The sequence below is a fragment of the Artemia franciscana genome, chromosome 20 (assembly GCF_032884065.1).
Source record: "Artemia franciscana chromosome 20, ASM3288406v1, whole genome shotgun sequence".
Taxonomy (NCBI): domain Eukaryota; kingdom Metazoa; phylum Arthropoda; class Branchiopoda; order Anostraca; family Artemiidae; genus Artemia; species Artemia franciscana.
The window spans coordinates 10,477,827-10,706,398 of record NC_088882.1 but is presented as its reverse complement, the minus strand read 5'-3'; the positions used below and the strand labels follow the sequence as shown (position 1 = coordinate 10,706,398).

At 35.5% G+C, this 228,572-nt stretch overlaps 5 protein-coding genes and 1 long non-coding RNA gene across 11 annotated transcripts; 3 read left to right on the top strand and 3 right to left on the bottom strand.

The window, feature by feature from the left end:
* Positions 1-20,523: 20,523 nt before the first annotated feature.
* Positions 20,524-123,718, top strand: LOC136039746 (required for meiotic nuclear division protein 1 homolog). Its single transcript, XM_065723591.1, has 6 exons — positions 20,524-20,758; positions 35,248-35,396; positions 38,396-38,548; positions 50,834-51,015; positions 114,351-114,714; positions 123,491-123,718. The coding sequence occupies exons 1-6, from the start codon at positions 20,593-20,595 to the stop codon at positions 123,638-123,640; spliced, it is 1,164 nt and encodes a 387-aa protein (XP_065579663.1). The 5' UTR covers positions 20,524-20,592; the 3' UTR covers positions 123,641-123,718.
* On the bottom strand, positions 70,468-104,497 carry LOC136039744 (cysteine sulfinic acid decarboxylase-like). 2 transcript variants are annotated; one of them, XM_065723587.1, is made up of 6 exons: positions 104,346-104,497; positions 90,708-91,112; positions 80,254-80,780; positions 77,437-77,687; positions 73,050-73,179; positions 70,468-70,721 (listed from the first exon to the last, which is right to left on the bottom strand). In XM_065723587.1, the coding sequence occupies exons 2-6, from the start codon at positions 91,088-91,090 to the stop codon at positions 70,534-70,536; spliced, it is 1,479 nt and encodes a 492-aa protein (XP_065579659.1). In that variant the 5' UTR covers positions 91,091-91,112; positions 104,346-104,497; the 3' UTR covers positions 70,468-70,533. The 2 variants fall into 2 exon arrangements, with proteins under 2 accessions (XP_065579659.1, XP_065579658.1); XM_065723586.1 differs by having other exon boundaries at positions 104,251-104,394.
* LOC136039748 (uncharacterized) lies at positions 82,180-83,591 on the bottom strand. The gene is made up of 2 exons (XR_010620547.1): positions 83,409-83,591; positions 82,180-82,770 (listed from the first exon to the last, which is right to left on the bottom strand). It is a non-coding gene; the product is annotated as an uncharacterized LOC136039748 (long non-coding RNA).
* A 1,146-nt stretch (positions 123,719-124,864) lies between the features above and the next one.
* On the bottom strand, positions 124,865-152,492 carry LOC136039747 (ATP synthase subunit C lysine N-methyltransferase-like). Of its 5 annotated transcripts, none has more exons than XM_065723596.1 (7): positions 152,407-152,492; positions 144,841-144,964; positions 141,341-141,438; positions 137,472-137,552; positions 132,250-132,432; positions 131,180-131,320; positions 124,865-125,039 (listed from the first exon to the last, which is right to left on the bottom strand). In XM_065723596.1, the coding sequence occupies exons 2-6, from the start codon at positions 144,959-144,961 to the stop codon at positions 131,180-131,182; spliced, it is 624 nt and encodes a 207-aa protein (XP_065579668.1). In that variant the 5' UTR covers positions 144,962-144,964; positions 152,407-152,492; the 3' UTR covers positions 124,865-125,039. The 5 variants fall into 5 exon arrangements, with proteins under 5 accessions (XP_065579668.1, XP_065579667.1, XP_065579665.1 ...); XM_065723595.1 differs by lacking the exon at positions 152,407-152,492 and adding an exon at positions 152,258-152,287; XM_065723593.1 differs by lacking the exon at positions 152,407-152,492 and adding an exon at positions 151,249-151,319.
* A 4,466-nt stretch (positions 152,493-156,958) lies between these two features.
* On the top strand, positions 156,959-157,696 carry LOC136039985 (uncharacterized). Its single transcript, XM_065724049.1, has one exon. The coding sequence runs from the start codon at positions 156,959-156,961 to the stop codon at positions 157,694-157,696; it is 738 nt and encodes a 245-aa protein (XP_065580121.1).
* Positions 157,697-158,941: 1,245 nt separating this feature from the next.
* On the top strand, positions 158,942-218,959 carry LOC136039743 (solute carrier family 13 member 2-like). Its single transcript, XM_065723584.1, has 11 exons — positions 158,942-159,083; positions 160,728-160,993; positions 163,894-164,008; positions 165,935-166,020; positions 167,584-167,712; positions 171,727-171,849; positions 173,587-173,775; positions 179,850-180,013; positions 206,443-206,636; positions 214,444-214,581; positions 218,503-218,959. The coding sequence occupies exons 1-11, from the start codon at positions 158,991-158,993 to the stop codon at positions 218,635-218,637; spliced, it is 1,632 nt and encodes a 543-aa protein (XP_065579656.1). The 5' UTR covers positions 158,942-158,990; the 3' UTR covers positions 218,638-218,959.
* The last annotated feature ends 9,613 nt before the right edge of the window (positions 218,960-228,572 follow it).

Below are 228,572 nucleotides of genomic sequence, written 5' to 3'. Positions count from 1 at the left end.
GGGTAGCGATCCTGGTCCACAAGTCTCATTAGTGGAACAACTAGATTTAAGTATTTTGGATCAGTGTGCTTGCATACTGTCAATGCTTATGCACATTTTGTGGCGGGTGATAGAAACTTTACTAGGAATGCCAAATAAACACCAGGACGAGCGTAAAATTCTTATTTTTCTCAATAAAGAATAGTTTTCATTGGCTGTCAGTGACGCTTTGACTAAAAGCAAGTAATATCAATTTTTCTTTCAATGACTCTATCCGCGCAACTTTACGTGGTTTGCCAGTGGGAAAAGCCTCTGATTAGTTGAAAGTGATGTCTTGCGATTACTTTCATCAATTGGAGACCATTTCAGCATCCTTCTGGCACAAATTTGACACCTCTGGCACAGTGCGTAAGGGCAATGGTCCCAATATAGAAATAGTTGTGCATTCCGTTTTTGGAATGATCGTGGTGCTTGTGGGCCAGATTCGCCGCCCTGAAATTATAATGAAATATTTCAGATGGATAAGACATTTCTGACTCTAGGTAAAAAAAAAAAAAAAAAAAAAAAAAAAAAAAAAAAAAAAAAAGTAAAAACACTCTAACTGATCCAACACTGAGGATTGTGCATGCCGTGTTGCTATGTTTGTGAATAGTGGGAGGGAGAGGAGCTTTAATTTATTTAATTGAATTATATTAAATTATATTTAGAGGTAAATAGGACTTTAATGTGTTTCTATGCATCAGAGATGTCATTTTTGGAGGACCGGATAGATAAAGGGGCTCATCCATTATTCCAAAAGATTAAAATATGTGCCAAAAAAGGGAGTTTCCCGAAAATTGGGTTAAATTAAGAAGAAAGTTTCACTGTTTCCCCCACCCCTCATATAGAAATTTAAGTGACGTCTCTGGTGAATGTGTGTTTGTATTTTAGATTTATTTTACTGCCGTGTATTCTTTGCAATTTTTGTTTTTTCTGTTTAAGCAACAGCTTTGTCATGATCTTTTCAGTTACAAGTATGAATATAACCTTTATTTTTGAATCATACCTCAATTATATATTATAAATCTATTTATCTGTATATAAGATATTTTATGTAGAGTATTTATTCTTTAATAAATAAAAGTATTTATGATATTACTTATACATTAATGTGTTGTGTAGTAATACAAACCAAGATTGAGGCAGTTTTATACTGTTGTCATTATAGTAAAACACATGTCACAATAGACTAAGCTTTAGAATAAATCTTCATATTATGAAACGCTTCCAATGTCAATGACATTCAATGACGTTCAATGTCAAAGAAGAGCAAAAACTAAAAAATAAGATTTGACATTTTTAAGTTTTACTAGTCGCTGGTTGTTTGTTCAAGAGAGGTTTGCTTTTGCTATTTTACTTACTATGTTTTCTTTACGCTTTTTTTTTAGATAGGTAGTTACATGTTCATTTACAAGAAGAATTAAACCATATAAACAAACAGCGCAAATGTCTAATGGCAAAATAAACTATAATAAACTAATAAATGAATTACAAAATAATAAACTACTAAATAAATGTCTAATAAACTAAAAAATACGATTTGAAATTTTTAAGTTTTACTAGACGCTGGTTGTCTGTGCAAGAGAGGTTTTTGCAGATGTCAAAGATACTTAAACTAATTTTATTTATGTCTCAGATTATTACTTTACGACATACATCTTTCGGGCCAATAATAAAGGAAAGTGCGTTGAATTACTGACAGAGCATCTACTGTCCAAAAGAAGAGAAAGAAATGTAATTGTAGTTATATTATGAGTCTTAGAAATTTGTCTCCCATATAAGACAATTGAAAATCAGCGTAAGGAAGTTTTTGTGAGTATGTGGCTTTTTCATGGCATACATGCAGGATTTTTAACGAATAGAGAGCCATTCGAATGTATCAATCAGTGTTGCCAGATGTCTAATAACACCGAGGGGAACGCAAATTATTTGAAAAGTAATTATTGGTCAGGATGATGAATTGAAACTGTAGTTATACTCTTAGTCTTGGAAATTTGTTTCAGTGTAAAATAATTGCAATTCTGTTTCATTTTTACAAATATTTAGCTTTTTGATGTCAAGTGTACAGAATCTTTAACCAATAGTGAGCCATTCAAAATTATCTATCAGTATTACCAGATGTTCAGTATTTGACGGCACAGCCACGAAAATAAAATTTTCCAAGAATTTCTAAGGTTGCGACTTTTTCAGGGATGTCCTTCGGGCCAATAATAGGGAGGAGGCTTATATGGATTGAAAAGTAATTATTAATACGGAGCACATAATTATAAGAAGTTATAATACAAGTTTCGTAACTTTTACCCATGTAACACGACTGAAAACCAGTTGAAAAAAATATCTAAGTATGTAGTTTTCTCATAGTACATGCAGAATAAGGATCTTAAACTGATAGCACACCATCTGTAGGCATCTATCACCATCTGCACCACCATCTGCACACCATCTGCTATCAGATCTCTGATAAAAAATATCTAAATATGTAGTTTTCTCATAGTACATGCAGAATCCGGATCCTAAACCGATAGCACACCATCTGTAGGCATCTATCAATGCTATCTATCTACTATTCAACAACACTGCCAAAAATGAAATATTCCATAAATGTATGAGTCTACCATTCTTGTGGGGTAATTCTTCGGGCTAATAATGAGGAGGGGGTATAAATTAATTGAAAAGTAATTAATGGTTAGGGGCACAGGTTACAATCAACTTCTTTCTGAACCTCATAATTTCCTTCGGGTAATTATTATTCAATTCTAATATGCATATTTAGAAGTACTGTTCTAAATATGCAATTTTTTGATGGTACACCCAGGACCAGTATCTTCAACCGATAGTAAACCATCTGTAGGTATTTTAAGTAATGTCTTAAAAAAAACATCCATAAAAACAAACCAAAAAAATTTTAAAAAAAAAACACGAAAAGCAGACAAGTTATAACGGCAAAAGAGATAATATCTGTCCAATTGTTATAATATCCAGATAAGGGGGGGGGAGGCAAGAGTCCCAATTCACAAGGTGTATTGATTTATCATGTCTTTTTTCTTCTATCTTCTCTTGTTCTCAAGGTATTTTTTTCCGTCTTTTTCTAAAATGTGTTATATCTTCACTTGTCATTCAAAGAAATCCTTAGGAAACGGAGAGAGAGAGAGGAGGGAGGGAGAGAGAAGTTTATTATTAAATACAAGACAATGCAAAATACAATTCAAAATTGAATCACAATACACTTATTCCCCCTCGAAAGGCTCCATGGACAGGGATACAAGGGGGATAAAAAAAATACAAGCAATAACTACAGTATAAGCAATATATATATAAGGGGAATACAATATAAGTAACAACTACAAAAAAAAAAAACAAATAACATAGAGAGCATGCCTTAAGCCTGGGAGTCAAGCGTAGAGAAGACAACCATACACCATGAACAAAACACAGGAGACATCAACTCCATAGAAAAAAAATTATTCTATTTTATTCTTTATTAAATAATCCTTAAGACACCTTTCAAAAGTCCCAAACGAGTGGCATCTCTGTACTGAAGAAGGTAGTGAATTCCAGACCTGTTGACAAGCAATGAGGGGAATTGAAATCTGATCGAATAGTAGGGGTAGGCGGAATGTAGATATCACTTGAAGAACGAAGGCTATATGGAGCTAAATCAGAAATAAACATAGGAGTTTTATAATGTAAATAGACTGTAGACTTAAGAGCGGTGTTGGTGGGGAACGGTTGGTGTCCATGACCAGACGCCGTGCTTTATTATACATGACATAATGTGACCGCAGCGTAGACGCAAAAGTAGACATCCATACAATGGGGCAATAAGAAACATATGACTGGACAAGGCAGGAAAAAAGAAGTTTGACAATAGATCCAGGAAATGTGTGTCTAAGTTTTCGAATGATACCCAAACTCCGTGAGACCTTAACCTTAACCTTAATCATGGCTATATGGTTTCTGAATGAAAGATTCTCATCAAGTAGGATGCCAAGAAACCGGACCACCTGATTCTCTGGTCTACACAAGGAGCCTTGTGACACCTGAAGTTGTGTAAGCTGAGGGAAAACTATACCAATTCGAGAAAAAATAAGAAAATGTGATTTACCAACATTCAAGATCAAGTAATTGGCATTAAACCATGACATAACTCTCTCGAATAATGCCACAAGGTTAGACTTGATATCACATTCCGTCTTCCCAAGGGTCCCAAGAGTGCAAAAGCAACAAGAAAATCTTCATTAGAAGAAGTATTGGAACACGACTGAGCATCAGGCTGACACAGCTTGCAACATGCCAGAGGCCTGGGGTTTTTTACAGCCGAAATCAGATCATTAACATAAATCAAAAATAAAATGGGACCAAGAACAGATCCCTGCGGGACGCCATAATATACTTCAGAAGGGCTCCGAAAAGCGGATCAATTGAAATAAGCCTACCAGAAAGATATGAATCAAACCAAGAATAAGCGTTTGATCTTATACCTTGATATGTGATAGTTTCCAAAGAAGAATCCGATGAGTCAAGGAATCAAAAGCTTTACGAACATCCAAAACTAAAGCTGCCGGAATATGACCAGAATTTATTGCCGAATGATTGAAAATCAATAAAGCTGCGCAAGCATGCTCCGTAGAGTGACTTTCTCGGAATCCAAACTGGAAATCATGCAAAATATCCTTTGCATCCAGAAAACTAAGAAGCCTGGATAGCTTAGCCTTCTAAAAAATATTGCTGAAAAATAAACAGATAGGAGAGAAATTGGCCTATAATTAGCAGGATCACTCCGAGAACCACCTTTATAGAGTACTATAACCTTAGCTCGCTTGAGGGATTCAGGAAAAATACCCTTCTCGAAAGACAGATTGATGAGCTCACTCAGTGGTGACAGAATAGCAGGCAGAATGGCACGGATGACCCTTGTAGGAATTTTGTCTGGTCCTGAAGAGGATTATCCTTTAAGAGCATTCACGATACGAGCTATCTCAAATTCAGAAACAGAATTCAAGACCATCGACTTCAAACATGAGGGTCCAAGAAAGGGTCTGAAATCGCAACGAGAAGTTGCAGAGCTTGCAGAGGAAGCAGTTACCTTTCCTATATTAGCAAAATAAATGGTAAGCTCTAGCTGAACATCTACATCTCCTTGGACGGTTTTACCATCGATTTTCAGCATTGATGGAACTGAAGGCAGAGGGGTAGTAGGTCTAAGAACTGAATTAATTAAATACCATGTTATCCTTACATCCTTCCCACATTCAGAAAATTTCCTATGATAATACTGAGACTTTGCCTTCCGACACAGAGAATTAAATATATTCCTATAGGCCTTGAATCGTTCGTGATGAGCTAAAGATGGTGAAGCCTTGTAAAGCTTCCACAAATAATTTTGTCTTTTCCAGCTTTTATGAAGACCTGGAGTCATCCATGGATTCAATGGTGCTATCCTTTTCGAAGTATGGGACGCTGGACCCCGATTGCAAATTTCCAGGATTCCTTCTTTTAACTAAATCATAAAAGGAATCAAAAGAGTGGTTAAAATCTGAATCAGAAACCAAACTACCCCATGGTACATCAGCCAGACGAGAATTAAGTAGACTTAGCTCAGTATCACCATAACGGAAAAATGCGAGATTAGATGGTGATGCTATACGCTGCTTTTGATCAGCACTCTTATATCGGGAAATAGCGGGAAAATGACCAGAAATATCACTAACCACCACCAAATTATCTAAGACATCTAGTGACGAAAAAATATTATCGATGAGAGACGCTTGTGTTTCTGTAACTCGGGTTGGTATACAAACTGAAGGTAGAGTTCCCGAACAGAGCATCATTGACAAAAAATCAATAGTTGAAGCAGAATTTTGATCCAGCAGGTTGAGGTTAGAATCACCCATAAGGATTAGTTCATAGGGATGTTTTTGGACTGAGTCCAAAACTTCTTCCAGAATTTTCGAAAACGAAGGAATAGATCCACTGGGGGACCTATAAACCAAACCCACAACTAAATACTTACCCATTGATTTAATCTCAATAAATAGGGATTCAAAGATTCCTGCTCAAATCATTTCGGACATTATATGCAAGACGATCAGCAATATAAAGCATAAGGCCACCTCTCGCCATCTGTTTCCTATTCAGCCTCTCCATCCTATATCCTGGAATATCTAGAAGGATATCCTTTTTTGAATCCAGGAAAGTTTCTCATAGTTCTATAACATCAGGAGTTCCATCACTAACGATCCGTTTCAGCTCATCAAAAGACGAGCAGAGTCCCTGAATGTTAAAATGAAACACAGAGAAAATATCATCTCGTTTAGAGGAGGCAGAACCATTTAATTGCGAAACATACTTACTTTTAAAAGCCGAATTAGAATCAATATTCATCTGATTTCTACTTCCAATTGAATTGCTAATAATATTTTCAATACCTAAAGGATTACTTTGTAAATCAAGTAAACGATCCCCCAAAGAGTTGATACCAGCCTGGCCACTACTCATGGTGGATGGCAGTTCCGCCCCACGACCAAGCCCACCAGACCACAGGTATAAGGAAAAAATATAAGGAAAGAAGAGTAAAAAATAATATAATCAAGATATGGATAAATAATGATAATAAAATCAAGGTAAGAATAAATAAGAAAAAACAGGGAAAGAGAATAAAAAAGAAACAAGGAAAACTAAGAAAGAAACAAACAATCAGCACTGGTAATATAAACCATTCATTCATAAACATAATAATAATATCACACAAACCATTATCATACATTGACTTCACGCGAAGGATTACTCCTCCCCCATGCCTCTCCCATTGAAAAATAAAAGCACTAAAACTCACAGTACATGGGTTTGTTCTAATACTACACTGTTGGTGCAAAAAAACAAAACAAATAGCAATACAATAAAAAAGACACAATATTTGTTGTAGCAGAAGATACCATTATATGAGTCACTATTACTATTTTTATTGCATCGGGCCAAACTAACTCAACAAATAATTCAAGCAATAGCCTACTTTTTTCTTATCAAAACACAAAAAGTGTCCGGGCTTCCAGAAACTCCCAAACAAAAAAAGAGAAAAATATTCAGTAATGTAATCCAGTCCATAGAATTGCCCCGGCCATTTCCTTGCCTTCGCAGTCGTTGCGTTTGAATCAGGCTACTAATATCTGGTGGGATATCATCAAACAAAAACATCTCCACTGGCCCTTCCTTAAGGCGACGTGCATAGAGATGGTGGTATGGATCTCGCAATCCAAGTTTCAAAACCTGTTTTTTCACGAATACTGGTTCGGATAGCTAAAAGTTTTTAACTTCTCAAACAGACGGCGGAAAATCATCGGATAAAAAAACATTCTGATTGTCCATGATAGATTTTCACGAAAATTTCGAACCTGTTTTAGAACTGCCACTTTCAGCTCCCTGGGCTCCATGATAACCTTTATCAGCTTTTTTCAGGCTTAACATCAGCTATCGTGTATTTGGGTACCTCATGGATTCCAAGGCATGACGAAATTATACTATCGAAAATTGCCTTAGCGTTTACAGTATCAATCGCTGTCACGTTCCATGCTAGAATATTTTTATCAGTTTCTTTACTTTCCAGCTTCATCATTGTATGCCTTAGGCTAGATAATTGCGACTTCAGTAAAGAATTTTCATCAATCAGCACAGAAATGTGGTTCTTCAAATCATTGGTTTCTACCTCAAGGCTGATCACTTTAGGCTTAATGCCTTCCACCTCCAATTTCGATTTCAATACAGATTCTTCGATCTTAGAAATCCTTTGATCTAATCCCTTAAAATTAACATTCAGCTCATTTAAAGTAGTTGAATTTTCTTTAACAGTCTGTAAAACTAGACTCAAACTATCAGCTAGTGATTTCAATGAGATTCCTTCCATAGGACTGGATGTGAGAAAAAACTCGTCAGATTTTTCTTTCTTCCTCTTTCCTCCCATTATGCAAAATAGTAATTGAACTCCAAGAAAAAATAGACTGTAGAAATATACTACCACATAAAACTCCTTTAATTACTTATTTTGCGTAATATTGACATCTGAATCTATCCAAAAAAATTTCGACAGCAAATTAACCTCGCTGAACACTAAATGAATGGTCCGACGCAAAGTAGGAGTATTTACCTCGAATGCATTCTTGTTTTATCAAAACTTTGTGAGAGTAAATCCGGTTTAAGGCCGTGATTAAGTGAACTTGAAAATATCGAGCTTCAAAACTGAAGTTAGGTTAGTCTTCTGTCTTTTAATTCTCTAGAGACCGTCGATTGTCAAAACTTCAAATAGTACCAATTATCAAGTCTTGTGAGAGGTTTTGATAGACAGCTTCCTTTGGAGAGATAGTAATATATGCAAAGGCTGGGTCTTGCAAAGCTTGGTTACCGACCAAGGGAGAAGAGAAAATGAGCAAAAGAGCACTATCATTCTCAAGTACAAAATGCCCATGTATATGAAACTGTGACGGCATGCACAGAGTGCATTTGAAAATTTATTGTTTTTCCACTTTTTTTCCTAGGGATAGGCTAATTAAAATACCTCAGTTGATTAATTCGAAACTAAACGCCAAACTTAGTTGAAATCTTTATTCGAGGATTCTCAGAAAACCAAAATTTTCTTTCGAATTAAATTGAAAAAAAAATAACTGAAAGTAAGGAGTGACATTAAAACTTAAAACGAACAGAAATAACTTCGTATATGAAAGGGACTGCTTCCTCGTGAACGCCCAGCTCTTTACGCTAAAGCTTTTTACTGTTTTAAAAATAGAGTTAAGAGAAAGAGTCGGACTTTAGCGTGAAGAGCGGGGTGTTGATGAGGAAGCAGCCCCTTTCATTTTTGAAGTAATTTCTGTTCGTTTTATGTTTTAATGTCACTCCTTACTTTAAGTTAAAAAACATTTGTTTTTATTTAATTTAATTTCTGAACGTTTTTGAATCAATGCATGTTTTGATTTATGCTCTCCGCAGATGAATAATTAAAACGAAATTTGCCTATTTATTTTCTTTTGGCTAAATGGTTTTCTCATAGTTTTGATCGAATGATTTTGAGGAAAAAAAAGAAGCGGGGATGGAGGTCTAGTTGCCCTCCGATTTTTTGGTTACTTAAAAAGGCAACTAGAATTTTTAATTTTTTATGAATGTTTTTATGAGTAAAATTATTAGTAAAAATAAATTTTATTAGTTAAAGATTTACGCAACTTACAAATTAGCTTACGTAAAGAAACTTCTGTATTCTCATATTTCTATCACATATATGAGGGGGTTCACCCCCTCGTCAGTACCTCACTCTTCACGCTAAAGCTTAAATTTTGTTCCAATTTCTTAAGAATGACCCCTGAGTAACAAAAGCCGTAGAATAAATAGTTGAAATTTCTAAAAATACTTTAGCGTAAAGAGCGAGGTATTAGGAGGAGGTGAACCCCTCATATGCGTAATAATTTCTGTTCCTTTTAACAAAAATTATTATGGAATATTTACAGGAATTAATATTCACAGGAAAATAATAACAGGAATATTCTGTTCCTTTCAGTTGAAAAACTTTGTCATATTTATCTTTTCATTGTTTTTTTTTTAAATAATGCTAGAAAATCCTGCGCTCCCTTCATGGAAATTTTCTTCCCCCATGAAAAATTCCTCCATGAAAAGTTCCCCCAACATATTCCCCTCTTCTCAACCCCTGCCCCCAACCAAATGAAAACGCCCCAGAAAACGTCTGTACACTTCCCAATAACCATTACTATATGTAAGCACTGGTCAGTGTTAGTAACTTGTAGCCCCTCCCATGGGGACTGTGGGGGAGTATGTCATCCCAAAAGGCATAGTTGTAAGGATTTTCGACTACGCTGAATAAAATGGCTGTCTCAGAATTTTGATCCGGTGACTTTGTCGAAAATAATTAACGTGCGACGGGGGCCTAGGTGCCCTCCGATTTTTTTGGTCGCTTAAAAAGGGCACTAGAACTTTTCATTTCCGTAAGAATGAACCCTCTCGCAACATTCTAGGACCACTGGGTCGATACGATCACCCCTGAAAAAAAAACAACAACAAAAAAAACAAATAAACACGCATCCGTGATCTGCTTTCTAACAAAAAATACAAAATTCTTCATTTTCAAACAGTTCGTGGTAACGAACTGTAGCAAGGAGTGACCAGGCTCAATAGTAACCGAAACTCTAAAATGTTCGCTGAATGAATGCTATATGTGTAACTATATGTGATACACGGAGCAATTTCTGTTCGTTTTAAGTTTTAATGTCGCTCCTTACTTTCATTTAAAAAACTTTTTTTTTGTTTAATTCCAGGACGTTTTTGAATTAATGCATTTTTTGATCTTGGCTCTCCGCGCATAAATAATTAAAACGAAATTTGCATATTAATTTTTTTTGGCTAAATGGCTTTTTCATAGTTTTAATCGGAAGATTTGGAGAAAAAAGGAGCGAGAGAGGAGGCCTAGTTGCCCTGCAATTTTCTGATTACTTAAAAAGGCAATTATAACTTTTAATTTTTTATGAACGTTTTCATAAGTAAAAAATATAAGTAACTTACGAATAAACTTACGTAGCGAACTTCTATATTCGTATGTTTTTACTACGTATATGAGGGGGCTCACCCCTCGTCGATATCTCGCTCTTTACACTAAAGCTTAAATTTTGTCCCAATTCCTTAAGAATGACCCCTGAATCACAAAGGTCGAAGAATAAATAGTTGAAATTACTAAAAATACTTTAGCGTAAAGAGCGAGGTATTACGAGGAGGTAGACCCCTCAAATGCGTAATAATTTCTATTCGTTTTAAGTTTTAATGCTGCTCCTCACTTTCAGTAAAAAACTTTTCATATTTATTTTTGCATTTTTTTAAATAATGCTAGAAAATCCTGCACCCCCTCCATTGAAAGTCTCTTCCCCCTTGAGAGGTTCCTCCATGGAAAGATCCTCCCACGTAACCCCACTCAATTCTCCCCCCCCCCAAACCAAAAAATCCCCCTGAAAACGTCTGCACATCCCAGTAACCATTACTATATGTAAACACAGGTCAAAGTTTGTAAATTGCAGCCCCTCCGACGGGGACTGCAGGGGAGTAAGTCGTCCCCGAAGACATAGTTATTAGGTTTTTCGACTATGATGAATAAAATGGCTATCTCAGAATTTTGATCCGGTGACTTTGGGGAAAAATGAGCGTGGGGGGGCCTAGGTGCCCTCCAATTTTTTTGGTCACTCAAAAAGGGAACTAGAACTTTTAATTTCCGTTAGAATGAGCCCTTTTGCGACATTCTAGGACCACTGAGTCGATGCGATCACCCCTGGGAAAAAAAAACAACAAAAAAACAAATAAACACGCATCCGTGATTTGTCTTCTGGCAAAAAATGCGAAATTCCAAATTTTTGTAGATAGGGGCTTGAAAATTCTACAATGAGGTTCTCTGATACGCTGAATCTGATGGTGTGATTTTCGTTAAGGTCGTATGACTTTTAGGGGGTATTTCTCCCTATTTTTTAAAATGAGGCAAATTTTCTCAGGCTCGTAACTTTTGACGGGTAAGACTAATCTTGATGAAAAATACGCTAAAGTTTGACTCTTTCAATTCTACTTTTTAAAAAGTAAAAAACTTTAGCGTAAAGAGTGGGGCGTTGATGAGGAAGCAGCCCCTTTCATATACGAAGTAATTTCTGTTCGTTTTTAGTTTTAATGTCGCTCCTTACTTTCAGTTAAAAAAAACTTGTTTTTTTATTTAATTTCTGAACGTTTTTGAATCAATGCATGTTTTGATTTTGGCCCTCCACAGATGAGTAATTAAAACGAAATTTGCATATTTATTTTTTTGGCTAAATGGCTGTCGCAGAGTTTTGATCGAATGATTTTGAGAAAATAGAGCGGGGGAGGAGGCCTAGTTGCCCTCCGATTTCTTGGTTACTTAAAAAGGCAAGTAGAACTTTAAATTTTTTACGAATGTTTTTATTAGTAAAAGATATACGTAACTTACAAATTAGCTTACATAACGAACTTTTGTGTTCTCATATTTTTATTACGTATACGAGGGGGTTCACCCCCTCGTCACTACCTCGCTCTTTACACTAAAGCTTAAATTTTGACCCAATTCCTTAAGAATAACACCTGAATCACAAGAGCCGTAGAATAAATAGTTGAAATTACTAAAAATACTTTACCGTAAAGAGCGGGGTATTAGGAGGAGGTGAGCCCATCATATGCGTAATAATTTCTGTTCGTTTTGAGTTTTAATACTTCTCCTTACTTTCAGCTGAAAAATTATTTTTCAACTGAAATTTTCATATTTATTTTTTCATTGTTTTTTTTTTTTAATAATGCTAGAATATCCTGCGCTCCCTTCATGAAAATTTTCTTCCCCCCACGACAAATTCCTCCAAGGAAAGTACCCCCAACATATCTCCCTCTTCTCAACCCCCCCAACCTAAAAATCCCCCTGAAAACGTCTGTACACTTCCAAATAACCATTACTATATGTAAGCACTGGTCAAAGTTTGTAGCTTGTAGCCCCTCCAACGGGGACTGTGGGGGAGTAAGTCGTCCCCAAAGACATATTTATGAGGTTTTTCGACTACGGTGAATAAAATGGCTATCTCAGAATTTTGATCCAGGGACTTTGGGAAAATAATTGGCGTGGGAGGGGGCCTAGGTGCCCTCCAATTTTTTTGGTCACTTAAAAAGGGCACTATAACTTTTCATGTCCGTTAGAACGAGCCCTCTCGCAAGATTCTAGGACCACTGGGTCGATACGATCACCCCTGGAAAAAAAAAACAAAAAAAAGAAACAAACAAATCAACACGCATCCGTGATCTGTATTCTGGCAAAAAATGCGAAATTCCATATTTTTATAGATAGGAGCTTGAAACTTCTATAATAAGGTTCTCTATTACGCTGAATCTGATGGTGTGATTTTCGTTAAGATTGTATGACCTTTAGGTGGTGTTTCCCGCTATTTTCAAAAATGAGGCAAATTTCCTCAGGCTTGTAACTTTTGATGAGTAAAACGAATCTTGATGAAACTTATTGAGCATTAAAATGCGATCCTTTTGATGAAACTATTGGTATAAAAATTCTATTTTTCGAGTTTTTTTAACTATTGCGCCGGGTAGCTCCTTACCAGTCAGTTTTGATAACCAGTCAGTTTTTTTTTTATTAGAAAAAGCTTTTCCTTGAATCAAGATTTAAATATTAGTTGATTTGATCAAAAAGGACTAAAGGAGCAGAAAATACATTTAAATATTGCTCCACCAAGAGGGTCTTCTGAGAGCATTGGAGCTGGGAGCCTTTGAAGATTTCAACTCCCCAAAATGTTAAGTTTTACAATTTGTCCTACAATTTATTGCAGTCTCCATGAGTTTAATCTGTTTGTTTTTTTAGATTTTTCTGAAGTAGTACTGCCTCTAAATATTACTGACCCCATCGAATTAAGTTCGACCGCACCTATCTGGCACAGACGGTAAATATTCTCCCAGACTCATAATAAACATTAGAATATCTATGATTTTAACAAAAAGAAAGACAGAAAAGCTTTTGAAAAAAGCCCAATCCCTACACTGGGACCTTAAACTGGGACCGTCGGTCCTTTGAACACTTCAAGTCAATTCAATTCAAGAGTCATTATAGTTTTTCCTATAATAATTTTTTTTTTGAAGTGATTTCCCCCTCACTGCTAAAAATTTCACCCACATATCGAATAATATCCTGCATAGTGAGCATGCTTTGATTCTCGTGACCTTACCGGGGCTAGATTTATGGGGTGCAAAACTAATAGCATGTCTCATGAACAAAAAATTAGAGAAATTAATAACTTGAATAAGTTAAATATTAAGTAAAAGAAGCATACAAATAAGTTTTAAGAAAAATTTATATCCAAAAGCACATACCCTGGGGGCGTTAGTGCTTTTAAGCCTTTCTAAAATCTCAAGGTTCTTACAGTTTGTCGAAGAATATTTTATATTTTTCATAAGAGTCACTTATTTTTTAAATTTTCTTAAGTGGTGCACCCCCTCCTCAAAAGATCACCCAATGTCATCCCTTGAAATAAACTCACATACAAGTGCCTTGTCCTTCATAGGCTAGCGGGGTCAGCTACATAAAGGGCATATCTGTCTCCTAAACTAAAAGTCACGTCTCATAGCCTTTTGTAACAAAAGGCTATTTCATCCTAATTTCAGTTTCCATGGAAATGGGCTAAAATATTTTTCGTTCATCAATATCTGCGTTCTCAGGCACTAAAATAAACATAGCGGGAAAATACCTTGAATTAATGCGGGTATCTGTATGACAGATTTGTGTTTTGTTTATTCTTTGCTTAAGCTATTATGACTAAAAACATATAGGCCGTAGAGATTTATTTTGGTCTTATGCAAAATGTAGGACTCATTGAATTTTTGCAGAACTTTAAGGTAAATTTTAACAGCAGGATATTTTCAAACTTGAACCCAGATCAAATAAAAACAATCTTATTTCAATTTAGGCTTCTTTTATGTGGGTGTTCAAATATGTACGAAAGGCTTGAAATTAAAGGCAGAAAGAATACAAATTTCAATCAAGATCCGTTGCAAAAACGGCTATTGAAAACCTACAATAAAGAAAAAGTTAAAAAGAGTCAAGCCAACGCTATATCCGGGAAAAAAGGGGTTGTGGGGTTGGACCCCCCCTTAAATGTTTTCCCTGCTTGTAAATAAGTAGTACAAATGCATTTAAACCAACTTCAGATGCCTTTAACAGACAAATTTTTACCATCCCCCCATAAAAAGTCCTGGATACTCCTTTGGCTGAGACTGTTCTTTTTCTAAATATTATCAATATTAGCATAAGAATCTATTCTATTGAATCCAGTAGTAATTATTAAAATAGGAAAATCCTGATTGCTTATGCAAAAATTGTTGCAAATGAAGAAAAATATAATTTCTATTTTCTATGTCCTTATATTCAAGTCTTTTCTTTATCCTTGATAACAGTATTGAAATAGGATCAGAAATATTAATTGTATTTTGGAATTTCTTTTCATTCAATTTTGGACAAAAACTATTTTCATGTGAATATTGTAGACGCTTCTGATATAATTTCAGAGTTAGAGACTCGGCCTAGAAAAATTTCAGACGTTGGCTACTTAGTACTGATAGGGTTCCAGTTTCAATGGGATCCCTATCCCTGGATTCCATAGGAGCCTTATCCTTCTATCCCACGGGAGCCCTGCTTTCCACAACAGCCCTATCCATAGATTTCCCGACTGCTCTGCTTTTAAACACACCCTTATCCCATCCTTCCCATGAGAGGCCTATCCCGTCATTCCATGACAGCCAGCAGGTGAATATTACGTAATTAGAGTTAAGGGTGACACAATCAGACGTGACTCCATGGATTTATTGCGAGTGACGCAGTCTCGCATGACATGCTAGAATTCAGGGACTCGTGGGTAAACCCCGCTTGTGACTGAGCAAGGCACACACGTGGGTTTTACGTAATGACAGCAAACATGTGGTTGTTAGTTAATAGCGGCACACACGTGAGATTACAAGTATTAGCAATGCACACATGGGGTGTTACGTAATGACGGCGCACACGTGCGATGTGACGCAATCTTACCCGTGAGTGTTGCGTAAGGACAGGGAGCACACATGGGTGTAACGTAGTGACAGCGCAGACATGGAATGTTACGTATGACGGGACACACATCGGTGTTACATAATACCTTAAGAAGTTTTTTTCTGGATTTCTTTTTCTTTCAAGGTGTTTTTTTTTCTTTCAAGGCGTTTTTTTCTTCAAGATTCCCTTTTCTTTCATGGCGTTTATTTTTTTTTGAGATTCCATTTTTCTTTTAAGGCGTTTTTTTTTCTCAGGGAACGTTTATATTTTTGCACCCATTCGGATTCGAAAGGGTCATTTCCATCCAATGGAACTGCAATTTAGACAGCTAGACCAGCAATCTATTTCTAACATTATCATTCAGGAAAAAGATTTTACGAAATAACCTATACCGCACGCGGGGAATTTTCATCTCCCACTTCCTAGAATGATTAAGCTATTGATTACGTGTTTCCTATGACAACAATAATTCAGACGCCGAGGGGAAAATCGATTACCAGAGTTTGGTTATATTTGAACTGCACCTGCCTGCTAAGTAATACTTTAGAAGGGTATTATAAGCCAAGGCAAAGCAATTCTACGCTTCTTAGTGATAAGATCCTTAGTGATAAGTGATAAGATTCAGAGGGTCCTTTATCGAGAATTTATAAAGATATTTTCTTAGAGAATGATATAAATTTCTTCAAAACTCAGTAAAATACTTCTTCTTAGAGAATGTTTAGAGGTGTTTTCTTAGAACATGATCTAAGTTTGCTCAACATATAGGAAAATGGGGGGGGGCACAAGACATGTAACTTCATTCTATATTTTGTTCATTTTTTCTTGGCATTATTTTCTACCAGTTCCCAGTCTGTGATACGCAATGGCTGACCCACCCCCTAACAAGCAATTCTAACATGGGGGCCTGCAACCAATCCCAGAGGGGGCGGCAAATTTCAGCGCCAGCGCATATCTAGAAAGATTCGATTCTCTTTTTCAAGCAACCGGAAAAGGTGATAGAAAGGTTGCTTATTTTCTCCAGAATAAAATATATCGACACAGTAAAAAGTGCTTGATCGACTTTCGACTAGTCATGACGATGTAGGGGTTCTGAAGAACCAAGAGATGTACTATGATGACCGAAAGATGGTAATGTGATTTAACAGGCTATGGGATGAGGATCAGACAATTGATAGTCAAACATGACCTTTCCTCTACTTGATTGCAAATCCCTTGATACAGCAACATGAATCATGTTGGAAGTTTGAAAGGACCTATAACTTACGGAGCACGTGTTTAATCCAAACAATTAAGCAAACGCTCAAAGTACCATTAACTAGTGTTCTAAGTGGCGATGCTTGAAAATTTGACTACGTTCATCTAAAGACCCACCAAGAATTAGAAACAAACTTTTTGACACTTACGGCACACTCCTCCCTCAACCCACAAAAAGAACCACCGATGCTTCTCCATAATAGCTGAAGCTCTATTATATACAACTGTACACAATTTTTCAAGCCCATCTGGTGCACATTATCAAGCCTTAGGATTTTCAACCTTTTTAAAATAAAAATAACTTTATAAACTCAAAATGACCATTGTTTTTAACTTGAACCACAGAAACTTGACATTTCATTGCTAGATATCAATTTTCCATGACAATTCCCAACCTCTGACGCTCAATGACTGACATACTACATCCTCTAGCAAGCATTACCACATATTTGGCATTTTTTTGAGCATATTTTGGCAAAAATATTCGTTTACAGAAGAATCAATCGTATAAACTTAAAAAATATCTCCAGTAGTGTTTCTTCTGATAACTCCTAGCATTTGAGGCCAGCATAGCCCAATGTACCACTCCCGATGACATCCTTCTAGGGCCCATTATCCAACGAATTTCCCTGTAAAATAAACATTTTCCCCTCTAAAATAGATTTATAAACTAAAACATTACCATTATTTTTAGTTGAACTTGTTGCGTGCTGATGTTCTTGAAGCCCGTTGAATGTTGTTTTTTTTTCTTCGTGAAACTTACGCACTGATTTTTCTCCTAGTGAAGTTTTCTTGGTTCTAGGAACTTATTGCGTGATGACTTTTGTTCGTGAAACTTGTTGTATACTCACTTTTCTCTTCGTGAAACTTGTACATTGATTTTTTTCCTCGATGACGGTAATTTTTTTCATGGAGCTTGTTGCGTGCTGATTTTGTTCGTAGAACTCGCCGCGCGTTAATTTTTCTTTGTGAGACTTGTTGCATATTGATTTTTTTTCGTGAAACTTATACATTGATTTTTTTCCCTCGAAAAACTGATTTTGTTTATAGATCTTTTTGCGTTCTGATTTGTTCGTGGGAGTTGTTGCGTGTCGTTTTTTGTTCGTGAAGATAGTTGCACGTTGATTTTTTGCTTCGTTAAACTGGTATATTGATTTTTTTCCTCATGAAACTGATTTTGTTTATGGAGCTCTTTGTGAAACCGATTTTGCTCTTGGAACTTGTTGCGTGCTGATTAATGTTAACTTAGATATTTGCTTTAGCCAAAAACTGTTCCACAATAAAGTGGCGTTTTCTAATTCAGTTACTAGCATGTTACAATTTAAATCATAATGGGTCCATATTCTAATCGGGCATTTTTTTCAATCACGGTTTTGTGCCTTATATATGGTTAGTTCTATGAAATTCATTATTTTTGTAAATGTGATGCTTTTGTTTTTTTAGATTTGTCAAGTATTATTATCCAAAAGGGAATGGAGATCATCCAGTTTCATGGTTTGCAACTGTATTCCTGTATGGTTTGCAGATCATTAGGTCCATACCCAAACGACTTGGCACTTAGGGGCTGGAGAAGTGTAGGCACATCGTTTTGGAACCACTCAACGTTGTATATTCAAAGAAGGATTACTTGTTATTATATTAATTTATTCATATTATTTACTTATCCTTACTATCTGATAGATGGTAAGTCTAGTTCTCCTAAGGAGAAATACAGCTTGATAAGCTAAGGTGCTCCAAGCTAAGGTTGGGATCTCCTAGCTAGGATTCACGCTCCTGTCTCTAATGGGGCTAGAGGAGAGCCCTAAGTTACACCTCATCGTGGTCGAGTGGTGTAAAGTTCTGCTGGCTGCCTAGCCCGACCGGCAGAACGGCTAACGCAACAAGGTGCCAGAAGTTTGGGGAGCTACTGGTCAAGAAAATTCCTATGAAACACTAATGGATATAGAAGATTCAGATATAACGATCAATACTACTGCGTTCACGGTAGCCGAAGCGGATCAGTTTCGGATGATGCCTGATTCGAGAAGTAGGCTAATCATCCCCACCAAGAAGCCTAAAGTTGGTTCTTGGAATGTAAGAAGTTGCACGGCCGAGTCAACTCAGATGCTCCTTGTTAAGGAAAAGAAAAAGTATGGTCTCAATATATGTTGGTTTCCTGAAACTAGATTGAACGACATACTGGTGAAATCAGTGGACCTCGATGATTCAACACAATTGAATTCGACGATGACACAACTTGGGAACGACTGCTGGGAGTGGTCTCCACGGAGTTGGATTCCTCCTGGGCCCAATTGCTGCATCATCTGTCATCTCTTGGCAATCAGTGTCCGCAAGAACCTCGACCCTGAAACTGACAGGCCGGATTAGTGACGTGACTATATTGTCCGTCTACGCGCCTATCAGAGATAACACTGATGATGCCAAAGATGTGTTCTGCTTTCAGCTGCAGAGAATACTCGAATATGTCACAGGATACGACATACTATTTGTCACTGGTGACTTTAACGCAACTGTTGGGTAAGCCAGGAGCAAACACCGAAGGAGTGATCGGAAGCCACACCATCGGAGATAGATGCTCAAATGGCAAGAGGCTGCTACAGCTTGCCTCAAAGGGCTAGGGGGAGTGAATCATCTCCAGTGGCATAGTTACCATACCTTCCAACTATGCTGAGCCTAAGCGGCTACCTCAAATTTTTATTGGATGACTTTGTGCCATATGTGCAAACTGCATTAGTGCCATTATGACAATATTTTTTTAGGTAGCATAGAATACTGCATTCGCATGCCTAATGGCAAAGAGGTGAAATTGAGGAGAGGGATCATGAGCCTAGCTAGGAAACAACATTGAGAGGAAGGACTAGCAAGTTTTAACACCAAGAAATTGGGGTAATAGTGCCGGTAGCCCACATTATTTTTGTTTAGGCCTGGGCGTGATTTGGAAACAATCACGAATTAAATATAAAAAAAACAAGTCAACTGAAACCATAGAGCAACATTGTATGTAGGGGGCTTCACCCTTCTGAACCCTTTGCTCTTTACGCTAAGGTTTGACTTTTTGCCCCAATTTTTCAAGAACGATCGCTGAAGCACAAAGGCCGTTGAAGTGGAATAAAAAGCCTTTTTAAGGCGCAAATACACTTTAGCGTAACGAGCGTGGGTTTGAGGTGGGACAAATAGTTTTTACGATAATCACTGCAGATCTAGATCCAAACTTTAAAATTATGATTTTAAGTGTAAAAAAAGCTCGTGGTAATGAACTGTAAGTAAGGAGTGATTCGGCTTAATATGAACCAAAACTCTAATAAATAAATTTTGCTAACAACACCAAAAATAAAGCGAAAGGCCTTTTTGTGGCGATTAGACAGAAAAACAAGGTTCTTCAACTTAAAAAGGAGCAATATTAAAGCCTAAGAAGAGGCAGCAATTATTCCGTATATGAAAAGAGATATCCCTCCTCAATTTCATGCTCATTATGCTTAAGATTTTATTAGGGCTTTAAGGAAGCTTTTATTTTCGATTCAACAGCCCTAGTGTTTCCTTAGTCTTTCTTAAAGAATTGGGGTAAAGTCAAACTTCAGTGTAAATATCAAGGGATTAAGAAGGGGCACAAAACGCATGTTCAAATTTAAAATTGTTTACCATAAATTGAAGAAAAGATTTTGTTTTCTAGGGAAATGATTCATCAACAGCACTCTTAGCATAGAAAATAAAATTGTATGAGAAATTTCATCATGAATGGCAAGAACAAGATATTCGGCTTAAACCGTGCAATTTTTCAGACTATTAATGTCAGGCAAAGAAAAGAAGCCCTGACCTGGAATAAACATTTTGGCCAACCAACTGTGATGCAGAAATTGAGACTGCCTTATTTAGGAAATTGCTGTGAGCAGTAAATTATGTTATATAGTTTTCATCCAAAATCAATAGAGTAAATTTTGGCTCCAGTCGAGGCTAAATACTTAAGGGTACAACATGGAAACTAGGCCTAGGCTAGGCTACTTCAAAACATTCAAAAATATTTACTTAGGCAGTAAATTTATTGCCCACTTTTTCACTTAATGTAGCTTGAAGGAAGTGAATACACCAATTAATGCTCTTTTCTATTCTCTTTATAAATTGTTTCTTGAGTGAATTCTTTCTTCAGCATTTAAAGGGGCTTAAAACAGCCAAGAGTAACCAAAATTCAAAAATGTATTGCTAAAAAAAACTGTCTTGTAAGATAAAATTTCTGTTTGCAGTTGATTCAGGATTGGTAGCCTAATCAATATTACTTAGATTAATCTCTAAATATATGATGGTTCATATTAGGCTATTAACTTACCTATAAAGTGAACATATAACTTGATGCATTTTTTATGCTCTTTACAAATATGATAATCACCACTGTTGCAAGTTCAAATTTAAGCACTTTTTGAGCTCTTAAAAATGACAAGTATTCAATCAAAGTATGACTTATTGGTTGTTCACTTAAGTGGTGTGTTCACTTTATTGATAAGTCAATAATATGAACTGTCATATATTTACTGATTAATTTTAATAATAAAATGTTATTTTAAAAATAAATTGGCAGGACTTTTTAAAAATTGCTTAAAACCCCTTGAAAATGGCATGATAGCAAAACAAATATTCACCATTGTTGAAAACCCTAAACAGGAGACTACAGTTCCCATCTTGAGCAACAGGACAAATCATGTTTTTCCATGTCTTTTTCTTATATAGGCTAGTTCTTTTTTCTACCAGGGCACTGAAACACCATAGAGTTTTTAAGGGATCATTTAAAAGCTCCTTTTTATGTCTACTTAGTTTCTGACTAATTTTTGACCCTACATTGCAGTCTAAAAACTATAATAAGTTACCTTTTAGTGACCCATTAAGGGCTTAAAATGGAATCTGCTCCTAAAAGCTATTTTTATGTTTTGGAAAAAGTATAAAAGAGACAACAAGTAACAGCAAATTCAAATTTCTAAAAATAGGTACCCTATAATATTCCAAATTAGACAGTGGAATATAAAGCTGCATCTCCATTCTGTGGATAGATAGGGTAGAAAACTGGGTTGTGCAAGCTACTACTGCCACTCCATTTTTCTGTTTTTGGGTACAGTACAAAAAGGTGCCAATAAATAGGCTGGCATGGCAAAAATTAGGAAGTGAAGAATGTTTGTTCTGTTTTCTGGGAGCTTTACCAAACAGTTCATGGCAACTGCAATATCTTCTGTTTAGTTTAATGGTTTAATGGAAACCCAATAAAAACATATATAAGCAAGCAAATAATTATAAGCATGGGCATGCATGTTAATAAGCAGAGCTTCAAGCACAGCAAGTCAATATTCTGCATCCTCCTTCTTTTGTTTATTACATCAAAGGTTGAGCCTGGTGGGTGGCTTTGTAATTTGCCCAGAACACATGGTGCCATGTAGGGGCTGTCTTGGTCATTGGGTTAGGTGTGAAGGGGATTGGGAAGGAGACTGCAGTGGCAGCATCTGCTGGTGGGGTAGCAAATCTTTTGGTGGGTGTAGCTGTAGCACAAAGTGGTGTCGGGAAATTTGTGGGACTTGATGGGATGCTATGTGGATGTTCAATTCCTATTTGGGCTTGAGGAGATACATTGGGTTGATCTCCAGGTTCTGGGGACATTGCTTCAAAATGCAGCTTGGTGGACATACTTTGGTTTCTCTCTCTGATCTGTTGCCTGTTCTGTCTGTGGACCTTTCCACTCTCTGTTTGAAGAATGTAGGATCGTGGTGCATATTCATATTTTTCCAGTATCAGTGCTTTCTGCCACCTAGCATTGTGGTCAAGCTTCACCCACATAGTGTGATCCTTGAGCAGCGGTTTTAGGTCCTTTGAGTGTCTGTTATATGACTCTGTTTGTAGTTTCTGTTGTCTTTCTCTGGCTTGTTGGAAAGATGAGGGTGGGATGACCTTGGAATTTAAGTGTCTGGGGAGAACAGGTAAGACAGATCTGAGTTGTTGGCTCATCAGCAACTGTGCTGGTGAGGCTAGCCCATTGACTGGTGTGTTACGGTACTCCAGCATGGCTAAGTATGGATCAGACTGGTGTTCTATGGCTTTGGACATAATCCTTTTTGCTGTCTGTACTGTTTTTTTGCTAAATCCATTTGACTGTGGATAGTTTGGGCTTGATGTTTTGTGGTCAATGCTCATCTTTGGTTGTGGTCAATAGCTTATCAACTTCTATGAACCTGCTGTAATAGTCAGCAGTGACTAAATACTGAACTCCCATGAATTTGAAGATATCCATTCCAACATGTTCATATGGATGCGTGGGGATTTGAGATGTCATCATACTCTCTTTGATTTGGTTTTGTGCCATAGTACAACAAGTACTGCAGCTGCCAATCATGTTCTCAATATCTTTTGTAATGTTTGGCCAGAACACTACCATCCTGGCTTGTTCTTTGGTTTTGACCATTCCTAGATGGGAAGCATGTAGTTGGTTTAAAATGTCATTCTGCAATGTTTCTGGGATTATGATTCTGTTGCCCTTCAGAATCACACCCTCCATGTATGTTAGTTCATCTCTGTGATTCCAAAACTTGAGTATTGCAGTGTTGCATTCATGGCAATGATCGGGCCATCCCTCAGCAATGGTCTTGACCAGCACTTGTTTCTGCTTCTTGTTGGCTTATGTAATTCACACCTTTGCTTTTACATACTTTGGCGAAGTGATTCAGTTTGTTGCATTTTGAACATGTTTTGCCCCTGGCTGGGCAGTTATGATTCTTGGTATAAGGTCCACCACAGAAATAGCATTCCTTGTTGTTGTACTGTTTTTTTCAGTGCATCTATCTCTTGTTTCATCATGGGCACTGAAGTCTTATTAGCAGCTGTCATTTGCGCTTGGGTTTCCTGTACAGATTCAATGGCACAGCAAATCTCTATTGCTCTGGCAAGGGTTAATGTCCCTCCTTCACTTAGTAATTTCTCTCTAATCCTGTCACTCTTAACTCCAAAGACAAGACGATCTCTTATCAGGTAATCTCTGCTGGTACAAAAGTCACAGTCATTAGCAATTAACTTGAGGTCAGTCACATATTGTTGGATGTTTTCATTACCTTGGACTTGCTTGTGGAAAGTAAATCTTGTCACTATGGGGTTTGATATGGGTACAACATGGGCTCCGAATTTATTAAGGTACGTTTGAACCCTGTTTGTCTTGGCATCTGTTAGAGTCCATGTGCTGAAAATGTCTCTTCCTTTATCACCAACCCATATCAATAGATATGAACACTGGACAGCCCGGGATTTGCCTTCCAGTGGTCCAGAGAACGTTAATTCACAGTGTTGTCTGAACCTTTTCCAGGCCGATTTTAGGTTCACTGATGACCACTCTAAGGACGGATGTGGTGTGTTGTCCATGTTTACTGTTTTACTTCTGACACCATGCAATATCTTTGGTTTAGTTTAATGGTTTAATGGAAACCCAAGCAAGCACCTACAACAAAAAAACATATATAAGCAAGCAAATAATTATAAGCACGGGCATGCACGTTAATAAGCAGAGCTCCAAGCACAGCAAGTCAATATTCTGCAGCAACAAACTGTAAGTAAAGAGCAACCCAGTTCAAAAGTAACCAAAACTCTAAAAAACAGAATTTGGATACTAATAAATACATCAAAAGAATCAGACTTTTATGATGATTTCAAATATATAAGTTTCATCAAGTTCATTCGTACTCATCAAAAGTTGCAAGCCTGAGAAAATTTGCCCTGTTTTCAAAAAAAGGGGAAACACCATTGGATTCAGCATATCAGAGAGCTCCTCTGCTGAGGTTTCAAGCTCCTATCTGCAAAAATGTGGAATATTTTGCTAGAAGAAAGGTCACACATACATGTTTATTTTTCCCAGGGGTGATTGTATCAACCCAGTGGTCCTAAAATATAACAAGAGGGCTTGTTCAAATAAAAATTAAAAGTTCTAGTGCTCTTTTTAAGTGACCAAAAAATGGTGGGCAACTAGGTCCCCTCACATGCTCATGTTTCACAAAGACAGTGGATAAAAAATTTGAGATGACCATTTTGTTCAGCATAGTTAAAAAAATCTAATAACTATGTCTTTGAGGATTACCTAATGCCCCATAGTCCCCAGGGTAAGGGCTGTAAGTTAACCTAACCAAAAATTACTTTAGTCTTTTTTGTAATTCTCCACTGTCTTATTTAAATAGAGAGAAGAAACAATTTGAATTGGAGAGAAGAAACACAAACTTTATAACCAGAAAAGTGGGAGACCCGTAGCAGTCTACATTAGCAATGTAGACTGCTACCTGTCTCCCTGACACTTCCATCCCAGTTTTCCAGAAATGTCAAATGTATATTCACCCTAACCAAAAATTACTTTAGTCTTTTTTGTAATTCTCCACTGTCTTATTTGAATAGGAGAGAAGAAACACAATCAATGGTTTTAGAAATTTTAGATTTAGAGCAAAAACCAGTTTTTTAAGAAGTAGAGACAAAAATCATGCTGCAGAGTTATTTCCCAGCACTGAAAAAGAACTCAAATTTTTAAGACAACACTAATTTTCTGTTTGACCAAGAATCAGGGCTTAAGGACTTTCTCATATCCACATGCTTCAAGCTATTAAAGACCATACAGGAATTCTAGCATCAAGTTGCAGGCCAAAAAATGCATTACAACTTCTAATGAGATTTGTATTTTCATTATTATGTTGCAAAACTATTATTGGATTGATTTATTACAAACAAAATTGCAGCTATTATGATGAGTAGCAGTCCAAGAGATTACATAGAGTGCATGGAAACTAGGTGGCTACAGGGTACAGCTAGGGTTGTGAGTTTGCAGGGGTATATAAAATTTGTGTTAAAAAATTATCCAGTGTGCCAATAAATGTGGCAACATAAAGCTAAATTTCCAAGTAAATAGCTAAATTTCCAAGTAAATAGGCAGAAGTTCCAAGGTGTTGACACTGAGCACCAGTGTCTTGGGTTTTTTTTGGGGGAGGGGGGCTCCCCCTCCCCCATCTTAGATGCACCACTGGGTTGCTACAATTAAATACTCAAATGACCTTTAAATTAATAATTCTAGAATTAAGAAAAAAATGATGGAATGATCAAACACGTCCCAAAGGTAATTGATGTCCAAAAAATTAATTGTTCAAAATTATGCTTATCATGTTTCCTCTTCTTATTTCTTTTGGTTCAAGATGTTAAATTCAGAAGTTGAAATGCTTTTAGTTTAGGGTAGGGTTATCCTGCGCTGGCTTAAAAATCTGGAATTCCACTAGAAAAGTTATATTTCTTACTTTGGATTTTGTCTTCATCATGAAAAGTGTGTTCCATTGTAATACTGATGAAAATATGTGTGATTTTTGAAATTTTATATTAAGTAGTCAAAAACAACATTAGAGAAGAAAAGAAGAAATCAATTGATGAAAAATTTATATTATTGATTTCATTTATTTTCTGAGTGAAAGGAATTAAAGCTCTTGCTATTCCTTTTGTTTGAGAAGTATTATTTTGCCTTTTCATATAAATCTATTGCATGGTTAGAGTTTTCTGGAATTTCCCTTTCCTGAACCCAATGTTTCCTAACACTTCTAGCCCCCTCAGGGAAGGGGGCCAAGCATCTAATTGGTTATCAGAAGCTGATATTCCTATTGTTGTATCTCCAATATCCAATGATGATAGCCTGAATGAAACCATGATTACTGTCTCTGAGCCACCAATCTCTGAAACTGAAAACCTGCTAAATGAGGATTTTCAGACAGTAGGCAGAAAACCGAAACGAAAAAAACCTTCTATGAGTCCTCCTGAAATAATGGGACTCTCAAACCCAAATCCAGCTGTGGAGATAAAGGACAAATCCATTATCCTTTTTGCTCCAACAGTAAAAGATCAATCCTTCTCTATCAAAAATATTACTAACATTAGAATGAATCTTTTCAAAACTTTTAGATGCAGCTTCACTGTGAATGTGAACAGAGATGGTTCACTAATGGTTATGTTTCTAGACAGAAATGAAGCCTACAAAGCCCTTAGCCTAAATAAAATTGGCAATATCCCTGTTACACCTGAATGGTGGAAACCAACCCTGAAAAATTCTCAGAAAATAGTACTGTACAACATACCATTGGAACTGTCAAATGACGACTGGAAAGATGTCCTTATGAACAATAAGGGGGAAATGCTGGAGGTTCTGGATGTTCATCGTATGGGCTAACTAGATTCTAAGGGAACAAGAAGTAGTAAGAGTTTCCTCTTTATCTTACCTGCTAGTTCCCAATTTGACTCTGTATTCCTTTTTGGTCAGCAAAAAGCTCATAAAATATACCAAGAAAAACCTCTTCAATGCTCAAAATGTTTTAAGCTTGGTCACTCATCTAAGTATTGTTCTTCTTCTGTGCCAGGGTGCCCTAATTGCCTTGGTAATCACTCCTTGTCTACAGAAAGTAGATGCACTGAAGTGCCTAAATGTACAAACTGTGATGGTAGACATCAATCAACAGATCACAATTCATGTCCTAAATATGTTCAACGAGCTAAAGTTTTAAAGATTGCTCTTCAAGAAAATGTTCCTTTCCCAATAGCTGCAATGGAGCTGGCCAAGCGGTCAAAAGTACCATCAGGTCCAAGAGTTAATGAGGCGAAAGAAGGGAATTTAGCCCTTCCTCAAAAACCCTGGCTACAGGTCCACAAGAACCACCCAAATCAGGCACTCATACCTCCTACTGAGACTTCTTACCCTCCATTGGCTAAGGAGCATCCCAAGGTGGCTGAAGCTAGTCCATCCCTCAACAATCCTAAAACTAAGCCTAAATCTTGGTCTGAAAGAGTGGCAGCTTTTCCTAATATTTCTACTCAAGCCATAACTATGCAAGATAGAGTTGGACCTCATATTACTAATTTAATTAAATATGTTGCATCAGTGGACCTAATATTACAATCAAATATGGCTGAAGATAAAAAAGCCAGTATAACAAAAGAAATTGCAGAATACTACTTTTCCAATTCTATTTTCAATGAAATAGGAAGAGAATTATCATCCATTCTCTCAAAATATCATGCAGGTCACCTATTCAACCCTTCCTATGTTAACTAAGCTACAGATCCTACAATGGAATTGCGTCTCTTTAAATTCAAATAAACTTGCTGATCTTATCCAATGTGCAAATGATAAGAGAATGGAATTATTTGTCTACAAGAGACTAATCTTCATCAGTACAAGAAAATCAAAATGCCTGGGTACAAGTGCTACAGGAAGGATAGATCAACTAATAGAAAGGGAGGGGGTGTGGCAATTTTTGTTCATGATTCAATCCAACACTCCCCTCAACCCTTAACTATCTACAGGGATGAAATAGATGTTGTAGGCATATTAATTACCTTAGCTAATGGTAACCATCTTGCCATAAAATCCTTTTATAATCCATGTGGGAGTAAGGACATCCAAAGTATCTTGGAAACAGAATTATCAGGTAATAATACCTTTATTTTTGGTGATTTTAATGCCCACAGTCCTCTCTGGGAACAATCAGCAGGTAGAAACAAAGCAGGAAGAGGAATAGAGTACATATTGTCCAATTTTCCTGACACCTTGATTTTCACTCCATTTGACTTTCAGACCAGGTATAATATTTCTTCTAACTCTTTCTCAACTATAGATTTGCTTCTAGGTCCTTCTTCATATTATGATTTAGTTCAGATGGTAAAGGTGTCGTCTCTCCAATCTGATCATTGTGCAATTCTTACATCATTTCAAGATTTATGCTACACTCCCAAACCCTACGTCCCTACATTTATCAACTCCAAAGGTAATTGGTCCCTTTTTCGTGAGATATTAAATGAAGTAGATTTTTCCTTTGTTTCTCCTAATTATGATATTAATGCCATTGAGTCTAATTTGAGATCAATCCTGCTGGAGTCAGCTAAATCGGCAATTCCAATGACTAGGGTACGTTTTTACAATGGCTCCAAAAGACCCAAGAATTGGTGGAATGATGAGTGTAGGGTTGCAGTTCTGGCAAAAAGAAAGGCTCGTAAAATGTTTTAAAAGCACCCATCTCAGTCAACAGCAATCTTTTATAAGCAGTCATGTGCTAAGGTGAAACTAATTTGTAGGAGAGCTAAACAGAGTACATGGCTGAATTTCAGCTCAAGCATCAGTTTTAGAACCCCAATTTCAAAGGTCCATAATTTCATTAGCCAACTAAATAGTGGAAAGCAGCCTAATGATGACCGTAGATATGATATCATTCAGGATGGATATCCAATGGTATCAGATAAAAAGAAGGCAGATCTGTTTACCAATGTTTTTAAAAACGATTGCTCAGATTTTCATCCCACCCGACCTCCTTTTTGTAATCTCCCTCTTACCTGTTCTTATAAGGGTACTCTGATGAAACCTTTTTCCCAAGATGAATTTTGTGTAGCACTTAATTCTCTTAACATCAAGTCTTCCCCAGGTTATGACGGTATTTATATGAAGTGGATTCTTGAGTCCCCAAAGTGGTTTCATACACCCCTCTTAAGTCTTTATAATCTTATTTGGTCAAGTCAAAAGTTCCTAGATGCCTGGAAGATTGCTCAGGTATTCCCAGCTTTAAAACCTTCTTATTCATCTAATGATCTCAAGTCTTACCGTCCTATATCAGTATTACCTTCCTTTAGTAAAGTTCTGGAAAGGCTTGTCTTATCAAGAATTGAGTGGTTTTCTGAAGTCAACAATCTCTTTCCTAGTGAACAAACAGGTTTCAGAAAAGGACATAGCTCTTTAGATAACATTACCCGGCTAGAAATTGATGTTTGTAACTCTCTCAAAAAAAGACATGTCACAATGGCTGTTCTGTTTGACTGGTCGAATGCCTATGGAAATGTTGTCCACAATAAATTATTGGAAATCCTAATAAATCTTGAAAAGTTACTGCTTACAATTAATTTGCATCAGGCTTAACAAGTATATTTTAAAAGAGTGATTCTTTAATTTCTTAGACTAAACTACCTGTCTCTTTATAAATAAAATGAAATCTAAATAAATAGAAAGGAATAAAACTTATAAGACTCAAAAAACTTAAGACAAGTAAAAATGTTTTCTTATATTTGTAATTTATAATCTTTGTCTAACTTATATGTATAATTTTCGTTTTATTTATAATCCTTTCCTACGTTTATTTCTTTTGACTGATAGGTCAAAACCTTACAAAAGCACAGGCTACATATTTTGAACAAGGACCAAAAGGGAAAACGTTTTTTTTTTGATAAAAAAAAAGTTAAAAGAAACCAGTTCTTTATACAGAAAAAATGTCTTGTTCAATTTATCTAGACCATTACAAACAAACCCCCTCCTAAATTTAAAGAGCTCAAAGTTAAATTCATATCCTGTTGGGTGAAAAGAGATGCTACAATACCCAGAAAGCAATAAAAACTAATAGAGACGTCCTATTGCTCATGTGTGTTTTACCAATGGTAAACATAATATTTCTTGGAGATGGTGCTTGGGCACTGAATTGCCACTTAGCACCTATGTCTTAGTTTTTTTTTTTATGCTAGCATTTCTAGTTTTTTGCCTCAAAAGTGCAAATAAACATGACCTGATTATTTTGACTTTGTCTAGTGCAATTGTCATGGCAGTTGTTATTTAAAAAATCATCATTTTATGAAGTTCACCCTTTTTTACAAGTAGTGGTGTCATCTATTTCTGTTGCACTATCAGAGTTTGTCACTATGACAGTTAAGACTCTATTGTAATCTTAAAAGAAAACTTCACATCAGTAGTTAACACCAGATGAGAAACAAATCAGTGCTAGTATCTTGCAGGCCATTAGTCTAGGGGGCTTGTGGTGAAACAGATTCCAATATACCATCTGAATCGCAGATGCTTGGTGAGGCTGAAGGCGCAGAACTTAGTATTTTAACATTTATTCATGCTATTTTTACTGTTGTATTTTATTTTAAGATTGTGAAAAACATCTGTTTAGTGTTGTAATTATTTTTCATGGTGCAAAAGCTGTTTTGAAACAAAGTGTTATGAATTGTATTTACTGAATCTAAAACTTTAACTGCAAACTTTTGGAATACTCTTCTGGTTAGCCATGATCCACACAAACCAAATATTTCTGATTTATAAAGTAAACCAGTCTTGTCTATGCTTCTTATTCCATCAAGTTACTTGGATAAAAAAAATCCTATTAAGTCTTTGATCATATTCTAACTGTTCTATATTTTGTGAAAGTGGACCAATCCTAATGCCAGTATTCTTTTGAATCGATACAAATTACGTTGAAATGGCATATTTTTAGAACCATGAAGTTCCATTTGTGAATTTACTCTTTACTTATTTAAAAGAGGTGTTTTGCTGATTAGTCTCAGCAACTAGCAAAGCTGATGTTCAAATCATTCTAATGGTTTTACTGCACTCAGAAGTAGTTCAGAATGCTGTAGTTGTTGATGATTTTTTTTTATTCTTTTATGTAAAACCTAATAGTTAATTTGCTTATTTAGCTTTTTCAGAAAAGTCAGAAAATTGTTCCATCCTTACAGGGACATCAATCACTAAAATATCAGGGGGGCAAGGATTTTTCTTGACAATTTTGTTATGAAGATCCAAAAAACACTTCTAAATCTAGGGAAAACAATATATATATATATATATATATATATATATATATATATATATATATATATATATATATATATATATATATATATATATAGCAGGTATTTTTTGAAATTAACACAAGACCCTGCAACGATTAGACAAAACCTTTCACTGTTATATAAATTATTCTTTGACACCAGTAACCCCCTCTCCCCTCAAAAAAACTTCCTGGAAGACTTCATTTAAGAAATACATTGTAAAATAGTAGCTGGAACATGTTGAAGTCCTAATACTTGCCCATAATAATACAAAGTTTGCGGACCAAAACCCTTTCATCCAGAAGAAACGTTCTAGCTTTCTGCTGGCAGTACAGTAGTTTCTTCATGGCAGTACCCCTTTTCCATAAATCTACAATCTAGAAGGATTTGGTTGTAATTTGGCTCACAAGAAGTATACAAAGGAGCTTCCTTTGTTTATTATTTTGTTTATTGTGGCAGTTGACATAAGGATCAATACATCATTTACAGATGCAAGAATACAAACTCATAAATAGTTTCATGGGAAAGTTCGTTTTGAGGAAAAAGGAAATCTGGTGTTCGAGAACATATCAAGTGGCACAAAGATTTTTCAGACAATGTGTAGAGTCAAGAACTATATTTTTCTTTGTAGGAAAGTCTAAAAATCTTCGTAATATCCTAGAAGGTTTGGGAATAGTGAAACCACTGCTGCTGACCAGTACTAATGGGATCTGTTGATACACGCAAGCATCCCTGTGCTGCATATCATACATTGGAAAGCTGATTGATAGTCTGGCATAATTTGCGCCCCTGCTCGTGGATATTTGTGGAAGAGCTGCATTCAGGGGGCCAAAGAGCAACATGCAGCTCTGGAGCATACAAGGGTAATACAGCAGGAAATTCCTAAAACCTTCATTTGAATGTTAGCAATTTAAAACATAGGAGCATGCAGCTCTGGAGCATAGAAGGGCAATACAGCAGGAAGTTCCTGAAACCTTCATTTGAATGTTAGCAATTCAAAACATAGGTCCATGATTGGGAAAAGGATGCTCCAGAGCTGCATGTTGCTCTTTGACCCCCTGAATGCAGCTCTTCCACAAATATCCACGAGCAGGGGCGCAAATTATGCCAGACTAGAAAGTATATTCTTAAGCAGATAAAGCAAGCAAAGAATCTGCCTGGGGAGACTGTCATGTCCAGAGAGGAACAAAGAGGCATAGAAGGGCAATACATTAGGAAGTTCCTGAAACCTTCATTTGAATGTTAGCAATTCAAAATATAGGAGCATGCAGCTCTGGAGCATAGAAAGGCAATACAGCAGGAAGTTCCTGAAACCTTCATTTCTGGAAACCTACGAAGTCCTTAAGTTTGGCTACCTTTGCTTTTTTTTCTGTGGTTCAAAAATTGGAGAGATAGTAGGCTCTAGTACATTTCCTCCCATCTTAGACATACCTGCTGCTGAGTGGTTATTTTAGGATTTATGTGCTATGTCTGTTAATATTGCTGCAACTAAGTGTCTCTTGAACAATATTCTAAACATGCTTCAAATTCAATCAAAAATAAAAAAAAATAACAAAAACAAAGAACAACTCAACTAACCGGAATTTAGCCTTTTAAGTAAGCTGCAGTCTGTGTTTATCATGCTTTGTATCTAATTGATAAACTAACTTCACATGTTTTCAGAACAATTTTATTCTATATCCTGATTTACATGGGTATTGTTAGCGACAATAAAACTGATGAATTGCAAAAAAAAAAAAACAATTCCGCATATTTAAACCAATGTTGGGTCTATCCCCCACGGATGTTGCTCTTGGTAATTGTCCTGGACTCTTATTAATAGTATTCATCCCAAGCAATATCCATTTTTCACAAAACTCTGTTCTTTGTGTTTATCATAAGGTCAGGTGAATATGAATGGCCTAAATTATCCTGCTTTTTAATCAATATCCCTAATACAATAGTGGCCATCCCCTCCTTTCTCTTGAGGTAACTGTACATTGGCTCCAATAAAAATATAAGACAATCACTATATATATAAACAGATCACTGCTTCTATTAAGTGGAGCATATGCTCCCCATGACGAAAATAAGCTAAACGGAATCCTTAGAGTTCATTTAAATCCCAGGAAGTTTTCCTTCAAAAAGTCTAGAGGAGCCCATACTCTAAACTAAAATCAACGGTTTTTATTGTTTTATTTAAGAAAAAGAATAGGTTCCAAAAAAAAAACTTTTGTTAATCTAGCTGGGACAAAAAAGCAAGACATCCCTGAATGAACATGGAAGGTGCCATGAGAAAATATTTGAGGATAATGGGAACTTAGTGAAAGGGATCATCCTCCATAAACCTAGTGAGGGGGAATATCCTCTATAAAAAAGCTCTGAATAGAGTGGACCAGAGCAGGAGTATGTACAATCATTTTTTTTTTTTTTCAAAAATTAAATCATTTGTAAAAGAGTGTATTAGGTGTTTTAAACATATTGGATGGATACACAAACCCCACTTCCCTAAAGTAGTCCTTACGAAATAGACCATAAGTGGCTATTGGATTAGGCTGGGATGAGGCTACACAGATTACCCAGTGTCTTTTAGGTCACTTTAATGGTGATGAATGTGGAAGCTTTAAGCTAGGTGATCAGAGCAGTAACGTTTACTCTGGGTTGTCCTCAGAGAGCTTAATCCTGTTATGAACTTATAAAGAGTTATGTGCCTAATTCGAAATTGTTGAGTACAATGAAGATTAAGTACTGGTAATGCTGCTACTCACAGCTCACTGCAGTACCAAGTTGGGTGAGGGTAAAACAGCTTAAGCAGCAAAGCAGCATTAAATTCATCGTAAAATAATGCATTAGGTGTCTTAAACATATTGGATAGATACACAAACCCCACTTCTCTAAAGTAGTCCTTACTAAATAGACCATATGGGTCTAATGGATTAGGCTGGCATGAGACTGCACAAATCACCCAGTCTTTTTAGGTCACTTTAATGGTGATGGTCACATTAATGGTAAAACAGTTAAGCACGCTCCTCCTCCACTTCAACCTTTTCTAATCTTCAGTCTTCACCTTCTCCCACGTAGTTCCAGTTTCTTTTAGATTCTTTCTTTTTGATCTCTTAACACCCCATTTGGAGGTGTCCTGCTTTTCGTTTGGCCCGAGAAAGATGACCAAAAAGCACCACTTTGTGCTATCTGACACTCTTCATCTGTGAAACATCGCCCAGTCATTATAACCTTCCGTTATAGCTTTAAGAACGGTGGCTTAATTTAGGGAAGTTAGAGGGGGAGGAGCAAAAATGTATTTAAAAAATCTAAGAGGTGGAAGTTTTGTTGCTTTTTCCATTATTATTTTTTTTTAATGAAAGTACCAAAAAAAGCTGCTTTTTAATGAAACTACAAAAAGGAGGATTGTCCAAATCTGGGGAGGGGAAAGGTATAAAAAACTTAGCGGGAGGGACGTTTTGGAATTTATTATGATTAACATAAATGTATTATGTTTTTGATCCAAAAGACTCGCGTTTTGGAAGAAAACTGAAAAATTATTACACAAAAACTACAAGTGGTAGAAGAATTCTATTTGTATATTCCTAGGCAGTGTAGAAAAAAAAAATAAAGAGAAATCACAGTAAAAGCAGAGGAGAACTTTCTTGTAAAAAAAAAAAAAAAAAAAAAAAAAAAAAAAAAAAAAAAAAAAAAAAAAAAAAAAAAAAGTTTGCCAGTTTTCCTCCTTTATAGATTGACTGGGTAAAGTTTTATATTTGAAATCAATTTTTTTATTTCAGATTGTAAGAATTATTTTTCAACTAGTGCAACATCATTTCAAAATACATCAAATCCATTTCTACAACAAATAGTTGAATCATCAAAGAAAAGAACAATTAGAAAGCGAATAAAACCAACAGAAACGCAAGAGGACACAGGTCAGGAAAATGTGAGTATTATCTTTTTACAATAGATAAGGGGGAGGAAAAATAGAAAGCAATAAAGCATCAGTTTTATCTTTCATTTACACAAAATTGAACACAGGTGAGGTATCAGATGTCTCAGAGGACAGAGATTATGAAAGTTTGGGTATTATCTTTTTATAATGTGCAAGGTGACGAAAAAATAGAAAGCAAATAAAGCATCAGATATCCAAGGTTACGAAAGCGTTAAAATGCAAGTTCGTGTAAGTAACATACAGTAACATGCAAGTTCGAGATAAAATGCAACGCAAATAAAGTAATAGATGCCCCAGAGGACATAGGCGATGCAAGTGTGGGTACCATCTTTTTATAATATGCAAGGTGGAAAAAAAATAGAAAGCAAATTAAGTATCAGATGCATGCGTAGGTTATGAAAGCGTTAAAATACATGTAACGTGCAAGTTTGAGACAGAATACAACAAAAGTGAAGCCTAAGATGCCCCAGAGGACATAGGCTATGAAAGTGAGGGTATTATCTTTTTATAATGTGCAAGGTGGAGAAAAAAAGGAAAGCAAACAAAGCATCAGATACCAAAGAGGGCCTGGCTTATGAAAGCGTTAAAATACATGCAACGTGCAAGCTTGAGGCAAAATGCAATGAAAGTGAAGCGTTAGATGCCCAAGGGACATAGGCTATGAGTTTCTGGGTATTATCTTTTTGTAATTTGCAAGGTAGAGAAAAAATAGAAAGCAAATAAAGAATCAGATACCCAAGAGGATGTGGGCTATGAAAGCGTTAAAGTAAGAGCAACGTGCAAGTTGTAGATACAATACAATGCACGTGAAGCTTTAGATGCCTTAGGGACATAGGCTATGAATGTCTTGGTATTATCTCTTTATAATGTGCAAGGTGGAGGAAAAATAGAAAGTAAATAATGCCCTAGAGGAATTTGACTTTGAATTCATGGGTATTATCTTTTTATAATTTGCCTGGTGGAGAAAAAATAGAAAGCAAATAAAGCATCAGATACTTAATAGGGTGTAGGTTACGAAAGCCTTAGAATATGTGGAAATTGCAAGCTCGATACAAAATACAACACAAGTGAAACATTAGATGCTCCAGAGGACATAGGCTATGAATGTGTAGGTATTATTATTAATTTATTACCCGTCAAAAACGGAAAAGAAGGAGTATAAAAAAGAAAAAAAAATTAAATACACTTCAACTACAAACATTATCTTATTTATAATATGCAAGGTGCAAAAAAATATAGTAAATAAAGTGTCAGATACCCAAGAGGATATGTAATGTGAATGGTGAATATTATATTTTTAAAATGATCTAAAAAGAAAAAAACATCCGAAAAGGGACCTTTTGTTCTAAGAAAAGACATGCTATTTTCAAATCTATTAGTTTGCTAGATTTACATGAATACTTGTCCTAGAAGAAAAGATGTTTTGGATTATATATGTATGATTTTTACAAATTCTCATTTTTAAAGAACTATTGAGGTAGTTTTTCCGTGAAACTCTGTATTTTTGGCGTTTTATTAAACCTCAAATATTTGAGTGACTTGGTCTCAAATATATTTGAAAATATATATATTTGTATATATATATTTTCTTTATATATTTAATATATATATTTTCAAATATAACATATATATTTGAATATATATATTTGAAATATTTGAAAGAAAAATAAAGAAAAATATATTTTTTCTATTAAGTGTTTTTTTTGCTGCTGCAAATTAAGTCAGGTCAATTCTGCAGCTGCATCATTTCATGTATATAGCTTGCTATTTAATTGTCTATGTTCAAGTTTGATAATGGTAAACTTCGATATTAAATTCGAAGACTTGAGAGAGAGAGAGAGAGTGAGACTTGCGCCTAAGCCGCAAATCAAAGTTTTGCCCTTTTTAACCAGGCTTCTAAAAAAAGAATTGGATGATAGTATTCCGATTCTTTTTTAGTTGTTAAACTAGATCTGGTACTCCCAAAAATATATATCACTAGTAAGTTTTTATTTGGTGGGAGTTTGAGAGTTCAAAGCTTCTAAAAGTTTCAGTAGTTTAGAATTGTTTACTTTTTTTATCTGTACTGTAGAGTGCTCTCTTTATGTCTCATCGCAACGCATTTCATACAAGTGGACGAATTGAGTTGAAACCTTGTGGATATGACGTTCTTTGGCGGAAGAAGATATAAAAAACATGATTGGATGGGGGGGGGGTGTTGCAGGTAGATTGGGAGTGAGCTCAGAGATTCGTTTTCAATTGTTTGCATTGTCGGTGGTTTGGAACATCATATTATTTCACCTAACCACCTCAAGCTTTGATGACCAAGAAAGAGGTGTGGTATAGAGGGGGGAACTCAAAGATTTGGTTTCAGTTAGTTATGTTATAAACCATATTACAAAGCACTCTTTCGGCCTGAAGCTTGGTTGGGTTGAAGCTTTGCGTATATAACCATTTTGGTAGGCAAAAGTCAAGAAGGGCGTATAGGGAAGGGGGGATAGGTAGTGACAAATGGTCCGATTGGGCTTATATTTAATAAATTTGACTCTATCTGGTAGGAGACGGTGAAGAAGAGAATATGAGGCAAGGTGTTGGGAGTCATTTATATTTAAATTAGTTTAACGGGCTTGTAGCACATTTAACCTTTTATGGCTGGAGAAGGCCAAGAATGGGGTGGGTGATGAGGTTTCGCTTATGGGGAGCTTAGTGATTATCTGAATACGAAGAACAATATTACAATCCCTCTTTATTTGCTGCACACAGGGTAGAGATTTTTTTTTATCTCGTGTGATCCTTGATGGCAGATGGACAATCAGGGGGAGGAAGTAGAGGGTGTAGTACTATATTGCTCTTTATTTTAAAGCGATTTTAGTATGTTTTATATAATTTTAATCGTTCATTTAAATATTCGAATGTGTTTTCAAATTAGTAAATCTATAAAAAAAGTAACAATTTTGAAATATGTTTGCTGTATTTAAAAAGTAATTGTTATTTTCTTTTTGATATTTCAGAAAAATAAATACAACGTATTAGCATACGCAACTGCTGTAGAATATGACCTGGAAAAGCTAGTCAATGGCTTTAAAAAGCAAGGCCTGTATTGTCCTACATCTATGAAAGAAGAAAATTTAGAAGATGTCCTTCATGTTTCTGCCAGGTATCAGGTATGAAGTTAAATGTATTTGAGATTTGGATTTTAGGTTTTTTACTATAAAAGGATTTACAGGGCATGTGACTAGTTTAGCGTGAAGTAGCATTTTGTCACATCTTTAGCCAAATGTGCTTATTATAAATCTCGTATTTGACCTACCCATAACTATCTACCGATATTGGTAACTACAATAATAATCTGGTCTTAGGGAACCTCAATTTGCGTTGTATTTATGCAGTCAGTATTGCCAGATGAGATGCATTTCCGCCATTTGGTTGCTTTTTCAAGTGGTTGTCTATTTTAGTCATCAAATCATCCCATTTAAACAAAACTACGGCTTGATGTATTTTAGCTCGAGACAAGAGATGTCCTTAATTTTGTGATTAAACCAAAAAGAGGTATTTCATTGAAGAAAATGAAAAGAAACACAAATCAAACACATACTACAAAATAAACTAACAAACAGCTGAATTCACAAAATCATTTACAAGATTTTGTAAAACAAGCTGAAAAAAATCGTTTATGATTGTAAATTAAATAAAAAAAACGAGTTTTTTTAGCTGAAAGTAAGGAGCGACATTAAAACTTAAAACGCACAGAAATTACTTCGTATATGAAAGAGGCTGCTTCCTCATCAACGCCCCGCTCTTTACGCTAAAGTTTGACTCTCTCTCAATTCTTCTTTTTAAAACAGTAAAAAACTTTAGCGTAAAGAGCGGGGCGTTGATGAGGAAGCAGCCTCTTTCATATACGAAGTAATTTCTGTGCGTTTTAAGTTTTAATGTCGCTCCTTACTTTCAGCTAAAAAAACTCGTTTTTTTTATTTAATTTCTGAACGTTTTTGAATCAATGCATGTTTTGATTTTGGCTCTTCGCAGAGGAATAATCAAAACGAAATTCTGCATATTTTTTTTTGGGGGGGGGGCTAAATGACTTTCTCATAATTTTGATCGATTGATTTTGAGAAAAAAAGAGCGGGGGCGAAGCCTAGTTGCCCTCCGATTTTTTGGTTAATTAAAAAGGCAACTAGAACTTTTAATTTTTTATGAATCTTTATATTGGTAAAAGATTTACGTAACTTATAAATTAGCTTACGTAAAGAACTTTTTTATTCTCATGTTTTTATTACATATATGAGGGGATTCGCCCCATCGTCAGTACCTCGCTCTTTACACTAAAGCTTAAATTTTGTCCCAATTCATTAAGAATGACCCCTGAATCACAAAAGCCGTAGAATAAATAGTTGAAATTACTAAAAATACTTTAGCGTAAAGAGCTAGGTATCATAAGGAGGTGAGCCCCTTATATGGGTAATAATTTCTGTTTGTTCTAAGTTTTATTGCTGTTCCTTACTTCCAGGTAAAAAGCTTTTTCACATTCATTTTTTAATTTTTTTTTTAAATAATGCTAGTAAATCCTGCTCTCCCTTCATGGAAGTTTTCTTCTCCCATGACAAATTCTCGATGGAAAGTTCCCCCAGCATATCCCCCTCTTCTCAACCCCTCCCCCCAACCCAAAAAATCCTCCTGAAAACGCCTGTATACTTCCCAATAACCATTACTATATGTAAGCACAGGTCAAAGTTTGTAACTTGTTGCCCCTCCCACGGGGACTGTGGGGGAGTAAATCGTCCCCAAAGACATAGTTATAAAGTTTTTCGACTACGCTGAATAAAATGGCTATCTCAGAATTTTGATTCGTTGACTTTGGGAAAATAATTAGCGTGGGAGGGGGCCTAGGTGCCCTCCAATTTTTTTGGTCACTTAAAAAGGGCACTAGAACTTTTCATTTCCGTTAGAATGAGCCCTCTTGCAACATTCTAGGACAACTGAGTCGATACGATCACCCCCTGGAAAAAAAAAACAAAAAAACAAATAAACACGCATCCGTGATCTGCCTTCTGGCAAAAAATGCAAAATTCCACATTTTTGTTTATAGGAGCTTGAAACTTCTACAGTAAAGTTCTTTGATATACTAAATCTGATGGTGGGATTTTCGTTAAGATTCTATGACTTTTAGGGGGTGTTTCCTCCTATTTTCTAAAATAACGCAAATTTTCTTAGGCTTTTAACTTTTGATGGGTAAGACTAAACTTGATGAAACTTATATATTTAAAACCAGCATTAAAATGCGATTCTTTTGATATAGCTATTGGTATCAAAATTCCATTTTTTAGAGTTTTGGTTACTATTGAGCCGGGTCGCTCCTTACTACAGTTCGTTACCACGAACTGTTTGATGACAAAACAAGATTATGCCTGTTACTTCTCTCAATCTGAAGGATTCAGCTGGTAATTCTAAAAAAAAAAAATTCAAAAATTTATGAAAATCTGAAAATTTGGTCGCCAAAGAGTTCTTTTAATTCTACAAAATAGTCCCCCTCCCTGCCCCTGCAAGGATCCTCTAAGTCTCTATTTGTTTCTGAAACGAATTTTAAAGTTTCCAAAGAGTTTTTGAAATATTTTTAAGCCATTCCCTAAGACTCATTTGGTTTCTTTTTCTGATGGTTTGCTGAGGTCTCCAAATCTGTGCATTAAAAAAGAAGAAAAAAAAAATCGCCTTTGCAGTATTATCACCCAAAAATTAGTGCTTTCGGTACGTTTTTTTTCTTTTTTTTTCAGTCCAAAATTTGATTATATATCTTGAGTGGTCACTCTCTCAAGAATCATATTCACCTGGTGGCGCGCACCAAGCATGGCAAAACTGTGCCAAGCGTTTCCTTTAAGCTCAAAGGATGCACCTACAAGCTTCCGAAGAAGTTTTCTTTGCTCCAATCACAGTATAAATATCTAGACAGTACGATCCAAGTTAATACGATCTAGTTAAGGTATATCCTAACGAAGTTGATACAATTGCAGTTGAAATCCTACACCATGAGGGAAAACTTCTTAAAGTAGTCTCGCTTTATAATCCAAATGGAAGAAACAACATATTTGAAGTGATCAAAGAAGTAACTTAGGATCATAAAACCATAGTTTTGGGAGATTTTAATGCTCATAGCTATCTATGGGAAGATACTAAACAGTCAAACCCGGAAGGGAAAAGCATAGAGAAAGCAAGTCTGGAACCAAATTTAATGGTTATTACCCCATATGGTTTAAAAATACACTACAACCCAAAAGAGAAAACTTTGGGAAAATAGACCTTCAAATAGCCCCACCTGAGTTTTTGACAAATACAAACATTAAGCTGCTCCCAGAGTTACAAACAGACCACTTGGCCATTCTCACTTCCACTAGAGACGTTTCATATACTCCAACCCCAGCTATATACGAATTCCAAAATCGCAGAGCAGACCGGACAATCTTCAAGCTATTTCAGGAGGAAGGAGACTATTTGGAAGCCGAGTGGCCACCTATTCCCTATGATAGGACCCAAGCCTTGGCTAATAATATCCTAGACGCAGCAGAGAAAGCAATACCTAGAAAGTCGTCCCAACCACCTTTGAGATCTTATTTTAGGAAACCAAAACAAAGGTGGAATAGTTCCACAGAAGCTGCAATAAAGGAAAAGAAAAAAACAAGAAACCGTTTCAGTAGAACTGGTACTCTGGAAAATTTAATAGAGATGAAAAAAAACTGGGGCAAAAGCTCACAGTCATAGAAATGATGAAAAGACAAGCAAGATCTAACTTTTTTTGAAAAATTAGACGCAAATACCCCCATAGCCCAATTGCATAATTTTATTAATAGAATGATTGGCAAAGAGGATCAGCCTGAGAAAAATCTCAACATTTGAAATAGATGGCTCTTCAATTCAAGAACCCGAGCATAAGGCAGAAGTCCTTGCTAACATGTAGCAAAAGCACAAAGTCCAGACAAATTGGCCGTCCACTAGTGTACAAATTATATGGCAAAACACATCACAAAGAGGAAGTGATCAGCCCTTTCTCAATGAATGAATTAAAGATGGCCCTTGATGCAGTAAATATAAAATCGGCAGCGGGAGAAGATGAAATAGGATATTCTTTGGTAAAAGAAGCAGAAGAAAAGTTTCACCAAAAATTGCTTTTGCTGTATAATGAACTATGACAGAAAGGAGATTTCCCAAAGGTTGGGAAATCCCCTTCATTAAGCCAATTAGGAAAAAGGGTAAGCCTCAAGAAAAATCCTCTTCTTACAGACCTATATATCTGCTTCCAGTTCTTGGGAAAATAATGGAAAAGATGAACCAAAAGAGGCTGCAATGGTTTGTAGGAAAGAATAACCCCTTCTCGCAGTCACAATCGGGCTTTAGAAAGAGATTGTCAACATTTGACGGAATCATATGTCTTGAAGAAGCCATCCGAACAGCCTTGGAAGAAGGCAAAATTATACGAGTCCTATTGGTGTACTTCGAAGGTGCATTCGAAAAATGTAACCAAAGGGAAGTTATGTGCAATCCCTCTTTCCATAGAATTCCCTGAACCATTTATCCATTTTTTTTTGGAATTACCTAACCGACTGATCTCTCAGGATTCGGGTAAATCAGTCTCTCATCAGTCAAAACGTTTGAGGTAAGACTACCCCAGGGATCTCCTCTCAGCCCTCTGCTTCATCTGCTGATGATATCTGAATTTGAACTTTCCAGTTCAACAATATCCAAAAGGGAGTATGCGGATGATGTCACTAATTGGGACCAAAAGTTCGCCAACTAGCTGGGTTTTCTTTGATAGATGACCGGAGCCAAATGCTATCAATAAGGTATTTTACAAGGATTCGGGCACATGGCTTAGACCACCTACTGTATCCCTTGCATTCGGGAAAATGAGTACTCAATCTTCAGGGAGAATTGGGGCAGGGGATACTTTTGTTTCCAAATTCTCAACCTGGCAAAATGACCATTTATCTTTCCCTTTTCTGCCTTTTCCTCCAGCATGGAGGGTAACTCCTTTTAATCTATGCCTCCGGCTAATCTTGGAAAAGAAGCAACATATCCCTCCAGTAATAACTCATACAGAATTCCAAAAAATTATAGTGACAAAGTTCCATGAGTTCCTGGAAGTTCATACAGAAGGTTCCGTACAAGTAGGTAAAGCAGCTGCTGCTGCAGTCATCCCTCAGCTAAACGTCCAAATTTCGAAACTGCACCCTGACGGCTCCTCCGTCCTCACGGCTGAAATAGCTGCAATATACGAGGCTCTGAAGGTGGTCCACGCAAACCTTCCACCCAGGAAAAAGGCAGCTGTATTCTCAGACTCCCAATCATCTCTACAAATTATCAAGAAAATCTGTTTTGAAGTTACTGACAGAGATGTCCATCGGTTGCGAGAATTGATAATAGCCCTTACCAAAGAGGGGGTAGAACCAGCTCTCCAACACGTCCTCAGTCACCAGGGAATACGTTTTAACGAGAAGGTTGACAAACTGGCAAGCTAAGCAACCCATAGATCTTCTGGAATCGGACAAAACTCTGTATCTATCACCCTTAGGAATGAATTGAGACGTAGAAATTGCAAATTACTTCACTGAGACGGTTGATGGTTATACTTAAAGACCGCAGGGATAATTTGGCGTTTCTGAGGGATAAGAACCAAGCAATGATTCTCAGGAGGGAAGAACACTTGTGGAAACAACCAAGCCTTTTCTGTCGCCAATAAGCATCAACAATCGAGACTATGCAGCATCTCCTGTTGTAATGCCTTAAATCAGCAACAATCTCCTCCGAGCTTAAAAGAACCAACAAGAAGTTGGGATTTCTGGAAGATATTAAGCTGTAGCTATAAGCAGACCTCCCAGTCCAGGAAGACAGATGGATCTTCTAGAGGATCATTGACTTCTTCCGAAATTTCGATGTTTTATAAAAATGTACTAAAAATGGTTCGACAAGCATTCAAATTATTGACAAGTATTTACTCTTAAATTGTGGAGAAAGTGTAGCGGGACCCTACGCTTCTCTTGTTTGGCCCTTGTGAAAAAAACACCTTTGTTTTCTTTCCCCCTTGGAACAACATAAATTCAATGCCATGGAGGGGAATCAATCAACTTTGATGCCAGAAGGACACCGAATGAATGGGGCTTTCTAACGAAGAAGAAGAAAACACCTGCTAGTTTCACTGTTTACTTTATTTTGTAAATAGGAAATTATTTAAGAACCTGGTTACTATTATAATTGAGACCCAATCACTAATGCCAGTTTATTGAAATAAGTCCTGTTTAGGTTGGGAAGGTATTAACAATAGAATTCTTATCACTCATTTTATGACTAAAAAATGCAGGGCATCAGCCATAGTTGTATATGCCCTTGTGAGCCCGACTAACGGAAATATTAGTTATTTGGTATAAATATGTTGTTTTTATTTGAAAATTTTAACGCCGAGTTTGGTAGAAAAGGGGATAGATGGCCTAGGTAAATTTGGTGTAGGAAAAGAAAACAGTACTGGCTACAGACTGCTTTGGTTTCGTAGGTATAATGATCTAGTTAAAACCAATACATTATTTGGTCATAAAATAGCCCATAAGTTAACACGGTATCCACATGATGGTAAGACAGCTAACCTTATTATCTTGCTGTAAACCGAAGACTGTCAGGATCAACACAAGATACTAGGGGTGCTCTTATTGATGTTAAAAAATAGTGTCTAGGGTTAATTTAAAGCTGAAATTTTGGAAGGGTAACTACCTTCCGGGAAGCTATGACGTTGGTAGACTCCAGGATTAGAATTTGCGAGAGACATCCCAGGAACAAATGAATACTAAACTGGAGAGTTTAAAATTTGACAGAGTAGAAGATGGAGAGAATAATTTTAGGAAAACAATTTGCTAAGTTGCTGGTGGTGTCTTAGGGAAGACAGTTAGGAACTCAGCAAGGAATATTAGTGAAAATGCTTTATGTTTAATAGAGAGGTGAAGGGATTGCATAAGAATCATCTGAGTGATAGATCATATGAAAATAAGAGAAATGTAAAGAAAGTGGAGAAAGCATAAAAGCATGAACTAAGGAGTTGTGAAGTGGAGGCTCTGCGTAAAATTGTCGAGTATCTGGAAGATACAGCTAGACAGTATATTAATAAAATATTGTACTGGGATATTTGTAAATTGAGAGGGAGTAGTCAATCTGGACTTTTCCCAGTTAAAGGTAGGAACTCGACCATAATTAGTGATAAGGATCAGTAATTATAAAAAAAAAAGTTTGTGAGACTTTGGACGTGAAGGAAGATTTCTTTTATGAGGAAGAATTAGTGACAGTACTAAAAGGATTGAAAAATATTAAGGCCTCAAATGCTGATAGTGTGGTAAAGGAGTTACTGACGATTATGACTGTGAATTTTGAAAAAGGGGAAGTACTGAGCGATTTTTAGAAAACCTTAATTAAACCCCTGTATAAGTAAGGTGATAAGAATTAGTGTGGTAATTATAGTCATTTGCCTGATTTCTATAGGTAACAAATTAACTAGTATGATGATACTTTTTAGACTTAGTAATGTTGTAAACAAAGTTTTAAGAGAAGGACAGTGCGGTTTTAGGAATGGTAGAGGATTTGTTGACCAAGTTTTCACTCTTAGATTAATTATTGATAAGTGCATTGAGTCATTAAACACCTTTAGTCTTAAGTTTAATAAATTGTCAGCAAGCGTTCGATTCAGCTGATAGAAGAGCTCTAGCGATCTTATCCTTGTATGGTATACCCGACAAATACATCAAAGGGATTAGTGCTGTGTGCGAGAATAAAAATGCTGCGGTTAAGGTAGGAAATGAGGTTATTAGTAGGTTTCGTATTAAATCAGGAGTTAAGCAGGGTTGTGTTCCATTGCCATTTTTTATGGATAATTTTGATCGACTTTGTGTTAAGGAGCACAAGGAAGGCAATGGGAGAACACGGAACCAAATGGGGAAGATACATTTTCCTGGACTTAGATTATGCTGATGATTTAAGCATCTTAGATGAAAGTGTGAGCAAAATGAATGAACTTTTAGAGGTTTTCCGAGTTCGGGGTACTAGAATAGGTTTGGATGTTAATGTTAAGAAGACTATGTCGCTAAGGTTAGGAATAAGTAAAGATTAAAAGGTGATGTTGGATAACGAACATCACTTACCTTGGTAGTATTTTTAGCAGAGACTGTGGGTGCCTTGATATGTTAAAAATGGAATAGCCATGGCTCAGGGTGTTTTACTACATTTGAAAAAAGTTTGAAAGAATGGGAAGATAAGTGCGAACCAAGATTAAAATATTGGGAGCTACCGTGATTATAGTGACCAAACATGGTTGTGAAGCATGGGCGCTCCGAAAAACGGAGGAAGATTTGCTAGATGTTTTCCAGAGAAATTGATTTGCGGATTGTTTTGGGTACCCAACTGACTGACCGTATTTCAGACACGAAGGATGTCGTAAAGAAAGATTTAAGTAAAGTGAGAACTTCCCGGGAGAGTGTAAAGAGGGAGGCTAGAATAGGTTAGGATCAATTTTGAGCGTGCGTTGGCCTCAGGCGGCTTGGTGCTGCAGTGAGTTGTTAGTAGTAGTGGTATCACTGTCAACGCAATAGTATTGTCCATAGCAAATAATCGGTTAATGTTTACTTTGGTAATACTCAGTTTAAACACAAGCTATTGTGAAAAAGAGCTACCTATTTATTTGTAAATCCTTGATATAAACCACAAGCAACTAAATGTTGGCTGGTAAGACTTCGAGGTATCGAATGCACTCTATCGTCAATAAAACAAATGCTGGTAAAATTCTAGACCAGGGGGCTTTTGTGTATCTTGGGAAGAAGCTGAGCTAGGTGAGTGAACCTCCCAGGAATGAACCTAGGTCCTCAATAATCATCTAGAAAAGTATTTTGAAGTCCTTGCCGCTAGAACCAACCTCTGAAGTACCTAGTCTCAACTCCTTCCCCCTCCAAAGGGCACTTACCTTTGATAACCTTGGACCATCTGTGTGCTACAGAAACAAAACTTTGAGAAAAAAGTGTGACAAGTGATTTGAGCCTCAAAGCTTTGTTTACTCTGATTTATAAGGTTTTAAAGATTTATAAGTCTGTTTCTTAAATTTAGCAAAAAATCCTTAAAGTGGCTTAAAATCCTACTGAAAAATAGGAATTGCATCTTCAAAAGCTAGAGCCAATGAAAAAAGACTGAAAATCCAAAATTAGGGTAAAACATTTTTTGTCAAAATTAAGATGGGTATAGACCAGTCAGTTGTGAAATCTTCTAAGTCCTAGAAAAAAGAAAAAGGTAGAAATGCTTGCTTCACAATGCCCTCTCAAGGTATATTTTAGGCCTTGGATTCATTCCTGAAACTTTCATTCACCTACCTTGCCTATTTACTAAGATTGCTAGAATTCCCTCAAGCAGAAGACTGCTAAATTTTAGGTAGAGAGGTAGAGATGCTAGATGATAGAAAAGGTAGAGATGCTTGCTTCACAATGCCCTCTCAAGGTATATTTTAGGCCTTGGATTCATTCCTGAAACTTTCATTCACCTACCTCGCCTATTTACTAAGATTGCTGGAATTCCCTCAAGTAGAAGTGTACTGCTAAACTTTAGGTAGAGAGGTAGAGATGCTAGATGATAGAAAAGGTAGAGATGCTTGCTTCACCCTGCCCTCTCAAGGTATATTTTAAGCCTTGGATTCATTCCTGAAACTTTTATTCACCTACCTCGCCTATTTACTAAGATTGCTAGAATTCCCTCAAGTAGAAGTGTACTGCTAAACTTTAGGTAGAGAGGTAGAGATGCTAGATGATAGAAAATGTAGAGATGCTTGCTTCACAATGCCCTCTCAAGGTATATTTTAGGCCTTGGATTCATTCCTGAAACTTTCATTCACCTACCTCGCCTATTTACTAAGATTGCTAGAATTCACTCAAGTAGAAGTGTACTGCTAAATTTTAGGTAGAGAGGTAGAGATGCTAGATGATAGAAAAGGTAGAGATGCTTGCTTCACAATGCCCTCTCAATGTATATTTTAGGCCTTGGATTTATTCCTGAAACTTTCATTCACCTACCTCGCCTATTTACTAAGATTGCTAGAATTCCCTCAAGTAGAAGTGTACTGCTAAATTTTAGGTAGAGAGGTAGAGATGCTAGATGATAGAAAAGGTAGAGATGCTTGCTTCACAATGCCCTCTCAAGGTATATTTTAGGCCTTGGATTCATTCCTGAAACTTTCATTCACCTACCTCGCCTATTTACTAAGATTGCTAGAATTCCCTCAAGTAGAAGTGTACTGCTAAATTTTAGGTAGAGAGGTAGAGATGCTAGATGATAGAAAATGTAGAGATGCTTGCTTCACAATGCCCTTTCAAGGTATATTTTAGGCCTTGGATTCATTCCTGAAACTTTCATTCACCTACCTCGCCTATTTACTAAGATTGCTGGAATTCCCTCAAGTAGAAGTGTACTGCTAAACTTTAGGTAGAGAGGTAGAGATGCTAGATGATAGAAAAGGTAGAGATGCTTGGTTCACAATGCCCTTTCAAGGTATATTTTAGGCCTTGGATTTATTCCTGAAACTTTCATTCACCTACCTCGCCTATTTACTAAGATTGCTGGAATTCCCTCAAGTAGAAGTGTACTGCTAAACTTTAGGTAGAGAGGTAGAGATGCTAGATGATAGAAAAGGTAGAGATGCTTGCTTCACAATGCCCTCTCAAGGTATATTTTAGGCCTTGGATTCATTCCTGAAACTTTCATTCACCTACCTCGCCTATTTACTAAGATTGCTAGAATTCCCTCAAGTAGAAGTGTACTGCTAAATTTTAGGTAGAGAGGTAGAGATGCTAGATGATAGAAAAGGTAGAGATGCTTGCTTCACAATGCCCTCTCAAGGTATATTTTAGGCCTTGGATTCATTCCTGAAACTTTCATTCACCTACCTCGCCTATTTACTAAGATTGCTAGAATTCACTCAAGTAGAAGTGTACTGCTAAATTTTAGGTAGAGAGGTAGAGATGCTAGATGATAGAAAATGTAGAGATGCTTGCTTCACAATGCCCTTTCAAGGTATATTTTAGGCCTTGGATTCATTCCTGAAACTTTCATTCACCTACCTCGCCTATTTACTAAGATTGCTAGAATTCCCTCAAGTAGAAGTGTACTGCTAAATTTTAGGTAGAGAGGTAGAGATGCTAGATGATAGAAAAGGTAGAGATGCTTGCTTCACAATGCCCTCTCAAGGTATATTTTAGGCCTTGGATTTATTCCTGAAACTTTCATTCACCTACCTCGCCTATTTACTAAGATTGCTGGAATTCCCTCAAGTAGAAGTGTACTGCTAAACTTTAGGTAGAGAGGTAGAGATGCTAGATGATAGAAAATGTAGAGATGCTTGCTTCACAATGCCCTTTCAAGGTATATTTTAGGCCTTGGATTTATTCCTGAAACTTTCATTCACCTACCTCGCCTATTTACTAAGATTGCTAGAATTCCCTCAAGTAGAAGTGTACTGCTAAATTTTAGGTAGAGAGGTAGAGATGATAGAAAAGGTAGATATGCTTGCTTCACAATGCCCTCTGAAGGTATATTTTAGGCCTTGGATTCATTCCTGAAACTTTCATTCACCTACCTCGCCTATTTACTAAGATTGCTAGAATTCACTCAAGTAGAAGTGCACTGCTAAATTTTAGGTAGAGAGGTAGATATGCTAGATGATAGAAAAGGTTGAGATGCTTGCTTCACAATACCCTCTCAAGGTATATTTTAGGCCTTGGATTCATTCCTGAAACTTACTGGCAAACTCTGCACAAATTATGTTAAAAAGTGGTTTATGTTCAAAACGGTCCAGGTAACGACATGGTGATCCCAAAAAAACGCAGGTTGGTCCCAGCGTTTTAACTTTGTATGTAAGTTTTTTTTTTTTTAGGCGAATAAAAAGAAAGTAATTTAAGTCTATTAATAGCCATGAATATAAATAATGGATGGGGAAAAATGACAGAACAAATTTTAAAAGAAATTTTACCAATTTGCTAATAGAAAACATTAAATTTTTATAAATCTTAGGGATTTTATAATTTTTAGGCTAATAGAAAAAAGCAGACAATTTGTAAAAAATTTCATTTAACGCATGCTTGTATTTCTTAGACTTTTTTTGGTTGTACCAGACTTTTGAGGGTAGACCTTTTGGGCGGTATTTGTAGATTGTAGTAGACGTAGCTTGAAAAAATTTATATTAACTAATCTTTGGGCTAAATTCCATATTTAGAAGATTTAAAACCGTCAGCGAAATACGTAACTGGACTGAAATCTTTTTTTTTGAAAAAGATTTCAAAATGGACTGAACTGGACTCTGGACTGAAATCGCTATTTTTTTTTAATAATATCATATACGAGATGTTCACGAGAGAAGCCCGCTAATATATTGTATATAGCCTGTATACTTTTAGGTTGGTCGTGACCCCAGAGAAATATATCTGTTTAGGGAAGGTGCAGTTGTATTTTGGAACTTTCGTGAGCTGGAACGCGAAAATGTGCTTACATTCCTGAAGTCGTTCGAAGAGGGCAGTTATGACTCAGAACTGGTTTTGGAGGAAAGCGAGGCTCTTACAGTTATCGAAATAAACGGAGGGTGAGTCATTTTATTTTAGATTTCGTATGTAATCCCCACCACTCAAGTATTTTAACTGAAATACCTCGTATTGTGGTAATTCAAAAGGTGTTAGAAAATAAAATTTATATTGGCAGAATACTCTATCTGACGAAGCGAGATCTACCAATTAATTAATTAATTGATTTTTAACCCACTAACATTATAATAAAGTGGAGTAACAGAAAAAAATAAAAACATAGAAACAAGAAACACGTACAAAAATGTTAAATATAAAAAAACAACAACAATGAAAATCGAAGTAATCGCACAAGAGGCAAAACTTGACAAAGTCGTAAAATTTGTGAGAAATCTGGAGAAAAGTTGGAATAAGTCATTTCTCTTCTTAGGCAAAACATATATTGAAATTGACCAAAAATCTGAGCTTTCAGTCATGAAAAGTGTGTGAGATTGTCTTAAATCCTGCGGATTGTTTTTAAATACACTATACACATTACACGTTAAATTTTCACACACACTGTATGATATTCTGTCTTTACTTCTTGTCATTCATTACGAGGATGACTTTTTTCTTTCTTTCTTTTTTTTGTTTGTCGCTTCTGACTGATGCTCTTCTTTAAATAATTTGAAACATAAAGTCGCGAAGAAAGGAAGAAAATAAGCACAAAAAACAGCGAGTAAAAAAGTTCGGTCAAGACCTCCGGTTGACCGTCTTCTGTGCAGAATAAAACTGATAAAATATAAAAAACCAAGCCTTAAAACAAAACACAAAACTAAAATTGGCTGACTCTTTCTTTGTAACGGTGAAAGGGTAACTGAATAAAAACATAAATCTGAGTGGCATTTCACAATTTAAACGCTTTTTCGAAGAATTTTTGTTGTCACTCTTACCGATGACAGAGTTTCCATGGATCTAAGAGGCTCAACACCAGAAAAATTGTGAGCAATCGAATGAAAAGCTTGAAAAGTAAACCTGAATTGCTCCCGATAGCAATCGAACTAATTGTGCCTGCGCACGCAACTACAAGCTATCGGTGCTAGTGCTACCTAGAAGCAAAAAATTGAAGAACAGAAAAGAAGACCTTAAGAAACAACTAACAAACGAGGAAAGGCGCAAAAAGGTGGAAGAAGAGTAATATTTAATGAAGGAAAAGTTAAATTACGAGAGCTCAAAGAGAATCATACTTATAGAAAGAGTGTCGATTTTGATAAACGCAAAGTTGTGGAGAAGCTATTTGTTGTGTTGTGGAGTTGTACAGAAAGTTATGGAGAATAAAGACTATTGAAATAGGCCTAGCCAAAGCTATGCCAGAGGCTGCCACAAAGCACCTTAAAGAGAAGCAAGCAAAGGGCAAAGAAAGGGAAGCTTTGCAAAGGAGCCTTACCAAGAGAAGTCTCTAACTCAATTACATGCTTTGAAGAAATCAAGAACGAAGTAGTAGTTTTGCAAACATTAAAAATTGTTTTTCACAGTATTGCTCGAAGTTTTTTTTTTGTGTATGTTTGTTTTCCTTAAACAAAAAAGTAAAACTATAAACGGTGGTCAGACATCTTGCTGCTGATGGAATTGGATGAAGCCAGCGAGCTTTTTGTATTTTTCGCTAACCATCACTCTCTGAAGCCTAGCTAGAAGCTATTGTCTTCTAACGTGTTGAGCTTAGTTTTTGTTTCAGCATAAAGCACCTTATCAGGTCAGTTTTAGTCAACCCGGTCAGTTTATGACAGTGAAAGTCAGAAAAGTCAGATTTTCCTAATTTCTTTGGCAGCAGCCCCTGCACTGCTATGTGAGCTTTGCATGAAGTGACCCAGCAGCTTCACATAGGATTTTTCAAAATATCTTATTTTTATTATGGTTTTCTTTTGTTCGTTTGATTTTGGTCATCTATAAGGGGCTAGACAAAAATCAGACGTTTCCTGAATGGGATGGCAAGAAATTGAAATTTTTATAGGAGGGAGTAAAAAGTGAAATTTTGAAAAGATTTGGGTGGAAGAGGGCGTGTATGGCTGTTTTGGCATCACGGAGATGCTGCAATGAGTTGTAGTAGCAAACTGCTACTAGCAGTTTTTGATTTTGCCAGTTGTTTATGGTCAGCTTTTTATTTTGGAACCCGAATATAATTGGGATCATGATTGAGATGTAATTGGGACCAAATAAAGAATTGGGGAAGGGTATCTCTGGCTTTCACAGCTTGTACAAAACTCGTGCTCAAACTTTTCAGTTAAAACTTAACTCTTCAGCTCAAAACTCAAGCTCAAGCTCAAATTTTTATTGGCCTCTAAAATTGGAGAGTATTGAGAAAATCGACACACCACCCATCTACAGTATATCACAAAATAGAAACATAACTATTTAGCATTATACACAAACCCACATTATCCGTGTCATAATTATTACAATCTCAATACTGTAATACACTTGTTAAAATTTTACATGTGATTTCTACTTTAAAATTTCCGTTGAAGCAACAGATTTCTGATTTAATTTTGGCTCAGCAATTTTCCCCTTAAGTTTATGCTGTTTTCCAACGCCTTTTGAGGTATCAGTGCTGAGGTATTTATTTTTTCTTTATAACTCATTTTTCTCCACACGCCGACTTTTACTTTATTTTGTACTGTTGTTTGTACTTTTCTGTTATTGCTTTATTGTTAGCTCCTTTTTTAACTCGTATTTTAACTCATTTTACTCAATGCACCGCCTTTCTTTTACTGTTTTTTGTTTGTTTGTTACATAAATTTTGTTAAATTTTTTTACCACTTCCAAAAGTTAAATTACCTCAAAATTTATCTGTATATTCGCTTCCTGTGACAGTGGAATAATAAAACATCACCCCCCTCCATGTTTTGTATTCTTTTTTTTATAAATAAAACAAGACAAACAGGTGATTGGGTCCAGGAAAAAACTATTAAACAAACATTGTTTTTCAAGACTTATTAGCACAGCGCTAAAAATACTTGGCAGTGCTCGTTGTAACTCAGGTTCGAGTCTTAGATGAGACATTTTTTAAAAATATAAGCTTACTGGAAAGATACCTTGCAACATGGATGCAATAAAGGAAATGGAAAGAATTTGGAATCGCCAACCTATAAGCTAAAGATTATTGGTAATAGTTTTGGTTTATTCTCCCCTTTTTCAGACTCTTATTTATCTATGTTTGTTTGCCTGTGTTTGTGCTTGTTTGTATGTTTTTGTTTGTCTCTGCTGGGTCTAGATGTGCCCACTTTCATGCTGGTTAGACCTGGAACTCAAACTGGAATTTGAAACCAAATCTGTTCAAATTGGGAACCGAGAAGGTATAGTAATTAGGAATATCAAGTTTAGAAGTGTTTTCATAAGGATAAATGCAATTTCCTGATAATAAAATCAGAAGACAAAAAGTCGAATAAACTGAATATAAAAAAGAGTCAGAAAATGATTGTTTTCTTTAGAATCTATGACTATAAGTGAAAACCAGGGGCGCAAAACGGATTGGTCTGTTTTGTTTTCCGAAACAGACTTGAATTTTTTTCACCTGAAAAATGTATTTTTTCCGATTGCAACTATGGGTTTTTCGTTGCTCCAGTAGTTTTACCCAAAAATCGTTGAAGTCACAATTTTTTTTTATGGCACTTGGTATTAACCAAGTGATATATAGAAATCGCAAATTCTGTCGGTCTGTCTGTCGGTCTGTTGGTCTGTCTGTCGGTCCCGGTTTTGCTACTTTAGGCACTTCCAGGTAAGCTGGGACGATGAAATTTGACAGGCGTATCAGGGACCGGACCAGATTAAATTAGAAATAGTCGTTTTCCCGATTTGACCATCTGGGGGGGGGGGAGTGGGCCTCCCGTTAATTCGGAAAAAATAGAAGTATTTTTAACTTACGAACGGGTGATCAGATCTTAATGAAATTTGATGTTGGGAAGGATATCATGTCTTAGAGGTGTTACTTTAAATCCCGACCGGATCTGGTGATATTGGGGGGGGAGTTGGGAGGGGAAACCTAAAATCTTGGAAAACACTTAGAGCGGAGGGATCGGGATGAAACTTGGTGGGAAAAACAAGCACAAGTCCTAGATACATGATTGACATAAGCGGAACGGATCTGCTCTCTTTGGGGAGTTGTAGGGGGGTAATTCTGAAAAAAGAGGTATTTTTAACTTACGAACGGGTGATCGGATCTCAATGAAATTTGATATTTAGAACGATATCGTGTCTCAGAGCTCTTATTTTAAATCCCGACCAGATCTGGTGATATTGGGGGGGGGGGAGTTGGGAGGGGAAACCTAAAATCTTGGAAAACACTTAGAGTGGAGGGATCGGGATGAAACCTGGTGGGAGAAACAAGCACAAGTCCTAGATACATGATTGACATAACCGGAACGGATCTGCTCTCTTTGGGGTAGTTGGAGGGGGGTAATTCTGAAAAAAAGAGGTATTATTAACTTACGAACGGGTGATCGGATCTCAATGAAATTTGATATTTAGAAGGATATCGTGTCTCAGAGCTCTTATTTTAAATCCCGACCAGATCTGGTGAAATTGGGGGGAGTTGGGAGGGGGAAACCTATAACTTGGAAAACACTTAGAGTGGAGGGATCGGGAAGAAACTTGGTGGGAAAAATAAGCACAAGTCCTAGGTACATGATTGACATAACCGGAACGAATCCGCTCTCTTTGGGGTAGTTTGGGGGGGGGGTTAATTCTGAAAAAATTAGAAAAAATGAGGTATTTTTAACTTACGAACGGGTAATCGGATCTCAATGAACTTTGATATTTAGAAGGATATCGTGTCTCAGAGCTCTTATTTTAAATCCCGACCAGATCTGGTGAAATTGGGGGGAGTCGGGAGGGTGAAACCTATAACTTGGAAAACACTTAGAGTGGAGGGATCGGGAAGAAACTTGGTGGTAAAAATAAGCACAAGTCCTAGATACATGATTGACATAACCGGAACGAATCCGCTCTCTTTGGGGTAGTTGGGGGGGGGGGGGGTTAATTCTGAAAAATTGGAAAAAATGTGGTACTTTTAACTTACGAACGGGTGATCGGATCTCAATGATATTTGAAATTTAGAAGGATATCGTGTCTCAAACCTCTTGTTTTAAGCCCCTACCGGATCTGGTGACATTGGGGAGGTTTGGGGTGGGGGAACCTAAAATGATGGAAAAAGCTTAGATTGGAGGGATCGGGATGATAGTTTAATGGGGAAAATAAGCAGAAATCTTAGATACGTGATTTACATAATTGGAACGGATCCGCTCTTCTTTTTTTTTTTGGGGGGGGGGGGGTTATTCTGAAAAATTAGAAAAAATGACGTATTTTTAACTTCCGAAGGAGTGATCGGATCCTCATGAAACTTCATATTTAGAAGGACCTCGTAACTCAGATTTCTTATTTTAAATCTGAACCGGATCCAGTGTAATTAGGGGGGGGGCAGTTTGGGGGAACCGGAAATCCTAGAAAATACTTGAAGCGGTGAGATCAGGATGAAACTGGGTGGGGAAAATAAAAACCTGTCTAAGATACGTGACTAACATAACCGGACCGGACCTTCTCTCTTTGGGGTAGTTGGGGGGAGGGGGTTAATTCTGAAAAATTAGAAAAATGAGGTATTTTTAACTTACGAACGGGTAATCGGATCTCAATGAAATTTGATATTTAGAAGGATATCGTGTCTCAATGCTCTTATTTTAAGTCTCGACCGGATCTGGTGATACTGGGGGGAGTTTGGGGTGGGGGAACCTAAAATGATTGAAAACGCTTAGATTGAAGATCGGGATGAAACTTGGTGGGAAAAATAAGTAGAATTCTTAGATACGTGATTTACTTAATTGGAACTGATCCGCTCTATTAGGGGGGGGGCGGGGGTAATTCTGTAAAATTAGAAAAAACGACGTATTTTCAACTTACCAAGGAGTGATTCAGTTCTTAATCAAGTTTCATATTTAGAAGGACCTCGTAACTCAGATCTCTTATTTTAAATCTAAACCGGATCCAGCGCAATTGGGGGGGGGGCAGCTGGAGGGTACCGGAAATCTTTGAAAATACTTAAAGCGGTGAGATCAGGATGAAACTTGATGGGAAGAATAAAACCTGTCTAAGATACATGACGGACATAACCGCTCTCTTTGGTTGAGTTGGGGGGGATTTGGAAAATTGATGTATTTGTAACTTACGAAAGGGTGACCAGATCTTAATGAAATTTGATTTTTAGAAGGATCTTGTGCTTTAAAGCTCTAATTTCAAATTCCGACCTGATCCTGTGACATTGGGAGGATTGGAGGGGGAAACCGGAATTCTTGGAAAACGTGAAAATTGGGGCATTTTTATCTTACGAAATAGATGATCGAATCTTAATGAAATTTGATATTTAGAAGGAATTCATGTTTCAGAGCTCTTATTTCAAATCCCGACCAGATCTTTTGACATTGGGGGGAGTTGGAGGGGTAAATCTTGGAAAACACTTTGAGTGGAGGAATCAGGATGAAGCTTGGTGGATAGAATAAGCAAATGTCCTTGATACGTGATTGACGGAACCGTACTGGATTTGCTCTCTTTGGGGGAGTTTGGGGGGAAGGGTTCAGTGATTTGGCGAATTTGGTGTTTCTGGACGTGCTAGGACGATGAAAATTGGTAGGCGTGTCAGGGAGCTGCACAAACTGACTTGATAAAGTCGTTTTCCCAGATTCGACCATCTGGGGGGCTAAAGGAAGAGGAAAAATTAGAAAAAATTAGGTATTTTTAACATACGAGTGGGTGATCGGATCTTAATGAATTTTGATATTTAGAAGAACATTGTGACTCAGAGCTCTTATTTTAAATCCTGATCGGCATTAAGCCTCTTATTTTCCTTTTAAATCAATCTATTTGATTCATAGAATTTTGTTTAGCTCTTCATGCCTCGTCACAAGTGTCATATGAGCTCATAGCTCTTGTTTTTTTTTTAGCCAAGCTAAGTTATTGCCAAATTTCTATTTAAAACATCATGGTTTACTCTATTTAGCAAGGGAAAAATAAGTTTTGGCCTTGAACAAGTTGCTAAAGAAATGCCATTTTCATTGTCCTAAAAAAAAAAAAAAAAAAAAAAAAAAAAAAAAAAAAAAATTGCTGAGCAGCATATCAAAAATCGGCATCTCTTAAGAGGTTGCAAAATTGTTTTTATGTACGTTTTTCGCATTTTTGTTTGTAAAAACACGAAAAAAATGGGAGTTCTCTAAAGTGATAGATTCGTAAAAGTTTCCAGGTTAGTTTTTGTAATGAAGCCATTTCTGAAGCTTGTTTTACCCCCAACCCCCCAAGAATGTTAAAAAAATTCAGAGGACCATTTTATCTCGAGCAACTCAGAGGGAGTTGCAGGGAGATATGTCTTAATCGGCACCAACACTTCATTGTCATGCAGTTTCCATCTCCAGTCTGAAAGGTCAGTCAAGTTTCCTAGCCAGATCTAAACCTGACAGCAGACGCGCTACGAGTGTTACTTTGCTGCTGCTTGATTCAGTGGTAGTTCATGTGGATATACGAAAGTTGTGGTAGTCCTAAATTTTTTGTGATAGGATTTACTTAAGTTAATGTCAAGGTTTGGAGTATCAGAGCATAAGTATAGCACCAACAAAGCCTGGGCCTTATCTTGAAACGCGGTGCTATCAGAAAATGCTGCGCCTTTATCTTTAAAAGATTTGTCAGAAAGTAGCATTTGAAGGGCTTTGCCTTTTCGTATGTCGTAAAGATGAGAGGTTGTATCACACTCTAGAACGGTATGACAGAATGACATTAACTGACAAACATTTTATCGAAGGTTTTGCTCTATCTTGTTGGTACCCCACACCAAACTTACGCCACAAACTGAGCTTCATGTGGGAAGTAAAGACGCTGGAACATGCATCGGTACGATTAATTAGAATACTCAGGAAGTCAGTGGTGTCGTCAGCACCGATGGTTTGCATTGTATGAAACCGTGTATCTGTACGATTGATTCGAAGAATCAGGATATCAGTGTTATCGGCAGCATCGATGCCATTGTAACATCGATCGTACAATAGAGTTGTACGATACTAGTTACAGCCGAAGGTCATGAAGGTGACGGACTATCAAGCAAAGAAGTTTGAAAAATTGCTTTTGGAAATTCTGGCTTGTTTACCTTTCTCATTAGCCCCTTGCTTTCGGAAAGAGAAGATGGAAAAGTAAAAATTTTGAATTTAGTCTTCTCGAAGGTCAGATCGCTGAGCTACTATCATAAATCTGGAAAAGTAGCGCCGGGTCAATATATGCAGCTACAGAGGACATGCTTTTTTGGCACTTGCTAGAGCTATTTAATGTTCTTTTCTTGAAGATTTGCTTCTTCAGTTTTTCTCGTCATCTTGACCAGAATCTCCTTTCCAGTTGCCTCAACTTTGTGTTCACATTCCGGGAGGAATTTATGCCATGGGGAAATTCTCCAAAATACTTGATGAGCTTATTGGTGTCATCGAAGTCTCTTCCTTGCTTGCTCGAACTCATGTCGTGATGTTGCTACCTTCTAGAGTCGCCAATTTTTGTAAGGTTTTGCATCATGGGGTTGATCTCAAGGCATAGTGGCTATGAAAGAACCTATATGGTCTATAGGGTCTCTGTTGCTCTGTCATGCCATCTCCAGCAGTGAGACAGCCAAAGTTTTGACGCTCTACATGTAATCCTGCTTAATGACCTAGGCCGCTGGAAGACCAGCCCAGTGTCGTTCTTATGTCTTAATGATAGCCTTAATAGTAGTCTTAATGGTATCCCTGCTCAGATGTCTCGAAAACTTTTGGGCCGCTAGTTGGAAGTTTAGCAATCTGTTGCTGATGTATCTAAACGGACTTAGCATTGAGATTATCCCTAGATACTCCAAAAAGGGAAGTATCTTTACTACAACGTCTAAATGCAAATTCCAAAGACTGAGTTTCTCAGCACGGATGGATCTGAGCAGTCGAGGTACTCTAACCAAAGCTTCAGAGTTCTTTGGAGCTGTAAGTCCTGGCGTTTTCGATTCGCAACGCTTTCTATTAGCTATAGGAGTTAGAAATTCTGACCTTCTTAGACGTTATCCTTCTAGACGTCAGTGAATATGGTTGATGTCTCTGTATACGCCAATGACCCAGTTTCTTCTTTTAAGTAATTTGTGTAAACTGCTGAGGGAATGATGATATTAGCAGGAACAGCTGTAGAAATTGCTATATTACAGAGAGTATGTGTCACAGCACCATGTTGCGTATATCAGTTCTAACACCTCTTTAAGCTCAGAGCCTTGTGCAGTCTCATCATCATCAGACTCATCAAAACTCATCATCAGATGAAAACTCCTAGTTTGAGAAAAACGTTACCCATCTGAAACTGAACAGTCTACCTACTTTTAAGAAAAAAAATGGTGAAAGCTAGTGGCTGAAAAAAGATGGTAAAAGGTGAACAAGACGAGAGACAACAAAAGAAAAAAAAATGCCGGAACACATTTTTTTTTTCAGTAGCAATTTTTGGCTTTGAAAGGCAGAAATAAAACGAAAATCGTACTCAGCTTCAAAAAGCAACCAGGGTCAATGGGTATTTTGTTTATATTTTCTTTTACTTGGAATTTAACAGAAAAATAAAAACACAGTTTTTTTCAAATAGTTAAATTTAAGAAATCAATTTTATGCAAAAACAATCAGTTCCATGAACCGTATAAAAAGATACTCGTTCTCGAACTTGAAAATAATCCATAAACTGCGGTTTGTTGCTATCTTCTGTTTCTTGAACTTTAGGGAGATTAAAAGAAATTGCTTACAAAAAGTTGAAAAAAATATTTCGCAATGATTATTTTGCCAATTATTAAACTATTAAATTATTATTTGAATTATTATTAATGATTCGAGTTATTGAGATTATATATTACTTTGCAACGATTGTAGATTTGGATATGTTGTAAAACTATCTATTCTGATCAAAGTGATATCAAAATAAGTTCTTTATGAATTTGGTCATGGCTCCGTCAGTTTGTCCGGCTTTCCCTTTTTCTTTTTTTTTTTTCAATAAGTAAAAGGTTCAAAATATTTTGTTTTGTTTCGTGTAAGTCAGGTATGGTTTTGAAACGTGGGTGCTTCGGAAGACGGAGAAGATTTCGTTATTTTCCAGAGGAATTGTCTAGAGCTAGTTTTAAGTAGCTCTTTGACTGACCGTATTTCAAACAATAAGCTGCAAGAAAATGTATTTTGTCCTACTTTTTGGGTTGTAATGAGAGAAAGGTTGAGATGTTTAGGACGCCAGTGACAATTTTGAAAATGGCCTTTTTGAATTTTCATGGAAAAGATTGATCCCATCCTTCACAAATTTCAATAAGAATCGGTCTTATTGCTTCTTTAATATAAACAAGAGGTGCTTGTTAATTACACGTAACACACCCAAGAAGTAAAGTTATGTTAACCCTAATGAAATATGCCAAAATATGATGAAAATTTAATACTTTAGTTTATATAATAATAAAATTTGGGCTATATATTTGCACATTAGGAGGGTGAGGGGGTAAAGTAACCTAACGTAACTTAACCTAACGTTACCCTCACCCCCTTAATGTGCAAATAAATAGCCCAAGTTATACAAGTCCAATGCATTCCGTCACTCATTATTAGTCTTTGTGGCTATGAAACGGGTTTTCATAGATCGTACATTATCCTTATTATCCTTAACATACTTTTATCCCCAGATATACCCTCAGGGGCTGCTTGGGTTCATACCCTTAAAATCTAAAGGTATAGTTTTGGAACCTTTCAACTATACTAAACCAAATGGGTACCTCAAAGTTTTGATCGAATAATTTATGGCGAAAAAAGAGACGTGAGAGGGGGACTAGTAGCCGTCCGATCCTTTCGGTCAAATAAAATAGACATCAGTAATTTTAATTTCCATTCGAATGAGCCCTCTACCGATGTTCTAGGACCTTTGGTTCCATAAGATCACCCCTGGGAAAGAAAACAAATTAACACGCATCCTCGATTTTTCTTCTGATGAATAATACAAAATATAACACTTTTCCAGATAGGGGGCTTGAAACCTCGACAGTAGGGTTCTCTGATACGCCGAATCTAAAGGTTTGATTTTAAATAAAATTCTTTGACTTTTATTGGATGTTTCCTCTTTCTTTCGAGAATCAGGCGAATTTTCGCAGTTTTTTTAACCTTTTATGGGTAACACGAAGTTTAATGAATCTTATATATTTGAATTAACACAATCAGCCAATGATATATATGATTGATATCAAAATTTCGCTTCTAGAGTTTCGGTTGTTATTGAGCCGTGTCGCTCCATTCTTATAGGTTGCTACCCCCAAATCTTTTGATATATTAGCACATGAATCCAAAAACGTGAAGAACAGGACATTAACAGCGCTTATTAGGTGTTTCAATTACAAATAAGAGAATTTGAAGAATTATTAAAGTTTCGATCAGATATTAGAAGTAAAGATCAAAACCATTAGACAATTTCCAGAGAAGACACCCCCCCCTTTATTCCCAAACGACTTCAATAATCAAACTGCAATCGATTTAATCCATCTAGTTACATTACAAATCCTATTATAAAAAGCACTAAGTCGTATTTTCTTTTCCAATGATTTCTTTTTTCATTTAGAAAAATATATTTAACATATGCCAAACTTTTTATTTTTCAATGACTCCATTTCTGTTCTATTTGCAGATGTAGAAGGCGTATTAATTTCCACCATTCACATTTTTTAACAGAAGAAAATCTAATTTAGAACTGATAAATTATAGAAAAAAAAACATAAATATGAAGACAAAAATTCGACCTGAGCAAATGTGTGAAATAGGAAGTATAGAACATTTTTACAATTTTGCGATTAACTGGGTTCGCCTATTGTATTGATTAAATAAAAAAAACTAATTTTTTAGCTGAAAGTAAGGAGCGACATTAAAACTTAAAACGAACAGAAATTACTCCGTATATGAAATGAGTTGTCCCCTCCGAAATCCCTGGCTCTTAACGCTAAAGCTTTTAATTGTTTTAAAAAGTAGAATTGTGGCAAAGAGTCAAACTTTAGCGTAAAGAGCGAGGGATTGCGGAGGGGACAACTCATTTCATATACGGAGTAATTTCTGTTCGTTTTAAGTTTAAATGTCGCTCCTTACTTTCAGCTAAAAAAATTAGTTTTTTTTATTTAATTTCTGAACGTTTTTGAATTAATGCATGTTTGGTTTTGTCTCTCCGCACATAAATTATTAAAATGAAATTTGTATATTAATTCTTTTGGCTAAATGGCTTTCTCTTAGTTTTGATTAAGCATCGGCACTGTTTCTGTTTTTGAGAAAAACAGAAACAGAAAAAAACAGTTAGAAAAAAAACAGAACAGAAACAGAAACAGGTCAAACAAAAACAGGTGACCTGTTTCTGTAATCTATTCTGTTTTTTGAAAAAACAGAAAACAGCTGTTTTTAAAAAAAAACAGCTGTTTTAACAGCTGTTTTTCCTGTTTTTTCCTTACTTCTTCTATTTCTAATAGGAAAGAAAACATCTTCTTGTTAAATCCTTGTAGTCACATACAAAAGATGAGCAACTTCGTGTAATTCAACACACTAGCGTATTTTTAGGGGGGGGGGGGAAATTTGTCATAAAATGTGTCCAATCGGGTGATACCAACGCTATATTCCTTTCAAGCTTAAATGTCATTTATAATTGACAATTTACCCTAGTTGCTCTTAGACCGTTGCTTTAGCGGTAAACCATTGCTCAAAGCATATACCAACACTATATTCACCGCTTAAAGCACGGATGCTTTCAAGCCGAGGCTACTTAGACCGCTGCTTGCTAATATATACCAGACAGACACAGAGTCATCCATCTAGCTTATGTCCACCGCTTAAGTTAGAGGCTATTTAAACCGTCGCTATAGCGGTAACCCATTGCTCTAAGCAAATACCAACGCTCTATAACGCTCTATGGTTAGACCATTGCTCAAGTGGTAACTAACCCTCCGCTACACACATACCAAGGTGTCTAGGTTCACCGCTTAAAGTACGGATGCCTTCAAGCCGTGGCTTGTTGGACCGCTGTTCTAGCGGTAACCCATTGCTCTAAGTAAATACTAACGCTATATTCCTCTTTTATATGGGGTTTCATTGAGCCCATGTTTGCCGCTTAAAGCACGAATCCTTAAAGCCGTCAATGGTTAGACCGTTGCTCAAGCGGTAATAGCCATCCGCTACACATATACCAACAGTAGAGACATTGTCATATGGGGTTCCCATCTAGCCCATGTCCACTGTATAGCGTTCAAGCTTCTCTCTCTTTCTCTATCTCTCTCTTTCGCTCAGATTTACCCCGCCGTGAATTAGCATGAGAGGTTGCCTCTAGTTGAGCATTGTGGAGTGACATGCATGAGAGGAAAATTTTCAAGTAGTCAACCCGTAGTCAACGGGTTGACTCTGTTTCGGCATTGTCAAGGGACATGCATGCACGGAGAGGTGTAGCACAAATGGGAGACAGTCACAACGGCAATCAAAGGGGTAAAATTAACCTTGACTGGGTTGCCCACTTAATTGGACAATCGGTCTTAGCTTTTTTCTACAATTGGCCATGACTTTGACTTTTCCCACAACTATTCCCTTTTTGTTTAAATTCAAAAATCAACGGTATCATGGTATCATGCCCGCTAGATGTGCGTTTCGGTACGGTAGGTACGGGTAGGTATCATGCGTTTCGGTATCATGCCCGCTAGATAGCGCGGCATTTGAAAAAAAAAACAGAAAAAAAACAGAAAACAGATAAAAAAAAAACAGAAACGGAAAAAAAACAGATGAAAAAAAAAAACAGAACAGAAACAGAAACAGGTAAAACAAAAACAGGTAGCCTGTTTCTGTTTTCTGTTCTGTTTTTTGTAAAAACAGAAACAGAAACAGGCAGAAACAGGCAAGAAAAAACAGAAACAGAAACAGAAAACAGAAACAGTGCCGATGCATAGTTTTGATCAGACGATTTTGAGAAATAAGGGGTGGAGAAGGAGGCTTAGTTGCCCTCCAATTTTTCGGTTACTTAAAAAAGCAACTAGAACTTTTAATTTTTAACGAACGTTTTTATTAGTAAAAAATATACGTAACTTAAGAATTAACTTACGTAACAAACTTTCATAACCTTATATTTTTATTATGCATACGAGGGGGTTTGTACCCTTGTTAATACCTCGCTCGTTACACTAAATCGTAAGTTTTGTCCCAATTCTTTAAGAATGACCCCTGAATCAGAAAGGCCGTAGAATAAATAGTTGAAATTACTAAAAATACTTTAGCATAAAGAGCAAGGTATTTATCTCCTCCTAAATACCTCGATCTTTATGCTAAAATATTTTTAGAACCCCTCATATGCGTAATAATCTCTGTTCGTTTTAAGTTTCAATGCTACTTCTCCCTTTCATTTGAAAAAAACGTTTTCATGTTTATTTTTCATTGTTTTCTTATAGTAATGCTAGAGAATCCTGCGCCCTTGTCATTGAATTTTTCTTCCCCCATGACAGATTCCTCCAAGGAAAGATCCTCCAACATATCCCCCTCTCCTCAGCCCCACCCCCAAACAAAATAAAATCCCCCTGAAAACGTCTGTACACTTCCCAATAACCATTACTATATGTAAACACTGGTCAAAGTTTGTAACTTGCAGCCCCTCCCCCAGTGATTGTGGGGGAGTAATTCATCCCCAAAGACATAGTTATTATGGTTTTCGTCTATGCTGAACAAAATGGCTATCTCAAAATTTGACTCGTTGACTTTGGGAAAAAAATGAGCGTGAGAGGGGGCCTAGATGCCCTCCAATTTTTTTGGTCACTTAAAAAGGGCACTAGAACTTTTCATTTCCGTTAGAATGAGCCCTCTTGCGACATTCTAGGACCACTTGGTCGATACGATGACCCCTGGAAAAAAAAAAAAAAAAAAAAAAAAAAAAAAAAACACGCACCCGTGATTTGTCTTCTGGCAAAAAATACAAAATTCCACATTTTTGTAGATAGGAGCTTGAAACTTCTACAATAGGGTTCTCTGATACGCTGAATCTGATGGTGTCATTTTCGTTAAGATCCTACGATTTTTAGGGGGTGTTTCCCCCTATTTTCCTAAATAAGGCAAATTTTCTCAGGCTCGTAACTTTTGATGGGTAGAACTAAACTTGATGAAACTTATATATTTAAAATCAGTATTAAAATGCGATTCTTTTGATGTAGCTATTGATATCAAAATTCAATTTTTTAGAGTTTTGGTTACTATTGAGCCGGGTCGCTCCTTACTACAGTTCGTTACCACGAACTGTTTGATTATAACGCTCTGGAGTCTATATCTGATATTGGGTATATGGTGGGAAATTGGAATTTTTGAATGCGGTATATTAGCATAAATGCTAATCTGGAACATTTTAGGAACTTCAGTGAATCACTATTTTGTGTATTTTTTTTTTATTAATTAGCTTCTTCTATGATTCATTCGATTGAACCATGAATCTGCGCGCTACATCGTAAAAAATCACTAGATTTAAGAAAAATCACTAGTTTTAGAAAGAATCACTAGATAAAAGAAAATCACTAGGCAACATAAAAAATCACTAGAAATAGTAATATTGTTCCAATGAGCAGTAAATCAAAACTTCCAAAATTCCGTTTGCTATTTACTATTTCGAAACTTGGGGTTGGTTTTGACCTCATCATGAACAACATCGACGTTTATGTGTATGGTGACACATTTATTTTCTCTCTATAATCTAGACAAGTCGAATCCTGCCAAATTTTTTAACTATTATTTCACTGCGATTTCTCCTCTATCAAATCCTGACATATTGTTTTGATAAAATATTGATATATTGCCGATATTAAAGGATTAAAAATATTAACAGCTTCTTCGTGTCCGATAAGATATATTGGTATACATCTATTAAAAGAATAAGAAGGGAAAATTACTTCTATCTGATATTTAATGAAAATTTATATATTAGGGGAGAGGCTCAAATAATCATAGGATGACCAATATCTTTGTTTATTAATATTGCTCTTAATACTCCTGATTTGTGACGGTAAACTAATAAACAATGTAGTTAATTACCGTGCGTAATATCAGATGTATTTAGGGCAAAAAAATCATTAACCCAAAGAGTAATTTTCTGGGATTTTCTGGGAAGTTTTAAAACATATAAGGTAAAAATCAAAATTATTAGAAGTTATTTGTTAGTCAAAAATATTTTTAATAACTAATAGAGAGTCAAAAACTACAACAAAATATTCCATTTACTTTTTTAGGCTGGTTTAGGCTTTTTTAAGCATTTTTATATAGTTAGAGGTATTTACTATAGTTTGCTTCGCTTGTCGCTCCCTATTAAATTCAAAACGGCTCATAGGAATTTTGATTAAGTTTTCAAGGCGGATAACTTAGAAAATGGTTGTCAGCCTCAAAAAGTAAAAATAATATTGTCGCTTTATTTACACAGTTTCTAAAAACAATGGTTGGACAAATAAAATACCTCTGGTTATTAAAATGTGTGTAAATAGCTACATTTGTGAACTGAAGATACTTGTCGGCCCCAAAAAGTGACTGGAATAATTTGTTGAAGTTTTGATTCTTCACATATTTTTGTAAATATGTAAAAACATTTATTTTATATATAATATTTATAATTGCAGTTTTTAGATTTTAAAAAACGTTCGTCTTTTGTATTTTGAAATATTTCATAGTAGCCTGAAATTTTAATTCACATTCCAAGCTGTTTAATTTTCCTAGCTGTTTAATTTCTCCCCTGGAAAAAGCGAAGAAACTAGGAAAGAGCGAGGCTTTGAATAGACTAGGAAGGAGAAGGAGTGTGCGTGGCTTTGTTGGCCTCAGGTGGCTAAGGGTTGCAGTGAGTTCTTAGTAGTACTATTAGTTGCTTTATTGATCGCCAAAAGATAGTTTGGTACTAGAAAAGATGGCTAGAGGGAAAAGCAAGCTAAACTCTGTCTTCATTTGTGTTATTCAGACGAAGGTGGCCATGTGGTGTGAGAATGGGTAACCAATCGGATACATTAAATAAAATTGTTTCTAAGCTTTGCATTCAGTGGTCGTCACCATTACTGATGGCAAGGGGCAAAGTTTGCCTGAAAAGGCAAATGAAGACACTTCTCAAATAAATTTCAAGTCATGCCTTCATTTGCCTTTGTTCGAGCGGTGGAGTTCGTTTGAAGTCTAGTGGAGTGGCCTATCAAGGCGCCCTCAAATAGAATTGGGTTGTTCGTACACATTTCAAAACTGCACTGATTGGTCATCATTTCGGACGTCACATGATCAACTTGGCCATAAAAAGGAATATGGAGTTGAAGTAGCCTTTTTTTTCATAACATTGAGAGCTAATTACCAGTCCAAAGAATTGGGTATTTTCCGCTTCTCTAAGACCAATAACAATGCAGCTTTCTCTGATGATCTTTTTCTCTGGTGCTTAGGCAGCTTAAAACCTTGCTTGAAGTTAGTCCCTTTTTTTCATAGCATTGAGAGCTAATAACCAGTCCAATGAATTGGGTATTTTGTGCTTTTCCAAGACCAATAACAATGCAGCTTTCTTTGATGATCTTTTTCTCTGCTTCTTAGCCAGCTTAAAATTTTGTTTAGGCTATCTGCTGCGCTAGCTAAAATTCCATGAGAAGTGATCTTTTCTGAAGTTAATCTGACCAAGTATAATATTTTTGTATTTTTGGATGCTCCAAAGTCCTGATTAAAACGAAAAACAAGTAATTTGGACGAGGAGTAATGCTTTTTTGGGATATTTTGACAACTGGCATTGATTGGAGGGGAGTAATGGGGCTGGTGTTGTCCTCCTTGATCCCCCTAGATTTTGAAAACACATTTTTTCGAGATATTTTCATTGAATATACCTTTTTTATATTTTTATTGAAAAATTCCGAAAAAATAATTAATTTGTCCTCTCTAGATATTGAAAATTCAGTCTCCCCCCCCCACACCTAAATTTTCGTGTATTGATGCCACTTATTTTGACCAATTCCCTTGTAAAGTAAATTTAAGAGTATTTTTGATGCTGAAGCAAAGCATGCTACCAAAGAAATTCTGGAAATATTTAAATATATTTTAAAAGAGTCAATTGGTACCATCCTAACTTATCCCCGAAGAGAAATTTATGACCGAGATTGTAAATGTCTCCCTTGTAGACAGCTATTGTACTTTTATTTCTAAATTTCTTTTGATTTCGTTCTTAGTGCATATTATGTTAGATTTTTTTATTGGATCTAACATATTATGGTTGGATTGGATAAAGAACCCTTGTTGTCCTCTATTAATTTACGTCAAGTTGAATGTTAAGTTAAAATAGATCAAATGATCACAAATAACATGTCACCCCCCATTTATATAGCATACAACTATATACTTGGGGAAAATATTATTTTAAAAAGGTATATTACCATAAATTTCAAGGAGTCAGTTTCCCTTAATAGAAAAGCAAAGATTAAATTTTTTTTCACTAAAGATTAATTGTGCAAAATAAACTGGCGATCCGTCTGGAAACATTTTTTTGTAGTCACTTCATATAAGCGTACCATAAGGTTGAGTTTCAGAATTTCTTTTTGTATAGTATAAGATTTCTTTATGCATTAAAAAAATTAAAATGCTTAATGGTGACAATAATATTGACAATTATGAACACAGTAGTTTATGAGAATTACGTCGCGGATTGGGAGTAAGGAGAGAATTTTTAGACAAATTGGGTGTGAGGAGGTGTGTGCGTAACTCTGTTGGCTGTAGCCGGTGTAATGAGTCATGTATTTATGAGTCACTAGTATGAGTGCGGTGTATGAGTCACTAGTATTTATCGATTTACGGCTAGTGTATATTTTTTCTACCAAGGAATTGTATGCCAGTGCACATCAAAGTCTTAACGTAACGTGTGCAGCATAGTGAAGTCGTCGTATATGGGCTAGACTGCACCCTCTGGAATGACTTCATAGTCATTGAAAGTACTGACTAGACTGTACGTTTTAATATACCTAAATATACATCCTATTGGTCCTATGATATTTTATTAAACAATATCCAATCTATGACAAGAGTCTGATACATCCAAAATAGTTTTAAATTGTAAAAGAATTGTTTAATTGCGACTTTATATTACCAGTTAAGAACATATTTTACAAGGTATACGTTTTGGATGATACGTTCAGACACATAGAGTTGACTATGTGAAATTTTATTTGATGTCTACAGTTTGCTCAGGTCTTGGGGTAGACTTTTGTCAAGCCTACCATTTCGAAGGTCGTAGTCGGAACTGAATTTTTGAATTTCCTTATGAGATGCATGGCAAGGGGTAGCAATTGCTGTGGTTTTGAACGAGTATAAATCAAAGACGAGATATTTAGTAGTCATGTGGACATGATCAATCCCTACAAAAGAAATGATTACCATATGTGGTGCATCTTACTAAAGTTTTTACCAGGTAGCTCGTGGATTTCGGTCGGCCAAGATGTATAGCGATTTCGTGAAACAAGATATCTTAAAGTCGTAATTTAATTTTCATATACAGGAATTATATTTGTAACGGTCTGAAACGTGGATTCATAAATCATTGCCAAGTCGTTCGATTTCGTCTGCAATATGCTTCATATCATCGTTGGTTAAAGGAGGCTGACAACTGATGACCAGTCTAAAAAAGTTGGGCAGTTTCTTGGTACCTAAAGGTTGGTATCCAATGAGCATTGTCCCCTCTTTGACCATCCTTTCTTTTATTTTAGGGGCAACTTGACCTGAAAAAGTTATTTACGTTTCTCAGAATCCATTGATTAGACCAAATACAAAAAAAAATAATCTATGAGATTAAGAAATGCGTTTTTCAGTTATTATGGTTGAAAAAATTTTCAGGAATAAACCTATAGCACAAAATAGTCCTGGGAATAGGTATCATATTCTGCAGCCACAGACTTACCAAAAGGTCCACTTGGCCAGGGTCTAGGGGCTCACAATGCTAGTGGGTGCAATACATTTTTTTTCTTAACAAAGACTGGACTGATGTGTTTTATTGTCAAACTGACCCGTGCTCTCTGCTGTCGCACTGCCTATTCACAGAACAGTGCTTTTAAAACAACACAGGAATTCCGCGGCCACTTATAAACTTTCAGATGTCTCCAATGAATGGTAGCTGAGAGTTCAACATCACCTCTCTGTTTTATGACTTCTGGCTCATCAGTTACGTTCTCTTCACTGCTTCCACTATTTCCAAATTTTCGGGTATTTCCCCGAAAATCTCACAAAAATAGAGCGACAAAAGCGCTGGGGCCTAGAAGGGTCAAAGCTTTAAGTTCAGTCTTGATCCCCCTGTCTGAACTTCTAAGAACAAAAAAACGATTCTTGGCTCATAATCTACTTCCTATGAGATGTAGGCATTGACTGGGAGCCTCTAAGATCTGTAATAGACCTACTTGCACAGAATCTTTCAAGTCTTACAAGTAGTCCTAATCTGAATTGTAAAATCTGATCCCATAAGATTTAATCGTAGTTTAGTTACTAAAATTTGTCATTTGTCTTACGCAAAATGTTTTTTTTTTTACCAAAGAGCACATATTATTAAAGAACTTTGGATTTCGTTCTCAAATTTGACGATTGTTTGACTCGCATATTCAAAGCACAAAAAAAAATGATTAAATACAGATTGCTAATACACGATTAAATACCTAATGTGACAACACAATTAAACACAATGGCGAAAATCGAGCCCTCGTGAGAAAATCTAGGTAGTGATGATGATCTTTTTTAAAAATTGGGCTTGAATTTCCAAATTTTTTTTTTTTTACATCGCTTGCGTCAGTCATTATCGTCGAAGCTGAATGCTCGCTACAGCATCAGTCCTGTTGTCGTTTTTGTCATTCAATGACATGAATAAAGCAGACCAGCAAAACTGTTAAGTAACATCATTTCAAGAAATTATTCGTATGTGTTTTGCAAAAGATAATGCAGTTTTCGTAGTGTTTCTGCATCTTTTTACCCCTTCAAAAATCTTAGCCTAGATTCACAAAAGTGTGAAGTTAACCCTTTACTGCAATTCAATTGCCAATTTTGTTGTTTTAGTATTTTTATCAAAAAATTTGTTGAGATGGAAAGATTCAACTTATATTGGTCAACTGAGCAATTTTTCGAGCAACTTTTTACTAGCAACACTAACAGTAATGAAGGCGTGATTAATATTGAAAATTATTTGACTGATAAGCTGATTAAGCCTGTCTAACAAAAATACAAAGAAAAGGGGACACAAAAATTCAGTCTTGGTTCTTAAAGCATGGGAGTAAATTATCGTCTAGGTCTACTTCAACCATACTCCTCCAACTTCGAATATTTTGCCTGTAAATTTTGGACGATTTGAAAATCTTGTGTGAGCAAAACTAATTATTGACGGTGACGGTAAAAACGGTTGCGGTAACAAAACGGTAAAATTGATCGCTTATGCGACTGTTAAAAATGTCTATCGCAGTAATTTTCTTTTGTGTGAGCCAAGGACAAGGCCGTATCCAGGGGGTGGGTTAGGGGGTTTACCCCCCCCCCCCCGAAATGTTTTTTCGGCTCCTAAAAGATAACAAAAATGAACATAAACCAAATTTTTTATGTATTTTAAAAGCTTTTTGTCAACCCCCCCCCCCCCCGAAAAAATCCTTCTGTAAACCCCCATCCCCCACCATCTCGAAAAGATCCCGGATATGTCCCTGGCCAAGGGTAAGGATAAATTACATTTTAAGGAACCCTGCCCTATCTATCTCAGATCTCTTTAGTATACTTTATCATTAATCATCCTTTCTTAAGGAATCCCCTTTGGACTTTTTCTGGAACCCTAAGGGAATGGGATATGCGGACGAGAAACGCTTAATCAACTCCGTAAACGTACTGATCGTGGTGTTGAGGACTCAGCAAGTCTGTTTAAGAGGGCGCTTCTCCCTTTTTAAATCTGTTTAAGAGGATCACGTTTATGAGTCATACGGAAAAATAGAATAAAACAAGAAGTAAGTAGACAATAATGAGACAGAAGTTAATTAAAAATGATTCCTCAGTTTCCTCTAATTTGTACATAAGTAACAGACGTTTCTTACCCAATTCTTTCCACCATTCTTCTGTTTCTTCTTGTCCTCTCAAAGATGGTGGAACATACCAAAAGCACACATTTGTACATTGTACTCTGGGAATAACTAATCGAAACCCTGGTCGCTCTTTGATTAGGCTCTAGAAAAAGACTGAAGATAAACTTTAGAATTAGCTGTTTTCTGAACTTCGTGTTTCACAGTAAGTCTATGTAATGGAAAATTACTTGTTCTAATGCAGGCAGTTCTATATTAGAGGGCTCTTTATTTTGAGGGTTCTTGTCTGGAATACTAGAAATAAAAACAAATTAAAACGTAAAATCTAGACCCTATAGTAAACCGTTACATATTTTCATAAATAGTTCATGGGGAAACATGTCTTAATTAATTTATCTTTTTAAATTCAAAAACAATCCATATCTGAAAACAAAATATCTAATATTATTTCGCCAAAATTATCAGCCAAATAAAATTAAAACTCCGGTCTTCTATTTAGAATAGGAAATTAGGGTGGAAAAAGTACCACTACCGTATATTTCTTTTACGACACATTAAAGTTTGAAACATATATAACCGTAATTCTTAAATAATCTTGAGTATCCAGTGGAAATCCCATAATCTCACAGAAGAGCTTCTTCTGTGACAAATATTGTTGATCCTTTATTATGATTACTATTTGAATTTGACAAAACCCAAATTTTGTATGATCTGAAATTTGCCTATTAAAAAATATTTGCATTTGAACGTAGTCCAGATTTAGAAGGGAGGGGTATCCAGGACATAGTAAAGTAAGTTGCAGACTATCAGAGTACCACTTTATAAAACCCTGAAAGAACCAGACAAGTGTTTGGGGGCGGTGGGGTGAGATTGTAATTACGTTTTGCGTTTGATCCTCTGTTTCCGTAGTATACCGACCGCCTTCTTCTCCAGTCAAATCTTTCCTCTCTAAACTCCATGATTTTTTGCATCAACCCCATTTTCAAAATAAAGATGTAATCCTTTCCGGAGATTTCAATATTGACCTTCTAGAAGCTTCAAATGAATCCTCTGTTGAGTTATTGTCTTCTTGCTTTTCTGCGTGTCTGCTGCCTACTTGCCTGATACCTACAAGAATTTCACCTAGTTCTGCTTCTCTCATTGATAATATTTTTACATCTTTACCTATTCAAGCAAATTTTGCTGTTTTAAGTGATATATCGGATCATTTCCTGCTGGTTTCAGATTTAGCTCTTACTTATAAAATACCACAGGTAAGTAAGGAACGTCAAGGACGGTTAATAAATAAAATAACATTAAAGCACCTGAATGAAAGCCTTCGACTATTGGATTGGCCGGAGGTAATATCCACGGAGGATTCAGATATGGCAACTGATAATTTTCTAAGAAATTTCAATTGCTGCCTTGATTCTAGTTGCCCATTTGTTACGATTAAAATTTGCAGAGAAAAATTTCCTATAAGGCCATGGATAACGTCTGGAATTTTGATATCAGTTAAGAAAAAAAATCAGTTATTTAAAAAGCAGTTAAAGAATCCAATTGATTATAATATTAAAAATTTTAGAATTTTCAAAAATAAATTAACCACAATGATACGTTTGTCAAAACAATTGTATTATAAAAAGTCCTTCGAAGAAGCTCAAAATTCTCCTCGCAAAACGTGGTCTTTAATTAATTATTTTATAAAAAAAGAAAGTAAGTCGAATTTTCCGGAAGTTATTAGTTTAGAAGATGGTTCGACTACTAATAAATCGGAGAAAGTGGCTGATATTTTGAATACTTATTTTGCTAAAATAGGAGAGAAAATTGTTTTATCAGTAATGAACCAGTTTGATTCACGTAGTAATAAACATTTTTCTTCATACCTTCCATCTCCTCAAAGTAATTCAATTTTTCTCGGGCCTATTTCTCATTCTGAAATAACAAAAATAGTATGTGATCTAAATCCAGGTAATTCAGCGGGAATTGACGGGTCTAGATCTAAAATTGTTAAAGAAATACTGTCTGAAATAATATTACCATTACAGCATATAATTAATCTTTCATTTAAAACTGGAGTTTTCCCATCTGCTTTTAAAGAAGCGCGGATAGTTCCGCTTCACAAAGGTGACTCTCCTGAAAATCCATCAAATTACCGCCCTATTTCTATTCTGTCAGCATTTTCTAAAATACTTGAGAAGGCAATTTATAAGAGGTTTTATGACTTTCTTAAATCGTCTAATTTCTTCACAAATTCCCAGTTTGGTTTCCGGTCTGGACACAACACTGAACATGCTGTCGTTGCTCTCATCCAATATATTCATGAATGCTTGGATAGAGGTGAAATTCCAGCAACAATATATTTAGATTTTAAAAAAGCATTCGATACAATATCCCATTGTATTCTTTTTAGTAAATTGGATAATTGTGGTGTGCGTGGACCGGCGTTGGATCTAGTTAAATCTTATCTTGATAAGAGAAAGCAACGATTAGATGGGGGCAATTTCCTCTCTTCACCTGTACCTAAGTCTTCGAAGGTTGGGGTACCTCAGGGCTCTGTCCTAGGTCCTCTCCTTTTTTTAATTTATATAAATGATTTTCACCGCGCTTTTACATCCCCGTGTCTCAACACATATTTTGCTGATGATACGGCAGTTTCAATTTCTGAAAAGAATGACGAGGAGCTGGAGGCAAAACTGAATACTGCATTTTCTAATGTTCTTGATTGGTGTTCTTCAAATTTTATTGCTTTGAATGTATCAAAAACTAATTTCATAATTTACGGCCGAAAGTCAAATATCTGCCCTCGTATTACCCGAGTTACTTCTTCAAAGTATCTATTATCAATATCTCGTGTGAAAATGATAAAGTACCTTGGACTTGTGATTGACGAAAGCTTATCTTTTAAAACACACATTCAAAATCTACGATTAAAGATTTCAAGGTATGTTGGTTTAATGCGAAGGTTGAAGCTTTGTTTGCCCTACTCTGCTTTACGAAGTATTTATTTTGCTCTGATTCAGACTAATATTAATTATTGTTCTCTAGTATATTTATCTACATTTAAAAGCCATATTAAACCAATACAGATTTTACAAAATAAAGCCCTAAGAATCCTTAAACTGTTTATTCTATCACCTATTGAACTTCCAAATTTGTCTTCTACTGCATCTTTATATACTTATCTAGATATACTTCCAGTCTCTCAACAATTTGCTTTTGGGGCAATTCTTTTCAAAATCAATTATGACATTAAGAAATTACCGCCATATTACCTCCATCAAAGTTTGTTCTCCCAATCACAAGATTTACATAATTATAACACTCGACAAAAAAAGGATATCTACATTGACAAGTATAATACTGAGAGATCTAAATTCGCTCCGTTTGTGTCAATAGCTCGGTGCTGGGATGCTCACAAGACTCTTATTGATAATTTTTCCTCTATCCATTTAATAAAAAGGAAACTTAAATTTCATTTAGTTCAGGATTATTTTTAATTAAGTATCTTTTTAGTAAGGCAAAGTTTTTGTATGATTCGTTGCTCTGGGTGATTATGGGCCTCTCAGCTATCTTCCAGTATTAATTTATATTTAATAATATGGACATTTTTAATTTTTTCAATGGTATTGAATGATCCTGGGCTAGCTGCTACTTTCATATTATTGTTGTGTTATTGTATCTTTGCCGTCATGTTTATCTTTGTATTGTAGTGTGTTATTATTTTATCTTTGTCTAGGCCTAGTTTTTCGAGCTTGTCTCCCCATGGGCCTATGTCATTTATATATATATGTATGTGCGATTTATAAATAAATGAACTTGAACTTGAACTTTCTATTTCCTTTCCTCTGTTTTTTTTTATTTCATTCTTTGAAGAAACAAAAGAAAAGTAGATGAAACAAGCGGAATTTTACGAAAGGATACTTTTGTTCCAATATAATTGAAAATTCGGCAAATTTTATGATCCACCGATTATTGAGACCGCCAAGAAACAGAAACACTCTAGAATCAAAATTCCATCCTTAATCCAATAATAAAGTTTGTTTCTGTCACAAATTTACTATACCCCACACCACCCCTATCAAATATATACCCTGAATTGTTCATATGCACTGAATTGTCCGTAACTCGCTCTTTATTTAAATTGATCTAGCCGTTTTCAATACATTGGAAAATTCATTCCATATATACAATTTAGACGTATTTGACCATTGGGGGAGGGATAAAGTAAATTTCCAACGAAAATGAATGCTGTATTTAGATTCAGAATGAATTCTGATTATAAAGATGTGTCCATTTACAACCTATCTCAATAATCAGTGAATCCAAAAATTTACCGAAAATTTACCTGAAAATAAAATAAAAGAACCAGAACCTGTCCATTTATAAGCTATCCCAATAATCAGTGAATACAAAAATTTACCTGAAAATAAAGTGCTTGGTGACATGCATTATCAACAAGATGTTCAAGTCCATTTGTTCCTCTTGCCTTCCACATAAGCCATAATTTAAGAACATCTACTTTTCTTCCGCATTGCATGGACTTGTCCCCTGTATCGTATTGTGTATCGTAGAATTTATCCTGCTGAAAAAGATATGTGGCACTGGCACTGTTGCACTCCTTCAGCAGATTTTGGTACTTCGTTAGAAATAGTGTACATTGCAAAGAAGCTCCTGAAATAAAAAAAAAATCTTTAAAAGATCTGATGTGGAGGCTTGAGCTCAGACCTGAGTCATGAACCAGTACCAAGGGAACAGCTTTACAAATATATTTCATAAAGCTGCGTTTCTGTGTTCTAATCAATTTTATTGCAAATTCCTGCATCAAGACGGTTAATTGACTGCGCCATGATCCAATAACAAGGAAACAATTATAAAAATAGTGTGATCACAGCTGCGTTTTTGCGTTCTTCATCACATTCAGGCAGTTTTATTGCAAATTTATGCATCATGACGGTTCATTGACTGCGCCATGGCCTAGTAACAAGGAAACAATTATAAAAATATTGTGATCACAGCTGCGTTTTCGCGTTCTTCATCAGATTCAGTCAGTTTTATTGCATATTTATGCGTCGTGATGGTTCATCGACTGCGGCTTGACCCAGTAACAAAGAAACAATTATACAAATATTGTGATTATAGCTGCGTTTTTGCGTTCTTCATCACATTCAGGCAGTTTTATTGCAAATTTATGCATCATGACAGTTCATTGACTGCGCCATGATCCAGTAACAAGGAAATAATTATTAAAATATTGTGATCACAGCTGCGATTTTGCGTTCTTCATCAGATTCAGGCAGTTTTATTGCAAATTTATGCATCATGACGGTTCATTGACTGCGCCATGGCCTAGTAACAAGGAAACAATTTTTATTGCACATTTATGCGTCGTGACGGTTCATCGACTGCGGCTTGACCCAGTAACAAAGAAACAATTATAATTACAGCTGCGTTTTTGCGTTTTTCATTGCAAATTTATGCGTCATGACAGTTCATTGACTGCGCCATGATCCAGTAAAAAGGAAATAATTGTTAAAATATTGTGACGACAGCTGCGTTTTTGCGTTCTTCATCAGATTCAGTCAGTTGTATTGCAAATTTATGTGTAGTGACGGTTCATCGTCTGCGTCATGACCCAGTAATAGGGAAACAATTGTACAGATATTGGGATTAGAGCTGCGTTTTTGCGTTCTTTGTCAGATTCAGTCTGTTTTATTGTCGGTTCGTCATTACGGTTCATAGAGTATCTTGACTTATTTTAGCTGAATTGTCAAAAATTGTTCCTCTTCCTGAGTTTAATGGTTTTTTATCAAACAGTTCGTGGTAACGAACTGTAGTAAGGAGCGACCCGGCTCAATAGTAACCAAAACTCTAAAAAATGGAATTTTGATACCAATAGCTACATCAAAAGAATCGCATTTTAATGCTGATTTTAAATATATAAGTTTCATCAAGTTTATTCTTACCCATCAAAAGTTGCGAGCCTGAGAAAATTTAGTTATTTTAGAAAATAGGGAGAACCACCCCCTAAAAGTCATAGAATCTTAATGAAAATCACACCATCAGATTCAGCTATCAGAGAACCCTATTGTAGAAGTTTCAAACTCCTATCTACAAAAATGTGGAATTTTGTATTTTTTGCCAGAAGGCAGATCACGGATGCGTGTTTATTTTTTGTTTTTTGTTTTTTTCCCAGGGTGATCGTTTCGACCCAGTGGTCCTAGAATCTTGCGAGAGGGCTCATTCTAACGGAAATGAGAAGTTCTACTGCGCTTTTTAAGTGACCAAAAAAATTGGAGGGCGCCTATGCCCCCTCCCACGCTAATTATTTTCCCAGAGTCAACGGATCAAAATTCTGAGATAGCCATTTTATTCAGCATAGTCGAAAAACCTAATAACTATGTCTTTGGGAACGACTTACTCCCCCACAGGCCCGTGGGAGGGGCTAAAAGTTACAACCTTTGACCAGTGCTTACATATAGTAATGGTTATTGGGAAGTGCACAGACGCTCTTAGGGGGGGGGGGGTTGGTTGGAGGGAGGGATTGAGAAGAGGGGGATATGTTGGGGGAACTTTCCATCGAGAAATTTGTCATTAAAGAAAATTTCCATGAAGGTAGCGCAGGATTTTCTAGCATTATTAAAAAAAAACAATGAAAAAATATATGAAACAGTTTTTTCAACTGGAAGTAAGGAGCAGCATTAAAACTTAAAACGAACAGAAATTATTACGCATATGAGGGGCTCACCTCCTCCTAATACCTCGCTCTTTACGCTAAAGTATTTTTAGTAATTTCAACTATTTATTCTACGGCTTTGGTGATTCAAGGGGTGATTCTTAATGATTTGGGACAAAATTTAAGCTTTAGTGTAAAGAGCGAGGTACTGACGAGGGGGTGAACCCCTCATATATGTAATAAAAACATGAGAATACAAAAGTTCGTTACGTAAGCTAATTTGTAAGTTACGTACATCTTTTACTAATAACAAAACATCTTTTACCAAATTTAAATGTAATAATTTCAACTTAAATGATTTTTGATAGTCTATGAGATTCTTCTTGAGTCTGGCATAAATATGGATAATGTTGTACTCCCTTTTTTTGTGTCGTCTTAATTTTCTGTCTATTTCTAAATTCAGATTTGGTTTGACATTTAAACTTACTTTTTCGTCGCTTCTTATCATTATACAAATATGTTCCGATTCTTACAAATTTTTCAATGATAAAATTAAACTTCTACCTAACATTTTGTGTGGGTTCCAGACAATTGAATCTGCCAGTTCGACGCCCTTCAATGACTCCTTTCGGTGCTTTTTTGATAGAAGCAAGCTCCCACCCCAAGCTGCATCAATATGCATCCAAACATCATGCTTCTTACAAATTTCTCCAACTGCCACAAATGAATCACTTGCTCCTAACACTGTTGTGCCACATGTGGCATTGACAAAAAAGGGTATTTTTCCTTCTGATTTAGCTTTCACCATGGCAAAATCTAATTCTGCCGGTATCATTTCTCCAAATTCATTTGTTTTGACTGTTATTACGTTATCCATGCCAAGACCAATCCAGTTTGCGGATTTCTTGATGGAATAGTGTGCTTCATCTGAGGTGAATGCCACTAAATGCCCACATTGTGCCAGGCCTTTTCTTTTTGCCTCAGGATATTTATGATGCCGAGCCAATGTCATGGCGTACATGTTACCAATACTGCCACCTGGCGCAAAAATTCCATCGCCGCTTTCCCATCCAATGATGCTCCTCACTTCTCTGAAAGTAAAAAGATAATGACTTAAAATTTATATTAGAGCCTAAAGAGGATGGACTATTTACAATCGTAGAAACTGATACTATCGTCTAAAAAAAATCACCAGCACCATCAAGTGTTTGACGTTTTGGTATTGTTTTCATGCTCTGTAATTGTTTCTTTTTAGAAATTGAGATCAGACGCTTATTAATACATTAATTTTGCCAATTACACTAATTTTGCCTTATTATCACGCTGATAAAAACCAAGAAACGCCAAACGCTAGATGGCATTGGCTTTTTTTTCACTGGACTCAGTTCTCTTTGTTAGAGCTTTTAGGATGAATAAGAGGAGAGTCCTATAGCCGTTGCACTGTAGTAGGCTAACTGTTTTACAAATGAATGGTTTGAGGATATGTTTTAGACTAAAGGACGGCTCAGATGGCATTCGTTAAGTTCGTAAAATTACTTCGTTAATCTTCCGTAAACCTTTACGTAAGCAAGCATTAAAGTTAAACTTTAGTTAACTTTTTTTGTAAAGTTCATAAAGTTGACCGATAGGGAAAGAGTTCAAGAGCAAAACTTTTAAACAGATTTGGAAATGTGGAATCAAGAAACTGAAGATATGCTGATTTCTTTAGTCCGAGGAAAGCCTGTCATATACCAGTCTTCTCAAGGAAAACACAAAGACAGGATCTGCATTAAAATCATATTCAAAGAGATCAGCAGTGTTATGTACCATCAGTTTACAAAACTGAAAGACCAGGGAATCTTGATATTCTTGATCTTGAAAACAGAATATGTAACAACCCCTTATGCCTCATTAAACTATACTCACACCCCATGCTCGTTATTTCTTCAGGACTTTTTCTCCAAAATATGAAATGATTCAGAAATTTGAATAGTTTGCTGCTCAAAACGCACGTAAAGTACAAGACTCATATGAGCGGTGAAAACTTTACGGAAACACACTTTGCGAATGACTTTACGAACTTTGTCTGAGCTAATCGACCATTCCCTGTCCCGGTGTCCCGGTCGTCATTTACATCCCCCTGTTTCCTCCGGTGTCCCCGTTGTAGTTGTGTCCCTGTGTCCCGGTCGTCATTTATATTCCCTGTGTCCCGGTCGTCATTTGTATCCCGGTGTCCCGGTCTGTATATACATTCGTTTTTTAGTTTTGTTTTTCTCCTTTATTTTTTTCCTTTTTTTTTCTTTTTTAGCTTATTTAGATTTTAGATTTTTTAGTTTTTTTATTAGTTTTTAGTTTTTTTTTCTTTTTAGTTTTTTTGTCCCGGTCGTCATTTATATCCCCCTGTTTCCCCCGGTGTCCCCGTTGTAGTTGTGTCCCTGTGTCCCGGTCGTCATTTATATTCCCTGTGTCCCGGTCGTCATTTGTATCCCGGTGTACCGGTCTGTATATACATTCGTTTTTTAGTTTTGTTTTTCTCCTTTATTTTTTTCCTTTTTTTTTCTTTTTTAGTTTATTTAGATTTTTAGATTTTTTAGTTTTTTTATTAGTTTTTAGTTTTTTTTTCTTTTTAGTTTTTTTGTAGTTTTTACCTTCTTTTTAGTTTTGTTAATTTTTTTTTTACTTATGTCCTGGTCGTCATTTATACTCCCTATGTCCCGGTGCTTTGTTGATTGCTAATCGAACATTCCTTTTGTCCTGGTCGCTTTCTCTTTGAGTGTCGTCATTTATTTTTTTCTTTTTTAGTTCTTTTAGTTTTTACCTTTTTTAGTTTTTTTTAGTTTTTTAGATGAAAATTTTTTTTAGTTTTTTCCTTTTTTTCTTTTTAGTTTTTATTGGTTTTTACCTTTATGTTAGCTTATTTTTCAGTTTTTTCCTTTTTTTTTTATTTTTTTTTTATTTTTTATTTTTTTTAGTTTTTTACCTTTTTTTAGTTTTTTTAGTTTTTTAGCTTTTTTACTTTTTTTATTAGTTTTTAGTTTTTTTGTAGTTTTTGCCTTTTTTTAGTTTTTTCAGTTTTTTTTTTAGTTTTTTATTGGTTTTTACCTTTATTTTAGCTTATTTTTCAGTTTTTTCCTTTTTTAGTTTTTTTTAGTTTTTAGTTTTTTTAGTTTTTTACCTTTTTTTAGTTTTTTTAGTTTTTTTAGTTTTTTAGCTTTTTTATTTTTTTTATTAGTTTTTAGTTTTTTTTGTAGTTTTTGCCTTTTTTTTAGTTTTTTTAGTTTTTTAGCTTTTTTATTAGTTTTTAGTTTTTTTTGTAGTTTTTGCCTTTTTTTAGTTTGACAACTTATTTTTATATATATAGATAGTTTTTTTTTTTACTTATGTCCTGGTCGTCATTTATACTCCCTGTGTCCCGGTGCTTTGTTGATTGCTAATCGAACATTCCTTTTGTCCTGGTCGCTTTCTCTTTTGAGTGTCGTCATTTATTAGTTTTTTCCTTTTTTTCTTTTTAGTTTTTTATTGGTTTTTACCTTTATTTTAGCTTATTTTTCAGTTTTTTCCTTTTTTTTAGTTTTTTTTTATTTTTTATTTTTTTTAGTTTTTTACCTTTTTTTAGTTTTTTTAGTTTTTTTAGTTTTTTAGCTTTTTTACTTTTTTTATTAGTTTTTAGTTTTTTTTTGTAGTTTTTGCCTTTTTTTAGTTTTTTCAGTTTTTTTTTTTAGTTTTTTATTGGTTTTTACCTTTATAGTTTTTTTAGTTTTTTAGCTTTTTTATTTTTTTTATTAGTTTTTAGTTTTTTTTGTAGTTTTTGCCTTTTTTTAGTTTTTTCAGTTTTGACGTCACCTGATCCAGTTTTTTCAGGTGACGTCACCTGACCCATCCACACATCCACAGACAGACAACTTATTTTTATATATATAGATATATGTTCACAGGTGGGACACAGGGACACAACTACAATGGCGCGTAACTAATATGGCGCGTAACGACTTACGCGCGCGGGGGGGCTTGTGGGGGGTGCGAGGCGCCCCAACCAACTAGGTTTTATAATAATCCTTTGACATTACAAAATTTTCATTGAAATAATTATTGTTGATTCTATCAGAAATGTACTAGCAGTTGTTTCTATTAAACTTTGATTTTGATAAATTCAAAAACAAATATTTTCATAAGAATATTAGCTCTAATTTAGTTACTAATTTTGTTTATATAGCGAAATACTACATGCTGCGTTTATATACATTTATGGTATGAATTTTTTTCCCGTTATTATCACATAATTTTTGTTTAAGCACCCTTGAGTGATGATACTGATGAAAAAATAAGGTAAAACCAACCGTTTGAGTTATTTGGACCCTGAAATTCAAATGTCATTTTCAAAATAAAGAATAATGACTCAGACCAAAATTAGCTTTTCATTTATTTTTCTTAAAATAAGACGTTTTCTATTATCGTTTTCACTTATAAAATTAACTCATTGTCAAAACCAAGACCTTCAACAGTTTAAAAAATATAATTCTGGTATGCTATTTTAAACTCACTAATAATCAAACAGTTCGTGGTAATCAAACAGTTCGTGGTAACGAACTGTAGTAAGGAGCGACCCGGCTCAATAGTAACCAAAACTCTAAAAAATGGAATTTTGATATCAGTAGCTACATCAAAAGAATTGCATTTTAATGCTGATTTCAAATATATAAGTTTCATCAAGTTTAGTCTTACCCATCAAAAGTTACGAGCCTGAGAAAATTTGCCTTATTTTAGAAAATAGGGGGAAACACCCCCTAAAAGTCATAGAATCTTAACGACATAGAAAATTACACCATCAGATTCAGCGTATCAGAGAACCCTACTGTAGAAGTTTCAAGCTCCTATCTACAAAAATGTGGGATTTTGTATTTTTTGCCAGAAGACAGATCACGGATGCGTGTTTATTTGTTGGTTTGTTTTTTTGTTGTTTTTTTTTCCCCAGGGGTGATCGTATCGACCCAGTTGTCCTAGAATGTTGCGAGAGGGCTCATTATAACGGAAATGAAAAGTTCTAGTGACCTTTTTAAGTGACCAAAAAATTGGAGGGCATCTAGGCCCCTCCCACGCTAATTATTTTCCCAAAGTCAACTGATCAAAATACTGAGATAGCCATTTTATTCAGAGTAGTCGAAATTCCTTATAACTATGACTTTGGAGACGACTTACTCCCCCAGAGTCCCCGTGGGAGGGGCTACAAGTTACAAACTTTGACCAGTGCTTACATATAGTAATGGTTATTGGGAAGTGTACAGGCGTACAATTTTGATTGGGGGAGGGGTTGAGAAGAGGGGGATATTCTGAAGGAGCTTTCCATCGAGGAATTTGTCATGGGGGAAGAAAATTTCCATGAAGGGAGCGCAGGATTTACTAGCATTACTTAAAAAAAAACAATGAAAAAATAAATATGAAAAAGTTTTTTCAGCTGGAAGTAGGGAGCAGCATTAAAACTTAAAACGAACAGAAATTATTACCCATATGAGGGGATCACCTCCTCCTAATAAATCGCTCTTTATGCTAAAGTATTTTTAGTAATGTCAACTATTTATTCTACGGCTTTTGTGATTCAGGGGTCATTCTTAATGAATTGGGACAAAATTATATCTTTTACTAATAAAAAGATTCGTAAAAAATTAAAAGTTCTAGTTGCCTTTTTAATTAACCAAAAAATTGGAGGGCAACTAGGGTTCCTCCCCCGCTCTTTTTTATCAAAATCGTTCGATCAAAATTATGAGAAAGCCATTTAGCCAAAAAAAAAAAAAAAAAATATGCAAATTTCGTTTTAATTATTCCTCTGCGGAGACCCAAAATCAAAACATGCATTGATTCAAAAACGTTCAGAAATTAAATAAAAAAAACAAGTTTTTTCAACTGAAAGTAAGGAGCGACATTAAAATTTAAAACTAACAGAAATTACTTCGTACATGAAAGGGGCTGCTTCCTCATCAACGCCCCGCTCTTTACGCTAAAGTTTTTTACTGTTTTAAAAAGAAGAGTTGAGAGAAAGAGTCAAACTTTAATGAAAAGAACGGGGCGTTGATGAGGAAGCAGCCCCTTTCATATGCGAAGTAGTTTCTGTTCGTTTTAAATTTTAATGTCGCTCCTTACTTTCAGTTGAAAAAACTTGTTTTTTTTTATTTAATGTCTACTTAAAGATGCCTATTTCAAAAACGTCTGGTATGGCAAAACCAGTGGCGTTATTTCGTCAAAATCCTGGGGGGGGGGGCAGAGTTGGAGCCAATTTTTCCAAATCAAGGGAAAATGACGGTAAAAACTAAAAATGAGCCATTTGGTGACATGAAAGTAATACATGGTACTATGAAAGTACTATAAAAATACTTTATAGTACTATAAAGGTAAATATACACTAAAAAAAAACAAAAAAACAATCCGTTTCTGTTTATGCTTAAACTATGCAGGCGTATCTTAGTTTTGACAAGATTTTTGAAGAAAATAAATTTCAGCAGGGCGGGGGGGGGGGCGAACTCGGGTCTGGGGGGGGGGGCAAGCCGAGGTCTGGGAGTGGTAATTGCCCCCCCCCTGCCCCATAGCACATTACGCCCCTGAGCAAACCCCTAAATAGAAACGTTCTGTCAAGAAAGGTGCTTGCTTTCTTTATAAACAAAGAAACCTTTGTTTAAATATGTAATTCATACTACTTGTACTGCTGATAACAACTCTGCAGCATTAAGCCGCCTGAGACTAACACAGCTACGCACACTCCTGCTCCATCCAAATCTAATCTAGGACTCACTCCTTGCACCCTCCCTAGAAGTTCCACTGTCCCTTAAATCCTTCCTTACGCGTTCTATTTAGGGACGACCAGCTTTCCATTGGGCCCTAGATGGTTGGCGGAAAAGGACGACCTTTGGTCTGTCATTCTTCATCCGTAGAACGTATCTTAGCCATCTCAGCCCTTCTCTCCTTATAGCCCTAGATAGCAGGATATAGTCAAATTTTTCTAACAGCTTGCTGTTTGAAATACTGTCAGTCAGAAGGGTACCCAAAATAATTCGTAGACAACTCCTCTGGAAAATATCTAGTAAATCCTCTAACCTCTTAGGAGCACCCACGTTTCAAAACCCTGCTTTACCGCTGTTATCATTGTAGCTTCCTCTATTCTAATCTTGGTTCGCAGGCTTATTTTGCTATTCTCCCGAACTTCTTCAACTGTGAAAAATTACCCAGGACCTTGGCTATTCTACTTAGTTATCTAAGGTTATTCTAATACTACCTAGGTAAGTGAAGATATCCACTTGATGGATCGTTTTGGTACCCAACACTACCTCTTCACCATCACTTATTCCCAGTCTTAGCGACTTTGTCTTCGTAATATTAATTTCCAAACCTATTCTTGTACACTCAACTCTCAAAACCTCCTAGAAATTATTCGTTTTGGTAACGTTTTTCGAATTTTTTGTTCGGCTCGTAAAAACATAACGACAATACATATAAATAAATTTTGATATGTTTTACAGTTTTTGTATCCCTCCCCCGAGCCCCGAACAAAAACTTTGGCTATTATCATACCTTCCTACCTAAAAAAAAAATAGTTATTAAAAGTTGTTGAACTCAATAGCTCGACAATGCTATTTTACTGTTGAGTTATTGCTTTTGATAAATATAAAAGCATATATTTTAGAGAAAAATTGGCTCTTTAGCATTTCATAAGACTTGATGTTTAAAGACATGAATGCAAGGGTGTATCCAGGATTTTTTTTTGCGGGGAGGGGGTACTTTAAAAACGCATCAGACAATTTTTATATGCATTTTCAATACGTATTTACGGGGTCAGGCAAAAAAATTTTTGGGGCGGGTAAACCCGGTGCAACCCCCCACCCTCCGATGTGCCCTTACGTAAACGTATATAAAAAATTAATTAGGATCAAAGAAAATAGATTGAATAAATCATGTAGAAGTTGATTTAAGTAGATTGAATTTAAGAATATAGGCAGAATTTCAGTCTAATGCAATTGTCTTGTAACGCCTTTTGAATTAGCCTACTGCGTCCGATTTGTCATATATATTACTTTGACATATATTTTAAATTGTCTCTTGTCCTGTTAAATTGCGTCATGTTTGTGTTTTTTCAAGATTTTTTGACTGGTGATTTGGTTTATTATTAGTATGGAAAAGGGACCGTTTCAGCTGTCAGATTTTATCAAGAAGCAACCTAAATTTAGACCAGTTTACGTACATAAATCTCTTTTTTTTTATTTCTAACGAACAGGACGTTCATTTCCAGTGAATATGTTTCTAACTGTGAAATCTTTTGCGGGGAGTTTCTATGGAAAGGATTGACCTGGATGTAAACAGTAAATGCTCAATTCGAAACAAATTAACGCCAAGGTCCGACACAACCACACCTACAAATAGGGAGTAAGGGGAAGGAGGATATCCACCTGGTATTGTCCCCCTTCTTCATAGAAAATGTAAGGGCAGAGGTATTTTTTTAATATAGGAGGGGCAATTACGTTATTTTTTTTTTCATTTTTATTGACGAAAATACAAAAAAAACACATTTCAATGAAAATTGCCCAAGAAAGTATTTTCAAAATTAGGGAGGGGGTGGGCAAACGGAGTATTGGCTCTATATTAATTTAACTTCTCTATGACCAATTTTTATTCATTACTCTCCTCTTCCTCTACCAACGGTTGGAACTGTTTGCGTCTATGGAAATATTTCTTTGTTTCAGAAGGCTCCTCCGTGCATAAATTTAACAATATTTTTGTGCTGCTAAATCCTGTAACAAGAATATTTTATAAATTTTACATATATTTCTAACTAAGGATTTTACTCGCCAACCTTGTTGCTTAGAAAGGGAGATGTTGAGACGGAAATGTGCATATGCGTTTTTTTCGTAATTTAAATAAGGCTACTTTTAACTTATTCATTTAATTGTGAAATTTTCATACCGTTCTGTATAGAGGTCTAGACTTTTGAGAGGGGATCAGTTGGTTGAAAAAATAATATTTTATAAGAGCAGGAGTAATGAAGTACCAATTTTTGAAAAGATAGAAAGTTTGAAATTATAGGAAGGTAAATCTGCGAACCAAGATTATAATGTTGGAAGTTATTGTGATGACAGTGGTCAAGTATAGTTCTGAAGCGTGGGCACTCCGAGAAACAGAGGAGGATTTACTAGATGTTTTTCAGAGAAATTGTCTGCGGATTCTTTTGGGCACCCGACTGACTAGCCGGACCTCAAGGAGTGCGCTGTACGAAGTGCGCTTCCTCTATTCTAATCTTGGTTCGCAAGCTTATCTTGCTATTCTCCCAAACTTCTTCAGCTGTGAAAAATCGCCCAGGACTCTGGTTATTCTACTTAGTTATCTAAGGTTATTCTAATACTACCTAGGTAAGGGAAGATATCCACTTGATGGATCTTTTTGGTACCCAACACTACCTCTCCACCAGACCGCACACTACCGCAGACCATTTCCAGAGAAACGGTCTGCGGATTGTTTTCGGCACCCGACTGACTGGCCGGACCTCAAGTATTGCGCTGTATGAAGAAAGCGATTCAATCCCGCTTTCTGCGGCTATAATAAGAGAAAGGATGAGATGCCTGGGACATGTTCTGCGGATGAAGAATGACAGATTCCCGAAGAGTGTCCTTGTCGGCCAACCGGCTATGGCCAAACGAAGAGCTGGGTGTTTTGAATGGGATGGGACAATGTTGTAAGGAAAGATTTAAGGGAAATAGGAACTTCTCGGGAGGACGTAAAGAGGGAGGCTTCGAATAGATTGGAATGGAGTGTGCATAGCTGTGTTGGTCTCAGGCGGCTTGGTGCTGCAGTGAGCTGTTGTTAGTAGTATTAGTAGTAGTAGTGGTAACATAAAGTACAAAAAGTGATTGTTCTTATTCCTGTTTGTATGCCTGTCAAATTACATACTAATATTATCTAGTGTGTAATTTTGATCATGGTGCATGTTCCATAATCTCACCTAATTTTTCAAGCATCCTAAATATGGGATAATTTACTCTTTTCTTTTTTCTTGAAGAAGCTAATGTCTACATCCAGTGAGTGTGTTTCAAAACGGGGGACTTTCATTGCATTGTAAGCTAAATTGTTAATATTTAATAGAAGATAACTTTTGATTCTGGTTGTCAAGAAAACAACCTGTTGAAACTCGACACAAGTTTCATCTATAAGTCATACTCGTCCTTTGTAGTAGAAGAAAAGAAAGAAAAAAGTGTCATGTCAGTCATGGCCGTATCCTGTGGGGGGGGGGTAGGAGGTTTAACCCCTTCTAAAAGTTTGTCCAACTCGTAAAAACATAACAAAAACGCATATAAACAAATTTTTTATGTGTTTTTAGTTTTTTGTAACCCTCCTCCCCCTCCCATCGAACAAAAATCCCGGATACGGCCTTGACGTCAATTCTACCCATGTAAAAAAGTGATTTTCCTTGTTACTCAAGGGGGGATTGTAAAAATCCTGTATGGGATTTTCGACAATGGTGCTTCCAGTGGTGTACCTTTCGTTTCGATGCCACTTTCGAGGGGTTTCGGACTTTTTTTTTAAATTCATATAAATGAAGGCGCTGCTTAATGCTTACAAAAGACTTGTTTCGGTACTTGTGTTTTATTCAGAACACACTCAATAAGTGAAGTTAGGTTAGGTTAAGTATCTTCTATTACTATGCCTTCTTTCTCGTAATGTTCCTTCTCGCTAGAGTATAAAGTTATGTTGTATCCATTGACGCTCTATTTTGTTATGGGCAACAACCCCTTATCCTGGAAAAATATAATTGCCTCTTTTTCAGTCTTTGGCAAATCCCAAATCTTCATTTCAAAATCCATGTTCAGATACTATCTTCTATCACTATGCATAGCAAACTAAATTGAGTTTGTCTTTGTTGCTATGAAACCGGTTTTTCTCATAAAATGTAACAGCATCGTAGTTTGTTTCACGAAAGAACCTAACTTCACTCATTGAGTGTGTTCTGAATAATACACAAGCACCATTGTCTCTTACTGAAATATTATTGGAGATAATCTATATACCTTAATAAAAGTTGTTCAAGGACAATAAAGAACGGTGCTGCTTCAAACGTGTGTTGATTTGTGTTTAACGCTTCTGTGAGCCATGATCCTGCTAAACTGTATGGATCTGCCGCGTGATACAATTGGTTTACAAACATGGGATTGGACGTTCTCACGGAGTATTTAATTGCATCTTTGCATAATTTCAATAATTGCTCTTGATTCATACCACTTTCATTGAGTTTAAAATCCACCCTATCAATCAGTTCCTGGGGGTGAAGAAAATTGATAACTTTCTCCTTTCTTGTTGGGGGTGAACTTAATATTTCCTTTTCAATCAATTTTGCTGTTTCCATTACGAATTTGTTCTCTTGTTGCAATGCTTCTCGGCTCAGGCTTGCCATGGCTTTATTGGTGAAATTTCTCCTGGGAGAAAAAAATTATCCATTGTTACTTGTACGCAGAAAAAGTAATTAATAGTTCTACAATTTTTTTTATAAATAAATTAAACAAGTCTACTCGCCTGTAAAGATAAGGAGCAGGATGGTTCAGCAAACATAGAGATTTGCTCGATAGGTAATTTTTATTTTTTATTTGCATTTTATTTTTTCTGGCAAAATTTTTCCACTGATTAATATCCACGTAATTTAATGTATAACACAGGATTATAATTTCAAGCTTAAATGTAACAATGTAAAAACGTAACAGATCCAATAGCCTATACAACATCATGCAAGTTGGATAGGCATCAAAGAGTGGATACAGGGAAGAGACCATATGATTGTCACATTTGTCAGAAGAGTTTTTCTGAATGAAGCTCTTTGAAAACGCACCAGAGTCCATACAGGATATAAACACATTTATATTCCGATATCAGCACATTTAAAGAAACAAATAATGTTTAATTTAATAAACATTATAAATCTTAATAAATTATAATTATAAGTTAATAAATTACAAAAAAATATAAATGTTATTACACTATAAATGTAATAATAAACCTCAGCTTAGTGTTGTCTTCTATAATTTTCTTTCCCTTAATACTTTGCACGTGATCCCTCGCCCTGTTTTGGTTTTTGAAGACCCCTTCCACAAAAAAGTACGGCCCTTTCGAAACAAATTTCTGCATACGTGCCTGGTAACATATTTAGTCAAACAGTTCGTGGTAACGAACTGTAGTAAGGAGCGACCCGGCTCAATAGTAAACGAAACTCTAAAAAACGGAATTTAGATGCTAAAAGATACATCAAAAGAATCAGATTTTCATGCTGATTCTAAATATATAAGTTTCATCAAATTTAGTCTTTGTCATCAAAAGTTACGAGCCTGAGAAAATTTGCCTTATTTTGGAAAATAGGGGGAAACACCCCCTAAAAGTCATAGAATCTTAACGAAAATCACACCATCGCATTCGGCGTATCAGAGAACCCTATAGCAAAAATTTCAAGCTTCTATCTACAAAAATGTGGAATTTCGTATTTTTTGCCAGAAGACAAATCACGGGTGCGTGTTCACTTACTTTTGTTTAATTTCCAATCACTTTCTTTGAAATCGTCAAGAAGAGAAAACAAATCATGATTATTTACAACCATCCATATTTTAAGTGGCATATTTGCAATTTCTTGCACTTCTTCGGCCAAACAGCGTTATAGCTGCCACAAATAAGAATATAATCCACTTTTAGTCTTTGATACACTTTTTGTGGCAAAAGTATCTTCCGAGTTATTTTTTTTTCCTTCAAACGCTCTCCATTTCTCGATCCGTTATAAATGAGGTGAAAAAATTGCAGTTACAAGTTACAATATTCTTAGGCAATAACATGCAGGATCCTTTTGATCCTAGTAATTTAACTCTGAATTCCATTAAAAAAAGGACAATGTTTAAAAAATCTAACTGAATCTACGTTTAGCATAGGATCATAGAACTGGAATCTGCCGCCTGCCCATAGTAAATGACTATATATTTTATTTCGAACTTGATTTTCACGAATAATTGATTGAGCCTTCGACATATATAGAATAAAAGTCAAAATAGAAACTAGTTTTTTCTTCCTCTTCTTGTCTCGACCCATATTTAGTTTTAAATTCTTTAGCGTGTATTATTTCCATAAATACATCCGGTACACCGGTCCTGTGTTGAATGCTTCAAAGCAATGGATTATTTCTTATGGCATATTTTATGCTTTCACGAACCTCATTTGTACCAGACTCAATCTCGGCAAAAGCAAAACAGAATTCTAAGAATGCAAACCATGACTATGAACACGGGAAAATTCCAGATCACATGGATGACTGCAATACAAGGTTTTCTCATTTTTAACCGCGAAAGATAGGTTATTTACATAAATTAGAAGGAGTACTTGCCATAGAATCGACCCTTGAGGATATTATACACAAGTTTTGAGGCTTGACGAAAAAGTGAATCAACAGAGTTTATTTGCTGTAGACCATTTCTGAAGGCATGTTTGAATTTTCCAAGACGCATCTGTACGAATCTCAGGCTCCTACGGTTAGTCAGTCTTATTAACTACGGATTATTTATTAGGCATATTTATACTTTCTCGTTTTATTTAAACACACACACACACACACACACACACACACACACATATATATATATATATATATATATATATATATATATATATATATATATATATATGCTCACTGTAGTCTGTCAAATAGGTGAACTGTCAACAATAAACAAGAGGTCTGTCTCGGTTTCTCTGCGTCGCGGCTGATCGGAGATGTTTTCTTGCCAACCAATCAGACTGTTTGTGCTTTTTAATATTCTATCGTATTCAGTGTTGTTAACCTCCCACAATCTTCTTTGTAATGACTATCTCCTAACATTTATGCTTTCATCAAAATCAGTTTCTCTAGATAAATTCGAGGGGTCTCTTTTTCAAAATGCCTTTAAATTTGATTTCAAAATAACATTTTACCATCAAGTGTAATCGAAATAGTAGTTAACATTCCTAACTCAGCTATAAATGGAGGTTTTTCTCGCTAAGTAGTTTTTTTTTATAAAAACATATTTTTAAATCTTTGCTTACTATTGGCCATGGTTCGCTTTATACTAGGTTGCAGCTGTCGCTGCGATCACGAGAAAAGAAAGTAAAGATGTATCATAAGGTATTTATGTACTTTCTTTTCACGGTGTATACTCTCAAACCAACTGGATAAATTAAATTGCTAGATCTCATACACGGAAAGTTTTTCGCAAAAAAAAAACTCAAGGTAAGAAATAAAAATTGGTTAGACATATATATTATGTCTGTCGGAGTGCTATAATAAAATTGGGGTATTAAATAAAAGTTTGGGGTCTTATGATATTTTGGCCCAATTTGGGCGAAAATGGATTGTGCAGCACAAAATGGCGGAAAGTGGTTTATTGAGGCACTACTTTCTATTTTATATAATAAAAATGAAGTAACCGATGGAGTCTGTAGCATTTATTACCCGTTTTTACGTTGTTTTTTTTTAGAGAAGAAGAGAAACAGGAAACAACGCCCCGCTCTTTACGCTAAAGTTTTAAATATTTTTAAAAAGTAGAGTTGTCAGAAAGAGTCAAATTTTAGCGTAAAGAGCGGGGCGTTGAGGAGGGGACAGCCCCTTTCATATATGGAATAATTTATGTTCGTTTTAATTTTTGATGTCGCTTCTTATTTTCAGTTAAAAAAAAACTTGTTTTTTATTTAATTTCTGAACTTTTTTGAAGTAATGCAGGTTTTGATTTTGTTTCACCGTACATGAATAATTAAAAATAAATTTGCAAATTAATTTTACTTTTTTTTGGCTAAATAGCTTTCTCAAAGTTTTGATCGGACGATTCTGAGAAAAAAGGGGCGGGGGCCTATTTGCCATCTAGTTTTTTTTTACTTTTAATTTAATTTACGAACATTTTTATTAGTAATAAATATACGTAACTTACAAATTAACTTACGTAACGAACTTCTATATTCGTATATTTTTATTACGTATATGAGGGGGTTTGCCCCCTCATCAATACCTCGCTCTTTACACTTAAGTTCGAATTATGTTCCAATTCTTTAAGAACGACCCCTTAATCACAAAGACCGTTTAATTAGAATAAATAGCTCTTTTGAAATTACTAACAATACTTTAGCCAAAGAGCGTGGTATTGAGGAGGAGACGAACCCCTTCATATACGTAATAATTTCTATTTGCTTTAAGTTTTAATATTGCTCCTTATTTCCAAGGTGGCCAAAGGGCCACCCCCCCTATTTCCTCCTTGCCTTTGGAATATGTACGATTGATACACCCAGAGCCTTCCCTGATCTAACAATTCGGTGGAAGGCTGGCACTTTCGGATCCATGGTTCCATTAACTGCCATCATCCAAACTTGTGGAAGTTCTTGGAGATTCACAAACGGGAACAGGGCTTCATGAGTGCGATTATCTATGTACAGATAAATATCTATTTTCAGATTTTAGTCAGCATCCGTGAAGTTTTTGCTTAAAATCCTAGAGATTCGACAGATTTGAAATTAGCACCAATCTTGAAGCAATTTAATATCTGAAGCTTACTGTCTATAACAAAATGCACTGAAAATGGTTACTGCAGGGTTACAGTTAAATTTACAGATACAAAATGAGCATTTATCCCATTCCAAGAACTTGGAAAAGAACTTGATTAATAAAATAAATTATTTGAAAACAAACCTGTGGTCGTTGTTTCCGATTTTGATGGCAAGCGCGTGAAAAGCCAACACTGTTTCTAACACTACAGTAGCACTATGATGAACCATTAAGAGCGTACATTTTTATTACGTATACGAGGAGGTTTGCTCCCTCGTCAATACCTCACTCTTTACACTAAAGTTCGAATTTTTTTCCAATTCTTTAAGAATGATTCCTGAATCACCAAGGCCGTTTAATTAGAATAAGTAGCTCTTTTGAAATTACTAAAAATACTTTAGCGTAAAGAGTGATGTATTGACGAGGGGACGAACACCCTCATTACTGAGGATTTTGAAAAATCCTATCACGTAAACCCCTTCCCCCGACCCCCTACCACCAGGAAAAATCCCCCCTGAAAAACGTCAGTATACTTCCCCCAACTCAATTTGGACTCACTTGATAGTCGTAGACATGGCTTAACATATAGATTTGGACTAAATTGTTTAAATTCCCCAGCTCATTGTCGTCTACTACCCAACTTTGCGAGCCCCCCAACTGGAGGACCAGTTACTAGACTTCGACAAATAAAAAACAATTGTCCACAGTTACTGACTTGCTCAGCATATAGTACTGAGAGATATCGCAAATCATTTGTTCCATACTTTACCCGTCATTTTAATAATATTGACGCGACTGATATTTAATGTTTGATTAATATATTGTTTGATTAAATTTTCCTGTGAGTGTTTTTGAAGGTATAAATTATTTTTGTCATGACATGCTAATGCTAGCTCCGGCTATTGTAGTGAATAAATATATTCTATTCTATAACCAATACTATATGTAAACAATGGACAAAGTTCATAGCTTGAAGCCCTTCCCCGGAGACTGTGGGGGATTAAGTCGTCCTCAAAGACATAGTTATTAGATTTTCCGACTATGCTGAACAAAATGGCTACTTCAAAATTTTGATCCGGTGACTAAGAATCAGTGAGCGTGGGAGGGGGTCTAGTTGCCCTCCAATTTTTTGGTTACTTAAAAAGAGCACTAGAACTTTTAATTTCCGTCAAAATGAGCCCTCTCGCGACATAGGACCACTGGGTCGACACGATCACCCCTGAAAAAACAATAACAACAACAAAAACGAATAAACACGCATCCGTGATCTTTTCTTCTGGCAAAAAATACAAGATTCAACATTTTTGCAGATAAGAGCTTGAAACCTCTACAGTATGGTTCTCTGGTTCATTCAGATTCAATGAGTTTTAAGGGGTGTTTCACCCTTTTTTCGAAAATAAGGCACATTTTCTCAGGCTCGTAACTTCTGATAGGTAAAACTAAACTTGATGAAACTTTTATACTTCAATCAGTATAAAAATTCGATTCTTTTGATGTATATATTGGTATCAAATGTAATTTTCAACAAGCTCTTCTGGTCTTTTGGAGGTGTTTTTTCCTTTTTTTTTCAAAAATCATCCATATTTATCAGGCTTTTAGTTTTTGGTAGTTAGCTTTAAACTTGATATATATAAACTAGCTTTAAAATTTGGTATATTTAGAAATACCACAAAAAGCAGAATCTTTTGAAGCAGTCTCTGTACATTGTTGTCAAAGCTCCTTTTTTGGAATCTCGATTACTTTTAGCCAGGTCCTTACTTACCGTAGATAACTTTGAAGACCACACTGCCTTTCCATGACGAAAGTATAACAGTTCAAAATAGGAATGAAACCTTTTAATCGACAGTGAACAGATATAGAATTTTTAACTGGATATTTCGAACACATAGTGTTTATTATCAGCAGTAAAACTCTTTTTAACGTAACATTGATAGTGAACACTGTATATGTGTTCGAAATATCCAGTTAAAAATTGTATACATGTTCACTCTCGATTAAAAGGTTTCATCCCTATTTCGAACTGTTATACTTGTGTCCTTACTCACAGTTGGTTGCCATGAACTTTCCGATAGAATTTTTTTTTTTTTTAGTAGGTCGATACAGTCACCCTCTGGAGAAAACAATAGCTAAGAGCTCATATGGCACTTGTGACGAGGTCGGAAGAGCCAAGAGCTCATATGGTATGAGCTATAGCAAAATTCTAAGAATCAATAAATTGCTTTAAAAGGAAAATCAGAGGCTTAATGCCGGTTGGGATTTAAAATAAGAGCTCTGAGTCACGAGGTCCTTCTAAATTTCAAAATTCATTAAGATTCGATCACACACTCGTAAGTTAAATACCTCAATTTTTCTAATTTTTCCTCTCCCTTCAGACCCCCAGGTGGTCGAATCGGGGAAAACCACTTTATCAAGTCAGTTTTTGCAGCTCCCTGACACGCCGGCTAATTTTCATCGTTCTAGCACGTCCAGAAGCACCAAGCTCGCCAAGCACTGAACCCCACCCCTAACTCCCCTACAGAGAGCGGATCAAGTCCGGTTACGTCAATCATGTATCTACGACATTTATAAGCGTTTTCCAAGATCTCCGGTTTCTCCCTCCAACTCCCATCAATGTCAACAGATCTGGTCGGGATTTGAAATAAGAGCTCTGAGACACGAGTTCCTTCTAGATATCAAATGTCATTAAGATCCTGTCACCCGTTCTTAATTTAAAAATACCTCATTTTTTCTAAATTTTCCAAATTAACAACCCCCAGCTCCCCCAGAGAAAACAGATCCGTTCCAATTATATCAATCACGTATCTATAACTTGTGCTTATTCTTCCCATCAAGTTTCATCCCGATCTGTCCACTCTAAGCGTGGTCAAATATTTCCGGTTACCAAAATTTCCGGTTCCTTCCTTCAACTCCCCTCAATGTCGACGGATCTGGTCGGGATTTAAAATGAGAGTTCTAAAGCATAAGATCCTTCTAAATATTAAATTTCATCAAGATCTGATCACCCGGTCGTAAGTTACAAATACCTATTTTTTTCTAATTTTTCGGAATTATCCCCCCCCCCCAACTCCACCAAAGAGAGTGGATCCGGTCTGGTTATGTCAGCTACGTATCTTGGACTTGTGCTTATTCTTCCCACCAAGTTTTATCCTGATCTCTCCACTTTAAGCGTCTTCCAAGATTTCCGCCCCCCCCCCAATGACACTGGATCCGGTCGGGATTTAAAATAAGAGAGAAATAATAAAGAGAGTCTAAAATAAGAGAGTTAAGAGGTCCTTCTAAATATGAAATTTCATTCAGATCCGATCTCTCCTTCGTAAGTTAAAAATACCTGATTTTTCAGAATTAATACCACCACCACCCCCCAACTCCCCCAAAGAGAGCGGATCCGTTCCGGTTATGTCAATCACGTATCTAGGACTTGTGCTCATTTTTCCCACCAAGTTTCATCCTGATCCTTCCACTCTAAGCGTTTTCCAAGATTTTAGGCCCCCCACCTACTCCCCCCAATGTCACCGGATCCAGTCAGGATTTAAAATAAGAGCTCTGAGACATGATATCCATTCAAACATCAAATTTCATTAAGATCCGATCACTTTCCTATTTAACCGTCCCTCCACGCCCCCCCCCAGACGGTTGAATCGGGGAAACGACAGTTTTTAATTTAATCTTGTCTGGTTCCTGATACGCCTGCCAAATTTCATCGTCCTAGCTTACCTGGAAGTGCCTGAAGTAGCAAAACCGGGACAGACAGACAGACAGACCGACCGACCGATAGAATCTGCGATCGCTATATGTCACGTGGTAGATACCTTGTGTCATAAAAAAAGAGGAAAATATATATAAATGCACATTCGTGATCTTTCTTCTTGAGAAGATGTAAAATTTCATATTATCTAGTTAGGAGCTTATAACCTGTACAATAGGATTCTCTGACATGCTGAATTCAATGGTGTGATTTTCATCAAGATTGCTTGCCTTATTTGGGCGTTTTCCCCTGTTTTCCAAAATTGTGCAAATTCTTTCCGACTCGTTGTTGATGCGTAACTTCAGATGAAATTTATATGTTTTGAATCAGCATAAAAGTTTATTTGTTTGATGTATTAGTTGTTGTCATTTGTGCTTTTTTTTCAGTCTCTGTTGATAATAATCTGAGTTGCTCCTTACTTTACAGTTACTTACCATGGACTGTGATAGATAAAAACTGTTTATGAATTTAGGCGAAAATTCTATATCTGAACTAGTCAGAAATGGCTAATCAGATTAATAGCCTTAGCTAAGTTTCGACGCCAGCTAAATCCCATTGGGATTAAGCCAGTAACAAATGTATGTCATCTAGAATGGCTTCCAATGGTCGTAAATCGAAATGGCTGAGCCAACTTTCCTTAGAATGGCTTCCAATGGTCGAAAATCGAAATGGCTGAGCCAACAAAATAGTGAAGAATTTTCATGCATCTGGAAACTGCATACTTTTTGTGAATACATTGCTGGAAGTGAAGAAGCTGTTTCCTGGAAATCGACGATAGCTCTGGGTATTTGTGAAGCTCTTATTGAAGAGCTTAGTGCCAAGCAGGATAAATCGAAGTATGTCTACAGGTTCTTTTTCCTTAGATTTACTTCCGATGGTCGAAAATCGAAATGGCTGAGCCAAATTTCCTTAGAATTGCTTCCAATGGTCGAAAATCGAAATGGCTGAGCCAACAAAATAGTGAAGAATTTTCATTGATCTGGAAACTGTATACTATTGTGAATACATTGCTGGAAGTGAAGAAGCTGTTTTCTGGAAATCGACGATAGCTCTGGGCATTTGTGAAGTTCTTATTGAGGAGCTTAGAGCCAAACAGGATAAATCGAAGTATGTCTACAGGTTCTTTTTCTTTAGGTCCAATGGTCGAAAATCGAAATGGTTGAGCCAACAAAATAGTGAAGAATTTTCATTGATCTGGAAACTGTATACTATTTGTGAATACATTGCTGGAAGTGAAGAAGCTGTTTTCTGGAAATCGACGATAGCTCTGGGCATTTGTGAAGCTCTTATTGAGGAGCTTAGAGCCAAACAGGATAAATCGAAGTATGTCTACAGGTTCTTTTTCCTTAGATTTGCTTAAGATATTAAATTTTCGTAATTGTTCTTAGACCGCTAATCAGAGCAGAATGATGATAAAAACTGCATAAGTAGCAAGATCAGAGTCCAAAGATTTACCTTCAAATTGTTTTCTGTCGAAAGATTAAGATCTTAGCACAATGATGACCAGAATGAACGGCCTTAACGTCATCGCAACATCTTCTTAATTGTCTCAACGCCGATAACATCGTCATAATCATCCAAATCCTCATTATGATCATATGTGTCACCTTTTTATGGCACTTGGTATTAACCAAGTGACATATAGCAATCGCAAATTCTGTCGGTCTGTCTGTCGGTCCCGGTTTTGCTACTTTAGGCACTTCCAGGTAAGCTAGGACGATGAAATTAGGCAAGCGTATCCCGATTTGACCATCTTGGGGGGGGGGGAGTGGGGGGGCCGGTTAATTCGGAAAAAATAGAAAAAATGAAGTATTTTTTACTTATGAGCGGGTGATGGGATCTTAATGAAATTTGATGTTTGGAATGATATTGTGTCTCAGAGCTCTCATTTTAAATCCCGACCAGATCCGTCGACATTGAGGGGATTTGAAGGAAGGAACCGGAAATTTTGGAAACCGGAAATATTTGAAAACACTTAGAGTGGAGGGATCGGGATGAAACTTGATGGGAAAAATAAGCACAAGTCCCAGATACATGATTGACATAATCGGAACGGATCCGCTCTCTTTGGGGTAGTTGGGGGGGGGGGGTATTTCTGAAAAATTAGAAAAAAATGAGGTATTTTTAACTTACGAACGGGTGATCGGATCTCAATAAAATTTGATATTTAGAAGGATATCGTGTCTCAGAGCTCTTATTTGAAATCCCGACTCGATCTGGTGACATTGGGGGGGGGGGAGTTGGGAGGGGGAAACCTAAAACTTGAAAAACACTTAGAGTGGAGGGATCGGGATGAAACTTGGTGGAAAAAATAATCACGAGTCCTAGATACATGATTGACATAACCGGAACGGATCCGCTCTCTTTGGGGTAGTTGGGGGAGGGGTTAATTCTGAAAAATTAGAAACAATGAGGTATTTTTAACTTACGAATGGGTGATCGGATCTCAATGAAATTTGATATTTAGAAGGATATCGTGTCTCAAAGCTCTTATTATAAATCCTGACCGGATCTGGTGACATTGGGGGAAGTTTGGGTTGGGGAAACCTAAAATCATGGAAGACGCTTAGATTGGAGGGATTGGGATGAAACTTGGTGGGAAAAGTAAGCAGAAATATTACATACGAGATTTACATAATTGGAACGGATCCGCTCTATTGGCGGGGGGGGGTTAATTCTGAAAAATAAGAAAAAATTACTTATTTTTAACTTTCGAAGGAGTGATCGGATCTTCATGAAACTTCATATTTAGAAGAACCTCGTAACTCAGATCTCTTATTTTAAATCTCAACCAGATTAAGCGTAATTGGGGGAGGGGCGCAGTTGGGGGGACCGGGAATCTTAGAAAATACTTAAAGCGGTGAGATCAGGATGAAACTGGATGGGAAGAATAGAAACCTGTCTAAGATACGTGACTGACATAACCGGACCGGATCTGCTCTCTTTGGTGGAATTGGGGGGGGGGTTAATTTTGAAAATTGAGGTATTTGTAACTTACGAAAGGGTGACCAGATCTTAATGAAATTTGATATTTAGAAGGATCTTGAGCTTCAAAGCTCTAATTTTAAATTCCGACCAGATCCTGTGACATTGGGGGGAGTTGGAGGGGGAAACCGGAATTCTTGGAAAACGTGAAAATTGGGGTATTTTTATCTTACGAATAGATGATCGGATCTTAATGAAATTTGATTTTTGAAGGAATTCATGTCTCAGAGCTCTTATTTGAAATCCCGACCAGATCTTTTGACATTGGGGGGAGTTGGAGGGGGAAATCTTAGAAAAACACTTGGAGTGGAGGAATTGGGATGAAGCTTAGTGGATAGAATAAACAATGTCCTTGATACGTGATTGACAGAATCGTACTGGATTCGCTCTCTTTGGAGGAGTTGGGGGGAGGGGTTCAGTGATTTGGTGATTTTGGTGCTTCTGGACGTGCTAGGACGATGAAAATTGGTAGGCGTGTCAGGGAGCTGCACAATTTGACTTGATAAAGTCGTTTTCCCAGATTCGACCATCTGGGGGGGCTAAAGGGAGAGGAAAAATTAGAAAAAATTAGATATTTGTAACTTACGAGTGGGTGATCGGATCTTAATGAATTTTGATATTTAGAAGGACATCGTGACTCAGAGCTCTTATTTTAAATCCTGACCGGCATTAAGCCTGTTATTTTCCTTTTTAAATCAATCTATTGATTCATAGAATTTTGTTAGAGCTCATAGCATATGATCTCTTGGCTCTTAGCTCTTCATGCCTCATCACAAGTGCCATATGCCCTCTTAGCTCTTGTTATTATGTTGAAATCGCCGAAGGTACCTCAAAATTTATGAAGTTCTGTCTGTCAATACCCAATTCGTCCCTCCCCCAGTTTGTCATTACGAGTTGGTTTCCCTGAGTTGAATTGTGCGCGTACCCTTAAAAACGCTTCTTTAGATGCTTATCCTCAGTAAGTTTACATGTTATTTATTTTGAGGAGAGGGAGGATCCGAAAAGTTGACGATATACAAAATATATAGGCATATTACAAGAAGTATCTTAAAATATTGAGATCTCGCAAGGATGGGACACTACCGAGGTTAAGTTTCAATTTTACAGATTCTCCATAATAATAGACTAATAGGACTATGAACTGGTTTGCATAGAGCATGTTCCAGGTTTAACAAAAAGTTAGTAATATTTATTAAAATTAGATGCTTCGTTCCAGGTTAGAGCGAATTAACAGCTGGAAAAGTAACTTTGCTTGTTCTTTAGCTTGTATCTTTAGTGTATAAACTCCTGCACAACTGTCATATCAAATTAGGAAAATGGGGGTAAATGACCGATCTAATGAGAATTAATGAATAAAAGTAATGAGTTAAAGCATCAAAACTCAAATTTTTCATACTTTACTCATTAAAATTCATATTTTAATCCGGATTAAGGTATTTCTTTAAAACAAACCGTTACTGATTGGCAGTTAATTCATATTCAATTTGAAGTAAGCAGGAATTAAATTGTATACTAATAATGTATGTTAGAATGCACACTTGTTTTTGTATTATTTCATGTGATCAATCATTCGCTTTTTACATTCTTCAATTCAACTGGAGCAACATGCGTATCACAATCAAATATTCCCAGCCCTGCGTTTTGCGCCAAAAGCAAAAAAACAATTTTTAAGCGAACTGTTAAAAAAAATCATCACAAAAATTATGTAAAAAATACAATAAAAGACAATTAGGCCATTTTTGTGTGTGCATCATCCGTGATCCAAATTCTATAGTGTTTATTATATAACTGATAAGTACCGACAATTAAGAAATTCAGTGACAAATGTTTTTAAAAAAATGGGCAACATTGAGTTGTATATCCGGTTTGCTTTCAGTTTAACCGACGCATTCCGAGCATCTCCACATGAAGGGTAAAGCTGGGATGAGGGGAGTTCCAAGGGATGGTGGTACCCTTGACAAAATTACCTTCCCCCCCATCTCTCCAAAAAATTTCAACTAGCAACTGACTAACACAATCGTCTTTTTAAAAATCTTAATATGGTGCCTGGAGAAACTTGCCCCTACCCTCCCTCTTCCAACAACCCTGGCTGGAATGCAGTTAAATCGTTTCCGAAAATCCCAAAAATTGAGATTTATTAAGAATTCGTTTAACTCTCCACTGTTACGTAAAATTCGTAAACAGTTGTAATAAAGTCGATTGCACGAAGATCTCTCCCCTGCAAACCTATCTGCTCATCCTCATCATTTCATTATGAATTAGCGAAACAAATATATAGACAAATTTCTCTTACCTATAGATGGTTCCAAATCCAGAAAAAAACATTCTAAATTAAACTAGGCTATCAAGAAAAATATCTTTTTCTCTGTCATAAATAACATTGTTTACCTGTACAATTACTCCTATCCGCTATGGTTATCTGATGGTGACTACGGGACAAAGGTGAATCAGAAATGTATTTTATGTGTTGTCCATGAGAACATGAGATGGCAGTTGTTTGTCTTTTGACGTGATTAAAGACAGCATTGCCAAAGGAGAAAGCACTTTCTTCTTGGTCTTTTTCATGATAAAATTTAGTCCATGGTCTCGTCTAGTGCAACGCGGAGTAAAACAAGAATTGAACTCTTGGCAATAAAAAATTAGGGGTGAATATATCACAGTTCATATAATTGACTTACCAATAAAGTGAACATACCACCCGATGTATTTTTTTATGCTCTTTACGAATATAATAATCGCTTCTATAGCAAGTTCAAATTTAAGCACTTTTTGACCTAACCTAACTATAAATAATTTTGGCACTGAGAAAACAGAATTATTTTGTCGAAAACGACCGAGAAAACGGCAGTGAGAAAACGTAGTATTATTTTGTCGGAAGACCGATAACTCATGCTTTAATTGAAAATTGGTCATTTTTAAGAGCTCAAAAAGGGCTTAAATTTGAATTTGCGATTGAAGCGATTATTATATTCGTAAAGAACATAAAAAAAGGCATCAAGTAGTATGTTCACTTTGTTGGTAAGTCAATTATATGAACTGTGAAATATTTACCAAATAACGTACCTTGGACTATAAAACCAGTAATCAGACAGTTCGTGGTTGCCAAATTAGGAGTGATGCGGGTCAATAGTAACCGAAACTCTTAAGAAATTGAGTCTTGATGACAATAGATACATCAAAAGAATTGAATGTTGATGCTTATTCAAAAAACATAAAATTAATCAAGTTTATTGTTACCCATTGTTACGAGTCTGAGAAAATTTGTCCAGTTTTTTTTTGAAGCGGAACACACCCCCAAAATATAAAGTGATCTTAATTACAATCACACCGTGAGATTCAGTATATCAGAGAACCCTACAGTAGAGGTTTCAAGCTCCTATGTACGAAAACATGGATTTTTGCACTTTTTGCCAGAAGAAAGATCACGGATTTGTTTTTATTCCAGTATGGTCGTGTCTAACTAGTGATCCTAAACGATCGAGAGATGGCTCATTTGATTGGAAATATAAGTTCTAGTTTTTTTTTCTTTTTTGCTTTCCCCAGGGGTGGTCGTTTGGAACCTATGGTACTAGAAGATCGAGAGAGGGCTCATTTGATTGGAAATATAAGTTCTAGTGCCCTTCTTAAGTGACAAAAATATTGGAGGGCAGCTAGCGTCCATCCAAAAGGGCAGCTAGTCCCTTTTTCCCTAAAATCACACAATCAAAATTTTGAGATAGCCATTGTGTTCAGCATAGTTGGAGGATCTTATAACTATGTCTTTGAGGATGAATTGACCCCCCCCCCATAGTCCTTGGGGAAGGGCTGCAAGGTATGACCTTTGCCCATTGCTTACATGTTGTATTAGATATTGGCTAGTATACAGACATTTTTCGGGGGGATTTTTCTGGGGGGTAGTACGGTATTTAGGAGGAATTTTTCGCTGGGAAAGGGAATTTTCGGTTGGGGAAGGAAATTTTTCGGGGGGAAGGGAATTTTCCATGGTGGGGGAGCCGTTTTTTCTACTGAAGTTTTTTCTACTGAAAGTAAGGAGCAACATTAAAATTTAAAACGAGCCAAAATTATTACGTATATAAGGGGGGATTGTCCCCTCCTCAGTAGCTCACTCTTTACACTAAATTCTTTTTTAGAACTTTTAAAAAAGATTATTATTCTAATTAAACTGCCTTTGTGTTTCAGGGGTCATTCTTAAATAATTGGAACAAAAAATAAAAATTGAGTGTAAAGAGGGAATTTGAATTAAAATCAAGTTGGTGGATTGTGATGAAAAAGTTAAGAGATGGCTTAAAGTTAAGATATGTGAATGTAATATAAAAATATTTGAAATACTGTGAGTGAGAGGCAATAAGCCTTTTTCAGAATTGTATAAAAATGATGTCATTTCTCTTCTTAATGGATAGTCCATCATCCATCGATCCTATGGCAGAACTAAGGTAGTCATGGAATAAGGTTAAATTCAAATAGTTTATTAGTTTCTATGAGCCATTTGAAGGCAATTGGAGACTCAAAATAAAAGATTTTCAAAGATTTATGACTGACCTTGTCCACAGGACTTTGAAGACAATTGGATCACTGATATTATTCTTATTATATTAGCTTTGCCTACTGGGAAAGCCGACTGGCAATTTCAATGGGGATGACTGAAATTTTTGGGTTAACTCATAACGGACAATGTCCATTGGACTTGTAGGGAAAACGGGGACTGAATTTGCCTAGACTCAGAGGTAAACAAGTGACCTAAGCCTTATAGGCTCGCCCGCCTAGAGTGTCAGGCAGGCTACCGTGTTTTAGGATTGACAAATGACCGGTAAGTCCCCTCGACTCGAAGGCGAACGGGGAAACCTATAGTTTTCCAAGTGTTTCGGTAAACGGAGGGAGTAAATTTGACTCTTATTGAACAAATACTTGTATCTTAACTTTTGGAGAGGCACGCCTATCTGGAGTCAGGCAGGTTAACCAAGTTTTAGGACTAACACATGACCGTTGAGTCGCCTGGAATCGCAGGCAAACATGTGATTTTAGTCTAATAAGGCCTGCCCATCTAGAGTATCAGGCGAGGGACTCTATTTGTAAGCGCAAATAGTTATGCAAATGCAAAATTAATTAAAATTTGGTTGATTTATAGGAAGTTAATTAGTATGATGAGACTTTTTAGGCTCAGAGATGCTGTAGATAAAGTTTTAAGAGAAGCACAATGTGGTTTTAGGAAGGGAGAGGATGTGCCGATCAAATTTTTATTCTTAAATTAATAATCAAGAAGCACCTGACTCATCGGACCCCTTTAATCCTTTAATCCTTACCTTTATATATTGTGTGCACGCGTCTGATTCAACCAATTGAAGTGCTTTAGCCAAGGTTCTATACTTGTATATTTAATATACCGAACAAATATATTAAATTGATTAGTGCTATGTATGTGAACAATGTTGCTGCGGTTAGGGCAAGAAATGATGTTAGTAGATGTTAGTAGCTGGTTTTGTATTGAATCAGGAGTGCAGAAGGGTTGCGTTCTATCCTCATTTATATGGATAATTTTTACGAACTTTGTCCCAAGGAACACGGCAAAGGCTATGGGAGAGCGTGGAATCAAATGGGAAAGCGAAATCCTCCTAGGCCTAGAGTATGCAGATAATTTAAGTGTCTTAGATAAAAATAGCAAAACCGATAATTATTGGGGGCTTTGGAAGTTCAAGGTGCAAAAATTAGGTCTGAAAATTTTATGTTAAGAAGACTAAGTCCCTTAGACTCGGAATAAAGGAAGGTGAAGAATTTGGGTAAAGAGAGGATCGATCAAGGGGATATCTTCACTAATCTCGGTTGTATTATTAGTAAAGATGGTGGATGCAGTGAAGACGTAAAAAGTAGTAGAAGTAAAAGTAGAGTAGTAAAAAGTAGAAGTAAAAAAAGAGAAGACGTAAAAAGTAGTAGAAGTAAAAGTAGAAGTAAAAAAAGTGAAGACGTAAAAAGTAGTAGAAGTAAAAGTAGAGTAGTAAAAAGTAGAAGTAAAAAAAGTGAAGACGTAAAAAGTAGTAGAAGTAAAAGTAGAGTAGTAAAAAGTAGAAGTAAAAAAAGTGAAGACGTAAAAAGTAGTAGAAGTAAAAGTAGAGTAGTAAAAAGTAGAAGTAAAAAAAGTGAAGACGTAAAAAGTAGTAGAAGTAAAAGTAGAGTAGTAAAAAGTAGAAGTAAAAAAAGTGAAGACGTAGAAAGTAGAGCAGCTAAGGGCCCAGCTGTTTTTTTTTTTTTTTTATGTTGAAAAAGAAACTGGAAGAATAGAAGATAAGTCTGGGAACTAAGATTAGAAAATTGGAAGCTACAATGATGACTGTGTTTAAGAAGGGTTCTGAAGCGTCTGCGCTTTCGAAGACGAAGGAGGATTTGTTGGATGTTTTCCAGAGGAATTGTCCACGGATACGCTTGGGTACCCGTTTGTTTGATCGGATTTTAAACAGTTAGCAGGGCAAAAAATGTGGTTTCATCTCACTTTCTAGGGCAATAATGAGAGAAAGGTTGAGATGACTAGGTTATGTTTTGCGGATAAAGGATGACAGAATGACTAAGATCGTCAATTCAAGCGATTGCATAAAAATGTCCTGAAATAATTTCTTTAGAAAATGTACTACAATATTCCTCTACCTTTCGAAAGGCCCAAGTGTCGCAGCGATACTGTCATTATTGTTGCTTTTTAGGGTGGCAAAAAGGTTGATATGTAAAACTCCATTTCAGACTTTTGTCTGTAAAAAAAAAAAAAAAAAAAAAAAAAAAAAAAAAAAAAAAAAAAAAAAAAAAAAAAAAAAAACTCAAAACTCTAGGTAGTTAACCTTTATCTATCGTGTAAAAGAAACTTATGGGTAAAAATTTTGACCTTTTTTTTACTTACTGTCTTTTTTGGCTCTAACTTTTATTATTGTTGTTTTCTAATGAACCTTTACTTAAACCAGTTATCTAGTTTGGAAAATTTTTCCAAATGACCATCGCATTCTTTTACGTGGAATTTTGTCCTTTCAGCGACCCATTTATTTGTCTTGTTTCCCTTCATAAAATCCACGAGCATCTGAGTTGGCAAAGAAAAATGAAATTATCTCTTGCAGTCACTAATATTGTGACAGAACTTGGCAATCATGACGAGAATGCTCTTTCTGATGACAATAGAATCTCTTTTAATTTCTCTGTTAATAGATGAAGTAGAATAAAATATTTTAGAACAAACACATTGGAAATGTTTCGAATCCTAGAATGTGAAATCGTGTTCCTATCCCTACTGCCCCCCTCCCTCCGTCCTGCTACCAGAAAAGCTCTGTGTCTCCATCTTCACCCTTCAATATGATAAAGCAGGGCTGACAAGAGTCCCCATGATCACGGGCAAAAATTTACTCTCTGTCTAGCAGAATAAACTGTCTTAATAGAATAAGGTACGAATATGTCTATTTTCTTATATTTCTACGTCCCATCCCTTTGTTAATATGAAAGACAATGTCAGCAACTCAGCCCAATCTCTAGCATCACATAATCTGCCGTGTACGCGAGCGTTGTTCTTTATTGGGTCGACTGACACCCTCTCTCCTTTTTAACTTGACCATCTCATTGTGAATGGGCGTCGTCTCGTTGTTGTTTGGTTCAGTCCACCCACAAAGAACGAACGTATACTTTAGGGGGGGTTTTCTGCCGTCCAAACCAAAAGCTGTTAGCTAGCAATTTTCCCAACAAGTGTTTCCGCCCTTCCAACTAGAAACTGCTAGCTAACATTGTTAGAGAATATCTTTAACAAATCGAATGCTTGTTGGAGAAAATTGTTGGAGAATTTATTTATCTTAGCTAACAATTCTGTTTCCGCCTTCCAAACAAATGTCCGTTAGCTAACATTGTTAGCAAACAGTTGGACGGCGGAAAAATCCCTTTTATCATAGGGAGGGGATAAGAAACTGGTCTTGGCGCAGGGGCCACTTTGGGCTTCATTTTACACGGTAGATTCTGTTATATGATGCTCAAGGATGGGATTGAGTTGCTGACACTGCCTTTCATGTTAGAAAAGGGAAAGGACGTAGATACAAGAAAATAGACATATTCGTGCCTTATTCTAGGGAGATAGTTTATTCTGTAAGGAAGAAGGTAAATTTTTATCCATTATCAGTAGGATTATTGTCAGCCATGCTTTTACATATTGAAAGCTGAAGATAGAGATCCAGAGCTTTTTTGGCAGCAGGGGAAGGGGGATGTCAATATACTAATAATGTCATGTCCAAGTCGTCCATTTTCAACCAGTGCCCGACACACCGCTCCAGTGAATGCCCTTGTTCTGCCTAGGATAATAGGGCATTTTAAAGAAGTGAAAATAATCATTTTTTATGCAACTCTGAAAAACTTATGCCATCTTTGCCTCTGAGTGGCTCTGAGTCTGGCTGAGTGGTTGGCGCGCTGGCGTGGGAATTCTGTGTCCAAGGGGCATGGGTTTAATCCGAGTTGCGACCAGTTATTTAGTTTGGGACGGGGGTCAGTGGTATGACTCTGTAAGCTCAGGCAGACTCGACCCAGCTAAATGGGTACCTGGAGAAATCTGGGGAAGGTAAGCAAGAAGGTTGTGCGAAAGCACATTATGGTTGGCCCCCAACCCCCCCATTGCACTTTCTGGCTGAAGGGTCATGAAACGGAGATCAGCACCGCCGGTTTGGACCTTAAGGGTCTAGTACCGTCTTACTTACTTACTTATCTTTGCTTTATCTTTTTGCTTATCTTTACTATATCTTTGCCTCTCACAGAAACTATCCGTTTTCGCTTTGCTCTAATTAGGCTTTCAAGTCTTTCATCGCTTTGACCAAGTCTTTCATTTGGACCGCTAGATAACGGCGCCGCTTTTTCTAAAACCACAACTTAAGCATAAGGTTGTTTGCTGTTGCTTATCTTATGGTGCCAGTGAAAAATGCTTGTATATTATTGTGGCTAACCATCCACAGAGCCATTAACATCGAATTACCATGATATACATCAGATCTCCATACAATTAATGGTGCGTTTAATCCGGCTGTAAAAATACAACTTTTGCTATTATATAATCATAATGTCTTAACGAAATTTTTAATTTTGTACCGTAATTCCAAAAAAAAATATTGGATGTTTTTCACTGTCTTTTAAAAGTAAATAAGAAGTTAGAAAGAAAGAAAAAGTATTTTTACTTTTACTTATTGAACTCAGTCTATAATTTTTGCTGTTGTCAAGTCCTTCTGTAATGCAAAGAAAAGAATGGATAAAAATATATTAATTTTAATGATTAGCTGGCTAGGCTCGACCTGTCATGGCTTGTTTAAAATGAAAGATTATAGGTAAGGAGTTGTTCCAAAGAATATGAAGACTTTGAAACAAAAATTGATTGTCTGATGCCAGTAAAGTAACTGCTTGTCCTATCCATATTCCCATCACGGATATTCTCACCAAAAATTCTACAACGTATTTGGCAAATTTATTCAACATAAGATTTCATAAGATAAAAACTTATTTCGTAGAACATAAGATTAAGATTTTTGAGCAAGTAATTGTATTTATTTAGTCGTTAACGATTATTAATATATGAGTCCTACATTACATAACGTAAATATGATTTAGACACAGGTACTATACATTTGTATTTATTTGTGGTTACCCGGGAAAATTCCATGTTTTTAAATTTGCAATATCTATAGAGTTATGGCATTTTTCCTATTTATTCTTCTAGTTTTGTATTTTTTTTTATGTAATTTAGGATTTTAAAAAAATTAAATATTTTTGGGTTTCCAGTAATAATAATATATCGTATTATGGTATAACCCATTTTAGTGAATATATGTGTATTAAGATATGTTTGTTTTTTGAAAATTTCATGTTCTTAAATTTACAAGATGTATAGATTTATGATGCTTATTTTTTAATTGAATTTCCAGTTTAAAGATTTTAATAATTTTAATTTGGCATGTAGTAACAAAAAAAATTCAGTAACAATATCTGAAGGCAAGGGCGCCATTAGGAATTTGTGCAGGGGGCTGGGCTGGCCTCCCAAGGTTTTCCATCTGGTGAACGTTACGAATACTTGCTATTTCTAGCCGTTATTGTGTCGTATACTGTCAAAATGTATAGCTTTTGTATACATTTGGATCTCTAGAGCCGGGAGAGGGGGGGGGGGGTGTGATATCCTTGCTGATCTCTGATGGCTGATTGCTTTTAGGAAAATGTCATTGCTATTACTTTGTAAAAGCTTTTCTTATTTCTTTATCCAAATAAAGGATGGTTTCTTGATTCATTTACCATCCTTCGAATCGTTCCGAAGTGAAATCCATCGTATCTGAGAGACAATACAACAGAGAAAAGACAAAAGAAAATAAACAACTGGTTTTAATATTGATTTAAGAAATATCTGGCTGAAAAATGTCAAGCGTTTTTGTTTTGTTTTTTTATGTGCTTTAGCAAAAAAAAAAATAAAAAAATCTGGAAATATGGGAAAATTTAGTGGACTGTGCATAATGAACATATTTTACTCATCTTATTTTTGCGGAATATCTTTTTAATGTGAGACTCAAGAAACGGGCAACAATTTTAAGGTTTGGATTAAATTGACTGGCTTCTGAATAGCTCATATATAATTAATTACACTAATTCTGGCAAAAATATCGATTTTTTTTCAGTACATGTGATGCTTTAGAAGAAAAAAAAAGTATTTTTCTTAGTTCGTTAACATCCGTTCATAATTTAAGCTGTTGTGGGGTCCTCCTCTGAGACAGCAAGTCGACGTGAGGAAAATAAATTCGTCTCATACATCCCCTAATAATTAGCTGGCAAGCATTGACCTGTCACGGTTTATTTAGAATGAAAAGTGAGAGATCTATAACTGATTTGCCAAAGCCTTTGTGAAAAAACTAAATGTCGTTGCTATGAAATTGTACAAGCCACCCACAGATAGGCACTGATCCAAGGATTTTTTTTGGAGGGGGGAATTGAATCTATATGAGAAATATATGGTATTGTAGGAAAGTCATAATTATCGTAAGATTTCGGATGAGACATACTTAAGTCAACCCCCTCCTTTTTACGTATATAACATGCATATTGGAGCCGATTAGACTAATTTATATGAGTGAATTGTAAGTGACCAATTTGCGTGATTACAAAAATCAAAACCACTTAGCAAAGGCGACACCTCAAATCCGGCTCGAAAAGCCATCAGCCTTAGTTTTTTGCTAGTCAGGAGCCAAAAGTTTCTTTTCTTTTCCAGCGGGTTAAGGCCTATTCATAATGGGTTTTTAGCAATTCCAAGATTTATATTGCGCTAGTTTGAGCCAATCAGAATCTTTCATAAAAATTTTCAGCTAATCAGTAAATTCTATGAAAAATCTGATTGGGTCAAGCTAGTGCTATCTTAATATGTTATTGGTAAAATCTCATTGTGAATGAACCTTAAAGGGGTGGGCGTTTGAAAAAAAAATTGCTAGCACAGATTCATTATTTTGAAATGTTGCATCATTTTATACTTTTATGCTTATTTTTGCGGGGATTTTTGGTTCTTTTGTGGCAATATTAAAAATTTTTGGTCTCCTGTGAGCTAATAATGAAATTTGGGAAATCACTATTAACAAACGAGAAGCACCGGTCCATACTCCCACCATCTGCATCAATCAGCAGACATACTAGGCACTACAACAGACTAGAACCAGTCAAGTGGCATACGAACAGATTCGCAAACTCCTTTGTACCATATTTGTTAAGAGCATTTAACAAGTGAATTGGAAGTTGCACCATATTTCATAAGTGTATCTAATTAGTAACTATTTTGTGATTGTAAAAGTAGCGTAATTTAGCGTTCATTTTTCAGTGCTACGATAGCTATTTCAATAAACGAATACGAGCGCCCTTGCTGAAACGTAGCAGATAGCAGTAGCAGTGTAAAATAATGAAAACAGACAAAACACGGAGATTTTTTTTATAGTATTTAGCTTCTAGGTATATTTTTTGGTTCCGATCCTTTATATTAATAGATTGCTTAGATATATACTACTACTACTAATAACTCACTGCAGCACCAAGCCGCTAGAGGCCAACACAGCTACGCACGCTCCTCCTCCAACCTAATCTATTCAAGGCCTCCCTCTTTACACCCTCTCAGGAAGTTCCCATTTCCTTTAAATCTTTATTTATGACATCCTCCCAACCCAGACAAGGACGACCTGCTTTCCGTGTAGCCCCAGACGGTTGGCCAAAAAGGACAAGATGTATAGATATTATATTTCTGCCAGCAGTTAGTCTCAGGATTTATTGTAGATATTGCTTGGTAATCAAAAGAAAAGGTTGTTGTGAGAAATTTGTTTATGTTACGAGTTTTAAATATTATCTTGACTATGAGACCAAATTTTGATTTCTTTATTTATTTTTTTTTAGGACAAAAACCCGTATGACTAATTCCGGTGTGATATATTTAAACACCGAAGATCCAGCGGACTTTGAAAAATATGCATTCTCCAATGCTATAGCACAATCTGTAAAATTAGCAATTTGGGAATCATCATTGTCGTCATTTATTGGCAAAATTGAAGATATAACTGAAGATTTAAAATCGAGTGGGAAAATCAGTTTGTCACGCCAAGATGTTCTTCGAAAACAGGGAGAACTTTTTGCACTTCGTCATTCCATCAATTTGTCGTCAGATTTGTTGGATACACCAGATTTTTACTGGGATAGAGAAAATCTTGAACCTCTCTATAGAAGTACATATAACTATTTGAATATTAGCAAGCGAACCAAGGTATGACCCTTTGTTTACTGAGGACTATTCCTGGATTAGCGTCTTCAACCATGATAAATTAGTAAAAGTTAAAATAACCCTAACTTGTTGGAAAAAAAACAGCCAAAAAACAAAAAAAAACTACCTCACCTAGTGTTCGTATGGTCAGAAATTCAATTATAAATACTTGGATAAAATATTAGTTCTACTTATTTTTGCTATTTAAAATAACTACGTTCATTTTTTTTAAATAAGTGTTTGCATGGATTATTTTCTCTTGTTCAATCTTTGACCCAGATCTCTGATCTGTATGTACATAATCAATTTTATTATGTAACCGAGGCCCTACGCAGGGATATTGTTATACCCTGCTTATTGAAATTTTTTTTATATTTTTTGACACCATACATATTGTAATAGGCTCTACCAGCTTGTAAACTAGGGATTTTCAAACTACGCAATAGCTTAAGTGTCGTGTTATTATTTAGCTTTAAGTCATGAGGTGGCAAATCAGTAATTTTGATTGAATTAAGTAATTTCAATTGAATTAGGATACATTTTATACGTTTTATAACAGTTTTATAAAACTGTCTTGTTTCAAAATATTACGCCCATTTTTCTATATTTTCATTTGTATAATCCTAGTAGAGAGAAACCACAGCTCGTAGAAAGCAAAACATAAACACTTTTTACTTTTATCTCTCCATGGGAGCTTCCTAAAGATCATAGGTCTCTCGAATAAAATTCACATTATATAAAAAACCTGAAATAAAAACGTAAAATAAGAAAGCTACGTCATATCGTGTTCATAACATCAGAAAGTTAATGATAAACGCCTAAATAAAATATTAGTTGTACTTATTTACATCGTTCTTTATGGAACTTTGTATTAACCAAGTGACATATAGCGATCGCAAATTCTGTCGGTCTGTCTGTCCCGGTTTTGCTACTTTAGGCACTTCCAGGTAAGCTTGGACGATGAAATTTCGCAGGCGTATCAGAAACCAGACCAGATTAAACTAGAATTTATCGTTTCCCCCATTCGACCATCTGGGGGGGGGGGTTAAATCGGAAAAATTAGAAAAAATGAGGTATTTTTAACTTACTAACGGATGATCGGATCTTAATGAAATTTAATGTTGGGAAGGATATCGCGTCTCAGAGCTCTTGTTTTAAATCCCGACCGGATCTGGTGACATTGGACGGAGTTGGGGGGGGGACCTAAAATCTTGGAAAACGCTTAGAGCCGAGGGATCGGTATGAAACTTGGTGAGAAAAATAATCACAAGTCCTAGATACGTGATTTGCATAACCGGAACGGATCCGCTCTCTTTGGAGGAGTTGGGGGGGAGGGTTATTCTGAAAAATTAGAAAAAAATGAGGTATTTTTAACTTACGAACGGGTGATCGGATCTCAATGAAATTTGATATTTCGAAGGAAATCGTGTCTCAGAGCTCTTATTTTAAATCCCGACCGGATCCGATGACATTGGGGGGAATCTAAAATTTTGGAAAACGCTTAGAGTGAAGGGATCGGGATGAAACGTGGTGGGAAAAATAAGCACAAGTCCTACATACGTGATTCACATAACCGGAACGGATCCGCTTTTTTGGGGGGAGCTGGGGGGAAGGGTTAATTCTAAAACATTAAAAAAATGAGGTACTTTTAACTTACGAAGAAATGATAGGATCTATATGAAATGTCATATTTAGAAGAGCCTCGTAACTCAGATCTCTTATGTTAAATCCTGACCGGGTCTAATGTCATTGGGGGGGGGAATCTTGGAAAACGCTTAAAGCGGAGAGATTGGGATGAGACTTGGTGAAAAGAATAAGCAGAAGTCTAAGATGAGTGACTGACATAACCGGGCCGTATCCGCTCTCTTTGCTGGAGTTTGGTAATTCGGAAACATTAAAAAAATGAGGTATTTGTAACTTACCAACGGGTGATCAGATCTTTATGAAATTTGATATTTAGAAGGATCTTGTGCTTTAGAACTCTCATTTTAAATCCCGACCATATCCAGTGACATTTGAGGGGAGCTGGAGGAGGAAACTGGAAATCTTGGAAAACGCTTAGAGTGGAGAGATGGGGATGAAACTTGATGGGAAGAATAAGCACAAGTTATACATACGTGATTGACATAATTGGAACGGATCTGTTCTCTTTGGGATAGTTGTGGGTTGTTAATTTGGAAAAATTAGAAAAATTGAGGTATCTTTAACTTAAGAACGGGTGACCGGATCTTAATGAAATTTGATATTTAGAAGGAACTTCTGTCTCAGAGTTCTTATTTCAAATCCCGACCAGATCTGCTGAGATTTGGGGGAGTTGGAGGTTGAAACCGGAAATCTTGGAAAACGCTTATAAATGCCGTAGATTCGTGATTGACGTAACCGGACTGGATCCGCTCTCTTTGGGGGAGTTAAGGGCTGGGGTTCAGTGCTTTGGTGAGTTTGGTGCTTCTGGACGTGCTAGAAAGATGAAAATTGGTAGGTGTGTCAGGGAGCTGCACAAATTGACTTGATAAAGTCGTTTTCCCTGATTCAACCATCTGGGGGGGGGGGGGCTGAAGGGAGAGAAAACATTAGAAAAATTGAAGTATTTTTAACTTACAAGTGGGTGATCAGATCTTAATGAATTTTGACATTTAGAAGGACCTCGTGACTCAGAGCTCTTATTTTTAATCTCGACCGGCATTAAGCCCCTGATTTTCCTTTAAAGGATCTATTGATTCTTTTAATTTTGCTAGAGCTCATGCCATATGAGCCCTGGCTCTTCCGACCTCGTCACAAGTGCCATATGAGCTCTCAGCTCTCGTTTACTTCCATCTCTCCATAGAAACCACCTAAAAATCTTGGAAACGTCTTCGAGACCCTGGAAGACGATTTTAACTTCTCTGTAGAAGCACGTGGAACTATTTGAACTTTAGCAAGCGAACCAAGGCATGGCCGTATTTTTGTAGAATACCATTCCTAAATCTATGTGAAATGGCCATTCTTTTGCAATATAAAATTAATTTTAAAATCCTTGTTTTAAGTTTTGGTTTTTCTGGGCTGCGATTTTTCTTTACTAGGTTTCAGTTATTGCCACAAACATGATAAATTAGTGAAAGTTGAAAGGAACCTAAGTCTGTCTGTGGGGAAAACACAAATATGTTGCATAAAATATGAGTAAAAAATATTATGCCATTTAGTTTTTGTAACATCAGAAAGTTGATAATAAACGCCTAAATAAAATATTAGCTCTACTTGTTTACATCACTTTTTTACTGTTGTCTCTCCATAGTAGCCTTTCGAAGAAACGTCTTGAAGACGATTTTAACTTCTCTGTAGAAGCACGTGGAACTTTTTGAACGTAAGCAAGCGAACCAAGGCATGATCCCTTTTTGTAGAATACCATTACTAAATCTATTTGAAATCCTTCTAAATCTATTCTTTTACAATGTACAATTTATTTTAAAATCCTTGTTTTAAGTTTTGATTTTTCTGGGCTGTGATTTTTCTTTACTAGGTTGCAGTTATTGCTACAAACATGATAAATTAGTGAAAGTTGAAAGGAAAATTGAAAGTCTGTCTGTGAGGAAAGCACAAATATGTTGCATAAAACATAAATAAAAAACATTATGCAATTTAGTGTTCATAACATCAGAAAGTTAATAATAAACACCCGCATAAAATATTAGCTCTGCTTATTTACATCGCTTTTTTACTTTTATCTCTCCATGGTAGCCTCTTGAAGAAACGTCTTGTATACGTTTTTAACTTCTCTGTAGAATCACGGGGAACTATTCGAGTATTAGCAAGCGAAACAAGGCATTCTCGATGTAGACAGGGAAAATACAAACATAATAAATGGATAAAAAGTATCATATCATTTAGTGTAGATAACATCAGAAAGTTAAAACCGTAATGTCAATTCCTCTTTTTTTATTACTTTTTTTCCCTTCCAAAGAAGCTTCCTAAAAATACTTGAGCCTCTCGAAGGAATTCTCAGTGTCTCTATAGAAACACGTTAAACTATTTAATTATTACCAAGTGGGCCAAGGAATGTCCCTTTTTTGCAGAATTAATCAGTAAAAGTTGACTTATGATGAGTACTGAAGAATACAGGAAACTGAAATTGGGACTCAACTTTGCCAGTGAGAAAAATAGCCGTTTTTTTTCAAATCGGCATTATTTTGCATTATGAATCAACTGTTGATGAAAAAAAAGAAATACAAAAACTAGTACACACCAGTGGAATCCTCAAACAGTTGTATATATCCTAGGCTTATATCAGGCCTCATTGAGGTTAGGGGGAGGGGCTGGGAAGCAATTGTCACGGTAGGAAGCATTACATTTGGATGAGTGCTGTGGATCGGGGAATTTTATGGTATTGCTCTTTTAGCACAACGTAAAGTTAGAGTGCCAATCTATGCAACCTTCTAAGATACAGCACATTTGTATATAGAAATCGATTCTGCGAGGAAAGTTATGTAACAAGCTATCCTCAATTCAAAATAGAGACAATATGCTGAAAATGATACTTGACAGCCAACTTGAAAAACTCTTCTTAGTTTTTAATTCTTAGCTTCGGTTGAGGGGGGAGTTCCTCAGAAAATTCCCCCCGTCCCCTCAGATTTTGAAAAATACTGTTTTTGAATTTACATTCTAAAATGGATTTTTTTTTCTAGGGTATTTCCATTTTAAAAATGAAAAAATACCCCTACCCCAACTTTTCCTGAACACTATTTTCACACCCCCTCCCCTTCTCTTCCTAATTTATATGACTTGGCGCCACTGGTTATCATTTTTATGGCAATCCATGGATATGATTACTCGTCCTTAATGATTTCCATTCCCAGAGCCTTTAACTCTCTTCTGTAACAAATAAAGCATAAATAGTATAAACGGAAAATTTTTTTAGGGGGATTGCTTGTCCTTTTAGAACCCAATCGATTTTAAGTTTTATTTTGGGAATAAGTATTTTAGTTAGGTTTTTCCCTCAGTCAACTTGTATTTTAACAAACAGCGGCTTTGGCTATTCCTCAAGTTTATGACCGTGAAGTAAAACTTGACTTTCTAGATTAGGAATGAAATCCACAAACAATTGAAGCACATGCTGTCATGTCTTCACAACATGTGCTACAATAAAATGCAGAGTGAGAAAAATTTCAAATATTTTGGCCAGTGTTGTTGGCATCATGGAACTTCAAATGACAGCTCTGTTTATTTAAGCAATACATTTTTTTAGTGTCAGTTTGATAGATTATGTCATTGCAACATTATTTTTATTATTTTATAAATTATGGTCTACACTCTCAAACGCCGTTTTTCTTCAGTTCGAGGATAAAGTACATGCTTCTTCGATTTTTTTTTTTTTTTTTTTTTACAGGAATAGCTGATGTCACAAATAAAAAAAATCCATTTAAAGTAAGGAGCAATATTAACACTTAAAACAAACAGAAATTTTCCCGTGTGTGAGGGGGTCGCCCCTTCCTCTTTACGCTAGAGTTTTACTTGTTGTCCCAGTTCTTTAAGAACAACTCATGAAACACAAGGGTCGTTGAATTAGATTGAGCAGTGTTTTTGAGAATTGAGAAGCCCCCTTGTTATACTGAATAGTTTTCTTTTCGTTTTAATATTCCTCCTTACTTTTAATTGAAAAAACTTGATTATTCAGGGGGAAAATTTCAGACTGTTTTTGAAATTACGACAGGAGCCCTCCCCCCCCCCCCTATGTAAAATTTTCCCAGGAAAATTAACCCCGAAAGTTTCCTACTGAAAGTTAACCCAAAACTTTCCTCCCTACTGAGAAATAACCTCGTGAAAAATTCCCCCCCCCAAAAAAAAAAAAAATCCGTATCTTTCCCAATAACAAATTCTAAATATGAACAATGGGCAAATTGTGCAACTTTACAGCCCTTTCGGTAGGGACTATGAGAGGTGATCTCATCACCAAAGGCATAGTTATTGAGCCTTTCAACTATTCTGGATCAAATGGCTGCCTCAGGATTTTGATCTGGTGTCTTGGGCGGAATAGGGACGTGGGAGGAGGCTAGTTGCCCTCTAGTCTTTTTGGTCACGTAAAAACAGCCCTAGAACTTTCGATTTCCGTTCGAATAAGCCTTTCTTGATCATCTAGGACCATTGGTTTGATACGATCACCCCTGAGAAAACAAATAAACACGCACTCGTGATATTTCTTGTGACAAAAAATTCCACGTTTTTGTAGATAGAAGCTTGAAACCTCCACAGTAGAGTTCTCTGGTGTGCTGAATCTGACGGTGTGATTTTACTGATATCCCTTGACTTTTTGGAGTATTTCCATTTTTCTAAAATCTGGCAAATTTTCTTCGGTTCGTAGCTTATAATTGATAGCATTAAATTTGACGAATTTTGTACATTTGGAATCAGCAAGTTATATATTTGGAATCAGCTTATGAAGTATCTATTGCTACCAAAATCCTATTTCTTTATTGTTTCGGTTAGTATTGGGTTGAGTCGCTCCTTGCCGACAGTTCTTTAGTACGAGCTGTTTAATAAACTCCCCTAAATAGCTGAGAAAATTGATCAAGAGAATCCATTTGTGATTTTGATAATGCTCTTATTTTAATTTGCTCACGGACCTAGAAGGATATTATTGAGTATTTCTGGAATGAGGTGAAAAAACACGAAATTGTTGGATTTCCTCGCTCGAATTTCTCAGATTCTTCCGAGGGCAGAAAATACTGCCTAAGAATCATTGGCCTCCTCAGATCGTTTTATGATTTCTTCCTAATCCCCTGCATTTTAATATAATTTGAATTCTTTCAAATTACAGTATTTGAGGTCGGCAAATATGTTCAAATTATGCCATCACCTGGTTAAGGACATACCCCCCCCCCTCAAATACTAAATTCTTATGCACTTCATAGATTTTTTTATTTCTGGGCCACCCGAAGCAAGTTCCTACGTACGTGCCTACTCTAAGTTTTTTCGACTGAAAAAAAAGCAACATTAAAACTGAAAACGAACATAAAATATTACGTATATGAGATGGGTTGTCTCTCCTCAATGGCTCGCTCTTACGCTGAAGTTTCTTTTTTAACTTTTAAAAGAGGTTATTATTCTAATTAAACAGCATTTATGATTCAGGAGTCATTCTTAAACAATTGGAACAAAAATCAAACTTAGGTTATTATAAGATTATTATTAGTTTAAAAAAAAGTTAAATTTCTATGCAAATTTCGTTTTAATTATTCATTTTCGGTAAGCCAAATTCAGAACCTGCATTAATTCAAAAATATTCGGGTATTAAATTAAAAAAAAAACAAGCTTTTTTCACTGAAAGTAAAGGGCGACATTAAAACTTAAAACGAACAGAAATTATTCCATATATGAAAGGGACTGTCCCCTCCTCAACGCCCCGCTCTTTACGCTACAGTTTTAATTGTTTTATAAAGTAGATTTGTGAGAAAGAGTCAAACTCTAGCGTAAAGAGCCCGGCGTAAAGAGGGACAGCTCCTTTCATATAAGGAATAATTTCTGTTCATTTTAAATTTTGATGTCGCTTCTTACTTTTAGTTCGAAAAAACTTGTTTTTTTATTTAATTGTTTTAGGAACGAGCTTGAGTGTTAACACAAGTCAAAGATCACAATGAATATTTTATTTGATAATGAATCATTCTGAAGCATCACTGTGTTTGAGAATAAAGAATGTGTTATTCCTGAAACTAGTGTTATTCCTGAATCATTCTGATTCAGTGATTCAGTCATAGTGTTATTCCTGAATCATTCTGAAGCATCACTGTGTTTGAGAATAATGAATGTGTTAATCCCTGAAGCTAGTTCTAAACGAAAAAATTGTGGGGTGTCCAAAACAAAGTAAAATAGTTCAAAATACGAATCACGTTCAAAGCCTTGTGCGTTTGAGTACACAAAAAAGTGTGTTGGGATGAATAAAATTAACCTCTATGAAAGAAAAAAAAAACTGATGTGTTCTGTGTCCAGTATTCTTTTTTGTGTTTGAATTTGAATGTGTTTTTGAATAGCAGTACAATTGGGTCGTTACAAAGAAAGACCTTAAAGTACCAAGTATATAAAATTATATACTAATTATATAAATATTTGATTATAATACATAAGATAATTTATATTATAATATATAAATTATATATATAATTAATAAATTATAGAAGATATATATATATATATATATATATATATATATATATATATATATATATATATATATATATATATATATATATATATATATATATATATATATATATATATATATATATATATATTTATATATATATATATTTATAAGATAAATTATAATATATAAGATAATTAATAATAAAAAAATTTATTATATAATAATAAATTATGATTATATAAGTATTTAATTATGTAAATATATAAAATTAAAACATTTAAAATTTACTTGGAAATACTTATTCAAATCAAAATGTAAAGAAAACATCAGCGTTTTATTTACTTTTTAGGTTATAAAATCAGATAGGTTACATTTGAAATTGCTCCGAAGGAAGCGTGTTTATTTTTTCCTTTAAGCTTTTGATAAGCTGAAAATGTTTTTGGTAGTTTAAAAAAGGGGCCTAATAATCTTATTGTTACTTTTTGTGATATATTTCACAATACGAAGTGACCTATATTGAGAACTATAACAACCTTCCTTTCAGTTTCGTAAGATATTAAATAAACTCCCTTTTTATTTATTAAATAAATAAACACCCAGATTTCTCCAAAAGAGTGTAAAATATTTTTATTAATTTATGAGATCATTAAGATATTTATTTCTTTTTAGGTGATGAATGAAAAATTAAGTCACTGCTTTGACCTGATTGAACTGATCTCAGATAAGCTTACAGACAAACACCATATCAGATTAGAATGGATGATTATAGTTTTAATTATGATTGAAGTGCTTTTTGAAATTCTTCATTTTATCCATTAGTTGTTTATCTGATCGGGGAAAACTTTTGCATAATTGTTATAACCTGTTGTTGTAATAAAAGGGAATCTTTTCAGATATTTTACAGAAATATTTCTTAATTGATTTAACAAAGAAATAAATCTAGAGAAGACAAACGGACCATTATGAGGAAAAAGAAGAGAATCAATCGAAAGAATATTTCCTCTGTACAAAACAAGGCGTCTTCAACATTAAAAAAGGAAATTTTTTAAAAATAAAATCTAAAATATATATATATATATATATATATATATATATATATATATATATATATATATATATATATATATATATATATATATATATATATATATTATATATATATATATATATATATATATATATATATATATATATATATGTATCATGGGCAGCACAATAGCGTTGGCGAAGTAAAGAGCGATGTGGGCATAATGAATTTTTTATTTAGACCAGGGAACTTCATATCGAAGCAGTTGTCGAAGAAACTTCGAAAAGGGCCCATTCGATTGGAAATTGAAAGGGCTAGTACCCTTTTTAATACCTAGAGATATCAATGCAACTTTAAGTTTTAATACTAGCAGATATTAAATTTAAATATAAAGAAAATACGCCCTTTCTCACGTTATGGTGCTTTGAGACTCGATTGGGCTTTTTTCTGACCACCAGGTTTTTGACAGTTGACAAAATTAACAAGTCTTAAATTGAGTGGTGTCTATCACCAAAAACCCGAGGAGATAGGAAAGACGGAGTCGAATTCCGTAAATGTGGAATAAATTAAATTCCCTAAGTTAAATTCCATAAAATAAGTTAAATTCAATTCATATTCAATTAATTCATATTCAAATTCAATTAATTCATATTCAAATTCAATTAATGAATTAAGTTCTATAAAATACATTTCCTATCTTCAATATCTGTAAACATTTAACACCGCTATGATTCGATTTCATCAACTACAGACACAAATAAGGGTGCTTAATCGTTCTAACCTCTATGATGCTTGACGTTTCTGTTAATTATTAAATAGAAAATAAGAAAATAATTAGAAATATAAGAAAATAATTAGGGAAATTAATATTCAATAGCTGACAGAATTTATAGTAAGAATCTGGAAACTAATTAGTTTTTTTACTGCCAAGCCAATGGTATTTGTGGGCTGAGCCTTGACTGAGTTTTATTCATTTTTGTGCCGCCTTAGCTTAAAGCTGCTAAAGAAAATAAACATATCCTATTTAATTTTAATTTTTTTTCGTTTTTTATTTACAAAAAAATCTGGTATGTGACTAAGGTTCGCATTGTAAATATCTATATCTAAGACGTTTTCACTTCCAAGAATATTTTGCCATAATGATTTCCACTGCAAGTACATAATGATTTCTCATCAGTACACGGATTTCACCTATAACAAACAAATAAATTAGTTGAGAGAATAAACATAAATTTATTGCAAGAAAGCCTCGGGGCCCTGGCAAAACACAAAATACTGCTCTTAACTTCCAAAGTAACATTTCAACAACGCGCATAAAATAAAACAGAAAAAAAAGAACATACAAAAAGAGAATAGTTTTTTGCAATTACCTCAGACATGTTTAAATGTCAAATATAACCTTTATGCGTAATAGCAACGAACTAGTTGAACATGTCAACGGGAAAGATGTAATATTCCTTATAAATTAGGCTCATACAGCTGTCTCACGATGATGAAACGATGCTTCATTTTTGGAAATTACAGCATTAACATTTATGCTGTTGGCGACACAAAAATTAAAGCTAATTTAATTTAAGCTAAGGCAACACAAAAATAAATAAAACTCAGTCGAGGCTCAGCCTACAAATACCATTGCCTTTGCAGAAAGACATAACATAACGTTAACATTACAGCAGGGCCATATCCATAAGTTTCTTCCGGTGCGGGGGGAGGGGGGTGTTTTACAAAAACTATAAAACGCATACAAAATTTGCTTATATTTTTGTTACGTTTTTACGAGTCGGACAACCCTTGGATACGGCTAATTACCCCCCTCCCCCTCCAGATACGGCCTTGAATTTAAGTTTTGGATGGCGTTGAAATGACATTGTAGTACCAGGGACATTCTCTGAAGGAAGACCGAAATGCTTCACTGGACAAAAAAACTCCAGCATTGGCCGAATAAAAGAACAATAAAGTTGGAGAAGATCCTTAAGGGACAAAACAATTTTATTAAAAGTTTTAGAAGAGATACCAAAGGGGAGGCTTATTTGTAGATGTTTTGAACATTGGCCTCCCCCAACCGAGTCAGCAGTAATTGTCATCCCTAGTATTTTAATGCATGTGGCAGAGATTTTGGGAGGAATAAGGTCTGTGAAAGAAGGGGATGAGTTAAAAGAATTAACTGTCATAACTGACGATTTATCTTCGACAAAGAAGACGAAGAAGTCAACTTTCATCTTCGACAAAGAAGCTTCCTGTGTGACAATGTCAAGTAATGTCATAATTGAGCTTTTAATATTTCCTCGACAAACCTCGAGTGCAGAGAGGTTGTTCACATACTTCCATCGATCTGTGTAATCAGTCATGAGACTATTATCAGGAATAATATGGAACCCATCAAGGTTTCCTGAGGAACCCCGAAAAAGATAGAAAGTGGGTCGGAATAAACATTTTTATATTAAAGCACTTGAGAACGATTTGTAAAAAGAAGGTAACAATTTTAACTAGAAAGCAACTCGCTTGAAACTCCATCAGCAGTTTATTTACAAGGATATTGTGGTCAATTAGGTTGAACACTTTCTCGATATCAATTGATAAAATATTCAACCAAGTATTAGGGTTTTCAACGTTTTTAAGTACGGTGTCAAGAAGACTAACAAGGTAGTGTGAAGTAGATGTTCCCTTCAAGTTTTCAAACTGCTTTATGTCAATAAATTCAAGAGTCTGAACTCTCGTGCATTTTTGAAAAAACTGGGGGTCAAAGTGATTGGTCTTACTCCAGTAAAATTGTTCAGGCCTCCCTTCTTTAGGATTGGAGTTATATAGCCCAGCTTCCAGCACGACAGGTAACATCCGGAATCACTATATCACTTAAAATACTAAAAGGGGTTTTGATAGTTTATCAGAGTATGTTCTTATTAGATCAATCGTGAAAGCAATGGGACATATACTAGTTTTGTTCAATTTATGTGGGTTTTTTTCTATTATTTCCTTCGCTGAAGTCTTTGGAATTTTATCATTAAGGAGAAGCAGCATGACGTGTTTCTTTCTTTATTTGTTAACCGAGGGTTAAGGTATCATCTTTCTTTCCAAGGCGAAAAAGTTTTAGTTTACTTTTTAGAAGTTTACTTTCTAGGCCAATAATCAAAGTAAGGTTAAGATGACTGGATTAGGTCCTAGACCACTTTTTGCACATGAAGGATGACAGAATGCCAAAGATTGTCATTTTTGGCCATCAACCTGGGGGCAGACAGAAAGCAGGCCATCCCTAAATAGCGTGAGAAGTTGATACAAGGAAGGGTTTTTCACTGAAAGAGTTGGATAGTGAAGTTTAAAATGCACTGAGGTGGAGGAGAGGCGTACACAGCTGTTGGCCTTGGGCGGCTTGATGCTGTCATGAGTTGAACCCATAAAAAAATGCCAAGCAAGTATCTCTACTATTTGCTTTGCATTATGTTTTAAAATTTTGGCTATACCATTGCTTGAGCCCAAACGATGAAAGCAATGGTCATTAATAGGTCAATTTCCACTCAAAATCCGCATCATGTTTTTGTTGTTTTTTTTTAAGATGGATGCATATTACTCAAACGTGAAGATGCTATATACTACGCGAATCTGTTTCCTATGAGATGGCTTATACGGGCACCAATTCCTGAAAATGTATGGGGCAGATAAGGTTACCGATTTTTTTTATTTATGAAGATACAGAAAAATGTAATATTCAAAATATAGGAGAACGGGCATTTTTTATTATTATTTTGTTTATGAAAAAAGGCTACTTTTCAAAATATAAGGGAGGGTCGAATCCCCCCCCCTCCCAATGAGCGCCCCCGGTGGTACATATGGTTTTAATGGAACTGCGAGATCTACCTAAAATTTATTAAGCGGCAGAGATATCAGGGCTATAAGATAGATGTGTAAGTCTCTTCGGATAGCCATTCAGCTAATAAATGAATCTTATCCTATGCTTTTAGGCAAAATAAAAATAATTCTACTGAAAATTAAGTAAATTCAATGGAAAAAAAATAAATGAATCGAAAGGAAGCAATCAGTTGATACAAGCTACAATGATGTTCGTTATAACCTTTCTGACTTATATTCTAAGCACAACACATTACTGAACAATAATTTATTGAACAATAATGAACCAATGCACTATTGTCATATTTAGTTTTGACAACTTTTTACGTTTACTCTTCTATGCCTGAAAAGGGGTAGCTGATACAAATATTTGGTTGTTTCCGCAGTCATTATAGTAAAGTTCTTTCACTATACCATTGAATTCAAATTCACTAATCTTTACTAGCAACATAAAGATACCCTGGGCCTGATAGAATCCACCCATCATTATTGAAAAATCTTCCAACTAGATGGAGACAAGAACTATTAAAAATAATTAACATTTTATGGAAAAGGAGAAGATCTCCAGATTGTTGGAAAAAAGGCATAGCTTTAATGATACCAAAACCTGGTAAAAATAATTTAGTGGAAAACACCGATTTATAACACTGCTGCCAGTTTTAGGAAAGATCTATGAAAGACTGGTCAAAAAAAGGTTGGTTTACACAGTGGAAAAAACACAAATTCTTCGGATATTCAAAATGGATTCCGGCAAGGGAGAAGCACAACTGACAGTCTTCTAAGCATTTTGAGAGATTCACTCTATGCATTAAATAACAGGAAAGTCATGATACTTATATTTCTAGATGTTAAAGGTGCATTTGACAAAATTGTTCACCGACAAATATTAAATGGACTTGTAAAAACCAACATCCAAGGTACACTGATGAGTTTTTCAGTAGAATAGATGGTTGGCAGAAAAGTTGCTGTACTTGTTGGAGAGTCCAAATCACAAAACAAGGTTCAAATTAAAAGAGGAGTTCCACAGGGAAACGTCCTTGGTTCTTATTATTATAACATATGCGAACATGACATTCCTATTAAAGATGATGCATGCAATGGCTGCATTTTTGCTGATGACAATAAAACTTGGACTGTCCAGGATACTATAGAGGAAGCTGAAAAAGAAGCCCAACAAATACTTCTCCAAATAGAAACATGGACAAGTACTTTAGATATAATATTTGAACCATTCAAAGCAAAAGCCATGGTAATAACACAAAGGAAAAATATCAGACAACCTGTTTTGAAATTTTATGGAGAAAATATAGAAATAGTAAAAGAATATAAAGCCCTGGGGATAATACTGGACAGTAAGATGAGATTTACCAAACATATAGAAAATCTGAAAATATCAAGCCTTAAAAAGATAAATCTTATGAAAATGATGGCAGGGGGGAGGTATGGAGCTAACCCAGCAGTAATGAGAGAATTTTATATCAAGTATATACGACCGAAAATTGAATATGGGGTTCGTATTTGACAAAACGAACTACCAGTGTCATCTATTGTTACCCTGCCAAATCATAACCAAACAAAAATATACCTAAACTAAACGATTTCCGCTGATGTGGAAGAATGACAAGAGAGGATTACTCAAGCTTGTATCTGACAAAAAGAACTGCTAGTGTCATCTATTGTTACCTGGTCAAATCATAACCAAACAAAAATGTACCTAAACTGAACGATTTCCGCTGATGCGGAAAACTGACAAGAGAGGATTACTCAAGCTTGTATCTGACAAAAAGAACAGTTAGTGTCATCTTTTGTTACCCATTAAAATCGTAAGCCTAATTATAAACGTGGTAAAAAAGTATTTGTTTTTAGTTTTTATTTTTGCTTATCAGTAGGCTGAAGGAAAAATAAGTATTTTTGCAGAAAGATACTGCAGAAATATTTGGGTAATTAATTTTTAATTGGCCTATGTTCTATATACTGCAAGAAATAGTTAAAAGACAAAAGAATGCCGAGTTTTTGAATATTTCCGGTTGGATAGCAAATATACTTAGGCCTCTAGTTAAAATCTAGATTTTCACCGATTTAAATTAAGTAGCCTTTCTAGTTCTCCTCTATAAGACTGTACTATATGTGGTATTAATGATTTTTAGTTTCTGTTGAACTCATGTTGAAGTGCTAAAGATCTATTTGCCAGTTGTCTGTAGGCTACTGTTTGAGAAGTCGAACAATTCGTGGTAATGAGAAGTAGTAAAGAACGACCCGGCTCAATAGTAACCGAAACTCTAAAAAAAAAGAAAACCAATTTTGTATCAAAAGAATTGTATTTTCATGCTGATTTTAACTATATTAGATTCATCAAGTTTGGTCTTACCCATCAAAAATTACGTGGGATTAAGGATTAATTGTAAATGTTATTTTTAAGTTAGATATGGGATATAAAGCATTTTACTTGCCATGGTATTAATGTTACCTTGTTCTGTTTAGGATTAATAAGTTTTTTTGTTGTTGTCATGCCCCACTAGCCATTCTGTGCAAAATAAACCTATCTATAATAAACCTAATAAACCTAGTGTATGTATCCATATCACAAGTCCTTCACGCTGTCACATCACTAGGCTAGCGTCCGTCTGAAGGGATGAACCGATAGTTTTGATGGATTAATCCCAATAGGAAGACATTTCTAAATGATGCCGAACGCCGAAAAAAGATGATCATCAAGTATTAAGCCCTAAATACTCATAAATGTAGCGAATCCCTGTGTCAATTTGACAAAGAGTAACAGAAGAGGGGAAATATTTTGTGACGAGAGGGAAGATGTGTTTGTAAAAGTCATAAGGATACGCCAAAGCTCTGTTTTAAAGCAAGCAGATGGCCTTTGTCGGTGGTGAAATCTGCCCTACTAGGCTTGATCAAGACCAGAAAGTAGCTTACGACCAGGGTAGACTGGGGCAATAGTGGAAATATGATAGTGTTTGCAACGGAAGGAAGAATTACATTATTATCAGAAGTAGTTTTTTTATTTTTTTTTTATTGGATCTACGAAATGGGCTCCCTAACAAGCTTTTGCTAGAGGAAGAAAATGCTACTTCTATTACATCTTGATGAAAAGGGTTCTCCTGTTTTCCACCTCAGGATGGAATCTGAGGAAGTAGCCTCAGAATTGTCACCGCCAACCTCCAATATTGCCTCAATCCGCCCTTATCAACCTTGTTTTGTTTCTTGTACGGTAAGCAGAGCCATACTCCTGTACAAAAAAAATTATTTGAAAACAAATTCTAAAAAAGAATAAAGTAAAAACAAATAAGATATGGATATATTAATCTAAAAAGCTATCATAGCCGTCTCAAAACTGTGTTTTAACAATAACCTCTTTTGTATACTAATTGGCTCAATAGTAAAAACAAAAACAAAATAAATTAAAAGCAATAGTTTATTAGGCTTTCAGCGCAAAGACAGCGCCAAAATAAAGCTAGAACAACTCAATTTCCTACCTAAACTTCATACAACCACACAGCATCAATTCCACTACCAATAGTATGGATTGGGGTGAGGTTAGGAAGTGGAAAGCGACATGCAATTATTTTTGTTCCCCTCACGAGCTCTCTAGTAAACTTCTCTTCTAGTGGAGCCATCTATAAAAAGATGAAGATTACAATTGATCTAAAGGCCATCTAAAAATGATTAAGCAGTACTGACCGGATGAAAAAAAGAAGTAAATTGAATAAAAGAAGAATAAATAAAATATGAAATAAGAAAAAGAACAAAAAACAACAGAAGAAGAAATGGGTCACAGACCAGAAAAAACACAAAAAAATTTTAATAGACAAAATATTAATAAAACTGGGAGGGACTAAAACCAAAAAGCTTATAATGCCAAGAAAAAAAATGTCTCTATCTTGGAAGATAAGAGGTTCAAATTAATAGAAATAAAATCTGTGCCTGTTAAAAAATAAAACAGGACGAACGATCAAAATCAAAACCCCGTCTATACCAGAAAAAAAATGTCCCAAGACTCGTTTAATTTGAGTAACAATAAAACAGAAAGAATAAACAGAAATAGAAAGCAAAGAATTGAAGCAGTAGAAGTCTTGTTTGATATATCAACGCCGCCACGCCTATAGTTCATATCTGAAATTTTCAAAATTGCAAAATAATTCCCGTTTGTTAAACTGTTAATCTCAAAAGAAGGATGAGCAGAACCAGATGTGCTCACTCCCACTTGACCCCCCTCCCCAGTCTGTGAGAGAAAGGAAAGGGGGTCAACCTAACCCATTGTCTGGGTAATGGATCTTAGGTTGACTCGGGGCGAGAATGTCAAGACTGGGGGAATGTCTTGACACGGGCACTGAACGGGGAATATGTTATTCCCTTTTCTGTCCTTTTTATGGGTTTGTCAAGCTCAGGCAGTAATTTGTTTACACTGTCTACACTGCCCTGCTGATCCTCCATTATTTAACTTTTCTTTGGACAGTCACAAACAATATCTTTCTTGTAAACATCACAGTAATAATAAACCAAAATTATAAACGAAACAAAATTTTAAAAAAAATCAAAAACTTGCCATTTGTTCGACCCCAAAAATGACTATATTTCCATAAGGACTGCAGTCAAATTTCCACAAATCTCTCTTGAAAAATCGGGCTTTCAAGCCATTCTTCAATGCAGAATAACGTGAATAATAAACTAAGACAGTGTTCAATTCGATTCCATCTGAGTTGAAACCTTCTCTGGCAGCAGCTATAACCTATAATTAAATTCAAAATGATTAAGCTTGACACAATGAACAGGGGCGTAATTTGCTATGCGGCAGGGGGGGGGGGGGGGCAACTTCCCCTCCCAGAACTGCCCCCCAACTGAAATTTAATTTCTTCAAGAATTTTGTCAAAAATAAGACTAGCATACATAATCCAAGCATCCACAGAAACAGGTCAGTTTTCTTTTGTATATCTTTACCTTTTTGGTACTGGATGGCTAATTTTTCAATTTTTTTTGTCACTTTTACTTGATTTGGGAAAATTGATTCCAACTTGCAACCTTTTTACCAACTTTTACAAGCTTGCAACCAACTTTAGGCGTCTATCCAATGCAAAGACCAACAACTACCTTTTAATAGGATTTTCTATATTTTATTGTTATTTTATTTGGTATTTTCATGGAAAAATCTAGAAAACAAAAACAAATTCCCCTCTTAGATTTAAAAAAAATATATTTAGCTCCTTCTCCATTGTTTTCATGAATTGGTGCTACCAAGGGCGATCTAGAGAAATCAGATAACCCCTCATGGACATGTTTGTGCCCCTCCTCTCCTACGTGTTTTTTCATAGAGTGGTACCGGGAAATAGGAATGCCTCTTGGAATTGGAGGCAAGGAACTGCATTTAACAATACCTGGCCCTCTGCTACAATTGCATCGTCGGGGAAGAAGCAGAGACTAGGTTGAAATGAAAATATTACACTTCTACATTCAACGTAGATTGAGGTTAAAACGTCTCTCCTTCCTCTCTCTAAGAACGACTGTTTATGACTGCAGATAGGAGTCATCATAGACAAAACTCATCTATCTTTTGACTCAAGATCGGCCAAAGCCTGCAGGTTCTCTCCAACGTGAGGATTCTGTGTTCTACGAGACCACCGTACTGTTAGTTTCATCGCTCCCTTACTTTTCTTACCTTAAATTTACGTAACCCTACGTTCTGCACTCAAATACTTTCTAATATTTTTAACTTGACCCCTGTGAACAAGTTCAGGCATGCCTCCTCCCCCACCTCTTTTTTGGAAAAACGATAGCAGGTCATTGCAATGGTCCTGGGAATTGGAAGCGAAGAACTCATTTACCAATATCTGGACCTCTACTGCGATTCCATTTTCGGATATGCATACTATAGGATACATTTTTTTAATGATTTGACAGCAATTTTCTTTTTATTTTTCACTTTCGATAAAAAAAATTAAAAACTATGCTGCAATAAAAAAATTGTTTTTATGAATTCAAAGTAAATTACGCATAAAACCGCTTCTCCTTCCTCCCTTGATGCCACTGTAAATGGCAACAGACAAAAACAATCGTAGATAAAACTAATATGACCTATGAGCGGCCACAAGCCTGCAGGTCTACTCCAACGCAAGGATTCCCTGTTAAGCGAGGTGATCGTGCTGGTTTCACACCACTATCACCTGGTTTCATCGCTCCCTTACCTTACCTTACATTTACCTCACCCTACTCTTTTAGATTCCCAGTTATTTTTTACTTCTGTTACTGCAGGCAAATCCATTTATTTAGTTCAGAATTCAGCTCAAGCTTAATTAGTAATTTAAAGTAAAAAAAAATAACATAGGAGTTATATACTCAAATAAGCAATAAAGATTAAATATTGATTTCATCCTTGCAAAAATTGAGCGTGATTAATAACCATCGTACGAAAAGAACGTGATTCTATCGTAGATCATCTTAAACCACGAGTTTCAAGGGCGCTAATCATGTAATCCAAAAGCTTCTACTTTATTTATAGGCGTTTGGATTTTCAAAAATAAATCAGGCAGAACAGTTGTTCGCTCATTATAAGACATAGTTTATAAGACAGTTCGTGGTAACGAACTGTAGTAAGGAACGACCCGGCTCAATAGTAACCGAAACTGTAAAAAACGGAATTTCGATACCAACAGTTACATCAAAAGAATTATATTTTAATGCTGATTTTAAATGTATAAGTTCCATCAAATTTAGTCTTACCCATCAAAAGTTGCAAGCCTGAGAAAATCTGCCTTATTTTAGAAAATAGGAGGAAACATCCCCTAAAAGTCATAGAATCTTAACGAAAATCACAACATCAGATTCAGCGTATCAGAGAAACCTTTTACAGAGGTTTCAAGCTAAAACGTGGAATTTTGCATTTTTTTTTTGCTAGAAAACAAATCATTTTTTTATTGTCTTAAAAAGTAGAGTTAAAACAAAGAGTCAAACTTTAGCGTAAAGAGCGGGGCGCTCCTGAAGGGAGAACCCCTTTCATATACGTAATAATTTCTGTTCACTTTAAGTTTAAAACAAAAGTTAAACAAGTTGAAAATTATTTTTTTATTTATTTAATCGTTACAATAGACAATTGTATCTATGAAGAGAATTGTTTTTCGCTGATAATAAGACAAAGAGCTTAGCTGCAGTAGTTCTAAATGTTGATCGATTTTTTTTTTACTTATTCCCCACTGCAAAAACAGGCCTTTCGTTTGATGATTCAATAATAAAAGTCATACAACCAACAAAGCCGTAGAGTCGATTATGCCTTAATACTGATTCCCATTCCTACATATATGAGAGTTTGACTCCGATTCTCACTATTGATGTCTTTGGAAATCTCCTATCATCTGCTTGAGATTTGAAGGTGTAACAATAACCAAACCTACTCTATTTTTTGGTCACACAGTAACCCTCAGTTTTTGATAATACTATAAAAAAATTAAGATTGTTAATTATTTACATTGTTTTATTATTTGTATATTTAATTATTAAACTATATCACTATTAAATCCCTAATCACTTAATAATTTCTTATTATTTATTTATTGTATATCTATTATAAACGTAGTTGTTATATTCATATTTATTTTTATATATTTAAATTACTTATTATTATTTACTAACTAAATATTTAAATTATTAAATTATTAGCATAATTAATTATATATTCTATTTTAAAATATTCCCAATCATTAATTTAATTTTAAAACTTAATTTTCATAATTGGTATGTAACTTTTTGGTTTATATCCGTTAATATTTCATCCCTCAAAGCAGCATTTAATTAACAGGGAGTTTACTATCTCCCCATGCTCCAAGGCGTACCAAATCCTAATCCTGACTCCAAATCCGATGTAACTAGCGACAACTAACTCCAATGAAACTACCAAACTCAAATTCTTAACAACATCGTCTCTTCTAACAGCAAGGTCACCCCGACTATAACACTAATCCCTGAAGTCCACAGACCAGGTAATTAGAAATGGCGGAGATTAACAGGGGAATTAATAGAAATTAATGCGCATTTAAGTGAATAATATAATAATCCTATTAATCTAGATATTATATTTTCTATATTCACTTTCTCCACAATGAGACTTTTGAGACATTTCGCCTATTTTCTTTACGCATTAATGGTCTCTGAGCAGAACTGAGTTACAGGATAAGTTTTTAATCTCTTAAACATGTCACTTTCTCAAACCTGACCATAGATAGCGTGCTGAAAATAAGATTTACTGAATTATCAGAAGTCAAACTTATCTCTTTCATTTTTAACATTGGATATAACTAAGGAACATATCAATTACCTGGCTCAATCCTAGGGCGGCAAGTGGGGGGAGGATTCGGCCCCCTCATCCAATATTTCGCAAACTTTTTTGGTGTTTTCATCAATAATACAGTTTCCGGTATTTTCATTGAAAAATGAAAAAAACAAACAATGCAAAGACAACAAAAACAACCAAAATTTTGAAAAATAAATTTCACCCTTCCATCCTATTGAGCCACTAATTTGACCCCTTCGAAAATTAAAAATTATTTAAAATTTGCACTTCGGCAACTTAGACGCAAAAGAATTGGGAATGCGTTTCATTATTTTCCGTTATATTTGCCAGAAATGCCACCAGTATACTACCCAAAAATTTATTTTTGGGTAATAATTTTCGGAAGAAACATCAACAGGTATGCTATACTATGTTCCAAAATTCAGAACCAGTTAAGCAGGCAAGTGGTCAGAATTTTCTTTTGGAGACAATTAGCTCATTTTGAAAGATGAAATATTGGCATGGATATCTAAACTATAATATATATATATATATATATATATATATATATATATATATATATATATATATATATATATATATATATATATATATATACATATATATATATATATATATATATATACATATATATATATATATATATATATATATATTTGTCTTTATGGTACTATTTTTCTCTTTTTCAGTTTTCACTGTCATTTTACTCCATTCAGGAAAATCAGTTCCAACTTTACCCGCCCTCCCCCCACCCAGGATTTTGATGAAATTATGCCACTGCCAAGGTTCGGTGTTCTTGCTGGAAACCGACTGTAGCCATTTTTCCCTCTTGTTTTAGTACTTAAAAAATTTAATTAGGTAGATAGATCCCCCCCAAAACCAAATTTATGTCAAAGGCAGGATTGCCAACAAATTTTGGGACCAAATTATCAAAACAAGCAAAATAGCGGCACTTTTTGCGTCCCTCCAGAAAACCAGCTGCTAGGGTTCACTTAAACTCAAATTCAAGACTTCTTATTTTAGCTGTATGATTATGCATTGCGCTATCCAGTCAATTGTTTATCCCAGTCTTAATTTAGACAGGTTTACCATTTTTCGGAATGCTAAGAAAATGAGCACGCAATAGAATCAGGGAAAAATACCAAACTAATATGGAAATAACGAGCATGAAAAGCGCCAGAACGGTTTTTCACACTAAGTGAAAGAATCAATATTAACGAGGGTTCAATTTAAAAAAAAAAATACTGCCCCTTTTACAAAAAAAAGAAGAGTTTTTTAGTACTAAAGTCTCCTGTTGTCACACAGGGTTAGAGAGTGTCAAAGAGACAATAATAGTGTCCTTTTGACAACCCTGATCACAGTTTGTTTTGTATAATTTTAGAATTTCACATGTGCTTATTTTTTACTAAGCTTTCAATCAGAGAAAAGAAAATTTATGCGCCTACCTGAAATACAATAAAATCAGGTAGCTGTCAAAACTATCAACTTACTATCCTTCCGTCACCACTCCCGATGTCTAAAAGCCTTTTCGATCTGTCACAAAACTTCAGTCCTTTCAACACATTCGTGACCTGAAAAGAGAGGACCAGTAATCACTTTTTCCCTTTTACCTTTTTTCTTTAAGTAAAGAAATCTGAATTATCAGTCAGTAAAATGATTTCGATCTTACTCTTTCAAGGATTTGAAAAAAAAGATTCCAAAGCCCTTTACCCTTACCCAAGCTATCCCAATAACCAAGCTATAACCAATCTTACCCAAGCTGGCACAATCTGCCCTTTACCCTTACCCAAGCTATCCCAATAACCAACCTATGACCAATCTTACCCTAGCTAGCACAATCTGCCCTTTACTCTTACCCAAGCTATCCTAATAACCAAGCTATAACCAATCTTACCTAAGCTAGCACACATCTGCCCTTTTTCTAAAAAATTTCAATTTATGTGCGTGAATTCAAGTTTATCACCACAACCTAAGACATATTCCATATAAAAAGCTCATTCAAAGACCTATCTAGAATTTTCATACCACGTTCAACCATACTCCGACCCTCTAAATCTCTATTGCCTTGCTGATCCTCCCTTTGAGAACAGCTTGGCAAACAGTTTTTGGCAACTATATCAGAAGTGTAAAAATTTTACATGCGACCGTCAGGCGTAATTAATAAATTAGCGTGTACAAAAATGAAAAATAAAAATGAAAAAAATAAATAAAAATGAAGAAATAAAAAAAATGAAAAATAAAAGGAGACTCCTGAAAAAAAAAAACATTAAGATTTTACAACTGTTGCAACAACTCTGCACAATAACATTCGTGCAATACACATAATAGCTCTTCTAATAGCATGTTAAGGCTAATTAATTTAATTTTTTAGACTAATTAATTTGAATGGGTCTGAGGATCTACCACCAGTAATAACAAACCATAATATGCAGCAAAATTGTGTACAAAGTCGTCAATTCATAGTAATTTATAAACATCCTTAAAAAGCAAAAAGCATTTGCAATTGGTGAGATCTAAATAATGATTACATCTTCAAAAACCCTAAAGCAGAGGTTTCAGCCCTCGATTCCACAAAAATACACAATTAGCAATAAAAATAACGATACCTTGGTGATGTCTGCGTAATCAAATTCAACATGTTCGAAAACCCGAAAACAAAATTCAGTACCAAATTATGCAAAAAAATTGAAATTCCCTATTGATTAAAGTCGTATCCAGGGGGAATGGTATGAACCCCCTCTCCCCCCGCAAAAAATGTCCAACTCAAAAAACGTAACGCAATGGATACATAAAAATTTTCGACGCAGTTTTTTTATTTTTATTGTTTTTTTGCAATATCCTAGATACGCCCTTGATAACAGGTATTCTTCTTGTTTCATAATAATTTAAAGAAGTTGTTTGAAAATGAATCAGGACCAACGTCCACGATTATACTAAATTATTCCGAGTTAAAATTTATCAGTGAGATTTGTTTTCTTCGTTGTGACATTTCGCAGTTGGTTTTTAAAATTAAGAAATCTATTCGTCACTTCAGTGCCATAGGATAATAAAAGAAATACACGAGACTTAATTTTGTGTCATTAAGGGACGAGGAACCTTTATAATTAATCGCAATTTATAAACGCTAATCAATATTTTATCCTTTAATGTGCGAAAAATCCTTAAGCCATAGCATCCTTATTCGTCTTTTATTAATTCTCAAAAAGCTTATTTTTTAAATGTAGATACATTTTATCTATCAAAGGTCGAGATTTGAAAATAAAAATAGTCTGTCAAATCCAACGAATTTTCAAATTCCTATTTTAGCCAAAGCTCAAATAAGGAAAATAGCAATAGATATTGCACAAAGCCACAGAAATAACACAGAAATTGCACGAAGCAAAATATTTTACATCTACCAAACAAAAAGCTATAAGTATAGAACGAAATTAAGAATAAGCTTCATAATATGATAGGAATTTTGCTGTATTTTAAATTTCTGATCATTTATGCTAACTCCTCACTTGTCTTTTCAGAAGAAACTGGTCAAGTGCCATGAGAATTTATGACCAAGCAACTTGTGCCTTCACAGGACGCCAGAGCCATCCTCTTGAATTTATCCCCGATTGGCTACTCACTTCAATTTTATACGACTGATTTAGTAAAAAAAAATGGCATACAAAGAGTGTTTTATTTTGCAAAATTGGACCAATAGCGTCACCTACTGCATAAAAAAGAACTGATGCTAGATGTCATTGATGGTACTATTATTGCTAATGGCTCTTTTAAGAAAATCGTTAATAAACTTATGGATATTCGTTTACACTATTTCAATCGAGGCCAAGTGCCATGAGAATTTATGACCAAGCAATTTGTGCCTTCAGAGGACGCCAGAGCCATCCTCTTGAATTTATCCCCGATTGGCTACTCGCTTCGATGTTATAAACCCCGAATTTATCCCCGATTGGCTACTCACTTCGATGTTATACGACTGATGAGATTTTTGATAAAATAATGGATATTCGTTTACACTATTTCAAATAACCCTACAAAATTATTCGATTCTGATTCTGAAGCCACTCAGATGCCAAATGCCTATTTTATTTTTCACCGAGAAGCTGATGCGCAAGGCAACTGCCTTGATGACACTTTAAGATATGACAAAGATAAACTAAATTGTTATAGACCAGAGCCAAAAAACAATTTAAAACCTTAGTAAGTATTTTCGAAATAAAGGGTTGAACATGATCTTTTTTTTATTACTTTTTTGTCAAAAATAACATGTGCGTTTGATGCCAGGGCAAAGTTTAGACTTAGTTCAGATTTCATTAATTTGTATCTTGGCTAATGAGACAAGAGTTTAACACCCGGGCGGTATTAAAACTAAAAGACACCACTAATTTCGATTTTGGCTAAACTTTATTTTAATGTAGATTTATTTTTCTGAACAAGTCTTTTTCATTAGAAATAAATATTGGGAAAACCGTACCATTTTAAACTTCCGAATGTTTAACATACCTGACATGAACAATATTCCATTTATACCCCAAAAAGAAAACATACTTAATAGAGAAATTCCTTTATAAAAAAAGGGACGAAAATAAATTATCCCTAAATAGTCAGAAAAATATCCTAAACACACTGAAATACTCACAAATCTGGGCTTTATGGCAGCTTTTTTTTTAAACTTCTAGTATGTCGGCCTACAAATGGAGACAGGTCTTACCTATAGTGTGGGTGAGAGTAGGTCATAAAAAGACTTCCCAAAGGCTTGGGAAGTCTGTAAAGAAAGGGGGAGACAAAATCTCCAAAACTCGAGCCTCATACGGGTAAATGCAATTATATTTTCTAACGCAGAAATGTGCAGTGCAAATTATAACTATAGTTACAACATTTTTAATCAGTTTATAATCAATGCAGACTTTAAAACAGGAATTTTTAAGAGACCCTTTCCCACTGAATAGAAAATAAAAAGGAAACTGCAAAACGTCAAACAAATTTGCAATTAGGACAAAACCTCAATTATTGTTACAGAAGAGTCAAGAAGAATAACAAAAGTCGATAGGAGGAGGAAGAGAAATTAAGTTTGAAGTCCAAAGACCCTGCTGAGAAGAGGGGTTTAAACCAAGACAAGATCTGTTTCAGGTTAAAACTTTTTCAAACAATGTACAAGAACCAAAACTCATTCCTGGAGTATCTTCTGGACCAACAGCAGTTAGGGGATATCCCCATTGAAGGGATATCCTCTTCTACAAATGAAGACATTGAAAAGTGAGAATACCATGGTCATCAGTCTCCACTTGTAAATCTATACTTATAGAATAATTTGATTCTAAGGAAATAGCATAAAAAGTTGAAAAAAGAAAAGAAAAAAAATTACTTGTTCATTACTTGCAGGAACATATGGAAGACAATATTTCCTAAATCCAGGAAGAACAAATGGTATGCACACAAAGCTAATCCCCAAAGCTGCTCCTCCTAAAATAACCGTCAAAAATAAATATTTCAAAAAAACTTCTAATGACAAAATTGTCTATGTATATATAAGGTAAGGCAGCCTTTTTGTTTTCAGACAGATTCATTTTTCGAATATAAAGCTAATCCCCAATGCTGCTCCTCCCAAAGTAATTGTCAAAAATAAATATTTACAAAAAAAACTTTTTTATAATACTCAAAATCTTCTATAAGGTAAGGCAGCCTTTTTGTTTTCAGACGGATTCATTTTTCGAATAATAAGCTAATCCCCAATGCCGCTTCTCCCAAAATGATCGTCAAAAATAAATATTTCCAAAAAACTTTTTTATAATAATCAAAATTGTCTATGTGTATATAATGTAAGGCAGCCTTTTTGTTTTCAGACGGATTCATTTTTCGAATAATAAGATAATCCCCAATGCTGCTCCTCTTAAAATGATCGTCAAAAGTATTATTTCAAAAAAACATTTTTATAATAATCAAAATTGTCAATGTATATATGAGGTAAGACAGCCGTTCTGTTTAAATCGTCAAAACTAATTATTTCAAAAAAAAAATTTAATAGTGATTGAAATTGTCAATGTATAGATGAGGTAAACAGATTTTTTGTTTTCAGACGGACTTAGATCGTCAAAAATAATTATTTCAAAAAAACTTTTTATAATGATCAAAATTGTCAATGTTTCAAAATCGTCAAATAATCGTCAAAAACATTTGTTTTCGTAATGATGGAAATTGTCAATGTATAAATGAGGTAAGGTACTCTACTTGTTTTTTCAGACGGACATATTTTTTGAATAATAAGCTAATCTTCATGGCTGCTCCCCTGGAAAAATTGTCAAATATAGTGCTTAAAATAAAACAAAGTATTCCGAGTTATCTATATATATTCCAAAGAATCAGGTATCACATCGCTCTATGGACGGGTATATTTGAGTTCTTTCTTATAAAGAAAAATATGACTCTGAGCATAAAAAGCATAAGGAAAAAGGATGTATAAGGAAAATAAGGCGTATAAGGAAAATAAGGAAAAAGGATAAAAAATAACATTCAAATCTCAATTTTTTCAACTAATCAAAAGAACTTTAATGAACTAAAAGTACTCATGAGCTTATGTTCACCTAATTCATCAAAAGAATTTTTAGGGTCACAGAAAGTATCTCAAACATTGATAGTTAGTTATAAGTATGTATGCTTGAAAAAGAAAAGCAAAAGCAAAAGCATTTGATTTTATAGATTTTTTTTACCGAAATTGTATTTGTCAATCTCCATCTATAATTTCAATAAATTTCTCGTATTTTATAAAACCTTTCTATCATTTATGATAGTGGACTTTTTTATCATTTGGAATAAATTACAAATTTTTAGCAAAAGATTTGCTTTAAAATAATAAAAACAACATGGTGTTAAAGGTATAGAACTTTAACATGGGGTTCATCATTGGATGATAACAAGCCACTGGTTGCTAAACTGACTAAGGTAAAATATATAGGGATAAGATTAGGCTGATAGGATGATGAGATTAGCATAACCTATGGGACACAGTTGTTGAGCAAAACAAGCTTTAATGTCTACCATAATGGATGCAAACCTTTGAAAGATGCAACAATCATAGCCGACAGGGGTCAATTCACAGAAATATAGAAGTGAGGGCAAAATGTGTATTTTTTAATCAAGGGGAGGGGGGGGGTAATTGTATTGTGTCTTTCAATTTCTCCAATGAAAGCATGAGAATAAAACATTTTCAAAGAAATATTCAATACAAATCAGAACCTAACGACGGGGGGGGGAGTTTAAAGATCCTCCAGTTCATAAGATAAAAAAAAGATAAAAAATATGCAATAAAACAGGATTATCAGCAGAAAAGTCTTGAAGTAGCCTGCAGACCTAAAAGACTCGAGCATGATCAGTTTTCAGTGAAGCAGCTAGTTCTACAGAATTCTATGAAAATGGGGAAGTGCCACAAGTTTTTTTATTTGAACCAGTATTGCAGATATGTGGAGTGTAAGCTATGAAGTAATGACTTTCGTTCGACTCAATTTTAACAGAGCTCCACAGAAAGATACAAAGTAAGTTTTGTCACATCAAGCCTAAAAGCAAACTTACAGGCCATATTTGCACTAGCATATGAACTATATGGCCTTTTGCACCTATAGTTAAAAGAAAGCCTCTACTGTTCATGTATTTCCCATGACATCTGACATTTTCTTTAGATTTTTCATGGGGAAAAATATCTCTCATTTTCTCATGTCTTAAGAAGAATTGACGCTTTTTCCTTATCTTTTTGTATTTGACTTAAACAAAGTATAATAATTACAAGTTTCCACATCCAGAAATCCACAACAGTTGTTAACAGAAAACTCAAAAATCTTTTCATATGTAGCATCTCTTGTTGCTACGAGTATTTAATTACAAAAACTTGTCTTTTTCAAACAAAAGAGAGGAAAAACATGTAAACTTAAAACAATCAGAAATTTATTCTTTGCATGAGAGGACTGACCACCCCTAAACTCCGCTTATTACGCTAAATTGTCGGTTTTCTGTCCCAATTCTTTACTAACAACGGCTACAGGACAAGATCCATTGGATTAGAATAAGAAGTATTTTCAAAGCACCATAAAACTTTAGCATAAGGAGCGGGAGTAGAGAAGTGGGTAGTTCTTCTCAAATAAAAAAAAATTCTTGTTTGTTTCAAGCTTTTAAATTTTGCTCCTTAATTTCAATTGAAAAAAAAACTTTCTTTCTTGTATTTAAACTCTTATCATTTTTTTAAAAATCATTCTCCAGACACATCCTAGATATGATAAGGGCCACAGCTCTCACAAACCTCAACTGCTTGCTATTAAATTGTATTATGCATAATGAATTGTAAAATCATTGGTAGTGTAGAAATTCTCCTGAGCATTAAAAAAAATTCTCTGGCACTTAAATCCAGATTTTTATTGAGATAATATTGTTACAAAACAACTCTTCCTGCTAGTACCTCATCAAAACTTGAAAGCTTTCTAGATGCTTTCTAATGCTTTCTAGAGGCTGTTCTCATAAAAAATAAATCTCATAAAAAATGAAATACCAGTGAGAAATCGAGATTCTTATTGAGACAATATTGTTACATAACAACTCTTCCTGCTAGTACCTCATCAAAACTTGAAAGCTTTCTAGGTGCTTTCTAATGCTTTCTAGAGGCTGTTCTCATAAAAAATAAACCTCATAAAAAATGAAATACCAGTGAGAAATCCAGATTCTTATTGAGATAATATTGTTACAAAACAACTCTTCCTGCTAGTACCTCATCAAAACTTGAAAGCATAATGCTTTCTAGAGGCTGTTCTGGTTTTTTTTTACAATTGTACATCATACTTGAGCTCCCTCTCCCTCATACACTAAATAGGTACCCAAACATACCAAAACAGGCCGCCAGAATTAAGCCTCTACTATTAATTTTTTGTATTGAATTGATATCTTCCTCTTTCAAACCAAGCTGATTTCGAAGATCATTGCAGCTAGTGCATTCTGTCTGAGCCATTGTCTAAAAAATGAAATAACATCAATATGATGCAAAACCAACTTACATTAATCTGATTATACATGCATGCAAACCAAGAGGGGTTCCTTCTAAGGTTGATCTAGGGGGCCTATAGCCAGAAAGATTTTGGCCAAAAAATTTACTTTAAAAAATTAAAAACTCTCACTGTGGTGAATATATCATACAAAAGGCCACTAAAAGTCCTAAAGAACCGCCTTGTCCAAAACCTCCATATAGGAAACTTACGGTCCCTTAGCTTGAACAACAAGGGAAATATACTGCCATGAAAATCAAGAAAAGTGGCTACAACCACAATATTCTGGAATTGTGGCATCTTTTTTTCTTCTTCTTTTCCTCAGATAGCAGGGCACTGGAACATCATAGAGCCACTTAATGGCTCATTTTAAAGGAAAGTGATAGGGTTGAAAACCTTTTGTAATTAAAAAAGGTTATTTTAAAAATAAAATCAATTTTTTATGAAAAACAGCATTTTTCTATAACACTGTAGTAGCTTATATTATTAACATCAGGAAATTGTCATATTTACATGCTTTTGTAATTAACGAAAAAAATATATAAATAAAATCAATATTTTTACAAAGATTACATAAGTAATCAAATTAATAGTAGATTTTTTCTTACTTAAAATTGATTACATTAAAAAACAAGCTCGTTCCATAGCAACCAAAAAAAAACTAACCCAGAAACCCCTAGCTATAGTAATCAGGGTTGCAGCAGTAGCTAGTAACCTAGTAAGAGATGATAAAAAATACTAAATAATTAAGAATAAACTATTGCCTAAAAAGTAATATAGTAACCAAAGGGAACACCATTAAAGTATTTTCTAAAAAGTTACTTCACTTGGTTATGATGTCATATTTGACTTACTTAGCTATGTAATACTCTTAGGTTTCTATTACTATACAGACTAAGAAAAAGCCTCAGGTTTTTTTCTGTTTGTAATTATATTTTGAGGGTTGCAGAGGTAGCTAGCATTATAGTAAAGAATAACATCTAGCTCATATTAACTGAAATAATCTATTGACAAGATAACTTGATACAAACTCTTTTGAAAGTTGCTTCTCTAAGGTATGTTATACAATAAATCAGTCTAGTAAATCATAAATTGGGATTATATAAGTTTCATTGGTTATGGCTGTAGTAGTAGTAAAGAATGGCCTCTAGCCCATAGTAAATGAAATATTACAATATCCAGGTTGCAGCAGTAGCTAGCAGCCTAGTAAGAGACTATCATGTCTCATACTAGGAAATACAATAGCCTATAACTCCTAACAAAGATTCATTCTTGGAAAATGTCTATCATAAGCCAAGGTGGGCTGAATTAGTACTTTCAAGTCAATAAAAACGCAAAAAAGACCAATATAAATGGGCTAGTCAGAAAAAAAATTTATGTTAAAGAGGTATGTGAATATGGTATAAAGATGTCAAAACAGTTAAGATTCTTAGGAATCGAAAGGAATAAAAGGAAAGAAAAAGAGGCATCACCATGATGGAAGTTACTCACAGAAGTTGATTGTAACACCACAATTCTAATTAATATACCACTGCAACCATGATAAACACTTTATACTTACTCACAGGAAAAATTCGTTTTTTGTGTCATGCAATTTTGAAAAATATATTTGTATTATAGAGTTTTAAAGGTATTTGTTTGATAAAAAAAAATATTTTCCTTAGTTATAAAGACAGAAGCACTTGAATAAGGCCTTGGCCCTACTCAACCATCCAATCACCTAGAACAAACAGTGGCCAAACAAAATGAAGCAAAAATGATGGTTCATACTCATGCAAAATTTTCATTAGTAAAATGTAAGCCATCATAAACTTAAAAGTAAACACCTCTAATCCAATGAAATATCATCAAGCGATCCCCTTCCAATAGGCCTTGTCAGAGGAATACTCACTGGCTTATATGGGTTTTTGTGCATTAAATTCCTGACCCAGGCACAGCAGCATGCCCACCATGCCACCATACCAGTGAAATACATGCAAATTAGCAGAATCATAAAACAAAATACATAGAAATTGAGATTAGCCATATCACTGTTAGAATCCAACTCACAAAAAGAGTCAAAAACAAGTTTAGACCAATCCTATGCTCCAGAAAATCTACGTGGCTTGTAAAATAAACTACTTTATTTGTCCCTTGAACCAATTATAATATTAAAGCCCTCCATGCTGGCAAGGATACCATGTATATAAATCAATCCCACTGCAAGAAGAAACGAGAACAAAAGATTTCCAAAAGATACACTTGTCAAAAGATATGTGTGTTTCATCATCATTGATATGATATTTAGTTTCAGTCAAAAATTCCATTTTGTTTTAATATTTCACTAACTATTGTCCAGGCTCTTACCAAATAACTTCATTACTTTTTTTCCATCAGCAAAAACCTTGACATGTCCTTCCATATAAATGATGCTTTGACTATCACTATCAAGTCTTCTTGACACTAAATTTTTACCCTCTTTATCTTTTGACAAGTTACAATGAAGAACCAGCTCTAGCCCATAGGAACTGAAATATTAAAATAAAATACGTTTTTCAACAAAATCTGAACAATCATATCCATGATGATACAACGCAAGCGTTATTTGAAAAGTTATTTCTTCTGGAAAATTTGGTGCTATTTACCACCTGATTTCTTGTGGTTTGTCTTTTACTATTCCAACATTGTTACATGTGGCTTGAACTTGAAAAAGGAGCTCCTAGCCATCAGGCTGTGATAACTGTTTATAAAAGATGTATTATTAAACAAGTGATTAATATAAAGTGACAGACAAACTGGAGAAAAAACCAAGACCTATATTGCTTCTTTCTGCAGACAGTTTTTTTCCACAAAATAGAAATTTTCTCAATTCAAGTATTGATTATGTAAAGTTACGTTTTTTTCTAAATTTCAGAATTATTGCAGAATTTTCAAAGGCAAAGTGGTTTTTCAAATATTCTCAATATTAGCATTTTTTTTCTGACCTGGCTGACCACCCTCTAAAGAGCTAACAACTTTTTCAGCTAGGAATCTATTGTGGTTGCAGTGGAAGTTCTGAGCTCATAAAAGACAAACATGACCCATAGTAACCATAAAAAATTGCCTAAAAACCCTAAAATGGTAATGAAACATAACCCAAAGAACATCATTAGCATTGCCTTGGCTGAAAACCCTCCCAAGAAACTTAAAGTTCTTTATCTTCAGGAACACAAAAAGGAACATCTATTTGCTTGAAAAACAAGGAAAGTGGCTGAAACCTTGTAAAATCTAAATGAGAAGCATCTTTTGTTTTTTCCTCTGCAAGTAGTGGGGTGCTGAAACATCATAGAAAGCTTTTTAAGGGTAAAGACACAATCAACTGAGTCCATTGATTTTGAGTTAAAGTCAAGTAGTTCCAGACATCATTAACCATCTTAAGGCTAACTCAATCATCAGTAGCAGCCAGCATGGTTTTCATTCTAAGAGATCAGTGGATACAAACCTTCTTGAGTCTTACAGTCTTGTAACTGACCTACTAGAAACAGGAGTACCAGTGGATATAATCCTGCTAGATCTAGCCAAAGCTTTTGGCAAAATTTGTCACCACTACCTCATTCACAAGCTATGCACCCTGTCTCTTAGTCCAAAAGTGATCAGTTGGATTGAAAATTTTCTGAGGGACAGAACACAGCAAGTGAAAGTGACCACTGGACCAAAAAGTCACAGACTCTCTGACAAAGTCAAAGTCACCAGTGGGGTCCCCCAGGGCAGTGTCCTGGGCCCTACCCTGTTCAATACATACATAAATGAGCTAGTCCTTATCACCAGCAACAAAACCACTCTCTATTCAGATGATTCAAAACTCATAGGTCCTACCAATACCCCTTCTGCCCACCAATCCCTCCAAACTGATCTCAACCACATGTGGACCTGGGTCAAAAGATGGTTGCTGAAAAATGCAAGGTCAAACACCTTGGACACAACAACCCCCAGCAACAATACCTAATGACCCAAAACCCTGGGAGTCACCACATACTGGTGCATGTTCAGGAGGAGAGAGACCTTGGAGTTATTGTAGACTCCCAGTTGAACACAGCATTACCAGCAGAAGTAGACATGTAATTACCAAGCTCTACAAGGGACTGGTAGGACCATGTTTGGAGGTGGGGACCATCCTGGCCACCCCTTGATTCAAAAAGGACAAGGTAGTGCTTGAGCAAATCCAACAAAAGGCCACTAAGCTGATTGGTGGTATGGAAAACAAGTCCTACAGTGAATGGCTGAGGGAACTCAACCTCCCCTCTTTAGTCTACAGGCGGAAACGTGAGGATATGATCCAGGCACACAAACTCCTTGCTACCAGTCAAAAAAATTAGCTCCTACAGATTGACCCCTCCCACATAACACGAGGACACCCAAAACAAATCCACAAAATTCATGCAAGGACTAGAACAAGGTGCAGCTTCTTCTTGAACAAGATTGTGAACCTCTAGAACAACCTCAAGGAGAACACTGTTTCTGCTGAATCAACAGATGTATTCCACCATCTGGATGCTGAGTGGAGTGACAAATCATGGAGATTTAACTGGGATGCACCAGAATCTTCCAGCAGAATCTAATCAACCACGTATGCAACTGTCATCACAAGGAGTGATTCAACAGGAACAAAACTCCTTATTTCACTCCAAGCTGTGATTTGAGGTTTTAAGCTAATCATGCTATGGCTAAATACAGAAAAAGCTGAGACAGATAGTCTGAATGAGTGAGAGGCAAATCTGGCATAAGTCCATTTTAGGATTGTACAAAAATGATGTAATTTCATTTGTTGATAGAAAAGTCTATCTATCATCCATCTATGCGTCATTCCTAGGGCAGAGCTAAGGTAGATAGTCATAGTACTAAGGGATGAAAGTGATTTCGGATAGACACATGAGAGATAATGTCCACTGGACTTGTATGCAAAATCTGGGACTGTATTTGATTGGACTCACAGGCAAACAAGTCAAACCTAGGCCTAATAGGCTTGGCTACTTGTAGTCTAAAGGTGGAATACAGTGTTCTAGGATTGCGTGTTGAGTTAAAATCAAATAGTTGCAGGCATCAAGACTAATTGTAGAAAAGCCAAGACAGTTAGTCCAAGTGAGTGAGAGCCTAATCTGGCATAAGCCCTTTTTAGAATTGTATAGAAATGATGACTTCATTTGTTGATAGATAACTCTACCTATCATCCATCTATCCATCCACAATTCTTGCTTTATAATATGCAGATAACTCATAGCTAACACATTTCACATGAGACTTTTTTCTACTTTACCTCCCCCCCCATAATGTACAAATTTGCCTAAACTAATACTTGGAGAGAAGAAAACATGTTAATAAAACAATTCAAAACATTTTAAAGGAAATTGTTACCCTATATACTTTTGCAATGTTTTCTCTGGGAACTCATTACAAATCTTGCATAAGGGTCAAAACAGCTGGCTAGTGAGAAAAAATTGCCATCTGCAGCTGAGTCAGTAATGTTAATTATGATTTTCATTAATACAGATAATGAACTCTACTGTGAAAACAAATTTGCAAGACCCAGAAACTCCTCAAAAGTGATTTAAGGTTAGCTGTGAATCATCTTGAGCAGTTTCAGGCATCTTTCTACAAATTTCAGGAAATTTGTTCTGATAATAACATTTTACTAGCCTAAAATATAATTTCCCCCAGAAGCAATTATTAAATTATAAAAGAACATACAAATGGCATCAAGTGATGTATTCACTTCTGTCCTAGCTAAATTACATTGAAAACTACAAATAGTATATTTAGAAAGAGCTATCCAGTGGTGTGTTCACCTTCTAACTAGCAAGGCAATGGATAAAAACTCTAAATCAACCTTGGTGTCAAATGGTACATCTAATGGTGTTTTCATCATACAGGCTAGTCCTAGCTAGAAATTTAATATTATAACATTAAAAATAGCATCTTGGGGTAGCCTAGCCAATAATTCCCCTAGGATTCAGGGTTGTAGTTAAATTTTCCCCTGTCAAGTTGAATATCCATTATCATCCATTAGGCAAACTTTTCAAGATAAAACATACTTTAGATATAAGTCTAGATAAATAATAGGACATAAGGAAACATGTTAAGAAATTGATTCTTGCTTTATAATATGCAAAATAATCATAGTTAACATATTTTGCATGAGGTTTCTTTCTACTTTAAACTCACTCCTGCCAAATGTGCAGATTTACCAAGAGAACTACCCAGAGAGAAGGAAATATGCTAAGAAAAAAAAAATTCTTACCTTCATTTCATAGTACATTCAGAATAATCATAGTTAACAGATTTTGTATTCAACCTTGATATACTTTACCCCTAACCCCCTTGGCATAAGTATAAGCCTAAGACATCAGCTCTATATAAAGAAACATGTTAAGAAACAATAACAATTCTTTACTTCATAGTATGCAGAATACTCATAGCTAACACACTTTGCATAGGGAGAACCTTAGTCTTTGCTTCTTTAACTGTTTTGAACTTTTTCTACTATATTTCTAGATTTTTGTGTTTATTCTTGTCTCAAAAACGTGCTCAAACAAATGCCCAACCACCATACTGAGCAACCTTCTCATTATTTTTCTCTATTAACATTTGATCTGAGAAATAAGTGGATATGCAATGATGGTGCTAAATTTCCATTTGAAAATGGAGTAAATGCTTATTAAATCCATGCTTATTTTGTAAAAATTTGTTAAAGAAAATTACAACAACAAAAGAAGTGAAGATAAAGGTTCTCCTCATTCAAAATGTGTCAACTATATTTATTCTGTAAAGCTATATATCACCTAGTGAAGTAAGAATTATTTGCTTAACATATTTCCTTATGTTGAGCCAATGTCCTAGGCCTACACCCTCTCTCTCCTCTAGAGTAGAAATATATAGGCTATCCTAAATTATATATTTTGAATGCATTCAGCCACTGTTTCTTGTTTTGAAACCACTTCTTGTCTTGACACAGTAGATTCAACTTGCAAATACACATGTTGAAACAACTGAGATGCAGACAGGATATAGATAATTTAGGCTTTATATTTGCACATCAAGGGAGGCAGGGGTTGAAAATAGCAGGGCTGCATGCATAATATGTTAACTATCATTATTCTGCATATTAGGAAGTAATGTTTTCTTAAGAAAGGGGTTGGGGACAAAGTAAAAAAAAAAAGCCTTATGCAAAATGTGTTAATTATGATTATTCTGCATATCATAAATTAATAATTGTTTCCTTATACCCAGTTACTTATCAAGGATTATACCCATGCTTCTGTCATTTCTTGTTTCTACACTTAGCTCTATCCTTTTTTGTATTGTATCAGATTAACAACGTTTCTTGACTACTAAGGTCCCTGCGTCGGCCCTGCAGTACATTCCTGCATTATGGTTCGATCTCTGGGTCCCGTATTACCAAGCCAAGGTCAAACCCACTGCGCCACCAGAGGCCGCTCTATCCTTTTTTACTCTCGCTCCAAGAATTTGAAATTTATCGGCTAGAACTGCTCCCTATAATATCTTAAAATCCATGGTGCCTCTCCATAATTACCTATAAAGTCGTATTGTACCGTTCGTAATCGTTACTCAGAATTTTCTCCCCCCCCCCCAGAAAAAAGATCGGCTATTAAAAATATTGTATGAAGAAACTGACTGGTCAATTATAAATTTTAAATGGAATCTTTAAATGAAAGGAAATATTTATGAGTCTTTCTTAGTTCAAAACCATTACTTATTCGAACGCTCAATTCCTCCCCAGTTATTTGTTCAGAGAAAAAAACCTGCTAGTGTTAGTTTCGTTTTTCTTTTTATAATTTTGCGCTCAAAATAAATTAATGATACTTCCCAACAAATTTTAAATTGGTTGAGATTTTCATTTAAATCCTTCATAGCTCTTCTTTTATTAATTGGAACACAATTCCTATAAAAAAAAATTGTTACTAGTAATACGTTAAGCAAGTTAAAAGCATGATTAAAGCCCAAAAATTGCCAAGGATGGTTGGTTCTGCCTAAGAACATATCAGGGTGAACGCCATGGCGCTGTTTGCAATACAGACCACAAGGCTCCAGAGTTTAATTACTTATTATTTATTCTTTCCCCAGAAGCACTTCATATGGAAGTGATGGTTGTGTCAACTTTGCATTAGGCTAATTTGATTGAAAATCGGAATTTCTGATTCCCTTTTTAAGAGTCAAAAGTGATTAGGGGTGAACTGCCCCTTTTACCCATACCCTTTTTTCCCAAATGCATCCAACCAAAAATTCGATATAGCCGTTTTGTTAAAAATTGACCAAGAACAGATAAACATTACTTCAAGGTCGACACAACAAAGAGGAGGCTCATTTGAATGGAAATTGAAAGTTCTAGTTCACCTTTTAAGAGTCAAAAGAGATCAGAAGATAATCAGTCCCCCAAATATGCCCTTTTATCCGAAAACCCATCCAATAAAATTTTTGAGATAACCATTATATTAAAGATAGTCCAAACATCAGATAACAAAACTCTGCAGTCGACAAAACCCCCAGAGTCCGGGGTCAAGTGCTTTACGTTATATCCCGGGGGCGTATACGGTTGATATGTAAGGAGTGTTGTATAAACTTCAGAGGTGGCTCATTTGGTTAAAAATTGAAGGTTTCAGTTACCATTTTATGAGTCAAAAGTGATCAGGGGGTATATACTCTCCCCACACATATCCTTTTTTCGCAGAATGTAGCCGGTCAAAACTTTGAGATAGGCAGTTTGTTTAAAATAGTTCAACAATCAGATAATAAGAACTTTGGGGTCAACATACATCCCCGAGCCTGGGTGAGGGGATTTAACTTATGCTCTGTGGTTATTTAAGCTTTTTATGGGAGAGCTGGTCACAAAACTTTGGAGGGACTCAAATGATTAGAATGTGAAATTTATGACTCCTTTTTTAAGATTCAAAAGTAAACAGGTTGCAACTAGCCCTTTCTTTCCTAAATGTGTCCAATCAAGCTTTTTATATAGCCAAATTGTTCGAAATGGTAAAGATATAATATAAAAAAACTCCAGGGACAACAAAGCCCCTGGAACCCGGCAGCAGGTGTTGCAAATTATGTCCTTGGGTCATAAGAGGTTGTTACGGAAGGGATTGTGGTCCAAGCTTCTAAGAGTTCTCATCTGATTGCAAATCAAAATTTCTTGTGCCCTTGTTAAGAGACAATTGTGGTAGAAGGGCAACTATCCCCCCTCCCCCAAGGCCCTAATTTTCCCCAATGCACCAACCAAAACTTTGAGATAGCCGTTTTGTTCAAAATAGTTTAGAAATTAAATAACAAAACTCCAGGGCCCGAGCAACCCCAAAGAGGCCAGGGGAACGTGTTGTAAGCTATTGCCTGGGCGTAAATAAGGTTTTATGTAAGGGCTGGTCGCGTAAACTTCGGAAGTGGCTCAATTGATAGGACATCGAAAATTTTAGAATAAATTTCTAAGAGTTATCAAAAATGATGGGATGGCGTCTGCCCCCTTCCTCTTCCCCCACACCCCCTTTTTCTCCGAATATATATGATCAAAACTTAAAGATAGCCATTTGCTTTGAGATAATGTAACCATCAGATAACAAAATTTCGGGGTAAAAATAGCCCTCCAGAGCCCAGGGGAAGGCTTGTAACTTATGCCCCGGCGCCAGATAAGGTTTTTGTCGAATAGTTAGTTGTATAAACTTAGGAGGGGAATCAAATGATTAGATATTGGAAGTTCTAGTTATCTTTTTGCGAGTCAAAAATGAAACGATGGAAACTAGTTTCTCTCCATTAGTCCTAAGGCCATAAGGCTCTAATATTTTATTTTTCCCCCAGGGGCACTTCACATGGAAGGGATGGTCACATAAACTTCAAAGGGGGCTCATTCGAATGGAAATCGGAAATCATAGTTTCCTTTTTATGAGCCAGAGGTGATTGTAGGACACCTAGCCCCCCCTCCATGCTCTCTTTTCTTTAAATGCATCCAATAAAAATTTAAAAGCACTTTAAAGACTAAATAACAAAAACTCTTGGTTTAACACCCCCCCCCCCAGGGCAGGCATTGTAAGTTATGCCCTTGGGATATATGTAGTTAATATAGAAGGGTTGCTCCTACAAACTTCAGAGGGGACATATATATTTGGAAATTGACAAGTTTGAGCTCACTACATAAGAGTCAAAAGAGATCAAAGGGCAATTATGCCTCCCCCACGCTTTTTTGTCCTGAAGCCCATCAGATAAAAATTTGTTCGTGGTCATTATGTTAAAATAGTTTAAACACCAGATTTAAAAAGAAAAAAGCTGGGGTCAACTCAACCTCCAAGAGCCCAGGAACAAGTGTCATAAGTTATGCCCTGGGGCTTATATCGTTCTTATTTAAGGAGTGATTAAATGTAAACTTCTAGGGTATCTCATTTGATCCGAAATTGAAAGTTATTGTTACCTTTTTAAGAATCAAAGATGATCAGAGGGCACACCCCCCACACACACACACACCTTCTGTTTCTTAAATAAATCCAATCAAATCAAGATAGCCATTTTTTAAATAGTCCAATGATCAGATAACAAAAAATTCACGATCAACATACGACCCCCCCCCTGTCAGGGGGAGAGGTTGTAACGTGTGCCCCAGGGACATATAAGGTTATATGGAACACGTGGTCACATAAACTTCGGAGGGGATTCAAATCACTAAAAATTCAAAGTTATAGTTCCATTTTTAAGAATAAAAAGTGATCCAATGACAACTAGCCCCTCCATCACCAACCCTTATTCTCCCAAACACGTCCAATCAAACTTTTATGTTGTGTGATTTGAGGGCAACTAGCCCCCTCCCCGAATACCCTTTTCCCCAAAATGTACCCAATCAAAATTTTGAGATTCAAAGTTTTGAGACTCAATAGCCATTTGGTTCAAAATGTTTTGAAGATCAAATAACAAAAACGCCGGGGTCTACACAACCCCTCAGAGCCCTGAGGCAAGTGTTGTAAGTCATGCCCCCGGTCATATAAGGTTTTTATGTAAGTTGTGGTTGCATAAACTTCAGAGGTGTTCCATTTGATTGAAAGTTGAAAGTTCTAAATAACTTTTTAACATTCAAAAGTGATTGGAGGCCAACTAGTCCCCCCCCCTCACACACACTCTCTTTTCCTCAAATGTGTTAAAAAGAAGTTTTGGGATATCCATTTTTTGATAGTCCAATAATCAGGTAAAAAAAATGGGATCAATATACCCCCCCCCAGAGCCCAGAGGAAGGGTTGTATATTATGCCTTGGGGCATATAAAGTTTTTATGGAAGGGGTAAACTTTGGAGGGGACTCGAATAACTAGACATTGAACCTTCTAGTTCCCTTTTTGAGAGCCAAAAGTGATCCAATGGTAGCTAGCCCCCCTCCCCACCATCGCTCTTTTATCCAAATGTATCCAATGAGCTATTCATTTTGTCATAAATAAACCAAAGATCTTATAATAGAAACTTGGGGTTTTACAAAACCCTCTTGAACATGTGAGTGGAATTGTTCCAAAAGGTGGGGAAAAAATTTCTTTTCTGTTACAAAGATGAATATAGACACAGATTGATGTACAATTTAAAGTTTTATTGAACTATATTTCTTAACTGCATGCTTCCTTAATTAAACATACTTAGAGCTTATTGAGCAAAAATATTGCCAGTAGCTTCATAAATGTGTGCTCCAAAATTGAAACCTTGATGCCAACAAATCTGCTGGATCAGACAACATCCATCCGAGGCTACTGAAAGAAGTTGCAAGCATCATCACTGCACCCCTAACAACATCTTCCAATCTTCGCTTAACTCCGGCACTATTCCATCTGATTGGAAAGAGGCACATGTGGCCCCCATTTTCAAGAAAGGGGACAAATCCAGAGCAGAAAATTACAAACCAATCAGCCTAACGTCTGTTGTTGCTAAGCTTCTTGAGAGAATCGTTAATGATGCGATCCATGACCATCTTACAACCCACATGATACTTTCTAATAGCCAACATGGATTCCGTCGCAATAAGTTGGTGGAAACCAATCTACTTGAAACTTATAATATCATCACCAAGCTCCTTGACCCTGATATACCTTTTGACCTGATTCTCCTTGATCTAGCCAAAGCGTTTGACAATGTTTCCCACAGAAGGCTTCTCATAGAGCTTCTCTCTGCAGGCCTGAACCAGATGACGGTCGGTTGGCTCATATGTTTTCTCACTAAACGCACACAAAGGGTCAGACGATTTGGATCAGGTGGTCAGAAGATATACTCCAAACCTTGCGATATCATCAGTGGTGTCTTACAAGGTACAGTCCTTGGCCCAACCCTCTTCTTGATTTACATCAATGATTTAGCCACCAGGGTCAGTAACAATATCACACTATTTGCCGATGATTCTAAGCTTTTCGGTCGAGCACACAGCGCAAGCCTCCAAGCCGATCTTGACCATATAAACGAGTGGGCTGAAGAGTGGCTACTGTCATTCAACATCAGCAAATGCTGTGTCTTGCACTTTGGATCAAAGAATGAAAACACAGTGTACTCAATGTGGGATCCTGAGAAGCGAACAAGGATTGACCTTCAAACCCACAATGAAGAAAGGGACTTAGGTGTACTCGCTGATAATCAAGTCAAGTTCCACTCCCACATAAGGAATGTGGTTTCTAAATCTAATACAGGACTTGGCCTACTCAAGAGATCTATTACAAGCAGATCACCCTAAGTCATTCTTAAACTTTATAAGGTCATCATAAGACTGAACCTTGACTTTGGAAACTCCATAGCTGATCCCCAATATAAAGGCGACACGAGACTTTTTGAGGGCTTGCAGAGGCTTGCCACCAAGGTTGTAAATAGGCTGAAAGACCTCCCCTACGATGAAAGACTAAAAAAAAACTCAAATTACCTACTCTGGTGTACCGCCGCAGACGAGGTGATTCAGTACGACCGCAGACGAGGTGGCCACAGACACGGACGAAGTGCTTACCCGTAAACTCTCTAATGACACATCTAGTCTCCTTGACCTGAATATATCCTACCAATCTCGTAGAAGAGGCCATTCAAGAAACTTCCTAATGCCATGTGACCACTAGAATGCGTCAAAACTGCTTCTCCGAAAGAATTGTCAACGACTGGAATTCCCTTTCGGAGTATACAGTGTCAGCAACCTCACTTATAACTTTCAAGGAGTCAGGTAGCGAGTGGTCATGCAGGAGCTGGAAATACTACTGGCAAGATCCAGATCAGTAACAGATGTCAGTCATCATCATCACTTACAAAGAAACACAGATCCATTGGACCTTATTGCTCTGAAGTACGAATTAAGGTAATAAGGTAAGATAATAACTGTAATGATAATTTTATTATGTATATGATAAATGCAGCCAAAGAACATAAATTTCAAAATAATAGTAGGGAAAATTTGAAAAAGAAATTAATGTAAACACGGGCTTTCTAAACTGATTTTTAGCAACTTATTCTTTTTCAATTTTTCACTTTTCTAATAGAAAGACCTTTCCCGCTGACAATAAGGTTCGAAGAGTTTCAAATGGGGGTTTGGAATAGTTCTACGAAAGTGTGATGGTGGGCTTAGAATTTATAATATTTGATGTTCTAGAGTTTGCACTTTGATATTCCTTTTTTATAAACATGTTGAAAACTTTTTTGTACCACTCATGCTCCTTAACTTTGTTTTGAGAACCTAGTTTGTTTGTAGATGGGGTTAAGTAAAACTTTCGTAAATGAAATGAAAACTGGGCCTGATGATAAATTTTGGATCTGAATTTCAGTCGTTTTCTATGAGCCCAACTTACAAATTACCGTCCTACGACAAAATTAATGTAAAAATCAAAAGAGTAAAATGAGATTTCAACTTTTAGCTGGTTTAATGGGAAAATTTGATAATGAAGTAATCTGTTCCATTTGGGTTTTGTTATGATATCTTATTTTTGGTTCGGCAAGCCTGTTTAATTTAATAACATAAATTTGAATCAAAAGAATGCTTCGGTTAGACAACAATGCTGAAAAACATAATTCCTTATTGGAAAGCACTATTTTCTCTGACAATATTAATATTTTCGCTCATCTTATGTCTTTTTATTGCAGATGAGGTAAATTTCAGTGCGGAAATAATTGCTTAACTTCGTAGCTCTTTTGAACTATGCTAGCCAAGTAGATTGTTTTAGGGCTATTGTTTAAACCTACTTGATAATCAACCTATAAAATATTTGTCCATATTTAGTTTAGGCTAATATTTTAATTCTCAATTGAGTTGTTTGTAAAAGATGAATGTAGCCTATACTCAATGTGTCCTTTAACACTATTCCTAGTCCCTTTAACACTAGCTCATCAAATATACCAAAAAAGCCTCTCCAATGCTCAAAATGTTTTAAGCTTAGTCATTCATCTAACTACTGTTCATTCACTGAATTAGGGTGCCCCAATTGCCTTGGTAATGACTCATTGTCTACAGAAAGTAGATGTACTGAAGTTCCTGAATGTACAAATTGTGATGGTAGTCTTCAATTGACAGATGGCAATTTATGCCAAAATATGTTCAACAGTCTGAAGTTTAAGGATTGCCCATCAAGAAAATGTTCCTTTCCCTATAGCTGCAATGGAGCTGACCAAGCTCTCCAAAGTGCCATAAGGTCCAAGATCTAATGAGGCTAATGAAGTGAATTTAACCATTCCTTTAAACCCCTGGCTCTTGGTCTCTACCTGTAGGCACTCTTCTCAGTAGGCAAACAATAGCTGTACAAAAAATGCCCTTTGCACAGGTCAAATGATAATGCTATCTGTATTTTTTTTTAGTGGTAAGAATATATAAACTCCTCACTAAAAGAGAGGAAGCAAATGTAAATAAGAGAAGGGTTAGTCAAATATGAATCAATCACTCAATCACAAACACTTTTTTTCACCCTGCTGTTTCTCCAGTAAAAATAACAATATCATATCCAAACCTCTTTCTCCTAGCCTTTCAGTAGCTTTGCATGATGGTATTAACAAAGTGCTGCAAAATATGTTTTCAAAATAGTATAAGTAAAATAGGTAAAATACCAATTTATCATGGTTTGTAAAATTACAGTAAAATACATAAAACACCTAACTCTGCCATGACCAATTTTACCATTTACAATACTATAGTACTTTCTGTCAAACAATCTCCAACAAATTAAACTAAAATAAAATCAAGACAGTACATAAATAAATATATATATTAAACAAAATGTAAAAATAAGCAAAATTTATAATCTTCTAATACATAAAATTTCTAAGAAATTACAAAACAAAAAGTTTTGCTATTTACTAGACAAAAAATGTGCAGTAGATTTGATATAGTAACGCTTCTGTAGAGCTAATCAGCCTTTTAACCCTTACCTTCTTCAGTCTCTTACCTTCGCAGAAGGGAGTCTTCTGCCATACAGATTATGTGTCCCAAGTAGTGCCATCTTCACTGGCACATGACATATGTTACCAGGTCATTCTAGTTAATGTTCAGTATCCTGTGAAGACAGTTTTCCTTGAAAGCAAGAATCCCCTTTTCTTGCTGGAATAGGGATTCCTAACCCTATTCCTTAAAAAAAGATAAGAAAATTTTTTTAAAGGTAGGTTTATTTGTCTAAGGAATCTTTAGACAAATCTTGCATAGCTTAAAAATAGATGTTTTTTCTAGTTTTCTGTTTACATTTGTTAATGCTTTGCCCAATTTACCTTTGCCAGATTCAAGAGGTGGCTCAGTTACCCTTTTACAGGCTTCAAGATGTGGCATAGTGATAGTGACCATTTCCCTTTTATGGATGACCGAATCTTTGCCTATAGCTGTGACAAGTCTTCTACCAGTTGTCCTTCTGCCTCTGTATGGTGTTCTTAGCACACATGCAGTGTGTATTTCTTACCTGAAGGATACTACAATGATGTACATTGGAGCATTAATTAGTGCATTAGCTGTGGAACACTCAAATTTGCATAGAAGAATGGCACTTAGAATATTGGTTTCTTTGAACTTAAATGTTAGATGGTATGGTATATTTTAAATCTAAGAATGTATAGTTGCACTTGATGAAGCTTCCTTGACTTTTAGTTTGTTTCACTCTAATTCACTTGTTCATTTTTAATTTGCTGTTTATATCATTGTTTATATTGAAGTGTTTTTTTTAAGCTATAGTATAGCTATAACCATTCATAAGAAATATCTTTTGATCACATCTATAATTTTGGCACAATGGATATATAGAGTAAGGAAAGATTCAAAGAGGAAATACATGGAAAATAAATATGGAATATAAAACCCACAATGATGTTAACAATTGCAATCTTTTAGGTAATGGTACACCAAAACATAGTAGAAGGTAGTCACTGATTAGGTATTATTCATAATTAAAACTTTTAAAACTGAAAGAAAGCCACCATAAAAAAAAAATTTGTTTGTCAGTTACATTATATTGGTTGTTTACATATTGAAGATGTTAGAAATAAATATAGCTGAGAAATTGACATTACTTATTTGACACCTTTTTATATTTTGTTGTAGTTGTTTGTTTTTGGTTCTTTTTTGTTTATTGACACTAAAGTACGAATTTGCCCATTTGGGGTTGTGATAGCCATTTTCAACAATAAATCTTATCTTATGACTCTGTGCTGCCATGTATTTTTTTTTTTGGGGGGGGGGGATTCATTTATTCCTTGACAGTAAGAGTGAGCCAGTGTTAAGCTTGAAATATTATGGTGCTTTATTTTTGCTTGTCATAAGTTTTCATGTTGCTCTTAACTTTTCTTTGAGAAACTTATTTTGGAAAGATCCTTAAAAATTAATTTCTGTTTCATTTGATTGCCAAAGTTTTATTCTTGGTCAATTTAAAGAATACTTCTTCAGTTTTTCAGATTTTCTGCTTGCAAATTTAAATATCAGATTCTAGTTTAAATTATTAAGTTGCATTAGGTGATGTGAGTTCTGGGTTTGATTCTATTCAATATCATTAATGTATAAATTTCTGTCAATTTGAAATTAAGGTTTGGAATAGTTCTTCAGCTAAAAATTTGATTCAGCAATAACTCATAGTTAATATACAAAAAAGAATCTTCATGGGATAATGTTCAAAATATTACATATAAAACAAAAATAGAAGAAGAGAATGAATATATATATCAGAGGCATCACTCAAGCCTCGTTATTTTGAATTCTTTAAACTCTTTTATTTGTGATTTTTGATGTGAACCTATAGAAAAGGTACTATTCTGACAATCTGGATGGATGTTTATTGACACTTAAGTACAAATTTTTCCATTTGGGGCTGTGATAGCCATTTTCAACAATAAATGTTATCTTATGACTCTGTGTTTCTGTGTAATTTTTTTTTGGAGGGGGGATTTTCATTTATTCCTTGACAGTAAGATTGAGTCAGTGTTAAGTTTGAAATATTATGGTACTTTATTTTTGCTTGTCATAAGTTTTCATGTTGCTTTTAACTTTTCTTTGAGAAACTTATTTTGGAAAGTTTCTTAAAAATTAATTTCGGTTTCATTTGGTTGCCAAAGTTTTATTCTTGGTTAATATAAAGAAAAGTTCTTCAGTCCTTCAGATTTTCTGCTTACAAATTTAAATATCAGATTCTAATTTAAATTATTAAGTTGCATAAGGTGATATGAGTTCTGGGTTTGAATCAAGTCAATGTCATTAATGTGTAAATTTCTGTTAATTTGAAATTAAGATTTGGAATGGTTCTTCAACTAAAATTTTGATTCAATAATAATTTATAGATAATATACCAAAAAGAATCTTCATGAGATAATGTTCAAAATATTACTTATAGAATAAAAATAGAAGAAGAGAATGAATATATATCAGAGGCATCACTCAAGCCTTGTTATTTCAAATTCTTTAAACTCTTTTATTTGTGATTTTTGATGTGAGGACACGGAAAAGGTGCTATTCTGACAATCTGGATGGATATAATGCCTTATAATTACAAAACCCCTCTGAACACCCTCTGAAAGTCCAAACTCAGTACCTTTACCTTTTCTGGAATATTGAACACATCATTTTGACAAACTGGGTGCACATATTTTCTTTTTAATTAGTTCTACATCCTCCTCAACCTTCCATGAAAGTTTCAATTAAATTCCATGAACTGTTCCTGAGGTATTTTCAACACCCCCTTAAAACTGTCTGAAGGTTCCAACTGCATATCCCTAACTGTCCTTGCTATATTTAATAATATGCTATCTTGTAAACTTGGATGCATGCAGTGTCTTTTGATTTAGTTTAACATTCACCTTACCATTCCCTGAAAGTTTCAATTCAATACCCATTGCCATTTTTGAGATCATGCCCATTTGTATGCATGTTTGACAATCTGTAAGCACCCAGTGTCCTTATGTGAGTGGAGTATTGACATGGTTTTTGCCAAATCATGGCTGATAGCCCTCCCTACCTTTTATAAACCAATCAAGTTCCACACCAATTGAGCGTTCTGTTTGTTAATTAATTTCACTGCAAGAGTAAGTTGAATTGTTTGGAAATGTTAATGAATAATTTGTTGCCATTTCAAGCCCTGTATTATCTTTGTTTTGGGCATAATATGTTGTATTTCTTTTGCTTTTGGGTGTAACAACGTGACCTTGAATTAAGAAAGTAAAATTTAACTTAAACTCTATTAAAATTCATAAAATTTGAAGTTCCATTACAACAACATGGCCATCAAGTTTTTATTGCCTCAAAGTAGATGTCTTCTGTGATCAATCCGCCATTAACCTAAAAATTTTAACCACCTGTGAATGTTAAGAAACATTTTGCATTCTGGTTGCAAGTCATGCAGTGGTAAGATATTTGTTGAAAAAAAAACAGCCCTCTGGAAACAGATATATTATCACATATTATGAAACATTTAAAGTTACTTTATATTTATCATACATTTACAGGTTGCTATTAAGTTTCATGCTGACAACCATGCTTTTGTCCATGTGGATGTCCAATACAGCTGCTACAACTATTATGATTCCTGTCCTTGATGCCGTTGTTCAAGAATTATATGGGGTATAGTACCTGTATATCCACATTATATGGGGTATATAACCTGTAATTTCATCATCTCCTTGGTTATAGTTTGTCTATCACTTTTTTTTTAGATTTGGAACAATTGGTAAATTTATTGTAGACACAGTTTGAAAAGGCTCTTAGCGACGAAAATGATAATAGGCTACAGTTTAACTTTTTGAAGGGGCAAAAATTATCCTGAGAATGAAGTGGATTGTCTCAGTAAAAACTATAAATAAGTAAGACATTCATGAACTAAAATGATAATAGTCAATTTGAGTAATCATATTCTGAAGTATCAAAGCAAGGATTGAAGGATGAAGTATCAATGACAAGGATCACTTTATTACTGTCAAATTGTTTCATAGCTTACCCATGGGTAGAACTTGGGATTTTAACCCCTCTTTCCCTAAACAAATGAAAGAAAGTACACATTAATTTTACTTTTTGTTTTGAAAGTATTTCGTTTATATAATATCCATAAAGAGATATTAACCATCGTTAGATATACTTTCCCTCTTCATTTAAAATTAGCTGAAGCCTGTGTGGAATGGAGTTCAAACTATTCCTCTGCTATAATACTTTCTTGTTCTGTATCATGGATTGTAGTACCTATTTCCATAAGAAACTGGGATCCCATATATAAGAAGAATTGCAAGAAATAGCATACGTTAGGGAACTAGACAGACAGGAAGGCTAGATGGGTGATTTTCCAATTACATTTAACTTTACAAAAAACAGATTTTTTTTTATTCGTCTTTTTTTTCTTTTTTTTTTAGATAGATACATGTTTATATACAACAAGAATTAAACCATTTAAACAAACAGCGCAAATGCCTAATGGCATACTTAAGCGCGTGGTATATCACCGAAAATAAAAAGTAAACACAAACAAAAGAAAAAATCGTCATTGAAGAGGAATTTTGAAAGGAAATTATCCTTGAACCCTGTGAATGTAGTTTGTGTGACAAAAGGAAGTATTCATGGTATACAAATAAATTCAGACAAATAAGCTTAACGTCATACTAAATATGAAAGCTGCTTTCTCCGTCCTCATTCGTAAGCTTAACGTCATACTAAATATGAAAGCTCCTTTCTCCGTCCTATTGAACATAAAGAGACAGTTTTATGTTTGCATGAAATTAGTATCAAAGTACTTTAATTTGATTAACCCAACATAGGCTGCTCACCCAGTGTTGTACTAAATAATTTCTCTCACCTGCTGCACTAAAACTTAAGGTTGATCTTTACAAGGCGTCCAGATAAAACCTACAAATAAGACGCTCTAAGTTTGTCTCCAGGGGTCATGCTATTTTTTTAGATTAGACAAAAATTTAATTGTTTTCATTGTCCTTAACTAAAAGTTTACTGGTTTTATTATTAATTTTTTCTTTTCTCTAAAACCAATTTGACAAGATGATTGAAAGTGTTTTCATTAGAGCAGGCAACCGGGTCTTGATTGAAATTAAAATCAAAAGAGGTTTTAATATATAATAATATTTGGTACTCAATATAAATATAATATTGAAAAACAGTTTTTGGTAAAAATCTTATATCTGTGCTTTGGCAATATAAAATATAAGTTAGAAATGTAAATTATTTTATATAGGAAAAAATGTAAATTTGTATTCTATTTAAAATATAAAAATATAAATAAAAAGCACAAGGCCAAAAGCAAAATAGTGACCATCAACCAATTAAGAACCATAGAAGACATCATGCCGAACTCCTTTAGATTGATTTTGTAATTTATCTTTGGGAGATAAATTTGAGTTTCTAGCCTCGTAAGCTTTCATTTATTTATTTTATTATAATATGTGTATTATTATTACCATATGTGGATTTTATATTTTTTGTGTATTATCTGTATTATTGTTATGTGTATTTGTTATATATATTATGTATCCTTCGTTTTATTATCTCTAGGAAACAAATTCAGAAGAAACGAATGCTAAAGATGGTGAAAGTCAAGAAAATGCTGGTATATTAAATGGATCAAGCCCAAAAATGAGGTAAAATTTTTCTATATCTAGTGAATTTTTGTTATTTTACAGAAAGATTTATGGAAAGACTATAGATCAATAATTTTTGATTTTTATAGAAAGGGTTTACTTTAAAGTTTGCTCTAAAATTTAGGTTAAACTTATTTTGAGCTTAATGGTAGACTCACATTAGGTATTTTTGCGATTTTGGTGCTGAGCTCATTCATTCCGCGATTTTTGTTCGTGAGTTCGCGCCGAGTTTGCAATTTCAAAGTCAAGAAAGTATCGACATATTGAATGGATCAAATTAAAACTGAGGCAAAATTTACCTATGTTTTTACATGCGGTTGATATTTATGCATATGGATGATAGTTATATTAGAGGTTGATATTAATATTGCTTCAATTTTATAGAAAGGATTTACTTTAAAATTTACTCCAAGTTCTAGATAGAAATATCTTTAAGCTTGATGGTGTATTCGCTCTGGGCTCATCGAAGAGCTTGATGCTGATGCTGATGCTGAGCTCATCGAAATTCGTATTTCCAGTTCGTTTTCATGGTTTTGCGCCAAGTCTACGATATCAAAATTCAGAAAGTGTCGAAATATCAGATGAGCTATATCTTAAAGTAATATGACCAGGTGTAATTTTTGATGTTAAAATTTAGGAGGGTACACTTTTCTACCTAAAAAAGGCAGAAAACCATTCACTTTTTGGTACTCTTTTTACTAAATTGTCTTGTTCCATTCCTAAAGTTTATGAGGCTCTTGAAAAACTTTTGAAATCTCAATAACTGATAAAATCACTTCAGTCTAAGTAGAATCAAAACGAAGATAAAAAATCTGTTTTGTTCTCTTTTAAATCAACTTGAAATAAGCCAATAAGGCTTTTTTCTTTTTATAATAACGCACGGTATTAATCGTTGTTCGGGTAATTAATTTTTTGTCCTGAAAATGAAATTTGGACGCTACTTAACTGCCTCTCGAATTTGTAGCATTTGAAAAACCTTTCAGAATTTCAGAATTTTTTCGTAATAACTTACGATTTTAATCATTGTTCATTTAAATTACTTTTTGTCCTGAAAACGAAACTTGAACGCTACTTAACTAACTGTCAAATTTGCAGCATTTGAAAAAAACCTTTCAGAATCATATAAATACATCACACAAGTCTGAGTTTTAGTTGTCAGGGGACTTAAAATAAAGATGATATTCATTTTTCGAGCTTTCATATTTTCCCATATCCTTTATTACTATTTATTGAAGGAAGAGACACAGTTCTTCCCAGTGTGCAGAAATGGCATCAAACGCTATGGAAGGGTCTGGGTGTGGGTCTGGCTGGTATACTAAATAAATACATAATCACAAAAAAACACGAATAAAAAGTGATAACATCCAACAAATTAAAGCTACTGCTTTCCATGATTCCACGCCATTCTCTATAAAACGTACTCATGTAATAGTTTGCTTTCTCGAAGAAGACCCCCAAAATACCTGCGGGCAGCAGCATATCCCCTCAAAAAATTCCTTAATTTCACCATTCTTTGACATCTATTCTAAAAGTAAGCATCTTATCTAGTATATTTATTTGCAGGATTTCCAAAGCTGGCAGTAATTTGCGAAGAACTATTCTCTTAGCCACAGCATATTCATCAAGTTTAGGTGGCACCGGGACAATTACTGGCTCTTCCCCCAATTTCATTCTGAAAGGAATTTTTGAAGAGTAAGTCATTTTTTTGAACTGTGTTCAATATTCAGCTAAAATGCCTGCTAAAATTTGTGACTTCTCCTATTTTGATGCTCTGAATTCGAATATTTATTCAAAACTGAGCAAAAAAATTGAAAAGTTGTAAAGTTTGCCTAAAAACATGCTAAATTGGTGGAACTGTTTGGCACTCGTTTAGAGGACAGGAATTTTTGAAGAGTTAGTTTTTTTTCTAACCTGTGTCAATATTCGGCTAAAAAATAATAATTTTTTGCTAAAAATATGTACCTCGACCTATTTTGATAGTTCTCAAATTGAACATCTGACAGGTCGTTGTAACGAACTTTACTAAGGAGTGACCCGGCTCAATAGCATCTGAAACTCAAAAAAAATTTTGGTTTTATGCTGATTTTAATTATATAAGCTTCATCAAGTTTAGTCTTACCTATCAAAAGTTACGAGCCCTAGAAAATTTGCCATTTTTTTTAGAAAATAGGGGAAACACTCTCTAAAAGTAATATAATCTAATCAAAAATCACACCGTCAGATTCAGCGTATCAGAGAACCCTATTGTAGAAGTGTCAAGCTCCTATCTACAAAAATTTGGAATTTTGTATTTTTTGCCAGAAGATAAATCACGGATACGTGTTTTTTTATTTATTTATTTTTCCCCAGGGGTGATTATATCGACCCAGTGGTCCTAGACTGTCATGAGAGGGCTCATTATAAGGGAAAAGTTCTAGTGCCCTTTTTAAGTGACCAAAAAATTGGAGGGCACCTAGGCCCCCTCGCACACTAATTTTTTTCCCTAAGTCACCGGGTCAAAATTTTAAGATAGCCATTTTGTTCAGCATAGTCGTAAAACTAATAACTATATCTTTGGGGACGACTTAATCCCCCACAGTCCCTGGGAGAGGGGCTGCAACTTACAAACTTTGACCCTTTTTTACATATAGTAATGGTTATGGGGAAGTGTACAAACGTTTTTTGGGGGACTTTTTCGGGACTCCTCCCCCACCTATTTTTTTTTATCAAATCGTCCGATCAAAACTATGAGAAAGCAATTTAGCAAAAAGAAAAAAAAAATAATAGCTAAATTCGTTTTAGTTCAAAAGCGTTCAGAAATTAAATAAAAAAAGTTTTTCAACTTAAAGTAAGGAGCGACATTAAAATTTAAAACGAACAGAAATTATTCCGTATGTGAAAGGGGTTGTCCCCTCCTCAACGCCCTGCTCTTTATGGATTGTTTTAAAAAATAGGGCTGTGAGAAAGAGTCAAACTCTAGCGTAAAGAGCGTGGGGTTAAGGAGGGGACAACCCAACACGGAATAATGTTCGTTTTAAATTTTAATGTCACTCCTTACTTTCAGTTGAAAAACTTGTTTTTTCTTATTTCTACTCAAAACCGAACAAATTAAAGTTAACAAGTTAGGAGGCACTTCTAAAACAAACTAAATTGACATTGTCTGATGTGCCAAAATCGCTTGTATTCAGCTAAAGATTTAGCTAAAAAATAACAAATCGTGCTAAATATATAAAAAATTTGCATAGCATACACTGGTGCCCTTATTTTTGATTCGGCTAAAAAATAAGAAAATTTTGCTAAAAGTATATAGAATTTACCTGATATGATGTCCAAATTCAGCTAAAAGTTTAGCATATTTAGCAGATTCAGAGTGAAGGTGCTACAATATTGTAAATCCTCACTGCAGAGAAACTATACTTCATCTCATTATTGGTTTAACGAGCCATAGTTGTGTAGTTACCAAATATATTGTTTTTAAATCCTGAGTATATTTGATCCAAATTGATATATCACGATTTTTAATACACTGGTGAAAGTTGTCAAAAATGTCAAAATATCGTCAAACTTGTAATATAAGTAGTCAAATTTGGTTTAATTCATTAAATAGCCGGGGAACAATACAATTTAGTAAGTCTATGCTGTATATGCAAGTGTAAAATTATACTTCATCTCTATATTGGTTTAACGCGCCATAGTTGTGTAGTTACCAAATATATTGTTTTTAAATCCTGAGTATATTTGATCCAAATTTATATTTAACGATTTTTAATACACTGGCAAAAGTTGTCAAAAATGTCAAAATATCGTCAAACTTGTAATATAAGTAGTCAAATTGGGTTTAATTCATTAAATAGCCGGTGATTAATACAATTTAGCAAGTCTATGCTGTATATGCAAGTGTAAAATTATACTTCATCTCAATATTGGTTTAACGCGCCATAGTTATGTATTTACCAAATATATTGTTTTTAAATCCTGAGTATATTTGATCCAAATTGATATATCACTATTTTTAATACACTGGCAAAAGTTGTCAAAAATGTCAAAATATCGTCAAACTTGTAATATAAGTAGTCAAATTTGGTTTAATTCATTAAATAGCCGGGGAACAATGCAATTTAGCAAGTCTATGTTTGCTGTGCTGTATTTTATTCTATAGTAATACTCTGTTCAGTTTATGTTTTATTGTTTTCGTTTATGTTTTTGTGTTTATGTTTTGTGTTTATGTTTTTTTTTTGTGCTTAAGTTTTTGTTTATGTTTTATTTGTAGTACCTTTTTTCAAAAGGGTCTTTGAGTAAAGTCTTTTTAATTTTTGTTGAAGTTTTTTGCATGTTTTTTTTTTTTTTTTTAATTTTTTAGTTACTTTTCTGGAGCGAAGTTTTTTTCCTTGAAAATATGAGGGTTTGTGAATTCGCAAAAAATCATGGGAACCTATTAAATTACTTGACTTTATATATTGTCTTCTGATACATTGGACTGGGTAGGCATTTTTCGGGTTTTCTAAAAATCCAAAATTTCACTATAATTTAGCCCGTTTCACAAGTTTTTGTTCTTTTTGAAAATTAATTCATTTCAAAAATTCAAAACCGGAGGCTACTTTTTGCCTCTGATTGAGCAGCACTGAACATTATTGGTCTCTGATTGAGCAGCCCCTGAAAGCTTTAACAAACTCTGAAATTATACTATACCTTACCATAACTACTATAGCCTACTATAACTATACTGTACTATACCATAAGCATATTTGGCTTTCTGCAACTAAAAGACAGAATTTTCATAAGTTTTCACATATATAGCGGTTCAATGAAACCAAATATGTGTCCTAGATATATTAGTTTTTACCGCCAGAGGATATTTTATTCAAATGAAAAATGTAAAGTTAGCCCACTTGAAATTAGCCAAATTTAGGAATCACGAAGTTTTTTTTCAATTTTTTGTCTCATACTCGATCACAGCTTGTTATGCTTGAAAAATGTGATGAAACAAGTATATCCGTGTCTTAACTTCGGTATTTTTTTCTAGTTGGTCAGGTAGAGACTATTTTGTTTTTTTTAAATGAAAATTCGAGATTGAAATTTGGAATTCTTTGAATTTTGTTTAGATTTTAAACTTTAAGAATTGGAAGTATGAAATAACTGATACAGCAGCGAATCAGGCTAGACGAGTACGCAATGTTATTAAATCGGTGCATTTCTGTCCAAAATATTGCAATTTTGCATTTTTTCACCATCTTAATGTACTATAAAATGGTTTATTAAATATATTTTGTTATCAAAATAATTTGTATCGTTGTAGCTTCAATATTTATGTGTAATAACTTATATGTTTTCCAAATTATAATATCGAATGAAACTCATATTAGTAAATAAAACAAGGGCCTTCAATGTCGTTATAAGCTATATTTAGTACTGTTCTTTATCCTTGCAGGAATATCAGCAAATTTATCGTGACGAAATAACTGTGTCTAATTGACCTTTTTTTTTATAACTTAGTTCCTCCCAAAATGCCAAACTGGTGGGACAAATTCCTAATTGCATTTTGTGATAAGGCACGTGTATAGGGTTGTTTGGGGTCTTACTCTTAGACTTTAGGACAAGACTTTTGCCTCCAGATGTGAGTTGGATGCGAAGAAAGATAACTTTTAATTCAGATTGTTTACTTCTACATCTGTGGCAAAAAATATTCGTTAAAATTTTGCTTCATAATAAGTTTCATTCTTGTTGCAGGAAGTACCCAACTCAGAATTTGTTGAGCTATGGTTCTTGGATGCTATTTTGTACGCCACTTATGATAATCAACGTGGCATTTGCTTGGATTTGGATTCAGTGGCTTCATATTGGGTTTGAAGCGTAAGACATAATTTTTTTTTTTTTTTTTTTTTTTTTTTTTTTTAATATCTGAAAGAAGCTTCAGCCATGTATTGAATTGAAAAAATGCAAAAATGGTCGACAATGAATTCCCCATAAGCGTAGACGTAAGAACTCCTTACTTCCTTACATCCTTACTTCCGTATTTAAAAGGATATTTTAATTTCATTGGTTTATATTTGCATAGATATTATTAGTTAATGATAAACCCTTGTATGGAAAAAATTTTCCCCAGAATACACTCCCCATTCTGACACTGCCTGCCATGAACTGTTTCTAAACCAATTCCTATCTTCTCCCCCATTTTTGCTCTTCCCTTAGCTGTTATTGGGTTTGAAGCATAAGACACTTCATTCTTTTTTTATCCAAAAGAAGTTTGAGCCATGTATTGAATTGAAAAAAAAAAATCGACAACGAATTCCCCATAAACATAGGCGCACAGAATTGTAATCTTTAAGAGGGGTTCGACCCTATAGGGGAATGCCCTCAGAGATGTTTGCCAAATATAATTTGAGTTTCTGTTTTATTCAATTTCATATTTATGTTGTTAAATATCTGGTAATGCAAATGTGCCTGGAATTGTATTTTAAGTACATTTTTTCTAATTCTCAGAAAGCGGTTTTTCAAATTCCTCATCTTCTTCTTGAAGTATCAAAAGATATGGATTCGGTTCGCTTTGAGTTCTTTATTTTTTTTTCTCCCAAGAACTGGAACTGTCTGTGCTGAGGATATTCGAAAAAAGATATGCCGGCAGAAACTACAAGCACCAACTATCAGCTGGAAGTCTTTGCGAAAGTATTCTGCAATTTTCTTTGTATTCATTCACTAAACACAAATCCACAATAACTGTGTGTTCCTTATTTCATTGTCATATTACTATATACTTGCTACTTATACTCATGTTGTGAATGTTTAAAGTATCCGTTTTTTTTTTCTTTTTTCCAATTCTTTAAGAGTACCCAATATAAAAGAACTCTTTCTCTTCCTCTCTCTCTGTCTCTCTCTCTACTTTAGAAGTAGTAGAAATTGTCCCGTACCTTTGAGGGGCTGCCTCCTCCTGAAACCTCTGCTCTTTGTGCTTACGTTTCATAGTACTCTAAAAACATTCCTTACTCTGAACCAACAGCTTTCTTAAAGAGTTGAGGAAAAAGTAATACTTTAGAGCAAAGAGCGTTGGTTTGGGGAGGAGGCTTTTGAGTTTTTTTTCCTTTAGAAAGGGGACTAGATTCCTGAAATTTTTAATTCTTAGTTCCAGATTTGGAAGTATCTCTTTAAGAGATGCTCCATTGCATTTATTACAAAGGAGGGAGTCACTCATTTTTCTTTCTGTGTGAAGATCCATCTGTCAATAATATTCGATGTGTTATGGTTTTATTGAACAAGTATATTGCGATATTTTTCATCTTGAAATAATATGTATTTTCTATTCGAATCGATTAATAATTTTCCACCTGGTAGTGATATCCCATTATTCTCTTGTTCTCTTCTTTTTTGCTATCAATGATAATATAGATTTACTTTGGAAATCTAAAATAAACATTAGGTTTCTTTGGAATCTGTTAAAACTATATATACTTTCAGACAATTTACAAATACCTTTTGAAAAAGGGGAGCACTGTGGTATTCCCTCTCGTACTCTCTCCTTCTCTCTATTTTTTCCTCTTTTCTTTATGTCACAAGAGCTATCCAGGGAAAAAGATTTTCTTATGATCATTTTAGGAAAAAAGACAGCGATAGTCAAAGTCGGCAGGTTCGCAGCTTCATCAAGTCCCAACACCAGGGCCTTGGACCGATTCGATATGAAGAAATAGTGACAATGTGTGTATGGATTGGTACCACTTTACTATTCTTCTTCAGGGAGCCACAATTTATGCCAGGATGGGGTCAGCTGTTTACAAGTATGGGTGTGTGAGTCAGTTTTTCTCTTCGCTCTATTCCTTTTTTTTTCTGATTAGTTAATTGACCATAACTAGCCCTTCAATATATTTAAAGGTAATTTTTTCCGTTTTTTTTTACTTTTATGTTATGTTCGTGTCATTCAATTTGTCTCTGCTCTTGACTTTTTCCCCATTATGAATTATGACTTTTTCCCCATTAATTTATTGACTGTTCCTCGTCCTTGCCAGTGTGCGAAGATAGGGTTTCGCCTTCTTGCTTTCGTTTAAAAGTTTAAAGTGTTTTGGATAAGTTTGTACGAATTATGTTAGGAGTAAGAGATCAAATTTTGAAAGTTACCGGAATTAAACAAACTATTTTTATACGGAAATATGAGAAAATGTCAGAAAAATTATAGCGATTTCAGCATATTTCTGTCCCTTAGGAATTTCGAGATTTCTCGACTCTCGTGTTAATTTTTGCATTTCCAGGCAATTCGTCTGTTATTGATCCTGTTTTTTTGAAGTTTTGCACCCCCCCTTTAACTGTTTGGCCGTCTCCCCCCAAAGTTGTACTTCTTGAATTTCGGGGGGTCTCTTATTTTATTTTTTTGTATCTCCATGTAATTTGCCTGCTATTGATTTTTTTTTAAAGTTTTATTCCCTCCCCCTTTAAGTGTTTACCCGTCTCTCCCCACCCTAAAACTGTGATTTTGGCATTTTGAGATTTCTCGTATTATTTTTTGGCATTTCCATTTAATTCGCCTGCTTTTGATGCTTTTTTGATGTTTTGTTTTCCTACTCCCCTCTATGTTTTTGTCCCCGTATACCTCCCCCCCCCTACCCCAAAACTGTACTTCTAGAATTTTGAGATTTTTCTTGTTATTTTTTAAATTCCCATGTAATTCGCCAGTTCGCCTGTTATTGATCCTTTTTCTAAAGTTTTGCCCCCCCCCCTAATTGTTTGCCCGTCTCCACTCATTTCAAAACTGTACTTCTGAAATTTCGAAATTTTCTCGTTTTATTTTTTGCATTTCCCTGGAATTTGACTTTTATTGGTCCTTTTTTGAAGTGTTAATCAGGATTTGAAAGCATACCTTCAGAAAGCTACTATTTTGGGAAGGATCCACTTATGTTATAAACCTTTCATGTGCTGCTACAGACATTTCTTTGCCTTATTTGGTAGAATCTGAGTTGATAAGAAATCAATACCAGGAGACTAAGCTTCGATCGGCCACTCTCACCTGTCACTTGGCAGGCTTGTTCATATCTGATTCTCTAATTATGCATTAGCATAATAATCGTATTATTCTTCAGTTCTAAGTCATGAGGTGGGAAATCAGTAGTTTCAATTGAAATAAGAAATTCTAACGTGGATTCAATTCCTCCATTCTTATGCTACACAAATTCATAACTTTTGTTGGATTTGTATTCTCATAGGAGATGATCGACAATCCCAGCAATAATTTTATTTAATTATTTTTTTAAGCTAAAACAAGACGTTCTTTCGTTCCCTTGTTAAGGTTCTTTAGTATTCAATAAAGAAAATCACTATAATTTGATCACGTTGAGAATGCTTCCTATTCAATTGATCATGCTGGTTTTGCATGTCTTCTAATTACAGATTGTACATCATTTTCTTTGCCATTTATTGTAATTCTCTTTGTTGCTAATGAAATATTCCATTGGGCATCATCTTCGCTTGCGATTCGTTTCGTTACTCGTTGTTACATTTCTTATAAGTGCCACCTCCTTTGTGCATCATTTTTGTTTCTGATTAATTGTGATTCTCGCTGTTCCTTTTCTCAAACCATAGATTGTCGTTACGTGTCATTTTCATTTGTGATTTGATGTGATTCTCGCCGTCGCTCATTTTGTTACCGCAGATCTTGTTCTGTATCACTTTTATTTTTGATTTGTTGTGACGTTCCTAAAATTATGCGTTTGTTTATTCCATTATTATTTTATTACTTTGCAATGGCTTCCTTTTTGATTAAAAAATTAAGTGATCACGGTTTTTACAGGTAATTAAACAAAATAAAGAGATATGGGTTGCTCCAATAGGTTTTTATGGCACTTGGTATTAACCAAGTGACATATAGAAATCGCAAATTCTGTCGGTCTGTCTGTCGGTCTGCCGGTCCCGGTTTTGATGCTTTAGGCACTTCCAGGTAAGCTAGGACAATAAAATTTGGCAGGCGTATCACGGACCGGACCATATTAAATTAGAAATAGTCGTTTTCTCGATTTGACCATCTGGGAGGAGTGGAGGGCCGGTTAATTCGGAAAAATAGAAAAAATGGAGTATTTTTAACTTACGAACGGTTGATCAGATCTTAATGAAATTTGATGTTTGGAAGGATATCGTGTCTCAGAGCTGTTATTTTAAATCCTGACCGGATCTGGTGACGTTGGGGGGGAGTTGGGAGGGGGAACTCCAGAATTTTGGAAAACACTTAGAGTGGAGGGATCGGGATGAAAGTTGGTGGGAAAAATAAGTACAAGTCCTAGATACATGATTAACATAACCGGAAATCATGGAAAACGCTTAGATTGGAGGGATCGGGATGAAACTTGGTGGAAAAATAATCAGAAGTCTTAGATACGTGATTGACATAATTGGAACGGATCCGCTCTATTGGGGGGGGGGGTTAATCCTGAAAAATTAGAAAAATGACGTATTTTTAACTTACGAAGGAGTGATTGCATCTTCATGAAACTTTATATTTAGCAGGACACCGTAACCCAGGTCTCTTTTAAATATCAATTGGATCCAGCTTCATTGGGGGGGGTTGGGGGGGGGGGGCCGGAAATCTTAGAAAATACTTAAAGCGGAGAGATCAGGATGAAACTGGATGAAAAGAATAAAAACCGGTCTAATATACGTGACTGACATAACCAGACCGGATCTGCTCTCTTTGGTGGAGTTGGGGGGGGGGGGGTAATTCGGAAAAATGAGGTATTTGTAACTTACGAACGGGTGACCAGATCTTAATGAAATTTGATATTTGGAAGAATATTGTGCTTTAAAACTTTTATTTTAAATTCCGACCAGACCCTGTGACATTGGGGGGAGTTGGAGGGGGAAACCGGGATTCTTGGAAGACGTGAAAATTGGGGTATTTCTATCTTACGAATAGACGATCGGATCTTAATAAAACTTGATATATATAGAATGATCTTGTGTCTCAGGTGCTCCATTTTCGACTCGAATTGGATCCGGGGACATAGGGGGTTGGAGGAGGGAAACAGAAATCTTGGAAAATACTTAGAGTGGAGAGATCAGGATAAAACTTGATGGGAAGAATAAGCACAAATTCTAGATACGTGATTGACATAATTGGAACGGATCCGTTCTCTTTGGAGGAGCTGGGGGGTGTTAAGTTGGAAAAATTAGAAAAATTGAGGTATTTTTAACTTAAGAATGGGTGACCGGATCTTAATGAAATTTGATATTTAGAAGGATTTCATGTCTCAGAGCTATTATTTCCAATCTCGACCAGATCTGTTGACATTGGGGGGAGTTGGAGGGGGAAATTGGAAATCTTGGAAAGCGCATGGAGTGGAGGAATCGGGATGAAGCTTGGTGAATAAAATAAGCAAATGTCCTTGATACGTAATTGACGTAACCGTACTGGATTCACTCTCTTTGGGGGAGTTGGGGGGAGGGGTTCAGTGATTTGGTGAGTTTGGTGCTTCCGGACGTGCTAGGACGATGAAAATTGGTAGGCGTGTCAGGGAGTTGCACAAATTGACTTGATAAAGTCGTTTTCCGAGGTTTGACCATCTGGGGGGCTAAAGTGAGAGGAAAAATTAGAAAAAATGGGGAATTCATAACTTACGAGTGGGTGATCAGATCTGAATGAATCTTGATATTTAGAAGGACATCGTGACTCAGAGCTCTTATTTTAAATCCTAACCGGCGTTAAGCCTCTGATCTTCCTTTTAAATCAATCTATTGATTCTTAGAATTTTGTTAGAGCCCATACCATATGATCTTTTGGCTCTTAGCTCTTCTTGCCTCGTCACAAGTGCCATATGAGCTCTTAGCTCTTGTTCTTTATTTCCAACGCAAGGAGCATCTTGGTTGCCTGCCATATTTCCACTAATATTTCATTTTGTTTGTTGCCCTCGTGCTATGCATCTTACAAATCTTCCTTAGAAGAATTCAACAGATAGCTTTCATGGGAAAGCTAGCCCACCAGGAAGGTGGCTCTAGAAAGATGTAGAGTGCCAAATAAAGTACTTTCGAAGTGTTTCTTCATAGGTGTATCCTTTATGGGTATTCAGACTGAGATGAGTGAATGACCTATGATTTAATTGCCTAGGAAAGCGGTCCCACAGTGAGAGAGAACCCGTGGAAGAAAATACGAGGATGTACTTCAGAAAATCATCGTTGACCCTAAACAAACTTTGCCTTTAAAGGTAGCAGTTCGTCTTTAGTGGTGCAAGAGCCTACCCTAGCCTTACCCTAGCCTAGACCCTACCCTATTCTTACTGTAGTAAGAATAGTCTGGAGTAAAGCCTCTTTGTCGCTCTTCCTTTTTCTTTCTCTCTCTATCATGGAGATAGCTTTCTATATATATATATATATATATATATATATATATATATATATATATATATATATATATATATATATATATATATATATATATATATATATATATATATATCTATAGATTTCTATTTTGATTATATATAAATAGATAGTGCCGCAATAGATAGATTTTATTATGGAGTTTTCTTTTTCTCTCAAAATCGGGGGCTTACTCTGGTTTAACTTATTCTTGTCATAGCAAATTGAAAAGTGGAAATTTTCGTTATCTGGTTATTGGGGGATTAAGATAAATTTTACAACAAAAACATAATTGATCAACAAATAAAAGACACTGACCCCCCCCCCAAAAAAAAGATTCCGTTGCCTGTAAATGAAACCAGAAGTGGCGTATCCTCTCTCTCTGCCTGAACCCTTTCCCTAGACAGAGCGCGGGAAAATAGAAACATCAGATGTAAACGCTAATTTTATTTGGATGTTTCATTAGAATATTAAAAGAAAGGAACTGAAGTATACTGCTCCGTCTTAAAATGAGGAACTTGTGCCAATTTAGCCAAAAATGGGAAATGGCTAAAAGCGGCAAAATGACGTCAAAATGTAAAAAAAGATCAATTTGCCCCTCCCTCCCTGGCTTTACCACTGACATGAGTAACTTTTGTTGTATTTTCATTCTTATATATTTTATCGGATAAATTGAAGAAAAACAGGAAATTGTAGCCCATAGATTTTAAAGAATACATCTCCCCCGTTTAAGTTTTTGTGAATTGACGCCACTGACGTGATCAACTTGTATCAATTTTGCCGAAATGCAAAATGGCTAAAAGTGCCCTATATTGTGCAGATGAAATACGAGGGCCTACATTCGTAGTTGAAAAGTGGGATTATAGAAGACCTAGTTCTATTGTTAATTAGAACTTTCTCCTAATTAACTATCATTAGGGGCTAAGGGACTAGTTAATTTTAATTTCTTACCATAATTCGTCATGCGATTTTTTGCTTAGATTGATGCCAAAATCGAGATAGATTAACAGCAATTATTTACTTCCTTGTGAAAGGGATGAAGATGCTCGTTAATGGATTAATGGGAAACATAGTGCCTAGTTTATTGAAATTAGATGTAATTATTGTAAATAAGTATTAAGATCACACTGGCTAAAAATCAGGTAAGAAAAAAAGAACATAAACCATAAACAAGGAACAGTTTTCCCGGTAATTGGAAATTAGATAACAATCAAAGTATTTTGGCCAAGACATTCGCTCAGCCGTCCTTAGTGTAAAATATAAAAATAGAAATATATATTATATATATTATAACATAACATATAATATGAAATATAAAAATGTAAAATAAAAAAAAACATAGATGAAAAATATAAACTATAAAAAATGCACTGAAGAAAATAAAAGGCAATGCTAAAAAAAACATCTCCGAAGTTTCTTGTTTGTGCATAATTTTATTTCATTTCCATGTCTTATTCTATCTCATTTTATCTCCTTTTTGTACCGTGGGTGGCTTCTTTTTTTTTCGTTGTCATTAATTGTAATTACAGGATTGTTGGAGATTCGACGGTAAGCGTAGGAATGGCATTGCTGTTTTTCGTCATTCCCAAAGAACCTTTTTGGAGGAAGGAAAAAAGGGATAAAACAAATGGTGCATTGATGGAATGGTCCATGGTTGAGAAAAGGATGCCCTGGGATCTGATTTTCTTAATTGGTAAGACAGTTTGATCGGTAAGACAATTGGTTTTCTTAATAAATAAGACAATATACTGTTCGTTATATTCATCAATTTATCGAAGATTTTTTTTTATTATTACTACTACTACTACTCACTGCAGCACCAATCTGCCTGAAGGCTACACAGCTACACACACTCTTCCTCTATCCTGACTTATGTAAAGTCTCCTCTTTGCACCCTCTCAAGAAGCTTTAGTTTTTCATGTCGTTACGTACACTTGTTGCATTCAACGAGTTTACAAATACATTTTTGTATTTACTTATTTAATTTTCAGGTTATTTTTGAGGCTAATTCTAATTTCAAGACCTTCACCAAAAACTGACTGCTTCAATTTGTAGCGCTAGAAGTTCCACTTTTCTCGCTACCCGGTTTGAAACTTGGAAAACATTGACCTGAGGTCTATAACCCTGCCCACAGGTCCTCTAGCTTGTAGATAGGACCGACGCAAACTCCATGAAGAAAAAAAAATTGAAAACAAAGTTTTACTGATCGGTGACGCCAGAAATTTTGTGTTTTAAGACGTTAAAACGGAACTTTGCTGAACTTGACCTAGAAATGTACCTATTTCAACACAGTATCAGTTACACCCTAACAGAAGTTGATTGTTTTGATAAAATAGTTACTGAGATGTGCCTATGTTCAAATTTGTCTACAGGAAGACTACAAATTAAGTAAAAAAGCTTAATTTAAAAATTGTTGAACAAAACTACATTGGATCAAACCTGAACCTTCCGTTACGACATCCTCCAACCCAATTCTTGGACGACCTGCTTTTTGTTTGGTCTTAGATGGTTGGCAAAAAAGAACGATCTTTGGCATTCTGTCGTCTCACATCCACAGAACAATCGTTCTAGAAAATTTTCAGGTTCCTTTAAACGGTCCGGTAGTCTTGAGTATTACCTGTGCTTTCTTTTGAACTGTATACTTGGTTCTCAAGGTATATAAAAACTTTTGGGGTTTTGCTGTCATCTTTGTATTTATTACTCATCAAAATTTGGTTCAAAAGACCAAATAAACCCTATTAAAAAGCAAAGAACAAAATCAGTCAACTTTTGTCCATAGCCTTTGGCTCTGTTCAATAAAATTTCAGTCTTTTTTTTTTTACTTTTTTTGGTAGAAGATGGGTGCAATTGTAAATGAGAGGCATTTTGCCTCTCATTTTTAAGTTATAAAAGTGAAAACATTTAAAATACATTTTTTTTCAGTAAAATGCAAATTATGTTCTGGCTTGGGAATCCCTCCCCTCTTGTGAACTTCCCTCCCCACGGAAAACTATCCCCGTAGTTAATCCCCCCAGCAAAAATTTTCCCCCTCCCCAGAAAATGTCTGTATGCTTCCCAATAAGAAATACTATGCCTAAACAATGGGCAAATTTACTGGCTTAAAAACCTTTCCCCAGGGGCTATGGGGGGTTATATTGTCCTCAAATTCATACTTGGTGGTTTTTTCAACTATACTGAACAAAATGGTCATCTCAAAATTTTGATTGGATGACTTTTAGGGAAAAAAGTGGGTTGGAGGCTGGCCAGCTGACCTCCAATCTTTTTGGTCACTTAAAAAAGGTGCTAGAACTTTTAATTTCCGTTTGAATAAGTTCTTTCTCGATATTTTAGGACTATTGGTTCAATGCGATCACCCCTTAAAAAAAATACCGCATCCGTGATCTTTCTTCTGGCAAGAAATACAAAATTCCATATTTTTGCTGATGGAAGCTTGAAACTTTTACGCAGGGTTCTCGGATACGCTGAATCTGACGGTTTGATTTTCATTAAGGTTGCTTGACTTCTAGGGGGTTTCCCCCCTTTTTTTTCAAAAAACGGGCAAATTTTCTCAGGGTTGTAGCTTTTTGATGCGTAACACTAATCTTATTTAACCTTATATGTTTTGAATCAACATAATAAGCCGATTGTCTTTATGTATCTATTGATATCAAACACCATTTTTCAGAGTTTCGGTTACTATTGAGGCGCATCGCTCCTTACTTACAGTTTGCTACCACGAACTCTTTAATTCGTCTGTTTGAACTCCATGTAAATCGTCTTTGGAACGAGGAATTCCTAATATTTTTTTTTTTTTACGGTGAAAACTCTTCCTTATAACAATGAGAAAAGATAACAAAGATATACTAAAAAGGTTTTTTATTATTTTTTGTTTTTACAACAGAGTGTACTTGCCTGTGGCCAAAGCAAAAGGAGTGAATGTTTTGAAACATAAAACTAATTTAAACTTTTTTTTTCACTGGACAAAATTTAATTTTTATTCTGGAATTATTTACAAAATTTGGACTTTTGTAAGCTTGAAGAGGTAGCAGTTAGTTCCAGACAGATTAATAAACAATGATAGGGATAAATATGTTACAAATAACGAATTCGAATTAACGAATAACGAATTATGGTAATCAGAATCAAATTTGGCTAAAAATGAAATTTGGCTGAAATTAGTTACAGCTATGTTCATAAAAATAAAAATTTTGCAGACATAGTTCAAAAATATGCTTATCTGTATTCTCTACCCACTTAATATTTCAAACAAACACAAAATAGAAACAATAGCGAAATTTTTGTCAAGACAGTGGAATTCAATTCAGTGGATATTCTGGCCCTATGTCCAAGGGCCCTAATAATGTTTTTAAAAACTTTTTAAAAACAGCCTTATCTTCCTTACTTCAACGAAGTTCAACCAGGTTGAATCCTGTTTGAACTTTGTTGAAATAAGGGTGCTAGGGCTGTCTTTATAAAGTTTTTAAAAATAGTTTTTAAGAACATTATTAGTTTTAATTCTCACATTTTAATGTGATATTCTGGACTTGGTTTGTTTTAATGGGCGTTTTCAGGCTGAAATTCCTCTTCCTAGATAATTTCTCTACTATGAGTTGCCTCCCCGTAGTAGCATAAATTTGCAGGCATGAATATATAATTAGTCAGAGGTCCTCCCCGTAGCAGTATAAATTTGCAGGCATGAATATATAATGAGTCAGAGGTGATAGGCTTGTGACTATCTGTGCAGGATTTTGACTCTTGTTGATAAAAGAGCATCGCCAAGTGCTGAAAGCCATGTTGTGACCAAGATGGGCTCAGGATTGTACAAAGCCTCCAACTTACTGGAGGTCCCAGGGACTTCTTGCTGTCCGGTTCTAAGCCGGCTTAAGCGCTTCAGTGTACACTTGAGAAGATATGTTGGTCCCCGTCCTGCACTGGTATCCGGGATCATTGCTTTTCCTGAGGCCAAAATAATTTCAATGATTTAAAGAACATGAAAATTGGAACATGGAATATTACGACGTTAAAAAACGACTATCGTATTGACATTTTGACTTAGAAGGTTTGAACTGGTTTTATTAGGAGTTTTTGAGACTCATATTCCAGGGATAGGAAGCATGAAATTAAGTGACATAGAATTTGTTTGCTCAGGCAGGAAGGAAGGGGTACATAGACAGGGAGTAGGGCTCATGATGAGTAAGGAATCTGCTAAGTCTTGTTTAGGCTGGGGAGGTATTAATAATAGTATACTAATGGCTCATTTTATGACTAAAAAGTTCAGGATATCAGCTATAGTAGTATGTGCCCCTGTTGAACCAACTGACGGAGGTACTAGTGACTCAGATGAATTTTACCTATAGTTACAGGAGCAAATAGACAGGGTACCAGGTAGAAATATGGTGTTTTTGGCTAGGAGATTTTAACGCCCAGGTTGGTTGAAATAGGGATAGAGGGCATCCCAGCCTAGGTAAATTTGCTGTAGGAAAAGAAAACAGTAATGGGTACAGAATTTTGCAATTTTGTAGGTATAACAACCTAGTTATAACCAATACTGCGTTTGGTCATAAAATGGCCCATAAGTTGACATGGTATTCACGTGATGGCAAGGCAGCAAACCTTGTTGATTATGTTATTGTAAACCGAAGACTAGCAGAATCAATACAAGATGCTAGGGTGTATGGGAGTGCTGTTATTGATGTTAATAGTAAAGATCACCATCTAGCAGTGTCTTAGGTTGATTTAAAGCTGAAACTTTGGAAGGTTAATCCAAACTCCACCAAGGAGGTAGAGCGTGCGTAGCTGTGTTGGTCCAGGCGGCTTGGTGTTGCAGTGAGCTATTAATAGTAGTAGTTGTATATATCTTCTATATATATCTTTTATATATATATATATATATATATATATATATATATATATATATATATATCTTCTATATATATATATATATATATATATCTTCTATATATATATATATATATATATATATCTTCTATATATACATATATATATATATATATATATATATATATATATATATATATATATGTATATATATATATATATATATATATATATACATATATAAATAAGTTGTCTGTGTGTGTGTGTGTGTATGTGTGTGTGTCTAGTGACGTCATGTTTGTCGACTGACGTCATCTTTGTCAACTGATGAAATTACATACCGGGACACCGGGACACAAATGACGGCCGGGACACAGGGAATCTAAATGACGACCGGGAACCTCAAAGAGAAATTACAGACTGGGAAACCCGGACACAAATCACGACCGGGACACAGGGAATATAAATGACGACCGGGACATAGGGACACAACTACAACGGGGACGCCGGGGGCACAGGCGGGATATATAAATGACGACCAGGACATAGGGATTGTTCGAATAGAAATTACAGACCGGGACACCGGGACTATAAATGACGACCGGGACACTCAAAGAGAAATTACAAACTGGGATACCGGGACACAAATGACGACCGGAACACAGGGAATATAAATGACGACCGGGACACAGGGACACATCATTAGAATAATGAGGTATAGATCTGAATACGGATTGTTTTTCCCATGGATAATTATATGTTGCATGTTCAAGAGTCAGTAAAACTGACAATCTATTTATATGCACAGACAATGGGACAGCGAAGAATGTTGTATATTCGCATGTTATATATCTATTCACAGGTGGGACACAGGGACACAACTACAATGGCGCGTAACTAATATGGCGCGTAACGACTTACGCGCGGGGGGGGGGGGCTTATATATGTATATATATAGTATATATATATATATATATATATATATATATATATATATATATATATATATATATATATATATATATATATATATATATATATATATATATATATAAATAAGTTGTCTGTGGATGTGTGGGTCTGTCTGTCGGGTGACGTCATGAAGTTAGTTGTCGTCTAAAGATATTTAAGACCTGCGTTCACGTAGAAATCTATTAATGTTTAACTGTAAAATGACTGATGAACCTTATAATGGCAACAGCCGAGGAAGATGCTCAAAGAGTCTATGCCAAAAAACTTGCTGCTGATAGAGAAAGTAAGAAAAGAAAGCGTGCCGAGGAATCAAAAGAACAGCAAGGAAACAGGCTTGAGGCTGATAGAGAAAGTAAGAAAAGAAAGCGTGCCGAGGAATCAAAAGAACAGCAAGGAAACAGGCTTGAGGCTGATGGAGAAAGAAAGAACAGAAAGCGTGCCGAGGAACTACCAGAGCAACGCGAAACCAGACTTGCCGCTAAAAGAGAAAGTGAAAAAAGAAGGCGTGCCGAGGAACTACCAGAGCAACATGAAACCAGACTTGCTGCTAAAAGAGAAAGTGAAAAAAGAAGGTATGCCGAGGAACTACCAGAGCAACATGAAACCAGACTTGCTGCTAAAAGAGAAAGTGAAAAAAGAAGGCGTGCCGAGGAATCACAAGAACAGCAAGAAATCAGGCTTGCTGCTGATAGAGAAAGTAAGAAAAGAAAGCGTGCCGAGGAATCAGAGCACCTGAAAGTAATCGCCTGGCATTCAGGTACAGCCCAGTCGATGATTATAGCTTGAGTAGATGTGTTCAAATCGGGACTATGTCGGAAATTTGTCCCTATTGCAAGGCCTTGAAATTCAATTGTGAAACAATGGGAATGTGTTGCGCCTCAGGAAAAGTTAAACTTCCTCTATTGGCTGCACCACCAGAGCCATTGAAGACTTTCCTTACTGGAATAACGTCAGAATCTAAGCGTTTTTTGTCACAAATCAGAAAATATAACTCATGTTTCCAAGTGACGTCGTTTGGAGCCCAAAACGAAAATCCAGATCAATATATGTCTCCTTTCAAAGTAAAAGGGCAAATTTATCATAGAGCAGGGTCCCTTCTACCATTCTCAGGCGAGAATCAAGTTTTTACAATTGTACTTCATCAATGATAGAAATTCTGAATTGAATGCACGTTGCGAAATTTCTCCCAACGTTGAAAGGACAATCGTTTCCCAATTGCAACATCTTTTCCACGAAAATAATAATTTAGTGCGTCTGTTCAAAACAGCCATCGATTTGGTGCCTACTGATACGCATAAAATTGTTATTTCCGCTGACAAAACGCTTCCTGGCCAACATGTGCGTAGATACAATGCTCCAGCTATCGAGGAAGTGGCAATCGTTATGGTCGGTGATCAGTTTTTACCTCGAGATATTATTCTTCATAAGCGAAACGCTCAGTTGTTAAGAATTACTGAAACTCATCGATGCTACGATGCCCTACAATATCCTATCATTTTTTGGGATGGAGCCGACGGCTATCACTTTAATATTAAATTGATGAATCCAGCCACTAACAAAGAAATGAATAAGAAATGCAGTGCAATGCATTATTATTCCTATAGACTAATGATTCGGCAGGATGAAGAAAATTATATTTTAAAATGCCGTCAATCGTTTCACCAATTCGTCGTTGATATGTATGCTAAAATTGAATCAGAACGTTTGCTATATATCCGCCTGAATCAGACCAAGCTCCGCTCTGAACAATACATTCATTTGAGAGATGCAGTTATAAATAACGGTAATACCACAAACGTTGGAAGATTAAGAATTTTACCTTCGTCATATGCTGGCAGTCCCCGTCATATGCATGAATATGCTCAAGATGCTATTGCGTATGTTCGTCTCTATGGTCGTCCAGATTTATTTATTACATTTACATATAATCAATCTTGGGGCGAGATACTGCAGCTTTTACTTCAAGGACAATCGGCGGTTCATAGACATGACATTACGGCCCGTGTCTTCCGGCAAAAGTTGAAATCACTGATAAACTACATAGTAAATTTTGAAGTGTTTGGGTCAGTGCGATGCTGGATGTACTCAGTGGAATGGCAAAAACGAGGTTTGCCACACGCACATATACTAATCTGGCTACATAAAAAAATTACTTCGAACGAAATTGATGATGTGATTTCCGCTGAAATACTTGATGAAAATGTCGATAAGGGGTTACATGATATTATTGTAAAAAGTATGATACATGGACCTTGCGGTGCACTGAACGAAAATTCACCATGCATGGCCAAAGGAAGGTGCACAAAGCAATATCCTCGACTTTTAGTATCCAACACAATTACTGGCAATGATGGTTACTCACAATATAGAAGAAGATCTACTGAAGATGGCGGTAAAACAGCAATAATAAAGAAGCGTAACGGTACCACCATCGAAGTAGATAACCAGTGGGTTGTTCCATATTCCCCATTGTTATCAAAAACATTTAATGCACACATAAACGTTGAATACTGTAACTCCGTAAAGGCAATCAAATACATATGTAAATACGTCAACAAAGGCAGTGACATGGCAGTGTTTGGCTTGCAGCCCGAAATCAAAGATATCGACGAAATCGTACAATATCAGGCTGGAAGATACATAAGCAGTAATGAAGCTGTTTGGCGAATTCTTTCATTTCCGATACATGAACGTAGTCCAGCTGTTGTTCACTTAGCGGTACATTTACAGAATGGTCAACGTGTTTATTTCTCGGAAACCAACGTGCAACAAAGAGCCCTGAATCCACAGGATACAAAGTTAACCAGTTTCTTTTCGCTTTGCAAAAATGATTCTTTTGCAAAAAAACTGCTGTATACTGAAGTGCCTTCGTATTACACGTGAAATACTAAAAATAAAGTATTTGAACGTCGAAAACAGGGTAAGTCAGTCGACGGCCAACCTACCATCTTCAAAGATACCACGATAGGAAGACTCTACACCGTTCACCCCAATCAACATGAATGCTTCTTTCTACGCCTGCTTTTGGTGAATGTACCCGGTCCGACATCCTTTGAGTATTTGAGAACTGTAAACGGTACTATACATGACACTTACCGTAGTGCATGCCAAGCTCTGAATTTATTGGAGAATGACCAACACTGGGATAACTGCATCAATGACGCGTGCGAAACGCAACTCCAAGTCAAATTCGTGCATTGTTTGGCATCATTTTAACAACTTGCTCTCCATCAGCTCCTACAGAGTTATGGGAAAAATATAAGTCAAAAATGTCCGAAGATATACTCCATCGAAAACAGTTAGAGATGTCAGATATGAATTTTGATTTTACATCAGAAATGTATAACTACACTTTAGTTATTATAGAAGATTTGTGCGTACGTATGGCAAACAAACCTCTTCAGGATTTGGGAATGCCTTCACCTAACCGTATCGCTGCTGTTTCGACATGTGTAGAATTGGATCGTGAACAAAGTTACAGTACGAGTGATCTATTGTCGTATGTACAAAATAACATTTCCAAGTTAACGTCGGAACAAAAAGACATTTATGATACGATAATGCATTGTGTCGATAACAACGTTGGAGAAATTTTCTTTTTGGATGCGCCAGGAGGTACTGGTAAAACGTTTGTGATAAAACTGATTCTGGCATCAATTCGATCAAAAAATGATATAGCGTTGGCAATTGCGTTGTCCGGATAGCCGCAACAATGCTGCCTGGTGGAAGAACTGCTCATTCCGCTTTGAAATTGCCTCTGAATTTGCATTCTACAGAAACTCCCACGTGCAATATTTCCAAATCATCTGGGATGGGTAAAGTATTGCAGCAATGCGAACTTATTATTTGGGATGAGTGCACAATGGCACACAAAAAATCGCTCGAGGCTCTGGATCAATGCTTGAAAGATTTGCGAGGGAAGTCGAAACCCTTTGGCAGCACATTAATATTGCTTGCGGGAGATTTCAGGCAAACATTACCTATAATACCTAGATCAACTCCTGCAGACGAAATGAATGCTTGCCTGAAAAATTCTAATTTATGGGTACACGTAAAAACATTAAAATTAACTACAAATATGCGTGTCCGATTGCAAAATCGGACACGCATGCGTGTCCGATGACTCTGGTCAAACATTTTCATATCAATTGCTGGCAATTGGAAACGGAAAGCTCCCAGTAGACTCAATTTCAGGCCGTATACAACTACCTGCTGATTTCTGTAATTTAGTGACGTCCAAAAATGAATTGATTGAAAAAGTATTTTCGAATATTCTAAACAATTATAAAAATAATAAATGGCTAAGTGAAAGACCGATTCTTGCACCCAAAAATATAGACGTCCACGAAATCAACAATATTGTTTTGACAATATACAAGTCAGTCGACACAGTTTTGGAACCAAATGAAGCGGTTAATTATCCATCTGAATTTTTAAATTCCGTGGATCTTTCAGGGTTTCCACCACACGTGCTACAACTAAAAATAGGCGTACCAATAATACTTTTAAGAAATATCAACCCACCAAAGCTTTGCAATGGCACGCGACTTGCCGTAAAAAAAAACAATGGAAAGCCTAATAGAGGCCACAATCTTGACAGCGCCTTTTGAGGGTGAGGCTGGTCTTATTCCTCGCATTGCCAGGATTCCAACGGATCTGCCTTTTCAATTTAAAAGATTGCAATTCCCAATTCGATTAGTATTTGCAATCACCATTAACAAAGCTCAAGGTCAATCATTAGAAAAATGTGGTATAGGTCTTAATAATGATTGTTTTTCTCATTGACAATTGTACGTTGCATATTCGAGGGTCGGTAAACCGGACAATCTATTTATATGCAGCGACAATTGGACAGCGAAGAATGTTGTATATTCGCAAGTTTTACGCAATTAATTTGTATTGTATCTATCTATCTATCTATCTATATAAAAACGAGTTGTGTGTATGCATGCTTGTTTGTTTGTAAAAAGAGCGTTTGCATATGACGTCATTCTTAGTACATAAGGCTTTGTATATGTACAGACAATGGGAAAGCCAAGAATGTCGTATATTCGCAAGTTTTTCGTAGTTTGAAACACATATATAAATCTATCTATATTCACAGGTGGGACACAGGGACGCAACTACAATGGCGCGTAACGACTTACGCGCGCGGGGGGCTTGGGGGGGGGGCGCGAAGCGCCCCACCAACTAGGTGTTCAACACCTAGGTGCAACATTCAACAGCTAGTATATATATATAAATAACTTGTCTGTCTGTCTAGTGACGTCATTATAAGGATTGAGCTGTATGTCGTCATGAAGTTAGTTGTCGTCATTTTTGTTATGATGATGCTTAGTACATGACGTCATTATAAGTATTTAAGAAAATCGTTCAAAGAATCTTCTTCTATCTATCTTCTATATATATAAAAATAAGTTGTCTGTCTGTCTGTCCGCATATGACGTTGCTGGGGGCGCGAAGCGCCCCCTGCAACTAGGTGTTAGTATATATATATATATATATATATATATATATATATATATATATATATATATATATATATATATATATATATATATATATATATATATATATATATATATATATATATATATATATATATATATATATATATATATATATATATATATATATATATACTAGCTGTTGGGGTGGCGCTTCGCGCCACCCTAACACCTAGTTGGTGGGGCGCTTCGCGCCCCCCCAAGCCCCCCCCCAAGCCCCCCCCGCGCGCGTAAGTCGTTACGCGCCATATTAGTTACGCGCCATTGTAGCTGTGTCCCTGTGTCCCACCTGTTAATAAAGATAGATATAAATATATATTTTTAACTCCGTAAAACATGCGAATATACAACATTCTTCGCTGTCCCATTGTCTGTGCATATAAATAGCATTTATATTCCCTGTGTCCCGGTCGTCATTTGTGTCCTGGTGTCCCAGTTTGTATTTTCTCTTTGAGTGTCCCGGTCGTCATTTATATTCCCTGTGTCCCAGTGTCCCGGTCGTCATTTGTGTTCCGGTGTCCCGGCCTGTAATTTCTATTCAAACAATCCCTATGTCTCGGTCGTCAATTATATATCCCGCCTGTGCCCCCGGCGTCCCCGTTGTAGTTGTGTCCCTGCGTCCCGGTCGTCATTTATATTCCCGGTCGTGATTTGTGTCAGGGTGTCCCAGTCTGTAATTTTTCTTTGAGGTTCCTGGTCGTCATTTATATTCCCTCTGTGTCGGTCGTCATTTGTGTCCCGGTCTGTAATTTATCTTTGAGTGTTTTTTCTTTTTATTTTTTTTTAGTTTTTTACATTTTTTCAGTTTTTTTTTCTTCTTTATTTTTCAGCGTCACTATGAAGTATATATCGCCGAACCTTTGTTTTTTAACTTAAATCTGGTAGGCATTGATGACCTTATCCAAGTCAAAATCCCAAACCCAATCATCATCGCTATCATTTTCAGTTTTGATATATTTTGACTCTCGCTTTCCAGGTGGATTTTCATCTAACTGCGCGGTTTTGCGTTCTTTAGCCGCAAGCCTGTTTTCTTGCTGTTCTTGTGATTCCTCGGCACGCTTTCTTTTCTTACTTTCTCTATCAGCTGCAAGCCTGTTTTCTTGCTGTTCTTGTGATTCCTCGGCACGCTTTCTTTTCTTACTTTCTCTATCAGCAGCAAGTTTTTTGGCATAGACTCTTTGAGCAGCTTCCTCGGCTGTTGTCATTGTAGGTTCTTCAGTCATTTTACAATTAAACATTTTTCCGTGAACGCATGTCTTAAATACCATTAATGACGTCACCGTCATAGCAAAAATGACGACAACTAACTTCATGACGTCAGGCGACACAGAAACATGACGTCACCTGACAGACAGACAGACACACAGACAGACAACTTATTTATATATATATATATATGTATATATATATATATATATATATATATATATATATATATATATATATATATATATATATATATATATCTATATATATATAAATAAGTTGTCTGTGTGTCTGTCGAGTGACCTCATGTTTGTCGACTGACGAAATTACAGACCGGGACATCGGGGCACAAGTGACGACCGGGATACCGGGACATCTATCTATATATATAATGTTAGATTAGCCATCACCATCAACAAAGCACCGGGACACAAATGACGACCGGGAAACAGGGAATGTAAATGACGACCAGGACACTCAAAGAGAAATTACCGACCGTTACACCGGAACACAAATGACGACCGGGACAAAAATGACGACCGGGACACAGGGAATATAAATGACGACTGCGACACTCAAAGAGAAATTACAGACTGGGACACCGGGACACAAATGACGACCGGGACACAGGGAAACAACTACAACGGAGACGCCGGGGGGCACAGGGGGATATATAAATGACGACGGGGACACAAGGAATGGTCGATTAGCAATCACCATCAACAAAGCTCAAGGGCAATCATCAGAATAATGAGATATAGATCTGAATACAGATTGTTTTTCCCATGGACAATTATATGTTGCATGTTCAAGAGTCGGTAAACCTGACAATCTATTTATATGCACAGATAATGGGACAGCCAAGAATGTTGTATATTCGCAAGTTTTACGCAGTTAAAAATATATATATATATATATATATATATATATATATATATATATATATATATATATATATATATATATAGACTAGCTGTTGGGGTGGCGCTTCGCGCCACCCCAACACCTAGTTGGTGGGGGCGCTTCGCGCCCCCCCCAAGCCCCCCCGCGCGCGTAAGTCGTTACGCGCCATTGTAGTTGTGTCCCTATGTCCCACCTGTGAATATAGATAGATATATATATATATGGTTTTAACTACGTAAAACTTGCGAATATACAACATTCTTTGCTGTCCCATTGTCTTTGCATATAAATAGATTGTCAGGTTTACCGACTCTTGAACATGCAACATATAATGGTCCATGGGAAAACAATCTGTATTCAGATCTATACCTCATGATTCTAATGATTGCCCTTGAGCTTTGTTGATGGTGATTGCTAATCGACCATTCCCTGTCCCGGTGTCCCGGTCGTCATTTACATCCCCCTGTTTCCTCCGGTGTCCCCGTTGTAGTTGTGTCCCTGTGTCCCGGTCGTCATTTATATTCCCTGTGTCCCGGTCGTCATTTGTATCCCGGTGTCCCGGTCTGGTTATACATTCGTTTTTTAGTTTTGTTTTTCTCCTTTATTTTTTTCCTTTTTTTTTCTTTTTTAGCTTATTTAGATTTTTAGATTTTTTAGTTTTTTTATTAGTTTTTAGTTTTTTTTTCTTTTTAGTTTTTTTGTCCCGGTCGTTATTTATATCCCCCTGTTTCCCCCGGTGTCCCCGTTGTAGTTGTGTCCCTGTGTCCCGGTCGTCATTTATATTCCCTGTGTCCCGGTCGTCATTTGTATCCCGGTGTACCGGTCTGTATATACATTCGTTTTTTAGTTTTGTTTTTCTCCTTTATTTTTTTCCTTTTTTTTTCTTTTTTAGTTTATTTAGATTTTTAGATTTTTTAGTTTTTTTATTAGTTTTTAGTTTTTTTTTCTTTTTAGTTTTTTTGTAGTTTTTACCTTCTTTTTAGTTTTGTTAATTTTTTTTTTACTTATGTCCTGGTCGTCATTTATACTCCCTATGTCCCGGTGCTTTGTTGATTGCTAATCGAACATTCCTTTTGTCCTGGTCGCTTTCTCTTTACTTTAAAAGTAGACATAAATTGATCTGGATTTTCGATTTGGGCTCCAAACGACGTCATTTGGAAACATGAGTTGTATTGTCTGATTTTTGACAAAAAACGCTTAGATTCTGACGTAGTTCCAGTAAGGAAAGTCTTCAATGGCTCTGGTGGTGCAGCCAATAGAGGAAGTTTAACTTTTCCTGAGGCGCAACACATTCCCATTGTTTCACCATTGAATTTCAAGGCCTTGCAATAGGGACAAATTTTGGACATTGTCCCGATTTGAACACAGCTACTCAAGCTATAATCATCGACTGGGTTGTACCTGAATGCCAGGCGATAACTTTCAGATTGCTCTGATTCCTCGGCACGCTTTCTTTTCTTACTTTCTCTATCAGCAGCAAGCCTGATTTCCTGCTGGTCTTTTGATTCCTCGGCACACTTTCTTTTCTTACTTTCTCTATCAGCAGCAAGCCTGATTTCTTGCTGTTCTTGTAATTCCTCGGCCCGCCTTCTTTTTTCACATTCTGTTTTAGCAGCAAGTCTGCTTCTGCGTTGCTCTGGTAGTTCCTCGGCATGCTTTCTTTTTTCACTTTCTCTTTTAGCAGCAAGTCTGCTTTCGCGTTGCTCTGGTAGTTCCTCGGCATGCTTTCTTTTTTCACATTCTCTTTTAGCAGCAAGTCTGCTTCTGCGTTGCTCTGGTAGTTCCTCGGCATGCTTTCTTTTTTCACATTCTCTTTTAGCAGCAAGTCTGCTTCTGCGTTGCTCTGGTAGTTCCTCGGCATGCTTTCTTTTTTCACTTTCTCTTTTAGCAGCAAGTCTGCTTTCGCGTTGCTCTGGTAGTTCCTCGGCATGCTTTCTTTTTTCACATTCTCTTTTAGCAGCAAGTCTGCTTCTGCGTTGCTCTGGTAGTTCCTCGGCATGCTTTCTTTTTTCACATTCTCTTTTAGCAGCAAGTCTGCTTCTGCGTTGCTCTGGTAGTTCCTCGGCATGCTTTCTTTTTTCACTTTCTCTTTTAGCAGCAAGTCTGCTTTCGCGTTGCTCTGGTAGTTCCTCGGCACGCTTTCTTTTCTGACTTTCTCTATCACCAGCAAGTTTTCTGGCATAGACTCTTTGAGCATCTTCATCAGTCATTATAAACTTAAGCATTAATAGAATTCTACACGAACATCCGTCTTATATAACTTGAATGACGTCACGCCTTCAAAGCAAAAATGATGCCTTCAAAGCAAAAATGATGGCAGCTAATTTCATGACGTCAGCCGAAACATGACGGCGAACATATGTCTTATATAACTTGAATGACGTCACCTTCAAAGCAAAAATGACGGCAACTAATTTCATGACGTCAGCCGAAACATGACGTCACTTGACACATCCATCCACACATCCATCCATCCATCCATCCACAGACAACTTATTTTTATATATATAGATATATATAATCTATATATATAAAAATAAGTTGTCTGTCTGTCTGTGGGTCTGTGGATCTGTGGATCAGGTGACGTCATGTTTCGGCTGACGTCATGAAATTAGTTGCCGTCATTTTTGTTATGACGATGCTTAGTATATTGTAAAACACATTAATTTGGTTAATAATATACCATTTAAAACACCAAAATGAACATGCTGGAGTAGTCACTCGCTGAGAGAGGGTGTCAGAACGGAGAATGAAGGTCCCTGGTTCAAATCCTGGTTAGGCTAAAAAAGGTAAAAAACTAAAAACTAAAAAAAAACTGAAAAAACTAAAAAAAGGCAAAAACTACAAAAAAAACTAAAAACTAATAAAAAAATAAAAAGCAGAAAAACTAAAAAAACTAAAGAAACTAAAAAAAGGAAAAAACTTAAAAAACTAAAAACTAAAAAAAACTAAAAAAAAGGAAAAATGAAAAATAGAAGAGAAAAAGAATACTAATAAAATTAAAAATAAAAATAAAAAAAAATAAAAAAGATAAAAAGCTAAAAAAAGGTAAAAACCAATAAAAACTAAAAAGAAAAAAAGGTAAAAAACTAAAAAAAAAAATTCATCTAAAAAACTAAAAAAAACTAAAAAACGTAAAAACTAAAAGAACTAAAAAAGTAAAAAAAAAAAAACTAAAAAAAGGAAAAAACTGAAAAATAAGCGGGATATAAAACAGGGGGATATAAATGACGACCGGGACACCGGGACATAAGGAATATAAATGAATCAGAAAATACAACTCATGTTTCCAAATGACGTCGTTTGGAGCCCAAATTGAAAATCCAGATCAAATTATGTCTACTTTCAAAGTAAAAGGGCAAATTTATCATAGAGCAGGGTCTCTTCTACCATTCTCAGGCGAGAATCATAAATTTTTACAATTGTACTTCATCAGTGATAGAAATTCTGAATTGAATGCACGTTGCGAAATTTCTCCCAACATTGAAAGGACAATCGTTTCCCAATTACAACATCTTTTCCACGAAAATAATAATTTAGTGCGTCTGTTCAAAACAGCCATCGATTTGGTGCCTACTTATACGCATAAAATTGTTATTTCCGCTGACAAAACGCCTCCTGGCCAACATGTGCGTAGATACAATGCTCCAACTATCGACGAAGTGGCCATCGTTATGGTCGGTGATCAGTTTTTACCTCGAGATATTATTCTCAGGGTTTCCACCACACGTGCTACAACTAAAAATAGGCCTACCAATAATACTTTTAAGAAATATAAACCCACCAAAGCTTTGCTATGGCACTCGACCTGCCGTAAAAAAAAACAATGGAAAACCTAATAGAGGCCACAATCTTGACAGGGCCTTTTGAGGGTGAGGCTGTTCTTATTCCTCGCATTCCCAAGATTCCAACGGATCTGCCTTTTCAATTTAAAAGATTGCAATTCCCAATTCGATTAGCATTTGCAATCACCATTAACAAAGCTCAAGGTCAATCATTAGAAAAATGTGGTATAGATCTTAATACTGATTGTTTTTCCCATTGACAATTGTACGTTGCATGTTCGAGGGTCGGTAAACCTGACAATCTATTTATATGCAGCGACAATTGGACAGCGAAGAATGTTGTATATTCGCAAGTTTTACGCAGTTAATTTGTATTTTATCTATCTATCTATCTATCTATCTATATAAAAACGAGTTGTATGTATGCATGTTTGTTTGTTTGTAAAAAGAGCGTTTGCATATGATGTCATTATTAGTACATACGGCTTTGTATATGCAGAGACAATGGGAAAGCCAAGAATGTTGTATATTCGCAATTTTTACGTAGTTTAACTCCTGCAGACGAAATGAATGCTTGCCTAAAAAATTCTAATTTATAGGCACACGTAAAAATATTAAAATTAACTACAAATATGCGTGTCCGATTGCAAAACGATGACTCTGGTCAAACAGTAGACTCAATTTCAGGACGTATACAACTACCTGCTGATTTCTGTAATTTAGTGACGTCCAAAAATGAATTGATTGAAAAAGTATTTCCGAATATTCTAAAAAATTATAAAAATAATAAATGGCTAAGTGAAAGACCGATTCTTGCACCCAAAAATATAGACGTCCACGAAATCAACAATATTGTTTTGAACAAGATTCGAGACCAGGCAGTCCTTTACAAGTCAGTCGACACAGTTTTGGAACCAAATGAAGCGGTTAATTATCCATCTGAATTTTTAAATTCCATAGATCCTTCAGGGTTTCCACCACACGTGCTACAACTAAAAATAGGCGTACCAATAATACTTTTAAGAAATATCAACCCACCAAAGCTTTGCAATGGCACGCGACTTGCCGTAAAAAAAAACAATGGAAAACCTAATAGAGGCCACAATCTTGACAGGGCCTTATGAGGGTGAGGCTGTTCTTATTCCTCGCATTCCCATGATTCCAACGGATCTGCTTTTTCAATTTAAAAGATTGCAATTCCCAATTCGATTAGTATTTGCAATCACCATTAACAAAGCTCAAGGTCAATCATTAGAAAAATGTGGTATAGATCTTAATCCTGATTGTTTTTCCCATGGACAATTGTACGTTGCATGTTCGAGGGTCGGTAAACCTGACAATGTATTTATATGCAGCGACAATTGGACAGCGAAGAATGTTGTTTATTCGCAAGTTTTACGCAGTTAATTTGTATTGTATCTATCTATATAAAAACGAGTTATGTGGATGCATGTTTGTTTGTTTGTAAAAAGAGCGTTTGTATATGACGTCATTATTAGTACATACGGCTTTGCATATGCACAGACAATGGGAAAGCCAAGAATGTTGTTTATTCGCAATTTTTGCGTAGTTTGAAACACATATATAAATCTATCTATATTCACAGGTGGGACACAGGGACACAACTACAATGGCGCATAACTAATATGGCGCGTAACGACTTACGCGCGGGGGGGGCTTGGGGGGGCGCAAAGCGCCCCACCAACTAGGTGTTGGGGTGGCGCGAAGCGCCACCCCAACAGCTAGTATATATATATATATATATATATATATATATATATATATATATATATATATATATATATATATATATATATATATATATATCTATATTCACAGGTGGGACACAGGGACACAACTACAATGGCGCGTAACGACTTACGCGCGCGGGGGGTTTGGGGGGCGCGAAGCGCCCCCACCAACTAGGTGTTGGGGTGGTGCGAAGCGCCACCCCAACAGCTAGTATTATATATTTTAATGTTGTGCTGAAGACGGTCCTTGGACATAGGGCCGAAATATCCACTGAACTGAATTCCACTGTCTTGAAAAAAAATTTCCTATAGTTTCTTTTTTGTGTTTTTTTTTTTATATGGAAAGGCAGTGTGGCTTTTTTCGCTATTTTTACTTAATATTTTAAGGAAAAAAGACGATAAATTTGTTTGCCACCAGTGGAAATAGCTATTTTCTTTTCTCTCGGAAAAGCTATTTTTTAAGACTACTTTTAGTCATGGAACCTGCCCACGAAATTGTAACTTCACAGGCTTCAACCAGCTAAAGAAGATTTGAGGAATTTATTAGGGACAGAATTGGTTGCTGAAACCGAATAAAAAAGGAAATGAAACTGAATGAAACTGAATAAGGCGGGCACAACGGAAATTCTGTGTGCTAAAGGAAATATCACTTTTCATTTCTTCAAATTTCAAATTTCTTCTTTTGCTCGTTGAAGCCTGTGATGTTACAATTCCATTTGCATAATCGACGACTTCATCAGCTATATTTTCTGTTTTTTACCTAGATGAGAGGAACTTGAACTTAGAATGTGAAACAGAATAAGGTACCGAGAGAGAGAAGAAAAAATGATGAACACAATCAGATCTAGCTTTTTAACCGCACGTTAATAAAACATACCTAATTGGTGACACCAGAAACCAAATGACCTGTACTTGCATTAGAGTTATGTTCGTAGGGGGAGGAACAGAGCAATTGGGGCTGCGCAGGAAGGTGACAACACCTTTGCAACTCTATTCTGTTAGTGGCGTCAAACAAAAGCCACTTGGAATAATTTCAATGGCACAGATATTGAATCTTAGCATCGTCAGAAATACGTCCAAAATAAAAAAATAGTTTAAGAAATATAGCTTTTGATTAAAAAAAGAGAAATAAAAAGAATCTAAAGAATATGACAACAAATTACGCATATGTTATGCTTCTTCGGGTGAATTATCACGCTTTCCGGCACAAGCACACAAAACTTGGCTACAGCTTCAAGTCCTTGTTCCTCAGCTGCAAGTAAGGAGCTTGCAATCGATTGACAGGCCTGCTCATTGGTTGTTGCATTAAAAAGGGTTTCTCCAGTTGTAGTAAAGGGGTATGTGTGACGGAGCAATATGGACACAGCCGTTTTTACAAGCATCATCTGCTTTTTGATAAATTTCGAGCTATATTCGTAATGCGGAGAATCGAACTCTGAAGTTTCATTCATATTGCTAAGGTCATACAAAGCAGATGAAACTAAGCCGACAAAAGGTAGGTATTAATCCACTTTGCGACTGCTAATTGGCTTGTTGTAGCACCAACCAGGCCAGAATTTTTTTTTTCGAATCGAGATTTATAGTGGATTCAACAGTATGATCCGGCGGCACAAGGTTAAACGAGTATGGTCGCTTTTTTACATTGAATATAATCTTCGATTGTCAACAAAGTGATGACATTGACGTTCGTGCATTGCGATCGCATTGCTAGGTAGTGCAAGTGTAGCGCAAAGAGGGTGTCTGAGCGTTGAAAGATCTGGGTCACATCGGGGTAGTTAGGGTGGGGGAGGGGGAGATAACTTACAAACATACATAGTATTACACAGAATATAACTTTTTCACGCTATGAACTGTTAAATTATTGATACTTGCAAGTGCAAATTAAGGCAGGGTAAATGTGAAAAGTAAAGGGAGAGATAATAATCCCCCTCTACTCTTGAAATCTCTCATTTGTAAAATTAGATCTGAAATTCACTCATGGAGAAATATTCTACCAGACAAAATACTCATAAAAGCTCACCAGAATGAAAATATACCAAATCTTTGTTTTTTCTTATTTCTATAGATACACCTTTTTTGCCACTGGCCCAAGGAATTTTGAATGCGCCGCCAGATATTCGTTTTCAGCCCTTTTTTTCTGCCTTTAAACTTTAAAATTAAATAAAAACTTAATTTAAAATAAAATTAAAACTTTTGTTAGCTCGTTGATGCCTGGTAACTATTTCTAGCGGTCTTTCTTTATCGTGGGTCCTTGACTATTTAGTATGCATAGAAAGTCTCGGTGTTGACCTATTTTTTTGTGACATTGTCTAAATACAAAGTTGAAAGAAAAAAAAAATATTATGAAAAAAAATACGGGAAAACAAAAACGAAGCTTCACATTAAATCCTGAATTGCAAGAATACTGAAAAAGTACAATGATAGTCAGTTATTGCCAATCAAGGCCGTATTGAAAGGGAGGCTTCAGGGTATGGATCCACTCCCCCCTCCCAGAAATTTTGTTTAACTCGTAAAAACAGAACAAAAATTCATACAAGCAAATTTTTGACACTTTATAGAAGTGTTTTAACTCTTCCCCCGAAAAAGTACCTCCCATCTGAACGAAAATCCTTGATACACCCTTTTTGTTAACTTACCTGAAGATTATTCCTGAACCCTTCCTCTTATGAGAGTCTTTGACAATTTTGACAAAAATTAGCAAAATTTTGTACTTTTTTATAAATTTTTGCTAGTGAAGGGGGCTGTGATTGCTAACAGAGACTTCCACCTGAATATTTTTACTCTATGTTGGGAGGGGATGGCGAACCTGCTATACTTTTTAGGGCTCTTAGTAAGAACATATCCAGGATTTTTTGGAGGGGGGAAGGAGGCTATAAAAACTTTTGTTTTTACGAGTCGGATAAATGTTGCGGAGGAAGGGAATTCAAAACCAAAGAAAATTTTTGAATTGTAAAATTGTACGCTTTTTGTATATCGTGCACTTCTTATCTTGCTTAGAATTTTTATATATGTGACATAGTTCCAAGTTAGAACTAAAAAAGGAAAAATGGTTCCATGTGTTTGCAACCTATGCATTGGTTATCAAAACTTGAAAAAATAGCCGGATGAGTCACGCAATACTGACTTGGTAATTTATTCATTGAGGAGTAAAATAAGAGTTGGAGCAATATAAGATATCTCTCTTTGATGCAACACATGGAGTAACACCAAAATCTCCACTACTCCCCAGATCTGCAATTAGTAAGTGTCTTATTTCTTACAAACTATCCTTAAAGTTTTAGGTTTTAATTTTTAATATTTAAATTTTACTATTTTGTTTATTGTTATTTTTTATCGGAGTCTCCGTTATTCCCCAGCTGTGTATTCAAAAAGTTTCTTTTTTTTCGTATTTCTTTAGAATTTTTGTCTTTACTGTTTTTATTGTTTGGTAAATGACGACTTATACTTATTGACGACATGACTGCCTGTCCATAGATTATTCTTTATGGTTGATTGTGTATGGCTATGCTGTTATGCTCTGTGATTGTATGGATGAGTAGGGTTAAGACCTCATTCAAGTGCTGGTCTATATTAATCACTAATTTAGGAAAACAGTATTTTTTTTTTTTTTATGTGTTTTTGCTGTTGCATTGGTGATTTCTCTTTTCGTTATAAGAAGATCTGGAAGAAAATCAGTAGAAAACAAGAACTTGATTCTTTTTCAACATCTTGCCCAGTTTCTCTGGTAAACATGTCTTTTCCTTTCAAGGAGTTTCAAGCTAGGTCATCCTTTGATCGATTGTTCTTTATGGGTCCCCTTATGAAGTTATTGCAGTACTTGCTCTTTGATCTATTAAGGGGGAAAATCCAAATAATTGACTGTAAGCAAAACCAGTGTCTATGTAGCGCAGTTACCGATCTCCTGATTTTCTGCCTTTGACCAGGAGTTCAATACATGGTTAGGGGTAAATCATCAGGCGCTTATCAAAGGGTAGTACGTGTAAAAAGGTCGGACACATATCGGCACTCTCACTTTTTATTTCAAAACGTGTTCTTCGCTTCTTACTGGTGTTATATACAGTTTTCTGCTAAAATAATTCATGTACCACCTAATTTCAAGCAATTTTTTTTTTAACTGTTCTAAAAAACTTCAAACCTGAGAAGTTAATGCATATCTGTTTTAATTTTGTGGGCATTTTAAAATTAGTTACCCAATTATAACATCTACCTAGCCATTTACCAAGGTCCTTTTCGTCATAGGGGACATCTCAACGATGGAACTAAAATTGTGAAAAATTACCAAAACACTCTTTTTTTCTTTACATCACCCTACTAAAAAAAAAAACACTCAATAATTAGACAAGGTTTTTTAATTCTATTTTTTAAATTGTTGTTTCAATCATTTCCACAAAACCTTTTTAAGTTTTGAAAAATTTAAAACACATTTATCATTAAAAGTTTTTTCACCTTATCCTGTAAAGGTTTTGCTACGCCTATCAAACCAATATCCATCAGTTAACCTTTAATAAATTAATTCAATCTAAATTATTATTCATCAATCCTTAAAAACTTCTGGGAATATGTTACAAAATCAATGGGTCTGTACATTTTGAAATTTATCCACCACCACACGATTGAAAGACCTCTTAAGCTTGAAGGCTTAAATAGCTTTTTTTATAGATTTAAGCGTAATTTGCAATATTATAATTGACAATCAAAGATTCTTCTAAAAATCCGAAACATCCTTAGAAAATTTCCCACATCTTACCAACAGGTACTAACACATCAGGTACAAAATTCATCTCCTACCCCTCAAACAGTCTCATATAACACTAGGCTATATAAATAACTAACTAAATATAACACACCCGAGGCATCAAATGATCATATTTGCTCGTTTTTCTCAACGCTTTTTTTCCTCTGTAATATGTTTTTATTCTTTTTCAAGTATGATCCGATGATTTTCCCTATTAATTTCATGTAGTATCTAAATCTCTAATCTATTCACCTTGTGACAGCGGAATGGTGAAAGCATCGCCCGGGAACTTCCGGTACCGAGGTTCAATCCCGTCTGTCGCAAGGAATTTCTGCTACAGCCTCGAGTTGATTAATTTTTAGACATATGGAAAATTGTGTAAATTCAAGAAAAAAAAATGTAGGCAATCTATGTGTTAAGGTGCATAGGTTAAATCCAGCTCTATGACTCCACTTGGTGAAATATTTGCTTGTTTTTCAAGTTTTGCTACTGGCTGACAAAATCCTCGTTTTTTCACCTATTTGATTTTTGTCTTTTAATTTATTACTTCCTTTCTTGTTTCCATACGTCGTGCATGGCCAGTACGGTCTCAGAACGTATTTAGCGATTTATTCATATAAATTCACAGAAGTCTTTTTCTAAAGTATATCCCCCTTCCTTCTAAAGATTATCTGAAGTGATCCAGAGTAAATGATATTGCCTCTAAGATTCTCTTCACGCTTAAATGCCTTAATGCTTTTCACCTCCAAAGTCTATGCAACCATCCTTTCCATAGGAACGTTAAATGCCCCAGGGACATAACTTTCAACCCTCACTCTCAGGCTCTGGTAGTTTGTATCAACCTCAATAGCTTTGTTATATGATCTTCGGACTATTTTGGACCAAATGTTTTCATAAAATATTTACTTAATGCATCTCGGGAAAACACGACATATTTGTTTGTGTGTAGGAGGGGGGGGGGCTGCGCTCTGATTACTTTGAATCTCCAAAAGGGCACTAGAACTGCTGATTACCAATTCAATGAGTCCTCTTCAAAGTATATACCAACACCCTTTCTATAAGCACTTCATGTCCCCTAAGCATAACTTACAACCCTTGCCCTAAGAGCTGTAGAGGAAGGGGCTGTCTTCCTCATAGACATAATTTCTGGACCCCTCAACTACGATGAAAAAAATCGTTATCTCCAAATTTTGATTGGAGGGGCTAAGGGAAATCATGAGCGTGGAGGGGGAGCGGGGCTGGTTACTTTCAAATCACTTTGACACTATAACTTCAAATTTCAAATCAGATGAGCCCCGTCTGAAGTTCATACGACCATCCACTCCATCAAAACCTTATGTCCTCATGGCATAACTGAAAAAAAAATCGTTATCTCCAAATTTTGATTGGAGGGGCTAAGGGAAATCATGAGCGTGGAGGGGGAGCGGGGCTGGTTACTTTCAAATCACTTTGACACTATTACTTCAAATTTCAAATCAGATGAGCCCCGTCTGAAGTTCATACGACCATCCACTCCATCAAAACCTTATATGTCCTCATGGCATAACTGACAAACCTCGCCCCCTGGCTCTGGTGGTTTGTATCTACCCCAAAAGCCTTGTTATATGATTTTTGAACTATTTTGAACAAAATGACTGTCCCAATTTTTTTATATTATATTTGGAATTAACATAATAAGCCATATGAAACATAATTTCCAGACCTTTCAACTACGTTGAACAAAGGGGCTATATCAAAATTTTCAGCTCAGGAAAATGATCTCTAAATAGTTTTTTTTTACACGTGTTTTCTTGGCGCTCATGTGAGGTTAATCACTCTAGTGCAGTTAGAATTGTGCTGTTTTGTTTATTCGGCAAGGTATAATGCTCCGGCTAGTTTTTAAGCATTTTATTTTATCTCTTTCTTGCTTTTGTCCCTTTTTTGTCTTTTTCCCCTCTGTATCCCCAGCATAGAGTCTCGCGGGCCGGGGGGAGGGAGGGAGGCGTGTTTAATGTTTTCCAAACCTCTCCTTGAAGGGCTTCTTTATGTAAACTTCTATGTACACATGCTCTTCCAAATCATCGAGAAAGTTATTCATTGTGTTGATCAAATCGTTAACTGTCAACTGTCCATCATCAGTTGCTTCAAAGAAGCACATCACCTCTTCAAATGTTTGATTTTGATTCATATTTTCTCTCTTACCTCACTTTTTTCGAGTCTGTCGCTCGGATGGTAGTTCTCGTCAAATGTAAATTTGCAGTAACATGTTTTGGGGTATACAAAGTCTGCTGCATGACGGTCCAAATTCGTTACTCGAATTCTGCCGAAACTGTCGAGTAGCTATTGCTTCGTTTTTGACAAAGTACCACCAGCGGCTCGCCGAACTCCGTTGTTCGAACGCGAACGCTGTTTTCCTTCTTGTGAGCCTTCTCAGAAACCATTATGCTGAGACAGAATAAGCAATTAGTTTTGAATTTTTAATAACTGGTAAATGTGTGTCTAAATCATGAAAAAAGGAATTATTAAAGGAATGCAGTTTTCGGAGAGTTTTTTTTTTCAAGGTGAGCCAAAAATCAGGAGCTGCGTATATTATTGTTTCATCTCTTTCCTTCATTTAGGTCGTCACACCTTCACAAAACGTGCTATAATTATGTCTTGATCAAGGCCTTACCCATGGGTTGGGATAAGGGGATTTAACCCCCCTCCCCTCCAAAAGTTTGTCTGACTTGTAAAAACGTAAAAAAATAAACCTAAACAAGTTTTTGATGTATTTTTAGAAGTTTCTTTTTGTAACACGTCTCCCTCCCTGAACAAATCCTTTTGTAACCCAAGTGTCTAGTTGCCATGCGAGACTTTCAGTCTGAAGTTATTATTGGTTGCCTATGATAACTTTATGGTTTCAGCAAGATGAGGATAACTTTGGCAGGTTAAACCTGTTTTGTGGCCACTGGAACAGTCTCAAGACCTATGGTGGAAGCACAATGTCCTTGATCTTTTAGAACTGGTCCACCTCAAGGACAGATCATCGGCAAGGAGTTTGAGGCCCATAGTGGGGCTCTTGGAAGCCATTATAGAAAAGATTAGAGCAGTCCCTCGGTTATTTAGTTACCAAGGAACAGACAACGTTGCGCTATGCTTCAAAAAACGTTTGGAGCTAGATTGGCTCGTCATCTCGAGCTCGTTATTAAGAAAGAACAAAGAATACTTTCTTATTCCCAACTTTAATATGATTATTTAGGTACAATGAATCGCACTCTGAAATTTCCTTTAATTCCGACTGAAAACCAAGAAATGAAACCTGTAGAAATTTAGGGCTCTTTTTTTTTTTTTTACTGTTATTATTATCGGAAATAACATAATGCCTTTTTTAGACGTACTAATTTCCAAAAAGTCTCCCAGCTTTAGATTTTTGATCTTTAGAAGCCTGCAAATAGCGAGAGATATTTCCATTTTTCTTCTTTTTTCAGGTGCTGGGATTGCACTTTCTGATGCTTCCAGAAAAAGTGGGCTATCGTCGTTAATTGGACAGAGTTTATCATCTTTAGAGTACTTACCTCCCTTTGCAATTCTGATTATTGTCACATTTTCTACTAGCTGCTTCACAGAAGTTATTTCAAATACTGCGACTGCCACTATTTTGCTGCCTGTTTTGGCAGACTTGGTTAGTGAACTATCCAATTCGTTCATATAAGGTCGTTAGCTACTGCTTTATCCGTTACCCTGCCTTTTGCTGCCTCTACCTCAGTCATAGGGGTGATCTGAATTTTTTCTAACGAATTTAAAACTAAAATTCTCCTTGATTTTGTCCTGGAATTAAATTTGTTCTAAAATAATTTCTCGGAAATAGTTGAAAAATTTTTCAGACGAGCTTCAGAAGCTTCTTGTGTTTTGTTTAACAGTGCTTTTTTCTAAAAATGGCTGGTCTCATAACCATTCCACTTTGTTAATTTTTTTACGGTAGAGTTTATGGTCCATAAGTTCCCGATTAGCAATGAAAATAGCTATAATTAAAATTTGAGCTTTTAAATACAAAATTTGAGCTTTTAAATACAAAATTTGAGCTAAAATTACGTTTTCGATAATTTCTTGTAAATAATCTCAAGAACCTTGAAAAGAACTCCAGATGTTTTTTTTTTGGTTTCTGTAACTGATCATGTACTAAAATGTCGCTTATCTTTTAAATAATGAGATTTTTAGTTATTGTTTGAAGAACTGTAATGTTAGGTATGCAAACTAAAGACTTGCAGTAGGTCCACTTCATCTAAATTTTGTGTGACTAAGTGTTCTTTATAAAAAAAGTAGATAAAAACAAAATCACAATCCAGATGTTGGGGGGATGTTGGGGGGGCTAGGGGCACAGAATCTAGAGAAAGGGTCTGTTACACACTCTACAAGCCAAATCTTGTAAGAAATACAAAGAATTTCTAGAAAAAGAGGGGTTTCGCCACTGATAAAAAGGAGGTTTTTCAACATAAAAGTCCGGTTGTTACCGATTTGGAATGCTCCACACGTCTTTAAGACGTGAGATAAGTCAACTTGTCTTAAATCGAATGCCACACTTTCGACACCTGCCTAACAGCTTGCCTAACATCCTGGACGTCTGAATCGATATTCTGTCAGAACTGGCATCGAAACATCCGTAAGAGACTGAGGTGGGTAAAATTGAAAATAGAACAAGTTACAACACATTAAATTTACATCAGCGAAAAACAATTTTCACCAGAGCCAAAGCAAACACCATATTCCCAGTATAGTAATTCAAATGTATGGCAAAATATATGGCCTAAGAGTCAAATGTGTGAGTGTAAAAGTGGCTGAAGTGTCAAATGTAAAGCCTAGTATGGCAAACAAATGTCTTTCTTAGGGTAACTCCCCCGGTAATGTCCGACAGTCATCATGGCCAATTGACAAGATCATTACAGAATGTAACAAACTATTACCGTTGATTTTAAAACTAGAAATCTTATACAGGAAGGTGCTCGTATTCAACTTTGATTGAATCCTTTAGGAATCTGTCAAGCTCATTTTGAGATTGGAAGTAAACTTTAAATGTTTGTGATTTTCCACACTGTTCTGTTTGGGGCAATTTTGAATAAGTTCTTTAAGTTTGGAGTTGTCAAGATCGTCGGGAATCAGCTGCAACAAAGACGGGTTCTTTAACAAATGCCTCAGAATTTGTTACTTTGGCTAGGGATATATTATTTAAAAACGACAAGCTTCCACTTCGCTTTCCTTTGTGGGTGCTCGCTTATCCCTCCGCAAGCACTGGGACACAAAATCTCTATAAATATTTTTCTCTCTGATGGACCTTTCAAATCCTTGGAAGGATGCTTGAGAACGACCACATAAAAGACTTTCGAGGTAGAGTTTGACTGACTTGACTGTTCTTGGGGTTCAGCTTAAGGCCATCTATGAGTAGGAATAGAATTTGCAATAAAGCTGTTCAGCTTTCGTGACAGTTCATTCACTTTGGATAAATCCGAGTATATGGATAAAGGAGTTTTGCACATGCCATAAATATTGTCCTTATCTTTCAAATGTGTTACCAGGTGATTTGAAGCATCAGTTCAGCTTTCAGCATTATCAGTTTATCATTATCAGTTTATCAGTTCAGCATTGATGAAGCATCAGTTTAGCTTTTAGTAGCTTTTCAGCTTGCAAAATTACGTCTCGATTATAGTAAGCAGCCGCTTTTTTTTTACTATAAATTCAATTTTCACCCAATTCGTCATCGAGCCCTTCAGAAAATATAAAACGGGCTTAAAACCAGCTTCTCGGTCATGCACCGAATATTGCTGAGACATTTTTTTTCACTAATTCAGTAGATATCCAAGGCCATCTAATAAACGGTAAACTACGGTAAATGGGGTTACTTTACTTCCAAATACCTCTAGTAGAAGGTATAGAAATTACATCTTGCCGTCTTGCCGTCTGCCCTATCTTTCACGATCTTCTTTCATTATAGCCCTAGCAAAAGGGAGTTTACACATTTTTCGTACAGCTTACTGTTTGAGATGCTGTCAGTCCGTCGGGTACCCAAAATAATCCGTAAGCAATTTCTTCTGAAAATATATAGCGAATCCTCCTCCGTTTTTCTGAGTGTCCACACCTCAGAACTATACTTGAACACTGTTTTGCACTCCTTGGTCAGAAAAACTTCGATAAAAGATTTAAAAATGTTTCGTCAAAAATATTCTTAGTAGTGCTTAGTATTCACAATTTGTCTCATTCTTACAGCCAAAGCACAGTTTGCTATAACCCAAAGCTACATTCAGGCATTGGAGGGGATTGGGAGAGGCACTGAAACACAATTGTCACCGAGAAATACTAATAATTTTGCTATTATAGCTCACTATTTTAGAAACAGCAAAAGACGTGACTTGGGGTACTAAATTACTCTCTAGCTTCTAAGGATGATCCGTTTGTTCGTCGTAAATTGTTTCCCAAAGTTGTTTGTTGATTCGTTTAACAAGTCAAATCGCTACTTTAAAAAATTGTTACATAATTTGAAGCATAATATTAGTTGTTGAAAATTTACTAGAGCTAGGCCTTCTTAAAGTTTCTAAAATTTATTATAAATCCTTAGGGTAATGAAATTAATGGTTAGGGTTGGCCAGAATTTGTTCAAGGTACTGAGCATTACAAAAAGCTGTGTATTAGATGAACTTTGGTTACATAAACTCTGTTGAGTATAACTCCAATGCTCGTTCTAATAAGAACGGCCTTGAATGCAAGCTGCAATTAGCTATTTAATAACACAACAAATATTGAAGTAACTAAAATAAGCCAATAATTGTTAAAATCCAATCTGGACTTTAAACTTTACAAAACTTTAGCAGTCTTTATAACTTTAGAAGTGCTGTTGTTTTCAATCCATCTCTAGCTATCTCGGTCTTAAGGATACGTGCCATGTACTCGTCCTTTAAAGGTGATTTTAATAGCTGGTTGTCTGACATTCATTGAATGTAACCAAGCCAGTAGAGCTGTTGACTTAAAAAAAAAAAAAATCAAATTACATTGTATCATTTCGCTCAATAATTATGAAAGCTTGATGAAAGATTAAACATCCCTATATCTTCATTTGAATGACCAGAATTTAGTAACCAAGACCAAATCAATAAACATCTATCTGTCAACTGTCTAACCGTCATCTAACTCTCTATCCAATCATCTATCTAACTGTGAACACTTAAAAATATCGAAAATCCTTAGTGATTTTAAATGTACCAGAAATAAGTTGACAGGGTGACAGAAAGAAAGTACCTTTTTTATTATTTATTATATTATAGTAAAACGCCATATTAAATATTCTTTATTTATTTATTTATTATAGTAAAACGCCAACGGCTGCACTGCTGCCGTTAGCGTTTGTTTTACCGAACTTTTTTTTTTCTGCCCAATGTGTAAGCCGCAATACTATCCTAGACACTTCTAAGAAACGCTCGGCAAAAAAAGGCCAAGTGCGTCTCTTGGGCCTAACACTCTTATCTCCTTTCTAAATTATGATTCCGCGAAGTCTGTGGTCCCTCGCAGAAAAGTAGTAATTTAAAGTAATGTTTTTGTTGCTATTGTCTTTCTCACCTTCTAAATGAAATATAGTTCTATCTTAAGTTAAATATTTGACATTATCATGCAATTATTGTGGAAGATTTTGAAACTCTAATTGTTAATTTATTGAGATCTAATTGTTAATTAGATCTTTATTGAACTTGACCAAGTTAATTAGTTTGTTTGATTGGTGAAGTTTCGTTGGAAACTCAGAAAGTCAGAATTACCTGTTTCAGTCAGGTCGAAATACCGTCTCTGAGTAGAAAATTGATATGATTCTGGTTAATATCGGAAATCGATCATTGGGTAACATTCTTAGTCGTTATAATGCTGGCTGGGAACGGTACACCTATGACCAACTACTCATCTTCTGAGTGGTTTTCTTAAGAGGCTTAGAGAAATGTTAACTGTCAAACTACAAATTTGTATGGGGGAGAAGTATAATTTGAATTTGTAAATGGGGGGGGGAGGAGTAAATTTGAATGAAGGAGAAGTATAATTTGAATTTGTAAATGGGGGGAGAAGGGAATTTGAATGGGGGGAAGTGATTTTGAATGGTGGTGATAATTTCATTAAACGACATGTAACAGTGTGTCCACGCAAGGTCGAGGGCAAGGTTGCCCTTTCAATGAGATTAATGGTACTACTTGGGCTTTTTAAGATTGCTAACTCCCAAAAAATATGCCGTGCTCCGCGGAACACATCTTATTTGAGCACCATAGTTTCACTTATCATACAAGCCAAAGTTGATTTTTTATTTCTCTATAGCTAGCTCTCCTCAACTGACTTCTGATATGACAGAAAAGGGCAACTTATATGGGATGCAGCTACATACAAAAACGTCTTATCTCTGGATGTTCACTTCAACGGTCCATGAACGGTCCTAGTGTCGTGATACCGTGTCCCAACTATCCATTTTCTCGAAAAATAGGATATCAAACTGGACGCAGTAAAAGCAGTCGAAATGTGAATTTTTTGTTCGAAATGTTTAAGGACAAGTTACCCTTTTCGAAGTTGTTTTTTTCTGAACCAAAACCGACAAAAACTTTTGACAATTTACCCTTTTTCTGCTGAAACCATTCTAAAAAGTCTTTTTGTTTTATTTATTAAAAAGCTATTTTATAAATTTCTATCTATTGGTTTTCAACATCACTTCCAGTTTAAGTTTCCCTCCCTAAATAATGCTTTGAAATACGTGTTAAGCCATAAAAAATAGGGGGGGGGGGCAAAATAAACCATTCAAGTTTTAGGGGGGGGGGGGGAGAAATTGCCGTTTTATTTTTTTCACATCATATACAAAAAGGATTTTTCAATAAAATTATCCTTGAAATAACATTTTCTTTCAAAGTATAAAGTGGCAAAGAATCGATGGGGCATCATTTTAACAAGCGGGGTGTACATAGTATCATTTAATTTAGTTCAGCATCACCTGAAAGTTTCAATTAATTAGCATTAGCCAGTCAATCCTGAGATATTGGACATACACACTTTTGACAACCGGGATACACATAGTTGTATTTTGATGAAGTTCAACACCCCCCTCAGCATTCTCTGAAAGTTCCAACCGAAACTTCAAATTACAGACATGTCATTTTGATAACCAACACGCATATATTGTCTTTTGATTCGGTTCAACATCCCATTTGACATTTCCTAAAATTTTCAACTTGATAATTGCAGCTTCGCCCAGTAACAACTGGGATGCACATAGTGTCCTTAAGCTCAACCTCTCCGTCAATAATCTCTGAATGATCCAACTCGATACCCATTGAAACTGCACTTGAAATAGATAACTTTGAAGACCACACTGCTTTTCCATGAGGAAAGTAAAACAGTTCAAAATAGGGATGATACCTTTTTATTGGCAGTGAATAGATATAAAATTATTTAACTGGATATTTCGAACACATATACATTTATAACTATTTTGAACTGTTTTACTTTTGCACTTGAAATATTTAAGATATCCCGTTTTGACAACCTGGATATATTTACTGTCTTTTAGTTGTGTTGAGAATCTCCCTTAAAATTCTATGAAAGTTTAAACTTAATACCCGTACGTGTTCCTGAGATTAATACAGAGATGTAGAGAAAGGTCCTTTTGACCCTTTGGATGTGCCTGAAAACTTTTGATTTAAATTTTGCCGATGCACCTAGTTTCTTTTGATTTAAATTAACTCCCCCTCAATATTTTTTTTTTTCCTCTTTCCCTTTTCTGATATGCTCATAATCAAAGATTCCCCACTTTCCCAATGATAAATTCTGTATGTAAACAAAGGGAACAATGCATAATTCTGAATATTTTCTCCAGGGGCTGTGGGGGGCATTAAGCTCCTAGAGGCATAGTTATTAGACCTATTGACTGATTCAAACTTTTTTCAAGTGTGAAAATACATCCTGGGCCTTGGCTATTCTACTTTTAAAATCTTCACTGCGTCCACTGTCTTTACTAATACTACTACGCAGGCAGGTGAATCTTTCCACTTGATCGGTCTTCTCGTAACCCAACATTTTACCTTCAGTTATTCCTAGTCTTAGCGACTGAGTCTTCTTAACATTAATTTTCAAACCTATTATTGAGCCTACGAAGTTTTTGTCTTTTTCCCAAGGAGACTGATAAAGTCTCTTGCATCCCTGTTCGACGTCTTTTGTCTTGTTACTTCCCTAACGTCTTTTTCTTCTTCGGATTCCTTGTTGCTAGACTTTATTATGGGTAGACTTTAATTTTGTCCATTAGAAAACATCTCTCTATTTTTACTACCATAATGCTCATTGATTTGGTGTTTTCATCAAGGTTCGTCTATGAACAGATTTTCTTTAAGACAAGCTCAACTCCTTTACCATGCAATAATGGAACAATCTTCTTGTCATTATGCATTTGAGCTATACTAGTTTTATGATAAGAGGTCAGAATCGGCATTTTTGGGATGAGACTAGGTGCTGGTAAATTAACATTTGATTTTTTACGTATTTGGGGGGTAAGGCCCACTCTGTCTTGTTTCCCCAGTTCTTTTACTACTTTTGTTTCTTCCAAAAAGTCTGGTACTGTTTTCATCTTTAGTGAAATTGCCCTTTTTAGTTTGAACTAGCTAGTAGCACTGCTATTGCTAACTTAGTGTTATTAATTCATCAATTTTCATTTATTTTGCTAATATTTTCACCTAGGATGCTTAAGTCGTCAGTATAATCCAGTCTAGAAAAGTCTAGGAAAGTTTTACTTCCCCATTTGATTCCATATTCTCCTATTGTCTTTGCTATGCTTCTTAGGACAAATTCCATCAAAATGATCCATATAAATGGTGATAGAAAGCAAACCTGCTTAACTCCTTATTTAATACGCAACCAGTTACCAACCTCAATTCCCACCTCAACCACAACGATGTAATTCTTCTACATAGCAATAATTACATTGGTAAATTTATCTGGTATAAAATACTAGGATAGGACCTTCGCTAAAGCTCTTCTGTCAGATAAATCAAATGCTTGCTCATAATCTATAAAACTGAAGACTAAAGACATTTGACGACACAGGCACTTTTCAATTATTAATCTAAGAGTGAAAATTGGTTCGTTGTCTCTTCTTCCTATACTCACACTGTTCTTCTCTTAAAACTTTATCTACATCATCTCTGAGTCTAAAAAGTATCATCATGCTAAGTAATTTCCTCCTATAGAAACCAGGTCAGTGCCTCTATAATTACCACACTCATTCTTATCACATTTCACATTGAGGGATTTCATTAGTTTTTATAAAATCGCTATATACTTTCTATATTTGGTATCTTTCCAATCACTATATTTGATTTCTTTCTTATAGAAAAATTTAGGTTGTTTATTTGTTGTATTAATTGGTACCACATAAACGGACTATATACATACATGAAACTACATACTCCTATGTTTTACAAATTCTTTTTTAGAGTGAAGCCATTTCGCTGAACCCATTGTACTTAATGTTACCTGCGTCACTTTCCTGCTCCTATGCTTTCATGCTACCCGTTGCCACTCCATCAAATGCCATTGTTTATTCTTCGGGAGATATACAGGTTTCACACATGGTAAGCCATTGCAGCCATACATTTTTCTCGATGTGGTTTTGTTTGACAAAGAAAACACGAACTTCATAGAATACCGGCGATTTTTTTCTTTTTTTTTTTATCATTGTTTTTTTTTAACCTAAATCATATGTAGAATAGATGGAACTGGCGCTGATTTAATTGTTTTTAAGAAAAGAAAAAATTACGTGAACAAAATAGAGCGTTCCACCACTACGGGGTGAATTCGGTTTTCAAAAAATAATCGGATAAAATAGGAATGTATTAAGTAGAAGAAGAAATGTCACGGTCCCCACACCATTTTTTCTGATACGTTACATTTTCTGGGATTCGGGTCTTTCATATTTTAGGTCTTAATATGGAAAACACGAATTTGTCACACCCCCTGACCTAATTTTTAAAATAATATGAAAATGAATAACATGAAAATAATATGAAAACCAGCATTAAAATGCGATTCTTATGATACAGGGGATGTGACAGAAAACACGAACTTCATAGAATACCGGCGAACTTTTTTCTTTCTTTTATTTATTATTATTGTTTTTTTTTTACCCTAAATCATATGTAGAACAGATGGAACTGGCGCTGATTTAATTGTTTTTAAGAAAAGAAAAAATTACGTGAACAAAATAGAGCGTTCCACCACTACTGATAGATTGCCCCTGAATGGGACTTTTTTCTATTTTTGATTTTATTGGTTTTTTTAAAGAATAAAGGGGTTTATTCATAAACAGTAAATATAACAAAACCCTAAGCAAAACTTGTGTAGGTAAATAATCACCCCACTAGGCCTAAATACAAATCAACTTATGAATGATGACGATTATCAACCACAGAAAAGAAAGGATCATCAATCCAGTTGATCAAACCAAAAATCCAATTAATTTAATAAACAATGAAACCAGAAAACTCATCACCCTTTTCATAAACCCTAAAACAATAGGTTTCAGTAACCTTGGGGACACAGTCGGGTTCGATTCCTATGAACTATTGTTGCATGATCACACGCAAAGGTCTCTCCTGGTACCATAAAGGCTTTGTAAGGTTAACTCCTACCTGTTGCAATATTTTGTCAAATTTCCAGAAAACCACAGCAGAAGCTATCCTATTTTCGGCCTAATTTTCGAAATCCGAAAATAGGCTCGAGGTGCACTGTTTTTTAAATCAGTGTACCTCAGTCGCCTCAGATTGCCTGTGCAATCAGTGCAATCAGGTTGCCTGGGCCAAGCTGCTAAAGGATTATCTTGAGGCACTTGCTTGATAGTTTGGCTTTTGAGTCTTCTCTGTTTGACAATCGTGGTAATAGGCTCAATCTTACTGTAGAGATGACTTATATCAACATCTGAGGTTGTATTGGAGTATTTTTGCAGACAATTTTGGTCAAGAGATTCCATATAACTTAGATAAGACGCCTTTAATAGCCAAATATCAAGAGCACTAAAGAGAACGGACCTAAAAACGGAATAGGACCCTGTGCTGGTCTTCATACCCAGTATGATTTGTCAAAGGTCTTCGTGTGTTATAAAGCTGAAAGCAGTAACAAAGCGAAAAAAAGGATAAGTATGGGGAGGGTGTGCGTTTTCAGGGTAGGAGAATAAGACAGAGTGACGATCTGGTCCGGGAAAATAAAAATTCCAAAAATAAAAGAGTAACATTCTCACTAAAAAGGGAAGTAGGTGACTGATTCCCTAGCTCTGTCATTGCATAGCTTTGTTTTATACACAAAATTGCCTGAATAATTGCTTACTCCCGTCCATAACTGGTTTACCAATATAACAAAATTTACATTATTAATAATATTAATATTAATAAATATATTTCTTTAATATTTAATCAGGGACCCCAGGATATTGGGTTTTCTTCAATTTTTCCTTCAATATAGTTTTTTTCCGAAAATAAAATACAAACCAAAATCATAATCCAATTTATACTTTATATTACTTTTTTAATAATTAACTGCTTTGAGTATAGTTGTAAATGTGATTTTAGTTGAATAATTCACTATTTTTATCAATCCTCGACGGTGTTTATCTTATATTCCATTTGGAAATGGTAACTTTGTTGAAATTTTATGCGCATGTGAAGAAAGATGAGCGAATTCAGATTTATTACAGATTGAAAATTTTATATCGTATCCAGTGAGGGCATGCTCCGCGTGTGCATGCTTTATTTATTTCGGCAGACTCTTTAAAAATTACAACAAGCATAATATAATAAAGTATTGTCAACCCGAGCTGCATCTTCAGTCTACTGCGCAACCTTATAGCTATAGTAAGAGCAGATTTACTATCCCTGCAACCTTCCTCCCAAGAAGGTTGTCCGTTTTATAATTACCATTATTGACAGTATCAATAATTTGTTTTTTTTAAGGGAACTTCTTTGGATAAAATTGTTTGTCACCTCATTTTGGGTCTGTAGCGGTGAAATTTAGTATGGGAGTTTTATATTGCTTGATCACACCATCAGGTATGGGAAAGGTTGCAGAAACGTAAACCATCTCATAATGTAGCTATGAATACGCGTCTTAGACTGAAATTTTGATTGTGCTTTAGACTGTGGTTTTTGGAAGAATCACATTCAACTGAATGAGCTTCTCTGTTGGAGCATTAGGAAAAATCTGATCTGTGGCTAAAATGGATGGAAAAGAAATTCGTAGATTTTTCACGTTGGAACTTCATTGTTTCGAAATTAAATTTGAGATACTAAGGGCAGCGAAATTGAATTCAGATTGCTTAAAATGGCTAAGTGGAGGGTTTTACTACCACATACATCTTGACAAATTAGCTTAAATGAGGAACCCAATTGTCGAATAAAAATGCCTTTTACCACCGTATACATCTTGACAAATTAGATAGAATTAGGAATTCAATTTTCGATTGAAAAATACCTTTTACCACCACATACATCTTGACACATTAGCTTAAATAAGGAAACTAATTATTGATTAAAAATACCTTTTACCACCATATACATCTTGAAAAATTAGATAGAATTAGGAATTCAATTATCGATTAAAAAATACCTTTTACCACCATATACATCTTGACAAATTAGATAGAATTAGGAATTCAATTATCGATTAAAAAATACCTTTTACCACCACATACATCTTGACAAATTAGCTTAAATAAGGAACCCAATTATCGATTAAAAATGCCTTTTACCACCATATACATCTTGACAAATTAGATAAAATTAGGAGTTCAATTATCGATTAAAAATCCCTTTTACCACCATATACATCTTGACAAATTAGCTAAAGTTAGGAATTCAATTATCGATTAAAAAGACCTTCATTTGCAGTTATGCAGTTTCTTTGGTTGTAGCGAGTGCCAGTTTAATTTGAAAAGAAAAGAAAAATCAGCCGAGAATGAGCAAAAAACGCCTGGCACCTACCAACTTAAGAAGAAGTAGCTTTTCTTTGAAGGTTTAGCTGTCTTTGGGAATCAACAGATTATTAATGTTTGATTTTTACGGACAAACAGTGTTGCCAAATTTGACCAAAATAATTAAGTGTTTTTATTTTAATGTCCTTGGTACTTCAGTTGGTACACTGAAAAAGAAAAACATGCAGTCTTACTTCTTATTCTAAAGCTATAGAAAACTTGTATCCTTATTGCGGAGTCTTTTGATAAACATTTCAAACATTTCACTTTGAGAAGAATATTTCAGATTGAACTTGAAAATTATAAAGTCATTTATCTATATTTTATTTCTAATGCTTCAAGACTGAAAAGAGTAGACTCGAAGTGAAATTTATATCCATCGAATAGACCTTTAAACTATTGTGTAAAATCCTTTCAAATCGTCCGAAGTCTTGAAATAAAGAAATAGTAAAGACCCTTTGGTAATACAAAGTTAATTAGGAAATAGATATCATAAGCAAGCAAAAAATGATGGTTTAAACGAAATTTCTTTTAGGTCAAAACTGGCCTGGTTCTGAACATAATCACAATTCTGGCTCTCTCAGCAGCCACAGAAACACTTGGAGTTCTGATTTTTGACTTGCATACGTTCCCTGCATGGGCCAATACAACCTCTTCGCTGTCAAGCTAATAGTTCATACAGTGTATTTTTTAATTACTTTAATAGTATTCGAAAGTAAAACAGTTCAAAATAGGGATGAAACCTTTTAATGAACAGATATAAAATTATTTAACTGGATATTTCGAACACATATACAGTGTTCATTATCTAGTTTTACTGCTGATGATGAACACTCTATATATGTTCGAAATATCCAGTTAAATAATTTTACATCTGTTCACTGTCAATTAAAAGGTTTCATCCTATTTTGAACTGTTTTACTTTCGTCATGGAAAGGCAGTGTGGTCTTCGAAGTTATTTAATAGTATTCAAAATACAGGGTTATATTTTATGAGCTTGCCTATGTTTTTCAGGTACGAAAGTTCATTCAAAACTCGTTATTTCACCTTGGGTTATAATAATAGTTCGTGTTTATATTTAAACGAAATTTTATCTTTAACCAGATGACGTGTAAGAATAGACAATTCCAATAAGTGACGAATATGTTATAGAATTTAATAACTGAAGACTAATGAAGGGTACTTGTTAATTACACAGAGCACACCCAAGAAGTGAAGTTAGCTTAATCCTATTGAAACGTACCAAAATATGATTAAAATATACGACAAGGAATTATGGAAAGCAGGCCACCCAGAACGCATTATATTAAAAAACTAACATAACCTAACATAACCAAAATACCAACTCCAAATATTGAAAATTTAATTAATATATACCTACAACGTAGTTTTTCTACTGAGACTAAGCTAATTGTCTCCAAATACCAACAGATACACTGGTTTTTCTCACATCTTACATATCATAATTCTTGAGCGTGTTCCGGATAATTACGAAGTACTTAATGAAGACTATCTTATGACTAAACTGGTCGCAGACCAGTTTAGAGAGTAGATTTGAAAAATTACAATGGTGCCAGGACACAGACCGAGTTCGATAAACTAAATAGAAATAAAATTAAATGTACTAAATAAAATGCAAAAGATGACTTCACTATGTAGCTCATTACCCGAAAACCGTGTTATTCTGGTATGTCAAGTACGAACGGATACCTTTCTGCCATAAGCTTCGACAATAAATAGGATTGCAGAATTTAAATCTAACCTGGGCATAATCACTTGCCCAAAAAGTAGCGATTGCCATTAATGCCATATTTTGCACTGCTATAGCATCTCGTCAAACGATCTACATACTTTTATTTTCAAGGAATGGTAATGAAGATATGGGTGGGTACCCAAAAATTAAAAGGGGGTAACCTTGTCCAAGACACATTATAACTATATTATGGTCCAAGACTCCAAAGAACATAAATGACCAAAAAGATACAGCAAATTTGTTTTGTTTTTTTTTTTTTTGGGTGGGTGGTCCAGCGAATTCAATTTCACGACCAAGAGTAGCGAGATTTGAGACATTATAGTCGAAAAACCTGCCTCGTGGGTTTTTAATGATAATTTTACAGCCCATTAAAGTTTAGATAGAATCTTATAGCCCAACTAGCGGGAGCCCAACCTGGCAACATAGGTTACATCAAGCATTACTCTAACTTACACATTATCAAAAACGATATTTTTTAGGGAATGAGAATATTATTCTGGTTATCGCCAACATCTGTTGAATAACTTGGCTTTCCAGAAAAAGAATTAAGTTTCTACCAGGGCTGCCAACTTATACGCTTTTCGTGTAAAATATAATACACTCCTTTTAATCTCCTCATAATACCTAGGGTTTTACCTCCTCGTAATACCTCGCTCTTTACGCTAAAGTATTTTTAGTTTTTTCAACTATTTATTCTACGGCCTTTATGATTCAAAGGTCATTCTTAAGGAATTGGGACAAAATTTAAGCTTTAGTGTAAAGAGCGAGGTATTGACGAGGGGTTAACCCCCTCATATACGCAATAAAAACATACGAATAAAGAAGTTCGTAACATAAGTTAATTCGTAAGTTAATTATATTTTTTACTAATGAAAACGTTCGTAGAAAATTAAAAGTTCTACCTTTTTAAGTAATCAAAAGCTTGGAGGGCAACTAGGCTCCTTCCTTGCTCCTTTTTTCTCAAAATCTTCCGATTAAAACTATGAGAAAACCATTTAGCAAAAAAACATTAATATGCAAATTTCGTTTTAATTATTTACGCGCGGAGAGCCAAGATCAAAACATGCATTAATTCAAAAGCGTCCAGTTTTTAAATATTTTTTTTTTTTTAATGAAAATAAGGAGCGACATTAAAACTTAAAACGAGCAGAAATTACTCCGTATATGAAAGGGGCTTTTCCTCCCCAACGCCCCGCTCTTTGCGCTAAAGTTTTTTACTGTTTTAAAATTAGAGTTAAGAGAAAGAGCGTCAAACTTTAGCGTAAAGAACGAGGCGTTGGGGAGGAAAAGCCCCTTTCATATACGGAGTAATTTCTACTCGTTTTAAGTTTTAATGACGCTCCTTAGTTTAATTTAAAAAAACTTGTTTTTTTTTATTTAATCAATAAAGAAATGAAACTCATACCGAACAGAAATCACAATATATAGCCGAGTCTAACACAAACCAGCAAATTTTAAAATGAGTAGGGCTGATAACCCCCATGCCTTCTCAAGAGCAGAACTCAATCTGCGCTTTACTGAAAAAAAAACTAACAAACAAAAGACCGTGGGTTGTCAGTTTAATTGACATAGTCTGACAATTGCTCCTCAAGGTTTTGAAATTTTTTTCTATGAAAGTAAGGAAGGTGAAAACATTTCATAGGTATTTTGTTTTCAGTAAAGCGCAAATTGCGCTCTGGTCTTGAGAAGGCACAGGGGTTATCATCCCTACTCATGTTAATTTTTGTTGGTTTGGGTTCGATTCGGCTATTGATTGTAATTTCCGTTTGTTTTTTGGTTTTACTTATTTATTGATAGTGAAATGTGGTAGTAGTCTATCTCGAAATTTTGATTGGATGTGTTCAGTAGTTTCGTTTGTTTATTGATAGTGATTTGTGGTAGTAGTATATCTCAAAAATTTGGATTGGATGTGTTTGAAGAAATGTGAGCGTTGGAGGGGTTAGTTGCCCTCCAATCACTTTTGTCTATTAAAAAGGGCACTTGCCCTTTCAACTTCCAATCGAATGTGCTCTTTCCGAAGTTTCTAAGACAACAAATAGCCATCTCGAAATTTCTATCAGATGTATTTCGGGAAAACCCGAGGTGTGGGGGAGAGTGTCCATCCTCCGACTACTCCGAACCTTGAAAATGGCACTAGAACTTCTGATTACCAATCAAACTAGCCCCCTCTGAAGTTTATACGATCACCTCTTTCTACATATACATTATATGTCCCCAGGGCACAGCTTAAAGCTCATACCCTGAGGGCAGTGGAGGGGAGGGGTTTGTCATCCTCAGAGACATAATTTGCTGATATTAAATGCCTATTTCAAAATTTTGATTAGATAGGCTTGGGGAAATATTTGGCGTCGGAGTGGGTTTGTTGCCCTCAAGTTGCTAATTTTTAAATTAGCAACTATATCTAGTCTGGTCCCTGATATTCCTGCCAACTTTCACCGTCCTAGCTTATCTGGAAGTGCCCAAACCAGCAAATCCCCCAGCTCCCCCAAAGGGAGTGGATCTGGTCTGGTTGTGTCAATAACGTATCTATGAAATGTGCTTATTCTTCCCACCAGGTTTCATCACGATCTCTACACTCTAAAGTGTTTTCCAAGATTTTCGTTTTCACCCTCCAACTCCCCCTAATGTCACCATATCCAGTCAGGATTTGAAATAAGAGTTTTGAGACACGAGGTCCTCCTAAATATCAAATTTCATTAAGATATGATCACCCGTTCGTTGGTTAACGATACATTATGTTTTCTAATTTTCCGAATTATCTTCCCCCTCCAACTCCCCCAAAGATATCTTAATCTATTCTGGTTATGTCAATTGCGTATCAAGGACTTGTGCCTATTTTTTCCACCAAGTATCATCACAATCTCTCCACTCTAAGCGTTTTCCAAGATTTACGGTTTCCTCCTCTAACTCTCCCCAATAACACCAGATCCGGTCATGACTTAAAATAAAAGCGTTGAGACACGAGTTCCTTCTAAATATCCAATTTTATTAAGATCCAATCACCCGTCCTCAATTTAAAAATACCTCATTTTTTAAAATTTTTTCGAGTTACCGAATTAGGCTCCCGAACCACCTCCCCCAAAGAGAGCTAATCTGGTCTGGTTATGTCAATGACGTATCTAGGACTTGAGCTTTCTCTTCCCACCAGGTTTCATCTCGATCTCTCCACTCTAAGCGTTTCCAAGATTTCCAGTTCTCCCCCGCCCCAACTCCCCCAATGACATTGGATCCAGTCAGGATTTAAAATAAGAGGTCTGAGTTATGAGGTCCTTATAAATATCAAATTTCATTAAGATCCAATCACTCGTTCGTAAGTTAAAAATACCCTATTTTTTCTAATTTTTCGAATGAGCCCCCCCCCCCAACTCCCCTAAAGAGAGCTCGTATTGAGATACGCCTGAAAATATCATCGTCCTTGCTTATCTAGAAGTGCATAAACTAGCAAAACCGGGCCCGACAGATAGACAAACCGAGAGAAATTGTGATCGCTATATGTCACTTGGTAAATACTAAGTGCCATAAAAATACATTCCTTGTACTGAAAACTAGTCTTTACTACGACTGAAAAAGAAGGAAACTCATTTTTCAGTTCCTGTCCCTCCTGTAAAATTCATGTTGCGACGTATATTAACATATTTTAACTAGCCATGACTAAAATTCTCGCAAAGTAACATAAGCTTTTTGGATTACTGAAGCTGATTTAGCCAATAAAAAGTAGTGCATCACTATTTTGCGTGTTTTTTATTACTTGGCTTCTTGTATGATTTATTCGATTGAATCATGAATCTACGCGCTATATATTGAAAAATCCCTATAATTAGGAAAAATCACTAGTTTTAGTATAAAAATAACTATAGATGACTAGTTAGTAGAAAATCACTAGGCAGCATAAAACACCCTAGAAATAGTAAAAAATCACAAGGGGTGGCAACCCTGAGCAGGATATTGAGATTACTGGAGATTCCTTGTCGCACTGTATAAAAATTTATCTACAGTGCCCAAGAAACATCCAGATGCGCAGAAGGAACTTTTAGGCTAATACCTAATGAAGGTACATTATTCAGCTGAATACATAATTGAATTTATATACGTTATCTTATTCAGATTCTTGAAAGAAAAAAAGCTTCGCAAAAGATGTCCTGTAATTATATGCTTCTTCTTGTTTTCGTAATGATGAAATCAAACTAAAGACGAAACCAAATTTTCGTGATTATAATTAGTCTATAAATTAATGAACATGAAGCTTTTTTTAATGGACCTTGACTGGACTTGATAATTTTTATGCACATTATTTTAATACGTTATGATAACGCCCCAACCCTGAAATTTTTGTTCGACTTACAAAAGGTAGCAAAAATGTGAATAAAGAAATCTTTGTTACGTTTTGCAAAGTTTTTTCTCCACTCCCCAAAAAATACCTCCAGCCAAACAAAAATTATGGATATGCCCTTGGTTCCAGTTGTTCGAGGGCGCGGCTTATCCCCTGCGCTGAAGTTAATTATTTGGGATATTTGGATACGAGAAGTTCGTCTATGAAACAAAAACTACTGATGTTACATAAAATTATTATGCAGGATTATAGAATTAAATGTAGCCTATATGCCACGCACATATTACATAGTGTTGCTTTTCAATTTCCCACAAATTCAGATAGTTTACTAAAGGAACAAAAGTTATACATTTTTCAAGTCTTAAAGCCTTAACACACATCACACATAATTCCAAAACACGCGTAAATTCTATCACACGCGGAATTGGACCTTGATTCATGGCCACGGGATATGATTAGTTTTTCTCTGAGAAAAAGCAATTGATTTCGTGTAATAGTACCAAGCAAAATCAGAGCTGGGTGTAGCGCATATTCCTAAACGCATAGATTGCCTACTTTTTTTTTCCTTAAGTGTATCACAATATTCCCTATTTCCAAAAATTATTTATTAAAGATGGATGAATCAAGTTTCCTTGCGACAGGAGGGATTGAACCTCGGCACCGGTTGTTCCCGGGCGTGGCTTTTACCATTCCGCTGTCACAAGATGAATAGAGATTTAGATAGTACATGAAATTGATACGGAAAATCATCGGATCATATTTGAGAAAGGAATGAAAATATATTACACAGGAAAAAAGCATGGAGAAATAACGACGAATTGCCAATTATAAACCCTGAAACTTCCCTCTCGATACAGCCTTGATTGGCAATAACCGAGTATCGTTTGTTCTTTATCAGTATTCTTGCAATTCAGGATTTAATATGAAGCTCCTTTTTGTTTTGCCGTTATTTTTTATTTTTCATATAATTTGTTTTTTTTAACTTCGCTTTTTGACAATGCCACAAAAAAACAGTCAACACCGAGTAACGCAATGCGTACTTAAAGTAATTTTAAATAATAACTATTCTAAAAGAAAATTAAATATCTACTTCCGCTGGTGGCAAGCAAATTTATCTTATTTTTTCCTTCAAATATAAGGGAGGTTAAGAAGGCCGATTGTTATTTTTTTTAAAAAATAACTGTTACTTATAACTGTTACTAGCTGTTACTTTACTAATGACTGTAAACAATCTACATTCTTTTATTTTCAAGGAATGGTGATGAAGAAATTGGGTGGGGTACCCAAAAATTATAAAGGGGTAACCAGAGTCTAAGACACATTATAATTGTATAGCGGTCCAAGAGTCAGAAGAACGTAAATGACTAAACACCGCGCAGGTTTGAGTGAAAATTTTATAGCTCATGAAAATTTATTGAAAATCTAATAGCCCAATTGGTGGGAACCCCACGTGGCAACACAGGTTTCATTTAGCACGACTCTAACTCACATATTATCAAAACCGATATTTTTGAGGGAACGATAATATCATTTCAGTTATCGCAAACATCTGTTGGCTAACTTGGCTTTTCAGAAAAAAAAAAAACTTTCTACAAGGGTTGCCAACTTACACGCTTTCCGTGTATAATATAGTACACTCATTTTAACCTCATGGCATTCTTTCCTTCCATTGACTGGTACACACTTTATGCCAATTATTAGCACTTTTACGAAATTGATTGAAAAACTTTTTTCCACATGACAAGTTTTTCAAAGAAAAGTAAAGAGCTCCATTAAGTCAAGAATAAGCAAAATTCGGTCGAATAAACTTCCAATCGTAAAAATACCATAAATCCCTATTAATTAATAAATGAAACTTAAAACGAACAGAAACTTCAATAAATAGCCACGTCAAACCCAAACCAGCAAAATCTAACATAAGTAGGGCTATAAAACCCCATGCCTTCTCAAGACAAGAACACAATTTGCGCTTTACTGAAAAAAAAACAAAAAACAAAAGAACAACAACAAGCAAATGACCATGCACTGTCAGTTTAATTGAAATATACTGACATTTACTCCTTAAAGTTTTGATAATTTTTTTTTATTTATGATAGTAAGAAAGGTGAAAATATTTCATACGTATTTTGTTTTTAGTAAAGCCCAAATTTTGTTCTGGTCTTGAGAAGGTATGGGGGTTATCAGCCCTATACATGTTAAATTTTGCTTGTTTGGGTTTGACTCGGCTATTTATTGTAATTTCTATTAATTTTGAGTTTCATTTATTCTTTGATAGTGATTTGTAATAGTAATCTATTTCGAAATTTCGATTCGATGTGTTTGGTTTTGGTAGTTTCATTTATTTACTGAGAGTGATTTGTGGTAGTAGTATATCTTGAAATTGGGATTGGATGTGTTTGGAGAAATGGTGGGCATGGGAGGGGCTATTTACCCTCCAACCACTTTCGACTATTAAAAAGGGCAGTAATCCTTTCAAAGTCCAATCGAATGAGCTCTTTTCAAAGTTTCTAAGACAACTGCCCATCTCAAAATTTCTATCACATGTATTTCCGGAAAACCCGATGTGTGAAGGAGGGTATCTACCCTCCGATTACTCTGAATCTTGAAAAGGGCACTAAAACTCCTGATTACCGATCCAATGAGCCCCCTCTAAAGTTTATACGATCATCCTTTATATTTGTACCTTATATGCCTCCAGAGCGTAGATTAAAATCCCTTCTATGAGGGCTGTAAGGGGGGGGATCACCCTCAAAGACATAATTTCCGGACTTTTCAATTACGTTGAACAAGATGGCTGTTTCAAAATTTTGATTGGACGGTTTGCAGAAAAGGTGGACGTGGGAGGGGGGTGTGTTGCCCCCACTCACTTTCGACTAGTAAAAAGGGCACTGGAACTTTCAATTTCCAATCGAGTTAGCTAATTTTGAAGTTTCTACAGCAATAAATGGCCATCTCAAAACTTCTATTTCGTGCATTTCTAGAAAATACGAGGTTTGGGGGGATATCCATCCTCTGATCGCTCTGAATCTTAAATAGGGGACAAGAAGTTCTGATTAATAATGTAATCAGCCCCCCCCCCCGAAGTTTATCCAATCATCCTTTCTGTGTATACCATATATACCCCCAGGGCATAACTTACAACCCTTGAACTTAGGGCTGTGGGAGAATGGTTGATAACCTCAAAGACATATTTTACAGACCCTTTAATTATGTTGAGCAAAATAGCTATCTCAAAATTTTGATTGGATGTGTTTGAAGAAATGGTGGGCATGGGAGGGGGGTTAGTTACCCTCCAATCACTTTCAACTATTGGAAAGGGTACTGGCTCTTTGAATTTTTAACTGAAAGAGCTGTTTTGAAGTTTCTACGACGAAAAAATGGTTATTTCAAAATTCCTATCAATGTATTTCGGAAAAATACAAGGTGGGGGGGGTATCCACCCTCCTATCACTCTTAAGAGTCTTACAAAATTCTCTTGAACTTCTTAATACCATTCAATGATCCCCCTCCGAAATTTATACGATCGCCCTTTCTATATGTACCTTATATGCCCCCAGGATATAACTTACAACCCTTGCCCTGAGGGCTGTTTGAGGGTTTTCATTCTTAAACACATAATTTCTGGACTTTTTAACTACGATGAACAAAATAGCAATCTTAAAATTTTTATTGGATGTGTTTGGAAAATAGTGGGTGTTAGTCGGCCTCCAATTACTTTTGACTATAAAAAGGGCACTAGCCCTTTCAATATCCAATCGAATGAGCTCTTTTCAAAGTTTTTAAGACAACAAATGGCCATCTAAAAATTTCTATAAGATTCATTTTGGGAAAATACAAAATTTGTGATAGGGAGGGGGGTATCCACCCTCTGATCACTCTGAATCTCAAAAAGACTACTAAATCTTCTGATTAGCAATCTAATGATTCGCTTCCGAAGTTTTTACAATGATCTTTTCTATATTTACCTTATATGCCCCCAGAGAATAATTTAAACCCTTGTCCTGAGAGGTCTGGGGGTTTGTCATCCTCAAAGACATATTTTTTTAACCTTTTACTAACGTTGAACAAAATGGCTATCTTAAAATTTTGATTGGATGTATTTGGAAAAATGGTGGACGCAGGAGGGGTGTTTGTTACCCTCCAATAACTTTTGTCTATTAAAAGGGCATTAGCCCTTTCAATTTCTAATCGAATGAGCTCTTTTCGAAGTTTAGCTTTTATCTGAGAAAAAACAATTGATTTCGTGCAATAGTACCAGGCAAAATCATAGAGCTGGGTGTAACTTATGTCCCTAAACGCATAGATTGCCTAAATTTTTTTCCTTAAGTGTATCAACATATTCCCTATTTCCAAAAATTATTGATTAATGATGGATAAAGAAGTTTCCTTGCGACAGGAGCAATTGAACCTCGGCACTGGTTGTTCCCGAGCGTGGCTTTCCCCATTCCGCTGTCACAAGGTGAACAGATGAGAGATTTGGGCCAGGGGGTGTGGGCTGAAATCGGCAAAAAAAATAATTAAT

Excerpts from the sequence above, each read along its gene's own strand:
- LOC136039746 (XM_065723591.1), top strand. The coding sequence starts at position 20,593 with ATGAGAAATTTCATCATGAATGGCAAGAACAAGATATTCGGCTTAAAC. Across the intron at positions 20,759-35,247 it reads GCCTTATTTAGGAAATTGCT|ATTGTAAGAATTATTTTTCA; the intron begins GTGAGCAGTAAA and ends TTTTTATTTCAG. Across the intron at positions 38,549-50,833 it reads ATGTTTCTGCCAGGTATCAG|GTTGGTCGTGACCCCAGAGA; the intron begins GTATGAAGTTAA and ends GTATACTTTTAG.
- LOC136039744 (XM_065723586.1), bottom strand. The coding sequence starts at position 104,282 with ATGTTTTTTTCTGGATTTGGAACCATCTATAG. Across the intron at positions 80,781-90,707 it reads CTTGAACAACTTTTATTAAG|AGAAGTGAGGAGCATCATTG; the intron begins GTATATAGATTA and ends TTTTACTTTCAG. Across the intron at positions 77,688-80,253 it reads GAACCCACACAAAATGTTAG|GAGCTTCTTTGCAATGTACA; the intron begins GTAGAAGTTTAA and ends TTTTTATTTCAG.
- LOC136039747 (XM_065723592.1), bottom strand. The coding sequence starts at position 147,557 with ATGGATATGATTGTTCAGATTTTGTTGAAAAAC. Across the intron at positions 144,965-147,524 it reads TTCAGATTTTGTTGAAAAAC|ACAATGGCTCAGACAGAATG; the intron begins GTATTTTATTTT and ends TTCATTTTTTAG. Across the intron at positions 132,433-137,471 it reads GGAGTGGTGACGGAAGGATA|GTTATAGCTGCTGCCAGAGA; the intron begins GTAAGTTGATAG and ends ATTTAATTATAG.
- LOC136039985 (XM_065724049.1), top strand. The coding sequence starts at position 156,959 with ATGATACTTTCTAATAGCCAACATGGATTCCGTCGCAATAAGTTGGTG.
- LOC136039743 (XM_065723584.1), top strand. The coding sequence starts at position 158,991 with ATGCTGAAAAACATAATTCCTTATTGGAAAGCACTATTTTCTCTGACA. Across the intron at positions 173,776-179,849 it reads CTGTTTACAAGTATGGGTGT|GATTGTTGGAGATTCGACGG; the intron begins GTGAGTCAGTTT and ends TTGTAATTACAG. Across the intron at positions 214,582-218,502 it reads ATATACAGGTTTCACACATG|GTCAAAACTGGCCTGGTTCT; the intron begins GTAAGCCATTGC and ends AATTTCTTTTAG.